Genomic DNA, 280,743 nt, shown 5'->3' with positions numbered 1-280,743 from the left:
ATAATAAAATGTCGACAGGGTGTCCTGGGGGATACAGAGAGAGAGAGAGAGAGAGAGAGAGAGAGAGAGAGAGAGAGAGAGAGAGAGAGAGAGAGAGAGAGAGAGAGAGAGAGAGAGAGAGAGAGAGAGAGAGAGAGAGAGAGAGAGAGAGAGAGAGAGAGAGAGAGAGAGAGAGAGAGAGAGAGACTTCTCCCTGTGTTCCACTGTTCAGACAGCTCATGATGCTCAGTGCATCTTTACTGCTACAAGCGCATCAAACCCCGTCTGGAGGCTAGTGAGCTGATCATTTATATATTGCTGTGTCTGTATGTCAAAAGCACTCTATTATTACCTTCCATCTCTCTCTTCCTCTCTGACACTGTCTCTCTCTCGGTCTCTTTACCTCTCCCTATCTGCCTTCCACTCTTTATTAACCTCCACTCCTCCCTCTCTCCCCCAGGTGAGGCTAACGACAGAGATGTCCAGGTGGTAGAGTTGCCCATCGTGGACAGCCTGCACCCCCCGCCCCCTACCTGCCCCTGGCCATTCCCGAGGACCTGGCCCAGCGCCTCCACCCGGCTCCATGGTGACCCATCCGTCTGGTGGGTGTCTCAGTTTGTCAAGTACCTGATCCGGCCCCAGGCCTGGCTGAGAAGGAGATCCAGATACCACCGCCAAACTGGGCTTTAGGCACCCCATCATAGGGTAAGTGGACGCACTATGCATGCAAGCACACATGTACTCTGTATGTGCGTACACACACACAAACACAGACACACAAATGCTATATATTTTTGGCCCCTCTATCTATCTCTGTCTTAATGGATACACACATGCCCACACATTTCCTTATCGCTATCCCCACTGAGAGATGTAATTGAAAAGTAAAAGCAGTTATTTTCCTTTTATGTTGTGGGAGGGAGGGAGGGAGGGAGGGAGGAGGGAGGGAGGGAGGGAGGGAGGGAGGGAGAAGGTAGAGTCCTGTGAATGCTGGGTTGTCTGTCTCTTTGTAGTGAGCAGTGGGATCTCCTCTCCCCTCAGACCTTCTCAGGAAGTACCACACTGTAAGGCAGGTGTCGGCAACAGGTGTGATTTATATAGTTCCCACATATGCTGAGCACTTTGTTGGCTGCTTTTTCCTTCACTCTGTGGTCCGACACATCCCAAACCATCTCAATTTGGTTGAGGTCGAGGATTGTGGAGGCCAGGTCATCTGATGCAGCACTCCATCACTCTCCTTCTTGGTAAAATAAGCCCTTACACAGCCTCGAGGTGTGTTGGGTCATTGTCCTGTTGAAAAACAAATGATAGTCCCACTAAGCCCAAACCAGATGGGATGGCGTATACGCTGCAGAATGCTTTGGTAGCCATGCTGGTTAAGTGTGCCTTGAATTCTAAATAAATCACAGACAGTGGCACCAGCAAAGCACCCCCCACACCATAACACCTCCTCCTCCATGCTTTACCGTGGGGAACTACACATGCAGAGATCATCCATTCACCCACACCACGTCTCACAAAGACACAGTGGTTTGAACCAAAAATCTGCAATTTGGATTCCAGACCAAAGGACACATTTCCACCGGTCTAATGTCCATTGCTCGTGTTTCTTGGCCCAAGCAGGTCTCTTCTTCTTATTGGTGTCCTTTAGTAGTGGTTTATTTGTAGCAATTCAACCATGAAGGCCTGATTCACACAGTCCCCTCTGAACAGTTGATGTTGAGATGTGTCTGTTACTTGAACTCTGTGAAGCATTTATTTGGGCTGCAATTTCTGAGGCTGGTAACTCTAATGAACGTATCAGCAGAGGTAACTCTGGGTCTTCCATTCCTGTGGTGGTCTTCATGAGAGCCAGTTTCATCATAGTGCTTGATGGTTTTGCAACTGCACTTGAAGAAACTTTCGAAGTTCTTGAAATGTTCCGTATTGACTGACCTTCATGTCTTAAAGTAATGATGGACTGTCGTTTCTCTTTGCTTATTTGAGCTGTTCTTGCCATAATATGGACTTGGTATTTGACCAAATAGGGTTATCTTCTGTATACCACCCTACCTTGTCACAACACAACTGATTGGCTCAAATGCATTAAGAAGGAAATAAATTCCACAAATTAACTTTTAAGAAGGCACATCTGTTAATTGAAATGCATTCCAGGTGACTACCTCATGAAGCTGGTTGAAAGAATGCCAAGAGTGTGCAAAGCTGTCATCAAGGCAAAGGGTGGCTATTTGAAGAATCTCAAATATAAAATATATTTTGATTTGTTTAACACTTTTTTGGTTACTACATGATTCCATATGTGTTATTTCATAGTTTTGATGTCTTCACTATTATTCTACAATGTAGAAAATAGTAAAAATAAAGAAAAACCCTTGAATGAGTAGGTGTGTCTAAACGTTTGACTGGTAGTGTATGTATATATACAGTGGGGGAAAAAAGTATTTAGTCAGCCACCAATTGTGCAAGTTCTCCCACTTAAAAAGATGAGAGAGGCCTGTAATTTTCATCATAGGTACACGTCAACTATGACAGACAAAATGAGAGAAAAAAATCCAGAAAATCACATTGTAGGATTTTTAATGAATTTATTTGCAAATTATGGTGGAAAATAAGTATTTGGCCAATAACAAAAGTCATCAATACTTTGTTATATACCCTTTGTTGGCAATGACACAGGTCAAACGTTTTCTGTAAGTCTTCAAGAGGTTTTCACACACTGTTGCTGGGATTTTGGCCCATTCCTCCATGCAGATCTCCTCTAGAGCAGTGATGTTTTGGGGCTGTCGCTGGGCAACACGGACTTTCAACTCCCTCCAAAGATTTCCTATGGGATTGAGATCTGGAGACTGGCTAGGCCACTCCAGGACCTTGAAATGCTTCTTACGAAGCCACTCCTTCGTTGCCCGGGCGGTGTGTTTGGGATCATTGTCATGCTGAAAGACCCAGCCACGTTTCATCTTCAATGCCCTTGCTGATGGAAGGAGGTTTTCACTCAAAATCTCACGATACATGGCCCCATTCATTCTTTCCTTTACACGGATCAGTCGTCCTGGTCCCTTTGCAGAAAAACAGCCCCAAAGCATGATGTTTCCACCCCCATGTTTCACAGTAGGTATGGTGTTCTTTGGATGCAACTCAGCATTCTTTGTCCTCCAAACACGACCGAGTTGAGTTTTTACCAAAAAAGTTATATTTTGGTTTCATCTGACCATATGACATTCTCCCAATCCTCTTCTGGATCGTCCAAATGCACTCTAGCAAACTTCAGATGGGCCTGGACATGTACTGGCTTAAGCAGGGGGACACGTCTGGCACTGCAGGATTTGAGTCCCTGGCGGCGTAGTATGTTACTGATGGTAGGCTTTGTTACTTTGATCCCAGCTCTCTGCAGGTCATTCACTAGGTCCCCCGTGTGGTTCTAGGATTTTTGCTCACCGTTCTTGTGATCATTTTGACCCCACGGGTGAGATCTTGCGTGGAGCCCCAGATCGAGGGAGATTATCAGTGGTCTTGTATGTCTTCCATTTCCTAATAATTGCTCCCACAGTTGATTTCTTCAAACCAAGCTGCTTACCTATTGCAGATTCAGTCTTCCCAGCCTGGTGCAGGTCTACAATTGTGTTTCTGGTGTCCTTTGACAGCTCTTTGGTCTTGGCCATAGTGGAGTTTGGAGTGTGACTGTTTGAGGTTGTGGACAGGTGTCTTTTATACTGATAACAAGTTCAAACAGGTGCCATTAATACAGGTGACGGAGTGGAGGACAGAGGAGCCTCTTAAAAGAAGAAGTTACAGGTCTGTGAGAGCCAGAAATCTTGCTTGTTTGTAGGTGACCAAATACTTATTTTCCACCATAATTTGCAAATAAATTCATAAAAAATCCTACAATGTGATTTTCTGGAGAGAAAAAATCTCAATTTGTCTGTCATAGTTGACGTGTACCTATGATGAAAATTACAGGCCTCTCTCATATTTTTAAGTGGGAGAACTTGCACAATTGGTGGCTGACTAAATACTTTTTTCCACCACTGTGTATATATATATATTATTATTATTATTATTATTATTATTATTGTTGTTTTTTTGGGGGCGGTCAAAAAATATTATAAAATCACCAGGAATTCAACTAATAATAATTTAGGAAATCTGTACCCAAGTATTCCCACCAATAAAAAAAAGAGACATGTGTGATTGTATCTCAATGTAATCCAGGTATGAAATTATTGTTATTTTTCAAATAAAATCTCTTTTTGGGTTTAGTAGTGGTCAATTTGCAGTGTACAGTACAAATTATTAGAATTATGTTCCGGCCCCCTGACCATCCGCTCAGACAAAAATGTAGTTGCCTACCCCTGCTGTAATGGTTATAAGGCTATGGCTATATCCCAATATTCTGAACTGAGGGAGGCATCTAAGAGCATTGTGACCCAACCTGTGATGCCATGAGCTCTGTAGGGCCTGTAGACTGTTGATGGACTGTTGTGGAGTGAGATGCCAGTTGGAGGGGAAAGGGCTAAAGAGGCAGACTAGGAGGACTGTCAGACAATCTCCAAGGACCTGCACTGCACTTAACACTACAGCTGCACCATTGAGAGCATTTGACTGGCTGCATCACCGCTTGGTATGTCAACTGCTTGGCATCCGACCTCAAGGCGCTACTGAAGTTTGTGCGTACGGCCCAGTACATCACTGGGGCCGAGCTCGCTGCCATCCAGGACCTCTATACCAGGCGGTGTCAGAGGAAGGCCCTAAAAATTGTCAAAGACTCAAGCCACCAAGTCATAGACTGTTCTCTCTGCTACCACATGGCAAGCGGTACCAATGCACCAATTCTGGAACCAACAAGACCCTGAACAGCTTCCACCCCCAAGCCATAAGACTGCTAAATAGTTAATCAAATAGCTACCCGGACTATCTGTATTGACCCTTTTTGCTCTAACTCTTTTGACTCATCACATACGCTGCTGCTACTGTTTATTATCTATCCTGTTGCCTAATCACTTTACCCCTACCTATATGTACATACAGTATCTACCTCAATTACCTCGTACCCCTGCACATCAACTCGTACCCCATGTATATAGCCAAGTTATCGTTACTCATTGTGTATTTATTCCTTGTGTTATTATATTTTTTATTATTCTCTGCATTGTCAGTAAGCATTTCACTGTTAGTCTACACCTGTTATTTACGAAGCATGTGGCAAATACAATTTGATTTGAGAGAGAGAGAGAGAGAGGGAGAGAGAGAGAGAGTGAGCGAGAGCTGAAGAGAATCAGAGGGAGAGTGCTGCATGCTCCAGCCACTCTCCAAACAACCCACTCTGCCATCCATCACTAGAAAACACCATGACCTTCACTATAGGAGAGGAGCGCTCTGCTTCACACACACACAATCACTCACACACACACACACACCTGCAGAGACATGCGGACAGACACACATACACACACACTCCCCTAACTCAACTCCTCTGACCCATCTTCCCTATATGTCCTGTCCTGTAGGGTCCATGTGAGACGGACAGACAAGGTGGGGACAGAGGCAGCCTTCCACCCTATAGAGGAGTACATGGTGCATGTAGAGGACCACTTCCAACACCTAGCTAGACGCATGCTGGTGGACAAGAAGAGAGTCTACTTGGCCACTGACGACCCCTCACTACTACAGGAGGCCAAGGCTAAGTACGTATGCCTGGCTGTGTGTGGGTGTGTGTCTGTGTGTGTGTGTGTGTGTGTGTGTGTGTGTGTGTGTGTGTGTGTGTGTGTGTGTGTGTGTGTGTGTACGTGCCACTGGCAGTGTGGGTGTGTGTGTCTGCAAGAATGTCTTGTGGTATTATGGATCTGTTTGTGTGACGAGAAGCTGTATTTGATGTGTGCCAAAGTACTAAGAATACAAGAATGAATGCCGTATGCACGTTGATATCTGTATTATCCTTTAGCTCTCTGACTGCCTCTGTCTCTGTGTGTGTCTCAGGTACCCAGACTATGAGTTCATCAGTGATAACTCCATCTCGTGGTCTGCGGGGCTCCATAACCGCTACACAGAGAACTCTCTGAGAGGAGTCATCCTGGATATTCACTTCCTATCCCAGACCAACTTCCTGGTCTGCACCTTCTCCTCACAGGTGACCTTTCACCTCCTACCTTACCTACTCCTCTTCTTCCTCCTCCTCTTTCTCCTTCTTCCTCCTCTTTCTCCTTCTTCAAGGTCAAAGCCTTGCTCAACCTTTTTAGCTTTTCATCCAAACCTTTACTTTGGGAACGCCCATACAATAATAATACCTAAGTAATAAGCCATTGAATGCTACTGTACCATAACTAGTGCCTTTTCCTGGTCAGGTCACAAGGTCCTAACCATAACCACCACCATAGAACCAGGCCGCGGGGCCAGACGGATTACCAGGAAGTGTACTCAGAGCAAGTGTCTTCACTGACATTTTCAACCTCTCCCTGACCGAGTCTGTAATACCTACATGTTTCAAGCAGACTGCCGTAGTCCCTGTGCACAAGAAAGCGAAGGTAACCTGCCTAAATGACTACCGCCCCGTAGCACTCACGTCGGTAGCCATGAAGTGCTTTGAAAGACTGGTCATGGCTCACATCAACACCATCATCCCGGAAACCCTAGACCCACTCCAATTCACATACCGCCCCAAAAGATCCACAGATGACGCGATCTCAACCGCACTCCACACTGCCCTTTCCCACCTGGACAAAAGGAACACCTATGTGAGAATGCTGTTCATTGACTACAGCCCAGCGGTCAACACCAAAGTGCCCTCAAAGCTCATCACTAAACTAAGGATCCTGGGACTAAACACCTCCCTCTGCAACTGGATCCTGGACTTCCTGACGGGCTGCCCCCAGGTGGTAAGGTTAGGCAACAACACATCTGCCACGCTGATCCTCAACACAGGGGCCCCTTAGAGGTGCGTGCTTAGTCCCATCCTGTACTCCCTGTTCACCCACAGCTGCGTGGCCAAGCACAACTCCAACACCATCATTAAGTTTGCTGACTACACAACAGTGGTAGGCCTGATCACCGACAACGATGAGACAGCCTATAAGGAGGATGTCAGAGACCTGGCGGTGTGGTGCCAGGACAACAACCTCTCCCTCAACGTGAGAAAGAGAAAGGAGATGATCGTGGACTACAGGAAAAGGAGGGCCGAACACGCCCCCATTCACATCGAAGGGGCTGTAGTGGAGCGGGTCGAGAGTTTCAAGTTCCTTGGTGTCCACATCACCAAGAAACTATCATGGTCCAAACACACTGTGATGTCACGAGAGGCTACACAGCTTTCAGCGGGATTGCTCAAGTAGTGCAAGGAGACCAGGTTCAATCAAAACAAGGATTTTATTAAAGGTCTTGGGAAACTAACGAAAGTATAACACAATTCTGTTCTCTGGTGGCTCTTTAAGGGTTAACAGTTCAGGGATGTCTCTTCCACATCCAAAATCATAACTCTCCCTCGCTCAAATAACTTTTCCCCAGTCTTACTGTATTCCACGTTGCAGCTAGTGGCCAACCCAGCAAAACGTCCTTCCAAATGTCCCACACGTATTTCCACAGGTGCATATATCCAAAGGTGAGTATTTCCCAAAGGTAAGTATCTCCAAATCCTTATATTCCTCATGGAAGTGGACGTGCAGCACTCTTGTCCTCCAGAGAGCCCAGCTTGGAGACTGTGTCTCTTCCCTTCCCCAAACCTTCAGCTCATCAGCTCCTCATTTGGTTCAGCTGCGTGGGAAGATTGGCCATAGAGGGTTGAGTTCCCGACCATACCAGCAGATGGAGCCATAGCTGTCTGGGTTTGCAGCCACCTCAGGGGGATGTAACGTCCCTCCAGGACACAGCCTCTCGTGACATCACATCCCCCTCCTCGGGACCGACGTCCTCGTCAGGGGTAAAGGCAGCGAAGAAGGCATCACGCCGGGAGAGGGCGTCCGCATTGCCGTGGTGCTTGCCAGCCCTCGGCTTTTTCCAACTCCATCCGGTGAGTTGGTGCTGTGTTGTGCAGTGCCGGTCTCTGGGGTCTCTCCTTGAGTTTCTTACTGAACGCATCAGCCTTGGTTTTAGCAGAGTTTAGCTTCTGTTGAGCAGCTTTCGTTCCTTCTCTCTCTCTGCCTCCGCATTCTTCATCTTGTTCTCCAACACCTTGTACTTCTCCTCTGCCTTCTTCTGGACCTCCTTACTACTGCGCAGGGTCTCCTCACACTCCTCGATGGTCCTGCGCAGCCTCTCCAGCTCCTCCTGTTGCTTATGGAAGGAGCTCTGTTGGAGTTTAGCCTGGAGGATATCTAACTCTTCTGTCTTCATGTCTAACTGTTGCTTTAACAAACGATACCTCTCAGCGGTCCCCTTCCAGACCAGACAGTTCTTTGTCCAGATTCTGTAGCTCCGTCTCTGTGTCGGTCTGGGCACCTGCCATCCCTAGCAGAGCCCGGGCGGGAGTGAGTAACTCGGAGGATTGCACCGGAGCCTTCCCAGGATGAGTCTTGCCTCTCCGTTTCAGGTACTCGGGTTATCCTCTCCTGAGACTCTCTCCAGAGTGGGTAAAAGGCTGGGCAGTCTCGGTCCAATTAGGACAGGGACGGGGGAGGGAATCAACCACCCCCGCCGTCGTGTGTATGGTTCCCCGTGTGCTGGTCATTGTAAGTTCAGTAATGGGGTATTCTCTGGTGTCCCCATGGACACAGGAAACTGGGAGGACTTTCCCGGGGTCAGACACGTTGGGCCCACCAAATCCCATACGCACCAGGGTGGCCCGGCTACCAGAATCCAGTAAGGCCTCTACATCATGGTGATTCACAGTTACCCGGGCAGGTGGGGGGGTCGATCTGGGCCGCCATCTACGACTCCCAAGAGCGAGGCAAAACGGTGTGTGGGTGCTGAGCTGGAGGACTCCGCAGTGGGCATAGGTTCATCGGCTGGTTTCCCACACTGCCAGGAGATATGTCCCATCTCCCCACACCGGTAACACTGTCGAGTTTCCCCCTCCTGGTGTACTCTTCTTGGACCCGTCTGGTTTCTGGCTCCCCCCTGGAGCCGGGATAAGTCCTGGCGTGGCTGGGTTCGAACCTTGGGGGTCCTTTGGACGGGTTCTTCCCATTTGTGGTGGGGCCGCACTCCTGGGGTCTTTTCGGGAAGCATTCAGCATCTCCGCTGTGGCCTGGTACTTTTCCACAGCTTCCACGGTCAGATCAGCCGTGGTCAAGGCCTGTTGACTGATGAACCGTTTTGCCTCATAAGGCAGGGCGCGTAGGTAACGATCCACCACAACGGCCTCCACCACCGCCGCTGCTGTATTCCTCTGCGGATCCAGCCATTTCCTTGCGATTCGGACAAGTTCATGCATCTGCGCCCGAGGAGGTTGGTCTGGTTGGAAGGTCCAACTGTGAAAGCGCTGGGCCATACCAAACTTTGTGAGTCCATATCTGCTGAGGATCTCAGACTTCAGGGCATCATAGTCAGTAACCTGGTCAGGGCCCAGGTCCCGGACAGCATTCAGCGATTCCCCGGTTAGAAAGGGGGCTAACAGACCAACCCACTGTTGCTTGGGCCAGGGCTTCCCTAGTGGCCGTGGCCTCAAATGCATGCAGGTATGCCTCAATGTCATCGGTAGCTCCCATCTTAGATATAAAGTCACTTGCCTTTATTGGGCGGGTATTTTGGACCACCCTCTGTCTCTGCAACTGCAATTCCTCTGCCTTCAGAAGGTTGGCTTTCTTTTGCTCCTCCAAGAGAGCCACGGTTGCTTGCATCTGGGCTTGCTGGCCAGCAACAAGGGCTTTCAATATGTCCTCCATTTCAGTCGGGCGGGGAGCCTACGGCCAACTTGGAAAACTGGGTGATCAAACCTTCGGTATCCTCCTCTGACATGCACTATTAACGCTTGAGCGTGCCCGTATTCTCCACCATCTGTGATGTCACGAGAGGCTACACAGCTTTCAGCGGGATTGCTCAAGTAGTGCAAGGAGACCAGGTTCAATCAAAACAAGGATTTTATTAAAGCTCTTGGGAAACTAACGAAAGTATAACACAATTCTGTTCTCTGGTGGCTCTTTAAGGGTTAACAGTTCAGGGATGTCTCTTCCACATCCAAAATCATAACTCTCCCTCGCTCAAATAACTTTTCCCCAGTCTTACTGTATTCCACGTTGCAGCTAGTGGCCAACCCAGCAAAACGTCCTTCCAAATGTCCCACACGTATTTCCACAGGTGCATATATCCAAAGGTGAGTATTTCCCAAAGGTAAGTATCTCCAAATCCTTATATTCCTCATGGAAGTGGACGTGCAGCACTCTTGTCCTCCAGAGAGCCCAGCTTGGAGACTGTGTCTCTTCCCTTCCCAAACCTTCAGCTCATCAGCTCCTCATTTGGTTCAGCTGCGTGGGAAGATTGGCCATAGAGGGGTGGAGTTCCCGACCATACCAGCAGATGGAGCCATAGCTGTCTGGGTTTGCAGCCACCTCAGGGGGATGTAACGTCCCTCCAGGACACAGCCTCTCGTGACATCACAACACCAAGACAGTTGTGAAGAGGGCATGACAACACCTTTCCCCCTCAGGAGACTAAAAAGATTTAGCATGGGTCCCCAGATCCTCAAAAAGTTATACAGCTGCACCATCGAGCATCCTGACCGGTTGCATAACCGCCTGGTATGACAACTGCTCGGCATCCAACCGTAAGGCGCTACAGAGTGTAGTGCGTACGGCCCAGTACATCACTGGGGCCAAGCTTCCTGCCATCCAGGACCTATATACTAGGCAGTGTCAAAGGAAGGCCCAAAGAATTGTCAAAGACTCCAGTCACCCAAGTAATAGACTGTTCTCTCTGCTACTGCACGGCAAGCGGTACCGGAGCACCAAGTCTAGGTCCAAAAGGCTCCTTACCAGCTTCTACCACCAAGCCATAAGACTGCTGAACAATTAATTAAATGGCCACCTGGACTATTTACATTGACCCCCTTTTTTTTTACACTGCTGCTACTTGCTGTTTATTATCTATACATAGTCACTTTACCCTTACCTACATGTACAAATTACCTCGACTAACCTTTAGCCCCGCACATTGACTCGGAACCGGTACCCCCTGTATATAGCCTCGGTATTGTGTTACTTTTTTTATTTTATTTTTAACTCTATTTTTTTAACTGCATTGTTGGTTAAGGGCTTTTCACATTAAGGTCTACAACTGTTGTATTCGGCGCATGTGACAAATAACATTTGATTTGATAAAATTGTCTGCTAAATGGTATATATTATTATTATTATTATTATTATTAGCCTTAATTCATCAGTGCATGGACTTTACTCTATACTCAAACCGGTGCACCTGGCACCTACTACCATACCCCGTTCAAAGGCACTTAAATATTTTGTCTTGCCCATTCACCCGCTGAATGGCACATATACAGTCGTGGTCAAATGTTTTGAGAATGACACCAATATTACTTTTCACAAAGTCTGCTGCCTCAAATTTTATGATGGCAATTTGCATATACTCCAGAATGTTATGAAGAGTGATCAGATGAATTGCAATTAATTGCAAAGTCCCTCTTTGCCATGAAAATGAACTTAATCCCCCCAAAAAACATTTCCACTGCATTTCAGCCCTGACACAAAAGGACCAGCTGCCATCATGTCAGTGATTCTCTCATTAACACAGGTGAGAGTGTTGACGAGGACAAGGCTGGAGATCACTCTGTCATGCTGATTGAGTTAGAATAACAGACTGGAAGCTTTAAAAGGAGGGTGGTGCTTGAAATCATTGTTCTTCCTCTGTTAACCATGGTTACCTGCTAAGAAACACGTGCCGTCATCCTTGCTTTGTACAAAAACGGCTTCACAGGCAAGGATACTGCTGCTAGTAAGATTGCACCTAAATCAACCATTTATCGGATCATCAAGAACTTCAAGGAGAGAGGTTAAATTGTTGTGAAGAAGGCTTCAGGGCGCCCAAGAAAGTCCAGCAAGCGCCAGGACCGTCTCCTAAAGTTGATTCAGCTGCGGGATCGGGGCACCACCAGTGCAGAGCTTGCTCAGGAATGGCAGCAGGCAGGTGTGAGTGCATCTGCACGCACAGTGAGGCAAATACTTTTGGAGGATGGCCTGGTGTCAAGAAGGGCAGCGAGGAAGCCACTTCTCTCCAGGAAAAACATCAGGGACAGACTGATATTCTGCACAAGATACAGGGATTGGACTGCTGAGGACTGGGGTAAAGTCATTTTCTCTGATGAATCCCCTTTCCGATTGTTTGGGGCATCCGGAAAAAAGCTTGTCCGGTGAAGACAACGTGAGCGCTACCATCAGTCCTGTGTCATGCCAACAGTAAAGCATCCTGAGACCATTCATGTGTGGGGTTGCTTCTCAGCGAAGGGAGTGGGCTCACTCACAATTTTGCCTAAGAACACAGCCATGAATAAAGAATGGTACCAACACATCCTCCGAGAGCAACTTCTCCCAACCATCCAAGAACAGTTTGGTGACGAACAATGCCTTTTCCAGCATGATGGAGCACCTTGCCATAAGGCAAAAGTGATAATAAGTGGCTCGGGGAACAAAACATCGGAATTTTGGGTCCATGGCCAGGAAACTCCCCAGACCTTAATCCCATTGAGAATTTGTGGTCAATCCTCAAGAGCCGGGTGGACAAACAAAAAAAAACTAATTCTGACAAACTCCAAGCATTGATTATGCAAGAATGGGGTGCCATCAGTCAGTATGTGGCCCAGAAGTTAATTGACAGCATGCCAGGGCGGATTGCAGAGGTCTTGAAAAAGAAGGGTCAACACTGCAAATATTGACTCTTTGCATAAACTGAATGTAATTGTCAATAAAAGCGTTTGACACTTATAGAATGCTTGTAATTATACTTCAGTATACCATAGTAACATCTGACAAAAATATCTAAAAACACTGAAGCAGCAAACTTTGTGAAGACCAATACTTGTGTCATTCTCAAAACTTTTGACCACAACTGTACACATTTCATGTCTCAAGGCTTAAGAAATCTTCTTTAACCGGTCTCCTCCCCTTCATCTACACTGATTTGAAGTGGATTTAACAGGTGACCTCAATAAGGGATCATAGCTTTCGCCTGGATTCACCTGGTCAGTCTATGTCATGGAAAGAGCAGGTGGTCCTAATGTTTTGTACACTCAGTGTGTGTGTGTATATATATATATATATATATATATATATATATATATATATATATATATATATATATATTAGCCTCTGTGTTTCATTTCTCATGCAGTCCTGTGTGTTGTGTTGTGTTCCTGCTCCAGGTGTGTCGTGTGGCCTATGAGATCATGCAGACCCTCCACCCTGACGCCTCATCCCACTTCCACTCCCTGGATGACATCTACTACTTTGGGGGCCAGAACGCCCACAACCAGCTAGCTGTGTACGCCCATCAGCCCCGGAGCTCCGACGACATCCCCTTAGAGCCCGGCGACCTGATCGGGGTGGCGGGGAACCACTGGGACGGCAACTCCAAGGGCATCAACCGCAAGACGGGCCGCACCGGCCTCTACCCATCCTACAAGGTGAAGGAGAAGATCGAGACTATAAAGTATCCTACATACCCCGAGGCAGATAAGATGCTGAATCAGTAGAGATTGACTGAGATACATACTGCTGCACAGACAGACACTGCTAACATATGAGAGAAAACTAGGACCCTCAGCCCGAGACGGGATGAAGGGGAAAGCACTTTGAATGAGTGTGGGTCTTGGTCGGTGGAAGTGTGTGTGAGTATGAGTGCGTGTGTGTGCACGTTTGTGAATGCGACATGCATGTGTGAATGCGACCTGGAGTATCTACAGGGTATCTGACGTACTCCTCACCAACCTGACCCTCTGGGACTAGGACCCTCCAGTGACTCCCTCCGTCAGGGTGGTAAATAAAAGACTACAGTGAGCAAAGGAACGAAAGAAAAAACAAAAATAAGGAATAAACAAAGGATAGCACTCCAGTGGAATGATGAAGGGATCGCCCAATCAGAGCTCTTTATTTAAATAATAGTTGAAATAACTGAGAAACCTCAGAATGATGACTGAAAAAAAAGAACTACAAAGATAACTAATTGTGAACTATAAGAGCCAACAAATAAACTCTTGACTTTCTCCTCTCCTCCTGTGCTGTTCTCTTCTCTTCTTGTGGACATTGGTTGTAACCAATTGTTTTCTTCCTTCTTTCCTTCCTGCCTCTGCTTCCTCTCCTCCTTTCACTCCTTTTCTTCACTCACTCCATTTCAACTGACGCCAACTCATGCATTTTTTCTGGCCCACCTGCTATTAATTTTTCACCGCCATATTGTGCTTTTGGATAACTGATTTTAATGTTTTTAGTTGTTGTCGTTGGTGTGTGTGAGAGTGTGCGTGTGTGTGAGCTTTCGAGCCTGTGTGTGTGGTGTGTGTGAGTCCAAATATGGTGCCTACTAAGGAAAATGGCTTCTATACTTCTTCTCTCCAAGTGTCTCTGTTTTTGTTAGTGACGTCAGAGCCATAAGGACCCAGGCCTTGCCATGCAGATACTGCACGTGTAGAATACTACATACTGTACATAATAGAGAACTCTATATGCAGAATACTGTATGTGCAGAATACCACATTCAGAATACTGTATATACAGAATGCTACATGCATAATAGAGAACTGTATATGCAGAATACTGCATTCAGGATACTGCATATGCAGAATACTACATGCAGAAAACTGTATATGCAGAATACCACATTCAGAATACTGTATATACAGAATGCTACATGCATAATAGAGAACTGTATATGCAGAATACTGTATATGCAGAATACTACATGCAGAAGACTATATATGCAGAATACTGTATATGCAGAATGCTACATGCAGAATACTGTACAAACAGAATACTGTACACTCCAGTCCAGACTCACTTAACTGTGTCTTACTCATTTTCTGTCGTTAATGTCCTTTTTAAAATGTTATTTTAATGTTATTGAATTTGAAAGGAAAATGAAAAATGAAAAGTGACAACTACATTTTAAACAATTACAAACAACGATTATTTACGAATGATAATGATAAAATTGATGAAGATGATGATTATGAAGTTATTGTCCACCATGAAGAAATGTTCATATTTTAAGTTTCTGAGCATTGTCTTTGATAAAGGCAGATCAAATAAAGTGATTGGCTCAACTTGTTTGTGTTTCTGTGTATGTTCCCACAGTCCGCTCAAATGCTTTGTTGTTCAGAGTAGGGTAAGTGTACCTATTAAGCCCACCAAAATCTAAGTTTAGACATTTCTAACAGATACTGCCCTAATAATTTTAACAATCAATTTTAATTCATTTCCAAATGTTTAAAACTTACAAACGGACATTTCTTATGTAAAATGTGATTATATTAATCTCCCCTAAAGTTATTCAAATAAACTGATCGTTACTATTCATAATGACAGTAGCACTCATAACAGCGGTGTGGTCCAATCGTATCCACAGAGATCAATGTGGACTTAGGCTTTTGTTCTTGCCGACCAGTACACACCTGATTCAACTAATCAACTAATCATAGACTTCAATCAAGACATGATTAGTTGAATCAGGTGTGTTATTGCTTGGTTAGAACACAAACCTGTACCCACACTGGCCCTCTGGATAAGAAGCCATGCAACAAATTCCATAACACACACAACTTCGAATAAATTATCTGAAAGCTGATTCACATTTGCTGTACTGCTATTCTTGTTAATTAGTTCAACTATCTGAAGACAGATTCAAATATCCCTCTCTACTGTATATTAAAAAAGTACAGGTGGTGGACCAAAAAACTGAATCACCTGGATGAATGAAAGACAACAATATCACAATGCCCCCACCCAAAAGTGCATGAGTAGTCGCCCAATAGTCATCTTCTTGTCCCTTGTTTATTTGCATTTTTATCCACCACTTGTAGGTTTTCTATCCCAGATATCCCTCAACCCTGATCTTACAGTATTCTTCTCTCTCTGCATCAACGACTACCTGTCCACTCCAAACGTCTTGGAGAGAGTACAGAGGTTTCTAATTGTTCCTAATTTTCTTCTAATCTTGGTAAAGGCACCATGGCTAGATGCATAATATGCCTAGCTGTAGTTTTTGTGTGTTTTAATCAACTTAATCTGAACAACAAAACATTTATGCTCATGTTCATTGAATATTAGGGATATCAACACACTATCCCCATGTGTTTCTATGTAAACCGGGTTTAATTGGAACAAATCAAATCAAATTGTATTTGTCACATGCGCCGAATACAACAGGTGTAGACCTTACCGTGAAATGCTTACTTACAAGCCCTTAACCAACAATGCAGTTTTAAGAAAATAGAGTTAAGAAATGATTTACTAAATAAACTAAAGTAAAAAATAAAATAACAATAATGAGGCTATATGCATGGGGCTACCGGTACCGAGTCAATGTGCGGGGGTACAAGTTAGTCGAGGTGATTTGTACATGTAGGTAGGGGTAAAGTGACTATGCATAGATAATAAACAGCAGTGATTTATGGTGAAAAATACTGAATAGCAAAGTCTACCCATAAAATATTTGGAAACCAAAGGTTTGCGGTATAAATAGACACTATAGACTACAATATTATTCAAAGTTAGTATTGATCATACATTCTGTATAGAGAAAGTGTTTTTTGTGCGTTAAGCCCACCTGAGATAAATGTAAAATTTACACAAAAATCGCATCTATGTATAACAATGCAAGGTTCATTTAACAGTAAAATAAGACAAAATGCATTTAAAAATGTAAGCTGTGAATGCCTTAAATCTATTATCTTGTTGTAGTTCACCGAGTTATATTGCTACTGTGAGACTGTGACATGCAGGCACGACTGCTAGCATGAAAACCCCATATTTTCAATTGGCAAGAAAGGGTAATGAATTCTCATGAAATATGCTATTGTGCATATATCATCAGCACATTAATCTCTTAATTTTAGATAAATTATGATCACTTATCTGAGAAGGTACGAAAAATATCTGAAAAATGTGTTTATCTGAGGGTAGCCTCAACACCATCAAAGTTTTTTTTTGCAGCTTTGAAACTGGGCCCTAGTGGGAATTTACACATAATTGTAAATAACTTAAAGGGAAATTGCACAATTTTTCATCTTCATATTCATCATATCCAGCACCAACCCCAACATCAACAAATGTGAAAATGGCGCGTCTCTATGTTTTGTAGCAAAAAAGATTGAGGAAGTTAAGTGTTTCCAATTACATCATCAACCAATTAGTAGGCAATTACTAAGCAATTAGTAGGCAATGCCTACTCATAATTGGTTAAAATCACATGATGCACACCAATGATGTAATTGGAAACACTTATCTTCCTCAATCTTTTTTACTACAAAACATAGAAACTTGTCATTTTCACATGTTGATGTTAGTGTGGTGCTGGAGATGACGAATAATAACAAAACATCTCATTGGTTTAGAATAAAAAATAAGTTATTGATACAGTGCCTTCAGTAGGTATTCATACCCCTTGACTTATTCCACATTTTGTTGTGTTACAGCCTGAATTAAAAATTGATTTAAAATAATAACAATCTCACCCATCTACACACAATACCCCATAATGACAAAGTGAAAACACATTTTTAGAAATGTTTGCACATTTTTATTATTTACCCACTTTTTTGTAGTATCCAATTGGTAGTTACAGTCTTGTCACATCGCTGCAACTCCCGTACGGACACGGGAGAGGCGAAGGTCGAGAGTTGTGCGTCCTCCGAAACACAACCCAACCTAGCCGCACTGCTTCTTGACACAGTGCCCGCGTAACCCAGAAGCCAGCTGCACCAATGTGCCAGAGGAAACACCGTACACCTGGCGACTGAGTCAGTGTGCACTGCGCCCGGTCTGCCACAGGAGTCACTAGTGCGCGACGGGACAAGAACATCCCTGCCGGCCAAACCCTCCCCTACCCTGGGCCAATTGTACGCCACCCCATGGGTCTCCCGGTCGCGGCCGGCTGCAACAGAGCCTGGAATCGAACCAGGATCTCTAGTGGCACAGCTAGCACTGCGATGCAGTGCCTTAGACCACTGTGCCACTCAGGAGGCCCATGTTTGCACATTTAGAGTTGTGTCAGTTGGCTGGATGTCCTTTGGGTGGTGGACCGTTCTTGATACACACAGGAAACTGTTGAGCATGGAAAACCCAGCAGCGTTACAGTTCTTGACACAAACCAGTGAGCCTGGCACCTACTACCATACCCCATTCAAAGCCACTTACATTTTGTGTCTTGGCCATTCACCCGCTGAATGGCACACATACACAATCCATGTCTCAATTGTCTCAAGGCTTAAAAATCCTTATTTAACCTGTCTCCTCCCCTTCATCTACAGTGATTGAAGTGGATTTAACAAGTGACATCAATAAGGGATCATAGCTTTTACCTGGATTCACCTGGTCAGTCTATGTCATGGAAAGAGCAGGTATTCTTAATGTTTTGTATACTTAGTGTATTTTAGAATCACCTTTAGCAGCGAATACAGCTGTGAGTCTTTCTGGGTAAGTCTCTAAGAGCTTTGCACACTTGGATTGTACAATATTTGCACATTATTCTTTAAAATTCTTCAAGCTCTGTCAAGTTGTCATTTCTGACAAATATAACGCTTTGTATTCAGGACATTAAGTTAATTTCTTTGACACATTCTTTGCAGTTTTACTTTAATGCATTATTGCAAAGAGGATGCATTTTTTGGAATATTTGAATTCTGTACAGACTTCCTTCTTTTCACTCTGTCATTTAGGTTAGTATTGTGGAGTAACTACAATGTTGTTGATCCATCCTCAGTTTTCTCCTATCACAGCTATTAAACTCTGTAACTGTTTTAAAGTCACCATTGGCCTCGTGAAATCCCTGAGCAGTTTCCTTCCTCTCCGGCAACTGAGTTAGGAAGGACACCTGTATCTTTGTAGAGACTGAGTGTATTGATACACCACCCAAAGTGTAATTAATAACTTCACCATGCTCAAAGGGATATTCAATGTCTGCTTTTTTATTTTTACCCATCTACCAATAGGTGCCCTTCTTTGCGAGGCATTGGAAAAACTCCCTGGTCTTTGTGGTTGAATCTGTGTTTGAAATTCACTGCTCGACTGAAGGGCCTTGCAGATGATTGTATGGGGTACAGAGATGAGGTAGCCATTCAAAAATTATGTTAAACACTATTATTGCACACAGAGTCCATGCAACTTATTATGTGACTTGTTAAGCACATATTTTCTCCTGAACTTATTTATGCTTGCCATAACAAAGGGGTTGAATACTATTGACTCAAGACAGTTTATCTTTTCATTTTTAATTAATTTGTAAAATGTCTAAAAACATAATTCCTCTTTTACATTATGGGGTATTGTGTGTTTAATTTAATCCATTTTAAATTAGGCTGCAACACAACAAAATGTGGAAAAAGTCAAAGGGTGTGAATACTTTCTGAAGGCACTGTATAACAACCAGATGAATTAGTTGAATCCTTAAACAGCAGAAAATGTTAGTTTTTTATTTTCTATTTGAATCCAGAGATGGAAGTAGGCTTAATGGGTACGCTTACCCTAGTTGAACGCACTTACACATTCTACCTCCTTGATAATTGCTACCACATTTGTTGTGTTTACTATAAGAACAACACCCTGTGTTATTCAAATACATTTTAAAGTGTCATTACCAACTGTACTTTGAGCTGCACTGTCTGTCAAACTGCATTTGTACAGGTTATTGGTGAGCATATGAAGCTTTGTGTGAGGGGTACTTTGTCTGTGTACGCGTGTATCCAGACAGCGAGAGAGAAAAAGTGAGAGAGCGAAAGAGAGAGAGGTAATCGTTGCTCTTTTCTGTCAACAAGTAAAAGCAAATGAGGTCATCAGTGAGAGACCCCAAATTACTCATCAAAGGAAGAGGTGGCTCTTTGTGTGTATGTGTGTGTGTCTCTATCTCTCTTCCTCCCCTCCCCATATAGCCGTTTACAGAGAAAAAGCTTATCTTCTTTTTTAGAGAAAAGTGTAATTTCCCACCCAGGGGCCACGCAAAGGCCACTTTAATTAAACCACAGAGAGATGCGGTGATGTGGTGGCGGAGGGAGAGTCTTAAACTCTCATTTAAAGAGTCTCTTCGCTCAATTATTTTGCTAATTAGCCGCCACTGAGCTGCTTTCTCTCACAGACAGAAGGGAGAAACAGTCATTTTGGCATTCATTCTCTTCTTGATTAATGAAATTACAGTTGAAGTCGGAAGTTTACATACACCTTAGCCAAATACATTTAAACTCAGTTTTTCACAATTCCTGACATTTAATCATAGTAAAAATTCCCTGTATTAGGTCAGTTAGGATCACCACATTATTTTAAGAATGTGAAATGTCAGAATAATAGTAGAGAGAATGATTTATTTCAGCTTTTATTTCTTTCATCACATTCCCAGTGGGTCAGAAGTTTACATACACTCAATTAGTATTTGGTAGCATTGCCTTTAAATTGTTTAACTTGGGTCAAACGTTTTGGGTAGCCTTCCACAAGCTTCCCACAATAAATTGGGTGAATGTTGGCCCATTCCTCCTGACAGAGCTGGTGTAACTGAGTCAGGTTTGTAGGCCTCCTTGCTCGCACACGATTTTTCAGTTCTGCCCACACATTTTCTATAGGATTGAGGTCAGGGCTTTGTGATGGCCACTCCAATACCTTGACTTTGTTGTCCTTAAGCCATTTTGGCACAACTTTGGAAGTATGCTTGGGGTCATTGTCCATTTGGAAGACCCATTTGCGACCAAGCTTTAACTTCCTGACTGATGTCTTGAGATGTTGCTTCAATATATCCACATAATTTTCCTTCCTCATGATGCCATCTATTATGTGAAGTGCACCAGTCCCTCCTGCAGCAAAGCACCCCTACAGCACCCCCGTGCTTCACAGTTGAGATGGTGTTCTTCGGCTTGCAAGCTACCCCCTTTTTTCCTCCAAACATAACGATGGTCATTATGGCCAAACAGTTCTATTTTTGTTTCATCATAGCAGAGGACATTTCACCAAAAAGTACGATCTTTGTCCCCATGTGCAGTTGCAAACCGTAGTCTGGCTTTTTTATGGCGGTTTTGGAGCAGTGGCTTCTTCCTTGCTGAGCTGTCTTTCAGGTTATGTCGATATAGGACTCGTTTTACTGTGGATATAGATATTTTTGTACCTGTTTCCTCCAGCATATTCACAAGGTCCTTTGCTGTTGTTCTGGGATTGATTTGCACTTTTCACACCAAAGTACATTCATCTCTAGGAGACAGAACGCGTCTCCTTCCTGAGCGGTATGACGGCTGCGTGGTCCCATGGTGTTTATACTTGCGTACTATTGTTTGTACAGATGAACGTGGTACCTTCGGGCATTTGGAAATTGCTCCCAAGGATTAACCAGACTTGCGGAGGTCCCCCAAAATAATTCTGAGGTCTTAGCTGATTTCTTTTGATTTTCCCATGATGTCATGCAAAGAGGCACTGAGTTTGAAGGTAGGCCTTGAAATACATCCACAGGTACATCTCCAATTGACTCAAATTATGTCAATTAGCCTATCAGAAGCTTCTAAAGCCATGACATCATTTTCTGGAATTTTCCAAGCTGTTTAAAGGCACGGTGTCACGATCGTCATAAGAAGCGGACCAAGGCGCAGCGTGATAGGCGTACATCTTTTAATGAGTACTTAATACATGAACAACAAAACAACAAAACGATACGTGAAGTCAAAAGGTTCACCAACACAAACCTATACAGAACAAGATCCCACAAATGACAAGTGCAAAACAGGCTGCCTAAGTATGGGTCCCAATCAGAGACAATGAGAATCAGCTGCCTCTGATTGGGAACCACCCTGGCCAACATAGAAAACAACGATCTAGAACAGAAACCTAGAACACTAAACATAGAAACTCACACCCTGGCTCAACATTAAAGAGTCCCCAGAGCCAGGGCATGACACACAGTCAACTTAGTATATGTAAACTTCTGACCCACTGGAATTGTGATACAGTGAATTATAAGTGAAATAATCTGTCTATAAACAATTGTTGGAAAAATTACTTGTGTCATGCACAAAGTAGATGTCCTAACCGACTTGCCAAAACTATAGTTTGTTAACAAGAAATGTGTGGAGTGGTTGAAAAACGAGTCTTAATGACTCCAACCTAAGTGTATGTAAACTTCTGACTTCAACTGTATATTTTTTCTTCTCTGTTTCGTTCAGTGATAAACTTGTGTTTGTTTCAGAGAACTATAACACCAATGTCAATTAGATTTTTGGCCACACTGGCTCCTGCTATGTCCTCTCTGTCTGAAGTCTGCCCACAGACCTACAGTATCTATCTCACACAGCAGATAGTTTGACCAGGGTGATTCCAATTGGAGATCTATATTCCTTCTAAATGAACTGTAGGCAATCATATTATGTGAGGCTGATGCAATTTATCCATCGTAGTAGCAATATGACTCCGATGTACAGGTGTGCAGTTACATGCACCACCAAGGGCATTTGTAGTTGGAATATGAAACCTTTGTCACCGACATCACTGGCCTGTCACTCCATTGGCATCCATTGGCGTTTATTCATGAGTGCCAAGGGAAGCCAGGTTTCCTCAAAAAGTTACTAAGAAAAAAATTGAATAAACATCAAATAATTTACCTTTCGTCTCTCTGTGTTTAATCATTCTCCTTCAATTCACAAGAAAAACGAGTCTTAATGACTCCAACCTAAGTGTATGTAAACTTCTGACTTCAACTGTATATTTTTTCTTCTCTGTTTCGTTCAGTGATAAACTTGTGTTTGTTTCAGAGAACTATAACACCAATGTCAATTAGATTTTTGGCCACACTGGCTCCTGCTATGTCCTCTCTGTCTGAAGTCTGCCCACAGACCTACAGTATCTATCTCACACAGCAGATAGTTTGACCAGGGTGATTCCAATTGGAGATCTATATTCCTTCTAAATGAACTGTAGGCAATCATATTATGTGAGGCTGATGCAATTTATCCATCGTAGTAGCAATATGACTCCGATGTACAGGTGTGCAGTTACATGCACCACCAAGGGCATTTGTAGTTGGAATATGAAACCTTTGTCACCGACATCACTGGCCTGTCACTCCATTGGCATCCATTGGCGTTTATTCATGAGTGCCAAGGGAAGCCAGGTTTCCTCAAAAAGTTACTAAGAAAAAAATTGAATAAACATCAAATAATTTACCTTTCGTCTCTCTGTGTTTAATCATTCTCCTTCAATTCACAAGAGGCTGAATGTATCTCGCAGGAGAAAGCATTCAAGCGAGCGAAAAAGTGCCCCTCTGTCTCTCTACGTGTAGGCCATCTATCTGATGCTGTCTGGTCCAAATGAGTATGACATTGTTGCCGCCCGTAGAATTAGCCTTCTAGATGTAGAAGGCTAATGTTAACTAGCTAACGTTGCCCATGAATGGAATTTAGGCTAGCGAGCAAGCATTTTAGCCAGGTAGTCTAGGACAACAAAAAATCAAAGCGTGTAGTATATGACAGAGTGATAGACTGTTTCGTCAACATGAAAGAGAGGAGGATGGCATTGGCGTTTCTCTACAAGTAGGGTGAGTCAACATGTTTTTCTACTTGCACAAATTCGCGCGCACACACATACACACAAACACAGAAATCAGAATCATGGACAGCCACATCATATTTAGCTTACGTTGATTGGACTAAATTGTTTTTGGTATCTTTTAGTTGTCAGAGGTGATTTGATGATGTTGAAATGTTGAAGTAGAAATGTTGCTGGAATAGTGGAGGCAGCTCCTGTTTTCTTTGCGACTTGCGGTAACTCTCTGTGGTTCTAATTCAATAGTTGTTTAGTGGTCTGAAAATGTCGGAAACTTGCTTGACCATGATGTAGGACATGTAACTGCCTGTTACATGCAATGTCCTAAAATGACATACCCAAATCTAACTGACTGTAGCTCAGGACCTGAAGCAAGGATATGCATATTCTTGGTATCATTTGAAAGGAAACACTTTGAAGTTTGTGGAAATGTGAAATTAATATAGGAGAATATAACACATTAGATCTGGTGAAAGATAATACAAACAAACAAAACACGCGTTTTCAAATTATTATTTTTTGGGATCATCTTTGAAATGCAAGAGAAAGGCTAGACAGTGATGTAGGAATGTAGGTGTAATTTAGATTTTGTCCAAAAGATGGCAGCATTGTGTGCACAAAGGGGGTCAAACTGTAGAACCAGTTCCTACATTTGAATATAAAAATGGATTTTATCAAACAAAACTCTGCTACATTTTATCTCTGGGACCCTCAGGATGACAAATCAGAGCAAGATTACTGAACATAAGTACATTATTTACCTTCAGAGGTGAATGTATCAAACCAGTTACCGTGACAAAAGTGTTTTGTTGTTGTGCACTCTCCTCAAACAATAGCATGGGAATGTTTTTGCTGTAATAGCTACTGTAAATTGGACAGTGCAGTTAGATTAACAATAACGTAAGCTTTCTGCCCATATAAAACATGTCTATGTCCCGGAAAGTTGGTGTTGTTTACAATGCCATTCTAGTCACATATCGCACATTGAGCAGCAACCGTCCCGGTATAGGGACACCGATCCCGTATAGGATATGCTTCGTGGTCTTCACTGGACAGATGTTGCTCTCCGGTTTTGTGATAAAACAAAGGTGTGGTTGAATTTATTCTTCCACTGTCATCTTATTGTCTCGGCCTTTAGGCCTATATATCACGATCGTAAGGCATATTAATTAACAGGTTATAGAGCAAACAACGCAATTATCACAACACATACAGTACCAGTCATAAGTTTGGACACACCTACTCATTCAAGGGTTTTTCTTTATTCTTACTATTTTTTACATTGTAGAATAATAGTGAAGACATCAACACTATGAAATAACACAAATGGAATCATGTAGTAACCAAAAAAGTGTTAAACAAATCTAAATATATTTTATATTTTGATTCTTCAAAGTAGCCACCTTTTGCCTTGATGACAGCTTTGCACACTCTTGGCATTCTGTCAACCAGCTTCAGGAGGTAGTCACCTGGAATGCATTTCAATAAACAGGTGTGCCTTGTTAAAAGTAAAGTTGTGGAATTGCTTTCCTTCTTAATGCGTTTGAGCCAATCAGTTGTGTTGTGACAAGGTAGAGGTGGTATACAGAAGATAGCCCCTATTTGGTAAAAGACCAAAAGACTTCCCCCCCCCTCTCCCAATCTCCTCCTCCCTTCTCTCCTCCTCCTCCCTCCTCCTCTAAGAATGGGACAGTAGTGTCTGCGGCTGCAGCAGGATCAGATTCTGTTGGTGATTTAGTGGCTGTGTCGCTACACTGGCGGCAGGAGAGGGATTACAGCGTGACTCTTATCTCTTCACATGCCACACGTACTCACTTTTACACCCAGCTCTCCAGCTCTCCAGCCATCCCTCATCCTCCTAGCCTCATCCCCTATTCCCTACTCCTCCTCTTCTACTGGATAGGCAGCAGGAGGATGCTACTCTCAGTGTGAGTTGTTACACAGGTTGCACGTGTGTGTGTGTGTGAGTGTGTGTGTGTGTGTGTGTGTGTGTGTGTGTGTGTGTGTGTGTGTGCGTGCGTGCGTACGTGCGTGCGAGCGTGCGTGTGCGGGCATGCGTGACAGCCAAGCCATTTGCAGTCCATGTTTCTTAAATGAGGTGTGATTTTAGTTTCATAACATTCATAATGATGTGTAGACCTACACTCTCACTCTCAAGTCTGTCTTTAACAAGCTCCAGTGGCGAACTGTGACTATTGGACCTAGGCCTTCAGTGGGGGGAAGAAATCTTCATCACTTAATTATATCTAGCTTTAATGCAGGCGTAGCAATTCTTTTTGATGACATCATTAAATAATCAAACCGGCCTGAGCCACGCATCGGGCTGTCAGTCACACGCCCGGCACGGAATAATACGACCGGCAACAACAACCACTTAAACAACCTGTGGAAGCCTATGTGTCACGAGTTGCTAAGCCAGAACCCAGAAGCAGACCAGGACAAGGTAAGTTGAAACGAAGGTGAGTGTTTATTACAAATTCAAGAGTGATGCTGAATAATCCAGGGAACAGAGCGGGCGGCGTTGATTAGTTGTTGGGGGTGCAGTGGTTGATCCCATCCTGGGTCGGCAGCCGCCGACCACCAGGCAGAGGTTGGATGAAGGTTCCGGACGGGTGACTGCAGATGGAACAAAACGGGGGTAAGTAAGCAACAAACCAACAAGGTGCAAAAACAACAAAACTAACGCTAGGCTCTAAGACTGATACTCTGGTAAACCTACTGTTCATGGCTAACGATCCGGCAGGGAATGGATGTTAGGCCAGAGCCTAAGAAGGGTGATGATCAGGACCAGGTGTGCAGATTGCTGATGGGATGCAGGTGCGGAAATCAAGAGAGCTCCCCCGAGCGTTCCCGAACCCTCGGGAAACTGGAGATCACGAACAGAAAAACTAGTCACCAGACAGGACCCGACTCAGACTGCCGGGATCGTTACAGTACCCCCTCCGACGAACGCCACCGGGCGGACTCCCGGAGCGCCAGGATGGAGGCGGTAGAAGTCACTGATGAGGTCAGCATCTAGGACCTGTCGCCGCGGAATCCAACTCCTCTCTTCAGGACCATACCCCTCCCAGTCCACGAGATACTGGAAACCCCGGCCCCGCCGTCTGGAATCCATGATGCGACGCACCGTGTAGGCAGGACCACCTCCGATCATCCGAGGAGGAGGAGGAGGCGGAGGAGGCAACAGAGGACTGAGGAAAACAGGCTTGAGGCAGGAGACATGAAAGGTGGGATGGACTCTGAGCGTCCTCGGGAGTTTGAGTCGAACTGCCACCGGATTGATCACCTTCTCCACCACAAACGGACCAATGAACTTCGGTAACAACTTCCTAGACTCAGTCCGTAACGGAAGATCCCGTGTGGCCAACCAGACCCTATCTCCGATGGAATAGGTGGGAGCGGGGATCCGGCGACGATTCGCCTGGAGCTGATACCGGTCCGAAACTCTAAGGAGTGCCTTTCTGGCCCGATGCCAGGTCCGGTGGCAACGACGAATATGGGCCTGAACAGAAGGCACTGAGAGCTCCTTCTCCTGAGAAGGGAACAGGGGAGGTTGGTAGCCATACAGGCACTGGAAGGGAGACATCCCAGTGGCAGATGTAGGGAGAGTATTGTGGGCATACTCAACCCAAGGCAACTGAGAGACCCAGGAGGTGGGGTTGGAAGAGACCAGGCAGTGTAGCGTGGATTCCATCTTCTGGTTGGCTCTCTCCGCCTGACCATTGGATTGGGGTGAAAACCAGATGTGAGACTGACTGTAGCTCCAATGGCCAAACAGAAGGACTTCCAGACAGCAGAGGTAAACTGAGGGCCACGGTCGGAAACGATATCACTGGGCAAACCGTGGACCCTGAAAACCTCCCTAACCAGGATCTCGGACGTCTCCGAGGCAGAGGGAAGCTTGGCAATAGGCACAAAGTGGGCGAACTTGCTGAATCTGTCCACGATAGTCAGAACGACCCGTGTTCCCCTCAGAAGCGGGCAACCCAGTGACGAAGTCCAGGGCCAGATGCGACCATGGTCGCCGGGGAATAGGAAGGGGGTGAAGTAGTCCAGAGCTGGGCCGATTGGTACTCTTATTCTGCGCACACACTGGACAGGCAGCAACAAAACCCCGAGTATCCTCGGCCATGGCAGGCCACCAAAAACGTCTGCGAAGAAACGCCATTGTCCGAGCCACGCCAGGGTGACAAGCCATCTTGCTGGCGTGGGACCATTTGAGGACAGCAGGACGAACCGACTCAGGCACAAACAACCGACCGGGTGGACCGTTACCGGGACCGGGCTGAGTCCGAAGGGCCGCCAGCACCTCCTCCTCAATCTTCCACATAACTGCTCCCACGACGCAGTTCCGGGGAGAATTGTCTCGGTCTTGGACCCACTCTCCTCCGTCTTGGAGAACATCCGGGACAAGGCGTCCCGCCTTGCCGTTCTTAGATCCAGGTCGGAACGTCAGGGAAAACTTGAATCGTCCGAAAAACAACGCCCACCTGGCCTGACGGGAGTTGAGACGTTTAGCCGATTGCACGTAAGCAAGATTCTTGTGGTCAGTCCAGACAATAAACGGTTGCTCCGCCCCTCCAACCAGTGGCGCCACTCCTCCAAGGCAAGTTTCACCGCGAGAAGCTCCCCGGTTACCCACATCGTAATTCCTCTCCGCAGGCGAAAGGCGACGAGAGTAGTAGGCGCAGGGATGGAGTTTACTGTCCGTGGAGCATCGCTGCGACAGGATGGCGCCAACTCCCACATCAGACGCGGCCCACTTCAACGACGAACTGACGGGCCGTGTCCGGTTGAGAGAGAATCGGTGCGTTGGTGAATCGCCTCTTCAAATCCAGAAACGCTCGATCCGCCTCCGGATTCCACTTGAAGGTCCTGATACTGGAAGTCAAGGCAGTTAACGGAGCGGCCACACGGCTGTAATCCCGGATGAATCTGCGGTAGAAATTCGCAAACCCCAAAAATCTCTGGAGCTGCAATCTCGTACCGGGCTGGGCCCATTCCAGAACCGCTCTAACCTTCTCCTGGTCCATCCTAATCTCTCCCCTGGAGATGATGTACCCGAGAAAGGATGTCGTGTGGGCGTGAAACTCGCACTTCTCGGCCTTCACGAACAGGCGATTCTCCAACAATCGCTGCAGAACCTGCCGGACATGCTGGACGTGGTCGGAAGGTTCCTTCGAGAAGATCAGAATGTCATCCAGGTAAACAAACACAAAGAGACCGATCATATCTCTCAGGACGTCGTTCACCATACTCTGGAATACCGCTGGAGCATTGGTCAGTCCAAACGGCATCACCTGATACTCGAAGTGACCCATCGGTGTATTGAAACCCGTCAACCACTCGTCCCCCTCTCTGATCCGGACCATGTGATACGCATTGCGTAGGTCTAGCTTGGTGAACACCGTAGCACCCTGTAAGGAGTCGAAGGCAGAACTCATCAAGGGCAGGGGATACTTGTTCTTGACCGTGATGTCATTCAACCCCCGATAATCAATACACGGTCGAAGAGAGCCATCCTTCTTACCCACAAAGAAGAATCCTGCCCCCAGGGGTGATGACGAGGGACGAACGAGACCAGTAGCTAGGGACTCCTTGATGTAGGTCTCCAAAGCCTCACGTTCAGGTCGGGAGATACTGTATAACCTTCCCTTGGGGTAGACAGCTCCAGGGAACAGGTTGATGGCACAATCATATGGTCGGTGGGGAGGGGAGTGACAGAGCCTTCTGCTTACTGAACACTTCCCCAAATCGTGATATGTCTCGGGAACCAGGGACAAATCTGGGGGTTTAGCCTCAATCACCTGACTGGGAACCGAATGGGGGCAGGCAGTCTTGAGACAGTTAGCATGACAATCAAGGCTCCAACTCGTTACCTTGCCCGTCACCCAATCGAACGTGGGATTGTGTTCCTTCAGCCAGGGGTATCCAAGGACCAGAGGAACATGGGAAGACGGCAGAATGAAGAATGAAATCATCTCAGAATGATTCCCCGACAACCGCATCTTAACCGGTTCAGTCCTCATCGTGATACGTGCCAGACTACTGCCGTTCAGAGTGGTAGCTTCAATGGCTTCCGGCAATTGCTCCTTGGAAAGCCCCAGCTGTTCCACCAACTCGGCATCTAGAAAGCTTCCGCCGGCACCTGAATCGATAAAAGCGTTAATCGCTAAGCTCTGATTCCTGTTCATAAGGGTAGCCGGGAAACGGGGTCTGACAGAGGTATTGAGAGGTCGAAACTGGCTCGCTAAAAGTCCTCCCAACTTTAGCGAGCCGCGCAGTTTGACGACCCGACTGGAACCTGAGAAGCTGATCGGTTGGACGGAACCCATTGCTTCTCCCCTCCTTCGCTCTCGGACTCGATTATCCACCCGAATAGACAAGGCTACCAAGCTGTCCAGGTCACTAGGCTCCGGATAGGAGATCAACTCATCCTTGAGCTGCTCCGACAGACCCTGGTAAAAGGCCGCTTGCAGAGCCTCCTCATTCCACCCACTCTCCACAGCCAACGTCTTGAACTCGATCACGAAGTCGGCCACGCTGCGAGTTCCTTGGCGAAGCGAAAACAGGCGCCTAGCTGCGTCCCTCCTCGGACGGAATGGTCGAAGAGCTTCCTCATCTCGGCCGTGAACCCCTGGTATGAAGCCATGCAGGGATCCTGTCGTTCCCAAACGGCTGAAGCCCACTCCAGCGCTCGACCACGCAGCAACTCAATCACAAAGGCTATCCTAGCCTTGTCTGTGGCATAAGAGTAGGGCTGTAGATCGAACACTAATCCACACTGCATAAGGAAGGAACGGCATCTTCCCAGCTCCCCCTCATATTTATCCGGCGTCGGAACCTTGGGCTCACGGAAGGACACAGCTTCAGAAGCGGCAGGCGAGATGGGTGAAACCGGTAGTGGATCCTCCACCGGACACTTGCGTTGGTTCTGGACCTCCGTCAGACCGGTAGAAAGGTTCCGAACTGACAACGCGATCTCCTGTAGTACCGTGCTAGGATGGCCCAACATCTTCTCCTGCTGGGTAATGGCATGGCGAACAGAGTCCAGGTCCGCTGGGTTCATTACTGGCCGGATCGTTCTGTCACGAGTTGCTAAGCCAGAACCCAGAAGCAGACCAGGACAAGGTAAGTTGAAACGAAGGTGAGTGTTTATTACAAATTCAAGAGTGATGCTGAATAATCCAGGGAACAGAGCGGGCGGCGTTGATTAGTTGTTGGGGGTGCAGTGGTTGATCCCATCCTGGGTCGGCAGCCGCCGACCACCAGGCAGAGGTTGGATGAAGGTTCCGGACGGGTGACTGCAGATGGAACAAAACGGGGGTAAGTAAGCAACAAACCAACAAGGTGCAAAAACAACAAAACTAACGCTAGGCTCTAAGACTGATACTCTGGTAAACCTACTGTTCATGGCTAACGATCCGGCAGGGAATGGATGTTAGGCCAGAGCCTAAGAAGGGTGATGATCAGGACCAGGTGTGCAGATTGCTGATGGGATGCAGGTGCGGAAATCAAGAGAGCTCCCCGGAGCGTTCCCGAACCCTCGGGAAACTGGAGATCACGAACAGAAAAACTAGTCACCAGACAGGACCCGACTCAGACTGCCGGGATCGTTACACTATGTTATGATGAGTTTCTGGTATGAAGAAGTTCAGGATGTAAGAGAGTAGTCGACACTCAGCTGGAAGTTTGATTTACATTTATTTCAGTACTGGATCATATAATAAGACGAACGTGCTTTGCCTCTTATCATATGACTGACTTACATAGACTCTCTCTCAGCCTATATAGTGCTCTTCCAACCTACTTTTATCCTTCCCAGCTGCTAACTATTACTAGCTGCCACTCACTTCCTACATATCATTCCTTTCCTTGGTGTCATATCTCACCCTAGCCAGGCCATTCCATCACGCACAAATCCTAAGATTAGCACTAGTGGCCCCCAATCTATCTTGGCACACCGACCCTCTGCTCCTCACTCTTGTTACCACTAACACATGGTGTGTCCTTATCCTCTCCACATACAGCTTATGAGTTGCACATACATTAATGAATATTGTATAACAAATCATCATATCAGCCTAACACCATCAACAGTGACACATCAAAGGTGACAGGCTCGTAGCGCTGAAAGGACAGCAACCCTAGTCTGTGTAGGAGAGAACACTTTTTGTAAAACACATAGACAAGGCCAATAGAGAGCAGTCACACACAGCATACTGTTAAAAGCAACACATTCATAATAAGCCAGTAGGTCCCAATCATAAGAATACAAAAACACAACCATTAAGCATTTCCAAATCGGAATTTACAACTATTATTTCCCATTGCAAACATCTTTATCGTGTTCAGCACACAAAGTAACCGGTGATCTAAAGCTTAAACGCAACAATGTTTCACACAGATTATTTTCAAATAGTTTTTTGCAAGCGAGCTGCAAAAAACAGTGCCACTCACCAAATGATGATCGTTTGAACCTTAAAGTTAGACTCAGAGAAATGACGTTGCCACGAGCAGCACTGTAGATATTGCGATGAGCGAGATGCAAGACTTCGCTCTCACACAGTCACACACAGTATCTGCGCATGATCATGGGTTCGCTTCACGCTGTCAGAGCATGTTAGGTACAGGACCAAGACAGCTGAGAAGTTTAGCCTCGCCCTTCAACACTCTTAGTTGTTGTGGAAATTGAGCAACTATGCTGTTTCCTTTATGCACCTATGTGATATCACTGAGTCTATCTTTAACTTCTTGTTGAAAGTTAATCTTGAAGGGAGATGTTAACAAATTAGCAAAAACATCCTCCTCGATCACACTACAACCAAACCTAGCTAGACCATGGGAAAACTAGGCTATTGCTCGTGCTCTCAGGAATTACTTTTGTGCCTTTAATATCACGCAAACCTTTTGAATTCGAGAACAAAAATAATGATATTGAAAGCAGAACATCAACCCGGAATTATTGACAGCAAAAAATATATATTGCAAAGAAATTATTTTGAAATGCAAGAACAAATAATTGAAAATGAATGCAAAGAAATAGCTTTCCCCACCACCTGGAGCCAGCAACTAGTGTGGGTCGAATACCAACCCCACCACCTGGAGCCAGCAACTAGTGTGGGTCGAATACCAACCCCACCACCTGGAGCCAGCAACTAGTGTGGGTCGAATACCAACCCCACCACCTGGAGCCAGCAACTAGTGTGGGTCGAATACCAACCCCACCACCTGGAGCCAGCAACTAGTGTGGGTCGAATACCAACCCCACCACCTGGAGCCAGCAACTAGTGTGGGTCGAATACCAACCCCACCACCTGGAGCCAGCAACTAGTGTGGGTCGAATACCAACCCCACCACCTGGAGCCAGCAACTAGTGTGGGTCGAATACGCAACAGAGGAGCCTTGGCCTAGGCTACTGTTGATTGCGAAGATGGAGGCCTTTTTAATTTAAGTAAAACAAAAGTTAGAGGAAAAAGAGTATGCCCATAGAAGCCTACAAGGGGAATTTAATGTAAGTTTTAATATTTAGGGGACTACGATGAGAAGAATGCAGGCTACTGTGCAACTCCCTATTCAGGTAGGATGCAATTTTGGAACTTATATATATAATAATCATTTGTTTGATCATCATTATTGTTATTACTGTATATCATTTTATTATTGTAAGCCTGTTTATTAATCGAAACCAGTTCTTTAAATATGCTAAACCTGTTTTGTTTAAACTTCCGATCTACATTTTCGCTTAGAAATCGATCTGTGGACACCATAGATCGAAATGCATTGAGCGAAAGCCCTGGTTCCCACGGACACAGTAGTATTTTTTCTGAGCCTGTGTAACATACAGTGGGATGTGAAATCTGAAACCACTTGAAGCTGGGATGTCCCTCCTACAGCACATCCAGAGATCAATTTATAGCCATTAATCTAAAGTATTCATAGATTTTAAATAAACAAACACTTTCTGTTTGTCATAGATGGACAAGGCAAGTTCCTAATGAGTTCAAGAAATCAAGCTAAAGCTCTGTGAGACTTTCACAGCAATGGGGGCAGATGTTTTGATCAAGAGAGACCATTAGAAAATATGCACATTTTCTCTAACCCTAAACATACAAATATGCATTTTACAGTTACAAAGAAGGTGAACTCTTATAGTTAGTCATTTTATAATTTGATTATGCTATATTTAGAAAGCATATTAGTCATTTCAAGCATTATTCAGACAGTTTTGTTGAATAGGAAATACATCATATAAAATATTTCATATTTTCATATTTTTATCAAAAGCGACTACACCTCAGCAATTTATAAAACATTTTACAAGAAAGGTGAGACTTTAACCTTTCTTTGAGTATGCAGCATTACTAGTTATTGCTTATGGCCCTCTCATGATAAATAATTACTTTTGGGGATTATGTAGATTACATTTTCGATTACGTTTAGTTACATTTAACTGGTTAATTCGGTTGAGACATTTTCATTGACTAAATTAAACTCGATCTGTCTTTTTAATTGTGTACTCCATATTTAGTTTAAGATAGGTTATAAGTAGGTCTGTTGTCAAATATATAACATTAGCCTATTTCTGTCATTTGTTGGGTATGGTAGGCAGTTGTCTTTATTGGTAATTACTGAAATATAGCCTATTCAAAAGTTTTGTGAAGATTTAAACCAGTTCGCAAGTGTTCGGCCATTTTCTTTGGCCAATTGTAATGCTGTTTTTGTTGCAATATATGTTCCCTATGAAAATGGCTTGATTTACTTTTGATATTACCCTAATAAAATTTAGAAACTTTTGTGAAGGTTTGGTGTGGTGTGGCTATTATTAAGCTTTAGCTACTGCAATCCTATATGAAGGCAGTGTGCACCAGCGCTCCAACTGACTCCAGTTGAACTTGAGGTGAGGAAGAATGTTTCAGGCCTACCAGAGTTACTACTATAATCTAACAATATAAAGCTTATCTTTATACAACATTTTCTGATCGAAAATGTACGAATTAGCCTCCTTCTGTATATCTACAGTTGAAGTCGGAAGTTTACATACACCTTAGCCAAATACATTTAAACTCAGTTTTTCACAATTCCTGACATTTAATCCTAGTCAAAATTCCCTATTTTAGGTCAGTTATGATCACCACTTTATTTTAAGAATGTGAAATGTCAGAATAATAGTAGAGAGAAGGATTTATTTCAGCTTTTATTTCTTTCATCACATTCCCAGTGGGTCAGACGTTTACATACGCTCAATTAGTATTTGGTAGCATTGCCTTTAAATTGTCTAACTTGGGTCATATGTTTTGGGTAGCCTTCCACAAGCTTCCCACAATAAGTTGGGTGAATTTTGGCCCATTCCTCCTGACAGAGCTGATGTAACTGAGTCAGGGTTGTAGGCCTCCTTGCTCGCACACGATTTTTCAGTTCTTCCCCACACATTTTCTATAGGATTGAGGTCAGGGCTTTGTGATGGCCACTCCAATACCTTGACTTTGTTGTCCTTAAGCCATTTTGCCACAACTTTGGAAGTATGCTTGGGGTCATTGTCCATTTGGAAGACCCATTTGCAACCAAGCTTTAACTTCCTGACTGATGTCTTGAGATGTTGCTTCAATATATCCACATAATTTTCCTTCCTCATGATGCCATCTATTTTGTGAAGTGCACCAGTCCCTCCTGCAGCAAAGCACCCCCACAGCACGATGCTGCCACCCCCGTGCTTCAAGGATGGGATGGTGTTCTTCGGCTTGCAAGAACTCCCTTTTTCCTCCAAACATAACGATGGTCATTATGGCCAAACAGTTCTATTATTGTTTAATCAGACTAGTGGACATTTCTCCAAAAAGTACGATCTTTGTCCCCATGTGCAGTTGCAAACCGTAGTCTGGCTTTTTTATGGCGGTTTTGGAGCAGTGGCTTCTTCCTTGCTGAGCGGCCTTTCAGGTTATGTTGATATAGGACTCGTTTTACTGTGGATATAGATACTTTTGTACCTGTTTCCTCCAGCATCTTCACAAGGTCCTTTGCTGTTGTTCTGGGATTGATTTTCACTTTTCGCACCAAAGTACGTTAATCTCTAGGAGACAGAACACGTCTCCTTCCTGAGCGGTATGACGGCTGTGTGGTCCCATGGTGTTTATACTTGCGTACTATTGTTTGTATAGATGAACGTGGTACCTTCAGGCATTTGGAAATTGCGGTCTACAAAAAAATTTCTGAGGTCTTGGCTGATTTCTTTTGATTTTCCCATGATGTCAAGCAAAGAGGCACTGAGGTTGAAGGTAGGCCTTGAAATACAGCCACAGGTACATCTCCAATTGACTCAAATGATGTCAATTAGCCTATTAGAAGCTTCTAAAGCCATGACATCATTTTCTGGAATTTTCCAAGCTGTTTAAAGGCACAGTCAACTTAGTGTATGTAAACCTCTGACCCACTGGAATTATGATACAGTGAATTATAAGTGAAATAATCTGTCTGTAAACAATTGTTGGAAAAATTACTTGTGTCATGCACAATGTAGATGTCCTAAACGACTTGCCAAAACTATAGTTTGTAAACAAGAAATTTGTGGAGTGGTTGAAAAACAAGTTTGAATGACTCCAACCTAAGTGTATGTAAACTTCCGACTTCAAATGTATATCTGTATAGCAGACAGAGTAGCCATCTGACATAAAGAAATGCATGTCGGAACCATAGCATGCCGTGGGCATTTCTATCTCTCTCTCTGTCGCTCTGGGGATAGGCCTACACTTCTCTTCCTTTGTATATATAGGCTATATGTTTTTAAATATTAATACCATACAGTGGACACCTAAGCTTATAGGCCTGTGCATGCAATGCCCTGATCCATTTAGTGCTGAAATCTCAGACAGCTGAACCATGGAATGGACAGTTATTGTTTTAGGAGTCGCCTAAAAAACAATAAAAACAATTGGCTATATAGTTTTGCATATGCTACACATCGAAACAAAAGGAATAGTGTTTTTGTAATTTGTTATAGGCTGTTTTTAAGGACACGTGAATGTGGCTAATTTGGCCAATATCCCTCGTTTAATGATGGCGCAGACTGCGCCTAGTCGGATCTGAATGCATATGGATGTCCGGTAAATTTCTCAAATGTCCGATCAATTAAAATCTTCCCGGTCACATTGTGGAAACCCTGAAAAGTTTTTTTTGCCAATTTTAGAATATTTGCATGGAAACGTATAGACACCCTTAGGACTGTGGCAAGTGCGCTAGTCCAGTGTCACTTTGATTATGCCTGCACATCATGGTTCACCAGCAGCCCCAAACATCTAAATAATACGCTACAGACTAGGTTTGAATATTTTCCTGGTATTTTACAAATGTTCCATCCAGACAATAATCACTTTTCTCCCTGGTAACCCTGTATTTCGACCCTGTATACAGTGGGGAAAAAAAGTATTTAGTCAGCCACCAATTGTGCAAGTTCTCCCACTTAAAAAGATGAGAGAGGCCTGTAATTTTCATCATAGGTACACGTCAGCTATTACAGACAAAATGAGAAAAAAAAATCCAGAAAATCACATTGAAGGATTTTTAATGAATTTATTTGCAAATTATGGTGGAAAATAAGTATTTGGTCATCTACAAACAGGCAAGATTTCTGGCTCTCACAGACCTGTAACTTCTTCTTTAAGAGGCTCCTGAACAGCTAATCATGGCTACCCGGACTATTTGCACTGCCCCCCCACCCCATCCTTTTTACGCTGCTGCTACTCTGTTAAGTATTTATGCATAGTCACTTTAACTCTACCCACATGTACATATTACCTCAACTACCTCAACTAGCCGGTGCCCCCGCACATTGACTCTGCACCGTTACCCCCCTGTATATATAGCCTCCCTACTGTCACTTTATTTTACTTCTGCTCTTTGTTTTTCTCAACACTTTTTTTTTGTTGTTGTTTTATTCTTACTTTTTTTGTTTAAAATAAACGCACTGTTGGTTAAGGGCTGTAAGTAAGCATTTCACTGTAATGTCTGCACTTGTTGTATTCGGCGCATGTGACCAATAAAATTTGATTTGATTTGATTTGTCCTCCACTCGTTACCTGTATTAATGGCACCTGTTTGAACTTGTTATCAGTATAAAAGACACCTGTCCACAACCTCAAACAGTCACACTCCAAACTCCACTATGGCCAAGACCAAAGAGCTGTCAAAGGACACCAGAAACAAAATTGTAGACCTGCACCAGGCTGGGAAGACTGAATCTGCAATAGGTAAGCAGCTTTGTTTGAAGAAATCAACTGTGGGAGCAATTATTAGGAGATGGAAGACATACAAGACCACTGATAATCTCCCTTGACCTGGGGCTCCACGCAAGATCTCACCCCGTGGGGTCAAAATGATCACAAGAATGGTGAACAAAAATCCCAGAACCACACAGGGGGACCTAGTGAATGACCTGCAGAGAGCTGGGACCAAAGTAACCAAGCCTACCATCAGTAACACACTACGCCGCCAGGGACTCAAATCCTGCAGTGCAAGACGTGTCCCCCTGCTTAAGCCAGTACATGTCCAGGCCTGTCTGAAGTTTGCTAGAGTGCATTTGGATGATCCAGAAGAGGATTGGGAGAATGTCAGATGAAACCAAAATATAACTTTTTGGTAAAAACTCAACTCGTCGTGTTTGGAAGACAAAGAATGCTGAGTTGCATCCAAAGAACACCATACCTACTGTGAAGCATGGGGGTGGAAACATCATGCTTTGGGGCTGTTTTTCTACAAAGGGACCAGGACGACTGATCCGTGTAAAGGAAAGAATGAATGGGGCCATGTACCGTGAGATTTTGAGTGAAAACCTCCTTCCATCAGCAAGGGCATTGAAGATGAAACGTGGCTGGGTCTTTCAGCATGACAATGATCCCAAACACACCGCCCGGCAACGAAGGAGTGGCTTCGTAAGAAGCATTTCAAGGTTCTGGAGTGGCCTAGCCAGTCTCCTGATCTCAACCCCATTGAAAATCTTTGGAGGGGAGTTGAAAGTCTGTGTTGCCCAGCGACAGCCCCAAAACGTCACTGCTCTAGAGGAGATCTGCATGGAGGAATGGGCCAAAATAGCAGCAACAGTGTGTGAAAACCTTGTGAAGACTTACAGAAAACGTTTGACCTGTGTCATTGCCAACAAAGGGTATATAACAAAGTATTGAGAAACGTTTGTTATTGACCAAATACTTATTTTCCACCATAATTTGCAAATAAATTCATTAAAAATCCTACAATGTGATTTTCTGGATTTTTTTTTCTCATTTTGTCTGTCATAGTTGACGTGTACCTATGATGAAAATTACAGGCCTCTCTCATCTTTTTAAGTGGGAGAACTTGCACAATTGGTGGCTGACTAAATACTTTTTTTCCCCACTGTAAGTCTGATGCTACCTGAGCCTGATGAGGCATACATTACCCCCTAAAGTTGATGTCCGCGCACGGACAATTAGCATAATAAAAAAATCCCTACTAAATTCCCCACCAAATCAGTTTAAAGTAGAGATTTCTGTCTATTTTGCATTGGATACGTCTCAATCCACTGCATCTGCCTATGTCGCACTTCTGCATCTACGGTGAAAGGCGACAGAGCTAGAGCGGTGTTTGTCAGACCATGAGACATCCTGTGAATCAGTTTTCTCACAAAATCATCTGTATTGCCGAACAGTTTGGCCTACAAAGTGTCAGGAGACTTCTGAGGGCCTAGCCAACGGCTGACTTAGCTAGCTCGATTTTTCTACCCAGAGACCACCAAAAAAAATCCTTGAATGGATCTATTCTCTTTAGTGTTAACCCTTCCCTTTCCGTCACAAACAGAAGAGATGAAATCAGAAAAACATTTAAATTATAGAAAAGATGAAAGAAATGTAAATTAAATGTAAATAAAAATAATGAATCATTTTATAAATCTTAAGGTCTTCTCTGAAGATGTAGAAGGCCTTTACCCACTGACAAGCGCCATAGACACATTCAGTATAGAGAGCAATAGTTATGCCGTCTTTTTGTAGACACCAACTCCGCCATGACTTGTTGGCCAAAGTCTATGGGGACATCGGTGGGGGTTTTGGAGAGGTTTTGGATAAACACTGAAAATAGAGTATGTGGTAAACATAAGGTCTGAGGTTAACACAGGCTTTGGAGATCGTATAATGTCACTTTTTGTGAATTTTGAAGCATTTATGTAATCAAAACAACCACATAAAGCACATAAACGCTTCATAATTCATAAAGGTCATGTTAACTGACTTACAGTGGGGAGAACAAGTATTTGATACACTGCCGATTTTGCAGGTTTTCCTACTTACAAAGCATGTAGAGGTCTGTAATTTTTATCATACGTACACTTCAACTGTGAGAGACGGAATCTAAAACAAAAATCCAGAAAATCACATTGTATGATTTTTAAGTAATTCATTTGCATTTTATTGCATGACATAAGTATTTGATCACCTACCAACCAGTAAGAATTCCGGCTCTCACAGCCCTGTTAGTTTTTCTTTAAGAAGCCCTCCTGTTCTCCACTCATTACCTGTATTAACTGCACCTGTTTGAACTTGTTACCTGTATAAAAGACACCTGTCCACACACTCAATCAAACAGACTCCAACCTCTCCACAATGGCCAAGACCAGAGAGCTGTGTAAGGACATCAGGGATAAAATTGTAGACCTGCACAAGGCTGGGATGGGCTACAGGACAATAGGCAAGCAGCTTTGTGAGAAGGCAACAACTGTTGGCGCAATTATTTGAAAATGGAAGAAGTTCAAGATGACGGTCAATCATCCTCGGTCTGGGGCTCCATGCAAGATCTCACCTCATGGGGCATCAATGATCATGAGGAAGGTGATGGATCAGCCCAGAACTACACGGCAGGACCTGGTCAATGACCTGAAGAGAGCTGGGACCACAGTCTCAAAGAAAACCATTAGTAATACACTACACCGTCATGGATTAAAATCCTGCAGCACACGCAAGGTCCCCCTGCTCAAGCCAGCGCATGTCCAGGCACGTCTGAAGTTTGCTAATGACCATCTGGATGATCCAGAGGAGGAATGGGAGAAGGTCATGTGGTCTGATGAGACAAAAATAGAGCTTTTTGGTCTAAACTCCACTCGCCGTGTTTGGAGGAAAAAGAAGGATGAGGACAACCCCAAGAACACCATCCCAACCATGAAGCATGGAGGTGGAAACATCATTCTTTGGGGATGCTTTTCTGCAAAGGGGACAGGACGACTGCACCATATTGAGGGGAGGATGGATGGGGCCATGTATCGCGAGATCTTGGCCAACAACCTCCTTCCCTCAGTAAGAGCATTGAAGATGGGTCGTGGCTGGGTCTTCCAGCATGACAACAACCCGAAACACACAGCCAGGGCAACTAAGGAGTGGCTCCGTAAGAAGCATCTCACGGTCATGGAGTGGCCTAGCCAGTGTCCAGACCTGAACCCATAGAACATCTTTGGAGGGAGCTGAAAGTCCGTATTGCCCAGCGACAGCCCCGAAACCTGAAGGATCTGGAGAAGGTCTGTATGGAGGAGTGGGCCAAAATCCCTGCTGCAGTGTGTGCAAACCTGGTCAAGACCTACAGGAAACGTATGATCTCTGTAATTGCAAACAAAGGTTTCTGTACCAAATATTAAGTTCTGCTTTTCTGATGTATCAAATACTTATGTCATGCAATAAAATGCAAATTAATTACTTAAAAATCATACAATGTGATTTTCTGGATTTTTGTTTTAGATTCCGGTACACAGTTGAAGTGTACCTATGATAAAAATTACAGACCACTACATGCTTTGTAAGTAGGAAAACCTGCAAAATCGGCAGTGTATCAAATACTTGTTCTCCCCACTGTATATTATCTCCTAGAACAAAACGTACAAGATCTCCTAAGCGTGTGTTAACCTCAGACCTTATTTTCGGTATATCCCAAAACCCCATTCTTTCCCTATTCATTTCCCTCATAGGAATGGCTGAATGAACCAGAGGTAAGGAAAAAGCAATTTATCAAGCAATAATTTTGCTATGACTATCTGGGAGAGGTCTGAGTGGGGAGGGGGAAACTGAAAACTAGCTGTTATTGGCAGAGAGGTTTGGAACTTATTCCTTATTGGTGATGTCACCAGGCAGGCCAAAGCTCCATCCTACCAAAATAAGCAGAAATTTGAGGCAGTCTTTTCAAACAGCTCTTACACTAAAAGGCCATTATCATAATTTTCACAATTTCACAGTATTATTCCAACCTCATAGTGTGGAAATATATATAAAACACAGGACAATCATGTTTGTGACTGCACTGGGCCTTTAATATTAAAATGGAATTAGCAGCACCATTCACATTATTCACACACTGTCCCACTTCTAGATGGATTCACGTTGTGACATTTCCAAATGACTCACAATGGCCCCAGAAGCTTTAAGATGGGCAAATTCTCCATCTAGGCTCGTCTCTGGGTTCGACCGTCTGACAACGAGATTTCGAAGATGCTTTGAAATGACAAACGACATCGTCAGACAGCAGTGAACCAGATCAGATGGGCTTTGCCGCCATTTAAAAACAGTCATGGGAGGGCATCCCAAGTGGCTCAGTGGTCTAAGGCACTGCATTGCAGTGATTGGGAGTCCCATAGGGCAGCACACAATTGGCCCAGCGTTGTCTGTGTTAGGGGAGGGTTTGGCCGGGGGGGAGGGTTTGGCCGGGGGGGAGGGTTTGGCCGGGGGGGAGGGTTTGGCCGGGGGGGAGGGTTTGGCCGGGGGGGAGGGTTTGGCCGGGGGGGAGGGGCTTTACGTGGCTCATCGTGCTCTAGCGATTCCTTGTGGTGGGCCGGGCACCTGCAGGCTGATCTCAGTCGTCAGTTGAACAGTGTTTCCTCTGACACATTGGTGCAGCTAGCGGGCGGGTGTTAAGAAGCACGGTTTGGCGGGTCATGTTTCAACCTTCGCCTCCCGAGCCTGTTGGGGAGTTGCAGCGATGAGAAACTGTTCTGGAGGGGTGAGGACCAGCTAGATGGAGCCGAAAGCTGTTGTGTGTCACTTTACCAGTCGTTCTTCTCTTTTAGCCAATCACGCTGTGGAAACATCTGCTGTTTTCTACACTGCTTCTGTGAAGTTCACACAGTTTATTTCAGTTATTTATGAACACATAACATAACCACACTGCCATCTTCCCCCTTCCATTCCATCTCATAAGCCCATTTACCTGTATACAGTGTCTCTCTCTGTCTGTTTGTCCAGAGGGAATGAGTGATGAAGAGGGAGGGAGAGAATAAGGCAAGGAGGGAGGGATGGCGAGAAAGAAGCAGGGACTGCATCGCAGTGCTAGCTGTGCCACTAGAGATCCTGGTTCGAATCCAGGCTCTGTCGTAGCCGGCCGCGACCGGGAGACCCATGGGGCGGCGCACAATTGGCCCAGCGTCGTCCAGGGTAGGGGAGGGAATGGCCGGCAGGGGATGTAGCTCAGTTGGTAGAGCATGGCGTTTGCAACGCCAGGGTTGTGGGTTCGATAAAAATAATGTATGCGCTAACTGTAAGTCGCTCTGGATAAGAGTGTCTGCTAAATGACTAAAATGTAAATGTAAATGAGTGAATGAGGAAGGAAAAGAGAGGAAGAGAGGGAAGGTTTACAGAGGATGTTTCAGGAAGTAGTGAAGGCCGTATTCCCTCTTCATCCACTCTTCTGTAATTAAGGTGTCACTCTGTGACATTTCAATAAATATGTGATGAGCTCAGACTCTTCTGTGTCTGCTGGAAACACCATCCTTCTCCGTGCACTGCAGACAGAGAGAGAGAGAGAGAGAGAGAGAGAGAGAGAGAGAGAGGAGGAGAGAGGGAGATGGGGAGGGAGGGAGGGAGGTAGAAAGAGACATAATGGAGAGATAAAGAGAAAGAGACAGGCAGAGGGAAAGGAAATATAGGTGGTATTCAGATATAGAGAAAGGTATAGATTACCTGGAAGTAGAGGGGAGCTGCAAGAAAATCATAATAAGTAGTTTAATTGTTTGATTTATGAGGAAAGAAAGACAAAGACTAAGAAGACAGAGAGAGAGACAACTGAGACCAACTGGCAATAAAACTTAATGAAAAGACTGTAAATAGAGAAACAAGGACACTTCCTTTATTCCACATTGACTAAGAGAACAAGCCTGCCAATCCACCTTTTTCAGCATTCCTTTTGAATTTGCGTTGCCTACCCTTACGGGAAAAAAAAACACATGAATTTCACATGTGTGAAATGTGTTAACATTTGTGATCTCCTATCATCTCATATGATCACATGTGATTTAATGTGAAGTTAATGTGAGAGCATGTAACAACATGTGAAGCAACATGTGACAATATGTGAAGCAACATCTGATAATATAAAACTACACGTGACAATATGTGTGAACACATGTGATCTCCTATCCCTGTTCTCTCCTCTCCGCACAGGCTACACAAACGCCTCACACCGCGTGGCTGCTGCCTCTCTAACCTGGTGGTCCCTGCACGCACCACACACCTGGAGTTCCAGGTCTCAGGCAGCCTCTGGAACTGCCGTTCTGCTGCCAACAAGGCTGACTTCATCCCAGCCTATGCTACCCTCCAGTCCCTCGACTTCCTGGCGCTGACGGAAACATGGATTACCACTGAAAACACTGCTACTCCTACTGCTCTCTCCTCGTCTGACCATGTGTTCTCGCATACCCCGAGAGCATCTGGTCAGAGGGGTGGTGGCACAGGAATCCTCATCTCTCCCAAGTGGTCATTCTCAATTTTTCCCCTAACCCATCTGTCTATCTCCTCATTTGAATTCCACGCTGTCACAGTCACTAGCCCATTTAAGCTTAATATCCTTGTCATCTATCGCCCTCCAGGTTCCCTTGGAGAGTTCATCAATGAGCTTGACGCCTTGATAAGTTCCTTTCCTGAGGATGGCTCACCCCTCACAGTTTTGGGGGATTTCAACCTCCCTACGTCTACATTTGACTCATTTCTCTCTGCCTCCTTCTTTCCACTTCTCTCCTCTTTTGACCTCACCCTCTCACCGTCCCCCCCTACTCACAAGGCAGGCAATACGCTTGACTTCATCTTTACTAGATGTTGCTCTTCTACTAATCTCACTGCAACTCCCCTCCATGTCTCCGACCACTACTTTGTATCCTTTTCTCTCTCGCTCTCCTCCAACACTACTCACTCTGCCCCTACACAGATGGTAGCAGCGCCGCACGGCAACCTTCGCTCTCTCTCCCACTACTCTCTCCTCTTCCATCCTATCATCTCTTCCCTCTGCTGAATCCTTCTCCCTCCAATCTCCTGATTCTGCCTCCTCAACCCCTCCTCTCCTCCCCTTTCTGCATCCTTTGACTCCCTGTGTCCCCTATCCTCCCGGCCGGCTCGGTCCTCCCCTCCAGCTCCGTGGCTTGATGACTCATTGCGAGCTCACAGAACAGAGCTCCGGGCAGCTGAGCGGAAATGGAAGAAAACTAAACTCCCTGCCGACCTGGCATCTTTTCACTCCCTCCTCTCTACATTTTCTTCATCTGTTTCTGCTGCTAAGGCCACTTTCTACCACTCTAAATTCCAAGCATCTGCCTCTAACCCTAGGAAGCTCTTTGCCACATTCTCCTCACTGCTGAATCCTCCCCCCCCCCCCCACCCCCACCCCTCCTCCCTCTCTGTGGATGACTTCGTCAACCACTTTGAAAAGAAGGTTGACGACATCCGATCCTCGTTTGTTAAGTCTAATGACACTGCTGGTCCTGCTCACACTGCCCTACCCTATGCTTTGACTTCTTTCTCCCCTCTCTCTCCAGATAGAATCTTGCGACTTGTGACTGCAGGCCGCCCAACAACCTGCCCGCTTGACCCCATCCCCTCCTCTCTTCTCCAGACCATCTCCGGTGACCTTCTCCCCCTACCTCACCTCGCTGATCAACTCATCCTTGACCGCTGGCTATGTCCCTTCCGTCTTCAAGAGAGCGAGAGTTGCACCCCTTCTCAAAAAACCAACACTCGATCCCACTGATGTCAACAACTACAGACCAGTATCCCTTCTTTCTTTTCTTTCCAAAACTATTGAGCGTGCCGTCTTTAGCCAACTCTCTTGCTATCTCTCTCAGAATGACCTTCTTGATCCAAACCAGTCAGGTTTCAGGACTGGTCATTCAACTGAGACTGCTCTTCTCTGTGTCACGGAGGCTCTCCGCACTGCTAAAGCTAACTCTCTCTCCTCTGCTCTTGTCCTTCTAGACCTGTCTGCTGCCTTTGATACTGTGAACCATCAGATCCTCCTCTCCACCCTCTCCGAGCTGGGCATCACCGGCGCGGCTCACTCCTGGATTGCGTCCTACCTGACCGGTCGCTCCTACCAAGTGGCGTGGCGAGAAGCTGTCTCCGCACCACGTGCTCTCACCACTGGTGTCCCCCAGGGCTCAGTTCTAGGCCCTCTCCTTTTTTCCCTATACACCAAGTCACTTGGCTCTGTCATATCCTCACATGGCCTCTCCTATCATTGCTACGCTGACGATACACAACTAATCTTCTCCTTTCCCCCTTCTGATAACCAGGTGGCGAATCGCATCTCTGCATGTCTGGCAGACATATCAGTATGGATGACGGATCACCACCTCAAGCTGAACCCTGGCAAGACGGAGCTGCTCTTCCTCCCGGGGAAGGACTGCCCGCTCCATGATCTCGCCATCACGGTTGACAACTCCGTTGTGTCCTCCTCCCAGAGTGCGAAGAGCCTTGGCGTGACCCTAGACAACACCCTGTCGCTTTCTCCGCTAACATCAAGACGGTGACCCGATCCTGCAGGTTCATGCTCTACAACATTCGGAGAGTACGACCCTGCCTTACACAGGAAGCGGCACAGGTCCTAATCCAGGCACTTGTCATCTCCCATCTGGATTACTGCAACTCGCTGTTGGCTGGGCTCCCTGCCTGTGCCATTAAACCCCTACAACTCGTCCAGAATGCCGCAGCCCGTCTGGTGTTCAACCTTCCCAAGTTCTCTCACGTCACCCCCCTCCTCCACACACTCCACTGGCTTCCAGTTGAAGCTTGCATCCGTTACAAGACCATGGTGCTTGCCTATGGAGCTGTGAGGGGAACGGCACCTCCGTACCTTCAGGCTCTGATCAGTCCCTACACCCAAACGAGGGCATTGCGTTCATCCACCTCTGGCCTGCTGGCTCCCCTTCCTCTGCGGAAGCATAGTTCCCGCTCAGCCCAGTCAAAACTGTTCGCTGCTCTGGCACCCCAATGGTGGAACAAGCTCCCTCACAACGCCAGGACAGCGGAGTCACTCACCACCTTCCGGAGACATTTGAAACCCCACCTCTTTAAGGAATACCTGGGATAGGATAAAGTAATCCTTCTACACCCCCCAAAAAAAAACAAAAAAAAAAACATGTAAAGTGGTTATCCCACTGGCTATAGGGTGAATGCACCAATTTGTAAGTCGCTCTGGATAAGAGCGTCTGCTAAATGACGTAAATGTAAATGTAAATCTCGTATCATCTCATGTGATCACGTGATTTAATGTGAAGTTAATGTGATAGCATGTGACAACATGTGAAGCAACATGTGACAATATGTGAAGCAACATCTGATAACATAAAACTACACATGTGACAACATTTGAGCACATGTGAGAGCATGATCTCATGTGAAATAAATGTGACAACATGGGGATGCAAAATTTCAACATCTGATAGCATGACACTACACATGTGAAAACCCAGGTGTCACATGTCATTTAGAATATTTTACTTTCAAAGGCATAATTTACATTAATTCAATTAAAACTGTCATGGTCCCCTGCAGGTTTTGTCTAGTTCCGGTTTGTTCCAGGGACGTCTCCAAGGACGTTTTTAGGACGTTCTTAGAACGTTTTGCCATGGTCCCCTGGAAGTTTTTGTCTAGTCATGGTGAAAATATGGTAAATCTACAACTAGTTACTTTATTTATTACAGCTACATTCCGGTGTTAATGGACAATATGCTGCTGTATGCTGATTACATTTCTGCACTTTGCCTAAAATTGCAGTAAAAATAAAGTAAATGCATTTATATTCAACAACTTGAAGGTGTTATTTCTATAAAATGCTGTATTCTGATTTCAAATACAGTAAAATATCATACTTTGATCACAATTGGGACTCAGCCTTAAATGGGATTTGAATTCATAAACTCTTGGTCACTAGCAACCTGAAATAGCGTGGTTATATATATATGTACAGTACCAGTCAAAAGTTTGGACACACCTACTCATTCAATAATTTTTCCTTATTTTTACAATTTTCTACATAACGAAGACATCAAAACTATGAAATAACACATATGGAATCATGTACTAACCAAAAAAGTGTTAAACAAAACAGATTGGCTCAAATGCATTAAGAAGGAAAGCAATTCCACAAATTAACTTTTAACAAGGCACACCTGTTAATTGAAATGCATTCCAGGTGACTACCTCATGAAGCTGGTTGAGAGAATGCCAAGCGTGTGCAAAGCTGTCATCAAGGCAAAGGGTGGCTACTTTGAAGAATCTCAAATATATTTTGATTCGTTTAACACTTTTTTGGTTACTACATCATTCCATATGTGTTATTTCATAGTGTTGATGTCTTCACTATTATTCTACAATGTAGAAAATAGTAAAAATAAAGAAAAACCCTTGAATGAGTAGGTGTGTCCAAACTTTTGACTGGTACTGTACATTTGTGCCAACCGTCAGTGGAAGTGTTGTAACAGTTTAAGTGTTTGAAGTAGAGCACCTCCTTTAAAACTGTCTGTTCTGCAAACTTTGTAAGAGGATGTGTCAGTAATGAGCTGCCCTGTGAAGAGGTTATTGTGCAATTTCTAGTAAATTAATGGCGACTTGTTGCCAGAAGTTACTGTAAGTTAGTCATTTCTACACAATAAACTAATTGTCAGTAGTGATGGGGAAACAAGTCTTCCTGAAGCATTGAGGGTTTCCAGCCAATTGTGTCGGAAAGCATTACTCAGAGCTTTATTATCCGTTCACGATGCACATTAGTGACATCTGCTGGTCAGCAATAAATAGCAACATATGATTATTGAATATACTTTTTTTTCTCCCTCTATTGATTTTATCAAAACTCTGTGGTGCAGCGGTAAGTCAATGGCTTTAATAGCTTACAGTCTGTTGGCTTGCCAGGTTCACATCTTCATCATGCTTCCCTTTTTTGCATTCAAGTTTACTCTTTTTCTAAAAACATAATCTATGGCATTATTTAGGATGCTTAAAACAGAAGCTTATACTGTACTAAATAAAACAAATGATTTGAACAACAGTGCAGAAAGTGTGGTTTCACATAAAACTGTGTACAGGATTTGACCTCACCCTCACATCCCTGAACGTGCCAAAATGTCCAACTGTACCTGCTAAGCTACCAGTCAGGTGTAATTGCATGTAAAAAAGCCTAACTAGATGTATAAGTACAGCATCCAGTAGAGGTTGGCGTTTGAAAGCAGCTTAATCGAAGAAAGCACCGGAACCACAACGAAATCAGTGAGATCTCGTATTTTTGCAACGCACGGTTTGAAAAAGTACATGATCAAACGAAGCTTCGGACGTCATTGTTGACGTACTTCTGATAAAGTGATACACGCATTGGCACACTGATTCGAAGTGCTTAGCGATTTCAACACATGCCTCAGAGCTCCAGTATCAAACTTAACATCACTACTTGTCAGTAAGTTATTGTAAAAGTCACAATAACTTACTAGAAAAAGTTTCCAGTAACCTACAGGACACTAGCTGCCACTAGCAATCTTCCCAGTAACCTACTTTACCTTCACTGACATTTCTGTTGACAACATGCACATCACTTGCTGATTGGAAGCATACTGTAACAGTGGAAGCCTATCAGAAGATTGCAGGTGTGGCTTATTCGAGGCATGGCTTCAACTAGCTATTTTTGGTCTCCCATAAGAGGGAATGTCATACCAGTTAATTTGATCTGTTCATTAGCATTCAACTTTTACACTGTCAGTTCTAAAGTGTTGTTAAAGGCTGACATAATTGGATGTGATGCTGAAGAACCATGTTATATTTTACACCTATTCACTGTGCAACTATAATGTTAACTTTCCTACCAGTCCATCAGGTCAGTGATAGAGTACCTACAGTTACCATGAATTTTACAATAACCCACATCTAACTAGTTGACAGTAAATTGTTAACAATCAAACACTATTAATTTCCTGTGTAGCATGTGCCATTAAGCTACTGGAAAACCGAAAGTAACCTCTCTCAACAGTACAGCTCTTGACTGTCACAAGTCCTCACAAAAATTACAAAACTGACAAATTCAAAAGAGGTGCTAAATTGTCATCAACATAATGATAAAACCACTTAAACTGGTACAACATTTCCACTGACGGTTGGCACAAATACAACATATTTTAGACCATGCCCCCAAATATGCAAATAAACACCCGCATGCACATTTCCGCAACCTACATTTCAAAGTGCACTGTTGATTGTATCTAACGGCCCTGCTACACTACAGCCATCGGGTGTTGTGGGAATGCTTCCTTTCAAATCAATGAAAGCTGCTATACTACCCGTGTTGCACTCGCATTGTGTCATATACAATGGCAGCATCCAAGCTCAAGAATCGCTGAGGTAAACATTTGTATGGCTGACGCACATGTTTATTCTACATTATCTTGTGAATTGAAATAATGAGAAATTAAGTTGATTTTGGTTGCATATGGCCTCCACTAGACACCACTGGCTATTTTACAAAGATTTATGAAGTCAAGAAGCTACTAACTAGCAGAAACTTTAGCTAGCTAGCTACATTGACTATGTTCACAATGTAAACAAAAGCAACATGTGTAATTCGAGGATAGTTTAGTACAACCACTAGCAACAATAAATAAAAAACTGGACCAAAGCTATTGTACTTACGCGTAATCTATGAATATTGTACAGTACAGTAGGGGAAAATAGAATAAAGATGCTCTTCCACTCTGCTCCTCTGCTCTCAAAACAATGCGTCTGTGTAGCAGGTAGAACGTCACATTGACACGACGCTGCTGGAAAACCAATGCGACGCTTATAGTGGAGCTGAAGTGTTATGCTGCGTTCGTAACCAAGTGGGAACTTACCACATGCGACTTGGAAAAATCAACTTGAACGGCCCTCCAACTGGTAATTACTAGTGGGAAACGTATCTATCATCCCTCAGCTCCAACTTCTCCCACATGCTGACCTCTGATGTAAGGAAATGACATCGGCAGTAAAATGTAACAACAAAACATTCTTTATAAAAAAGCAATCTATTAATTTGGTTTAGTTTACAGTTGATGCAGCTTGTTGGCCATTAGCCAATTGGCGTTTCCTAATGATTTCAAAGCTTGTGAACGCATCCAACTGGTATTTATGACTTCACAACTGGTAAATTCGCACCTCCCACATGGTAATGAACGCAGCTTTATATTTAATATATTGATTAGAAAAATGAACCATTATACTAGATTATCCCCACATGTATCTTTGTAGTACTTAAGTAAAAATACTTTGAAGTACTACTTAAGTAGTTTTTTGGGGTATCTGTACTTAACTTTTTTTATTTAAAGTTTTATTACATTTTCTTGTTTTTTTTATCAACAAACAAAACACATTCCACATTCACAGATGTAAATGATAATATAATAAATACATAATTTCAAAAAACATTTCAAAAAACATTTTTTTTGCAGCAGCAGCACTATCTGTGATCGTGTTAGCTATTTCAAGCATTAGCTGAGACAACAAGCAAATAATTAGTTTTTACAGCACCTTACACAACATGTATATACACACATTTCCTTAATCCCCCCATTCACTCTGTCCAATTTGAAATATAGTTGAGTAGTGGAGACCAGTGTCTATCAAACCTGGGCTGTCTCTTGCGGAGGTCATAAGTTAGCTTTTCAAGAGGAAGAAAGTCAATAATCTGTTCAATCCACATTTTAAATGTAGGAGACTATTTATATTTTGGAAATGTTTTACTTTTACTTCACTACATTCCGGAAGAAAATGATGTACTTTTTACTCCATACATTTTCCCTGACACCCAAAACTACTCGTTACATTTTGTTTGCTTGGCAGGACAGGAAAATTGTCAAATTCCCGCACTTATCAAAAGAACATCCCTTGTCATCCCTACTGCCTCTGAACTGGCGGACTCACTAAACATACATGCTTTGTTTGTAAATGATGTCTGAGTGTTGGAGGTTTTTTTTTATGGTGCCGTCTGTTTTGCTTAATATAAGGAATTTGAAATTATTTATATTTTAGCAATTACATTTACTTTTGATACTTAAGTACAGTGGGGAGAACAAGTATTTGATACACTGACGATTTTGCAGGTTTTCCTACTTACAAAGCATGTAGAGGTCTGTAATTGTTATCATAAGTACACTTCAACTGTGAGAGACTGAATCTAAAACAAAAATCCAGAAAATCACATTGTATGATTTGTAAGTAATTAATTTGCATTTTATTGCATGACATAAGTATTTGATCACCTACCAACCAGTAAGAATTCCGGCTCTCACAGACCTGTTAGTTTTTCTTTAAGAAGCCCTCCTGTTCTCCACTCATTACCTGTATTAACTGCACTTGTTTGAACTCGTTACCTGTATAAAAGACACCTATCCACACACTCAATCAAACAGACTCCAACCTCTCCACAATGGCCAAGACCAGACAGCTGTGTAAGGACATCAGGGATAAAATTGTAGACCTGCACAAGGCTGGGATGGGCTACAGGACAATAGGCTAGCAGCTTGGTGAGAAGGCAACAACTGTTGGTGCAATTATTAGAAAATGGAAGAAGTTCAAGATGACGGTCAATCACCCTCGGTCTGGGGCTCCATGCAAGATCTCACCTCGTGGGGCATCAATGATCATGAAGATGGTGAGGGATCAGCCCAGAACTACACGGCCGGACCTGGTCAATGACCTGAAGAGAGCTGGGACCACAGTCTCAAAGAAAACCATTAGTAACACACTACGCCGTCATGGATTAAAATCCTGCAGCGCACGCATGGTCCCCCTGCTCAAGCCAGCGCATGTCCAGGCCCGTCTGAAGTTTGCCAATGACCATCTGGATGATCCAGAGGAGGAATGGGAGAAGGTCATGTGGTCTGATGAGACAAAAATAGAGCTTTTTGGTCTAAACTCCACTCGCCGTGTTTGGAGGAAGAAGAAGGATGAGTACAACCCCAAGAACACCATCCCAACCGTGAAGCGTGAAGGTGGAAACATCATTCTTTGGGGATGCTTTTCTGCAAATGGGACAAGACGACTGCACCGTATTGAGGGGAGGATGGATGGGGCCATGTATTGCGAGATCTTGGCCAACAACCTCCTTCCCTCAGTAAGAGCATTGAAGATGGGTCGTGGCTGGGTCTTCCAGCATGACAACGATCCGAAACACACAGCCAGGGCAACTAAGGAGTCGCTTCGTAAGAAGCACCTCAAGGTCCTGGAGTGGCCTAGCCAGTCTCCAGACCTGAACCCAATAGAAAATCTTTGGAGGGAGCTGAAAGTCCGTATTGCCCAGCGACAGCCCCGAAACCTGAAGGATCTGGAGAAGGTCTGTATGGAGGAGTGGGCCAAAATCCCTGCTGCAGTGTGTGCAAACCTGGTCAAGACCTACAGGAAACATATGATCTCTGTAATTGCAAACAAAGGTTTCTGTACCAAATATTAAGTTCTGCTTTTCTAATGTATCAAATACTTATGTCATGCAATAAAATGCAAATGAATTACTTAAAAATCATACAATGTGATTTTCTGGATTTTTGTTTTACATTCCGTCTCTCACAGTTGAAGTGTACGTATGATAAAAATTACAGACCTCTACATGCTTTGTAAGTAGGAAAACCTGCAAAATCGGCAGTGTATCAAATACTTGTTCTCCCCACTGTATATTTAAAACCAAATACTTAGAGACGTTTACTCAAGTAGTATTTTACTGGGTGACTTTCACTATACCTGGGTCATTTTCTATGAAGGTATATTTACTTTTACTCAAGTATGGCAATTGGGTACTTTTTCCTCCACTCTAGAAATGTTACATGTGAAATCATGTGATTTTTCCATAAGGGCACTTGCGTACTAAGTCACTTTGGATAAAAGCAAATGTTTAATTGATAACACAGTTAGAAAACGAATATATTGTCAGCCTGTCTTTTTAATGTGGCCATTCACACAAGATAGTTCCTGAACTGCCTGACTTGACCCCAGTCCAGACCGAGAGAGACTACATGCACATGATTCCCCTGGAGAGAGAGAGAGAGAGAGAGAGAGAGAGAGAGAGAGAGAGAGAGAGAGAGAGAGAGAGAGAGAGAGAGAGAGAGAGAGAGAGAGAGAGAGAGAGAGAGAGAGAGAGAGAGAGAGAGAGATGAAAGATGAGAGAGAGAGGGAGAGAGGGAGAGAGAGAGAGAGAGAGCTCAAAGACATTGCTCCTGCATTTTTAACAAAAATATAGATTTAGAGTTAGATAAAGTAGGATTTTTTTGGCAGGGACATATCAGGATGCTACCCTCCACAACATAACCTTTATTCCAAACCAAAACTCCAAACCTACAACCTGATTTTGGACGGAATTACCTGGAAAGCTTTCTACTACCAAGGATTACTATTCTCAAACTATACAGCAAATGCTCTGGAAAACAAACAGAAACCTGAAAACACCATCCAACCTGGAACTGAGTGAGTAATGTTTAGTATGAAGCTATTTTTCACTTTCAAAAACCAAGAAGAAAAATTCATTACAATGATATATTTTATATTATATGGACTGAATTCTAAGGCTACCAAGCTTAAGCTTGCTACAAAGAGATACAATTTCAATTAGCACTGACGTGTGAAGTGAGAGGTGTCAAAGCCCTTGAGCCCAACAATGGCAGGAGAGTCGTACAGTCTACCCCAACTAGAGGCCTTAGAAGAGGCCTTAGAAGCACCCCCACTGTTCAGAGGTCATTAAAATACAGTACCCTCTGAATGTAAAAAACGACAAGACACGAAAAGAGTACAAATTGAAACTTCTTTTTGGGGAAGCACGAGACACTTTTTGCTGATTTGTATAAAAATGGGAACATAAGCAACCTTATCTTCCACACAGACCATCCCCTGGCATGGCACAGTGCTATACTAGCACACTACCCCTCTGTTAAGAGGGGGTGTTAGCGACGGGTGGAAACTCAGGATACTGGACAACGAGGACTCTGAGTCGTCTAATATTAATCTCTATAAATCTGGAACCGTTTTGGTTCAAGGCAACACCAAACAGTTCCAGCTGGACTTTCACCTAATCAAAGAAATAGCTCAGCAGGAGAAGCTGTCCCTTGAGAAAGATACCCCTACCCCGAGCGGGTCAGACCAGACCTCTTCATTAAATAACCCCACAGAGCAACCCCCAAGCAGAAACTCAACTTCCCAGCACAGAGTACTACTCCCTCATTGAAATGAAGGATAAATTCACCCAGCTGGAGGTAAGGCAGGTGGAGCTGGAACAGCAGGTGAACACACTCCAGTCAGCACAGACCCAGACAACAGTCCAGCACAACAACACCCCCTTAACTAGACCTGGAGAGCTGCAGGTGGAGAGAGACATGTCTGCACTCTGGACTGTGGTGAGACAACATCAACAGGAGAAAGAGCAGGAGCAGGAGAAGAACAGAGCACTAGAGGAGAGGATCAGAGTGCTGGAGGAGAAGGTGAGAACGATGACGGGTGACATTGAAAAACCCATTAGAGAACAGCCCACCTCAGATCCTGGCCAAAGTCTCGACACCGCAGCAGAACAGTACACCCTAGACCCTGACCATAGCCTCGACATCACACCCAGACAAACAAATGAAGAACCCCAAGCCCTGGGGACCCCAACCCCTCTGAGCAACCCCCAGTCAGACACCCTGATAGCCCTCATGACGACTCCCCCACACCCACTGAGGACATACACAAGCCACAGATTGTACTCCTTATGGACTCAAACGGGAAATACATACAAGAAAATAAACTTTTTCCAAAACACACAGTGTCTAAACTCTGGTGTCCAAATACCCAGCGCGCCCTAGACCTTCTGTCTAAGGACCGACTAGGATCACCCAGCCACATAATAATACACACAGGCACAAACGACCTGAGAACACAGCAGGAAAGGGGTGGCCACATCACTCAAGGGCGTGATAGAAAAAGCTTCTTCTACTTTCCCCAACGCACAAGTGGTTATCTCAACCCTGTTACCACGAAAAGACTTCCACCCTGCTACCATACAGCGGGTAAACGCAAGTATTTCCCGTGACTGTGCATCAAAACCAAATGTCTTCCTGGCCCACCACTCCACCCTGGACGTGAACAGCCTTTACGACCAGGTCCACCTATACAAGGCAGCAGTGCCCACCTTCGCCCGGACCCTAAAGGATATCGCCCTCAACCGCAGACCCAACACCTCACACAGGAGCAACAGATCAACAGACACCCCGCCCAGACCAGCGAGACACTCTCCCAGACCTGCGGGACCCCCCCAGGACCTACACATAGAGGACCCCCGCAGAGAGGACCTACATCCAGACCACAGCACCATCAACCACATCTACACCCCCACCCCCACCAATTAACTCCCCCCAAGTCAACCATGCCCACACCCCATTTAGGCCCCTCAGATCAGACCTATGCCCCTCCTACCCACCCCAAGCCCCCCACTCCCACAAAGAGGGCCTCAACATGAAAGTCACACATACGCCCAGGCCGTGAGCAGGCAAACAGGCCCAACACCCACTCTTACACTAGCCCAAGCCAATGGCATGTACCAGATGCTCAGCAGGCTCTGCTCACAATTACTGGCCTGAGGCCAAACCACACAACCAACAACATTAGACACTTTATGGAACACAAAGCCTTCACTATTTCATCCTGGAATATCCAAGGCCTGAGGTCATCTGCCTTTGGCCTAAAGAGCAGAAATCTGGACTTCACCAAAGAAATCGGAAATACAGACATTGTCATCCTACAAGAAACATGGTATAGAGGAGACGGACCCACTGGTTGCCCTCTAGGTTACAGAGAGCTGGTAGTCCCATCCACCAAACTACCAGGTGTGAAACAGGGAAGGGACTCAGGGGGTATGCTAATTTGGTATAGAGCAGACCTAACTCACTCTATTAAATTAATCAAAACAGGAACATTTTACATTTGGTTAGAAATTCAAAAGGAAATTATCTCAACTGAGAAAAATTTCCTCCTGTGTGCTACCTATATCCCCCCACTAGAATCCCCATACTTTAATGAAGACAGTTTCTCCATCCTGGAGGGGGAAATCAATAATTTCCAGACCCAGGGACATGTACTAGTCTGTGGCGACCTAAATGCCAGAACTGGACAAGAACCTGACACCCTCAGCACACAGGGGGACAAACACCTACCTGGAGGTGACAGCATTCCCTCCCCCATATGCCCCCCTAGGCACAACTACGACAACATAACCAACAAAAATGGGTCACGACTCCTGCAGCTCTGTCGCACACTGGGTATGCACATAGTCAATGGTAGGCTTCGAGGGGACTCCTATGGAAGGTACACCTATAGCTCATCTCTTGGCAGTAGTACTGTAGACTACTTTATCACTGACCTCAACCCAGAGTCTCTCAGAGCGTTCACAGTCAGCCCACTGACACCCCTATCAGACCACAGCAAAATCACAGTCTACTTGAACAGAGCAATACTCAATCATGAGGCATCAAAGCCAAAAGAACTGAATAATATTAAGAAATGCTATGGATGGAAGGAAAGTAGTGTTGAAACCTACCAAAAAACAATTAGGAAACAACAAATTCAATCCATTCTAGACAACTTCCTGGACAAAACGTTCCACTGTAATAGTGAAGGTGTAAACTTGGCAGTAGAAAACCTAAACAGTATATTTGACCTCTCAGCTTCCCTATCAAATCTAAAAATCTCTAACAGAAAACCAAAGAAAAGTAATAACAGTGATAAATGGTTTGATGAAGAATGCAAAAACCCTAAGAAAGAAATTGAGAAACCTATCCAACCAAAAACATAGAGACCCAGAAAACCTGAGCCTACGCCTTCACTATGGTGAATCACTAAAACAATACAGAAATACACTACGGAAAAGAAGGAACAGCATGTCAGAAATCAGCTCAATGTAACTGAAGAATCCATAGACTCTAACCACTTCTGGGAAAATTGGAAAACACTAAACAAACAACAACACGAAGAGCTATCTATCCAAAACGGAGATGTATGGGTAAACCACTTCTCCAATCTTTTTGGCCCTATAACAGAGAACAAACAGCAAAAAAATATACATGATCAAATGCAAATCTTAGAATCAACTATTAAAGACTACCAGAACCCACTGGATTCTCCAATTACATTGAATGAACTACAGGATAAAATACAAAACCTCCAACCCAAAAAGTCCTGTGGTGTTGATGGTATCCTCAATGAAATGATAAAATATACAGACCACAAATTTCAATTAGCTATACTTAAACTCTTTAACATCATCCTTAGCTCTGGCATCTTCCCCAACATCTGGAACCAAGGACTGATCACCCCAATCCACAAAAAGTGGAGACAAATTTGACCCCAATAACTACCGTGGGATATGCGTCAACAGCAACCTTGGGAAAATCCTCTGCATTATCATTAACAGCAGACTAGTTCATTTCCTCAGTGAAAACAATGTACTGAGCAAATGTCAAATTGGCTTTTTACCAAACTACCGTACGACAGACCACGTATTCACCCTGCACACCCTAATTGACAAACAAACAAACCAAAACAAAGGCAAAGTCTTCTCATGCTTTGTTGATTTCAAAAAAGCTTTTGACTCAATTTGGCATGAGGGTCTGCTATACAAATTGATGGAAAGTGGGGTTGGGGGAAAAACATACGACATTATAAAATCCATGTACACAAAACAACAAGTGTGCGGTTAAAATTGGCAAAAAACACACACATTTCTTTCCACAGGGCCGTGGGGTGAGACAGGGATGCAGTTTAAGCCCCACCCTCTTCAACATATATACAACGAATTGGCGAGGGCACTAGAAAAGTCTGCAGCACCCGGCCTCACCCTACTAGAATCTGAAGTCAAATGTCTTCAGTTTGCTGACGATCTGGTGCTTCTGTCACCAACCAAGGAGGGCCTACAGCAGCACCTAGATCTTCTGCACAGATTCTGTCAGACCTGGGCCCTGACAGTAAATCTCAGTAAGACAAAAATAATGGTGTTCCAAAAAAGGTCCAGTTGCCAGGACCACAAATACAAATTCCATCTAGACACCGTTGCCCTAGAGCACACAAAAAACTATACATACCTCGGCCTAAACATCAGCGCCACAGGTAACTTCCACAAAGCTGTGAACGATCTGAGAGACAAGGCAAGAAGGGCCTTCTATGCCATCAAAAGGAACATAAAATTTGACATACCAATTAGGATCTGGCTAAAAATACTTGAATCAGTTATAGAACCCATTGCCCTTTATGGTTCTGAGGTCTGGGGTCCGCTCACCAACCAAGAATTCACAAAATGGGACAAACACCAAATTGAGACTCTGCATGCAGAATTCTGCAAAAACATCCTCCGTGTACAACGTAAAACACCAAATAATGCATGCAGAGCAGAATTAGGCCAATACCCGCTAATTATCAAAATCCAGAAAAGAGCCGTTAAATTCTATAACCACTTAAAAGGAAGCGATTCCCAAACCTTCCATAACAAAGCCATCACCTACAGAGAGATGAACTTGGAGAAGAGTCCCCTAAGTAAGCTTGTCCTGGGGCTCTGTTCACAAACACAAACAGACCCCACACAGCCCCAGGACAACAACAACAACAACACAACTAGACCCAACCAAATCATGAGAAAACAAAAAGAGAATTACTTGACACATTAGAAAGAACAAACAAAAAAACAGAGCAAACTAGAATGCTATTTGGCCCTAAACAGAGAGTACACAGTGGCAGAATACTTGACCACTGTGACTGACCCAAACTTAAGGAAAGCTTTGACTATGTACAGACTCAGTGAGCATAGCCTTGCTATTGAGAAAGGCCGCCGTAGGCAGACCTGGCTCTCAAGAGAAGACAGGCTATGTGCACACTGCCCACAAAATGAGGTGGAAACTGAGCTGCACTTCCTAACCTCCTGCCAAATGTATGACCATATTAGAGACACATATTTCCCTCAGATTACAGCGATCCATAAAAAATTCGAAAACAAACCCAATTTTGATAAACTCCCTTATCTACTGGGTGAAAAACCACAGTGTGCCATCACAGCTGCAAGATTTGTGACCTGTTGCCACAAGAAAAGGGCAACCAGTGAAGAACAAACACCATTGTAAATACAACCCATATTTATGTTTATTTATTTTCCCATTTGTACTTTAACTATTTGCACATTGTTACAACACTGTATATATACATAATATGACATTTGAAATGTCTTTATTCTTTTGAAACTTCTGAGTGTAATGTTTACTGTTAATATTTATTGTTTATTTCACTTTTGTTTACTATCTACTTCACTTGCTTTGGCAATGTTAACACACGTTTCCCATGCCAATAAAGCCCTTAAATTGAAATTGAAATTGAAATTGAAATTGAAATTGAAATTGAATTGAGAGAGAGAGAGAGACATTATCATCATGCAAAAAACTACCGGTCTCATAGTAATTCACTCTTAATTAACATAAACATGTTAAGCATTTCCAGGACTCCACACATACAAGCTGCTGATGCGCGCCTTCGGAACATTTACATTTAAAAAAGTCAAAAAAATCTATTTAATATACACCATCACAATGAAACCATTATTTATTTTAGTCAGGTCTAAAGAAACATTATGATATGAAGAAAATGTATTTCAGAAGAACAGAATGTGAGTTGGTCTACTGTATGTTATCTGTCTATGTACCATGCCATAGGCTGTAGGCTTGTTCATTTAGCAGACAAGATATGCTTATAAGTCCCGTGCCATTATTTTATATTATTTGATTTAAAAGTGTGAAGAATATAATTGAATTTAGCTGAATAAAATAGAAAGGATCGTATTCCTATTCTGGAGTGAGTGCGCATATGAAGTGGCTATGTTGAGTGTAAAAGCGATAATTTGAAACAGGTCCTATTCGCTAAATTTAGAGTTATTTGGCAACTTTAGTTGGGAATGATACAAACCTTAGAATGTCTTAGAAATCAAGACATATATGGGCTGCATGATGCAACTATAGGCTATTGATGATTTGAGAAAGTCGCAAAAAAAAGCTTGCGCTCTGATCCTTGCACAGCTGTTCTCTCATCAAGTGATCATATTTTCACCCATCAGACTATTTTCAATTTAATCTTCTCTTCACTAATATGTCAAATTAGTTTAGATTTAGAATGGCCCATTATCAAATGGGCAGGAACAATGGCAGTGTTTGGAGGCCGCTCACTTTCCCACCTGTCTGTTTTTCAATGATGGGGGTGGAATACTTTGGTTTTATAGCGGAGCATGTGCTTAATATGAGCAGCTGAGAAATAAATATAAGAACACTTATTTCACTCCATGCTCTCGCTGTGCGACAGGTGATATTCTGGCCAAACTATGTATGCCATGGGTTCTCCAACCCTGTTCCTGCAGCTACCCAGTGCTTAATTTGGGAAACCAAGGGAAATCTGTTCGGGAACATCGATAGTAATATGTTTTCTCAATGAAACATATTTCACTAAACTGTATGGTCAAGAAATAAATGAAGGAGAGAGAGGAGGAGATTGAAACGCATGCACTATAAACCCCAAGGCATCTTTAACTCAAATACTTCTAGTAAGTTGTACTCAAAGTCAATTAAAAGTCACTATTACTTAAAATGTTTATATGGTACTGAATCAAAACTAAATGAGAAGTTACCAACTAAATGTTTGAAAGATATAATAACGAATTAACTTTTTTCCCAGCATGCTCTACTGCAGGTAGATTTTTGGGAATTGTTTTTCATATCTGTGTTTTTGCATGTACTGTACATTAATTGTCTCTGTCGCTAACAAATACAGTCATGGGTGGTAACTCTACAATTCAATTTTAAAAGGCAAGTCACACCGGGAAAGTATTGGAGTTGGACTTAGTGGGACAATAGAGCTGGAGTCCAGAGTGCATAAGAGGAGATTACCATGACTCAACGGCCACGTGGAATTTTACTGTGGTCATGACTCATGACTGCCAGTCTGGCGTTAATACGGTAATTGCAACAGCCATAGGTATCTGTACAATACTTTACTATTTATATTTTTGACAACTTTTACTTCACTACATCCCTAAAGAAAATAATGTACTTTTTACTCTATCCATTTTCCCTGACACCCAAAAGTACTCATTGTATTTTGAATGCTTAGCAGGACAGGAAAATGGTCCAATTCCCGCACTTATCAAGAGAACATCCCTGGTCAACTCTACTTCCTCTTATCCGGTTGACTCACTAAACACACATGCTTTGTTGGTAAATGATGTCTGAGTGTTGGAGCGTGCCCCTGGCTATTTGTAAATAAAATAAAAACAAGAAAATGGTGCCATCTGGTTTGCTTAATATAAGGAATTTACATTCCGTCTCTCACAGTTGAAGTGTACGTATGATAAAAATTACAGACCTCTACATGCTTTGTAAGTAGGAAAACCTGCAAAATCGGCAGTGTATCAAATACTTGTTCTCCCCACTGTATATTTAAAACCAAATACTTAGAGACGTTTACTCAAGTAGTATTTTACTGGGTGACTTTCACTATACCTGGGTCATTTTCTATGAAGGTATATTTACTTTTACTCAAGTATGGCAATTGGGTACTTTTTCCTCCACTCTAGAAATGTTACATGTGAAATCATGTGATTTTTCCATAAGGGCACTTGCGTACTAAGTCACTTTGGATAAAAGCAAATGTTTAATTGATAACACAGTTAGAAAACGAATATATTGTCAGCCTGTCTTTTTAATGTGGCCATTCACACAAGATAGTTCCTGAACTGCCTGACTTGACCCCAGTCCAGACCGAGAGAGACTACATGCACATGATTCCCCTGGAGAGAGAGAGAGAGAGAGAGAGAGAGAGAGAGAGAGAGAGAGAGAGAGAGAGAGAGAGAGAGAGAGAGAGAGAGAGAGAGAGAGAGAGAGAGAGAGAGAGAGAGAGAGAGAGAGAGAGAGAGAGAGAGAGAGATGAAAGATGAGAGAGAGAGGGAGAGAGGGAGAGAGAGAGAGAGAGAGCTCAAAGACATTGCTCCTGCATTTTTAACAAAAAATATAGATTTAGAGTTAGATAAAGTAGGATTTTTTGGCAGGGACATATACAGGATGCTACCCTCCACAACATAACCTTTATTCCAAACCAAAACTCCAAACCTACAACCTGATTTTGGACGGAATTACCTGGAAAGCTTTCTACTACCAAGGATTACTATTCTCAAACTATACAGCAAATGCTCTGGAAAACAAACAGAAACCTGAAAACACCATCCAACCTGGAACTGAGTGAGTAATGTTTAGTATGAAGCTATTTTTCACTTTCAAAAACCAAGAAGAAAAATTCATTACAATGATATATTTTATATTATATGGACTGAATTCTAAGGCTACCAAGCTTAAGCTTGCTACAAAGAGATACAATTTCAATTAGCACTGACGTGTGAAGTGAGAGGTGTCAAAGCCCTTGAGCCCAACAATGGCAGGAGAGTCGTACAGTCTACCCCAACTAGAGGCCTTAGAAGAGGCCTTAGAAGCACCCCCCCACTGTTCAGAGGTCATTAAAATACAGTACCCTCTGAATGTAAAAAACGACAAGACACGAAAAGAGTACAAATTGAAACTTCTTTTGGGGAAGCACGAGACACTTTTTGCTGATTTGTATAAAAATGGGAACATAAGCAACCTTATCTTCCACACAGACCATCCCCTGGCATGGCACAGTGCTATACTAGCACACTACCCCTCTGTTAAGAGGGGGTGTTAGCGACGGGTGGAAACTCAGGATACTGGACAACGAGGACTCTGAGTCGTCTAATATTAATCTCTATAAATCTGGAACCGTTTTGGTTCAAGGCAACACCAAACAGTTCCAGCTGGACTTTCACCTAATCAAAGAAATAGCTCAGCAGGAGAAGCTGTCCCTTGAGAAAGATACCCCTACCCCGAGCGGGTCAGACCAGACCTCTTCATTAAATAACCCCACAGAGCAACCCCAAGCAGAAACTCAACTTCCCAGCACAGAGTACTACTCCCTCATTGAAATGAAGGATAAATTCACCCAGCTGGAGGTAAGGCAGGTGGAGCTGGAACAGCAGGTGAACACACTCCAGTCAGCACAGACCCAGACAACAGTCCAGCACAACAACACCCCCCTTAACTAGACCTGGAGAGCTGCAGGTGGAGAGAGACATGTCTGCACTCTGGACTGTGGTGAGACAACATCAACAGGAGAAAGAGCAGGAGCAGGAGAAGAACAGAGCACTAGAGGAGAGGATCAGAGTGCTGGAGGAGAAGGTGAGAACGATGACGGGTGACATTGAAAAACCCATTAGAGAACAGCCCACCTCAGATCCTGGCCAAAGTCTCGACACCGCAGCAGAACAGTACACCCTAGACCCTGACCATAGCCTCGACATCACACCCAGACAAACAAATGAAGAACCCCAAGCCCTGGGGACCCCAACCCCTCTGAGCAACCCCCCAGTCAGACACCCTGATAGCCCTCATGACGACCCCCCCACACCCACTGAGGACATACACAAGCCACAGATTGTACTCCTTATGGACTCAAACGGGAAATACATACAAGAAAATAAACTTTTTCCAAAACACACAGTGTCTAAACTCTGGTGTCCAAATACCCAGCGCGCCCTAGACCTTCTGTCTAAGGACCGACTAGGATCACCCAGCCACATAATAATACACACAGGCACAAACGACCTGAGAACACAGCAGGAAAGGGTGGCCACATCACTCAAGGGCGTGATAGAAAAAGCTTCTTCTACTTTCCCCAACGCACAAGTGGTTATCTCAACCCCTGTTACCACGAAAAGACTTCCACCCTGCTACCATACAGCGGGTAAACGCAAGTATTTCCCGTGACTGTGCATCAAAACCAAATGTCTTCCTGGCCCACCACTCCACCCTGGACGTGAACAGCCTTTACGACCAGGTCCACCTATACAAGGCAGCAGTGCCCACCTTCGCCCGGACCCTAAAGGATATCGCCCTCAACCGCAGACCCAACACCTCACACAGGAGCAACAGATCAACAGACACCCCGCCCAGACCAGCGAGACACTCTCCCAGACCTGCGGGACCCCCCCCAGGACCTACACATAGAGGACCCCGCAGAGAGGACCTACATCCAGACCACAGCACCATCAACCACATCTACACCCCCCCCCCCAACCAATTAACTCCCCCCAAGTCAACCATGCCCACACCCCATTTAGGCCCCCTCAGATCAGACCTATGCCCCTCCTACCCACCCCAAGCCCCCCACTCCCACAAAGAGGGCCTCAACATGAAAGTCACACATACGCCCAGGCCGTGAGCAGGCAAACAGGCCCAACACCCACTCTTACACTAGCCCAAGCCAATGGCATGTACCAGATGCTCAGCAGGCTCTGCTCACAATTACTGGCCTGAGGCCAAACCACACAACCAACAACATTAGACACTTTATGGAACACAAAGCCTTCACTATTTCATCCTGGAATATCCAAGGCCTGAGGTCATCTGCCTTTGGCCTAAAGAGCAGAAATCTGGACTTCACCAAAGAAATCGGAAATACAGACATTGTCATCCTACAAGAAACATGGTATAGAGGAGACGGACCCACTGGTTGCCCTCTAGGTTACAGAGAGCTGGTAGTCCCATCCACCAAACTACCAGGTGTGAAACAGGGAAGGGACTCAGGGGGTATGCTAATTTGGTATAGAGCAGACCTAACTCACTCTATTAAATTAATCAAAACAGGAACATTTTACATTTGGTTAGAAATTCAAAAGGAAATTATCTCAACTGAGAAAAATTTTCCTCCTGTGTGCTACCTATATCCCCCCACTAGAATCCCCATACTTTAATGAAGACAGTTTCTCCATCCTGGAGGGGGAAATCAATAATTTCCAGACCCAGGGACATGTACTAGTCTGTGGCGACCTAAATGCCAGAACTGGACAAGAACCTGACACCCTCAGCACACAGGGGGACAAACACCTACCTGGAGGTGACAGCATTCCCTCCCCCATATGCCCCCCTAGGCACAACTACGACAACATAACCAACAAAAATGGGTCACGACTCCTGCAGCTCTGTCGCACACTGGGTATGCACATAGTCAATGGTAGGCTTCGAGGGGACTCCTATGGAAGGTACACCTATAGCTCATCTCTTGGCAGTAGTACTGTAGACTACTTTATCACTGACCTCAACCCAGAGTCTCTCAGAGCGTTCACAGTCAGCCCACTGACACCCCTATCAGACCACAGCAAAATCACAGTCTACTTGAACAGAGCAATACTCAATCATGAGGCATCAAAGCCAAAAGAACTGAATAATATTAAGAAATGCTATGGATGGAAGGAAAGTAGTGTTGAAACCTACCAAAAAACAATTAGGAAACAACAAATTCAATCCATTCTAGACAACTTCCTGGACAAAACATTCCACTGTAATAGTGAAGGTGTAAACTTGGCAGTAGAAAACCTAAACAGTATATTTGACCTCTCAGCTTCCCTATCAAATCTAAAAATCTCTAACAGAAAACCAAAGAAAAGTAATAACAGTGATAAATGGTTTGATGAAGAATGCAAAAACCTAAGAAAGAAATTGAGAAACCTATCCAACCAAAAACATAGAGACCCAGAAAACCTGAGCCTACGCCTTCACTATGGTGAATCACTAAAACAATACAGAAATACACTACGGAAAAAGAAGGAACAGCATGTCAGAAATCAGCTCAATGTAACTGAAGAATCCATAGACTCTAACCACTTCTGGGAAAATTGGAAAACACTAAACAAACAACAACACGAAGAGCTATCTATCCAAAACGGAGATGTATGGGTAAACCACTTCTCCAATCTTTTTGGCCCTATAACAGAGAACAAACAGCAAAAAATATACATGATCAAATGCAAATCTTAGAATCAACTATTAAAGACTACCAGAACCCACTGGATTCTCCAATTACATTGAATGAACTACAGGATAAAATACAAACCCTCCAACCCAAAAAGTCCTGTGGTGTTGATGGTATCCTCAATGAAATGATAAAATATACAGACCACAAATTTCAATTAGCTATACTTAAACTCTTTAACATCATCCTTAGCTCTGGCATCTTCCCCAACATCTGGAACCAAGGACTGATCACCCCAATCCACAAAAGTGGAGACAAATTTGACCCCAATAACTACCGTGGGATATGCGTCAACAGCAACCTTGGGAAAATCCTCTGCATTATCATTAACAGCAGACTAGTTCATTTCCTCAGTGAAAACAATGTACTGAGCAAATGTCAAATTGGCTTTTACCAAACTACCGTACGACAGACCACGTATTCACCCTGCACACCCTAATTGACAAACAAACAAACCAAAACAAAGGCAAAGTCTTCTCATGCTTTGTTGATTTCAAAAAGCTTTTGACTCAATTTGGCATGAGGGTCTGCTATACAAATTGATGGAAAGTGGGGTTGGGGGGAAAAACATACGACATTATAAAATCCATGTACACAAACAACAAGTGTGCGGTTAAAATTGGCAAAAAACACACACATTTCTTTCCACAGGGCCGTGGGGTGAGACAGGGATGCAGTTTAAGCCCCACCCTCTTCAACATATATATCAACGAATTGGCGAGGGCACTAGAAAAGTCTGCAGCACCCGGCCTCACCCTACTAGAATCTGAAGTCAAATGTCTTCAGTTTGCTGACGATCTGGTGCTTCTGTCACCAACCAAGGAGGGCCTACAGCAGCACCTAGATCTTCTGCACAGATTCTGTCAGACCTGGGCCCTGACAGTAAATCTCAGTAAGACAAAAATAATGGTGTTCCAAAAAGGTCCAGTTGCCAGGACCACAAATACAAATTCCATCTAGACACCGTTGCCCTAGAGCACACAAAAAACTATACATACCTCGGCCTAAACATCAGCGCCACAGGTAACTTCCACAAAGCTGTGAACGATCTGAGAGACAAGGCAAGAAGGGCCTTCTATGCCATCAAAAGGAACATAAAATTTGACATACCAATTAGGATCTGGCTAAAAATACTTGAATCAGTTATAGAACCCATTGCCCTTTATGGTTCTGAGGTCTGGGGTCCGCTCACCAACCAAGAATTCACAAAATGGGACAAACACCAAATTGAGACTCTGCATGCAGAATTCTGCAAAAACATCCTCCGTGTACAACGTAAAACACCAAATAATGCATGCAGAGCAGAATTAGGCCAATACCCGCTAATTATCAAAATCCAGAAAAGAGCCGTTAAATTCTATAACCACTTAAAAGGAAGCGATTCCCAAACCTTCCATAACAAAGCCATCACCTACAGAGAGATGAACTTGGAGAAGAGTCCCCTAAGTAAGCTTGTCCTGGGGCTCTGTTCACAAACACAAACAGACCCCACACAGCCCCAGGACAACAACAACAACAACACAACTAGACCCAACCAAATCATGAGAAAACAAAAAGAGAATTACTTGACACATTAGAAAGAACAAACAAAAAAACAGAGCAAACTAGAATGCTATTTGGCCCTAAACAGAGAGTACACAGTGGCAGAATACTTGACCACTGTGACTGACCCAAACTTAAGGAAAGCTTTGACTATGTACAGACTCAGTGAGCATAGCCTTGCTATTGAGAAAGGCCGCCGTAGGCAGACCTGGCTCTCAAGAGAAGACAGGCTATGTGCACACTGCCCACAAAATGAGGTGGAAACTGAGCTGCACTTCCTAACCTCCTGCCAAATGTATGACCATATTAGAGACACATATTTCCCTCAGATTACAGCGATCCATAAAAATTCGAAAACAAACCCAATTTTGATAAACTCCCTTATCTACTGGGTGAAAAACCACAGTGTGCCATCACAGCTGCAAGATTTGTGACCTGTTGCCACAAGAAAAGGGCAACCAGTGAAGAACAAACACCATTGTAAATACAACCCATATTTATGTTTATTTATTTTCCCATTTGTACTTTAACTATTTGCACATTGTTACAACACTGTATATATACATAATATGACATTTGAAATGTCTTTATTCTTTTGAAACTTCTGAGTGTAATGTTTACTGTTAATATTTATTGTTTATTTCACTTTTGTTTACTATCTACTTCACTTGCTTTGGCAATGTTAACACACGTTTCCCATGCCAATAAAGCCCTTAAATTGAAATTGAAATTGAAATTGAAATTGAAATTGAAATTGAATTGAGAGAGAGAGAGAGACATTATCATCATGCAAAAAACTACCGGTCTCATAGTAATTCACTCTTAATTAACATAAACATGTTAAGCATTTCCAGGACTCCACACATACAAGCTGCTGATGCGCGCCTTCGGAACATTTACATTTAAAAAAGTCAAAAAAATCTATTTAATATACACCATCACAATGAAACCATTATTTATTTTAGTCAGGTCTAAAGAAACATTATGATATGAAGAAAATGTATTTCAGAAGAACAGAATGTGAGTTGGTCTACTGTATGTTATCTGTCTATGTACCATGCCATAGGCTGTAGGCTTGTTCATTTAGCAGACAAGATATGCTTATAAGTCCCGTGCCATTATTTTATATTATTTGATTTAAAAGTGTGAAGAATATAATTGAATTTAGCTGAATAAAATAGAAAGGATCGTATTCCTATTCTGGAGTGAGTGCGCATATGAAGTGGCTATGTTGAGTGTAAAAGCGATAATTTGAAACAGGTCCTATTCGCTAAATTTAGAGTTATTTGGCAACTTTAGTTGGGAATGATACAAACCTTAGAATGTCTTAGAAATCAAGACATATATGGGCTGCATGATGCAACTATAGGCTATTGATGATTTGAGAAAGTCGCAAAAAAAAGCTTGCGCTCTGATCCTTGCACAGCTGTTCTCTCATCAAGTGATCATATTTTCACCCATCAGACTATTTTCAATTTAATCTTCTCTTCACTAATATGTCAAATTAGTTTAGATTTAGAATGGCCCATTATCAAATGGGCAGGAACAATGGCAGTGTTTGGAGGCCGCTCACTTTCCCACCTGTCTGTTTTTCAATGATGGGGGGTGGAATACTTTGGTTTTATAGCGGAGCATGTGCTTAATATGAGCAGCTGAGAAATAAATATAAGAACACTTATTTCACTCCATGCTCTCGCTGTGCGACAGGTGATATTCTGGCCAAACTATGTATGCCATGGGTTCTCCAACCCTGTTCCTGCAGCTACCCAGTGCTTAATTTGGGAAACCAAGGGAAATCTGTTCGGGAACATCGATAGTAATATGTTTTCTCAATGAAACATATTTCACTAAACTGTATGGTCAAGAAATAAATGAAGGAGAGAGAGGAGGAGATTGAAACGCATGCACTATAAACCCCAAGGCATCTTTAACTCAAATACTTCTAGTAAGTTGTACTCAAAGTCAATTAAAAGTCACTATTACTTAAAATGTTTATATGGTACTGAATCAAAACTAAATGAGAAGTTACCAACTAAATGTTTGAAAGATATAATAACGAATTAACTTTTTTCCCAGCATGCTCTACTGCAGGTAGATTTTTGGGAATTGTTTTTCATATCTGTGTTTTTGCATGTACTGTACATTAATTGTCTCTGTCGCTAACAAATACAGTCATGGGTGGTAACTCTACAATTCAATTTTAAAAGGCAAGTCACACCGGGAAAGTATTGGAGTTGGACTTAGTGGGACAATAGAGCTGGAGTCCAGAGTGCATAAGAGGAGATTACCATGACTCAACGGCCACGTGGAATTTTACTGTGGTCATGACTCATGACTGCCAGTCTGGCGTTAATACGGTAATTGCAACAGCCATAGGTATCTGTACAATACTTTACTATTTATATTTTTGACAACTTTTACTTCACTACATCCCTAAAGAAAATAATGTACTTTTTACTCTATCCATTTTCCCTGACACCCAAAAGTACTCATTGTATTTTGAATGCTTAGCAGGACAGGAAAATGGTCCAATTCCCGCACTTATCAAGAGAACATCCCTGGTCAACTCTACTTCCTCTTATCCGGTTGACTCACTAAACACACATGCTTTGTTGGTAAATGATGTCTGAGTGTTGGAGCGTGCCCCTGGCTATTTGTAAATAAAATAAAAACAAGAAAATGGTGCCATCTGGTTTGCTTAATATAAGGAATTTGAAATGATTTATACTTTTACTTTTTATACTTAAGCATATTTTAGCAATTACATGTACTTTTTATACTTAAGTATATTTCAAACAAAACACTTTTAGACTTTTAGACTTTAACTTTTACTTGAGTCATTTTCTATTAAGGTATCTTCACCTTTACTCAAGTATGACAATTACATACTTTTTCCACCACTGCATTTTGTTCATCCAGACATCTGTGACCCAACATTCTCTTGTTCCCCTCATCAAGCTGCAGGTTCATGCTGAGTGTGACAGCTATCCAACTCTGTTACCAGATGTTGTCTTCTCTACACTTTGACAACGTCTGTGTGTGTGTGTGTGTGTGTGTGTGTGTGTGTGTGTATGTGTGTGTGTGTGTGTGTGTGTGTGTGTGTGTGTGTGTGTGTGTGTGTGTGTGTGTGTGTGTGTGTGTGTGTGTGTGTGTGTGTGTGTGTGTGTGTGTGCGTGTGTGTGTCTGACTCATAACAACACAGTAGTAATACAGTCACCTCAGGGTTTGGGGTGAGGATGAGGGGACTGGAGGATAGCGATTTAGGAGGGGAATCGAGGGATGGAGGGGTAGAGGAGATTAGGGGTTTAGGGAGGGGTGGGGCGTGGCGTGGCGGGGGAAGAAAGGAGAGGGGCCCAAGGCTGAGGGAGAAAAGGTGGAGTTGGAGGAGTATAGATGGGGCAGGGGGGAGTGAGGGTGGGGGGTCTGGAAGACAGGAGTTTAGGGAGGGGGATGGAGGAGGAGTATTGAGGGGTGACTTCTCACTTTCCCATGTAGGGGGCCTCTAACCCTGCTGTGAAGGCCTCTCAAGCAGGCTGGTCAGTGTGTGTGTGTGTTGTGTGTGTGTGTGTCTGTGCGTGCGTGCGTGTGTGTCTGTGCGTGCGTGCGTGTGTGCATGCAGTGGCAGACTTACTATTAGGCAGAAGAAGTAATTGCCTCAGGCCTCATATCATCAAGGGGCCTCATGAGCTAGGCATAATACAAAATAAATAATACTAGTAATCTTATTTTTTTATAATTTAATAACATTAAAAGGTAATAAATTTGTATCGATAAATTATATGTCCCTTTCAGTGGCGGCTCCTGAAATAATTTTCAGGAGGGGCAAGTTTTCTGATGATTTAGGTGACCTACACACATTTAAAAAAAGATATGTCCAGCAACAACATGAAGACAGGGGCAGCATATAAGTCAATACCAGAAGCATTTATTGACTGATCTCAAAAGTGTTGGCTTACCAGGGTTGGTGGAGCCCTCAGTTTCATCTTTGCCTCGCAAAGCTAACTCAAACACTCCGCAAAACTTCACACACTGGATTAGCCGGCTGAGGATGTGGCGGTTCTTGCTAATGTCGTAGTAAATATATTTGTTATAGTGAATATGGAATATGATATGTTGAGTAAAATGTTGTGCTAAGATCTATTTAGGTCAGGAGCTGGTTATAAGTTCTGTTCCTATCCAATAACAATGGACAAAAGGGTCCTATCTTGTCAGCCTTGTCAGCAGGTGGCCAAGGACAACACCCACGCCATAGGCCTCTCAGTTCTTCCAACTCACGAGTTCTTGCTCTGAGGACACACACACACACAACACACACACACACACATCATCACTGTTAAACACACACACACACACACACATCATCACTGTTAAACACACACACACACACACACACACACACAAAAATCCCCTCTCTTAGGCTGAACATTTGAAGACAGAGAACCCGACTCAGAGCCAATGCAACAGTGACAGTAGCCTGCAGGGGACCTCGCCCAACTCATCAGGACCAATCAGAAGATCAGAACTACTAGATTGAACCTACTTCATTTATTGCATAAAATGTCTGCACACAATGTTTCGGGGCTCTCTTCAGATAATAATAATAATAATAATAATAATAATAATAATAATATGCCATTTAGCAGACGCTTTTATCCAAAGCGACTTACAGTCATGCGTGCATACATTTTTGTGTATGGGTGGTCCCGGGATCGAACCCACTACCTTGGCGTTACAAGCACCATGCTCTACCAGCTGAGCTACAGAAAGTGGATACTCATGGATGCGCATTGCAATTGTAAAATGTCAACACAATTGGAGACACCACGTCATTTTTGGAGACATGTTATTGACAGTAAACTATTGTAGATGCGACTGCTAACTAACTAAAACATTTTAGCTGGCTAGCTAATCATCTTAGCTAAATGTGGGGCAAACAATTCAGTTATTTACCGTTAATTTGAGGGATTGGGGTGAAAGAAATCGAGTTACATAGTGATACTTTACGATATACTGTATTGACAATATCGCAATATTTTAGCGCTAGTTGGCTGTACCTGCACCAAAACACCATTATTGTTCCTTCATAGCTTGTTCTCAATCTTTTCACATTGGGAGCCAATTTGTTTTCAGCACTTTTATTTCCATGACTGATCAAAACTCGTTCTCATGGCTTTCTGATCCCTCTGCAACAGACATATGGTGCGCAATAAAATCACAGTATCGAATCGCAATACGTATAGAATCATGAGACTCGCAATGCTGATGCATATATCTTATCGTGAGGTTCCTGGCAATTCCCAGCCCAAGTTCATTTGCCACAACAAATCTCTTCGCTAGCAAACGCGATGTCTTCTCCAAAACGGCAATGTGTCTCCAGCAATGTTTACTTTTTTGACGTTCTATGGCATCTCCACTTTCCAAGCATATATGACCACATGTAATATTTTGGTAAGTGATGCAAATAGTGAACTATGTAGGGCCAGGATGTAAAATATATGTAGCTGCAGCAATTTCTCTTATCTGATATGGTAAGTAATGGGGCTTAATTTATAGCTCCCTAAGAGTTTGACGAACGGGTCCGTGAACGCGATTCCAGATATATTTACCTCTGAATAAACTGCCTTTATTACACCATATCCACATCCAGTAAACTTGTGATTATCAACACTAACCTCATCGTTGTGGCGGCGGACAGCTAGCCTGTATCCCTCGTCATCCAGTTGAGTGAGTGGCAATGTCTTTTTTCGTTCAGTACCAATTTTTGGAAAATCCTCGGGTGTAGGACTTTCCGCCTTTAGTAGAAACCTGTTGAATTATTAAATTTGGTCTGGGAGGTCCTAATTGTTTCGTTGCCAATTTATCTCCATTTGTTCGCCGACAAAAAGGAACTTCTTTCAAACAATCCACTCTTTTCTCAGTTACGTTCATGGTTACGTAACGTATGACGAAAGCGCGTAAGTGCAAGCCCACAGACACCCATTGAGATTGTATTGAAGGCTCAGAAATTTGAAAAAAATAGATTTTACATGGGAGTCTATGACAGAAGTTCTGGGCGATTTTCAATCTGACTGAAATCGCCCCAAAAGGGGGTGGAGCCATTTGAAGCACGACTTTAGCCTGATTCGACATTTAGTGGCAGTGTGGCACTGTGGCAGATCAGATGTATAGATTACAACACTGATAACTACTGTTGCCGTGATATAATTGATTAGAAAAAAAATCCCTTCCTTTTCCCGTTTGGCAGTGCGTCGCCCATATCGCCCTATTGAACAGGCCGTCCCTGGTCCCTTTTTTTTTGCACATGCTAAGTCCGCCCTGCCTGTGTGTGTGTGTGTGTGTGTGTGTGTGTGTGTGTGTGTGTGTGTGTGTGTGTGTGTGTGTGTGTGTGTGTGTGTGGGCAGGCTGGTCAGTCACAGCAGCAGCCAAACAGCTGTGTTTGTCTCTGTGGGGTTTGTCCTTGGAAGATGGACTCATTTCAATGGAATCATAGTCTCTCACTGTGTGTTTATCCCTGTGTTTGGAGGCACACTATGTCAGCATCCCAAATGGAACCCAATTCCCTTTAAAGAGCACTACTTTTGACCAGGGCCCATAGGGCTTTGGTCAAAAGTAGTGCACTGTATTGGTAATAGGGTGCAATTAGGGAGGCATACTGTGTGTTTGGATGTATTTTTATTCAAACAAGATTTGTTTTCTCTGTCCTTCATGCAAAGCCTTGATAATGAATATCTACAGAGCCAGAGTGTCACGCCTGCTCCCGCTCCCCCTCCATGGCGCTCGAGGGTGCCAGGCTGCCCATCATTACGCACACCTGTCACCATCGTTACGCGCATCTGCGCTTTATTGGATTCACCTGAACTTCATCACTGCTTGATTACCTCCCCTATGTCGGTCTGTTCCTCAGTTTGTTCCCCGTGTCTGCATTAATGTCATTATGTTTCCCCTGTCCAGACGCTGTCCGTGTTTTGTTTCATGTCTGTTTATATTAAATATTCACTCCCAGTACCTGCTTCTCATCTCCCAGCGTCTGTCCTCACACAGAGAAGCACATGTACCATCTGATTGATTGATTTTGGTTGAATTATATATACAGTGTTAACATGAATATTTGTACGGATTGGATGCAGAGGGGAGTTTGGATGGAACTAATGCAGTTCTCAAATTAGGCTAGACACACATTTTCAACAAAAGGAGGTTAAATATGATATGGGACCATGTGTGTGCGTGCATAATACTGTATGTACCTGCGAGGGAGGGGGAGGGAGGGGTTGAGAGAAAAGGAGGGTGAGAGAGGGAGGGTGAGGGAGGGTGAGAGCTGCAGGGAGGGAGGTAGTGTGACTTTGTTATTGTGCCAATCTGCCTCCCAGCAGGCAGCTCCAGTCTCTCCTCTCCCTGTCCCATCCCTCCTCCTTTCACCCCGTGCCATCTTGCCATCCTTCCTTCCCTCCCGTCTCTCCTGCTTTCTTTGTCCCACCCTCCTGTCCCCTCTCCCCCGTCCCATCCCTCCTGCTCTCCCCAGGAGATGGAGGTGTCCTTGGGCCTGGCAGCAGGCTCCTGCTCTCCTCACTGCTCCCCTCCCACTGTTCTGATGGAGTGTGATTGGCCGGAGCGCTGAGCTCTCAGCTGCTTTGGAATCTGCACGCAGACGCAGACGCAGACACGCATGCTCTCACACACACACACACACACACACACACACACACACACACACACACACACACACACACACACACACACACACACACACACACACACACACACACACACACACACACACACACACCAGCTGCCTGGAAATGTGGGAATATTCCTGTGGAAGCCTGATTTTCCAGGGTTCTACCCTATTCAGCTGCATCATGAGATCTTTGCTTTCTGCCTGGTTAGCACTAAATAATGAAGCTGTAGTTGGTGTGTGTGACAGTGACGTCCAGTCAGGGTAGACAGCGTAGGCAATGCTTACCCTGTGAGAATCTATAAAAAATATATAAACATATAAAAAATAGAATCTAATGTTCTTTCTCAATTGTATGTTTATGCTCAAAATCACGTGCTAAAACTGGATCATAACCTCATGCCTTCCTTTCCAGCCATTGAAATACATTCAAATCGTTGACACCACGGCAGTTCCTGAGTTCAGTCACTGTTGATGGACAGGGTCAGCATAGATCTCGCTGCTTTGCCTAGACTTTGTCACGCCTGTTCCCACTCCCCCTCCCTGGCGCTCGAGGGCGCCAGGCTGCCCATCATTACGCACACCTATCACCATCGTTACGCACATCAGCGCTTCATTGGACTCACCTGGACTTCATCACTGCTTTATTACCTCCCCTATATCTGTCTGTTCCTCAGTTTGATCCCCGTGTCTGCATTGATGTTTTGTTTCTCTCGTCCAGACGCTGTTCTTGCTTTGTTTCATGTCTATTATTAAATCCTCACCCTGTACTTGCTTCCCATCTCCCAGCATCTGTCGTTACAGACTTCATTCATTGCATTGAGCTGATTTCATATTTTGCGCATGCGTATTGCCTAAACATGTTGTGTGAGTATTGCCTGGGGTAAGCTGTGCACATTTGGGCATGTCTACATAATTTGGCGCTCTAACCCTTGAACTAGCTAGCAAAAATAACCTGACAACGTTATTGCACCTCAAACAATTTTCCAAGTTGGAATAATGTAACCCGCCGTTTGGAGGGTTCGAAGAGTGGAACGTCAACTATAATGAAAGTTAAGACCAGACATAGGCAGCATACAGACGTAGGATCTTAATTTGAGCCAGTATGCTACAGCAGGAAAATATTCCTGCAGCAACAGCAAACGTGAGTTATGTGGATTATAAGTAATGGACATTTTTGTAGTGGATAATACATTTTTCATTAGGGCAAATCAAGTCTGAAATTTCAAAGTGGAAATGACAAACTTTAGAAGCCTTTTTAAACATCAAATACACTACAAATTTGCATTTCCTGCAGTGCAGGAAAAATCTCAGCAACAAAAGAGTGATCAAATTAAGATCCTACATCTCTACACACAAGACGTGACATGACAGGCAACTACCATATCCCTCACTACTAGCTGTCGGGCAGGCGAACAGCGAGTACTGGGCTGTCCACTTATCTGAAACTCATTATCAATTAATAATTTTTACCCTGACTTTTACACGTTGGACATTTACTTTTGCTTTGTGGACGTACAGTAATGGGAATGGGACCCACTGGTTGAATTAAAGTTGGTTCCACGTCATTTCAATAAAATGACATTGAACCAAGGTGCCATAGACGTTTTTTATTATTTGTTGTACTTTTTACCCCTTTTTCTCCCCAATTTGTAGTTAGTCTTGTCCCATTGCTGCAACTCCCGTACGGACTCGGGAGAGGCAAAGGTCAAGAGCCACGCGTCCTCCGAAACACAACCCTGCCAAGCCGCACTACTTCTTGACACACTGCTCGCTTAACCCGGAAGCCAGCCGCACCAATGTGTCAGAGGAAACACTGTACAACTGGCGTCAGCGTGCATGCGCCTGGCCCGCCACAAGGAGTCGCTAGAGCGTGATGGGACAAGGACAGCTCGGCCGGCCAAACCCTCCCCTAACCCGGACGACGCTGGGCCAATTGTGCGTCGCCTCATGGGTCTCCCGGTCACAGCCAGCTACGACACAGCCTGGGATCGAACCCGGGTCTGTAATGACGCCTCTAGCGCTGCGACGCAGTGCCTTAGACCGCACCCTTGATGAACATGAGCAATAATGACTGTATAAAATAAATTATTCAAATACTGAGCTATATTGTATGCTAACAAAAATGGGGAAATTATATTATTTTATACTAATATAGCTCTCAAAAAGGTCAGGTGTCAAAATGATTGACACCCCAAAATATTCTTATCAACAAAGTAGTCAAAGGTTTTGTATTTGGTCCCATATTTGTAGCACTCAATGACTACATCAAGCTTGTGACTCTACAAACTTGTTGGATGCATTTGCAGTTTGTTTTGGGTTTTTTTCTGATTATTCTGCCCAATATAAATTAATATTAGGTAATGTATTGTGTCATTTTGTAGTCACTTTTATTGTAAATAAGAATAGAATATAAATAAATATATAAAATAATTTAAATGTATACACTCACTACTGTAAGTCACTCTGGATAAGAGCGTCTGCTAAATAACTAAAATGTAAAAAGTAAACGTAAATATGTTTCTAAACACTTCTACATTATGTTGATGCTACCATGATTACAGATAATCCTGAATAAATCGTGAATAATGATGAGTGAAAAGGTTACAGACGGTCGAAGATCATACCCCATATGCTAACCTCCCCTGTAATTGGTAATGTTGAGAAGTTAACATGTCTTGGGGATATGATCTTTGACCCTCTGTAACTTTTTCACTCATCATTATTTTGACTTTTGACTACGTTATAAGAATCTTTAGGGGTGTCAATCATTTTGACCCCTACCTTTTTGAGAAAAAAAGTATTACTTGTTAAACAAAATCTCTTTCTCTGTGTAATTGTCCACTGTAGCTCAGTTGGTAGAGCATGGCGCTTGCAACGCCAGGGTTGTGGGTTCGTTTCCCATGGGGGGCCAGTATAAAAATGTTTGCACTCACTAACTGTAAGTCACTAAGAGCGTCTGCTAAATGTAATTGTCTTAGTATAGTACAATATAGCTCAGTATTTGAATTATTTATTTTATACAGTCATTATTGCTAAGCTTTATCAAGGGTGTCAATAATTGTGGGTATGTATGTGTAATACTATTATGTGTGTGTGTGTGTGTGTGTTTGCACGCGCTACGTATTGGAAGAATTATAAATCCATTGTGAAAGGCTATGTAGTTTGTTTTGCAAATTATTCGGATTAAATATGTCCATATATTGGTATTTTAGTGCCACCTATCAGTTGTAACTGTGGATGCTACATCGGTCTATAGCTGAGCTGAGTTGAGCAGGATGTCATTTTGTTGGATGATATGAAATATATCGAAGGCTGTCGCTTATGTATCTTGGCTGCATTGGTATTTACATTTGGTGAAAATTGTTTGTCAATTTCTGTTAATACATTTTTGTAGCTTTATTGTCACATAGGTGCAGTGAAATGTGTTGTTGTAGCCTACAGTGGGGGAAAAAAGTATTTAGTCAGCCACCAATTGTGCAAGTTCTCCCACTTAAAAAGATGAGAGAGGCCTGTAATTTTCATCATAGGTACACGTCAACTATGACAGACAAATTGAGAATTTTTTTCTCCAGAAAATCACATTGTAGGATTTTTAAGGAATTTATTTGCAAATTATGGTGGAAAATAAGTATTTGGTCAACTACAAACAAGCAAGATTTCTGGCTCTCACAGACCTGTAACTTCTTCTTTAAGAGGCTCCTCTGTCCTCCACTCGTTACCTGTATTAATGGCACCTGTTTGAACTTGTTATCAGTATAAAAGACACCTGTCCACAACCTCAAACAGTCACACTCCAAACTCCACTATGGCCAAGACCAAAGAGCTGTCAAAGGACACCAGAAACAAAATTGTAGACCTGCACCAGGCTGGGAAGACTGAATCTGCAATAGGTAAGCAGCTTGGTTTGAAGAAATCAACTGTGGGAGCAATTATTAGGAAATGGAAGACATACAAGACCACTGATAATCTCCCTCGATCTGGGGCTCCACGCAAGATCTCACCCTGTGGGGTCAAAATGATCACAAGAACGGTGAGCAAAAATCCCATAACCACACGGGGGGACCTAGTGAATGACCTGCAGAGAGCTGGGACCAAAGTAACAAAGCCTACCATCAGTAACACACTACGCCGCCAGGGACTCAAATCCTGCAGTGCCAGACGTGTCCCCCTGCAGTACATGTCCAGGCCCGTCTGAAGTTTGCTAGAGTGCATTTGGATGATCCAGAAGAGGATTGGGAGAATGTCATATGGTCAGATGAAACCAAAATAGAATTTTTTGGTAAAAACTCAACTCGTCGTGTTTGGAGGACAAAGAATGCTGAGTTGCATCCAAAGAACACCATACCTACTGTGAAGCATGGGGGTGGAAACATCATGCTTTGGGGCTGTTTTTCTGCAAAGGGACCAGGACGATTGATCCGTGTAAAGGAAAGAATGAATGGGGCCATGTATCGTGAGATTTTGATTGAAAACCTTCTTCCATCAGCAAGGTCATTGAAGATGAAACGTGGCTGGGTCTTTCAGCATGACAATGATCCCAATCACACTGCCCGGGCAACGAAGGAGTGGCTTCGTAAGAAGCATTTCAAGGTCCTGGAGTGGCCTAGCCAGTCTCCAGATCTCAACCCCATAGAAAATCTTTGGAGGGAGTTGAAGGTCCGTGTTGCCCAGCGACAGCCCCAAAACATCACTGCTCTAGAGGAGATCTGCATGGAGGAATGGGCCAAAATACCAGCAACAGTGTGTGAAAACCTTGTGAAGACTTAGAAAAGTTTGACCTGTGTCATTGCCAACAAAGGGTATTTAACAAAGTATTGAGAAACTTTTGTTATTGACCAAATACTTATTTTCCACCATAATTTGCAAATAAATTCATAAAAAATCCTACAATGTGATTTTCTGGATTTTTTTTCCTCATTTTGTCTGTCATAGTTGACGTGTACCTATGATGAAAATTCCAGGCCTCTCTCATCTTTTTAAGTTGGAGAACTTGCACAATTGGTGGCTGACTAAATACCTTTTTTCCCCACTGTATGTCACTCTGGTTGTGTGGGTGAACTTGGGCTTCATCAACGTTTATTTTTGAGTAAATCTGGCTTTGATAATAGCCAGTGCTTACCCAGCCACTGACCTCATCGCACTTCACTGGTGTGTGGTGTGTGTGTGTGTTGGGGGGATTTGGGTGTGGGCAGTTCCATTAAACTACAGGTAACTGCCAAAATAAACGAAACATGAACATAAAGTGTCTTAATAGGGCGTTGGGCCACCACGAGCAGCCAGAACAGCTTCAATGCACCTTGGCATAGATTGTGCAATGTGTTTGGAACTCTATTAGAGGGATACGACGCCATTCTTCCACAAGTGTTTTGTTGATGGTGGTGGAAAACGCTGTCTCAGGCGCCACTCCAGAATCTCCCTTAAGTGTTCAATTGGGTTGAGATCAGGTGACTGAGACACGCACAAACACACACACACACACACACACACCCTTTAAACCCTCTATGCTCCTTTGAGACCCCTCTTTCAAAGTCACTGAGATTTCTTCTTCTAGCCATGGTGGCAAAAATAATGGGTAACAGGGCATTTTTATACATGACCCTAAGCATGATGGGATGTTACTTGCTTAATTAAATCAGAAACCACACCTTTGTGGAAGCACCTGCTTTCAATATACTTTGTATATACTGAAGTGTTTCCTTTATTTTGGCAGTTACCTGTACTTCTCTCAGAGGACATGTTCAGAGCTAAATGGAACAGCTCTGTTTGGCGCACAGCTACAGAAAGGCCCTCTCTCTCTGTCTCTCTGTCTCTCCGTCACTCCCTTTCTCCCCCAGTGACAGAAGCTCCCACCGGACCCCCGCTCCCTTCTTGGCCCCTTAGTGCTCAGTCAGCACATCACATCCCATTATGGCTGTCACCAGGAGGGCCGCTCTGCACAAAGCCCTGGCTGCCTCAGTGGAACCACATCACACACAGTGAAGGGCTCTGTCAGTGCAACTGTGTGCCCGTCCACCTCCTTGCCGCCATTCCAGCTCGACTGGAATCAGTCAGGTCCAATCAGAACCCATTCTCCACACGATAACCACGGTACCCAGACCCTTCAGGGGTTCAGAACACAGACATGCACACACACACACCAAGGCTCTCTCCTCTCTCTCACTGTGGCTTTGGGGAGCAGTGATCCACGGAACAAAAGCTCATCTAATATTCATCACAGACTAAGACAGAGAGAGAGGGTGTGTGTGTGCGCACGGGCGTGTGTGATCATCAGACAGAGAGAGAGAGAGAGAGAGAGAGAGAGAGAGAGAGAGAGAGAGAGAGAGAGAGAGAGAGAGAGAGAGAGAGAGAGAGAGAGAGAGAGAGAGAGGGGAGTGAAAGAGGGATACAAAGCACTGGTTCTGTCCTTCAACACTACAAGGTTAGGAGGGATGAGGGATGAAATAAAAGCACTTTAAGCTCTTCAAAATAAACGATCCCCTTAAGAGAAAGTCAAGAAAGGCAGGCAGGGAGAGAGAGAGATGAAGGTAGCCAGACTACTCTGTCAGTCTGTCAGTCTTTCCTCCCCATGCTGCACTCTGTTCTCAGGCATCCTTCAGATACAGTAGTTGGAGACTCTCTTTCCCATGTTACCCCCTCCTCCTCCTTCCCCCCCCCATCCACTCACCATTTTCCACCTCCTCCCCTTCACCCCTGTCCTCTCCTCGCTCCTCCTCCTCTCCCACCACAGTTACGTTAGTCTATTCCACAGTGGGGAGCATTTTCTCTCCGTCTCAGGGGGAGAGGGGAGAGGAAAGGAGCTCTCTGCTTCTCTGAATAATTCAGATATAGTCTCCTCTGCTTTATCAGTGGTTCCTGCTGGTTAGGCCTCCTTCAGAGGGAGTCCGGGGGCTGTGTCAATGGCACCCTATTCCCTACATACTGCACTATATAGGGAATAGGGTGCCATTTGGGACACAATGTCAGTCTTAATATGACCATTAGACCATTAGAGAGGCTAGTTCACTTCACTGCATTACCCCCTTGGTCACTGCATTATCCCCATCACCATCTTCATCATCAGCTGCTGGGTCTCTCTGTGTGTTCCCATCAATATTGATGGTGATGACCACTGTGATCTGGTTAGCTAAGTCTCTCACTGATATGGAGCCTCTGTGTTTAGTCATTTAACACACACACGTGCACGTGCAAGCATGCACACACACACACACACACACGCACACACACATAACGGCCCTTCCCTTCCACAGGACACACACATTTACTCAACTAAAAGGATTCCACTACTACTCATGGCATATCATGAGGTCGACTGTGAAATCAGTCACGAGACGTTTTCTGTGAAAGATTTAGTTGAAGGCTGAAAATTGGTGATATATTAATAATATACTGTTCTTCTTCACTTCTCTTTTAAGGATTGCCTTCTGTTTCAAGTAATCCTAGATTCACACTCACTCAGTTGACTCAGTATATAAGTTGATGGAAAATATTATAGAGTTTAATCTGCTGTGTGTGCGTGTGTGTGTGTGGTTTGGTTTTACTATCCTTGTGGGGACCAGAAGTGGGGACATTTTGCCGGTCACCACAAGTTAAAATACAATTTTAGGCTTAGGGGTTAGGTTTAGGGTTAGGGTTACAATTAGGGTTAGGGTTAGAATTAAGGTTAGGGGTTAGGGCTTAGGTTTAGGGGTAGGGGTAGGGGTTTGGGGTTAGGGTCAGGGTTAAAGTTAGGTTAAGGGTTAGGGTTGGGGGTTAGGGAAAATAGGATTTTGAATGGGAATAAATGTTTTGGTCCCTACAAGGACAGTAAAACAAACGTGTGTGTGTGTGTGTGTGTGTGTGTGTGTGTGTGTGTGTGTGTGTGTGTGTGTGTGTGTGTGTGTGTGTGTGTGTGTGTGTGTGTGTGTGGAATCCAGATTTCCATACCTTCATACCATGCCTGTGCCAACCCGGGATATACAGTATTACCGGTAGTGCACACAAGGGGCACATTTTTATTTATTTCAAACATAAAAAAAGCCCCAAAAACATCACTTACCAGAATGCTAAGAAAATGCATTCGGTATACGGTATATAAGGTATACCGCCCAACCCTAGCGTGCGTGTGACCTAGTGTCAGCATTGTTAACATCTTGCTTGCTGACCCTGCAGTTGGACTTCATAGCTTTGTAACAGTCTCTCCATGTATGTTTCATGAAATGGAAACTACAGTGCATCCACCAAGGAAACATCCAAGGCAGCAATAGCAAACTGGGGCGAGTCACTTTGATGGAGCCAAAACCCTGCATCACATTTAAAAGGTTTGTTGGAATGAATGAGACATCAACTCGATGAATAATTTCTCCGTTTTGACATATGAATGAGGATAAGCAAATGCAGACAGACAGACATGCACACCAGGCACACACACACACACACACACACACACACACGCACAGTTGCCAAGAGAAGCAGCTGCTCCATTCCTGCCGCCCACCATACAGAGTCCAGGTGGTGGGGATGAGAAGATGAGATGGTAAACATATGGGCCACATTCAAACAGCATGAAATGCACTGGAACTGGATCTTCCTGATATCATCATCATACATAATATACAAGACCATCCAGGACCAAGACTGTGTCGTGTGTACTGTGTCGGTCATGTACTATATCAGATATGTGTAGACAATCCAGGACTGACACAGTACACAAGATGATCCAGGACTAACACAGTACACAAGATGATCCAGGACTGACACAGTACACAAGATGATCCAGGACTGACACAGTACACAAGATGATCCAGGACTGACACAGTGCACAAGACAATCTTGGACCAAGATATTTCTGCATCAGTGTTCATGTAAGCCTATGTGCCTATGGTCCATGCATGTGCCTCCATCTACCCCCCTCTTCCTCTTGCCAGTTTGGTTTGATCCATCCTCTCTTGTTCCCCTTGGCTGAGCATTCTCTCTCTGACACGACCACTCATTACCCCCCTTCCTCTCCCCCCCGACACCACAGATTAACGACAGCCAGGATAATGATGCACACATTGGCATTTATGGGAAAGAGATGGAGAGTAATATTCAGAATTGAATCCCTTAAATTCCGGAGGGCATTTCACCTAACGCTGATTCCATAATCTTTGTCTGATGATTAATCAGATGAATGATCTTTGTCTGGAGTGTTTCCCAAATAGCACCCAATTCCCTTCATAGTGTTACTACTTTTGACAAAAGTATTGCTCTGTATAGGGAATAAGGTGCCATTTGGGAAGTGTCCCAGTTGCTTAATATAGGTATTTTTCCACTATATATTATAAAATAATTTAACAATAAGCAGAATCCTTATGAGTTTAAAAGAGGATTAGTGACTACACCTGTCTATGATTATGAAACATATTATTATTGTAATCCAGATGCATGACTGGACAACCACATTTTGACTGCAGTAATCAATGTACTATATAATTATCATCAGGTGTGTATGTATATATTATCAAACTGTTACAGGATGGGGTCGCAGTTCCGGAGCGACCCACTAGGTGTCATCCTCCGACAACCTTAGGCTCCTCCTCACTCACAGTCGGGACTAATCATCATCCTATTGGTGTCACCTGTGTCTACCTGTTCACCTGTGTATTTCTGCCCTCACTTCCCTGTGTTCCCTTGCTCAGTTTTCTCTGCTAGTTTCTCTATGTCCAGCAGGACTACTCAGTGTCTGATCGGAGACCTATGTACAGGTACTTGAGAAGTGTTCTCCCTGTTTCGTTATTTGTTTCAGTCTTAGGTAGTGTTTCGTATTTTGACGGTTTTTGGAGACTTATTTGCTCCGCCTTTCTTTTATCGTGATGAGTCCGTTATTTTGTATTTTGGCTTCATGACCACCAGTAAAGATCCTTGTTTCACCATCTCTGCCTACTGCCTACTGCCTCCTGTATATCCTGGGTCACATCTCACCCCAACCCTTACAGAAAACTGAGCCAATATGGACCCAGCGGAGGCACCACAGTATCGGAGCACATTGGCAACACAGGGAGTTATGCTGAACCAACATGACCGCAGCACTGCAGCAGAACACTGAGAATCTCCGCCAGCTGACGATCGCCGTGCAGAGCCGGGTGGACACCTGACCAGCCCCGGCAGCCGGCGGAGCAGAAGCCGCGGCAGCAGTGTCTCCAGTCTCGCCTGCGACATCACGGGAACCCCGCCTACCACCTCCGGAGAGGTATGACGGACGTCCAGAGGGCTGCAGGGAATTCCTCTCCCAGTGTTCCCTGGTATTCAGCTTACAACCCTCCTCCTTCACGACGGAGCAGGGCCGGGTGGCCTACATCATCACTCTGTTGACAGGTCGGGCCCTTTCCTGGGCTACCGCAGAGTGAGAGAGCCAAACTCTGGCGTGCTCCGACTTCTACCAATTCACCCAGGAGCTACGCAAGATGTTCGACACCTCTCGGGTGGTGTCGGGGCACGAGGCCGGGAGGCGGCTCACAGCCTGTCGGCAGGGTGACTGTTCGGTGGCGGACTACTCCGTGGAGTTCCGGACCCGGGCTCGAGAGGCAGGATGGGAGGAGGCCGCCCTGGCCGTCCTTTATACCCAGGGGCTATCGGAGAGGATGAAGGACAAACTCACCTTCAGGGAGCTGCCTGAGCGACTGGACGGCCTCGTCGAACTCTCGGTGCGGGTAGACAATCGGCGTTGTGAGAGGGCGCATGAGAGAGGGATGACGCAAGGCGTGCCTCCGTGTCCCCCTATCAACCTGGAGGCTTTCCGCCGATTCAGGGAGGAGACGCCTCAGGAGGAGGCTATGCAGCTGGGGATGGCATGCATTGTTGGAGAGAATCAGAATACAAAGATTTGCTTGGAAGACGATATAGTTTAACGGAGGGAAAGAAAAATTCTCTGTTGAGAAGTTAAACTGAGATACTGAATCTAGAGGAAGTAGGAGAAGAGTGGCCATATGTAGATTGGGGAAGCATAATTGGAAGAAATTGGACTGTGGGACAGATAAGGCAGACGCTTGAGGAATTAGCACAGGCAAGAACCTTACACTTTGTAGTAGTACCTATAGACACCCAGGTAGAATCATATCTGGACATGGGAGAGCAGGAAGGGTTTGAAAGAGGAAAAGGAGTTACTGGACAACAAATAAAAGACCCAGATATACATTTCAGTGGTACTAAGACGAGTAGAGTGGACAATAAACAAAAGACCAGTGATATTGAAACCACAGGCTGTTACTAGATTGACACTAAGGAAAATACTGGTAACTATAAAACCAAATACGGAAAAAGAATCACACTTGAGGTTGGCAGTGGGGAGTCCAAGAATACAGGCAGCAGAAATGAGTTAAACAGTGGTAGAAATCCTGGGGGATAGATACCCTGTATGCAGAGAAGAATTGATATAAATGTCCAAAAAATGGGAGCAACGCACTAAGAAAATGAATACACTATGGCCTAAAGGAGGAACGTTTGATGTCTCAGTATGTGAAGAAATGGGCACAGTGATAAAGAATTATAAAGCAGGTGACAAAGGGAAAAAGAGACAGGAAAAAATAGAAAGAGAAAGGGAAGTGCTAAAAATGTTCCAGACAGAAGGAGAAGGGCTACTAAAAGGTATGCGAAAGGCTAGGAGCATGTTGAGAAAGAATGATGAAAAGACAAACAGAAAGAAAGTGGACTGGTCCATAGGACCCCCACCATACACCAGCGGACAATACCCACTAGTGTCTGCAGTGGTAGAAATAAAAGTAGAAATAGAACTGAAAGAGGAGAGAGGGACTCCATCTGCGCCTTCTCCAGCAAAAGAAAGGGGTGTAGAAAGGGTACGAAAGACTGAGCAGATTACAGAAATGAACCCAGAAAGGTTTGATCGTTATGAAGGGGTAAGAGAAGCCCTGGAGAGAAGAGAGGTAAATGAGGAAGATGATGAGGAATCCCTGGATGGAGATATGATAACTGAAAATAATGTGACCAGTAAGCTGGTGGACAGAGAAATAAAAATACAATAAAGAGGGCGGGAAAAAGAAACAGAGAAAAATGAGTATGTCCAGAGAACGGGACCTCAGAGAGCTAGAAAGGGAAGAAGAAGGGGCAGCAGCTAATTTAAGGGAAACGCCATATGATAAAGAAAGAGATGAGGGAAGGTTGCGGAATAGGAGAACGCTGAAAAAAACTGAAAAGTATAGGGCACAATGTCCAATCTTGATAAGAGGCACGCAAGGGCATTATGTCCCGTGGGGATTGCAGGACCTGGAAGGTTGGTCGCCCGCTTGCCAGATATACAGTTGAAGTCGGAAGTTTACATACACCTTAGCCAAATATATTTAAACTCAGTTTATCACAATTCCTGACATTTAATCCTTGTAAAAAAAATCCCTGTCTTAGGTCAGTTAGGATCACCACTTTATTTTAAGAATGTGAAATGTCAGTATATTTGTAGAGATAATTATTTATTTCAGCTTTTATTTCTTTCATCACATTCCCAGTGGGTCAGAAGTTTACATACACTCAATTAGTATTTGGTAGCATTGCCTTTAAATTGTTTAACTTGGGTCAAACGTTTCAGGTAGCCTTCCACAAGCTTCCCACAATAAGTTGGTGAATTTTGGCCCATTCCTCTTGACAGAGCTGGTGTAACTGAGTCAGGTTTGTAGGCCTCCTTGCTCGCACACGCTTTTCCAGTTCTGCACCCCCACAGCATGATGCTGCCACCCCCGTGCTTCACGGTTGGGATGGTGTTCTTCGGCTTGCAAGCAACCCCCTTTTTCCTCCAAACATAAAGATGGTCATTATGGCCAAACAGTTCTACTTTTGTTTCATTAGACCAGAGGACATTTCTCCAAAAAGTAAGATCTTTGTCCCCATGTGCAGTTGCAAACCGTAGTCTGGCTTTTTTATGGCGGTTTTGGTGCAGTGGCTTTTCAGGTTATGTTGATATAGGACTCGTTTTACTGTGGATATAGATAATTTTGTACCTGTTTCCTCCAGCATCTTCACAATGTCATGAGCCCTCTCACTCCACCGGGTTACCACCTTAATTGGTTTCCACTATCTTCCACTCTGCTCACCTCCCTCTCTCTACTCAGCCTAACTAGCTCCACCTGTCCCTGCTCTGCTCGGCTCTAATTACTCTGCCAGCTGCGCTGCATTACCCACTAACCTCTCCCAGTATTTAAGGCCCTGTCTTTCAGCTCTCCGGTGTCAGATCGTCTGCAAAGCTCACACCCGGAACCTGTTTGCTCGCGCTTCTGGCTCACCCTGGTTTTGTGACCCCGGACCTGCCTGTTTTTGGGATACTCTTCTGCCTCAGGAGATCCAGACCTGCTTCTGCCATTACGACTCCTGACTACTCTTCAATCCCGGTAACTCTGACCAGCCTTCTGCCTTGCTACTACGTATTTTGGATTTCCCTTGAACTGTACTGCTGCCTGGTTTAATTCCGCCCCGTTGTGTCTGTGTTTCCTCCCCCCCCCAGGACTTCTGGACCACCAACCACCGGCGTCATCGGACGCTTCGCTGCCACTGGGGGGAGGCACAGACCCAGCACATCGGACGGGATAACCCCTGGAGCCTTCACTCACTCCCTACATCCCTTTCCCCTTAAGTTTAAATAAACTTTCTGGTGTGACGCAATTGTGGTCCTCTTGTCGTCTGTCTGAACCGTGACACACAAGGTCTTTTGCTGTTGTTCTGGGATTGATTTGCACTTTTCGCATCAAAGTACGTTCATCTCTAGGAGACAGAACATGTCTCCTTCCTAAGCGGTATGATGGCTGCGTGGTCCCATGGTGTTTATACTTGCGTACTATTGTTTGTACAGATGAACGTGGTACCTTCAGGCGTTTGGAAATTGCTCCCAAGGATGAACCAGACTTGTGGAGGTCTACATTTTTTTCTGAGGTCTTGGCTGATTTCTTTTGATTTTCCCATGATGTCAAACAAATAGGCCCTGAGTTTGAAGGTAGGCCTTGAAATACATCCACAGGTACACTTCCAATTGACTCAAATTATGTCAATTAGCCTATCAGAAGCTTCTAAAGCCATGACATCATTTTCTGGAATGTTCCAAGCTGTTTAAAGGCACAGTAAACTTCTGACCCACTGGAATTGTGATACAGTGAATTCTAAGTGAAATAATCTGTCTGTAAACAATTGTTGGAAAAATTACTTGTGTCATGCACAAAGTAGATGTCCTAACCGACTTGCCAAAATGATCATTTGTTAACAAGAAATGTGTGGAGTGGTTGAAAAACGAGTTTTAATGACTCCAACCTAAGTGTATGTAAACTTCCGACTTCAACTGTACATGATGGGGCGGGCAAGTGGATGAGAACCTTTGAGGAAGAAACTATGGGGAAACTATTGGCTGTGGGGGATCTGAATGCACTGTTGGCAAGGGTGGTGGGAACGGCAAAGATGGAAGATGTACTGTGTGCCAGCGGCCTGAGAATGGCTGTGGGAGATCCGCTGAGAGATGGAGTGGACTTTGACACCTACCGCCCTGGATTTTGGCGGGCCCTGAGAGCGGAATACCCGGCAAGGATTGACCCCAAGTCCCTGAAAGGGGAAGCGATGGGAGAAACAGAGAGCCCAGCTGTCTATCTACATGGACAGCTGAAACGATGGAGGCTGGAGACAGAACTGGATCCAGAAGGGGACCACAACCACACCAGAAGTAGGGCTGGTGGCCGCTGTCTCCTCCAGAGGGTCACAATTGCCCCCTATGCCACAGGCCCAAGACAACCCACACCACCAATAGTGAATGTATATACCCAACGACCCCAGCAATGGGAAAATAAATAACAAAGACCCCCACAGAATAATCAGAAGAGACAGCCAAGAAGCCCGCATGGGCCTTCTGGAGTTTATTGGGGATGCCAACAGCCAGGACATGCCAGACGCAACTGCCCCACAAATCCGTGGCAGCCACGACAAGGAAATGGGTATCAGGGCAAATGGTATCAATCGGGTAACTGGCAACAAACTCAGAGACAGCTGCAGGGTCCTGTGAACCCATAGGGGGGGACCCAACCAAGGGTACTAGAGGTGCCCAGAGAATCTTACAGGGGAGGGTCAGTTTCCAGTACTAACCACTCGAGCTGATCAGGAACCTATGCTGCAGGTTCAAATAGAAGACAGAGGCACACCCATGATGATAGACACTGGAGCCACTTACACTTGTGTAAGTCGAGATTATGCCTCTCACCTCCCCATGTCAGGCAAATATGCCAAATCTTTAGGATTCTCGGGACAAATGCAGTTAATTCCAATGACATCTCCAGTTTGGTTAACAGCTGACAACAATTCCGCAACTCTCCCCATATTAGTATCAGAACACACCCCTGTCAACCTATTAGGAAGAGACGACTTGTGTAAAATGGGCATACAAATTCGTTGTACTCCATAAGGGGTGATCATAGATTAAGCAGGGTTAAACTTGCAAATGATGATGACAGGAGACCTGGCAAATATGTACTGGCTAGGAGGCATTAAACGAGAAATAGATAAAACAATGGAAAAATGGGGTAGGTTTATTAGAGCGCAGATACCTAAAGCAGAAAGAACTAAATCAGAATACCACTGCCCAATGCAGTACGACCCCCAATGTGATCCCCTCCTGGAACAACTGTGGTTGCTGGACGCACACAGAAAATCAGCCCCTATCATATCCCAACATATAATCATTGGGAAACAAAGGGCAGCTATGGAAGTAAGAAGTGGAAGGCTCAGACTTCATAGCAAGATGGCATAACATTCCTGGTGCTGTCCCCCATATTACCTTATTGGTAAATAAAGGAGCTGTAGTGAAAGATCTAGGTCCCATGATGAAGTGAGCAAAAGCAAGCCGATGGGACAAGACAGACAACCCCTTGATTTACCACTCGGTGGATAAATCATTTATTAAAATACTGTGTACTACAGTAATGACCGGTGACCCACAGGAGGTAGAGATTACAGCTAGGCAACAAGTTCAGCTAGGGGAAGCAATAACGCCAGTGGAGAGTCTTAGACAAGAAATGGAAAAGAACATACCTAGCAAAGTATGGTCACAGTATGACACAGATGTGGGACTGGTAGAATCAGCTAGTCCCATATACATCAGAACAAAACCAGATGCAAAGCCTCCTTGGAAAGCCCAGTATCACATGAAACCTGAGGCAGAACAAGGCATAAGCAAGACAATTGAAGGATTAATAAAAACAGGGGTGCTGATAGAGACGCAGAGTTGCTGTAACACACCTATGTTGCCAGTCCTTAAAGCAGACAAACAGAAATGGAGGTTGGTACATGACTTGAGGGCAGTAAATGACATAGTGCAAGACTGAAGTGCCAAATCCCCACACGATGCTGACCAATGTTCCTCTGGAAGCCAAGTATTTTACAGTAATAGATCTATGTGGAGCATTTTTTAGTGTGGCCCTGGCAGAGGAGTGTAGACATCTGTTTGCATTGACATACAAAGGCAAGCAGTACACATACACACGCATGCCACAGGGGTTTAAACACTCACCCCAGGTATTTCATCAGGTCCTGAGAACAGACCTTGAGGAATTGATACTCGATGGTTTACTAATCTGTGCTCCCTCCTTGGAACAATATCATACCAATTCCATGAAAGTCTTGACAAAACTAGCGGAAGGGGGACACAAGTTATCGAAAACAAAGCTCCAATACTGCCAGACTCAAGTTGAATATCTGGGACGAACAATAGCTCATGGTACAAAGGCAAGAGCACCAGGACAATTAGAAGGCATCAGCAAAGCACCGCTACACCAAACAGTTGCCCAAATGATGACGTTTTTAGGGATGACAGGATTAACCTCTGACTGGATAGAAGATTATGCTGTCAAAGCAGCCCCTCTATGACAATTTATGAAAAATGCTGGGCAACTAAACCTTAATGTTAACATTGATTGGACGAATGATGCCTTAACTGCATTTGAAACATTAAAATAAGAAATGCAGTCTGCCCCGGCTCTAGCAGCCCCGGACTACACAAAGCCGTTTCTGTTATATGCAGCAAATCGGTATGACGGTTATGCAGCAGCAGTTCTTATGCAGGAGTCCTGCAGTGGGCGACGGAAGCAGCCTATTGCATACTACAGTCGTGGTCAACAGTTTTGAGAATGACACAAATATTAATTTTCAAAAAGTCTGCTGCCTCAGTTTTTATGATGGCAATTTGCATATACTCCAGAATGTTATGAAGAGTGATCAGATGAATTGCAATTAATTGCAAAGTCCCTCTTTAACATGAAAATGTATTTAATCCCAAAAAAACATTTCCACTGCATTTCAGCCCTGCCACAAAAGGACCAGCTGCCATCATGTCAGTGATTCTCTCGTTAACACAGGTGAGAGTGTTGACGAGGACAAGGCTGGAGATCACTCTGTCATGCTGATTGAGTTAGAATAACAGACTGGAAGCTTTAAAAGGAGGTGGTGCTTGAAATCATTGTTTGGTAACCATGGTTACCTGCAAGGAAACATGTGCCATCATCATTGCTTTGCACAAAAAGGGCTTCACAGGCAAGGATATTGCTGCTAGTAAGATTGCACCTAAATCAACCATTTATCGGATCATCAACAACTTCAAGGAGAGATGTTCAATTGTTGTGAGGAAGGCTTCAGGGCGCCCAAGAAAGTCCAGCAAGCGCCAGGACTGTCTCCTAAAGTTGATTCAGCTGCAGGATCGGGGCACCACCAGTGCAGAGCTTGCTCAGGAATGGCAGCAGGCAGGTGTGAGTGCATCTGCAAATACTTTTGGAGGATGGCCTGGTGTCAAGAAGGGCAGCGAGGAAGCCACTTCTCTCCAGGAAAAACATCAGGGACAGACTGATATTCTGCAAAAGGTACAGGGATTGGACTGCTGAGGACTGGAGTAAAGTCATTTTCTCTGATGAATCCCCTTTCCGATTGTTTGGGGCATCCGGAAAAAAGCTTGTCCGGAGAAGACAAGGTGAGCGCTACCATCAGTCCTGTGTCATGCCAACAGTAAAGCATCCTGAGACCATTCATGTGTGGGGTTGCTTCTCAGCCAAGGGAGTGGGCTCACTCACAATTTTGCCTAAGAACACAGCCATGAATAAAGAATGGTACCAACACATCCTCCGAGAGCAACTTCTCCCAACCATCCAAGAACAGTTTGGTGACGAACAATGCCTTTTCCAGCATGATGGAGCACCTTGCCATAAGGCAACAGTGATAACTAAGTGGCTCGGGGAACAAAACATCGTAATTTTGGCTCCACGGCCAGGAAACTCCCCAGACCTTATTCCCATTGAGAATTTGTGGTCAATCCTCAAGAGGCGGGTGGACAAACAAAAATCCACAAATTCTGACAAACTCCAAGCATTGATTATGCAAGAATGGGCTGCCATCAGTCAGGATGTGGCCAAGAAGTTAATTGACAGCATGCCAGGGCGGATTGCAGAGGTCTTGAAAAAGAAGGGTCAACACTGCAAATATTGACTCTTTGCATAAACTTAATGTAATTGTCAATAAAAGCCTTTGACACTTATGGAATGCTTGTAATTATACTTCAGTATACCATAGTAACATCTGACAAAAATATCTAAAAACACTGAAGCAGCAAACTTTGTGAAGACCAATACTTGTGTCATTCTCAAAACTTTTGACCACGACTGTATAGCACCAGACTGCATTCTGTGGCACTGTGATATCCACTCTGCTATCAGGGTCTGGCTGCTCTGCAGTATGCATACAACAAAGTATCCACCATTACTATGGGCTACCCTATAGTAATGTACACACATCATAAAATAGTGGAGCTAATAGAACAGGGAAAATGTGTGCTATCCAATGCAAGAATATATGACCCTATTAACATACCCAGATGTCTCCATTAAACACTTCAGTACAGTGAACCCAGCAGAAAGAATTCCGTTAGAATTCGAGGGTTTAGCACACAATTGTGTGGCAGAGTCATTGACATTCACCCGGCTTAGACCAGACTTAGAGTCAACACCATTGCCCGATCTGGGAAATGGCTATGTGGAGGACTATTTTGTAGACGGGTCTTGTTACAAAGACCACACTGGAAATCAGGCTGGATTTGCAGTAGTGAAGAAACAAGGGAGGGAATTTAGAGAAGTAATGACAGAACATTGCCCACAGCCATTTTCAGCCCAACTGGCTGAACTTAAAGCACTTACTGCGGCCTGTATGCTGGGGAAAGGGAAGACAGTTAACATATACACTGATTCAGCCTATGCACATGGTGTGTGTCACCTGTTTGGGGCAGTCTTGAAACAACAGGCGTTCAGGAAAAGTGATGGCATGCCTATACAACATCACAAGCAAATTGTGAATCTTATGACAGCACTAATGTACCCGACACGGCTGGCTATAGTTAAGTGTCAGGCTCACAAGAAAGGCAATGACTTTGTTATTAGGGGCAATAATGCAGCAGATGAAGCTGCTAAACAGGCCTCCAAATGCATAATATAATAATATAATATAATAATATAATATGCCATTTAGCAGATGCTTTTATCCAAAGCGACTTACAGTCATGCGTGCATAAATTTTTGTGTATGGGTGGTCCCGGGGATCGAACCCACTACCTTGGCGTTACAAGCGCCGTGCTCTACCAGCTGAGCTACAGAGGACCACATCATCCCGGTGCTAGCACCAATGGTCATTGTAGAATCTGCCCCTCAGTTAGATGACATCAGTAGAATGCAGGAAACAGCAGGACCCTACGAACAGACAAAGTGGCACCAAAGAGGAGCTACGAAAGATGTGACAGGGTTATGGAGATCCCATGAGGGTACTATTGTAGCACCCACCATATTACTTAACTTGTTAATAACAGATGAGCATGGTTTTGCCCATTGCGCAAGGGGTGAAGTGATAAGGAAGATCAAACAGCAAGGATATTGGTCACCGCATCTACAGGCAATGGTAGATGATACGTTGGCAAAATGTGAAGTTTGCACACAAAACAATGTGCGCAAGGGCATAACCACGCCTATTGGTCACATACCGGCCCCAGAGGGACCATTTCAACACTTGGTCATAGACTACGTGGATATGATTAACAAAGTGAATGGAAAAAGATACATGCTTGTAATTATAGATAGGTTCAGTAGATGGGTAGAAGCAGTACCATCAGTAGACCTAGGATTAGGAACAGTAATCAAATTCCTAACCAGAGAAGTGATACCCAGGTTTGGAATACAGACAGAAATCAGTTCAGACAATGGGTCAGCATTTATTCAGAAAACAGTAAAACAAGTATTACAACAGCTAAAGATAAAGCATAGACAGGGATGTGTGTATCACCCACAGTCACAAGGGATGGTTGAATTAATACATGGAATCCTCAAGGATAAACTGAATTAAATCTGTGCTAGTGCAAGCTTAACTGGGTGGATGCATTACCACTTGCCTTAATGAGCTATCGCATGCAAACTAACAGAAACACGCACCTAACTCCGCTTGAAATGCTTACGGGTCGACCCATGCCAGTGCCAGTTATGAGAGGACCCTATAAAGGTCCCTCACTTGAACAATTCGAAATGGAACTCAAAGCATATGTGAGACAACTAACTGCTATACATAAAAGTATTTATCTCCAGGAAAAAAGACGAGAACCAGAGCCAGGACCAGAGGTGTCCAGTCCGGTGGTGTCAGGGGACCAAGTGTACATCAGGGTCTTCCAAAGGAAGTGGAATCAGCCCAGGCGAGAAGGTCCATACAAGGTGGTTCGAACTACGCCTACGGCCATACAGGTGGAAGGAAGCGCTACGTGGTACCATCTGAATCACTGCACTCGAGTCCCGAAAGGAGTCGGTGCACCACCAGCGAGCCATGAGGAAGCTGAGGATACTGAGACATCAGGCAGGATCCAGGAAGAGGAGGAAGCAAGCACAAGCCACGACACGGGCACCGAAGTCCAGAAAGTACTCCCTCCTGAAAATTCAGAGAGTCAGGGGGTGGGGCCTGGTGACGGATGGAATACTGTTGATGGGATACCTACTATGGCAGGTACCCAAAGCACAGGCAATGACCAAGGTAACAGAGAAACCACAGGAGATGGAGGGGAAAGTGACTTCCCTACCATTGACTTCTCCTCCCTTCAATGGTCCCCCTAGTAACAGCTGGAGGCCAGAACAGTTGAAAAGCTGTGGATTGGCCTTGACGACAATCGCTGTGAACCTAGGGAAAGTCGTGCTAAGCCTACCCACAACCATGCAGTACTCTAGAGATAGTCTCACTGAACCAGGGAGAATATTCATTATGAACAAATAACAAATACTACATGTAGGATGGCCAAGGCTGGGCAGGTGCCAGATAGAAGGATATGCATTATTTAGAGTTAAATGCCTAAAAGACCATTGTATGGAAGTAGAATATAAAACAGATGAGAACGGAAGGCCCATAGGAAAAATTATGGGGATTGAGCAGGCGAAACGACTCATGATCCCACCAATACCAGACAAAATTGGACCTAAAGCTAGGATGAAGCTATGTTGCATAGCAGTCTTAATGGCAAAGAAACCACAACAATCTGAGGCAAGACAATGCGAATTAATAGGCCAAATACACCAACAACCTGGGGCAGGAATAACTACAATAAGGATAATGACCTCTGACCAAAAATGGAAGGTGTGGACAACTCAGACAGAGGATGCATGTAAATTAGATGAGTCAGATTACCAACTTAAGACCTATGGTGTAGCAATCAAGTGTCATTACAACTGGTGCACTTTGACAGATGAGACTGATATTACCCTAACCAAAGGAGACGTAGGGCAATATTTAGGTCAGCAGATACCGGCATTAGAAATACACTCTCCTAAGAAAGAAGGAACATGTAATATTACACTGGGAGATATAAATAGGATAAAAAGGGAAACTGCAACTAGCTCAACAAATGGTATTACCCTACCAACCACTACTTCGCCCTCAACAGAACAGACAAAATTAGAAGGAGGTCTACAATGGCTGTGGAATATCCTAAACAGGGATAAGCCATGGGAGGAAGCAATAAAAAATGAGTGGTACAAATGGGTACAATACTCAGCGAACGTGATTAAAATAATTACATTTAGTTGTCTGGTTTGCACTCCTTCTCCGTTACAGGAGCTAGTGCTAATACCTAACCCACATAACTATTGAGAATGCGCTGACTTTAACCAAAACTTTTGTCACCAAAGAAGCCAGAAAGACCATATTGCCCAGAAGAATGCTTGTCCTACTTAGGAAGTCCGGGATATCAGAAAGACTATAACCAAACAGGATGGGGACGTTGGTGTAAACAGCTAGATATAAGAATAGACTCTAAAAGGATGGAGACACCAGAGAAACACCGAATAGACTTTAAACAGACTTATGAGTGTTTTAATAGAACTCAAGGGAAACACGATTTAGGGACATTCCAGGATGAGTGTGGTACTATCTGGCACTTAACCACTGATACCTCTTGGAATGCAGATACGCCAGAAAGGGCTATGTACCAGGCAGCAGGGACAAGCAAAGACAAATAGTGACACCAGAATAATGTCAGAATCAGAACTTGGCATTGCCCCTGATTGCTCCATATGAAGATCAGTCAGTGGCAGGGCAGATTTCTTCTGGGTCTGCCAAGGGCGACGACTCAGGGCAACGTGACCAGTGGACTGGTAAGGGCTCTGTGCTAGGGTACAGTTGATACAACAAGCTGTAATAGTGGAGTGGGATTCCTTAAGAGTTTAAACTAAAAAGGACAAAAAGAGATTATGTGTCTGACCCTAATATATATTTAGATACAATTGGCCAACCTAGAGGAATTCCAAAAGAATATAAGGCAAGAGACGAAATTGGGTCAGGGTTTTAATCAATATTCATCTGGATAACTCCTAACAAAAACATAGAATAGATTAATTAAATTTCTTACAATCAACAGAGGTTCATAAATTATACGGACTCAGCATTAACAGCTTTAGATGAACAGGTGCATGCAACTAGCAAAATGACCTGGCAAAACAGACAGGCGTTGGATTGGTTATTTGCTGAAAAAGGAGGAGTCTGTGTAATGTTTGGGAAGCAGGGCTGCATCTTTATCCCCAATAACACCGCCACAGAAGATTCATTCACTGAGGCCATGATAAAACTCAAAGGACTATGACAAGAAGTCAGAGACAGTGCGGGGCATGATGCTCATGCCTGGGATTGGCTGGACTTGACTCTGGGAAAATGGGGAGCCATGTTTGCAAAGATGGCAATTATGAAAGGTGTAGCCTTGGTAGTAATGGGAGTAGTATTATGTTGCATACTACCTCTGTTGAAATCATTCTTGATTCAAACTACGGTTAAACAAATGACTGTACAGACAATTGTTAACAAATCACCCAAGGAAGTATATCCAGCTCCAGGAGCTCAGGACAGTATCTTGATAAGAGAGGAAAACCTCAAAGGGGGCCTGCTGGACTGTCCGTTTGGCAACCCTGAATGCGAATGGGGTGTTATCCCCGTGGGAGGATGGGCTTGCATTGACTACGAAACTAAAAAGCACAGATTGGGAGCAAACCTTAAGAATGATTTTCCGGACTTATATCCGGTTCTGGAATGGGCTCCACAACCTCAGCATGATGGTTCATCCGGAGAAGAAGAGGATGAAATAGTTTAAAGAGTGACAAACTTTAATGAGTATTTAATGAAACTACAGGGGCAAAGCTAAAAAACAAGTTATATGCACACGCTTACATCCATTCTTACACAAATGGTTAAACCATTATTATGTCTATTATCTGTTTTATTTTGAATATATTCTTTATTAGGTCATGAAGATTGGGACTTAGAAAGTCCCATAAGGGGAATATATAGGTATTTGTTCATTACATATTGTCACGGTTCAGACAGACGACAAGAGGACCACAATTGCGTCACACCAGAAAGTTTATTAAAACTTAAGGGAAAAGGGAAGTAGGGGAGTGAGTGAAGGCTCCAGGGGTTATCCCGTCCAATGTGCTGGGTCTGTGCCCCCCAGTGGCAGCGATGCGTCCGATGACGCCGGTGGTTGGTGGTCCAGAAGTCCTGGGGGGAGGAAACACAGACACAACGGGCGGATGAAACAGGGCAGAAGTACAGTTCAAGGGAAATCCAAATACGTTGTAGCAAGGCAGAAGGCTGGTCAGAGTTACCGGGGTCGAAGAGTAGTCAGGAGTCGTAATGGCAGAAAGCAGGTCTGGTTTTCCTGGGGCAGAAGAGTATCCAAGAATCAGGCAGGTCCGGGGTCACAAAACAAGGGTGAGCCAGAAGCGCGAGCACACAGGTTCGGGTGTGAGCTTTGCAGACGATCTGACAAAGGAGAGCTGAAAGACAGGACTTTAAATACTGGGAGAGGTTAGTGGGTAATGCAGCGCAGCTGGCAGAGTAATTAGAGCCGAGCAGAGCAGGGACAGGTGGCGCTAGTTAGGCTGAGTAGAGAGAGAGAGATGAGCAGAGTGGAAGATAGTGGAAACACATTAAGGTGGTAACCCGGTGGAGTGAGAGGGCTCATGACAGAACCCCCCAAGGGACGGCCCCAGAAGTCCCAAGAGCAACACCACGCCGGGGCGGGAGGAGGGGAGCCGGAGGAGGGCTAGAACTCCTCCGAACGGTCCGAGCGAACGCCCTCATCCTCGGAGGAAGCCGGAGGGCCGTGGTCGGGGAGATGGGACAGGTCCCGAGACAGGATCAGGCACAGGACAGGAAGCCGAGCGGGCAGGACGGTTAGGGATCCCTCTGGGGCGGCCCCTACGGATTGCAGGTTGATCAGGATGCCGTTGGTGGAAGGCGGTGATGAGAGTCCTATCCACAATCCGACTAGCTGGCACCCAGGTCCTTTCCTCAGGTCCATAGCCCTCCCAGTCAATGAGGTACTGGAGACCCCTACCCCTCCGTCTGGACCGAAGCAGGCGGCGGACGGTGTAAACCAGACCACCATCGACGAGCTGTGGAGGAGGAGGACAAGGCGCAGCAGGGACCAGCGGACTCTCATGAATGGGCTTAATCTTAGACACATGGAAAGTGGGGTGCACCCTCATGGAATTAGGCAGTTGGAGCCGGACAGCAGTTGGGCTAATCACTCTTATGATAGGGAATGGGCCAATGAACCGAGGTGCCAACTTCTGCGACTCCACCCTGAGTGGCAGGTTCCTTGACGACAACCACACCCTTTGACCAACATGGTAGGTGGGAGCAGGGATTCTCCGACGGTTGGCCCCGGTAGTGTAGCTGGCAACGGATCTGAGAAGTGTGGCTCGGGCCTGTGACCAGGTGCGGCGACATCGACGGGCAAACGCAAGTGCAGATGGGCAAGTAACCTCCCCTTCCTGACTGGCAAATAGAGGAGGCTGGTATCCATAAACACATTGGAAAGGGGACATACCGATGGCAGAGCAGGTCAGAGAATTGTGTGCGTACTCCACCCATGTCAATTGCTGCGACCAGGAGTGGGGGTTGCGTGAAGTCATGCATCGCAGTGCCTTCTCGAGCTCCTGATTTGCCCGCTCTGACTGCCCATTGGATTGGGGATGGAATCCGGAAGTCAGACTGACTGTGGCTCCCAGCAGGTGACAGAACTCCTTCCAAAAAGCGGAGGAGAATTGTGGACCACGGTCAGAAACTACATCCTTTGGCAGTCCGTGGATCCGGAAGACGTGTTCCAGGACCACCTGGGCGGTCTCCTTGGCGGTTGGGAGCTTGGGGAGGGGAATGAAGTGTGCCATCTTGCTGAATCGGTCAACTATGGTGAGAATGACGGTCTTGCCCCTTGAAGGGGGCAGCCCCGTGACAAAGTCAAGGGCGATGTGAGACCAGGGACGTCTGGGCACAGGCAGGGGCTGCAGCAATCCGGCTGGGGGCTGGCAGGACGACTTGTGTTGGTTGCAGATGGGGCAGGCTTGGACGAATTCCCGTACATCCTTTCTCAGAGCGGGCCACCAGAACCTCTGGGCGAGCAGGTTGTAAGTGCGGGTGGAGCCAGGGTGACAAGCTAGGCGGGAGTCATGTCCCCACTGAACGACCTGGGACCTTAGGTTTTCGGGGACAAAAAGGCGGTCAGCTGGGCAAGTGCTGGGACCGGGCTGGTTACGGAGAGCTTCCAGCACCTGTTCCTCAACAGCCCAGGTCAGAGCTGCTACGATGCAGGGACTTGGCAGAATCGACACAGGATCCTTGGAGGGGTTGTCATCCTTCTGGAATTGACGGGAGAGGGCGTCTGGCTTGGTGTTGCGTGATCCAGGCCGGTATGACAGAGTGAAATTAAACCTGGTAAAGAACAGGGCCCAGCGGGACTGCCTGGAGTTCAACCGTTTGGCCGTGCGGATGTACTCCAAGTTCTTATGATCGGTCCAAACGAGAAATGGAATGGTGGACCCCTCCAGCCAGTGACGCCACTCCTCCAAGGCAAGCTTCACAGCCAGCAGCTCTCGGTTCCCTATGTCGTAATTGCACTCAGAGGGGGACAACCGACGTGAGAAGAAGGCACAGGGATGGAGCTTCCTATCCTCCGCAGCCCACTGAGAAATCACAGCACCAACTCCCACATCCGAGGCGTCCACCTCCACAATGAATTGCCGGTCCACGTCAGGCATCTGGAGGATGGGAGCGGAGGTGAACCTTACCTTGAGGGTACTGAAGGCCTTGTCGGCTGCTGGGGTCCAGGTGAAGGGTTGCTTGGTGCTGGTTAGAGCAGTGAGAGGGGCAGCAACGGTACTGTAGTTCCGGATAAACTTTCTATAGAAGTTAGCAAACCCCAGAAACTGTTGCAGCTTCTTTCTGTTCTCCGGAACTGGCCATGAAGTGACTGCTGATACTTTGGCAGGATCCATTTGGATACTTCCCTCTGCCACTATGTACCCCAGGAAGGCCACTGTCTTGACGTGAAACTCACATTTCTCTGCCTTGGCGTAGAGGGAATTCTCCAGAAGACGATGAAGGACTTGCTGGACATGGCGGGTGTGTTCAGACAGGTTTCTGGAGTAGATTAAGATGTCATCCAGGTAAACGAAGACAAACTTGTTTAACATGTCCCGCAGTACATCATTCACTAGAGCCTGGAACACAGCAGGAGCATTGGTGAGGCCAAAAGGCATAACCAGATACTCGTAGTGGCCTGTTGGTGTATTGAATGCGGTCTTCCATTCATCTCCCTCCCGGATCCGCACTAGGTGGTAAGCGTTTCTGAGATCCAACTTGGTAAAAACAGTGGCTCCCTGGAGCAACTCAAAAGCAGAGGTGAGCAGAGGGAGAGGGTAACGGTTTTTCACTGTGATGTCGTTGAGTCCCCTGTAGTCGATGCAGGGGCGAAGAGATCCGTCCCTCTTCCCCACAAAGAAGAAGCCAGCACCAGCCGGAGATGAAGATGAACGGATCAATCCTGTGGACAGAGAGTCATTGATGTAGTCCTCCATGGACCTTCTTTCAGGAGCAGACAACGAATAAAGACGGCCCCTTGGAGGGGCTGTTCCAGGGAGGAGGTCGATGGCACAGTCGTACGGTCGGTGAGGGGGCAGAGATGTGGCTCTTGCTTTGTTAAACACTTCTCTGAGACCATGGTAGCATTCTGGGACATGGGAGAGGTCAGGAGCGGAGTTAGTAGGTACTGGCCAAGGGGGTAGTGCGGCAGCAAGCAGGCAGGTTCGGTGGCAGTCCTCTCCCCACTCCCTGATCACCCCGGTCACCCAGTCGAGCTGAGGGTTGTGCCGGCGGAGCCATGGGTAACCCAGGATGAGGGGTTGGCCTGGAGAGGGGAGCAGGTGAAACTGGATAGTTTCTTGATGGTTTCGGACAGACCCATCAAGACCGGGGCCGTGACATGAGTGACCGATCCGAGTAAGTGTCCGTCCAGTGCCCGGGCAGGAATAGGAGGTGTCAAACGGAGGTTCTCCAGTCCCAGTTGGCGTGCCAGCTTGATGTCCATTATGTTGGCTTCGGCGCCAGAATCCACCAGAGCAGCCAGGGTGTGAGTTGAGTCAGAGAGGCGGAGGTGAACTTGCAGCAAGGGTTTGCGGTCGGAGGACTGGATGGTCATTGAGCTCAACCGGACTCCCCCTATGCCCGGTGAGCTTCGGCTTTTAAAGGGCAGGTTACCACACGATGTCCATCACCTCCACAATAGAGGCAGAGGTTTGAGGTGAAGCGGCGCTGGCGCTCTGCAGGAGTGAGAGAGGCTCGCCCAATCTCCATAGGCTCAGACTGATCAAGCTGACTTGGGTGAGTGGCAGTAGCTGACAGGAGCCCAGTCGGATCTCTCCGAATGCCGGTAGTTGGTGGACCTTGGCGCCCCCTCTCACGGCGACGGGTCTGTATCCTTCTGTCGATCCGGACAGTCAGTGCGATGGCTTCATCAAGAGTGGAAGGCAGTTCATGGGAGACCAACTCGTCCTTGATATAGTCAGCCAAGCTATGGAAGAACGCGTCCTACCTACGATGGTGTGTTCCAAGAACTTCGTCTTGCCAGGGTTCGGAAGTCGATGGAATGGTCTGCGACTGTACGTCTGCCTTGTCGAATACTGAACAGTTCACGAGACGCCTCTGCGGTTGGTGAATCCAGGTCAAACACCTTCAGCATCTCCTCAGCAAACAGGTCGAAGGTTGCACATGCGGGGGTTTGACGTTCGAACTCTGCTGTTCCCCAGAGTCGAGCTCGGCCCGTCAGGTGAGTGATGGCATACCCGACCCTAGCCCCCTCCGTGGCGAAGGTCCTTGGCTGCAAGGAGAACTGAAGTCGGCAGCTAGTCAGGAATGGCCGGACCTGGGTAGAATCGCCGTTGAACCGCTCGGGGTTTCCAATCTTGGGTTCGGGGCAGCGGCTGCAATGACCGGGGCAGGTAACTCGGAGGCAGGGCTGGTGGGCAGACTGGCTGGGGTAAGGTTGGTGAGGAGTTGGATGATCCTGGCGAGTTGTTGTTGCTGCTGCTGGGACTGCTGCTGGTGCTGCTGGAACTGCTGATGCTGTTGGTGGCCGACCTGAAGCAGAGAGGTGATGTCGCCGCTCATGCGGCCTAGCTCTCTCTCAGTGTGTTCCAGGCGTAGCATGGCGGTGGGTTGCTCAGGTTCTTCGGTTTCCATGTCGGGGAAGTGTGCGCTGAGTCCATAATGGTCAGATCGTACTGTCACGGTTCAGACAGACGACAAGAGGACCACAATTGCGTCACACCAGAAAGTTTATTAAAACTTAAGGGAAAAGGGAAGTAGGGAGTGAGTGAAGGCTCCAGGGGTTATCCCGTCCAATGTGCTGGGTCTGTGCCCCCCAGTGGCAGCGATCGTCCGATGACGCCGGTGGTTGGTGGTCCAGAAGTCCTGGGGGAGGAAACACAGACACAACGGGGCGGATGAAACAGGGCAGAAGTACAGTTCAAGGGAAATCCAAATACGTTGTAGCAAGGCAGAAGGCTGGTCAGAGTTACCGGGGTCGAAGAGTAGTCAGGAGTCGTAATGGCAGAAAGCAGGTCTGGTTTTCCTGGGGCAGAAGAGTATCCAAGAATCAGGCAGGTCCGGGGTCACAAAACAAGGGTGAGCCAGAAGCGCGAGCACACAGGTTCCGGGTGTGAGCTTTGCAGACGATCTGACAAAGGAGAGCTGAAAGACAGGACTTTAAATACTGGGAGAGGTTAGTGGGTAATGCAGCGCAGCTGGCAGAGTAATTAGAGCCGAGCAGAGCAGGGACAGGTGGCGCTAGTTAGGCTGAGTAGAGAGAGAGAGATGAGCAGAGTGGAAGATAGTGGAAACACATTAAGGTGGTAACCCGGTGGAGTGAGAGGGCTCATGACACATATATTATAAAATAATTTAACAATAAGCAGAATCATTATGGGTTTAAAAAAGGATTAGTGACTACACCTGTCTGTGATGTATGAACATATTTTGAAACATTTGATATATGAAATATATTCTAAAACATATTTTGTGATCCAGATGCATGACTGGACAACCACATTGTGACTGCAGTAATCAATGTACTATATAATTATCATCAGGTGTGTATGTATATTATTTTTACAGGAACTGTCTTTATCACGCCACCAATAGAGTCAGGCAAGAGGAGGGGAAACCAAGCAGACATGGGCATAGACAGGAAAGAGGCTAGACAAAGAAACCATAGTGGCTCAAGGTCAAGGGTGGGTGGCTGTTTGGATAAAGAGGGGGTTCCTATATGATATGAAAAGATATGTTTAAAAAGAGAGCTCCAAGTCTGGGACTAGCAGTTGCTCCGCGGACCAGCTCGGCTTGTTACTTTGTAATAACATCTATTCTGAACTCACAAGCTCCAGTGTCTGACCGATATCTTTGAGAATTATTTCCACGACATTAATCAGATGGCGCAGGAGTGATGGGGTCCGCTATAAAACATGACGGATGATATCGTCCGGTTGGGCTCCTGTTTAAAAAAAGTGTAATTTGTCAACTATATTGACGCTGCTCTGACTGCTCTTCATTTGAAGATTTGACTGAGCTTTGGGAGTGATTAGTGTGCTTAGCTTGATCTAATCGTGGGAGAGAGAGAGAGAGAGAGAGAGAGAGAGAGAGAGAGAGGAGAGAGAAGAGAGGTGGGTGAGACAGAGAGAGAGAGAGAGAGAGAGAGAGAGAGAGAGAGAGAGAGAGAGAGAGAGAGGGAGAGAGAGAGAGAGAGAAGGAGAGGTGGGTGAGACAGAGAGAGAGAGAGAGAGAGAGAGAGAGAGAGAGAGAGAGAGAGAGAGAGAGAGAGAGAAGGAGAGGTGGGTGAGACAGAGAGAGAGAGAGAGGAGAGGAGAGGAGAGAGGAGAGAGAGAGAGAGAGAGAGAGAGAGAGAGAGAGAGAGAGAGAGAGAGAGAGAGAGAGAGAGAGAGAGAGAGAAGGAGAGGTGGGTGAGACAGAGAGAGAGAGGGAGAGATGAAGAAAAAAGAAAGGACTGAGATTGAGTCAGAGATAAAAATGTGTTTCTAAAAATGTCAACGTGCGTTGAAAGAACAGAAAGGAAGATGAGAAGGACATAAAATATAAAGAAATAGAGGAAAAATGAAGAGAAACAGAGGATGAGGTAGACAGTCAAACTGAGCTAAAGAAAGTGTGGTGGCTTAGAATATGAGTAATTATTATGGTTCTGGGAATCAATTAATCTGTAATATTATTTAAAGGTAATTAAGAAGATATATTTAACTTTTTACTGGTCCTACGTAGGTCTCTAAGCTAGTCGAAGCTAGTCCTGTCTGCATGCCAAATGACCAAGGCTCCGGTCAGAAGTAGTGTACTATACAGGGAATAGGGTACCATTTGGTATGGCTGAGGAGTGGAGAGGACAGATACTTGAATTATCTTGTTTTAAGTATTCAAGCCTCTGAAATATTCGCAGTAGCTTCCTGTTGGCTTCTGGAGATTAAATAGATAAACAACTAAAATCCCTGGCTTTGTCATACATCACACAGATTGTTTTCAGCCAGCAGGTTTTCATCAAGCATGCTGCTCTACTGGAATATTCTTCAACTTGGGATGGGGAGATGTGATAGGCTACTTGTCGACACTGCAATTATGTCAAATATTGACACCACAGGGAATCATTTGAATTGTTCTACACAGTACGACGAAATACTTAATGTGTCCGTTTTCCAGACACAGATTAAGCCTAAATCTAGTCCTGTGTTAAAACTTTATGGAGATCTGTGATTCTCCAAGACCCGTGCAGCGTGCTCTATCCCCATTTTTTTTTTTATGGGACTACTATGGTGGAAGAAGAACTAGCTCATTTGCATGCTAGCACTAATGTGTCTAGGCCCTATGGGATATTGCTTGTCTTTTCTCCGCTCATCTGATAAACAAGTAGACATTGTGTCACGGCCAAACTTGGCTGACTTCCATTTTGCATTTTGCGGTAGGAGGTTTGCATGCCATCCAAAAATTAAAATGAGACGCATCAGGCATCACAAAGCCATTGTCTGGTCTTATTTTGATATTAAAACGACAGCGGTAAAAATTGTCCTTGCTGTTTTTGGTTGGCAGTCACAGTGAGCGGGTAAAGCTTAGCTTAACTTTAAAATTGCAGCTAGGCTAATCCCAATGGAACCACTGAATTTTCTTGAGTTCTCTGTGTTTGTGTATGTGTGGGAATAAGTAAGTGTGTGTGTGTGTATGTGGTTGTGTGGGAGTGTGTGAGTGTGTGAGTGTGTGTGCGAGTGTATGTGCTTGCTCATATGTATGTGAGGAGAGAGAGAGAAAGAGAGAGAGAGAGAGATGAGAGGGAGATGGAGGGAGATAACGACAGAGGGGAAAGAGAGGGAGGAGAGAGATGAGGAGCTGTAAGGTGACCCAGAGGTGATCTCTTAAAAAGTTTCCCATATCCTCACCTTTGAAGTTTAATTGGGCATTTCCTTCCAGAATGACTCTGTGCTAGTGGCGGGTGTGTGTGTGTGTGTCTGTATGTGTGTGTGTGTGTGTGTGTGTGTGTGCGTGTGTGTGTTTGGAGGGTCCCTTAACCACCACAGTTGCCTAGGGAGGACATGAGATCAAAGGAACTGATCTGGACAACCAGTCCATAGAGAGATAGACGGAGTGTATGTGTGTGTTCAGATATGCGCATGGCATGCATCAGAGAAAGCGGTCAGGCAGCTCTAATGTGCCAAACAAGGCTTTTTTTCTGAAAGAGGAAAGCAGCTGAGATTTATCAGAAAAAGGGCTAGGTTGATGTTGTCATTGAACAAATATGTGATCACCTTGGAGAAGAAACCTATCTATCTTCCTCACCACCACAGACCACATAGGTGATGTGATCACACTGCTGTCTGTCAGTGAGGCTGAATCTCTTCAGCGGTAAAACTATGAGCTAATCGCACTGTCACTGTCCTCTGACTGGAAACCAACAGAGCCACACGACAGACGGGGAGAGGACGGGGAAAGGGAAATGTTTTCAACCAGCAGACCAGTGGAAAACCAATAATGGTGTCAAAGTTAATCTCTTCTTTCGCCCTTCTCTCCCCTTCTCACCCCTCTCTCCAGTCAATTAACTGTATCAAAGGTGAGAAACCAACTAAACTTCAGCAAAACAATCAACAGAGGTCATGGAGAGAGGGAGAGATAACCGTTGAGATGCAAGCTGTCTGATGATCCAGGCTCCTGCTAAAAAGCTAATAATCTCCCTGTGAGCATGGAGTGAGACACAGGAGAGAAAGAGAAAGAGATAGAGAGAGAGGTGAGAGAGAGTGAGAAGAGAGAGTGGGGAGAGAGAGTGGAGAGAGAGAGTGAGGAGAGAGAGCGAGAGAGAGAGAGAGAGAGAGAGAGAGAGAGAGAGAGAGAGAGAGAGAGAGAGAGAGAGAGAGAGAGAGGGAGAGAGAGTGAGAGAGAGGGGGAGAGAGAGTGGAGAGAGAGTGAGGAGAGAGAGAGTGAGAGAGAGAGAGAGAGAGAGAGAGAGAGAGAGAGAGAGAGAGAGAGAGAGAGAGAGAGAGAGAGAGAGAGTAAGGGGAGAAGAGAGAGAGAGAGAGAGAGAGAGAGAGAGAGAGAGAGAGAGAGAGAGAGAGAGAGAGAGAGAGAGAGAGAGAGAGAGAGAGAGAGAGAGAGAGAGAGAGAGAGGGTAGACAGAGAGAGGAGAGAGTGGGGAGACAGAGAAAGGAGAGAGCGAGAGAGATCCTGGAGTGTCAGAGTGGGGAGAGAGCCAGTCAGTCTCTCTTCCTCACATTGAAAAGCAATAAAGAACACAGCGAGAAGAAGAAAAACAAACTAGAGAAAAAAGCCCTCATAATTACAGCAGTTACCTCCATACAGCAGGTTACCCCCACAATGTCTGAGAAATACAATAATAACGATCGTGCATAAAGGGCATAGCAGGACCCAACATTAATCTCTATCTTCATTAGCCAGGCAAAGCTGCATTAATTATTCTGGTAAATGGGCTTTTTTTCCCTGAGAGAGTGAGTCTCCTTCCCAAATGGCACCCTATTCACTGTAGTGCAATACTTTTGACCAGAGCCCTATGGCTCTATATGGTGAATAGGGTGCCATTTGGGATGCACCCAGTGTCCAGGCCTCGGGGCCAGGCAAGGTACAAGGCCGTAAACAGAAGGGGTTACGGGTGCCTCAAGGGTGTGTACTGAGACCTTTTATACTTCACATCGTACATATTTAATGGCTAATCGTATGTTTGGATCTTGGATCTTTTACTCTTTTTCTCAGCCAGGGACTTGTTCTTTGGTCTTTCAAAGGAGATTAAACTGCAATGTTTTTTGGAAAGGTGTGTTATGTTGGTTGAGTTGAACATTGTATTTATTTTTGTTTTGGTGGTGTGCTTTTGAGGGAGACCATGGGACCCAATAACACTTTCTACTCAAGAAACACCATTAATACCACTGACCCAGAAAAGCAAAGGCCTCTGTATCCAGGCCGATGGTACTTTAATTGTACTGTAAATGGAGAGGTGTGAGAATTTAGTGAGTGTGGCTATGTCCCAAATGGCACCCTATTCCCTATTTAGTGCACTACTTTTGACCAGGGCCAATATGGCTCTGGTCAAAGGTAGTGCACTAGGGTGCCATTTGGGACGTTCCCTATGTCTGTTGTTGACGCTCCCTGTAGGAATGCACAGATGTTGGATGGCTGGCTCCTGTGGTTGGCTTGGCTCAACTGAGAGCTGGAGCAGTGGCGCTTTATTAATGAAGAGGGATCACATGCCAGACTTCTGTGTCTGCTGTGACAGCGACCGCTGGATGGAGTGGAGGGAGGGAACCATAATATTGACTGACAGGATTAATGTGTGTGTGTGTGTGTATGTATGTGTGTGTGTGTGTGTGTGTGTGTGTGTGTGTGTGTGTGTGTGTGTGTGTGTGTGTGTGTGTGTGTGTGTGTGTGTGTGTGTGTGTGTGTGTGTGTGTGTGTGTGTGTGTGTGTGTGTGTGTGTGTGTGTGTGTGTGTTTATGAGACAGTGTCTGGTATGTGTTCCTTATTTTATGTGTGTGTTTGTTTACAATGTGATGAGACTGTTGGTGAGACAGTGGCTGTGTCTGAAATGGCACTCTATTCCCTATATAGGTCACTTCTTATGGCCAGAGCCCTATGGAACCTGGTGCAATATATAGGGAATAGGGTCCCATTTCAAACGTAGACTATGGTCAAGATTTAATCAGTTCGCAGATTTGGACCACCATTCACCATTTAAAGGTAATTTCCGATTGAGCCGACATATGCAGCATTTACCGTGAGTGTGGTCTCCGCGAATGCGGGAACATTGCCCTTAAAACATGCATTCTGGACAACGTGCGATGGGAATGAATCTCAGTCTGTGTGTGAGGGAGTTTGTATTTGAAGAATAGACTTCATTTGCTATGAATGATTTAGTGAAAACAGCATGGTGCAACACACAGCACAAATAGAGGATATGAGGAGATTTTCAATCATGTATTCAGCACATCATTGCAGTTTCCTTCCAGTTGCAGTTCCCAAATGTGTGTGTGTGTGTGTGTGTGTGTGTGTGTGTGTGCATGTGTGCGTGTGTGCGTGTATGTGTGTATGTGTGTGGTCTCTCTCTGTCTGTGTATGTGGAGACATTCAATCATGTTTCCAGCACATCCTACCAGTTTCCTTCCAGTTCCAGTTCCAATGGAAAACATTCACTGGCACTGTTTAATTCCTATTCCCCTCCCTGGCCAGCGTGACAATGACATAGGAGTTGGCAAGACAGCACAAACAGATCTTGGACTCTAGGATCTGAGGCTAACCCCTCCCATCCTCTCCCTCCCTTCTTTCCCTCCACATTTCCACTCTTCCATTTCTCTCATCTCCTCAGTGTCATCGGGTAGTTTTTCAGCCAGTCCCCTGCCTCGTTAAACACATAGGCCAGGCAACAGGAAAAAGAGTTAAGGACTGGCAGTGCCCTGGTCCTGCAATGACTAACTGTTTGAATTTACTGGTCATATTTCCTATTTTTGTCTGTGTCCCAAATGGCACCCTATTCCTTATATTGTGCACTACAAAGTGCACTATGTAGGGGATAGGGTGTCCTTTGGGACTCACACTCCGTCTGAGCTGAGAGGAGTGTAGAGCAGGCCGAGGGAGAGGAGGAACTAGGCATCTATTCAGTCCCACTCAGTGTGTGTGTGTGTGTGTGTGTGTATGTGTGTCTCCCTGGGTGACGGATAACTCTGGAGATGAACCAACTCCATGACCCTCAGATTTACAGCACAACAGAGACAGGTCCACAGCTCAGACACAGTGAGCTTAGCATCCCTCCAAGACCACAGTTTGTCTCCAGAAGCTACTGCAGTATCAATGAGGAATTGGAGGGAGGAGAAGCAGAGAGGGGAGGGGAACACACGCAGGCTCACAAATACACACACACACACTATATTCATAAAAGCCAAGCCGACAACCAACCAATATTTCTCAACTGCAATTATTGTCATGTTTTTATGGAGGTTCTAAAGTTCTGTTATTTTTCTTCTCCCACACTTTGGACTGAGTGTTCAGGCTAATTAGCTCTGGGCTATTTAAATCACAGGTGTTATACACTATGCACAATATATTATGCACCCACACGCGCACACACACACATGCGCACACACACACAGTGGGGGTTGAAGAGAAAAACAACAATTCAAAGAGGTGATTTTGTAGCAATCAACCCACTGAGGAACAGCTAGGGTAAAGTGCCGATATGCTTTTTTCATTTGTCATTTGAAATGTCAACACGTTTAACAATGAACCAGTACTACACCCACTCATACTTACAGAAACGACATGTTCTCGCAGTTGTTAGGCATATGTTTTCTCCCTTTTTCTGATTTTTTCTTCCTCTTCACAGTCATCCTCATCTCCAAGCTGACTGAACTTACCTGTTCAGGAGGATAACATTACAGAACATTCAGATAGAAATGTATAATGTAGAACAGATAGGATTGAAATGATTGTCGGTCAGATAGAATAGGGAATCGTGTCAGCTCTATTCATTCTATTTTTATCTACAACCCCTTGTGAGGCAATCATGTAATCACAGCACCCCCATGGTCCCAATCACACTTCCCCCTATCATACCACCTGTTTTCTTCCCTTTTCTGTATCTGTCGCAATGTAGCCTACAATTGCAATAAACCAGTTCTGCTACAGTTTAATATGATCAGTATGATTTAAAATGATTGTGGGCAGTGGAATAATATCACTATTTCAGAAATCAGCCTCTAATAGTTATCGGAGTAGAATCAATCATAACAGGACATATTTGATTGTAGTACACCAGGGTGAATAACTCTTTATGAAGAAACAAGCCAGATGTCTGTGTATTGTCATTAACCAGATATGTTTCGGATATGTGCTATAGGATTTATCTGAGCATATTTCAATCACTGTTGTCATCAGTTTACGTTCAGCCTAAGTTGTTAAGACTGTGTTACTGCCCCCTAGTGCCCTCTTAGGGAAGCAAGGTTCTACCCAACACACAAATCAAATCAAATCATATTGGTTGAACGCACACATTTAGCAGATGTTATTGCGGGTGTAGCAAAAAAGCTTGTGTTCCTAGCGCCAACAATGCAGCAATATCTACCAATACACAACAATTCACACAAATCTAAAAGTAAAAGAATGGAATTAAGAAATATAGAAATATTAGGACGAGCAATGTCGGAATCCGGAGTATATATATATATATATATATATATATATGTGATGGGATGTCTAGACATTATGGACAGTATGTGGATAGAATATGTAGTATATCTGAAGAATACATGGACAGAAAAGTACACAGTATGTACAGCAATAGTTATATAGGATGGCCTTGACTAGAATACAGTATATATATGAAATGGGTAAAATAGTATGTAAACATTATTAAAGTGACCAGTTTTCCATTATTAAAGTGACCAGTGTTCCATGTCTATGGACATAGGGCAGCAGCCTCTAAGGTGCAGGGTTGAGTAACCAGGTTGTAGCCGGCTAGTGACAGTGACTAAGTTAAGGGCAGTGTACTGGGTGGAGGCCGGCTAGTGATGGCTATTTATCAGTATGATGGCCTTGAGATAGAAGCTGTTTTTCAGTCTCTCGGTCCCAGCTTTGATGCACCTGTGCTGACCTCGCCTTCTGGATGATAGAGGGGTGAACAAGCCGTGGCTCAGGTGGCTGAGGTCCTTGATGATCTTCACAATCATTCCTGATCAGGTAAGACTCACAGTAAGAAAGACAATAACTCTGAATGTTGCTACAAGAACTTCAACTGACAGAAAAATGAGGAGGAAGAGGAGGAGGAAGATGAAGAAGAGGAGGAACCTGAACTGATTCAAGCAGCCAAACAGCCTGGAATGGAGTGTGCGATAAATCTCAAAATGACCACTTGATGGTGCTAAACTACCTCTTTTAGTTCAACTGCTGAGACCAGTTAGTGAGGAAAGGTATATCCACTTGACTGCCTGTACAAGGACAGTATCATATTTATGCATATTTATCATATGTATATTTTATCACATTTATGCATATTTATTTAACTTTTATCTTAAGCAACTTACAGTTCAGTGAACGCATAGGACTACATTTTACATGTACAGTATGTGATCGCTGCAGGAATTGAACACATAACCTTCTTGTTGCCACACACAACTATCTGGAGGAATCTTTTGGTGTCTGAAAAAGTCTACTGTGTACCTCTGTAGACCCACACCATGCCATGTCGCCATCTAATAGCCTACCACAATCCCATAATTATCCACAAAGCGTAATGGCTCAGTTTAATTGTGTTCCGCATGAGTTATAGCTCACTCATTCATAAAAGATTGTGCTTTACTAAGATCCTTTTGTTATTTTTGTTATTTTATTTACATGCATTTGTAATCTGTGATGAACTGTTATAGCTCTATTGTAGGCTACACAAAATGCTTATTATATACTGTACATGTAGACCTACAAATCGCAGTGCTTTCTGACTTGAACTATGAACCCACAGCCTGTCACAGTGGAGACATGCTGAACCATTGTTTTTACTACTTCTCACTGGAAGTGGATACCACAATATCTTGGCTTGGCTAAATATAGGCCTACCAGTGAATAAAACGAACACACCCTAGCACAAGATGTCAACTCAGTTAGTCCTACAGAGCTCCACAGTCATTTATACAGTTAAAGTGATGCTCCAGAACTCTTGTATAATTTCAGCCAGTTGTTTTGAAAGTGGTGCTCACGAGCCAAAACGGGTCCCCTTTTTTTGTGTACTACGTCATCCAATTGTGTACTACGTCATCCATTTCGTATGATATATTACGGGGGGTTTTCAATGCGTATGATATGTTACGAATCCAATTCATACAAATGTTACGAATTTGTGGGCTTAAGATCCCTGACTGCATCTTTAATAACAGTAAGTACAGTTATTTTAACAGTAAGTTATATCTTAGGGTATAACATTGGAAAAGCGCTTGTTGAGCCAATGGCCACCATACCCCATATAAATGATGATTACATTTTGTCAGATTTTTGCATAACATGCATAGTATTTTTGCAATGTGTCATGCATATGAACTCAAGTTAGTGCATTTTTATTGTTACAGAGCAGACATCATCATGCCCCATTTATGTAAGTTTAAAACAAGCAGGGGTCTAGCCCCCCTTGAGGTTCTTGAGAGTACAGCCAGGTTTTGAGAGAAGGGAAGAAGTCCATTCGAGCAGCAGCAACGGATTAAAAAATAGACTGAATGACAATGAAGAGGTACATTGAAAAAAAGAAAACTAACAGAGGCTATGATAGAGTACAGATGTGGAATGTTAATTTGATCACTTTATTGCTGCTGAGAATTTTCCTGCACAGCAGGAAACGCAGACTTGCGTGTATTCAAGGTTTAAAAAGGCTTCTAAAGTTTGTATTTTCCACTTTAATATGTCAGACTTGATTTACCTTAACAAAAAATGCATCAACCCCTACAAAAAAGGTCCATTAACTATAATCCACATAATAATTCACATTTCCTGTTGCTGCTGGATTATTTTCCTGCTGTAGCAAACTGGCTCAAATTAAGTTCCTACATCTGTAGTAGAGGCAAACAAGGTCTTACTGTATCTGATGACATTGAGTCTGAGCTTGCTAAACATATCAAGAATCTTGCGGACCAGTTTCATGGGTTTAGTAGCCTCAAATGCAGAGAACTTGCCTACGAATTGGCACATCGAAACAACATCCCTGTGATAACAACATCCCTGTGATATCTATATATGAATGTAGGCATACATTTAAGATATACAAGATACCACAACCCCATTCCATGAATTTAACTTTGACCTACTAGCACCATCACCCACTGTCACAGGACACCCTACCCACTTACCCCAAGGTGGCTCAACCGTTCTTGGACAAGCTATGTTTTCAAAACTGTTATGTTTATATGAATTCTGATTATTTAAAGGGATACACAACATCCTGAAATATATGTAGATACTGTATCTTTGTTAGAAAGAATACTTTATATTTCTCTTGACGTGGTGATGCTGAATGTAAAAAATGGCTCAACTTACCCCACTCTCCCCTATTTAGGGAATATAGTGCCATTTGGGAAACAGCCTGAGACCACAGATCAGTAAATAAAGACCACAGCACCGCCACCAGATTGTGTCTGGGGACTCACGCTCATCTTTTGGCCCCAAGTCAATTTAATTTAAATGTAAATTTCAGCGATGCATGGTGTTTAAAGGTTTAAATTAGCAAAAAAGGGAAAGTTAATTAACGTATTTCAGACAGTCTCTCCAAACTCCACAGCCCTAATTTTTCTCTGTGTAATATACTCGATCAAGTGTTAAGGGGCAGGGCAGGGACAGGCTGAAGATATGCATATCGTTTAACCCATTCTCCTCAAGCTGTTGGCTGACTGCATATATTTTTGGATATTGTCAGACTTTCAGTTGTGAAGGCTTAAATGTTCATAGATTCAGATGGAGATGGTAAAAACCTCAATGACGAATTAACAACTTCAGTATTAATTGGAGGAGAGCTCAAGAAAAAGAACAGAAGGAGGAAGGGAGAAGGGGGGAAGAGGAAAGAGAGAAGGCTGGTCAGGGAGAGAGGCAGTATGCCCCCCTTGGTAGGTAGTTGGACTGTAGGGGTTGTTTAGATTGTTATTTTGTGAATAGTAGAATAATATCACCTTGCCCCAGAACAAACATGTGAGAGTGTGATTTGAAGGAGTCAGGCGCAGGAGGGTAAATCACAGAATACAGAGTTTATTCCGTAGTACACAGTTACGCTGGATAGCGTCAACAGTCCAGTGCGCAAAACAGGCGCACTGGAACAAATACAGGCACACGGGGAAGATATATCCCAGCAATACAAAGTACAGGTAGCTCCACCGAGCTACACTCATCTCACATGAAACAATCACACACAAGGACAAGGGGGCAGAAGGAACACTAATGAGGGGAATATGAACCAGGTGTGTGTAATTGACAAGACAAGACAAATAGAATGATGAGATATGGAGCGGCAGTGGCTAGAAGGCCGGTGACAACGAACGCCGAAGCCTGCCCGAACAAGGAGGGGAGGCAGCTTCGGAGAAAGTCGTGACAGTACCCTCCCCCCTTGACGCGCAGCTCCAGCAGCGTGCCGACCCCGGCCTCTGGGACGGCCAGGAGGACGCGGAGCAGGGCGAGCCGGATTGCGACGGTGGAAATCCCGCAACAGGGAGGGATCGAGGATATCCCTCACCGAGACCCAGCACCATTCCTTCGGACCTTACCCCTCCCACTCCACGAGGTACTGAAGGCCCTCCACCCAACGCCTCGAATCCAGGATGGAACGGACGGAGTACGCCGGAGGGACCTCCCGCACCTCAGACTCCTGGAGCGGACCAGCCACCACCGGCCTGAGGAGAGACACATGAAACGAGGGGTTAATACGGTAATCAGGGGGGGAGTATTAACCTATAGGTAACCTCGTTGATTCTCTTCAGGACTTTGAACGGCCCCACAAACCGCAGGCTCAGCTTCCGGCAGGGCAGGCGGATCGGCAGATTCCGGGTCGAGAACCAGACCCGGAACGAAGACTGGGGCCTCACTGCGGTGGCGGTCAGCGTTGGCCTTCTGACGACGCACGGCGTGCAGGAGGTGGACGTGGGCAGCGTCCACGATGCCAGAACCGGTTGGTAACCTAACATACATTGGAATGTCGTCAGGTTAGTGGAGGAGTGACGGAGAGAGTTCTGGGCATTTTCGGACCATGGCAAGAACACCGACCACTCCCCTGGCCGGTCCTGGCAGTAGGACTCTGGGCGCACACCGAGCAGGAGGAGACATACACCCTCACGTCCTTAGCCAAGGTAGGCCACCAGTACTTTCCGGTCAGGCAGCGCACTGTATGACCGATACCTGGGTGACCAGAGGAGGGTGACGTGTATGCCCAGTAGATCAGACAATCATGGATAAGAGCAGGCATGTACTGCAGCCCAGCTGGACATTGAGGTGGAGATGGCTCTGTGCGTAACGCCTGCTCTAAATCCGCGTCCATCGCCCATACTACCGGTGCCACAATGCAGCAGGCCGGGAGTATGGGGGTGTTGTCTCTGGGCCTCTCCTCTGTGTCATACAGCCATGACAGTGCGTCTGCCTTCACGTTCTTCGTACCCGGAATGTATGACAGTGTAAAATCTAACCGGGTGAAGAATAGGGCCCACATGGCCTGGCGAGGATTCAGCCTCCTCGCTGACCGGATGTACTCCAGGTTACGGTGGTCTGTCCAGACGAGGAAAGGGTGTTTCGCCCCTTCAAGCCAATGCCTCCACACGGTCAGGGCTCGGACAACAGCCAACAGCTCCCGATCACCAACGTCGTAGTTCTGCTCCGCCGGGCTGAGCTTCTTAGAGAAGAAGGCACAGGGGCAGAGCTTGGGTGGCGTGCCCAAGCGTTGAGATAGGACAGCGCCTATCCCTAACTCGGACGCATCCACCTCCACTACGAACGGTAGTGATGGATCGGGATGGGCCAGTACCGGGGCTGAGGTGAATGCGCATCTTTTCCTTGTTCAGTGGTCGATAATCAATGCAAGGGCGCAGACCGCCATCTTTCTTCTTCACAAAAAGAAACTTGAGGAGGCGGGTGAAGTGGAGGGACGTATATACCCCTGGCGCAGGGACTCGGTGACGTATGTTTCCATAGCCTCCATTTCAGCCTGTGACAGGGGATACACATGACTCCTGGGAGGCACAGCGTTTACCCGGAGGTTTATCGTGCAATCCCCCGCCCGATGAGGTGGTAACTTGGTCGCCTGCGTTTTGCAAAACGCGTGCGCCAAATCGAGGTATTCGGGGGGAATGCGCACGGTGGAGGTACTGTCTGGACTTTCCACCGTTGTTGCACCAACGGAAACACCTAGACACCTACCTGACACTCTTGCGACCACCCTGTGAGAACCCTCTGCGGCCATGAGAAGGTGGGGTTGTGGAGTGCTAACCAAGGGATACCTAATACCACAGGGAAAGCAGGAGACTCAATAATAAAAAAAGTGACTTGCTCGCAATGAGTCTCATGGGTAATCATGGTGACTGGTGCTGTAACTTCCTTAACAAACCCGGACCCTAATGGTCGACTATCAAGTGCTCTGATGGGGAGTGGAATGAATAGGGGAACCAATGAAATACCTAGACTGTGTGAGAATGCCCTGTCCATAAAGATACCAGCTGCGCCTGAATCGACTAGTGCCTTACACTAGGAAACTACCATGTGATTAGGAAAGTAGATGGGTAGGGTACAGTGCGCAGCAGAGGGCTCTGAACAAGTGTGGGTGTTCGATACCTGGGGTGATGCGAAAGTGCCTTGCCTGCCGCCTCCAGACCCAAAAGAATGCTGACGACAACGTGCGGTGTAATGTCCCTTCGTGCCACCAGAGTGACACTGGCGCTTTCGTCCTCCGCTCTCTCGGATTGCGGTTCCACCCAGCTCCATCAGCTCGGGATCCAAGGCAGCTGGGGTGGGAAGGGGCAGACCCCCTCCAGGACGTCCTCTTACTGCCAGCAGGTTGTCCAAACGGATGGCCATGTCCACCAGTTGCGTGAAGGACAACATGGTGTTCCGGCAGGCTAGCTCCCTTCGGACGTCCTCCCGCAGATGGCCCCGGAGGTGGTCGATAAGGGCCTGCTCGTTCCACCCGGACCCAGCTGCTAGAGTCCAAAACTCCAAGGCGAAGTCCTGCGCAGTCCTCGTCCCCTGCCTCAGGTGGACCAGCCGCTCGCCCGCCTCTCGACCTTCGGGTGGGTGATCGAAGACAGCCCGAAAGAGGTGAGCGAACTCCCCGTAGTTGTCCAACGCGGCTCCTCCTTCGTTCCAGACCGCATTGGCCCACTCCAGGGCTTTCCCCGAGAGGCAGGAGACGAGGGCGGAAACCTTCTCCCGCTCCGATGGGGCCGGCCTGATGCTGGAGAAGTAGAGCTCCAGTTGGAGGAGGAATCCTTGGCAGAGAGCAGCTGCCCCGTCGAACTCCCGTGGTTGGGATATATGGATCCCTCTGGGTGCTGGGGTGTGGGTGGCTGGATCCGGTTGCCCAGCTGGTCTCGACAGATCGGGTCCTCTCCTCTCCAGGCATTGGACGACCTGAAGAACCCGATCCATCGCTTCTCCCAAGCTGGCTAGCATCGTTGAATGCTCCTGGACCCGTGCTACGACTCCAGGCATGTGCTCCTCTCCCGCTGACTCCATAGCGGGTGGGTGATTCTGTGAGAGTGTGATTTGAAGGAGTCAGGCGCAGGAGGGTAAATCACAGAATATAGAGTTTATTCCGTAGTACACAGTTACGCTGGATAGCGTCAACAGTCCAGTGCGCAAAACAGGCCCACTGGAACAAATACAGGCACATGGGGAAAATATACCCCGGCAATACAAAGTACAGGTAGCTCCACCGAGCTACACTCATCTCACTTGAAACAATCACCCACAAGGACAAGGGGGCAGAGGCAACACTTATACACTTGTACTAATGAGGGGAATATGAACCAGGTGTGTGTAATTGACAAGACAAGACAAATGGAATGATGAGATATGGAGCGGCAGTGGCTAGAAGGCCGGTGACGACGTACGCCGAAGCCTGCCCGAACAAGGAGGGGAGGCAGCTTCAGAGGAAGTCGTGACAAAACAGCTGGAGACATGTTAATTTATACCTCAACTCTTGAGGAATTTGTGTGAATAAAGGTATTTCAGTCTGGGGTTTCAAAGTGAGGTATATATTAACATATGAGTGGTGGTCAGGGCCACATGCTGAGAGATTTGCATGGTTGCCATGTGAGGAAAGTGTGGTCTTCTGGCACAGGACTGGTTAATAGGTGTGAAAACCTTGTGATGTAAAATCTGGCCTTTGATCTCTCAACTCTACATAGGTTTCAAGTGTTAAGACTGTGTGATCTTTGATTCATGAAAGAGTTTATTTTATTCTGTAGTAAATCCTTTAGGTTAGACAAATGGACTTTGTTACTGTATGGCTGTGGCTGATCAGAATTCAACCTGCACTCTCTCAACACTGTTCAATATCCCTTTGATGTTCCCCCACCTTGAAAGACATAACAGACAGGTGTTCCAATTAGTCCAACAACTGAATATTTGAAGCGGTTCAGTACGTATAGTGATGAGAAACTAGAGAGACGTGGACACTGTAAAGATGAGGACAATACGATACAGCAATTTGTGCCCTCAAATGGTACCATATTCCCTATGTAGTGCACTTCTACTATGGGCCCAGGTCAAAAGTAGTGCACTATATTATAGGGAATAGGGTGCCATTTGGGAAGCAGACTATATTTTGGTCTAATAGAGGGGTGAAGTAAGGAGCCATGTATGTGTATTGGGAGACCCTTTACTGGCACACTGCTTTTATATTTTACACCCCATAATATACAGTAGTATTCCACTGGTGATAATTATGCAGATAGGCTTCAGTGCTTCTGGGTTTCCCTGAGTATAGATAGAGTCCCATATGGTCAGTCCTACTACATATGGACCTGCCATAGGCGTACCCACCTCTACTGTAGCTTATAGGATAAACCATTATTTAGGATATTGTTTTATTTCTCCAGTCCATGGTCACATTTAATAGCAATTCATTAGTGAGGTGGGACATGTACAGTAAAGACACGTAAAAGCACATTACATTTTTGACAATGGTTTTATCACAAAGGTCAACTTTAACATTAGGAGCCTGGCCCTGGGCTACAGTAAACTAAACTACCGTTTGGAATCTGGGGCTGTGGGTGAGCAAACATTGTGTTGTTCCAATACTGAAAGAGAAGGGGGAAGGGAGCTTTTAGATAGAGGAGCAAATACAGCAACACACCAAAATGTCAATGGTTATCTATGTCTATACCATATGTCTATCTATATCTATATCCATGGTCCTGTCATAACATTTTTTACTATAACACATACAAGTACATATTGACCCTGTAACGCCCCATGTTTCATCTCTCTACGGCAACAAACTAGGGACATATTTGGCACATCAAAGAAATTATTATTTAAGTTGCATAGTGACTTCAAAGACTAGAGATCGCCTTGTTCTTGTGAACCGGGGAATATGTCTGGCTGGTCAAACTGAATGATAATGCCCTGTTTCTGGGCAGGCTCTAAACATTGTGTGTGTGTGCCCATGCACACGTCTCTGTTTCTGTGTGTTTGTGTATGAGAGAGAGAGAGAGAGAGAGAGAGAGAGAGAGAGAGAGAGAGAGAGAGAGAGAGAGAGAGAGAGAGAGAGAGAGAGAGAGAGAGAGAGAGAGAGAAAGATAGCAGGACCCGAAGACCCTTGCTTCTCTCCAGAAAGTCTACATTAGTCCCCTCTGTTGATCTTGAGCCTTAACAGGAACAGCCACCATGACTGTTCTGATTTGTAATCAGGTTACCAAGTACTCTTGGATGACCTCTGTTGGGGCAGCAGCATCAAGGAGTTCATACTAATGGCTGTATTTTTTTTCTGAGAGTCTGTTGATCCTATTATATGGGCGGGGTAGCACTTTATAGTACAGCATGGAATAAAATGGTAATAATGGTAAAAGTATTTTGTTTTTATTATTATTTAGCAATCTTAGAAGATAACCTGCACACAAAAAATGCCCAAGAGACTATGGGGACTATCCCACTGCTGCCACCAATAGAAGGTGGGCATCTGGAGCCGCGCTAAAAACAGAAGTGGTGGAGTAGGGACTATACGCAGAGAAATCATGCACAAAGTAGCCTACACAAATGCAAAGCACGTGAAATATATTCATGTGAGCTGCACACATATCATAGTTTCAGCGGAATATCATCTGTCAGGCAGCCAGAGCCAGCAGCTCTCAACTGGTTGTCTCATGGAGCAGCTCACAGAAGAACAACATTGGTAGCCGGTCGGGTAAGTAGGAAAGAAATGTCAACTTCTGATATCTACAATATTAGAAAAAAGGGTTCCAAAAGGGTTCTGCCGCTGTCCCCATAGGAGAAGCTCTTTTGGTTACAGGTAGAACCCTTTTTGGTTCCAGGTAGAACTCTTTTGGGTTCCATGTAGAACCCTCTTTGGAAAGGTTTCTACAACGAACCCAAAAGGGTTCTTCTACCTGGAACCAAAAAGGGTTCTTCAACATAAAATTAGTAATTAGAATACTAGAATGGATTTTAACCTTCTTATTATGGTCCAAAGGTCAGCCATGTTGGTCAGGGAGTTGGCCAACCATGGTTTGTCAGTGCTGTGATAAGATATTGTGTAAAACAATGAATGTGACAAATGTATCTGCACTGTATGTATCTTAGCTAGCTAGCCAGACAGTTTTAGAGGAATGATTCCAGTAATTTTTCAAATTAACTGCCAATGTGCTAACACTCAATTCAAACAATGCAGTCAATCCACATACAATACACTGGCTCAAATCAGTTGATGATAGGACTTAGACAAGTTATAAATGCAAAAAGTACTGATATTGTATCATATAATAGCACTCACAGCTTTCCAAGAAAACAAAATCTAAGACATTTATGGTCTGTTTACATATATTTGAGGCTATTATACAGAACATTGGTATAAAACCCATATAAACTATATATAATTAATTATATGACAATAGTTAAGGTTGACTATAATTCCATTACGCAATTTTTATACATCACATGCCTTTTATTTTCCTGAATAAGTAAAAGCAGGAAATGCATCGCCTATGCCTCTACTACCACGGCGGCAGGTAGCTTAGTGGTTAAGAGCGTTGTGCCAGTAACCGAAAGGTCGCTGGTTCTAATCCCCGAGCCGACTAGGTGAAAAATCTGTCGATGTGCCCTTGAGCAAGGCACTTAACCCTAATTGCTCCTGTAAGTCGCTCTGGATAAGAGCGTCTGCTAAATGACCAATTATTATTATTTACTACCATTAATTTCAATTAGACTGGTTTTGGGATTTCTCCCTGACCAAGATGGCTGCCATTTTCGCCCCATTATGGAACTTTTAGGGTTTATGAGATAGTCCCTCTATTAATTTAATAGGATCTCTATGTTCTTCAAAGGGTTCTCCTATGGGGACAGCCCGAAGAAGCCTTTTTGGTTCTAGATAACAGCTTTTTTCTAAGAGTTTACCAGTAAATGCTAACTAAAAGGCAACAATGGGTATGAAAACAAGGTATTGCAAAAGTTTTGTCCGAAGTCGTGGTTGAATCTTTGCCATGCGCAATTCAGTCATCATGCACTGTTTGAATGAACATTTCTAAAGGCTTTCCCAAAAAACCTTGCCAATTAAATGTTGACTGCAAAGTAGGCCTACCTGGCAGAATTATATCATGATGATTTGTATCAATTGGGAGGGCATTTGTTTGGCAAACTCTGCCATCACATGTACACTGTAGGCCTACATTGTTGTACAGTACAGAAACACAGCTAGCCAAAACTTGCTAGGTGCGCAATTTTTGTTGTTTTGCTATAAAAAATAAATAATGATTTTGACAGGGAAAACCTGAAAAAACTATAGGGAAACAGAGCATTTTTCACACAGGGCACCTTTCCTTCGCTAGGTGGGCCGTTGGGGAAATTGTTGGCAAAATAGAGTAGGCTATACCCATTTCTCCAGGTACCACTACACAACAGAGAAACAGTAGTACACAGTAGTACACTCGTTGTAGCTAGCTGCAGTGGTGTAAAGTACTTAAATAAAAATACTTTTAAGTACTACTTAAGTAGTTTTTTGGGTATCTGTACTTTACTCAACTATTTATATTTTTGATTACTTTTACTTTTACTTCACTACATTCCTAAAGAAAATAATGTACTTTTTACTCCATACATTTTCCCTGACATCCAAAAGTACTCGTTACATTTTCAATGCTTAGCAGGACAGGAAAATTGTCTAATTCACACATTTATCAAGAGAACATCCCTGGTCATCCCTACTGTCTCTGATCTGGCGGACTCACTAAACACATGCTTCGTTTGTAAATGATGTCTGAGTGTTGGAACATTCCCCTGGCTATCTGTAAATTTAAAAAACAAGAAAATGGTGCTATCTGGTTTGCTTAATATAAGGAATTTGAAATGATTATACTTTTACTTTTACTTTTGATACTTAAGTATATTTAAAACCAAATACTTTTAGACTTTTACTCAAGTAGTATTTTACTGGGTGACTTTCACTTTTACTTGAGTCATTTTCTATTAAGGTATCTTTACTTTTACTCAAGTATGTCAATAGGGTACTTTTTCCACCACTGGCTAGCTTTGAAGAAAGAGTAGTACTCTCACAGTAACTCTGCTGCTACCTACCACCTGTGCCATAAAATCACAGGCCTCTTGGAAGAAACAGTAGTACACTCACAGGGAGGAGACCACTAAGACAATTAATTATGTGCATTAGACCTGTAAGCACCTCCCATTTCGGATACAGCCTACTTGTAAGGGTTTCCGCAAAAATGCATGCATATACTATATATTTACACTAATTTCTGATCGCCCACGCACAGTAAAGAAGTGTGGGTTAATTCTAAATATAAACGTGTCTATGAACATCGTGTTTCTGCATGGTCTGAGCTCGGCTTCTCCTGCCTGGTTAGCTCGGTCGTCACTAGTTACCACAGTCACAAAGTCATAAACCCCGCCCATTTATACACATTTCCTTCTCAAAATTGGTTTTTAAACCTAACCCTAATCTTAACCCTAACCTTAACCACACTGCTAACCTTATACCTAACCCTAACCTTAATTTAAGACAAAAAATCAAATTTTTGTTTTTAATGAATTTTTACAATATAGCTATTTCTGACTTTGTGGCTGTAGTAACTAGTGGAAACCCCATATATTCTTCATCCCTCCTCCCCGCGTTCGATGCGCTCTGCTATCGATTCTCTCTGGATCCTCAGTGCGGGCGAGAGCGGTGGTAAACATGGCGTCGGAAGGGATGATTTTAACCAACCACGACCACCAAATTCGAGTCGGAATTCTAACGGGTAATTTCTAAATATATCTAAATCGTTTGATGCCATCTCCGGCTACCTTTGTGTGTTCATTTTATGTGATTATCCGTACTGTCTTGCTCTCCACCGGGTTGTGGCCAGCTAGCTAGATGAGTTGTGGCTGTCTTGCATCGGCTTCTCGAGCCTGTCAAACGGTTAACGTTAACTCGCTAATGTAACGTTACTGCTTGACCGTATTCCTCGACTCCTATACTGCTAGTAATTTACAGATGTTTGCCTCTGTATATTTTTCTGTCATTTGCACCCTTTCAATGTTTTTTTAAAACGCAAAATACAAGATATGTTCATGAAGATGTAACTTGCAGCATTTTCTCGCTGTGTAGAAAACAGTTTTGTGATTTGAATAATTCATGTCTTGTACGCAAGCTGCAGCTAGCCTGGCAAAGCATAGCAGCAAGAGCCAGATTCTGTCAGTGTCACCGACTCGAATATGAGAACTGAATTAATGAGAATAAATTCTCACATTAGCTTATTTTCAGCATGATTGCTAAGCTATACTGTTACCGAATTAATTGATGTTGCTTACTAAGTTAGTATTGTTATTAATTTGGAAAATAGGCAATTATATCAGATAGATTGGCTCGTTTTTAGTGTGGGACGCTTGCGATGTAATTTTGTACTCGAGCGTGTCATTTTAATTTTCTGTCGGATTTATTCAGATTGCTAGTTATATATAGGCCAGCCAATACAGATGACTGTTGAAATACATTTTATTTGGATGCATGATAAATTGAGCTGTATTTTGTTGCAGCTGTAGTCCCTATAGCTAGCTGTGGAGAATAATCGTGTTTTCTTTTAAATTCAAGGCAAGCCTCTGGCTACTGAGTTTGGGCTTGCTATCCCTGTCCCACTCACCGGACCCTTTTTTTATGGCAAGAATAATAGCTTAACGATGACTCCGTCGGTCAATATTGGCATTCCGCTGCCTCTGTGCACATAAGTACACACACACACACACACACACACACACACTGTTTTGACATAGATCCTCCGCAGTAGTTAGATTGCTATCACACACGAGTACCCCACCCCGCCCCCTAGTTTCGGGGTAGGCGCTGTTCATTGAAATGTGGTTCTGAAATGGGGCGTTGGGGGGCGGGGGGAATTGATACCTAGTCAGTTGCACAACTGAATGCGTTCAACTGAAATGTATGTGCAGCGGTTTGTTCGAACAATATCTCTGGAATTGTTAGATTGTGATAGGTTGGGTGGGGCATAGGGGTTTTCCCAATGACATGTACATTTACAGGGCGATTCCATGCCAGCTGGAGCGGAACATATTTTGTATATCTCAGTTTGTTCTGGCAATTCTCACATAGAAATTTCACTGAGAGAAGGAGGTTTGAAATGCTTTTTACATTTGTAAAACAAACCATGTTGGAGAAAATCATGACGAAAGTGGGCTCCTGTAAGACCCTATGATCTGTTAACTGTACATGATACAGACATCCTGGTGTCATTATAGCCTACTCCTTATAAGTGTGCTCTATCATATGGAATAGACCTATGTCTAGATTTTGAAATACAAATGTTCACATTAATTTATTCAACATCAAAAGTACCCTTTTTGATTTTGTTCATTTGAAGACATATTGTTTGGAACAATACACTAGACAAGTACATAACATTTCCAGAGTGGGCTGTCTGCTAATTCTGAAGTTTTTATCAATTTTATGACCACTACCAACACAGTGAATTGGAAAATGGATTTAAAGGGAACTCCCTCTGCTGATAAATTTGCTGAATGTGCGATTCTAAAGGAAGGTTGTGATTGGTTAATTACTTATAACGTCCATTTCTATGTATAACATGGGTAATATCATTAAAAGTACCAGGGAGCCCACTCTGGAAATGTTGTGTTGGAAGAGTACTGTATACTGTTCCAAACAATATGTCTAAAAATAAGCAAATACATTTACAGTGAGGGAAAAAAGTATTTGATCCCCTGCTGATTTTGTACGTTTTCCCACTGACAAAGAAATGATCAGTCTATAATTTTAATGGTAGGTTTATTTGAACGGTGAGAGACAGAATAACAACAAAAAAATCCAGAAAAACGCATGTCAAAAATGTTATAAATTGATTAGCATTTTAATGAGGGAAATAAGTATTTGAACCCCTCTCAATCAGAAAGATTTCTGGCTCCCAGGTGCCTTTTATACAGGTAACGAGCTGAGATTAGGAGGTCACTCTTAAAGGGAGTGCTCCTAATCTCAGCTTGTTACCTGTATAAAAGACACCTGTCCACAGAAGCGATCAATCAATCAGATTCCAAACTCTCCACCGTGGCCAAGACCAAAGAGCTCTCCAAGGATGTCAGGGACAAGATTGTAGACCTACACAAGGCTGGAATGGGCTACAAGACCATCGCCAAGCAGCTTGGTAAGAAGGTGACAACAATTGGTGCGATTATTCGCAAACGGAAGAAACACAAAATAACTGTCAATCTCCCTCTGCCTGGGGCTCCATGCAAGATCTCACCTCGTGGAGTTGCAATGATCATGAGAACGGTGAGGAATCAGCCCAGAACTACACGGGAGGATCTTGTCAATGATCTCAAGGCAGCTGGGACCATAGTCACCAAGAAAACAATTGGTAACACACTACGCCGTGAAGGACTGAAATCCTGCAGTGCCCGCAAGGTCCCCCTGCTCAAGAAAGCACATATACATGCCCGTCTGAAGTTTGCCAATGAACATCTGAATGATTCAGAGGAGAACTGGGTGAAAGTGTTGTGATCAGATGAGACCAAAATGGAGCTCTTTGGCATCAACTCAACTCGCCGTGTTTGGAGGAGGAGGAATGCTGCCTATGACCCCAAGAACACCATCCCCACCGTCAAACATGGAGGTGGAAACATTATGCTTTGGGGGTGTTTTTCTGCTAAAAGGACAGGACAACTTCACCGCATCAAAGGGACGATGGACGGGGCCATGTACCGTCAAATCTTGGGTGAGATCCTCCCCTCAGCCAGGGCATTGAAAATGGGTCGTGGATGGGTATTCCAGCATGACAATGACCCAAACACACGGCCAAGGCAACAAAGGAGTGGCTCAAGAAGAAGCACATTAAGGTCCTGGAGTGGCCTAGCCAGTCTGCAGACCTTAATCCCATAGAAAATCTGTGGAGGGAGCTGAAGGTTCGAGTTGCCAAACGTCAGCCTCGAAACCTTAATGACTTGGAGAAGATCTGCAAAGAGGAGTGGGACAAAATCCCTCCTGAGATGTGTGCAAACCTGGTGGCCAACTACAAGAAACGTCTGACCTCTCTGATTGCCAACAAGGGTTTTTCCACCAAGTACTAAGTAATGTTTTGCAAAGGGGTCAAATACTTATTGTCCTCATTAAAATGCAAATCAATTTATAACATTTTGACATGCATTTTTCTGGATTTTGTTGTTGTTATTCTGTCTCTCACTGTTCAAATAAACCTACCATTAAAATGATAGACTGATAATGTATTTGTCAGTGGGCAAACATACAAAATCAGCAGGGGATCAAATACTTTTTTCCCTCACTGTATGTTACCTTTGACCTTCAGCCAGTCCAGAGTCCACCAGTTATTACGCTCTATTAGGTTGTGGATTTTGTTTGCAAATAAAAAAAACTAAGATGGTTACCACTTTGACTACTACTTTCAGTATTTTACTGTTGATTATTGTGAATGATTATGATAGTGTCTAGAGATGGGCCTAGTTGAAAAGGTTAACACAAGCTTTAAGCTGAAAGGGCTATTTTCCCCCAACATGAAATTCTGTCTGTCCTGTCTCCTCTGCTGTATGGTCTTTCCTCAAATAAAGATTCTCTCTGTGAAGCCTCTCACTTAAAAATGTCAATGGAAGGGTTCATTGGGAGATCTCACTTCTGTGGCAGACTACACATTTTCTCTCCCTTTCTATAACAGGCAAACTGAGCCCAACAGAATTGTGTTTGTGGGCAGCTTTATATATACCGTCTATGGTGGGCAGGGGCTTCTGAAGTTAGTGTATCAGTCTGGACCAATATTAGACAACTGTATGTTCTCAATTAGACAGATACAGTAGGCCTGTGTTTTCAAATAAGAGTTTACTATGACTGATTTATTATTATGAAGTGTTTGTTTGTGGGGTAAGCCCGTGTGTGTGTGTGCGTGTGTGTGTGTCATTAGGACTGTCAGTATGTATTGGGCAGATAAAAGTACCATATATCCTATCCTACCAGCCAGTCAGTACATTATCAGTCTGTTTATGTGCCAGAGAGAGACAGGTCCTGTGTTTTAGTGAAACCACTACTCCTGTTCACCCTCCTGCTGTGTGCATAGTGGCCTGGCAGCTATGATAGTGGACCTTGTCAGATGTGTGTGTGCCTGTGTGTGTCTAGAGGCAGCTATGGTATTTTCCTCGCAGGTGTGTGTGTGTGTTTAAGCTGAGCTGTGTGGTGTGCTTCATTTATGTTGGTTAGGGAGATGTGTGATGGGACTTTGCAATTGTGCTGTCTGTCTGTTTGACTGTCCTGCTGATCTGCATGTCACCTTTTTTGTCTAGCCTCCTATAGTAGTCCTGCAGTGTGTCGGTGAGGTATTTAAAATGTTGTGACGATATTATCTTTGATAAACAAACAAAAAAACGAACTTGGGGTGAGAAACAGAAACGAAATACCTTTCAAAAAAGTTGTTTTCTTCTTTTGGTTTCCAAAGTTGCATTCAAAGGAGCTGCGGCTGGCATCAAAGATTATTTCAGGGCGAGCAGAGTAGAGTAGAGCGTCTGCCTGACAGCCCCTGTCTCTGTGCTGTTCAAAGCACTGATCACAACCACGCTGTTAATGCTACACCATGCAAGGCAAGGCTACATACTCAGTCTCTGCTTTCTCTCTCTCCCTTGCCTTTGCAAAACAGCCTCCGTTGCGTGTCCCTTGTTGAAATCACCATATCTCCTATTTGTGAAAAGAGCAGAAGGGTTGTCTGTGTTCAACCTTTTACAAAGACTATAAGCCTTTTGAAACGTATTAGACAAATGACCTTGAACAACCAACTCAAGTCTGTCTGCCAGCAATGAAAGAAGTTAGCGTTGATGAGGTAAGGGAACATGTTGACTGTTGACACCTCTGTGGCGTCTTGTCTCTTTGGACACTCAACACTCCACAGATCTGTGATAACTGTGTAACATCTCTCTAAAGCCCTTGTTGGCTGATCCAGTGTTTCCGCTGCACTCATTTAATTGGCGCTGCGCCACAGGAAAATCATTGCCACCATGCCCAAAAAATATTAAACATAAACAAATATTTCTGTCAAGGCGCACTTTGACGATGCTAGTACAGTCCACATTTACTTTTTCTTAGCAAACAAAACGAGTAATAATTAGAACAATCAGACAACCCCATAGTAGAATAGTCTATTTACCTAGTCAGCTTGTTGTTGTGTGTTCTATGAGAGAGAAACATTCCTCTCGAGGTGCATTCAAGTTACGAGTGCCATAGGGAGGGAAACCTGCATTCTGACAAGCAATCAATGCACAACAATTCTTGCAATCGCGGGGAAAATAGCAGTTTTAATCGCCTTTGTTAAAAAGAGAAGGTTCCCAGCATTCCATTCCTACTTTATTTATTTCTAAACTCCTAAATATGTGCGAACTGCACCATTTTAAACCCAGAGTTTTTAGTAGTGTCATGGTTAAGCACAGTACTGCTCCGCAATTCACCATCAGTGCATAGGGGAGAGTAGGGCTAAATGTAACAGAGGGTAACTTGGGGTAAAACACAACTTTACCTCAAAATAATTTGTATTGAGTGACTTAAATTGTGATAAGACAGATTACATGTTTAGTTGAGCAAGAGTAGTGGCAACCAGGGAAAGTGGGAGAAAAAAATAGTGGTTTCTGTGAGAAGTACAGGCAAGGGGCGTGTCATTTATTTTTTAGTCATTTAGCAGACGCTCTTATCCAGAGCGACTTACAGTTAGTGAGTGCATACATTGTTTTTTTGTTTGTTTGTTTTTTCATACTGGCCCCCCGTGGGAATCGAACCCACAACCCTGGCATTGCAAGCGCCATGCTCTACCAACAGAGCTACACGGGGCCCATGTTACCCCCTGCCTGTTGCCCTAATAGGTAGGCCTACATCACTGTGTTTATGCAAGGTTTTTGGGACATAAAAGGATGCTAACTAGTTAAAATATCACATTTAGATCTAGATAATGATGAACCCAATAGGGTAAATGCAGATAGGCAACCCTATGATTCAGCCTATTTATCTTATAGCCACTATGCTGCATCAGTTGGGCTACAGATGATAATTGCTAATAGCATACCTGATAATATGGACCATGCATAGGCTACATGCATGGTCCAATGTTTGAAAATAATTGTAACAAATAATTTTACCAATATGTTATTGGGCTCATTTCTGGAGGTGGACATTTTATTTTAGATGGTGTCAGCATCATTTTAGTTAAATTCATTTTGGAGTAGAATTACCTTTTTAAAAAGTCACGAACTGAGCTTCTCAGTCCTTATACATTAAACTTATCTGGGGGGGTTTCCAGAGGAAACACTTGGCTGATCTGTGATCAGATATTGTAAATGTAAGCCCTGTAAACCCTGGCTGGCTGAGAAGAGGAGGCTGAGGAGAAGTGGACACCGGTAGGCAGCTAATTCAATCTAAAGCTCATGTTGACACCCTTTTAGGAATTACAGAGCTGTGTCAATGAGTGGCCTCAGTTTCTGCCAAGTCCCACTCTACAGTCAGTTGTACGGGGAGTCAACCAACCTTAAATCAAACTTACATCAACTTTACATGGTCTAATGGGATCTGATGGGATATTGTTTTGTCACTAAGGTCAGTCACTAGGATCAAGGTGCCTCTTGAAGAAGCATAGTAGCGCTTTGTTCTGTGCCTAGCTCCCGAGTGGCACAGCGGTCTAAGGCACTGCATCTCAGTGCTAGAGGCGTCACTACAGACCCTGGTTCGGTTCCAGGCTGTATCACAACCGGCCGTGATTGGGAGTCCCATAGGGCGGCACACAATTGGCCCAGCGTCGTCCGGGTTTGGCCGGGGTAGGCCGTCATTGTAAATAAGAATTTGTTCTTAACTGACTTGTCTAGTTAAATAAAGGTTAAATAAAATGTTAAATACAACAATACATCTCTTATAGTTTTCATTTACATCTGGCGGGGCATTTTCATAGGCTACCTGTCATTGGATTAAAGTTCATAGATCATACTCCTATGAATTATGGATTAATGTTGGTCTAGTGTTGGCTGCTGGGTGCCTTGGTCTATCTCCCATTTAGGCCTAGAAGACCTATGTCACAGTGGAAATGCATAAGTTCTACATTAGGCTTGGGCATTATACCGTATATATCGTATACCGGGGTATTTGGAAATAGCCACGGGATGGTTTTTTCAATATCGTTGAAACTATTCCTTTTTGATGTTTTTTTAAAATAATACATTTGAATATTTGTAGCTTCTTTTCAAGTAAAGATAAAGAAGATTGCGTTCTTCATTTCACCTGTCAGATAATTTGTCATTATGAAGCTTACTTTTAGTCCCCAGTCACGTGGTGTTTGTTTACAAGCACACAACAAGGAGAGACAGGAGCCTTGTGTCACTCAATGGTGATCTAGTTACGGTATGTAATTCACGACTAAATGTTTGCCAGCTAGATATCTTATAACTATTAAGTTAACTGTCTAAAATGTGCTAAAGGGTGGTTAGCTTCTTCCAAAATCAAGTTTGGTAACAGCAGAGAATCCCCTCCTGGATCAAGAGCCTTGCTGTCTAATATTTGTTTTGTGCATGCAGCAACCTGTGTGTAGCATTTTTGAGTTACTTGTATAACGTTATGAGCTGGGACGTCTGTCCTGCAAATACTTTAGGTCAGACACTGTATAAAATGTTTGCACGCACTCGTTAGCATTTAGTTAGCATTCTCAATTGGATTGTAAATGTACTTGTTAGCATTGCTAACCTTCGAATTACAGAGGATCAGTGGGGTATGACAATAGCACCCCTTGTGTTCAATGCCAGTATTACTGAATTTCCCGGTATGGCACAAGGTCGGTATGAATGTATGACAATCTGGATACCGCCAAGCCTACTCTACATTCTGCCTGCAGCTCCCCAGAGTGCTTAGCATACCAGCCCCTGTGCTGTGCTGTAGGTCCCTATACAATCTGTTAAATTTTTTGCCTTATTCCGTTTAGGTTTTTTCCCAAATTCCGTTTTATATTTCCAGGTTCCCGTTTTTCCTAGTTTTTTCAGGTTTTCGCTCTAAAAATCACATTTTGTTAATAGAACATCCAATGTTGTTGTTTTTCTAAGTTCACAATGTTTAAACCACATCAGAAGACCATTTGAGGTTTGGGAAAAATTTTAACGATTTAGATTTTTAGGTGTCGTTACCCTTTAATGCAAGTGTACACCAGGAAGAGACCTTGTTTGGTTAGGCGGTGTTGCTGTAGTGCTCATTTGAATTCACATGAAGTGTTCCAAAAGCACATGTGAAATGTCATGTGAAGTGTTCCAAAAACACATGATTTCCAAAAACACATGGTTTTATTATTTACTTGATTTCTCATGTAAAATGTAACGTGAAATGTCACATGAAGTGTTCCTAAAACACATTTTCAGAAGATTTCACATGTAAACTGTCACATGAAGTGTTCCAAAAACACGTTTTCACATGATTTCACATGTAAAATGTCACATGAACTGTTCTCCCCAAAGAAATTAATGTGAAATGTCACGTGAAGTGTTCCAAAACTACGTTTTCACATGATTTCACATATCAAATGTCACGTGAAGTGCTCCAAAAACCAGTTTGCACATTTAGTGTGAAATCATGTGATTTTCCACATGTGAACTCATGTGGTTCAACGTGTGAAAACATGAAACTACACTGTTAGCCATTGCTGTTAATTTGGCAGTACATTTTTGTCATTTTACAGTACGTAGTCTTTTTCTATATATTTACTGTGAATCGCAATGCACTTTGGTACTTTTTGGCCCGTCCTGCAAATTAACTTAGCACGCTTCACTGGCAATTGCATTTAAATCTATAGGATACTTGTTTAGATGCACTTATGACACTAACTGTTTTTTTATTTTTTATCCTGTAATTTTATAGTAAGTTACCGGCTACTGAGTTCCAGTGAAAATATTGGAAACAACTTTTTATTGGCAATTATACAAAGGTGGGTCTAATCCTGAATGCTGATTGGTTAAAACCGCATTCCAACCGGTGTCTATTCCACAAGTTACCACCGGCTAAATCTATGATGTTAAAATGCCTATTTACTCTGTTCCATCTGACTGCGGAATCCACTGTCTCATCAGCGCAGCCAAGCAATTTATAAACTTGATCTCCACAAAAAAAGCATCTAGACATTATCTCACATTTCCTTTTCAACAGCAAATATCTGTATAGACCTTGCTGTCTGTCTCTCTGACATTTGCAACATTGTTTCAATATTCAAATTCGATCTCTAACTGTCCCATAGTAATGAACGTGTCTGTAGTTGGGACAAGACCGCCAGGCAGGCAGCGTTTCTCAGCCAGTCGAAATCATGAATCAGCTGGCATCATTTTTATGGATATATACAAAGAAATGTAATTTGAAAAAGGGTAAAATGAAATGAAGTGCAGCTAGTTTACAGTCTTTCCAGCTTCAGTTTGAAGTAATTGTGTTAGCTGTGTTGTTGGCTAGCTCCTCTGAACAACAGTGTCCTGACGAGTTAGCACATTTTCTATGCCAGTCGAAATCGCGCCTCATTAGCTCGTTGTTATGGATGTATCCAAATAAATGTAACTAGAAAACGGCTTAAACAAATTTAAAATGCAGCTACTTTGCTGTTATTCTGGCTGCACTTTTTGACGTGAATGTAAGTTAGCCGTAGTTGGCTAACATTTTAAATGAAAATATGTCAATCATTATTTGAATATGTTGGTAACCCGTTGTATAAAAGTGATAATACCTTCGAAGACTGTGTTTGGAGGATATATTGGCACCTGTGCCAATATATCCTCCAAACACCTTCTTCTCTGGCATTATCACTTAAGAATACGTTTCTGCACTTAAATAATCATGCAAGTATCTGACAACACCAACAAAAAAGTAGCTGTGCTCATGGACACTTGACATTAAATCAAATCAAGTGTAAACACGCGATTGACGACACCCGCATAGCTGGTGCAGATCTGATTAGAATCTAGCCCTATGTGTGCATAAATGCTCTCAGGATTTGAACTTGCAACCTTTTGGTCTGGAGTGCATTAATGCCTCAGCAGTTCCACAAGATAGTTATTTGTTACTAAGAATATATATCCACTACTCTCAAATATAAGAGTACGGTTATGGTACAGTGTTGTTCCCTGGTTTACAAAAAGGTCAAAGGTACAAATAAGGTACCTTCAGAGGTACACATAGGAACTCATATGGTACTGGTCGGTACCTTTTAGGGGTACATGTGCGGATAATCTGCTATAATGGTAAATTTTTCTTTCCAATATATTCAATAAAATGGTGCGTTCGTAGCCATGTGGGAGGTGTGAAGTCGTAAATACCAGTTGGATGCGTTCATGTGCTTTGAACTCATTGAGAAATGCCAATTGGCTAATGGCCAACAAGCTGCATCACCCGTGAACTAAAAGTAAAGCTATCATGATTGTAAACTAATTATGGAGTTCAAAAACCATATTAATAGATCACCTTTTATAAATAATGTTTTGTTGTTACATTTAACTGCAGAAAATTCTGTTATCAAGGTCATTTTCTTAGTAGGTGATGTCAGAGGTCATCATGTGGGAGAAGTTGGAGCTCAGGGATGATAGATATGTTTCCCACTAGTAATTACCAGTTGGAGGGCCGTTCAAGTGGATTTTTCCCAGTCGTATGTGGTAAATTCCCACTTGGTTACAAATGCAGAATTAAGTACACTCATTACTGCACTTTGAAATGTAAGTTGGGGCAATGTGCTGGCATGGGGTTCATTAGCATATTTGGCGGCATGGGTGCGAACCGTCAGTGGAAATGTTTTACCAGTTTAAGTGGTTTTATTGTTATGTTGATTAAGGTTGAGCACCTCTTTTGACTCTGTCAGTTCCGCAATCTTTGTAAGAACTTGTGGCAATCAAGATCTGCACTGTTAAGAAGTTACTGTGCTACTTCCAAAAGCTTAATGGCAGCTGTTTCATAGGAAGTTAATGTTTTTCTTTTCAATAACTTGCTATCAACTAGTTGCATGTGGTTTATTGTGAAATTCACTGTAATTTACTGTACTGGTTGGAAAGTGAGTATTACAATAACATGGTGACTAGCTATGAATGAAATATCATATGGCTCTTTGGTATCACATGCACTTATGTCAGCCTTTAACAAGGCTGCAGAACTGACAGAGCACATTAACTGGGATGACATTCCATCTCATGGGAGACCAAAAAGAGCTAGCTGAAAGCGACACCTCGAATAAGCCTTCTGATAGGCTGCCGCTGCTACAGAATGCTGCCAATCAGCAAGTGATGTGCATGTTGTCAACAGAAACGTCAGTGAAGGCACAGTAGGTTACTGGCATGGCTTGCTAGTGTCCTGTAGGTTACTGGCAATGTTTTGTCATTGAGTTATTGTGACTTTTATAATAACTTACTGACAGGTAGTTTCCAGTTTTAAGATTTACAAATTCACAGCAACAAGTTTCCATTAAGTTACTGTAAAATGCATAATAACCTCTTTACAGTGCAGCTCATTATTGGCACATTCTCTTAAAAGTGTACAGAACAGTGTTAAAGGAGTTGCTCAACTTGCATCGGCATAACCATCAAACACTTCCACTGACGGTTGGCACAAACACACATTTATTTTGCCACACCCTCAAATATGCTAATGAGCCCCAACCAGTACATTTCCCCTAGCTATATTTTAAAGCGCAGTGATGAGCGTACCTTATATTCAAAAAATAATGGGTAGAAAATTTCCCATATCTACAAGGTACCGAACTGTACCATGTGAGTTTATATGTGTAGCAGGAAGTGTACCTTTTTTAAAAACCTTTTTTACCCCAGGGAACAACACTGTACCCTAACTATACCCGTATTTTTTGAGACATTGTTAATATATATAATAAGTATGAACCTGGTGGCACTGCAGAAAGAACGAGGCACTCCCAACCAAGAGGTTGCAAGTTTAAATCCCCAAATAATTATTGTATACTCTGAGTCTACTTCAAGTGTCCTTGATCACTGCTAGTTTTATGTTGATGTAATGTTGATGGTGATAATTGTACAATTATTTACTTGAATCTGGGCAGCTTTTAGCAAAGTGCAGACATGCATTCTTGCCAATAAGTCTGTGGCCGTATCTTTTACGCTCACAGATCTGGTGGTGTAGCTGCACTGTAGCAGGACATTACAGGTTGGTAGCGAGCAAGGGGTTATTAGTTCAAATCCCATTTAAAGCTGAGTCCCAATTTTGTTTACTGTACAAAATTATACAAGATTTTACAGTAATTAAAATCAGAATACAGCAGCATACTGTCATTTTATAGAAATAACACCTTCAAGTTGATGTATATATTTACTCTATTTTTACTGATATTTAGGAAAAGTGCAGAAAAATATTGTTGGCAATAAATGTATAGCCAATCTCCATTATGGCCATAGACCTGGTGTCACAGCAGGAACTTCAGATAACTAGCTACCAAGAGGTTGTGAGTTCAAATCCCAAGTGAGGTTTAGTCCCAAGTAATCAGCAGCATACTGTCCTTTAACATTAACACCTTCATTTAGCTGTACAAATACAGTAACTAGTTGTAGATTTACCGTATTTTACATTTACATCATTTAGCAGACGCTCTTATCCAGAGTGACTTACAAATTGGTGCATTCAACTTATGATAGCCAGTGGGACAACCACTTTTCTTCTTTTTTTTTATGGGAGGTTGGAGGGGTAGAAGGATTACTTTATACTATTCCAGGTATTCCTTAAAGAGGTAGGGTTTCAAGTGTCTCCGGAAGCTGGTCAGTGACTCCGCTGTCCTGGCGTCGTGGGGGAGCTTGTTCCACCATTGGGGTGCCAGAGCAGGGAATAGCTTTGACTGGGCTGAGCGGGTACTGTGCTTCCGTAGAGGTAGGGGAGCTAGCAGGCCAGAGGTGGATGAACGTAGTGCCCTCGTTTGGGTGTAGGGTCTGATCCTGAAGGTAAGGAGGTGCCGTTCCCCTCACAGCTTCGTAGGCAAGCTTCACCACAACTAGACAAAAACCTCCTCGCGATGTCCTTGAAACAAACCGGGAACTAGACAAAACCTGCAGGGGACTATGACTGTTTAAATTGAAATCGTGTCAATTACGCCTTTTTAAAGTAAAGTATTCTAAAGGACGTTTGACATCACCTCATTGTCACATTTATTTCACGAGATCATTGTCACGTTGCTTCACATGTTGTCACGTTATCACCTTAACTTCACATGAAATCACGTAAGGGACATAATGAGCTCCTAGAGAGCCGGAGGTGCTTGTAGCCTTTTAGACTGGCTAAACCACAAGGGCTCTTCTTTCTGCTGTTGGTGTTGGTATGCTGCAGTAGGGTGGGATTCGGGTAGCAGTGCCTATGGGGTCGGACGATGCTCTTGAGGCGCTACATTCCTCATTCATAAATGTGTAACGCTACAGAGCATCTCTTCATGACATAATTATATATTTAGAGCACTCAGGGTTGCTCTTCACTGCCTCTCTCTGCCTGTCTGCTTGCCTGGCTACTAGCTCAATGACCCTGTAGGCTACCTAATGACATACAAATGCTTTTACTTGGGGTTAGCTATGTTAACACTACGTCATTGAGTACGGTTGCATGCACACAATGTGATTATTGTGGATAGTCAGATTTAATAGAATAGTTATATTTAAAACGTTTACATGCTTTGCAAGAAGATCGTTTTCCCTAATAATCCTGTTTACATGGACACATCTGAAATCAGGCTACCTGATGGGACTCTGATAAATGCTGAAAATCGCTGATCAAAATAAACGTTCTACCACAGCGACTATGTTATTTTTGGGAAGCATATTTGATTCTGAGTTCGGACATATACATTTTGTATGCAAAAACGACTTCTAGGATGCATACATTGTTGTTCCGAATTACTTCACTCGCGCTAAAGAGGGAGGCTCGCTTGGCTGGTGCTAGCACATGCACAGATCAAATACACAGCTGGAATGCTGATTAAGGTGTTTACATGTCCTAATAATTAGAAAGATTGCGCAGAAAAACAGGTGTTTTAATCGGTGTATGCTTATTTCGATTTTGACCATACGCCGATTAAGATAAAAGGAGTAAGGTTTTACATGACTATTGCATAATCTGCCTAATGCCATAATCAGTTTAATATCAAATTATTACTGTGCATGTAAACGTACGCTACCGGTCAAAAGTTTTAGAACACCTACTCATTCAAGGGTTTTTCTTTATTTTTACTATTTTCTACATTGTAGAATAATAGTGAAGACATCAAAATGATGAAATAACACATATGGAATCATGTAGTAACCAAAAAAGTGTTAAACAAATCAAAATATATTTTACATTTGAGATTCTTCAAATAGCCACCCTTTGCCTTGATGACAGCTTTGCACACTCTTGGCATTCTCTCAACCAGCTTCACCTGGAATGCTTTTCCAACAGTCTTGAAGGAGTTCCCACATATGCTGAGCTCTTGTTGGCTGCTTTTCCTTCACTCTGCGGTCTGACTCATTCCAAACCATCTCAATTTGGTTGAGGTCGGGGGATTGTGGAGGCCAGGTCATCTGATGCAGCACTCCATCACTCTTCTTCTTGGTAAAATAGCCCTTTCACAGCCTGGAGGCGTGTTGGGTCATTGTCCTGTTGAAAAACAAATGATAGTCCCACTAAGCCCAAACCAGCTTGGATGGCGTATCGCTGCAGAATGCTGTGGTAGCCATGCTGGTTAAGTGTGCCTCACAGGCGGTGTCACCAGCAAAGCACCCCCACACATCACACCTCCTCCTCCATGCTTTATGGTGGGAACTACACATGCAGTGATCATCCGTTCACCCACACCGCGTCTCACAAAGACACGGAGGTTGGAACCAAAAATCTCACATTTGGACTCCAGACCAAAGGACATATTTCCACCGGTCTAATGTCCATTGCTCGTGTTTCTTGGCCCAAGCAAGTCTCTTCTTATTATTGGTGTCAATTAGTAGTGGTTTCCTTACAGCAATTCGACCATGAAGGCCTGATTCACACAGTCTCCTCTGAACAGTTGATGTTGAGATGTGTCTGTTACTTGAACTCTTTGAAGCATTTATTTGGGCTGCAATTTCTGAGGCTGGTAACTCTAAATAACTTATCCTCTGCAGCATGAGAGCCAGTTTCATCATAGCGCTTGATGGTTTTTGCCACCACACTTGAAGAAACATTCAAAGTTCTTGAAATGTTCTGTATTGACTGACCTTCAGGTCTTAAAGTAATGATGGACTGTCGTTTCTCTTTGCTTATTTGAGCTGTTCTTGCCATAATATGGACTTGGTCTTTTACCAATTAGGGCTATCTTCATACTACTTTGTCACAACACAACTGTTTGGCTCAAACGCATTAAGAAGGAAATAAATTCCACAAATTAACTTTTAAGAAGGCACACCTGTTAATTGAAATGCATTCCAGGTGACTACCTCATGAAGTTGGTTGAGAGAATGCCAAGAGTGTGCAAAGCTGTCATCAAGGCAAAGGGTGGCTATTTGAAGAATATCAAATATAAAATCAATCAATCAATCAATCAATCAATTTTATTTTATATAGCCCTTCTTACATCAGCTAATATCTCGAAGTGCTGTACAGAAACCCAGCCTAAAACCCCAAACAGCTAGTAATGCAGGTGTAGAAGCACGGTGGCTAGGAAAAACTCCCTAGAAAGGCGAAAGCCTAGGAAGAAACCTAGAGAGGAACCAGGCTATGAGGGGTGGCCAGGTTATACTTAAATATACTTTGATTTGTTTAACCCTTTTTTGGTTAATACATGATTCCATATGTGTTATTTCATAGTTTTGATGTCTTCACTATTATTCTACAATGTAGAAAATAGTAAAATAAAGAAAAACGAGTAGGTGTTCTAAAACTTTTGACCGGTAGTGTACTCAGTGTTTGTGTTGGTAGTTGGAAGATCTTATAGAATGCCCCCTGGGCCAGCTTTGAGAATCTCTGTTCTGCTGAATGTGAGCATTCACAGGCACATGTGTTTGGGGTTAAATAGTGTATCTCCATACTCTGCTACTGTATGGGATCTGAATCAGACCATTGTGACTGATTGATACAGTGAGCATGTGATGCGCGCGCACACACACACACACACACACACACACACACACACCTTCAGTCAGTGAAGGACAGTCAGGAGGAATAATCAATGTTCTCCCTGACCCCTCACTGTGATCCCTGCTGCTCTGTTAGAAATAGGTTTCATTGGGATACAGTGGTTACTGCTGTGTAGTGCGGTGTGTTGTAGACCCAGCCAGCCAGGCAGTGTGTCTGTGAGTACTGGAGTTTGGCCCTTACATGCTCCCTTCTTCCCTCTCCCCTGCCCTGGTGGAGTGCATGAGTGATAGAGAGAAAGAAAGAGGTGGAGAGAGACTGAGGGAGAGACTGTGAGAGAAAGAGTGCTGAGCCTGGATAGCGGGCGGGCGGGAGGATGGAAGGATCAGAGGCGTGTTAAGTCCATTAGGATGTGAATGGAGCTGTGCTGGGCCATAAGCATGCTGGGTGCATTCTCGCTCTGTGCTGCTGTCGCGTGAGTGCCTCTGCTCTGCCTGCCTCCCCCTACACACTTTCTATTTTTCTCTCTCCCTCTCTCTTTTTCTTCTCTCTATTCCTCGGTCTCCTCTCTCGCTCTCTTTCTCTCGACAGCAGGGTGGCAGCTCAGTCCTCGTAGGTTACACACACACCACACACACACACACACACACACACACACACACACACACACACAGTAGTTGCAGAGGAAGACAACAACAGAAAGAGTATCAGGGCTAAAATCTCAGTAATCTATATCTTCAAAACCAATGTGCGCGTGCCTGCGTGGGAGAGTGTATGTGTGTGGGTGGGAGGATATAGACTGTGTGTGTGTGTGTGTGTGTGTGTGTGTGTAAATTAGTTTTGGACTCATTGTGATTCAGTATGTTGAGAAGTGATGAGTCATACTCCTCTCTGTGAGTTAGGCACGTGGAAGGAAGGATTGAAGAATGAAAGGAAAGAAGGCTCACTACCTAACCCACTGGGCTGTCCTCACCACCTCATGATGCCAGCCTGCTCTAACACTGCTCTTATGGTTCGGCCTAGTTACTTAGTGAGTGTGTCAGTCAGTTAGTTAGTGTGGGTAGTTGCTGTAAAGAGTGAGGCAACCCTTTTAGCTCATCCTTTTCCTCCTGTTGTTTTCTGCTGCTTTATTCCTCTGCTTTAAATCACCCTGACAGCACAGCCACTGCCACAGCTTAGTAATTTGACTGTTTATTATGATTATTAAATGTCACAACAATTTCGTTAAGGATAGATGGGGAAGGGGAAGTAGGAAGAGGTCACAGTCAATCAGATATGCTTTAGTTGTACTGTAATTTGTTTTTGTATTACTGTATGTCATTCAACATGACTAATGTGGTGAGAGTCCAGTATCTCTCTGAGCCACTGACTATGACCTTCAGGATCGAGCACTAAGCTGAACACTGATGCTAAGGAGAGTCTGTTTCCTTCTAACCTGATGCTACCGAGACCCATGACCCTGGCTGCACTTGGTCTGATTCTCTGTGATTCTCTATCTACCTTTCTCTTAGAAGTGTGACATGGAATAGTGTGTGGAAGAAATGTTGGAATTTCCTGCCGTTCCAACCCCCTGCAGAGATTACAAATCTATTTTTAGTGGACATAGAAGAGCACTCCCTTTCCCTCCTGTCCCTGTCATAGTAACATCAGGACTAGGGAAGGAGGTGTGTCAATGATTTATAGTCCACATTACACTGGGTCAAAATAGGCCTTTTAGTCTGGAAGGTGTGGGCTGCCTGGCATGGAGGTCATGGTGAGTTGTTCAGACCCCCCCCAGCCAAACACCTCAGTCAGTCAGACAGACAGGTACTGGAGATAGCCCATGGTTCTAGCGCAAACAGTCAGCAGCAGCATGGAAAGCAGGGATTCCTGCAGCTGTCCAGAATAATGTTGTCACGATCCCTGAATTTTGACTTTGATACTGATACAAAAAAAAAACAAGGCGTATTAGCAAAAGTCACAGAATGGGCACTTGATCCAGACCGCTACTGCGCTGTTCAATCATTGGGCATCTTTTGAGTTCAATATCATTTAGGGCTGTCCCCAACAACAACAAAAAATCTTGGTCGACCGAGAATCAATTGGTCAAATTTTTTAAATTAATATTTCTTCCATATATAGACACATCCTATGTTTTAATCAAATCAACTATATGCACTGAGCTTTAAGCGCACTGTTTTATTAAATAATTAAGACACACAAATGACTAGAGGGAGTCCGACTGCAATTGATTTGATTGTGCCGGGCTCAGACTTGCTGCGCTATGTAAAAAAAAAAAAAAAAGACAGCGAGTGACTGTGTGACTAGCACCTGTTCTCTCTCTCTCCTCCCTGCTGCAGCGACCACTACAGAACATCAACAGTGTTTATCACGCTGTCCGTTTTGCTGAAGCTGCAACATAATTACAGCCATTTCTGACTGACAAGTTATGTTACCGAAATCCATCATTTGTTTAGGAAAAACATTCCCTGTTCCCTCAGTCCTTGCTCTGTTTACATGACATGTATTCATCACATGCACCTGATCAATAGGGCGTGACCTATAGAATATCATAATCACATCAATAAATTGGTTATAACCAAACTCCGAACACCATAACACATTGACCGCAAAATGGATGCAGAGGATGTGAAAAATAAACTCGAAATGGGGGAATGTTTACTGGTTGAGCAGGAGGTAAAGGGGAAGTCAGATGTGTGGAATAAATGTGACTAGTTGTGGTAAATACTGGGGATCAAGAAAAATAAGGTATGGAGCAAGCGCTGCGTGCATATTATGTGTGCCAAACAGGTGCTGTTAAATTATATTGTAATCTTTGTGACCGTTTTGGAACAATGTAAACAACACTAAATAAATTGTAAGCGTACCAGAGAGTCTGTTGTAACGTTGTTTTTGTAAAGCCTTTATTACAGCAAAGACATTCATTCGTGAATGCAATTTCCGAAATGGAACGGTTTATTTATTGTTTAAGCTAATTATTCAAGGGTCGCTTTGTTATTTTGTCTTAACTAAAATGCTTGATTGCATTTCAAATCATGAATGACTCGTATGCTGTGTGATGACATGAACGAATGAATGATTGATTGATACAGTAGCCTATGTAACTATTGAAATATAGGCGTAAGTAAGTTAAGTTATTAAGACTAAACAGGAGGTGCTCTTAGGCCTACAGCTCAATGGTGGTAATACAAGGCTACTATACTAAGCCTGCTAATGATAATGACATTACTTATTATTATAATGATGATCATAATAATAATAATAATAATAATAGTAATAATAACAATAAGAAGGAGATCAAGAAAAAGCAGGGTTATTATTATTATAAATTTAAAAAAATCGGACAATTTGGAACAGTGTAAACAACACTAAATAAATTATAAATAATACCAGAGAGGCTGGTGTAATGAGAAAAAAAGTGTAAAGCCTTTATTACAGCACAGCAAAGATTAAAAACAGAATTTGTGAAATTGTTTATCTGACATGTTGTGGTTGCGTGAGGCTTGGTGCTCACAGAAACAGTAGACTACTAAACAAACACTCAAAAAGGCAACAGAAGCAGGATATGTCTTATTTCTGTAGATATATAGATGATTTATAAAGCCAGGCACATTTAACAGTTAGGCTATTGATTATAGACCTAATTAAGTTGGTTTCCTCTCTCCTCACTTTTGTTAGACAATTAAGGCAAGGGCTGTTTTCTAATCTAACTGCTGCTGCCTCCACCGCATTGTTCTCAACACCAATATGCTGGTTAACTTTGCTATTATGCACATAGCAACATGGTCTAGGAAAAGGCGGCAATTCAACAACGCACTGATGTGTTTCAGAACTGTGGACAGCGACCGCTATCCAACGTGGGAGAAAGCGCATTTGTTATAAAATAATATTATTTTTATTAGTGTTGCACCATTCTTCTTACTTAATATAACCATATACAATTTCAGTAGCACATATATCTTGGAGTGATGGACTGTTCCATCCCCATTCCCCACGGCCTCCACAATGGATTAGTCCACTCAGACAGGCGTGAATCAGACAGGTGTCTTGTACACCATGAAAAAATTATAAATGTTTTGCTATTGCTCGACTAAAGAAATCTCGGTCGACCGACAGCCTATCGACCAAACAATCGACCAGTCGACTAAATGGGGTCAGCCCTAATATCATTACATTTCAAAATGTTTATGTCAATGTTTTTGAGACAGCCATGTATGCATTAATGAATCAATTATACAATCATACAATCAATTTGACTTTGTTTTTACCAAACCTACTACAAAACAACATAATGGTAATAATTTATTTGAATGCTAAATCTCTATTGGTAAACTGGGTAAATTTACATTTTACATTTAAGTCATTTAGCAGACGCTCTTATCCCGAGCGACTTAAAGGAGCAATTAGGCTTAAGTGCCTTGCTCAAAGGCACATCGACAGATTTTTCACCTAGTCGGCTCGGGGATTAGAACCAGCGACCTTTCGGTTACTGGCACAACGCTCTTAACCACTAAGCTAGCCTAGGTCTATATACAATGCAGGTGAATGCATATTATTGAATAGTGTGCATGCATTGAGTGATTAAGCTTGTTTTAGCTGTCTCTCCTTTATCTGTCTCTCTCCCCCCTCTTCTCTCTTTCATTCTATCCCTTATTTTACTCTAGCACTGCTTGTCTGTCATGCTCAGATTATTGTTCTCCCTCTCTCTAGCTTGGTGTGCATGAGAGAGAGTAGAAAGGGGGACAAGCGGGGGTGGAGGGAAGAGGGCTCAGCTCAAACAGCTGTACTGTTAATCCAGGAAAAGAGAGCGAAATAAGAAGAGAGAAAGCGAGAGAGAGGGAGAAAGAGCGAGAGAGAGATTACATCTGTTAACTCTGACCTCTCCTGCGCTGAACACACAGAACACCATCCTTGGAGAGCGGTAGCTACTGCCTGTTTCTCTTGCTTCTATCTTCATCATATGTTTGTGTCTGTGTGTGTGTGTGTGTTATGTTCTGCGTGTTGTGTGTTCTGTGTAGTGTTGTGCAGGGCCAGGCAGAATAATGAGCTGTGTGTATTTGTCAGACGCTCCTGATTCCAGCTGCAGCAACACAGCTGTAGGCTCCCTCATCAGGGGAGCTGTACTGTAATCCAATCATACACTGCCTACCGTTCTAAATAAAGACACACACACACAACCACACTAGGGTTGGCCAATATGAGCAAAATATCATATCGCAATATTGTAAAAAAATAAAATAAAAAAAATGTACGGTATTTGACAGTATTTGTATGTTTTTGAAAAAAAAGTTATAAATATGCTTTTTTTTTTTTAGGGTGGCAACACATAGCCTAAATTTCAATGGGGCTTTCTCCATTCTGATTGTTTTATACTGTTTAATCCAACTTCAACCCAAAATAATTTACAGCATTTTATCAATTTCTGCATTTCCTGCACTCGTGTTATAATTTCCACACTGTGCCACGTAGTGCTGCATGATATGAGCAATAATTCTAGGCCTAATTAATTGGTGAACTGTTGGAATCATGGAAATAGAATGATTATTCTAATTATATAGTTGGAATATGGGCAACATTTTGAATACATTGTTGTTTGACATGACAACGAATGAAAAAGCCAGGGTAGGAGTCAGTGTTGGTCAGTGTTTCCCAAGGGACCCTAATTAGATGTTACATTACATGTTTTGTTAGTGCTAGCTAACATATTCATGCTTCGCCTATTCCTCTCTGTTTTAGGAGAGACCGTTGCACAAACAACATACTGATCTAGGCCTACACCAGGCCTGGCATCAGGCAGTACGTTTGCTCTGACTCTTTGTACATTTAGCTAGCTAACTAGCCAGATAACTAGCGATTAGCATTAGCGAAAAACACCATTTATTTTAGCCAGACAGTAATATACACAAACTAAAAGTGTAATTATAGAATGCGTGTTGATTTATATTGAGAAGCAAAGTGGAAATCAGCGTCGTTGTCACCAACATCTTGTTGCATCTGAACATGCAGACAGAGTGAACGGCACCGCAAGCAGTGTTGCCAGAAACATTTCAGTGAGAATCGCTATTGGCTCCTTGATTTGTGGCTAGATGATGTTTTCCGTTGCCGCGATGACATCACAGCACCAATTTGCCTTGCTGTGGCACAGCTGCGGTCCCCGACATAGCATTTCTGCCCCCTCTCCCCCCGCGCACCCCCCTCCCCTTGTGCTTCTCTGACTGTGTGTGCCCCATTGCTGTGACTTCTGTTGCAGACAGCTTCTCCAACTCTCGTTTGCAGCAGAATTGATTGGGAAAAGTCGCTAAATGCAATGAAAACCATAGAAACTCTTGGTGGCAAAACTCCCCAAAAGTAGCCTGAAAAGGAACTGAATTTGTCGCTAGCTTCTTTTACCAATAAAAGGCACTGGAGGGGTCTGAAAACTTGCTAAATATAGCGACAAAGTTGCTAAATTGGCCACACTGACAGCAAGTGACAGGGGGCAGGGCTTGGTGTGCAAAGCGCATGGGGAAGCGGCATGCAGGAGGAGAGGGAGAGAGAAGACTCAAATAGCAAACGGAGTAAACTATAAAAACGGACATTACACGCACGTATTACATTTAACCTTTTACTGCAGTGGGCTAAATCAGGGTCACACAGAGTGTTTCTTGGTAGTCTTACACAAGTCTACTTTGAAAAAGAAAAGTATACACCTCACACACATGGTTATGAGCTTAAAAAAAGAAGAGTTGAAATGTATTACATTTTGAGTTTGCATCCCAATATTACACTTTATATACATTACAGAATACTGAAATATAACAAAACTGTTTGACATAGAAACACCGTATTTTCTGCGTAAAAGTTGATTAATAATGAAATTATGAAGAATATTGATAACATGCGCCATGAGGCCACTACATCAATTGACTGCAGGAAAGGGCTACCAAACCAAACATTGAAATACCGTCGTTATAGAAGGTAAATTAAAAACCCAAACCGGTCTGTTCATCAATACCGGTATATAGTCAAATACAGTATACCACCCAGCCCTAACACACACACACACACACACACACACACACACACTCTGCGTACAACTGCGCACACACAAACACACACACACGTGCATTCAACACACAACCCCACAAACAGTGACACACACACACACACACACACACACACACACACACACAGTTCAATTCACACAACTGCACTCACTCAAATGTACACAGAGAGAACTCATACTGTCACACTTTTATTCACAATCATTCACTCATGCAAGCAGTAGTGACACATTACATTAATATAGTAACAGACTGATATACATAGGCTGCGTCCCACATGGCACTCTATTCCCTATGTAGTGCACTATATAGGGAAGAGGGTGCCATTTGTGCCGCAACCATATATTCAGCCCCTTCTAAAGATGAGTTCATCAGATTATGTTGAGTAGAGATTACATTAGAGTATGTATCCTTTGGCATTTTGCCATCTGCAGGTCAGCACCTACAGTATATAGGAGGTATGACATTGACATGTCTTTCAACCTGTTTAGTGACGCAGAGTTACAGAAATGACATGTCATCATCAGCCTTTTTACTAAGACACAGAAAGAGCCAGAGACAGGTTTTTTGCAATCTGCAAGGCATATAGTATTTGATAGTGACATGTCTTTTAGTTTGTTTAGTACGGCAGAGTTACAGGAATTACATGCTATCAGCCTGTTTAGTGCTGCATTTACGGGAATGTAACTACTGTATGCAGCCTATCCCTTGGACTTTTGCTATCTGCAGGGTAGGCAGCCCATTTATGTATGTGATGTGACAGTGGCATCTCTTAGTCTGTTTAGTCTTTAGTGCAGCAGTTACGGGAATGACAAGATGTCATCAGCCTGTTTAGTGTGGCAGACTCATGGGAATGACAGCCTGTTTAGTGTGGCAGCTGAGTTGCAGGAATTACATGCAATGGGAATGACATCCTGTTTACTGAGAGACGGTAAGCAGCAGTGACAGTGTGGTTGTCGGCCTGTTAAGAACAGGGTTACGGCAATGACCGTGTATCCATCCACAACCACAGCAGGGTAACAGCACTGACACATGTATGCTTCCCCTAGTAGGCACAATACGGTTACATACGTCAGTGACATTCAGTGTTCCATCCTATTCCTGGACTTAAAATAACTTTCAAAGGAGAATCTGGGTCCAGGAAACTGTCCCACAGTGCGCCATATCCCATACATAGTGCTGCAGTACATTAGGGAAGTAGGCCCAAGCCATGTCATCGTGTGCAGTGTTTACTGAAACTGTTTATCACAGTAGTGCTATGGTGTTGACGTGGTGTAGGACGGTTATGATAATGACATGCCTCCCCTCGTGTCCACAGTAACTGTGTGTGTAGTAGTAATAATAATAATGATGTTTGTGTGTGTGAAGTCCAGTAGGCCCAGCCAACGACAGAGGTCATCAGTGTGAAGGCTTTTGGGTAATTACTGTGTGTGCTCCAAAAGGGAATCAAAGTGTGTGTGCGCGTGTGCGTGTGTGTGTGCATGTGCGTGTGTGTGTGTACTTTCATTCACAGGAGCAGGCAGCCAGTGGAAGGACTTGCGTCACTCCCCTCTGTAAATCTAAATTTCTCTGTCGCTCCCCTCATTCTCATCCTGCTCACTCCTCCACTCCTTCGTCTTCCCTCCTCTCCTCTACTTCTCCTCCCCTCATTCTCATCCTGCTCACTCCTCCTCTCCTTTGGGTGATGCCTCATGAAACCAGGACAAAAAAAGACCATGATTTTGGGGATTTTCACACAATTTCATCCAAAGAATGAATGGTCCTTTAGAGGAAGGATTATTAACATATTTTTGACATTTGTATCTTAAAGCATAACTGAGAAATAATTAATCAGAGTTGGTATATTTATGACTGATGTTTTTATTTTTATATGATTTTGGCCTTACCCAGGCCTCCTTTAAGACTCCGTTATGTTTCCTCTGTAAGTGCTACAAAGCAAACATTTGTGTCATATGAAGATTTACTGCTTGCTCTGTAATGTGAGTAGTATTTTGATTTGTATTTTTACCCCTTTTTATGTATATAATCTTTTTTTTGTGATATCCAATTGGTAGTTACAGTCTTGTCCCATCGCTGCAACTCCCCTACGGACTCGGGAGAGGCGAAGGTCGAGAGCCATGCGTCCTCCGAAACACGACTCTGCCAAGCCACACTGCTTCTTGACACACTGCTCGCTTAACCCGGAAGCCAGCCGCACCAATGTGTCGGAGGAAACACTGTCCAGCTGGCGACCGAGGTCAGCTTACAGGCGCCTGGCCCACCACAAGGAGTCGCTAGAGCGCGATGGGACAAGGAAATCCCGGTCGGCCAAACCTTCCCCTAACCCGGACGACGCTGGGCCAATTGTGCGCCGCCTCATGGGTCTCCCGGTCACGGACCCAGGTCTGTAGTGATGCCTCAAGCACTGCGATGCAGTGCCTTAGACCGCTCTGCCACTCGGGAGGCAGTATTTTGATTTCAGTAACAATTTTCAAACATTAATTTATGAAAATTGACAAATATAAACATGGATATATAAAATATATTTTTAAAAATAGGCACATTGTTGAACATAACATACTCTACGGGCATATCAAAGTTCCAGAGTAGGATCTCTAATACTTTTAGGGTTAGGATCCAATTTGTAAGCATTACCAACACAGTGAATGTGAAAATGGATTCAAAATTGTCGCCCTCTGCTGGTAATTTACAGGATGTGCAACGATACAAGTAAAAGGAGGGCAGTGATTGGTTACATTGCCTACTATGCCAATTTCTCTGTATGAAATGGGCCAAAACTTTAAAACTAGCAGAGATCCCACTCTGGAACTTTGATATGACCATAGAGTAGTCTATATTATGTTCACAAATTATATAGAAAAAATTGCCAAATCAAAAATGGTATATTTTCTATATTCATAAATTAATGTAAGAATTTGTTTATTAAAATCGAAATACTACTCATATTACAGAGCAAGCAGTAAAGCTTTATATGACACACATTCTTTCTATGTAGCACCTACAGATGAAACATTATGGAGTCTTAAAGAGGCCTGGGTAAGGCCAAAATGTCATAAATAAACAAACAAATTATTTCTCAATTATGCTTTTAGATACAAATGTCAAAATATATATCAACAATCCTTCCTCTAAAGGACCATTCTATGGATTATATTTCATGAAAACCCCCCAAATCATGGTCTTTTTTTGTCCTCCACTTCTCCTCCCTCGCTCCAGACAGACCTGTCAATCTAAGATGTATGGTTTGGCCCTCCTCATCATTCATCTCTTCTCCATCCATCCTTTCTTCTTTACATCCTTTGTTGTTCTCTCCTCCCCCTCCCTCACTCACTCCATCCCTCCATACAAGTTCCCCTGCTTTCCATTTTCCCTTTCTTTTTTCCTCCTTTATTCTTTCAGGGCGGTTCCACGGTAACAGAATGACGCTGACTCAGATTCTTTCAATTTAAATGTTTGCCAAACAAAATGCGTTGATTGGAAAGTTAAACAAACTATACAACTGTATGCACAATGACTACTTTTAACAATTTCCACAGACATTTTTACAAAAACACATTTACTTGTTTCACAAAATTCAAAAAGATGTATAACGGAAAAGTGGTGCGTGCATATGTATTCACCCCCTTTGCTATGAAGCCTCTAAATAAGATCTGGTGCAACCAATTACCTTCAGAAGTCACATAATTAGTTAAATAAAGTCCACCTGTGTGCAATCTAAGTGTCACATGATCTGTCACATGATCTCAGAATATATACACCTGTTCTGAAAGGCCCAAGAGTCTGCAACACCACTAAGCAAGGGGCACCACCACGCAAGCGGCACCATGAAGACCAAGGAGCTCTCCAAACAGGTCAGGGACAAAGTTGTGGAGAAGTACAGATCAGGGTTGGGTTATAAAAAAATATCAGAAACTTTGAACATCCCACAGAGCACCATTTAAATCCATTATAATTTTTTTTGAAAGAATATGGCACCACAACAAACCTGTGAAGAGAGGGCCGCCCACCAAAACTCACAGTCCAGGCAAGGAGGACATTAATCAGAGAGGCAACAAAGAGACCAAAGATAACCCTGAAGGAGCTGCAAAGCTCTAGTGTGCTGTGCTGTCCAAACTTGTGAAACAGACGTCTATGATTGGTTCAGATTTGGACTGACCAAACGTCCACTACTTTTCAACGTCCATGGACTTCCGGTGTCGGTCGGTGCTCAGTGGGTGAGAGGGCTGGTTAAAGTAAATGGAAAGAGAGGGACGTCATAGACGTCTGTTTCACAAGTTTGGACAGCACACTAGAGTTGGGCGATGTCAACCTTTGTCCTATTGTGATTAAGTACCCATTAAACATAGTGATATACAATGTTATCGCACCCTATTGACCAACTGCTAAAAATACTTCTAAAAAGGACCGATAGTGCAAGCTTGCATGCTACGGGAGGGACGACAGGAATCATGACAAAATATATTTTGGAGCCAAATCTTCTTAAGTAGCCTATTTCTCTCTGTTGGAGCTGTAGCACAAAATAGTTGTGTGCCAATGTGCAAGTGACAGTTATGATTTGGTAACAGAATGTTGATATTAGCTGGCAGGGGTCTTTACTTCAACATGATTGTGTTTTGCATTTAAGTAATTTAGCAGACGCTCTTATCCAGAGCGACTTCAGTAGTGAGTTCATAAATGTTCATGCTCTTTTTGTACTGGTCCCCCGTGGGAATCGAACTCACATCCATGGCGTTGCAAGTGCCATGCTCTACCAACTGAGCCACACGGGACCGTTTTCATTCTTACATGGTCAGCTCGGGGATTCAACCAGCGATCTTTCGGGTACTGGCCTAACGCTCTTCACCGCTAGGCTACCTGCCTGCTGTATTTCTATTACCTTTTTAATACTTTTTCTGGTAGATGTTTTCTAAGACCTCCTTTCTATACTGAACAAAAATATAAACGCAAAATGTAAAGTGTTGGTTTCATGAGCTGAAATAAAAGATCCCAGAAATGTTCCATACGCAGAAAACGTATTTCTCTCAAATTTTGTGCACAATTTTGTTTACATTCCTGTTAGTGAGCATTTCTCCTTTGCCAAGATAATCCATCCACATGACAGGTGTGGCATATCAAGAAGCTGATTAAACAGCACAGGTGCACCTTGTACTGGGGACAATAAAAGGCCACTTTAAAATGTGCAGTTTTGTCACATAACACAATGCCACAGATGTCTCAAGTTTTGAGGGAGCATGCAATTGGCATGCTGACTGCAGGAATGTTCACCAGAGCTGTTGCCAGAGAATTGCATGTTCATTTCTCTACCATAAGCCGCCTCCAACATCGTTTTAGAGAATTTGGCAGTACGTCCAACCGGCCACACAACCGCAGACCACGTGTAACAACGCCAGCCTAGGACCTCTACATCCGGCTTCTTCACCTGCGGGATTGTCTGAGACCAACCACCTGGACAGCTAATGAAACTGAGGAGTATTTCTGTCTGTAATACAAACCTTTTGTGGGGAAAAACCCATTCTGATTGGCTGAGCCTGGCTCCCCAGTGGGAAGGACTATGCCTTCCCAGGCCCACCCATGGCTGCGCCCCTGACCAGTCATTTGAAATCTATAGATTAAGGGCCTAATTAATTTATTTGAATTGAACGGTAAGTCAGTAAAATCGTTGAAATTGTTGCATGTTGCGTTTTTATATTTTTGTTCAGTGTATATGTTTGACCAGAAATCAAAGCCTTTGCTTATTCCACATTTTTAGGATGGAAAATGCTTGAAAAATGTATATATGCCTTAGTTTCTTCAAAATATAGACAGTTAGCTTTCATTTGAAATATAAGGGAGGATTATGTGCTCCTATGAACTTCACGTTAGTACTCATGAGGCTTTTTACATGGAAATTCGCTTACCCGTTTCTCTCTATTTACAGTGCATTCGGAAAGTATTCAGACCCCTTACTTTTTCCACATTTTGTTACGTTATAGCCTTATTCTAAAATGGATTAAATATATAAAAAGCCTCATCAATCTATACACTACCCCATAATGACAAAGCGAAAACAGGTTTTTAGACATTTTTGCAAATGTATTTAAAATAAAAAACAGATACCTTATTTACATAAGTAATCAGATCATTTGCTATGAGACTTGAAATTGTGCTCAGGTGCATCCTGTTTCCATTGATCATCCTTGAGATGTTTCTACCACTTGATTGGAGTCCACCTTTGGTAAATTCAATTGATTGGACATGATTTGGAAAGGCACACACCTGTCTATATAAGGTCCCACAGTTGACAGTGCATGTCAGAGCAAAAACCAAGCCATGAGGTCGAAGGAACTGTCCATAGTGCTCCGAGACAGGATTGTGTCGAGTCACAGATCTGGGGAAGGGTACCAAATTTTTTTGCAGCATTGAAGGTCCCCAAGAACACAGTGGCCTCCATCATTCTTAAATGGAAGAAGTTTGGGACCACCAAGACTCTTCCTAGAGCTGGACGCCTGGTCAAATTGAGCAATCGGGGAAGGGCCTTGGTCAAGGAGGTGACCAAGAACCTGATGGTAACTCTGACGGAGCTCTAGAGTTCCTCTGTGGAGATGGGAGAACCTCTCAGAAGGACAACCATCTCTGCAGCACTCCACCAATCAGGCCTTTATGATAGTGGCCAGACGGAAGCCACTCCTCAGTAAAAGGCACATGACAGCCTGCTTGGAGTTAGCCAAAAGGCACCTAAATGACTCTCAGACCATGAGAAACAAGATTCTCTGGTCTGATGAAACCAAGATTGAACTCTTTGGTCTGAATGCCAAGCATCACGTCTGGAGGAAACCTGGCACCATCCCTACGGTGAAGCATGGTGGTGGCAGCATCATGCTGTGTGGATGTTTTTCAGCGGCAGGGACTGGGAAACTAGTCAGGATCGAGGCAAAGATGAACGGAGCAATGTACAGAGAGATCCTTGATGAAAACCTGCTGCAGAGCGCTCAGGACCTCAGACTGGGGTGTAGGTTCACCTTCCAACAGTACAATGACCCTAAGCACATAGCCAAGACAATGCAGGAGTGGCTTCGGGACAAGTCTCTGAATGTCCTTGAGTGGCCCAGCCAGAGCCCGGACATGAACCCAATCGAACATTTCTGGAGAGACCTGCAAATAGCTGTGCAGCGATGCTCCCCATCCAACCTGACAGAGCTTGAGAGGATCTGCAGAGAAGTATGGGAGAAACTCCCCAAATACAGGTGTGCCAAGCTTGTAGCGTCATACCCAGGAAGACTTGAGGCTGTATTCACTGCCAAAGGTGCTTCAACAAGGTACTGAGTAAAGGGTCTGTAAATGTGATATTTTCGTTTTTTATTTTTAATACATTTGCAAAAAAATCTAAACTGTTTTTGCTTTGTCATTATGGGGTATTGTATGTAGATTGATGATCTGGGAAAAAACTATTTAATCCATTGTAGAATAAGGCTGTAATGTAACAAAATGTGGAAAAAGTCAAGGGGTCTGAATACTTTCCTAATGCACTGTATATTCAGAGTAGGTTGATGTGGAAAAGAAGGGATGATAAGAAGATGAGGGGAATGGGGCAGAAAGGGGGGATGGAGAGGAGGAATCAGTCAAGGATGGATGATCACAGAAGTTTGAGGAAAAGCATTTTTGAATCTCCAATTTTCTTTTCCTGTAAAACCTCCCTTTTCTCTCTGAAATACTGCATTGAACTGTTTCATTAGTAAGAAGCTTCTATTGAATATTTATAAGTCGCTTAATAAAACATCAATAAAGGAGAAGATGCCCTTTACATGGAGCTGCTACTGCTAGACTCCAGGACTCTCTGCTACATCCCAAATAGCACCCTATTCCCTATGTCATGCACTACTTTTGACCAGGGCCCATAGGGTGCCTCAGGACTCTCTGCGCTGCAAACTTTTTAATTATTTCTAACTAATTCAAATGGAGAAACTCCAGGTTAATCTCTCTTTTGCTCCTCTCTCTCTCTCTCTCTTTCTCTCTCTCTCTCTCTCTCTGTTTCTCTCCCTCTCTCTGTCATCAGTTGTGTAGAATGTAGGCCAATGGGTGTGCATGTGCGTGTGTCTGTGTTTCTGTGCATGTCTATAGAGAGTGTGCAGGTATAACTATATAATTGGTTAGTGTTAGGGGGTGTAATGATGCTGAGATGCAAGTAGGCCACATTAATTGTGTGTATGTGTTTCTGTGCATGTCTGTAGGGAGTGTATACTGTATAAGTGTGAGTGTCAGCGTGTTTTGTGTGTTGAGGGATGGACTGTGCGGTGTGTTTTGCTGACTAAGTTCCTAGCTGGCAGTAACAGTAGGGCTCTGTAGGGCTGTGCTGTGTGATGTTTTATTAATCTGTCTATCCTGATGGAGCTTGGCTCAGATAGACGTGCTGGTCATTCCTAGAGCGAGCCTCTGCCTCCTCACCTCACCTAGCCACCTTCACTGGCTTGATAGTATACACACACAATCTCTCTTTATCTACAGTTGAAGTCGGATGTTTACTTACACTTTAGCCAAATACATTTAAACTCAGTTTTTCACAATTCTTGACATTTAATGGTATCCATTACTGGGAGTTACAGGATAGGTACTGTTTGGTGTAGCACAGAGAATTTTCGACCAACCTTAGCGATGCTGTCGTCATCCTCAATTCGGGGAAACAAGAGTCTCATAAAATGTCTGTGTCCATTTGCAGGGGGTCAGGTTGAATTTATAAAATGATCTGTTACTTTTTTTTGCTCCATAAAGTAATACAACAATATGTGGGCCGCAATCGTATCTATTTCGAGTCTTCTCACTCATTGATCGAGACAGGGCTCTGTCATCATGACATGCAGCATGTTGGGGTGGACACCCACCTGTCTCGATCAATGAGAGAAGACTTGAAATAGACAAGATGTCTGCAAAAATTTGGGTAAGTTACATAATCTGGTGTAACAATCTGTAGCTACAGTTCTCTGCACTTGTGTGCCTCTACACCTGAGACACACTCGGACACACTGAACTGTACTACACTGTTCATACAATTTTTTTTACCATATAACATTCTTGTTGAATACTGTTTTCTTGAGTTAGCATTAAATAGTGTACACTCCCCTGTATTTTAGAATTTGACAAATTAACAAACATTCTTTGGATATCTGAATGTCTAGCATCTGTTTGATGCTACAGAGCCCTGTACAGCTTACAGTGCCTTCGGAAAGTATTCAGTCCCCTTGACTTATTCCACATTTTGTTACATTACAGCCTTATTTTAAAATGGATTAAATAAATAAAAATCCTCAGCCATCTACACACAATACCCCATAATGACAAAGCGAAAACAGAAAACAAACAGCAAATTTATTAAAAATAAAAAACGGATATCTTACTTATTTACATAAGTATTCAGACCCTTTGCTATGAGACTCGAAATTGAGCTCAGGTGCATCCTGTTTCCATTGATCATCCTTGATGTTTCTACAACTTGATTGGAGTCCAACTGTGGTAATTTCAATTGATTGGACATGATTTGGAAAGGCACATACCTGTCTATATAAGGTCCCACAGTTGGCAGTACATGTCAGAGCAAAAACATTTACATTTACGTCATTTAGCAGACGCTCTTATCCAGAGCGACTTACAAATTGGTGCATTCACCTTATAGCCAGTGGGATAACCACTTTACAATATATTTTTTTTTGGGGGGGGGGTAGAAGGATTACTTTATCCTATCCCAGGTATTTGGGTGTAGGGACTGATCAGAGCCTGAAGGTACGGAGGTGCCGTTCCCCTCACAGCTCCGTAGGCAAGCACCATGGTCTTGTAGCAGATGCGAGCTTCAACTGGAAGCCAGTGGAGTGTGCGGAGGAGCGGGGTGACGTGAGAGAACTTGGGAAGGTTGAACACCAGATGGGCTGCAAGAGCCATGAGGTCGAAGGAGAGCTCCGAGACAGGATTGTGTCGAGCCGCCAATCTGGGGAAGGGTACCAAAAACTTTCTGCAGCATTGAAGGTCCCCAAGAACACAGTGGCCTCCATCATTCTTAAATGGAATAAGTTTGGAACCATCAAGACTCTTCCTAGAGCTGGACGCCCGGCCATACTGAGTAATTGGGGAAGAAGGGCCTTGGTCAGGGAGGTGACCAAGAACCTGATGGTCACTCTGACAGAGCTTTAGAGTTCCTCTGTCGGGAAGGGAGAACCTTCCAGAAGGACAACCATCTCTGCAGCACTCCACCATTCAGGCCTTTATGGTAGAGTGGCCAGACGGAAGCCACTCCTCAGTAAAAGGCACATGACAGCCTGCTTAAAGTTTACCAAAAGGCACCTAAAGGACTCTCAGACCATGAGAAACAAGATTCTCTGGTCTGATGAAACCATGATTGAACTCTATGGCCTGAATGCCAAGTGTCACGTCTGGAGGAAACATGGCACCATCCCGACGGTGAAGCATGGTGGTGGCAGCATCATGCTGTGGGGATCGAGGCAAAGATGAACGGAGTGAAGTACAGAGAGATCCTTGATGAAAACCTGCTCCAGAGCGCTCAGGACCTCAGACTGGGGTGAAGGTTCACCTTCCAACAGGACAACGACCCTAAGTACACAGTCAAAACAACGCAGTAGTGGCTTCGGGACAAGTCTCTGAATGTCCTTGAGTGGCCCAGCCAGAGGCCGGACTTGAACCCGATCGAACATCTCTGGAGAGACCTGAAAATAGCTGTGCTGCAACGCTCTGCATCCAACCTGACAGAACTTGAGAGGGATGGGAGAAACTCCCCAAATACAGGTGTGCCAAGCTTGTAGCGTCATATCCAAGAAGACTCGAGGCTGTAATCGCTGCCAAAGGTGCTTCAACAAAGTACTGAGTAAAGGGTCTGAATACTTACGTAAATGTGATATTTTGGTTTTTAATTTTTAATAAATTTGCAATATTTTCTAAACCTGTTTTTGCTTTGTCATTATGGGTCATTGTGTGTAGATTGATGAGGACATTTGTTTTTGAAATCCATTTTAGAGTAAGGCTGTAACGTAACAAAATGTGGAAAAAATCAAGGGGTCTGATTACTTTCCGAATGCTCTGTATAAATAGCTTATTCTCCTCTCTCTGCCTCTGCTTTGTTAAATGGTTATCTGGGAAACGCTACCGTTGTACAGGGAGATGCTTTGAAATAGAGCTCAGATTAGGGACCATCTCTCGCGCTCTCTTTCTCACTTTCTCTCTCGCTCTATACCTCAATTTCTCTCTCTTTTTCACTCTCTCCTCTCTTTCATTCCCTCGTTAGCCCGCTTCACTCACTTCCCACGTGTGTGCAATACACACACACACGGCACGGCTGTCTGCCGCTGTTGACCATGAGCCCGGGGATCAGTGTGTTCCTGTCTCTGATCCGTACGTCAGCCCTAAGAGGAGCTGACCACGCACACACACTTCCATCTCTCTCTCTCTCCTTTTTTCTTGCTCCCTGTCTCTTCCTTTCTTTTTCTCACATTGCCCTATTTTGCCCTGTTCTGTTCTTATCCTTCTCTTTCCTCTCTTTCCTCTTTCTGTCTCACTTCCTGTAGTGGGCTGTAGTGTGTAGTCAGTGTGTGTGTGTGTGTGTGTGTGTCCTTCCACTGTTGGTGTGAAAGGCGAGATCGTAAGAGAGAGTAATTGAGGTGAGCGACAGAAAGGGTTATTGAAGGAATAGAATAGGCCAGGGGTATTCAAACGTTTCTTGCCCAGGGACCCCTGCTCAGGCAAACCGGGTAGGTATGTAATTCAAAATGTGGTTATTCTGTTGTCACTAGCGATATTAGTAAAAACCTAGAATAAAAAAAAGATATATTTTTTCATGGACCCCCTGCAGTACTACCTCTGTAGACCCCAGTTTGAATATCCCTAGAATAGGCCTATGACCTTGTACACTTGGTTTACTCACTCACTCTCACTCACTCACTTACTCACTCACTCGAACATTACTAGCCTAGTCACTACAGCACAGTCGTGTCCTCCCCCTCTCTCTCGCTCTCTCGCTCGCTCTCGCTCTCTGTTGCCTGGGGCTGTGGCACAGGGGTGTCTCACCAGAGAGAGATATGGGATAGGAGAGGAGAGGGAATCTCCTTACCCTCTCACTCTGCTACGTCTGGGCTTTCTCTGACTATTCTACCCTACTCTACTCTAAATTGGCTAATCTACCCTCACGTCTGCAAACAAATATTTTGGACCACATGGACCTCAGTTAGAGCTCCGAGAGAGAGGACAGAGAGAGGAGAGGGGTGGAGGAAAGAGAGAGGGGAGAGAAGGAGATGGTCAAGAGTTTTTCCTGACCAAGTTGCCCGACAAGGAAGAACTGTCTCTAGAGCAGCACTCGTCTCTACACCCTCTACTCTCCCTCCATGGTATCCCTCCGTCTCTACCCTCCACTCTCTCCATTCTATCCCTTTCTCTACACCCTCCGTTCTCTCTATTCTATCACTCCGTCTCTACACCCTCCACTCAAAATTCCACATTCAAATGAATTCAACATTTTGAATTTTGAAAAATATTCCTTTCATGCCTGTTCCAACTGCAGTCAGATTCTCTCTCTCGCTTTCACTCTTTCCCCGTCTCTTTCTCATCTCTCTCTCTCTCCTCTCTTCTATGTAGAGATCACTCCTGCTGCCTGCTGTCTCCTGCAGCGAATCAGCCTATTTATAGATCAAGGGTTAGCAGGGGAGAGAGGGAGTAAAAGGGGGAAGAACGAGCGAAGGAGAGAGAGTTGGGGGGAAGGAGAGAGTAAGAGGGAGAGTAGTTGGGGTATAGAAGTGGAAAGCGCAGAGAGATAGAGCAAAGACATGAGTTTTGGCTATAAGATGGGAGTAAGGGGGTTAGGGGAATGCTGCAATTATGAAGCAAGTGTTACAACACTCCCACTGCCTCTCCCTCTCTCTCCTTCCCTACTCTCTCTCCTTTGCTTATTCCCTACTCTCTCTGTCCCCTTCTCTCTCCTTCCCTATCTCTCTCTCTGTCTCCCTCCCTCTCTCCCTCTCTCTCTCATTCCCTCTCCTTTCCTCTTTCTCTCTCTTTCTCACTCTATCCCTTCCTCTCTCTCTCCCTCTATTTATCTCTCCCTGACGTGGAGCAGAGCAGAGTAGAGAGCAGTAGAGCCCAGTCAGTGTTGCTGGTTGAAATGTCACTGCTTTATCATGTATTTAATAGGCTATAGGTCAGTTTGCTCCCTAATACGGACCACACAGCCATGGTGCCACCACACTGCCACCACCACCACCCCCTGCAGCCATTCTCTCTCTCTTTCTCTCCTCCCTCTGTCCCTCTCATTCTTTCGCTCTCTCTCTCTGTCTCGCTCTCCTCTCTTTTTCTCTTCACGTCTGCACTCTATATTTAGCTCATCCTGTCATTCTCTCATCTTCAAATCTTCCTCCATGCCTCATTCTCTCACTTCTCTTCTCTCGTTTTCTCTCTCGGTCCCGTGAGTAAAGAGTGTTGATAGAGATGTCACATCCATGTGGACATGTCCACACTTAGTCTGGACCTGAAGATGCTGGATGTGTGTTGTGATACTGTTGTAATACTAACCTAGGCCTGAACTAATGGTTCCTAATCTCCCTCCCTCTCCCTCTGCCCTCTCTCTCTTTCTCATTCTCTCTTTCTCTCTCCCTCCCTCCCTCTCTCTATCAACAGTGAGTGACAGCTGCTTCAGGAACCTGGCTGAGGACCGCAGTGGAGTAAACCTCAAAGATCTGGTCCACGACCCGTCACTGTGAGTATGCGCACACACACACACCCTTTTAGACGAGCACACACATACCAGTCATCCAGGTCCTGTTCGAGGCGTGCGTGTGTGAACCTGCTGGCCTCTCTCCTCCACCACTGCACAATCCTGCTCTGCAGCCTCCTCAGCTCTCCTCTTAGCTTAGATTGTTCCTCACGTAGCACCCTCCTGACAAGCCACTTTCACCAAGGACAGAGCCTCCTCTCCTACTCTCTCTTCCTCTTTCTCTCCCCGTCTCTCTCCCTCGCTCTCTCTCCATCCATCCATCGTCTCTCTCCCTCCCTCCCTCCCTCCCTCTATCCTCTCAGAGTCAGGGGTCAGGCACCAGCGTGTAACGTGCCATTTAAATAATTGATTAATCTCGGTCCAATTATGCTGGTGCCACACTTGATATTTCACGGCTGCAGAAGCGTGTTGTGGAGCGTTGAGACACCTGTGTGTGTGTGTGTGTGTGTGTGTGTGTTGCAGAGCATTGAGGCACCAGAGGATGGTTGTGATAGATGACTCCATGACACCTCCCTCCCCGTGCCTAGACTGTAATGTAGCGCTGCTAGCTAGCCACTAACCGTGAGACTGTAATGTTGCTCCTAACAGTTAATTGCTGGTTAATGCCAACACCAGCTGGGCTTGGGCTGTAGGCTAGGCCATGACCACTATATTAACACCTTACTACATTTGAAATGTTATTCATTTAGCAGACGCTCTTATCCAGAGCAAATTTCAGGAGCAATTAGGGTTGAGTGCCTTGCTCAAGGGCACATCGACAGATTTGACCTAGTTGGTTCGGGGATTCTAACCAGCGACCTTTCGGTTACTGGCCCAACACTCCTAACCGCTAGGCTACATGCCGCCCATTCTACATACAAACACGTACGCATGCACGGACGTACACAAGTGCACACACGTGCATACATATATATATATTCTAAGGCTGTGCGCTAATCTCACCAGTCAGACATCTCTCCATTTACCTCAAAGGAAGGGAGAGGGGGAGAGAGAAAGAGAGGATGGATGGGGAGGGTGTGGGAGTTTATACACTATATATATACAAAAGTATGTGGTCAACCCCTTCAGATGAGTGGATTCTAGCACACAGCCATGCAATCTCCGTAGACAAACATTGGCAGTAGAACGGCCTTACTGAGCTCAGTGACTTTCAACGTGCCACTGTCATAGGATTGAACTGTTCCAACAAGACAGTTCGCCAAATTTCTGCCCTGCTAGAGCTGCCCCGGTCAACTGTAAGTGCTATTATTGTGAAGTGGAAATGTCTAGTAGCAACAACGGCTCAGCCGCGAAGTGGTAGGCTAGACAAGCTCACGGAACGGGACCGCTGAGTGCTGAAGCGCGTAGCGTGTAAAAATCGTCCGTCTTCGGTTGCAACACTCATTACTGAGTTCCAAACTGCCTCTGGAAGTAACATCAGCACAGGAACTGTTCGTCGGGAGCTTCATGAAATGGGTTTCCATGGCCGAGCAGCCGCACACAAGCCTCAGATCACCATGCGCAATGCCAAGCGTCGGCTGGAGTGGTGTAAAGCTCGCCGCCATTGGATTCTGGAGTGATGAATCACGCTTAACCATCTGGCAGTCCGACGGACGAATCTGGGTTTGGCAGATGCCAGGAGAACGCTACCTGCCCGAATGCATAGTGCCAACTGTAAAGTTTGGTGGAGGAGGAATAATGGTCTACGGCTGTTTTTCATGGTTCGGGCTAAGCCCCTTAGTTCCAGTAAAGGTAAATCTTAACGCTACAGCATACCATGAAATTCTAGACGATTCTGTGCTTCCAACTTTGTGGCAACAGTTTGGGGAAGACCCTTTGTTGTTTTAGCATGACAATGCCCCCGTGCACAAAGCGAGATCCATACAGAAATGGTTTGTCGAGATCGGGGTGGAAGAACTTGACTGGCTTGCACAGAGCCCTGACCTCAACCCCATCGAACACCTTTGGGATGAGTTGAAACGCCGACTGCGAGCCAGGCCTAATCGCCTCGCGACTAGCTCTTAGGAAACTTTGCGGTATTTAGTTTTTTTATGTATTATTTTTTACATTAAGCCAAGTATATTACTCGCTAATATTCAGTCTCTGGATAACAAAGTCGACGAGCTCAGGGCAACGATTTCTTTACAGAGCGACATCAGGGCCTGTAACATACTATGTTTCACGGAAACATGGCTCTCTCGGGATATTCTGTCGAAATCGGTCCAGCCAGATGGGTTCTCAGTTCATCGCACAGACATAAATAAATATATCTCCGGGAAACGGGCGTAGGTGTGTGTTTCGTGATTAACGACTCATGAAAGTCCTTTTGTTCACCCGACCTAGAATACCTCACAATCAAATGCAGACCGTATTATCTCCCAAGATAATTTTCTTTGGTTATAGTCACGGCCGTGTATATATCCCCCTCAAGCCGATGCCACGACGGCCCTCAAAGAACTTCACTGGACTTTATGCAAACTGGAAACCACATATCCTGAGGCTGCATTTATTGTAGCTGGGGATTTTAACAAAGCAAATTTGAGGACTAGGCTGCTGAAGTTCTATCAACATATCGACTCTTGTACTCAGGCTGCTAAAATTCTTGACCATTGCTAATCGAACTTCCGGGATGGTTACAGTGGGGAAAAAAAGTATTTAGTCAGCCACCAATTGTGCAAGTTCTCCCACTTAAAAAGATGAGAGAGGCCTGGAATTTTCATCATAGGTACACGTCAACTATGACAGACAAAATTAGATTTTTTTTCTCCAGAAAATCACATTGTAGAATTTTTTATGAATTTATTTGCAAATTATGGTGGAAAATAAGTATTTGGTCAATAACAAAAGTTTCTCAATACTTTGTTATATACCCTTTGTTGGCAATGACACAGGTCAAACGTTTTCTGTAAGTCTTCACAAGGTTTTCACACACTGTTGCTGGTATTTTGGCCCATTCCTCCATGCAGATCTCCTCTAGAGCAGTGATGTTTTGGGGCTGTCGCTGGGCAACACAGACTTTCAACTCCCTCCAAAGATTTTCTATGGGGTTGAGATCTGGAGACTGGCTAGGCCACTCCAGGACCTTGAAATGCTTCTTACGAAGCCACTCCTTCGTTGCCCGGGCGGTGTGTTTGGGATCATTGTCATGCTGAAAGACCCAGCCACATTTCATCTTCAATACCCTTGCTGATGGAAGGAGTTTTTCACTCAAAATCTCACGATACATGGCCCCATTCATTCTTTCCTTTACACGGATCAGTCGTCCTGGTACCTTTGCAGAAAAACAGCCCCAAAGCATGATGTTTCCACCCCCATGCTTCACAGTAGGTATGGTGTTCTTTGGATGCAACTCAGCATTCTTTGTCCTCCAAACACGACGAGTTGGGTTTTTACCAAAAAGTTCTATTTTGGTTTCATCTGACCATATGACATTCTCCCAATCCTCTTCTGGATCATCCAAATGCACTCTAGCAAACTTCAGACGGGCCTGGACATGTACTGGCTTAAGCAGGGGGACACGTCTGGAACTGCAGGATTTGAGTCCCTGGCGGCGTAGTGTGTTACTGATGGTAGGCTTTGTTACTTTGGTCCCAGCTCTCTGCAGGTCATTCACTAGGTCCCCCGTGTGGTTCTGGGATTTTTGCTCACCGTTCTTGTGATCATTTTGACCCCAAGGGGTGAGATCTTGCGTGGAGCCCCAGATCGAGGGAGATTATCAGTGGTCTTGTATGTATTCCATTTCCTAATAATTGCTCCCACAGTTGATTTCTTCAAACCAAGCTGCTTACCTATTGCAGATTCAGTCTTCCCAGCCTGGTGCAGGTCTACAATTTTGTTTCTGGTGTCCTTTGACAGCTCTTTGGTCTTGGCCATAGTGGAGTTTGGAGTGTGACTGTTTGAGGTTGTGGACAGGTGTCTTTTATACTGATAACAAGTTCAAACAGGTGCCATTAATACAGGTAACGAGTGGAGGACAGAGGAGCCTCTTAAAGAAGAAGTTACAGGTCTGAGAGAGCCAGAAATCTTGCTTGTTTGTAGGTGACCAAATACTTATTTTCCACCATAATTTACAAATAAATTCATTATAAATCCTACAATGTGATTTTCTGGATTTTTTTCCCTCATTTTGTCTGTCATAGTTGACGTGTACCTATTATGAAAATTACAGGCCTCTCTCATCTTTTTAAGTATGAGAACTTGCACAATTGGTGGCTGACTAAATACTTTTTTCCCCCACTGTATAAGGCCCTCCCCCGCCCTCCTTTTGGCAAACCTGACCACGACTCCATTTTGCTCCTCCCTTCCTTGAGGCAGAAACTCAAACAGTAAGTACCCGTGCTAAGGACTATTCGACGCTGGTCTGACCAATTGGAATCCAAGCTTCAAGATTGTTTTTATCATGTGGACTGGGATATAATTTAGACGAATACACTGAAACGGTAACTGAGTTTATCAGGAAGTGTATAGGAGATGTTGTGCCCACTGTGACTACCCTAAACCTACCCTAAACTGAAAGCGCGACCCTCCGCATTTAACCATGGCAAGGTGACTGGGAATATGGCAGAATACAAAGTGTAGCTACTCACTCCACAAGGCAATTAAACAGTCCCTGGCGGTGTAGTGTGTTACTGATGGTAGGCTTTGTTACTTTGGTCCCAGCTCTCTGCAGGTCATTCACTAGGTCCCCCCGTGTGGTTCTGGGATTTTTGCTCACCGTTCTTGTGATCATTTTGACCCCACGGGGTGAGATCTTGCGTGGAGCCCCAGATCGAGGGAGATTATCAGTGGTCTTGTATGTCTTCCATTTCCTAATAATTGCTCCCACAGTTGATTTCTTCAAACCAAGCTGCTTACCTATTGCAGATTCAGTCTTCCCAGCCTGGTGCAGGTCTACAATTTTGTTTCTGGTGTCCTTTGACAGCTCTTTGGTCTTGGCCATAGTGGAGTTTGGAGTGTGACTGTTTGAGGTTGTGGACAGGTGTCTTTTATACTGATAACAAGTTCAAACAGGTGCCATTAATACAGGTAACGAGTGGAGGACAGAGGAGCCTCTTAAAGAAGAAGTTACAGGTCTGAGAGAGCCAGAAATCTTGCTTGTTTGTAGGTGACCAAATACTTATTTTCCACCATAATTTACAAATAAATTCATTATAAATCCTACAATGTGATTTTCTGGATTGTTTTTCCCTCATTTTGTCTGTCATAGTTGACGTGTACCTATTATGAAAATTACAGGCCTCTCTCATCTTTTTAAGTGTGAGAACTTGCACAATTGGTGGCTGACTAAATACTTTTTTCCCCCACTGTATAAGGCCCTCCCCCGCCCTCCTTTTGGCAAACCTGACCACGACTCCATTTTGCTCCTCCCTTCCTTGAGGCAGAAACTCAAACAGTAAGTACCCGTGCTAAGGACTATTCGACGCTGGTCTGACCAATTGGAATCCAAGCTTCAAGATTGTTTTTATCATGTGGACTGGGATATAATTTAGACGAATACACTGAAACGGTAACTGAGTTTATCAGGAAGTGTATAGGAGATGTTGTGCCCACTGTGACTACCCTAAACCTACCCTAAACTGAAAGCGCGACCCTCCGCATTTAACCATGGCAAGGTGACTGGGAATATGGCAGAATACAAAGTGTAGCTACTCACTCCACAAGGCAATTAAACAGGCAAAACATCAGTATAGAGACAAAGTGGAGTCGCAAATCAACGGCTCAGACACAAGACTTATGTGGCAGGTTCTACAGACAATCACAGACTACAAAAGGAAAAACAGCCACTTCGCCGACACCGACGTCTTGCTTCCGGACAAGCTAAACATCTTCTTCGCCCGCTTTGAGGATAACACAGTGCCACTGACGCGGCCCACTACCAAGGACTGTGGACTCTCCTTCTCCGTGGCCGACGTGAGTAAGACATTTAAGCATGTTAACCCCCGCAAGGCTGCCGGCCCAGACGGCATCCCTAGCCACGTCCTCAGAGCATGTGCATACCAGCTGGCTGGGGTGTTTACGGACATATTCAATCTCTCCCTATCCCAGTCTGCTGTCCCCACATGCTTCAAGATGGCCACCATTGTTACTGTACCCAAGAAAGCAAAGGTAACTGAACTAAATGACTATCGCCCCGTAGCACTCACCTTTGTCATCATGAAGTGCTTTGAGAGACTAGTCAAGGATCATATCACCTTGTCACGATCGTCAGGGAGAGACCAAGGCGCAGCGTTGCAGGTGAACATATTTATATTTATTTAATGATCACACGATCAAAACAACAAACGAAAAACGTGACGTCTATGGTTTAAACACAAACCAACACGAACAAGAAACCACAAACACAAAGTGAAAGACAGACAGTTAAATATGGCTCCCAATCAGAGACAACCAGCTGACACTCGTTGCCTCTGATTGGGAGTCACTCAGGCCAACATAGATAGACAACGACTAGAACCTAAACAAAATAAACACCCTGGCTCAACATACGAGAGTCCCCAGAGCCAGGGTGTGACAGTACCCTCCCAAAGGCGCGGACTCCGACCGCGCCAACCAACCACAACAGGGGAGGGACCGGGTGGGCACTCCCGCCTCGGCGGCGGATCCGGCTCCGGACATGACCCAGGCACGGGTTGTGCTGGACTGACGACGCGCACCCCTGGCTTGGTGCGTGGAGGAGGAACGGGCCTTACCAGGCTGACGACGCACACCGTAGGCTTAGTGCGTGGAGCAGGGACAGGCCGGACTGGGCTGACGAGCACACCACTGACTTGGTGCGGGGAAGCAGGAACGGGCCGAGCCGGGCTGACGAAGCGCACCACTGCCTTGGTGCGGGAGCAGGAATGGGCCGGACCGGGCTGACGAAGCGCACCCCTGACTTGGTGCGGGGAGCAGGAATGGGCCTTACCAGGCTGACGACGCACACCGTAGGCTTGGTGCGTGGAGCAGGGACAGGCCGGACCGGGCTGACGAAGCGCACCCCTGACTTGGTGCGGGGAGCAGGAATGGGCCGGACCGGGCTGACGACGCGCACCACTGACTTGGTGCGGGGAGCAGGAATGGGCCGGACCGGGCTGACGACGCGCACCACTGACTTGGTGCGGGGAGCAGGAACGGGCCGCGCCGGGCTGACGAAACGCACCACTGACTTGGTGGGAGTGGCAGGAACAGGCCGGACCGTACTGGGAACACACACCACTGGCCCTACGTGGGGATCAGGAACAGGCCGGACCGGACTGGCAACACACGCCAGTACCTCTCGCCGTGCCTCTACAACCTCCTTCCCCCTGGTGACCAGTGACTCCCGTAACCTGGCGGCCTCCTCTGCCAACCCGCTGGACCGCTCTATCGCGGCCTCCTGCTGCCCCGACGTCGTGAGCCCCCCCCTAAAAAAATTCTGGGGGTCTCTCCTCCCCGTGGGCCAGGCCTCCATCGTTCTCGCCCAACTCTCGCTCCTCTGTCTCCAACTCCCGCCATTCAGCTCCTCAATGGGCTTGACCCAGTCGAAGCTCTTCCTCAACTGGTCCCAAGTCCACCCTCTCTGCTCCTCACTAGGCTTGACCCAGTCGAGGTTGCCACGGAGATCTGCTAGCGATGGCTCCCGGACACGCTGCTTGGTCTGGTTTTGGTGGTTTCTTCTGTCACGATCGTCAGGGAGAGACCAAGGCGCAGCGTTGCAGGTGAACATATTTATATTTATTTAATGATCACACGATCAAAACAACAAACGAAAAACGTGATGTCTATGGTTTAAACACAAACCAACACGAACAAGAAACCACAAACACAAAGTGAAAGACAGACAGTTAAATATGGCTCCCAATCAGAGACAACCAGCTGACACTCGTTGCCTCTGATTGGGAGTCACTCAGGCCAACATAGATAGACAACGACTAGAACCTAAACAAAATAAACACCCTGGCTCAACATACGAGAGTCCCCAGAGCCAGGGCGTGACACACCTCTACCTTACCTGTCACCCTAGACCCACTTCAATTTCCTTACCGCCCCAATAGATCCACAGACGATGCAATCGCCATCACACTGCCCTATCCCATCTGGACAAGAGGAATACCTATGTAAGAATGCTGTTCATTGACTATAGCTCAGCATTCAACACCATAGTACCCTCCAAGCTCATCATTAAGCTCGAGGCCCTGGGTCTGAACCCCGCCCTGTGCAACTGGGTCCTGGACTTCCTGACGGGCCGCCCCCAGGTAACGAAGGTAGGAAACAACACCTCCACTTCGCTGATCCTCAACACTGGGGCCCAACAAGGGTGCGTGCTCAGCCCCCTCCTGTACTCCCTGTTCAACCATGAATGCGTGGCCAAGCACGCCTCCAACTCAATCATCAAGTTTGCAGACGACACAACAGTAGTAGGCTTGATTACCAACAGTGACGAGACAACCTACAGGGAGGAGGTGAGGGCTCTGGGAGTGTGGTGCCAGGAAAATAACCTCTCACTCAACGTCAACAAAACAAGGAGATGATCGTGGACTTCAGGAAACAGCAGATGGTGCACCCCCCTATCCACATCGACGGGACCGCAGTGGAGAAGGTGGAACGCTTCAAGTTCCTTGGCGTACACATCACTGACAAACTGAAATGGTCCACCCACACAGACAGTGTGGTGAAGAAGGCATAACAGAGCCTCTTCAACCTCAGGAGGCTGAAGATATTTGGCTTGGCACCTAAAACCCTCACAAACTTTTACAGATGCACAATTGAGAGTTTCCTTACTTTTCTATCATGGCCCCTAGGAGCAGTGCTGTCAACTCAGGTGACTGCTGCAATTAGACAGACAGGGAGGCAGGCAGACAGACAGACGTGTCAATGGGTCTGAAATCTGCAGAGCTGGGAAGATTGTATCCCCCATATAAATAACATTCTATTGGTAGCAAGAAGTTTATCTAATAATTTAAATAGAAAAATTATAAGTTTTGAATCCGGCATCGTTTTGCATATCAATTCATAAACACTATGCCATGGAAACGGTACGTCAAAAATCTCTTCCCAACTATTTTGCAATCTATATGGGACGGCTGTCAATCCTTTAGTCCTTAAATGAAACTAGTATACTTTTTTATTTATCATTCTTTAACCAATTATATTCTTTAATGCAAGGCCGACAGACAAGTCCTTACTTTTTCCCCCTTCCACTTTCCTTTTCCATTTTTGTGGTAATGCTGCAATTATTTGGTTGTAATTTTGGGTAGAGCAGACATTTCCATATGTTTTTGTTAGCTGCATGTGCGACATAACTCCACCAGTCCTACCGATAATATCATTTATGAAGATTATACCTTTTTTAAACATTTTGTCAAAAACAAAAGGTTTTTTATCAATTAGTATATTTTGAGTTTAACCACAATATTTGTTGCATTATTTGTTCTGTCGTTTCTGGAGGATTAAATTGAAATTGCAACCAACTTTCTATGGCTTGTTTTAGAAATAGTGATATTTGGGAGATTATTTCTTTTTCAAATAACTTAAAGTGAGAGGTTGTAATCTGAATAAAGGGAAAAAGGCCATTCTTGAACATTGGGTGAGACAATCTTACTAGTTTGTTAGAGAACCAGTTCGGATTTAAGTATAATTTTTGTATGACTGAAGCTTTTAGTGATAGGTCTAATACTTTAATATTTAATAATTTCTGTCCTCCTAATTCATATTCATTATATAAATAGGCCCGTTTAATTTTGTCTGGCTTGCCGTTCCAAATAAAATGGAATATTTTTTTCTCATATAATTTAAAAAACTGTTCGCTAGGCGTAGGCAAGACCATAAGCAAATAGGTAAACTGGGATAATACAAAAGAGTTAATCAGGGTGAATTTTCCACAAATTGACAGGTATTTACCTTTCCATGGTAGCAAGATCTTTTCTATTTTTGCTAACTTTCTATTAAAATGTATTGGAGTGAGATTTATTTCATTTGGGATATGTATTCCGAGTATATCCACATCACCATCAGACTATTTTATTGGTAAACTATATGGTAATGTAAAATTTGTATTTTTTAGTGATCCAATACGTAATATAGTACATTTATCATAATTGGGTTGTAATCCTGAGAGGTTAGAAAATGTATCTAGATCCTCTATGAAACTGTGGAGGGATTCAAGTTTTGGATTTAAAAGAAAACATGAATCATCAGCGTACAATGACACCTTTGTTTTTAGCCCTGGATTTCTAATCCCTTGATATTATTGTTGGATCTGATTTTAATAGCTAACATCTCGATGGCAATAATAAATAGATATGCCGATAGTGGACAACCTTGTTTCACTCTTCTTGACAGTTTAAAACTTTCTGAGAAATAGCCATTATTTACTATTTTACACCTAGGGTTACTATACATGATTTTAAGCCAATTTATAAGAGATTGTCCAAAATTGAAATGCTCCAGGCATTTATCTATAAACCGTACTTTATCATATGCCTTTTCGAAGTCTGCTATGAATAGTAGGCCTGGTTTCCCAGATTTTTCACAGTGTTCTATTGTTTCCAATACTTGCCTTATATTATCGCCAATGTATCGCCCATGTAAAAAACCTGTCTGATTCGAATGAATAATGTCCGACAATACCTTTTTAATTCTATGCCCTATACATTTTGCTAGAATTTTTGCATCACAACACTGAAGTGTAAGAGGCCTCCATTTTTTTTAATGGACTGGATCTTTATATTTTCCACTATCCTGTTTCAGTAATAATGAAATCAGACCTTCTTCTTGAGTGTCAGATAATCTACCATTTACATAGGAGTGGTTAAAACATGCTAATAACGGTCCTCTGAGTATATCAAAAAAGGTTTGGTATACCTCGACTGGTATGCCATCCAACCCTGGAGTTTTCCCCGACTTAAAGTCTTTAATTGCATCCAGAAGTTCCTCCTCTGTCATTTCACCTTCACATGAGTCTTTCTGTATGGCTGTTAATTTTACATTATCAATAGAAAAAAAATCTCTACAATTTCCTTCAGTTAGAGGAGATGGAGGCGACAGAAACGAAAACATATGCTTAAAGTACTTTGTTTCCTCCTTCAAAATATAATTTGGTGAATCATGGGTGACTCCGTCATTTGTAACCAGTTTCAATAAATTATTTTTGGTAGCATTCCTATGATGAAGATTAAAAAAGAATTTGGTGCATTTTTCCCCATATTCCTCCAGTTTGCTTTATTTTTATAATATATTACACTTGATCTTTCTTGAATAAGTTTTTCCATTTCTTTTAGTTTTTCCTCTAATTTATTCTGAGCCTCTGTTACAGTTTTTATTGCTATCTATCTGTTCTGTTAGACCTTCTAATTCCTTTATAATAATAATAATATGCCATTTAGCAGACGCTTTTTTCCAAAGCGACTTACAGTCGTGCGTGCATACATTTTTGTGTATGGGTGGTCCCGGGGATCGAACCCACTACCTTGGCGTTACAAGCGCCGTGCTCTACCAGCTGAGCTACAGAGGACCACACCTTTGTTAGTGTGGACTCTTTTGACCTAAATTGCTTTTGTTTTCGAGATGAGTACTGAATTGCATGGCCTCTAAAGGCACATTTAAAGGTGTCCCATACAATAAGGGGATTTGCTGTACCTATGTTATGTCGGAAAAAATCAGTTATAAATTCCGATGTCCTAGTTAAAAGCAAGTTATCATCCAATAGGCTTTGATAAAATGTCCAATATCCTCACCCACATGGAAATTCAGTAAGAGTAATGTATATGCCAATTATATGATGGTCCGACCGCATTCTGTCCCCTATCAACACTTTTTTAACTGTTGGTGCCAACGAGAATGACATGAGAAAGAAGTCAAGACGACTAGCTTGATTGAGTCTCCGCCATGTATATCTCACTAGATCAGGATATTTAAGCCTCCATATATCTACTAGTTCTAATGTATCCATGACATTCACGATTTCCTTAAGCGCATGAGGGTGATTGTTTGTAGTGTGATTTCCTTTACGGTCCATTGAGCTATTTAAAACGGTATTATAATCTCCCACCATAATAATAGAGTCTTGAATTGCTTGCAGAGTTGATAATTTATTATATATATTGTCAAAGAAGTGTGGATCATCATTATTTGGTCCGTAAAGGTTAATGAGCCATATCTGTTTATGGTCCAATAACATATTTAAAATAATCCATCTGTTTGGACAATTTGCACATTCGGATCGAAATTACTGTTAATTAATATCATCACCCCTTTTGAGTTTCTTTGCTCATGGGAGAAGTATATTTGCCCCCCCCCCCCCCATTCATTTTCCCACGCAACTTCATCTAGAATTGTTGAATGTGTTTCCTGTAAACAATAGATATTATATTCCTTCTCTTGGAGCCATGTAAATATTGTTCTTCTTTTGTTATTATCTGCTAAGCCATTACAATTATAACTGGCTATACTTATTTCACCACATACCATAATGGGATACAAGTTTCAAATCTATTTATCATTATATATGTTTGTACATTTACCAATAAAAAATACCATAGCGATTGACTGTCCATATAGCTGTACCATGATATTTGCATTGCTACTAAGTAACCCTCCAATTGTTCTCCACTATTTCCCCCGCTAAAGCCCCTCCCCATCCCAAGTTGGGCCGTCATCCCAGTGATCAGCATACCACCCCCGTCCCCCCGAATCCCTAGGCCCCCGAGAGGCCAGGACCCATCCATCGAAACAGCACACAGTGCCACCCACAAAACAGAAGCAGGTCAACCGCCAAAAGCATTTCCAATGCTCTCACATCAATATATACAGTGGGGAAAAAAAGTATTTAGTCAGCCACCAATTGTGCAAGTTCTCCCACATAAAAAGATGAGAGAGGCCTGTAATTTTCATCATAGGTACACGTCAACTATGACAGAGACAAATTGAGGGAAAAAAATCCAGAAAATCACATTGTAGGATTTTTAATGAATTTATTTGCAAATTATGGTGGAAAATAAGTATTTGGTCAATAACAAACAAGCAAGATTTCTGGCTCTCACAGACCTGTAACTTTTTCTTTAAGAGGATCCTCTGTCCTCCACTCGTTACCTGTATTAATGGCACCTGTTTGAACTTGTTATTAGTATAAAAGACACCTGTCCACAACCTCAAACAGTCACACTCCAAACTCCACTATGGCCAAGACCAAAGAGCTGTCAAAGGACACCAGAAACAAAATTGTAGACCTGTACCAGGCTGGGAAGACTGAATCTGCAATAGGTAAGCAGCTTGGTTTGAAGAAATCAACTGTGGGAGCAATTATTAGGAAATGGAATACATACAAGACCACTGATAATCTCCCTCGATCTGGGGCTCCACGCAAGATCTCACCCTGTGGGGTCAAAATGATCACAAGAACGGTGAGCAAAAATCCCAGAACCACACGGGGGGACCTAGTGAATGACCTGCAGAGAGCTGGGACCAAAGTAACAAAGCCTACCATCAGTAACACACTACGCCGCCAGGGACTCAAATCCTGCAGTGCCAGACGTGTCCCCCTGCTCAAGCCAGTACATGTCCAGGCCCGTCTGAAGTTTGCTAGAGTGCATTTGGATGATCCAGAAGAGGATTGGGAGAATGTCATATGGTCAGATGAAACCAAAATAGAACTTTTTGGTAAAAACTCAACTCGTCGTGTTTGGAGGACAAAGAATGCTGAGTTGCATCCAAAGAACATCATACCTACTGTGAAGCATGGGGGTGGAAACATCATGCTTTGGGGCTGTTTTTCTGCAAAGGGACCAGGACGACTGATCCGTGTAAAGGAAAGAATGAATGGGGCCATGTATCGTGAGATTTTGAGTGAAAACCTCCTTCCATCAGCAAGGGCATTGAAGATGAAACGTGGCTGGGTCTTTCAGCATGACAATGATGAAATTACAGGCCTCTCTCATCTTTTTAAGTGGGAGAACTTGCACAATTGGTGGCTGACTAAATACTTTTTTCCCCCACTGTATATATCCATTCAAATATCTTGCATATCTTATTTTCCATCATTATCGATTAATATGCGTAATAATGTCGGCAGTTCATGCGTAGGATTTTAACCTATAACCCTGATTGCCATTGTATTACATTACATTTTTGACAAGCAATTATTATTTTAGCAAACAATTATTGTGGTTCATCCTATATTCTCCCTAACATCCTTACCCCCTTGCAACAGATGTGGGATAAACATACACGCACATACTCTAACACACTCAACCCCTTTCCTCCACAATCAACCATAAGATCAGATGCTCAACGGTTGTTACATCCCAGAGCCCAACTCAAGAAAGGACCTGATTTACGAATGCATATACAGTTACAGCTGTTTGAGAAAGCATGCAAGATTGAGCAAAAATTGACAACAATGTGAGATTTGATTAATCTATGTCAAGTCCTAGGTGATGGAGATCAGATCCACCCTCTTCACCTGAGACACAAACACTCTGGTACCTCGTTGTAACCATTTTTCCCAAGCATCTCCATACAGTCAGACCTTTGATTATTTTGTGCCACTTGGGCCAATGTTACTCATGAGAGCTGATAAGAATAGAGAGGCGATAAATCACACTCACACTGATGACACTTACCTCTCCTTCACACCAATGACATGGAGCTAGATACCTGGCTCCGCTCTGGACACTGATGGGTTAGGGCCCATCATGAAGGAGGGAGGGAGAGATGGATGGAGAGGGACAAGTAGAGAGCAATGGGGGGAGAGACAGGTTAGTTGATGTATGTGTACGTCTGCACATTTGTGAGATTTGTTCAAGTGTAGCTTTTAGCTGGCCTGACAGAGTAGTTAGGGAGAAAAGGTGGAGGGGGAATGAGGAAAGAGGGAGGCAGAGAGAGAGGAGGCACAGAGAGATCGAGAGATGTATTCTACTTGCTTTGGCAATGTACAGTGGGGAAAAAAGTATTTAGTCAGCCACCAATTGTGCAAGTTCTCCCACTTAAAAAGATGAGAGAGGCCTGTAATTTTCATCATAGGTACACGTCAACTATGACAGACAAAATGAGAAAAAAATTCCAGAAAATCACATTGTAGGATTTTTAATGAATATATTTGCAAATTATGGTGGAAAATAAGTATTTGGTCAATAACAAAAGTTTCTCAATACTTTGTTATATACCCTTTGTTGGCAATGACACAGGTCAAACGTTTTCTGTAAGTCTTCACAAGGTTTTCACACACTGTTGCTGGTATTTTGGCCCATTCCTCCATGCAGATCTCCTCTAGAGCAGTGATGTTTTGGGGCTGTCGCTGGGCAACACAGACTTTCAACTCCCTCCAAAGATTTTCTATGGGGTTGAGATCTGGAGACTGGTTAGGCCACTCCAGGACCTTGAAATGCTTCTTACGAAGCCAATCCTTCGTTGCCCGGGCGGTCTGTTTGGGATCATTGTCATGCTGAAAGACCCAGCCACGTTTCATCTTCAATACCCTTGCTGATGGAAGGAGGTTTTCACTCAAAATCTCACGATACATGGCCCCATTCATTCTTTCCTTTACACGGATCAGTCGTCCTGGTCCCTTTGCAGAAAAACTGCCCCAAAGCATGATGTTTCCACCCCCATGCTTCACAGTAGGTATGGTGTTCTTTGGATGCAACTCAGCATATTTTGTTCTCCAAACACGACGAGTTTAGTTTTTACCAAAAAGTTCTATTTTGGTTTCATCTGACCATATGACATTCTCCCAATCCTCTTCTGGATCATCCAAATGCACTCTAGCAAACTTCAGACGGGCCTGGACATGTACTGGCTTAAGCAGGGGGACACGTCTGGCACTGCAGGATTTGAGTCCCTGGCGGTGTAGTGTGTTACTGATGGTAGGCTTTGTTACTTTGGTCCCAGCTCTCTGCAGGTCATTCACTAGGTCCTCCCGTGTGGTTCTGGGATTTTTGCTCACCGTTCTTGTGATCATTTTGACCCCACAGGGTGAGATCTTGCTGGGAGCCCCAGATCGAGGGAGATTATCAGTCTTGTATGTCTTCCATTTCCTAATAATTGCTCCCACAGTTGATTTCTTCAAACCAAGCTGCTTACCTATTGCAGATTCAGTCTTCCCAGCCTGGTGCAGGTCTACAATTTTGTTTCTGGTGTCCTTTGACAGCTCTTTGGTCTTGGCCATAGTGGAGTTTGGAGTGTGACTGTTTGAGGTTGTGGACAGGTGTCTTTTATACTGATAACAAGTTCAAACAGGTGCCATTAATACAGGTAACGAGTGGAGGACAGAGGAGCCTCTTAAAGAAGAAGTTACAGGTCTGTGAGAGCCAGAAATCATGCTTGTTTGTAGGTGACCAAATACTTATTTTCCACCATAATTTGAAAATAAATTCATTAAAAATCCTACAATGTGATTTTCTGGATTTTTTTCCTCAATTTGTCTGTCATAGTTGACGTGTACCTATGAGGAAAATTACAGGCCTCTCTCATCTTTTTAAGTGGGAGAACTTGCACAATTGGTGGCTGACTAAATACTTTCCCCCCACTGTAAACATATGTTTTCCATGCCAATAAAGCCCTTTTAATTGAATTAAATTGATACAGGGACAAAGAGAGAGAGAGAGAGGCAGTAACAGATTGAGTTTATTAATGGAGCTGTCCTAGAACAGAGTGGATCTGCACAGCTGGGACGCAGCAGCTGTAGACAAGGGCAGGGGGTATTACACACACACACAAATCGCTCAACCCTATGTAAAAATACAACACAACCAACACACCAATCTCTCTCTCTATACCTCCCTCCCTCTTTCTCCCCCTCTTCCCGCCTTCTGTCATTACTGCTCTCCAGTTATTCCTAATTGCCTTCTCCTTCTCTATCTCATTAGTTTCTTGTCCTTTCAATCTTCAAGCCCAGAATAATCTGGAGTTTCGGGGAGTAGCATTCACCCAACCCCTAAAATCAATCAGATCAGGTGGGCATCTCGACTAGAATCACTGCTGTTAAAGACAAACAGATGAGATGACAGAACCTTCCCTTTTAAAACCACATTGCTACTGCTAATAGTGTCATTCCAAGTGTGTGCGTGCTTGTGTGTGTCTACCCCTCATCCCTATTTAAGACCTGTAGAGTACCTCACCCCAAACACACAACACACAATCCACACACACAACACAAGTGGTTTCCCTGACAACTGGATTAATGAAAACTTGCTGTGTTTTGTTTAACACATTCTCATATTCCTATGTGTCAATTCAGTTTGTTCGTTTTGTTTCTTTGAATCTGTTGTGACTCACTTTTGACGGATTCCTTCAGAGAATTTTGACAGTAGACTGAATTCCCTCTAGCATTACATTAGGTTTAATGTTTGTATTTTCAGCATGTTCAATATTTTAAGGAGCTGAGGAAAATACTATTTTTTGTCGGAGAGTACTAGTGAGGAGAACACTACATACTGGAGTTTACTGTGTAGTTCTTTCCCTGGTGTGGTAAATAAATGTTCCACTGGTAGGCGCCAGTGGACACGATTTGACTTGAACTAACAGTCTCATGGCATTCTCTCCCCTCAGCTCAGAGAAACACAATCACTCTCTAAAAAGAGCGAACACTGACTTATCTTTAAAGCCTCTGTTTTTGCCTATATTGTCTGTTTTGGAGAGTCAGTTGTCTTTTACCTGCACATACAGATCACTCATGAGCTCAGAACTTAGTGTACGGATTTGTTCAGTATAACCCTTTTTCATCTCTCTCTCTCTCTCTCTCTCTCACACTTTTAACACATCTCCTTTGACACTTACTCCTACTTACCCTCTTTTGCTACATATATCTTCACTCCCTGTTTTGTGTATGCCTTTTTCTCCCCCCCCTCCCCTCGCTTTCTGTCTCTAGTGAGTTCGTGAAGACTGAATATGAACTAACTATGTTGTTGTTGTTTTCTGTGTTTTTCATCCACAGCCTCGGAGGCATCATATCTTCCTACAAAATAGTCCCAGATGAGATCGACGAGATTAAGGTGCAGATCTCTCTCTCTCTCTCTCTCTCTCTCTCTTACACCCCTCCCCCCCCTTCTCTCTCCCTCCCTCCCTACTATCTCTCCCCTCTCTCTCTCTCCTTTCTCTCTACTTTAACTGCATGCTGCCCACTAGAGCCCACCTCAGGCTGTAGTTCAAAGGTGACACCATTTTGGATTCTCACATGTATTCTCTCTCACTACATGAAACAACTGTTGTGGTTTGAAACAACTGGTGAGACTACAACAAACAATTGTTACAGCGTTCTATCTTGGAAAGTTGTTCCACACAATGGGTGAATCTCAATTGTCTTTCAATGATGCCTCGCATCCTCTCTCCTTGCCTCCTTCTCAAAACACAGAGGACAAGATCCAAGGTCTTCAACTCCAATTTATTTTGAGAAAGAGGCGAGAAGAGAGGACGCGAGGAATCAAGGAATCAAGGAAAGATAATTGAGATTCACCCAGTGCTTTAGAGATTCACCCGCCTCTGTTGTCTGTATGATTGACACTGCTCCCAGCCAATGGGGTGGTAATTTCTGTGATTTACACTGCTCCCAGCCAATAGCTCTGCTCTGTTTCCTCAGGAGACATTGGTGGACTGGTGTGATGAGAAGGAGCTGAACCTGATTCTGACCACCGGGGGAACAGGCTTCGCCCCTCGTGATGTCACTCCCGAGGTACATGGGGACCCCAAAGTTTGTGTTTGTGTCCATGTGAGTGTGGATGAGTGTCGACCCTAGATGTAGTGTAAGCCGATGTAGCTGTGATTGCGCGCGTGTGTGTGTTGGTTGGCACCTGCATGCATGGTCAATGTGCATGTTTATCTGTGTATTGTGTTTGTCAAACCGTAGATTGTCTTGTGCTTTGTCAGGTTTGTCACATTACAGATAAATACATTATTTTGTTCCACTCTGTTGTAATTCCATATGATGCATCTTGCATATTTTGTAAATGTGTGTATGAGTGTGTCATATTTTATGGTTGTTGTGAGAGTGTTTTATTTTATGGTTGTGCATGTGTGTGTGTGTGTGTGTGTGTGTATGTGAGGTAGAGGCAAGCGCTTGTGACTCCCTGGGGATTACTGCTGGCTGCTGGCTGTGAACGCCGTTTCTCTCTCTCTTTCTCTCCCTCCTTCTCTCCCTTTCTCTCTCTCTCCTCTCTTTCTTTGATCTGTCCTTCTCCCTTTCTCTTCTTTCTTTACTAATGTGCATGTTTGAAGTGTCATTCAACTCGAGGGCACACAATGTCACTATTCTTAAATCAATTCCACTCTTTTTTCCTGCTGGGATAGAACGAACAGGGGCTGCTAGAGGGCATTTCTGCCTAGAGGATCGAGGGGTTAACAGGGGGTTACACATACACACAGGCACACACACACACACAGGCGAGGGGGTTTGAGATAAATAAATAAACATCAGGGATTAAAGGAATCACTGTTCTAAAACATGCTATCTGCCTGTCTGTCTGTGACTCATGCTCATAGTAGTAGTTACCCTAGTCACTAGGGTATTAGCAGTGGATGTGGCAGTCGTATACTGCAGTGGATTAGGCAGTAGCTGTTGATTGTCCCTAACCCTGCTATACTGTATGGGCATGTTATGTAGTGTGTAGGTAGGTGATGACAACTGTACTATGCACCGTGTGTGCCGTACAGTAAAGTAATGATGCGACACCCCCCCCACTCTCTCTGCTCCCTCGCCATGCCGCAGGCCACCAGAGAGGTGATCGAGCGCGAGGCCCCAGGGATGGCCCTGGCTATGCTGATGGGCTCCCTCCAGGTCACACCTCTGGGCATGCTCTCCAGGCCTGTCTGTGGAATAAGAGGCAAAACCCTCATTATCAACCTACCTGGCAGCAAGAAGGGCTCACAGGTAAGATCTGGTGTGCGCGTGTGTGTTCAAGTTTTATTTGTCACATGCACAAGTACAGTGAAATGCTTAACTTGCAAGCCCTACCCGACAGTGCAGCATTCAATATAAAAAAGTGTAACTAATAAGAAAATATTAGAAATAAGAGGGGAAGCTATATACAGGGTCAGTGCCAGTACCAAATGTACAATGTGCAGGGAAACTGGAGTATTGATATGTACATGTAGGCAGATAAGGAGAAAGTGACTGGTAGCAGGATAAATAATAATGATAGTTATGGCAACAGCATAAGTGGTGGGTGGGTGTGTGTGTGGTGATGAGTGTGTGTGTGGTGATGAGTGTGTGTGTGGTGATGAGTGTGTGTGTGGTGATGTGTGTGTGTGTGTGTGTGTGTATGTAAGTGTGAATGTGTGTGTGTGCAAGAGTGTCAGTATAGGCGTGATAGACAGATATACATGTAAAAAGGGCTGAAAAGTGACTGGTAGCAGGAATATATAAATACTGTACTATACTAATGGTAATATATATGTAAACAGGAGTATGCGCACGAGTGTGCATGCATGTGTGTGTCTCTGTGTGTGTGTGTGTGTGTGTGTGTGTGTATACATGTGTCTTTGTGTGTGTGTTTGCGCCCATGCCATACACCTGCTGTGTATTACTCTCCTTGACCTCTGACCTCTGACCTCTAACGCTCTCCTCCTACAGGAGTGTTTCCAGTTCATCCTGCCCGCTCTGCCCCACGCCATTGACCTGCTGCGTGACGCGGTGGTGAAGGTGAAGGAGGTTCACGATGCCCTGGAGGACCTGCCCTCACCCCCACCGCCCCTCTCCCCGCCCCTCACCCTCAACAGCGTCGCCTGCACCCAGACAGAGGAAAAGGTGACACTCTTTGGCTCTCCTGTGTTTTTTTATTTCACGGTGTAATAAAGGGGGGGGAGAAAGAGGGAAGGAGGCATAGAGAGAGAGATTGGTGGGTTTGTATTTTTACATAAGGTTTAGCGATTTGTGTGTGTGTGTGTGTGTGTGTGTGTGAGGAGAGAGAAAAAGAAAGAGGGTGATCTAAATCTCCCACCCTTGAGAATACAGGTGCTTGGCTACCGTATGATAAAAGGTCCACGAAGGGGACACCTGAAATATTGCTGCACCCGAGTGCTTTATTCCTGCACCATAATCACAACGTTTCCACTTCACAGAAGACTTCATAGCAGTACTTCGTTTTGATCATTATATAGCTGGTGTTACAACGTGTTTACCATGCTACTGTAATTGTCTTTTATCAATTGTTTGAAGTTATTTTATGAAGTACAGCACCGTAAATTGTGGTTTTCTGCACAAATTGTTCTTTACTAATAAAGTGTATTATTATTCTAAGGGTGTGCAGTGCGAGGATGATGAAGATGAGAAGACGAAGGACATTGGGGTGGCGTCCACCGAGGACCACCACCACCACACCCACTCCCACCACCGCCATTCCCACTCCCACGGACACAACTCGCACATCACCGCCGCCGCCATCGCTGCCAAGGTAAACACACTGTGAACACACAGTGTAATAATGTACTGTGTTGTAGGCTATGAATGTTACATGAAGGACACTGGGTTAGTGGTAGGAAAAGCCCTGTATCTTAGTTCGTTATATTATGATTAGTGCCATGGTCAGTTTCTCATATCCTAAAGGCCTTCATCAGAATGAATCATGATTATTTGAAACTGAGATGGAGGTTAAGCACAAAAAGAGGGATCGAGGGAGGAGTGGAGAGAGGGAGTGAAGGGGAACGGGGTGAGTTGGAGGTGAAGAGGAGACAACATTGAAACGAGAGAGGGCTGAGGGAAGGATTAGTGAGGTGGAGAGGGATTTGAAGCTCATTAAATGCATGTATTGTCTGTTACATTATTATCCCCTGTCCCTGTTCACTCCATTACTGCACATGTGTTGATCCATCACCATTGTGATGTTGTGATACGTCACTCATAAATCCATGTGTCTAAATGCCTGTTTGTGTGTGTTTTGAATGCACGTGTGTATATGCCTGATTTGTGTGTGTGTGTGTGTGTGCGTTTGAAAGCATATGTTTGTGTGTGTATGCCTGTTATGTGTGTGTTCATGTTGTTGTCCCATCCTGTGTTGACCCCATGTACCATATCCATCACCAGAAGGGGAAGCCCCAGCAGCACCATAACCATGCTGTTGTCATGGCAAAAGGTAGCCAGTATCTACCTGGCCTGGTATCTGACCTACCCCCCGCCCCACGTAATTTCACCTGCTTCTGCTCTGGAGACCAGCCGGTAACGGTAAGACCCCTCACAACCTCCCACCCACCCTCATGTCACACGTCACCCCTACATCACATACCAGTGTACTCTGCACGGCACCTCTCCCATAATTCCTTCCTGCAAACACCATAGATGAATCTCAAAAGTACTCGATCCCATCCTCTCCCCACCTCCTTCACAGATCTGACTAGGGGAATCTTGGGAGGGGAGAACGCGAGGAATCGAGGAAGGACTTTTGAGATTCACCCCATCTTGTATAGGTCAAAAAGTGTGGTGTATCGCTAGGTGGAGCCAAGGCAATGTTATTAGTGAAAGCTGGGTTAGCCTGTGTTGCTAATTAGCAGAGTGGGGTTCAGTGCTGTGCTGCCAGTAAAGCTTATTGTCTTAATTAGCGCATCGCTAAGCCCTTAGCGCTCCAATGGAAACCCCTTGTAAATCCCACTGGCTCTCCCAGGGCCTGTTAGCACTGCTTGAATGAGCCGCACGGATCAGTCGCAGATCCACACATCCACAGCAGCAGCCCTGGGGGGAAACTGTGGGCCTGCCTGGCCTGCTTGTCTCCTCACAGGCTCACAGTGGGTCTGTATCTGCAGCCATACTGTGTATGGTACACACACAAGCGTGCGTCGCACACACACACACAGGGTTTAACATGCGTCTGGGGCATTTGTCTAATGACGCTTATAATGTATTCATGTTGTTACAGTTATTAGAAAAGTCTGACTTGCCAATCAGAAAACAGATGATCTGGAGTCACCAAAAAACATTGACTGACTGACCAATTTGTGTGTGCTTTCGAGATGTCTTTTATATCTATGTGTATAGTAGAGATTACAGTGCTGTTTGTGCACACAGCTTTCCTATCTGTTCCTGTGTGAGGATGAGATAACTACTCGTGTGTGTTGTAGTTATTACTAACCTGTTTTCTTTGTCGGTATGTGTGTTGTAGATATCATTAACTTGCTCTCTGCCTGTGTGTAGTAGTGGATATAACTGGAAATAAATTATCTCTCCATAGATCCCAGACAGCATCATCTCCAGGGGTGTGCAGGTTCTTCCTAGAGACACAGCCTCTCTGAGCACCACGCCCTCTGAGTCGCCCCGCGCACAGGCCACCTCGCGCCTCTCCACCGCCTCCTGCCCCACACCCAAAGTAAGACACTTCCTGTGCCCTATACTTACACCTACCCCACTGCCCATCCATCTATCCCTCCTGTACCCCATACTCACCCAGCCTCACCCAGTCCTCTCACCTCCTAACCCTCCCTCCCTCCACCTCGCTGCCTCTTCCCCTGCCTCCCCCTCGCTCTGTCCCATCGAAGCTGGGAGGTGAAGGCATATTGCTCCTCAACTGCCTCCCTCTCCTCCATGGTTTTAGGGGAGGTCCTCTATTGGATCCCTATGGTTCCGTAACTCTTGAGATCATGTCCAGAATGTTGTCTCTTGATTGGTTGGAATTATAGGCTCCTCCCCTTGACCTCGATTCCATCCTATCCCCATGCTTCGCTTTAAAATTTTAACATTTAATTTCTTGACCGTAGAAACGTCCTGTAATTGGTCAGAGCACACAGAAGGGCGGAGCAATGACCTCAGCTGGAGTGTCCCATTAATTATTTGATTGACAGGTGTCATGATGTCTATCTGTGTCAAACTGCACTGTGACTCTGTGGAAACAAAGAAACCAACCAAAGACTTGACATGCATGTTGCTGCTGTTGTTTTCATGTCCTAACGCTAACCCCCCCGGTTGAGGTGCCTTGCCTAAGTAATAAGTGATCTAAACTCTTCCTTTATGTTCCTAATGTTGATTAACGACTTTATTGTGGGCTGTGTTTTGGTTCAGGTGTTTCTGGGTCTTGTGTAAGTGATCTAAACTAAGTAGACGTGATCTTACTCATTACTTACCATGTTTGTAATGATAATGAATGGGCTTAATGTGTATAGTGCTCTGGAGAAGTTGCTTCTTCAGGAGTTTTGGGGTCTGTCTCAGAGTTGCTGTGATTAGAAAAGATGCCTGTGTTCTGTTCCTCACAATGTTGCTGAGCTAAGAGAGTGGAGGAGTGGTATGGGAAAGGGGGGGGTATAACTTGACTAGATCAGAATGGTTGGCAGACTTTGTCTTTCACCACTAAGCCCATTCTCATCATATCATGTTTTTAACTGGTAGGTCTGTTCTGTGGAGGATTGTGGCTTGCCAGCCACTGTGATCATACCTTCATACCTTCATTCCATTATACTGCTCTGATCGTAAGGCAATATGACAGAGTCTGTCTTGAGCTTGTGTTGAGTTTGTCATCCACCTGGTGAGGTGTGTGTTTCGTAGGGAAAGGCTGTATCAAGCAAGGGGAGCTTCTCTTTTTAGTGGTTTGTTTCTGTGCTTGCTTACATGTTTCTTTCAGAGTGCCCTTCCCTTCCCCTCACAGCCCCATAAGGCCGCATCAACTGGGTAAGAGTGTGTGTGTGTGTGTGTGTGTGTGCTTGTAACAAGATCTCATAGTTTCCATTCGAAATTCAACGTATTATGGATGAATGTCTATTTTTGACACATTCATTCCTTGTAGTTTCAGGGTTAATTCTGCATGGTTACAGGGTTAAAACAGAAACAACTCAAAGGGTTAAGTTTAGGGATTCATTCCGAGTGGTTAAGGTTAGGGCTATGATTTGGGGAAGGCTTAAGACAAAATAATTAAAAACGACACACTATTACCATCAGGTATCATCAGTATTCTCGCGGCTTGCTAAAGCATTGTGAACTGCCGTAGCGCGGTGGTCTAAGCAACGCACTTCGGCTCCGAGCATCATGAGTTTGCTCCCAGTGCTGGGCAATCTTTTTTAAAAATGTTTTATGGTAAACGCCGAGGAAGCATATATCGACTTTCTCAGGACCTTTTCAAACGTCCGAAATCGCAGTGTGTTTCTAGTGATCAATCTGGTGCGTGTGTGTATGTGTGTGTATGTGTGTGCATGTGTGTGCATGTGTGTGCATACCCCATGCAAAGCAGTCCTAAACCTGCATCAATAATCCCTATAAATGTAAATTAAGTGCAGTTGTTGGTTGAGCCGATGCAGATAGGCAGAAGCATAGAGAGGCAGAGACCGAAAGAGCTATGCAGCACCAGGCAGCATCATCAGTCAAAGCCATAGTGTGTCGTGGACAGAATTCTGATGTTCTCCACAGCTCCCTCTGTTGGGGAAAGTGTGTACTGCACCTTGTAGTATGGAAGGGTTGGTTGTTTAGCAACAAAACCGACGCGTGTGCAACTATGGGGCAAAACAGACGGGTGTTGGCTTAGATTGTTGACAACATGTCAACGATATTTAGTCTCTAAATGTTTATTGAAAACATAAGTGCACAATGAGCCCTTGTCTCTCAAAATACATTGTTACATTTGTTGGTTAGCTAGCTAGTGAATTTTTTATTAGCATTGACATTAAATCAGTCAAAACACCTCAAAACAAGACATGATATCAATAAGAAGATACAACGAGCCACCTACGATTCCCCACATGGCAGCTTCTTGTCATTGTTGCTAGCTATCTGACCGTTCAGAATCATAACAATGTGCGGCTTCTGGCCACGTCGATGCGCGCGCATCATTTTCGTGATATTGTCAGCCAACCCATTTATAATAAATTTCACTCCTTCACACTTAGGTGCCCTGTTTCTATGAAGTGATAGGATATGCACCTGGATGCTCCTCTTAACTTTTCCCCTCACTCATATCACACACTAATGTATGGTTTAATCCAGATTATTCCAGGTCAGGATTATTCTCATCTGGGATTAATCAAGGCCAGTTGAGAGAGAGAGATGATCTGGGGTGAGTTTCCTGAGAGCTTCGTAGTAAGATCATCTTAGGTCCATTAGTAGGCAATGGAAGAAATATTATCTTAGTTCTATAAAGCGTTCTGGGAGAATGGACCCTAGCCAACGCTGGTCAGTCAGTGAGTGGCGAGAGAAAAGAGACAGACCGACCGTTAGATCCCAGAGCGCTTAGAGTTGATTCGGTGACCCCTGTCCTACAGTTGCCCTATCCCTAATACTGTCTCTAGCTCTGCTGACATGGTCCTGTCCTACAATAGCCCTAGTCATTTCTTGGGCTGACTCTTTTCTCTGTGTATATCAATGATGTCGCTCTTGCTGCTGGTGACTCTCAGATCCACCTCTACGCAGACGACACCATTTTGCATACATCTGGCCCTTCATTGGACACTGTGTTAACAAACCTCCAAACAAGCTTCAATGCCATACAACACTCCTATCGTAGCCTCCAACTGCTCTTAAACACAAGTAAAACTAAATGCATGCTCTTCAATCGAACGTTGCTGGCACCCGCCCACCTGACTAGAATCACTACTCTCGACTGGTCTGACCTAGAGTATGTGGACAACTACAAATACCTAGGTGTCTGGTTAGACTGTAAACTATCCTTCCAGACTCACATTAAGCATCTCCAATCCAAAGTTAAATCTAGAATCGGCTTCCTATTTCGCAACAAAGCCTCCTTCACTCATGCTGCCAAACATACCCTCATAAAACTGACTATCCTACCGATCCTTGACTTCGGCGATGTCATTTACAAAATAGCCTCCAACACTCTACTCAGCAAATTGGATGCAGTCTATCACAGTGCCATCCGTTTTGTCACCAAAGCCCCATATACTACCCACCACTGTGACCTGTACGCTCTTGTTGGCTGGTCCTCACTACATATTCGTCGCCAAACCCACTTGCTCCAGGCCATCTATAAATCACTGCTAGGAAAATCCCCGCCTTATCTTGGCTCATTGGTCACCATAGCAACACCCACCCGTAGTATGCGCTCCAGCAGGTATATCTCACTGGTCATCCCCAAAGCCAACACCTCCTTTGGCCGCCATTCCTTCCAGTTCTCTGCTGCCAATGACTGGAATGAACTGCAAAAATCTCTGAAGCTGGAGACTCTTATCTCCCTCCCTAACTTTAAGCATCAGTTGTCAGAGCACCTTACCGATCACTGCACCTGTACACAGCCCATCTGAAATTCGCCCACCCAACTACCTCATCCCCATATTGTTATATATTTTGCTCATTTGCACCCCAGTATCTCTATTTGCACATGATCTCTTGCACATCTATCATTCCAGTGTTAATACTAATTGTAATTATTTTGCACTATGGCCTATTTATTGCCTTACCTCCATAACTTGCTACATTTGCACACACATATATATATATTGTGATGTCACGAGAGGCTACACAGCTTTCAGCGGGATTGCTCAAGTAGTGCAAGGAGACCAGGTTCAACCAAAACAAGGATTTTATTAACGGTCTTGGGAAACTAACGAAAGTATAACACAATACTGTTCTCTGGTGGCTCTTAAGGGTTAACAGTTCAGGGATGTCTCTTCCACATCCAAAATCATAACTCTCCCTCGCTCAAATAACTTTTCCCCAGTCTTACTGTCTTCCACGTTGCAGCGAGTGGCCAACCCAGCAAAACGTCCTTCCAAATGTCCCACACGTATTTCCACAGGTGCATATATCCAAAGGTGAGTATTTCCCAAAGGTAAGTATCTCCAAATCCTTATATTCCTCATGGAAGTGGACGTGCAGCACTCTTGTCCTCCAGAGAGCCCAGGTTGGAGACTGTGTCTCTTCCCTTCCCACACCTTCAGCTCATCAGCTCCTCATTTGTTTCAGCTGCGTGGGAAGATTGGCCATAGAGGGGTGGAGTTCCCGACCCTACCAGCAGATGGAGCCATAGCTGTCTGGGTTTGCAGCCACCTCAGGGGGATGTAACGTCCCTCCAGGACACAGCCTCTCGTGACATCACAATCCCCCTCCTCGGGACCGACGTCCTCGTCGGGGTAAAGGCAGCGAAGAAGGCATCACGCCGGGAGAGGGCGTCCGCATTGCCGTGGTGCTTGCCAGACTGCTCTCTCTTCAACTCCTCCAACTCTAGGACCAGGGACTCCGCCTCCTGTTGTCTCTCCTTGAGTTTCTTACTGAACGCATCAGCCTTGGTTTTAGCAGAGTTTAGCTTCTGTTGAGCAGCTTTCAGTTCCTTCTCTCTCTCTGCCTCCGCATTCTTCATCTTGTTCTCCAACACCTTGTACTTCTCCTCTGCCTTCTTCTGGACCTCCTTACTACTGCGCAGGGTCTCCTCACACTCCTCGATGGTCCTGCGCAGCCTCTCCAGCTCCTCCTGTTGCTTATGGAAGGAGCTCTGTTGGAGTTTAGCCTGGAGGATATCTAACTCTTCTGTCTTCATGTCTAACTGTTGCTTTAACAAACGATACCTCTCAGCGGTCCCCTTCAGACCAGACAGTTCTTTGTCCAGATTCTGTAGCTCCGTCTCTGTGTCGGTCTGGGCACCTGCCATCCCTATCAGAGCCCGGGGCGGGAGTGAGTAACTCGGAGGATTGCACCGGAGCCTTCCCAGGATGAGTCTTGCCTCTCCGTTTCCGAGGTACTCGGGTTATCCTCTCCTGAGACTCTCTCCAGAGTGGGTAAAAGGCTGGGCAGTCTCGTCCAATTAGGACAGGGACGGGGAGGGAATCAACCACCCCCGCCGTCGTGTGTATGGTTCCCTGTGTGCTGGTCATTGTAAGTTCAGTAATGGGGTATTCTCTGGTGTCCCCATGGACACAGGAAACTGGGAGGACTTTCCCCAGGGTCAGACACGTTGGGCCCACCAAATCCTTACGCACCAGGGTGGCCCGGCTACCAGAATCCAGTAAGGCCTCCACATCATGGTGATTCACAGTTACCGGGCAGGTGGGGGTCGATCTGGGCCGCCATCTACGACTCCCAAGAGCGAGGCAAACGGTGTGTGGGTGCTGAGCTGGAGGACTCCGCAGTGGGCATAGGTTCCTCGGCTGGTTTCCCACACTGCCAGGAGATATGTCCCATCTCCCCACACCGGTAACACTGTCGAGTTTCCCCCCTCCTGGTGTACTCTTCTTGGACCCGCCTGGTTTCTGGCTCCCCCTGGAGCCGGGATAAGTCCTGACGTGGCTGGGTTCGAGACCTTGGGGGTCCTTTGGACGGGTTCTTCCCATTTGTGGTGGGGCCGCACTCCTGGGGTCTTTTCGGGAAGCATTCAGCATCTCCGCTGTGGCCTGGTACTTTTCCACAGCTTCCACGGTCAGATCAGCCGTGGTCAAGGCCTGTTGACTGATGAACCGTTTTGCCTCATAAGGCAGGGCGCGTAGGTAACGATCCACCACAACGGCCTCCACCACCGCCGCTGCTGTATTCCTCTGCGGATCCAGCCATTTCCTTGCGATTCGGACAAGTTCATGCATCTGCGCCCGAGGAGGTTGGTCTGGTTGGAAGGTCCAACTGTGAAAGCGCTGGGCCATACCAAACTTTGTGAGTCCATATCTGCTGAGGATCTCAGACTTCAGGGCATCATAGTCAGTAACCTGGTCAGGGCCCAGGTCCCGGACAGCATTCAGCGATTCCCCGGTTAGAAAGGGGGCTAACAGACCAACCCACTGTGGCTTGGGCCAGGCTTCCCTAGTGGCCGTGGCCTCAAATGCATGCAGGTATGCCTCAATGTCATCGGTAGCTCCCATCTTAGATATAAAGTCACTTGCCTTTATTGGGCGGGTATTTTGGACCACCCTCTGTCTCTGTAACTGCAATTCCTCTGCCTTCAGAAGGTTGGCTTTCTTTTGCTCCTCCAAGAGAGCCACGTTTGCTTGCATCTGGGCTTGCTGGCCAGCAACAAGGGCTTTCAATATGTCCTCCATTTCAGTCGGCGGGGAGCCTACGGCCAACTTGGAAAACTGGGTGATCAAACCTTCGGTATCCTCCTCTGACATGCACTATTAACGCTTGAGCGTGCCCGTATTCTCCACCATCTGTGATGTCACGAGAGGCTACACAGCTTTCAGCGGGATTGCTCAAGTAGTGCAAGGAGACCAGGTTCAACCAAAACAAGGATTTTATTAACGGTCTTGGGAAACTAACGAAAGTATAACACAATACTGTTCTCTGGTGGCTCTTAAGGGTTAACAGTTCAGGGATGTCTCTTCCACATCCAAAATCATAACTCTCCCTCGCTCAAATAACTTTTCCCCAGTCTTACTGTCTTCCACGTTGCAGCGAGTGGCCAACCCAGCAAAACGTCCTTCCAAATGTCCCACACGTATTTCCACAGGTGCATATATCCAAAGGTGAGTATTTCCCAAAGGTAAGTATCTCCAAATCCTTATATTCCTCATGGAAGTGGACGTGCAGCACTCTTGTCCTCCAGAGAGCCCAGGTTGGAGACTGTGTCTCTTCCCTTCCCACACCTTCAGCTCATCAGCTCCTCATTTGTTTCAGCTGCGTGGGAAGATTGGCCATAGAGGGGTGGAGTTCCCGACCCTACCAGCAGATGGAGCCATAGCTGTCTGGGTTTGCAGCCACCTCAGGGGGATGTAACGTCCCTCCAGGACACAGCCTCTCGTGACATCACAATATATATTTTTCTGTTGTTATTTTGACTTTATGTTTGTTTTACCCCATATGTAACTACATTTTACATTTACATTTTAGTCATTTAGCAGACACTCTTATCCAGAGCGACTTACAGTTAGGTCTGTGTTGTTGTTTTTATCGCACTGCTTTGCTTTACCTTGGCCAGGTCGCAGTTGTAAATGAGAACTTGTTCTCAACTGGCTTACCAGGTTAAATAAAGGTGAAATAAAAAAAATAAAAAAAATAGTCCTAACCCTGTCTCTAGCTCTGCTGACATGGTCCTGTCCTGCAGTAGCCCTAGTCCTAACCCTGTCTCTAGCTCTGCTGACATGGTCCTGTCCTACAGTAGCCCTAGTCCTAACCCTGTCTCTAGCTCTGCTGACATGGTCCTGTCCTACAGTAGCCCTAGTCCTAACCCTGTCTCTAGCTCTGCTGACATGGTCCTGTCCTACAGTAGCCCTAGTCCTAACCCTGTCTCTAGCTCTGCTGACATGGTCCTGTCCTACAGTAGCCCTAGTCCTAACCCTGTCTCTAGCTCTGCTGACATGGTCCTGTCCTACAGTAGCCCTAGTCCTAACCCTGTCTCTAGCTCTGCTGACATGGTGCTTTTTAAACAGAGACTGTCAACAGTGACAGATAGAGGGAGACACTGTGAGGGGAGAAGCCTGGTCTTGTGGGAACCAGGTGTGAAACAAGAAATACTGTATGCGGATAGGGTTGGATGGTGTGTCGTGTGTTTGTTATGGGTGCAGTGTTCGACTCAAGGTCAGCCCGTAAAACTCCTTCTCTCGTCTGTGTTTATGTGTATAGAATTTATGAGAACAATTCCTACACAGTTAGCTGTTTTTGTAATTTTATCAGTAACTTCCTATTAATCAACAGGATGACATTGTATAAATTGAATACAGTAGCTTACCATAGAATGAACAGTAAAATACCATACATTTGTTTTACAGCACACTGTGAGACCTTTCTGTAATTTCAACAATAAAACACTGTAAAATGCACAGTAAAATACCATAAATGTGTTTTACAGTATTAATTATGGTGCATTATAAGAAAATGTTGTGGGCGGGGAAAGAGTCTCTGGCTCATATTTTAAGGCGTGCCTTGTAAGAGGCTATATTTGTTTCACCCGTGAGTGAGATTCCTGTACCCCCACAGAATACGGTAATATACTGTATTTTTGGAATTCTACAAACCTTGTCCTGAAAATGTACAGTAATTTACTGACCAATTGTTGACAGTAATTTACTGTAATTCAGAATAGAGTACAGTACCACATTTATGGAGCGCCAAAAACTTTTTGGGTGCATGGTATTGTTGTTTCTCACTCATTAACATATTTTTAAGCGTGTGAGTGACTAGCCATTTCCTTTAGATCAATGTCAGTTTAGAAGCCTTTGTTAAGGCCTAAAGTGCAGTCATATAAAACACCAAATATCACTTGGTATGCTGTAATATATAGTTAAATATTCACTATTAGCGATTGCTGATTTTATTTTCAATACAATTCAACAATAAAGTACTGTATTGCTGTTTTGCTATATATTTACTGCAGCATACTGTATATTATGGTGCATTGTAGAGAAATATTGTGTGAGGAGAAAGAATCGCTGGCTCATTAACATATTTTAAGGTGTGCCTTGTAAGTGGCTATATAAGTTGCACCCGTTAGTGAGAGTCCTGTACCTATTTAAGTGATATGTGGTAGTAGTTCCGTAACAATTAAATGTATAGAGGGAACAGATCAGAGTGGTATCGGGTCTTAAACCTTTTAATAATTGAATATTTACCCATGTCCATTTGATCTGTTTTGCCCTGTAATCACAACCAGTTTGGAAGCCTTTGTTTAGGCCTCTAGAAGTGCAAGTGATATAAAACATCTAGTATTCATTAATATGCTTTAATATGCAAATACCTACATCTACAGCAAACCTGCTTGCTGAATTACAGTAAAATACTGTATAAATATTTTTCTTACAGTTTAATAGTCACTTTTACTGGACTGTGTTTCATTTCTCTGTCATCAAGTTACTGTGAATATCTCAGTATTGTATTGGCACCATCAAGAGAAAGTTAGAGATACAGCGCCTTCAGAAAGTATTTATACCCCTTGTCTTATTGCACATTGTGTTGTGTTACAGCCTGAATTCAAAATGGATTCAATAGATTTCTTTCTATTTTTATTCACACCCCTGACTCAATACTTTGTAGAAGCACCTTTGGCAGAGATTACAGCTGTGAGTCTTTCTGGGTAAGTCTCTAAGAGCTTTCCACACCTGGAATTTGGAACATTTGCCCATTATTATTTTCAAAATTCTTCAAGCTCTGTCAAAATGCCATAGATTTCCAAGTAGATTTAAGTCAAAACTGTAACTCGGCCACTCAGGAACATTCACTGTCTTCTTGGTAAGCAACTCCGGTGCAGATTTGGCCTTGTGTTTTAGGTTATTGTCCTGCTGAAAGAGGAATTCATCTCCCAGTGTCTGGTGGAAAGCAGACTGAACCAGGTTTTCCTCTAGGATTTTGCCTGTGCTTAGCTCAATTCCATTTCTTTTTTTATCCTCAAAAACTCCCCAGTCCTTAACGATTACAAGCCTACGCATAACATGATGCAACCGCCACTATAATTGAAAATATGGAGAGTGGTACTCATTAATGTGTTTATTTGATTTACCCCAAACATAACACTTTGTATCCAGGAAAAAAAAGTGAATTGCTTAGAGAAATGTTTTGCAGTGTTACTTTAGTGCCTTGTTCCAAACAGGATGGATGTTTTGTAATATTTTTCTTGTGTACAGGCTTTCTTCTTTTCACTCTGTCAATTAGCCTAGTATTGTGGAGTAACTACAGTGTTGTTTGATCCGTCCTCAGTTTTTTTCTATCACTGCCATTAAACTCTAACTATTTTAAAGTCAACATTGGCCTCATGGTGAAAACCCTGAGCGGTTTCCTTCCTCTCTGGCAACAGAGTTAGGAAGGACGTCTGTATCTTTGTACAGTGAGGGGAAAAAAGTATTTGATCCCCTGCTGAATTTGTACGTTTGCCCACTGACAAAGAAATTATTTGCATTTTAATTAGGGAAATAAGTATTTGACCCCCTCTCTATCAGAAAGATTTCTGGCTCCCAGATGTCTTTAATACAGGTAACGAGCTGAGATTAGGAGCACACTCTTAAAGGGAGTGCTCCTAATCTCAGCTTGTTACCTGTATAAAAGACACCTGTCCACAGAAGCAATCAATCAATCAGATTCCAAACTCTCCACCATGGCCAAGACCAAAGAGCTCTCCAAGGATGTCAGGGACAAGATTGTAGACCTACACAAGGCTGGAATGGGCAACAAGACCATCGCCAAGCAGCTTGGTGAGAAGGTGACAACAGTTGGTGTGATTATTCGAAAATGAAAGAAACACAAAAGACTCTGTCAATCTACCTTGGCCTGGGGCTCCATGCAATATCTCACCTCGTGGAGTTACAATGATCATGAAAACGGTGAGGAATCAGCCCAGAACTACACGGGAGGATCTTGTCAATGATCTCAAGGCAGCTGGGACCATAGTCACCAAGAAAACAATTGGAAACACACTACGCCGTGAAGGACTGAAATCCTGCAGCGCCCGCAAGGTCCCCCTGCTCAAGAAAGCACATATACAGGGCCGTCTGAAGTTTGCCAATGAACATCTGAATGATTCAGAGGAGAACTGGGTGAAAGTGTTGTGGTCAGATGAGACCAAAGTCGAGCTCTTTGGTATCAACTCAACTCGCCGTGTTTGGAGGAGGAGGAATGCTGCCTATGACCCCAAGAACACCATCCCCACCGTCAAACATGGAGGTGGAAACATTATGCTTTGGGGGTGTTTTTCTGCTAAGGGGACAGGACAACTTCACCGCATCAAAGGGACGATTGATGGGGCCATGTACTGTCAAATCTTGGGTGAGAACCTCCTTCCCTCAGCCAGGGCATTGAAAATGGGTCGTGGATGGGTATTCCAGCATGACAATGACCCAAAACACACGGCCAAGGCAACAAAGGAGTGGCTCAAGAAGAAGCACATTAAGGTCCTGGAGTGGCCTAGCCAGTCTTAAAACCTTAATCCCATAGAAAATCTGTGGAGGGAGCTGAAGGTTCGAGTTGCCAAACGTCAGCCTTGAAACCATAATGACTTGGAGAAGATCTGCAAAGAGGAGTGGGACAAAATCCCTCCTGAGATGTGTGCAAACCTGGTGGCCAACTACAAGAAACGTCTGACCTCTGTGATTGCCAACAAGGGTTTTGCCACCAAGTACTAAGTCATTTTTTGCAGAGGGGTCAAATACTTATTTCCCTCATTAAAATGCAAATCAATTTATAACATTTTTGACATGCGTTTTTCTGGATTTTTTTGTTGTTATTCTGTCTCTCACTGTTCAAATAAACCTACCATTAAAATTATAGACTGATCATTTCTTTGTCAGTGGGCAAACATACAGAATCAGCAGGGGATCAAATACTTTTTTCCCTCACTGTAGTGGCTGGGTGTATTGATACACCATCCAAAGTGTAATTAATAACTTCACCATGCTCAAAGGGATATTCAATGTCTGCTTTTTTTTTTTTTTTTTTACCAATCTACCAATAGGTGCCCTTCTTTGCAAGGCATTGGTAAACCTCCCTGGTCTTTTTGGTTGAATCTGCGTTTGAAATTCACTGCATGCTAAACACAATTATTGCACACAGAGTGAGTCCATGCAACTTATTATGTGACTTGTTATTAAGCACATTTTTACTCCTGAATTTATTTAGGCTTACCATAACGAAAGGGTTGATTACATATTAACTCAAGACATTTCAGTTTTCATTTTTAAGTTCATTTGTAAAAATGTCCACTTTGACATGGGGTATTGACATGGGGTATTGTGTGTAGGCCAGTGACAAAAAAAAAATCTCAATTTAATCCATTTAAAATTCAGGCCGAAACCAAACGAACTATGCTAGACTTAGTATGCAAATTCCACACAACAAAATGTGGAAAAAGTCATATGATGTCTTGTTGTAATTACAATTATTTTGAAGACCAATGTATCCTTAACTACAACATTTTCAGTAATGGTTACAGATTCGTTTTACTTGCTATGACCATGAAACGTAAAAAAAAAAAAATCAAGCTTGGTTGAATGCACTGACTGTAAGTTGCTAAGAACAAGAGTGCCCGCTAAATGACCAACATTTAAATTAAATGTAAAAATGAAAACTTGCAAAGAACACTGCGTAATATGTCGCTGCATGGGTAATTCCAGTAATATACCGTAAATTAGATTACACTAACATTTTTTGTGCCGTAAAATGGATTACAGTAAAATGGATTACAGTAGTTGTACAATAAATTACAGTAACTTACTGGCTGCCAGTAAGTTACTCTACATTTTACAGGAAATGTTTTACAGTGTATTCAGTGGTAGATATGGCATGCAAACAAATAATCCTCCAGTTGAATTGATAGGGAGAGAGAGCGAGAAAGAGAGGGATGTGAAGAAGAGAGAGAGAGAGAGAGAGAGAGAGAGAGAGAGAGAGAGAGAGAGAGAAAGAAACCGAGATGAGGGAGACGTGTAGAGATATAAAGCGCTTTTCAGACAATCAGTGGAATATGGCAGAGTACCCCGCTCTGCCATAGTTTCTAAACCCAGAGTTTCTAAACCCAGAGGCGCAGCATCGCAAGACTTCTGGGAACGCTTGCGAAACAGACCAGGCCGGGGTTTGGGGTTTTAGAAGTCAATGAGAAAAGTAAAATAATCTTCCTTAGTTGTTAATTTTCTCGAAATCTAAAGGCACAACCTAGATTTGAGCCAATGTCTTAAGTAATTGAACATGTTATTACTCCAACCTCATGAAAGTAACAAACTGACACGTTTTCATTTTCGTCAAAAACAACTTTATATCAAAGGAGTGCCTTTTGATTTGATGGCCTGCATGTGCGCAGTTCGGCGCGAGACAACCGTTAGACCCGATGATAAAGAAATGTGTGAGTAAGATATGACTAAAATGTCACACCCTCAGTTAAACTAATAATGTATGACTATTAGTAGACTAGAGCTTAGAGAGTTAATCAAATGTGTTTATATAAGATGCATATTTGCCCAGCAACAGAGTATTTTTGTCTTGTAATTAGGCACGCATGTCACGATCGTCAGGGAGAGACCAAGGCGCAGCGTTGAATGCGTACATATTTATTAATAGAATGATCACACGATCAAAAACAACAAACGAAAAACGTGACGTCTATGGTTTCAACACAAACCAACACGAACAAGAAACCACAAACACAAAGTGAAAGACAGACAGTTAAATATGGCTCCCAATCAGAGACAACCAGCTGACACTCGTTGCCTCTGATTGGGAGTCACTCAGGCCAACATAGAAATACAAACATAGAATTACACACCCTGGCTCAACATAACAGTGTCCCCAGAGCCAGGGCGTGACAGTACCCCCCCCTAAAGGCGCGGACTCCGACCGCGCCAACTAAATACCACAGGAGAGGGACCGGGTGGGCACTCCGCCTAGGCGGCGGATCCGGCTCCGGGCATGATCCCCACTCCTTCTCTAACCCCCCAAAGTACCCCTGGTCCGATCTGGCCCTGCTGACCAGAGCTGAACTGAACACTGGTGGAGCGGATTGCTCTAGCTCCGGCGTGACGCAGCACCTGACCGGTGCCGGACCCGCCACCGGTGGAACAGGCACGGGCCGTGCCGGACTGACGACGCACACCACTGGCTTGGTGTGGGGAGCAGGAGCGGGCCGGACCGGGCTGACGAAGCTCACCACTGACTTGGTGCGGGGAGCAGGAACGGGCCGTGCCGGGCTGACGACGCGCACCACTGACTTGGTACGGGGAGCAGGAACGGGCCGGACAGGGCTGACGAAACGCACCACAGACTTGGTGCGGGGAGCAGGAATGGGCCGGACTGGGCTGGCGACGCGCACCACAGACTTGGTGCGGAGAGCAGGAACGGGCCGGACAGGGCTGACGAAACGCACCACAGACTTGGTGCGGGGAGCAGGAATGGGCCGGGCCGAGCTGGCGACGCGCACCACAAACGTGGTGCGGAGAGCAGGAACGGGCCGGACAGGGCTGACGAAACGCACCACTGACTCGGTGCGGGGAGCAGGAATGGGCCGGGCCGAGCTGGCGATGCGCACCGTAGACTTGGTGCGAGTGGCAGGAACAGGCCGGACCGTACTGGGAACACACACCACTGGCCCTACGTGGGGATCAGGAACAGGCCGGACCGGACTGGCAACACACGCCAGTACCTCTCGCCGTGCCTCTACATCTTCCACCCCCTCTTCGACCAGTGGCCCCCGTAACCTGGCGGCCTCCTCTGCCAATCCGCTGGGCCGCTCTGCAGCGGTCTCCTGCTGGCCCGTCGTCCACGGCGTTAGCCCCCCCCTAAAAATTTTCTGGGCGTCTCCCCTACCCGTGGACCAGGTCTCCATGTCCCTCGCCAGCCTTTCGCCCTTCTGCCACAATGTCAAGCCCTTCTCTTCCTCACTCGGCTTGACCCAGTCGAGGAGGCGAAGGAGATCTGTTAGGGATCTCCCTGGCGATGGCTCCTGGACACGCTGCTTGGTCACATCTTGGTGGTTTATTCTGTCACGATCGTCAGGGAGAGACCAAGGCGCAGCGTTGAATGCGTACATATTTATTAATAGAATGATCACACGATCAAAAACAACAAACGAAAAACGTGACGTCTATGGTTTCAACACAAACCAACACGAACAAGAAACCACAAACACAAAGTGAAAGACAGACAGTTAAATATGGCTCCCAATCAGAGACAACCAGCTGACACTCGTTGCCTCTGATTGGGAGTCACTCAGGCCAATATAGAAATACAAACATAGAATTACACACCCTGGCTCAACATAACAGTGTCCCCAGAGCCAGGGCGTGACAACGCAGAAGTGCAAATGATTGAAACCAATAACAGGAGACAGGTTTCAAAAACACACAGGGAGGGGGAGTGAAAAAGGCTTGCAGAATATTGTGAGAACAGCGATAACTAAAAAATGCAGCCTGCCCGAGCAAGGAGTAGACTATGATAGGAACATGTGTGTGTGTGTGTGTGTGTGTGTGTGTATGTATGTGTGTGTGACCTGATGGTCAGGAGAGCAGAGGATAACCACGTGAGCTAAACCCAGGTGTGAGCTTACAAGATGTGTACAGTGGAAAAATACAGCCCGCCTAAAGCGGGGTGGGATTTTTCCTCTGACGTGTGTGTATAAAAAGATTGTACGACCATTTTGTTGCAGAGCGCTCTGAATGAATAAAGGCTGACCATTGCAGAGTTGGGTCATTGTATAATTTATTTAAACTAGAGATTTACACCTCTGGGAATTATTCAAAGATTTAAGAAGTGTTTGACTTCAACCATTGAGAACAAAATTCTCGTGACACCCGATGACGTGTTTCTACACGAGTTTAGCTAGCCAACATCGCCATGACATCGCCAACAAGTGTGATCAGGATTTCTATTGGAGAAGCAATTTTAGCCTATCTTCATACTGTACTGTCTTTGCTATAACACCATAAGCATGCATAAAAACGTATTTACATGCAACAGCAAATGATTAATCCAAAAATGGATTAGTGGGCAAGTTAGCTGGTCCTGCTGTTGGATGTACATTCCGACGTATCACCACGCAGGCTACGTTTTCTACTGTGATTGGTCAACAACGACGGCACCGATTTGAAAAAATAGAGCAGAATCCTATTCTCCGCCTCGGCTGAGCGGCTTCCTCAGGCACGGATGCATTGTTGACCGCTCCGCATGGATAACACCCCCCCCTGCACACTGTGTCAGCGCCATAAGGGAGAGAGAGAGAGAGAGAGGGAGACCTGGAGAGAAAGATAGATATGAGCATGACAAAGAAGGACATGGTCTCCCACTCTGAAACAGACCCTATGATTAAAGAGTCTTTCTATCCTACATATTTACAGTATCAGCCTTGTGCAGCCACAGACCCTGTATGATGTGTGAAGGCGGGGATGTAGCGCTAACAGTCACTACCTTGGCTACACAAACATCTGATCCTGTATCACACACTGTCTCAAAAAACACTGCTACACTCAAACGCGCACACACACACACGTATATCAACCAGCCTTGCCTCAGTGCAGCATCAAGCTGTTACATAAGCTGCTCGTGTGCTGTGAGCAATTCATGACTGTGTGTGTGTGTGTGTGATTAGCTCTGGGGTAATATGTTAACACTCAGGCACAGTCATCTCTCTCTGTCGCTCTCTTTGTCGCTCTCACACACACACATACATACACACGTACACACGTGCTTTGAGCCCCACAGGCACATGGGCTACAGCACAAACATGGAGCATAGCTCTCAATGCACAGAAACACAGCGAGACTGACATAGCGAGAGAGATCCATACAGCTCTCGCTGTGTGTGCGTGTGCGCTACTTGTGTGGGTGTGTGAGCGTGCACTTTTGTGTGTGTCTGTGCATGTGTGTAAGCCAATGTTCCCTCTAAGCTCCCCTCGGACTGCCATGCAGATGAAATATCAGCCCGCGCAGAGAAGCACGAGATTGAACTTCACTCAACTTTCTAGAGTTTTCCCCTTTAGTTAACACTATCAATGTTTCCTTTACTGTGGGAATTGTGCTCGAATCAACGCAATATTAGCTACTTTCAACATACCGAAACCAAACGAACTATGCAAGACTTAGTATGCAAAACGAACTGTGCAATTGTCTTGTAAGCGAGCGCATTGGAGTAGAATTCTATTGCATTGACATCCACAACTCAGGCCCGTACTCTACACAGACCGGTGCGCCATAACCAATCAGAGCTGCAGTAGGCCTATATGCAAATAGCCATTTGCCATATATTTATCTGTGCCATTCACTTTGAACTGGACAGCATGAGCGGTTCTGAGTAGATGCGCTTGTTTAGAGATCAAAGTGAGAGTACCTGTAGCCACCTGTGCACATTTGTTCATATTCTTTGCTAGTTAGTAAGATATTAGCCCAGTTATAGCTAATTTCTAGTCAACAATGGGGGAGTGGTTGCTTCCTACAAGAGCACAAAATGTGTGCATTTCTAGCCTTCTTTGAAAAGCGAGTCAGGTAAAGAGCTTTTTTTATGTCTTGAAGGGGCAGTGTTGTATTTTGAGATGGTCTTGAATAAGCTAAGAAGCCAATAGGCAGAGGGTAGCATAATTTGTCTGATTCTCTGTAATAATGGTATGGGAATAATAATGATTTTTATTTTGTGGTTTCTTGCATCAAACAACACAAAACATTTTGTCTCCTCCTTGTCTGAAGGACAAGTAGATAAACAGGTTAATGTTAAGCCCTGCATGTTTTTTTTCAAAAGTCTCATGGAATGTAGGCCTACATTGAACACCACACAATTGGCTGCTGCTGTAAGCTGAATGATATAACAGCTAATTTCATGTTAAAATGTTTGGCAAAATGTCCATTGTTGTTGATGGTAGGCCACTCTGGTAGGCCTACATTATGATCAAATAGCCACAGTAGCCTACTTGGCCACTGTTTAAAACCGTAACTTAGAGCGGGTACAGCCTCAGTGTTCACAGTGAACGCACGCTGGAAGTTGCACAGAATTTTCACAATGTTCAAGTTTGCGCTCAGCAGACCTGAAATTTGCTCAGTGCCCAAAAAAATTAAGGGAACATTGGTGTGAGTGTTTGAATTTGTATGTTGTTCGTGTGTGCCTGCGTGTGTGTGTGTGTGCCTGCGTGTGTGTGTGTGTGTGTGTGCGTGTGTGTGTGTGTGTGTGTGTGTGTGTGTGTGTGTGTGTGTGTGTGTGTGTGTGTGCGTGTGCGTGTGCGTGTGCGTGTGCGTGTGTGTGTGTGTGTATGTATGTATGTGCATGAGCTGTGTGTGCGTGTGTGTGTTAGCCAGCTGGTCCACTGGAGGGGAATAGTCCTCAGTCCTAATGTGATGGCTGGGCTAGAGCCTACTGTATACAGGGAGAAGGGACTCCATCTGTCATATGTTTCTCTCTGTATCTTTCTCTCTCTCTCTCGCTCTCTCTCTTTCTGAATATCTCTCTATTTCCTGTGTCTATAATACAGTGCATTCGGAAAGTATTCAGACCCCTTGACTTTTCCCACATTTTGTTATGTTACAGCCTAATTCTAAAATTGATTAAATAGGTTTTTTCCCTCATCAATCTACACACAATACCCCATAATGACAAAGCAAAAACAGGTTTTAGAAAGTTTTGCAAATGTATAAAAAAAAAAAAATGATATCACATTTACATAAGTATTCAGACCCTTTACTCAGTACTTTGTTGAAGCACCTCAAGTCTTCTTGGGTATGACGCTACAAGCTTGGCACACCTGTATTTGGGGAGTTTCTCCCATTCTTCTCTGCAGATCCTCTCAAGCTCTGTCAGGTTGGATGGGGAGTGTCGCTGCACAGATATTTTTAGGTCTCTCCAGAGATGTTAGATCAGGTTCAAGTCTGGGTTCTGGTTGGGCCACTCAAGGACATTCAGAGACTTGTCCCGAAGCCGCTCTTGCGTCTTGGCTGTGTGCTTAGGGTCGTTGTCCTGTTGGAAGGTGAACCTTCGCCCCAGTCTGAGGTCCTGAGCGCTCTGCAGCAGATTTTCATCAAGGATCTCTCTGTACTTTGCTCCGTTCATCTTTCCCTTGATCCTGACTTGTCTCCCAGTCCCTGCCGCTGAAAAACATCCCCACAGCATGAAGCTGCAACCACCGTGCTTCACCTTAGGGATGGTGCCAGGTTTCCTCCAGACGTGACGCTTGGCATTCAGGCCAAAGAGTTCAATCTTGGTTTCATCAGACCAGAGAATCTTGTTTCTCATGGTCTGAGAGTCTTTAGGTGCCTTTTGGCAAACTCCAAGCGGGCTACCATGTGCCTTTTACTGAGGAGTGGCTTCTGTCTGGCCACTCTACTATAAAGGCCTGATTGGTAGAGTACTGCAAAGATGATTGTCCTTCTGGAAGGTTCTTCCATCTCCACAGAGGAACTCTGGAGCTCTGTCAGAGTGACCATCGGGTTCTTGGTCACCTCCCTGACCAAGGCCCTTCTCCCCCGATTGCTCAGTTTAGCCGGTCGGCCAGCTCTAGGAAGAATCTTGGTGGTTACAAACTTCTTCCATTTAATAATATAATAATAATATGCCATTTAGCAGACGCTTTTATCCAAAGCGACTTACAGTCATGCGTGCATAAATTTTTGTGTATGGGTGGTCCCGGGGATCGAACCCACTACCTTGGCGTTACAAGCGCCGTGCTCTACCAGCTGAGCTACAGAGGACCACAAATTTAAGAATGATGGAGGCCACTGTGTTCTTGGGGACCTTCAATGCTGCAGACATTTTTTGGTACCCTTCCCCAGATCTGTGCCTCGACACAATCCTTTGACTTCATGGCTTGGTTTCTGCTCTGACATGCACTGTCAACTGTGGGACCTTATATTGACAGGTGTGTGCCTTTCCAAATCATGTCCAATCAATTGAATTTACCACAGGTGGACTCCAATCATGTTATAGAAATATCTCAAAGATGATCAATGGAAACAGGATGCAACTGTGCTAAATTTCGAGGCTCATAGCAAAGGGTCTGAACACTTATGTAAATAAGCTATTTAAGTTTTTTAATTTTTTGTACATTTGCTAAATTATTATTATTATTTTTTTTCAATTGGTCATTATATGGGGTATTGTGTGTAGATTGATAAGGAACATTTAAAAAAGAAAATCCATTTTAGAATAAGGCTGTAATGTAACACAATGTGGAAAAAGTCAAGGGATATTAATTATTTCCGATTGCACAGTATATAACTCAGTCGGGACCAGGTTTCAGCTGCTGCGCAACGCTAACATCCTTCCTCCCATAGATGGGCGGCAGGTAGTTTAGTGATTAAGAGCGTTGTGCCAGTAACCGAAAGGTCGCTGGTTCTAATCCCCAAGCCGACTAGGTGAAAAATCTGTCGATGTGCCCTTGAGCAAGGCACATAACCCTAATTGCTCCTGTAAGTCGCTCTGGATAAGAGCGTCTGCTAAATGACTAAAAATGTAAAAAATAAAATGTAAGATGGTCTGCTTGTACAAGCACCACCTGGACTGGACACAACTAGACAAACGTATTTATTTGAGAAGATCAGGGAGTTTTGTGACGAAGAGGCCATGGACATCACATGCCCTGCACCAAAGTCAAGGGCAGGACAGAAACAGGCTCTCCGAATATAGATTTCCTTGTTCATGCGTGGTGCAGACGGACCAGTTCATCACTGGGGGCGAGTTCCCAGTCATCCGGACTATCTGCAGTGCCTCTATGCACATTCACATGACTCTCTCCTAACACACACACACACGCCATACGTTGCTGCTACTTTTTTGTTTGTTTTATCCTGCTGCTCAGCCACTTTACCCCTGATTGTATGCATATACTTGAACTACCTTATCTATCACCAGCATCACTGATATCGTTATTGTTCTTGTACATACTGTATATTATTTTGTTCTTTCTCTACTGGCATTGACACTTTTGTTTCTTTTTTTACACAGTACCAGTCAAAAGTTTGGACACACCTACTCATTCAAGGGTTTTTCTTTATTTTTACTATTTTTTACATTGTAGAATAACAGTGAAGACATCAAAACTATGAAATAACACATATGGAATCATATAGTAACCAAAAAAGTGTTATACAAATCAAAATGTGTTTTATATTTGAGATTCTTCAAATAGCCACCCTTTGCCTTAATGACAGCTTTGCACACTGTTGGCATTCTCTCAACCAGCTTCACCTGGAATGCTTTTCCAACAGTCTTGAAGGAGTTCCCACATATGCTGAGCACTTGTTGGCTGCTTTTCCTTCACTCTGCCGTCCAACTCATCCCGAACCATCTCAATTAGGTTGAGGTTGGGGGATTGTGGAGCCAGGTCATCTGATGCAGCACTCCATCACTCTCCTTCTTGGTAAAATAGCCCTTGCACAGCCTGGAGGTGTGTTGGGTCATTGTCCTGTTGAAAAACAAATGATAGTCCCACTAAGCCCAAACCAGATGGGATGGTGTATCGCTGCAGAATGCTGTGGTAGCCATGCTGGTTTAGTGTGCCTTGAATTCTAAATAAATCACAGACAGTGTCACCAGCAAAGCACCCCCACAACATTACACCTCCTCCTCCATGCATTATGGTGGGAAATACACATGCAGAGATCATCCGTTCACCCACACCCACAGCGGTTGGAACCAAAAATCTCAAATTTGGACTCCAGACCAAAGGACACATTTCCACCGGTCTAATGTCCATTGCTTGTGTTTCTTGGCCCAAGTAGGTCCCTTCTTCTTATTGATGTCCTTTAGTAATGGTTTCTTTGCAGCAATTCGACCATGAAGGCTTGATTCACACAGTCCCCTCTGAACAGTTGATATTGAGATGTGTCTGTTACTTGAACTTTGTGAAGCATTTATTTGGGCTGCAATTTCTGAGGCTGGTAACTCTAATGAACTTATCCTCTGCATCAGAGGTAACTCTGGGTCTTCCATTCCTGTTGCGGTCCTCATGAGAGCCAGTTTCATCATAGCGCTTGATGGTTTTTGCGACTGCACTTGAAGAAACTTTCAAAGTTCTTGAAATGTTCTGTATTGACTGACCTTCATGTCTTAAAGTAATGATGGACTGTCGTTTCTCTTTGCTTATTTGAGCTGTTCTTGCCATAATATGGACTTGGTCTTTTACCAAATATAGCTATCTTCTGTATACCCCCCTACCTTGTCACAACACAACCGATTGGCTCAAACGCATTAAGAAGGAAAGAAATTCCACAAATTAACTTTTTAGAAGGCACACCTGTTAATTGAAATGCATTCCAAGTGACTACCTCATGAAGCTGGTTGAGAGAATGCCAAGAGTGTGCAAAGCTGTCATCAAGGCAAAGGGTGGCTATTTGAAGAATCTCAAATATAAAATATATTTGTATTTGTTTAACACTTTTTTGGTTACTACGTGATTCCATATGTGTTATTTCATGGTTTTGATGTCTTCACTATTATTCTACAATGTAGAAAATAAAGAAAAACACTTTAAATGAGTAGGTGTCCAAACCTTTGATTGGTACTGTATATTGACACTTTCTATTTTTGATATTGACTTAGCAAATATGCAAGTAACAATTTCACTGTACCGTTTACACCTTCTGTAGAGACCCTTCCACTTAGCAAGATGTGGCTAGGGGTTATAGCATTTGTTTCACATGTCCCATTAATTCAGAGAAGTGTGTCTGGGTAACCGTCATCTAATATTTATAAAATAGTTTTATCTGGGCACTTTCTGTTTTTGATATTGCTACTATGCAAATATGCAAGTAACCATTTCACTGTACCATTTACACCTTCTGTGTCCTGTGCATGTGACAATTAAAGTTACATTTTATTTGATATAGTGTGTGTTTACCAGAGACGGTAATTTGAAGAACAACATAACCTGCACTAAATTCAGATTAGGAAATAGGCCAAGGACAAGATAGTGTCATTTTACTTGGAGTTTTTCCTTACCTCCTTAAAGAAATGGGTGGGGCTAAGGCTTAAGAGGGTGTGAACTATGCTGAATGGGTGTAGACAAGGAAGAGCTCTCCAGTAGGTGTACCAAAACATTCAAGGGCCATTTTCTCAAGAGTGGGGTTACAAGTTTATCAATTTCAAAGTAGAATTACTTTCCCATTGTTTCTCAACTGCAGTTTATGATATAACATTTTCTAGCTCTGAGTCTCCACTTTTATCCAATGTAAAAAACACAACTTCAATTTCTGCTACATAAGACCGAATCGAGGCAGTGAGTCACATATATGACCTTTGTCTCTCTCTTTTTCTCTGTTTTCTCTCTCGTTCTCTCTTTGTCACCCCTCCTTTCCTCTCCCCATGCTCTTGCTGTTGTCTCTGTTTAAAGCAGTGAATTGTAAAGGACAGTAGAGTGTCTGTCTAACCTACTTAAGCTCCTTTCTTTCTGCCCTGACAAACAGAGGATGGGTTGCAGGCATTACACATCAGTACTGACATACACCAGAGGACACAAGACGACACACACACATGCCAGCATACGGCTGCTACAGCCACGTCCAGAATTAGCTCCTAGCTCCTGATGGCCACTCATCTTCCTCCTCTCTCTTTCTCTCTCTCGTTCTCTCTCGCTCTTTCTCACTGCTCTCTCTTTCTCTCTCATTTTCTCTATCTGTGTCTTTTCTCCATGCTCCCTCACTCCCCCTCTTTTTCTCCCCATCCTACAGTCTTTCTCTCTCTCCCACTCTCTCACTTCGCCTGCTGTGCTCTCTCTGCCTTCTCTGCTGCCTCATCTCTCTCACTCTCACTCCCTTCCTCTCTGAGCCTGTGTGTGGTGTAGTTGTGTGTGTGTGTGTGTGCCAGTGAACGTGTGGGAGACTACATCTTCTTACTCAGAAGCAGAATAAAGCATGGTAAGCAGCCTGTCTCTTCTCTCCTGACTGACTGACTGACTGGGGTTTTGTGTTTTGGTGGCTCTTTCTGCATGTGTTAGAGGGTAAAGAAGGGTTATTGTTTTTGTGTGTGTTAGAGGGGATGGGGAGATTGTGGCTCTTTGTGAGTAGTTGGTGTATTACGTGTGTGTGTGTGTTTGTTTGTCAAGGTTTGTGTTTTGACTGTGTAAAAAGTGTACTATAGCTCAGTTTGTACTATACTGTTTTCAATTAGCTAGCTACCACTCACATCTCCATATTTAGCTGTTGCTGATGCAGCAGCTACTCTTGCTGGGTTATACTAGCACACAGTAGCATTGCTTATCTAGGCTTGCTGAAACCTGTAGCTAGCTATCACATAAAAGGTATGTTTTAAATGTTTTATTTAACCGTTATTTTGACAGGGAGTCATGCTGAGACAAAGGTATTTTTTTACAGATGAACATACACATCAATATACACAAAACACAGCAATATACACAATACACATCTATATACACAATACACATCAATATACACACCAATACACTAAAAGCAAATCACAATCATATAAAACAAACATATTCTTCAGTGAAAAGGTCTGAGTGAGTTTTGAATCTGATTAGAAGGCATGCCATTCTCTCAATAGGAAACAACTGGACTGGGAGTACTGTATTAGATACAGTGGTTTTAGATTACATGGTCTCAGATGTTGGCCTCAGGTGATAATGCTGTCTTGCTGCTGTTCCTAGATGTGGAGTTGGCAGAAAGCCAGGACTTGGATGCTACTGTTACTGTGCTGTAGCTTCATCCAGGTGAAGCTTAGTGTCTTGTCAGTGCTGTTGAGAGCAGTTCAACATTAGTAAGAGATGGCTATTGTGCAAGGTTGTTTACTAGTCAGAGCAACCTAAGGTTCTCCCTCGCTCTCTCTGTGTAACGGTTGTAGTGCCTCGTCACCATAATAGTTTCCCCTCTGTAACATGGAGCGAGAGTTAGACAGCATCACCCATATTCAGCGCAACAGAACTCAAGGACTGTTTCATAATGTTTATAATTCACTTTCAGTCCAGTTACAGTGGTAGAGGGTTGTTTGGCTCTAGTCAACTCCACAGAGGGGCAGTGTGTCTGTGTGTGTGTCTCCTTCCACCCTCTTCCTGGGGTGAAGATGGGTGAGGAGGGGTGAGGCTGGGTGAGTAGGGGTGATGCTGGGTGTGGAGCGGTGAGGAGCGGTGAGGCTGGGGTGAGGAGCGGTGAGGAGCGGTGAGGCTGGGGTGAGGAGCGGTGAGGCTGGGGTGAGGAGCGGTGAGGCTGGGGTGAGGAGGGGTGAGGCTGGGGTGAGGCCAGTTGAGGCTGGGGTGAGGAGAGGTTCTGCGTGCCTCCAGAGTGGTGCCCTCTGGGGAGGAGTGGGTGTACGGGCAGCTGGCTCTGGGTCTGAGCTGTACACATGGATAAAGGACATGCATAACGCGATTAGGAGTGAGGCACAGCATTCAGGACAGATGAGGTGGAAGAGGGAGATGGAGGGTGATAAGAGCGGGAGAACATATAGGAGAGGGAGAGTAACAGGAACAGGAGCTTCTGTTTTACCCAGAGGCCGTGCACTTCCGGCTGGATGCTACGCGTGTGTGTGTGTGGTGAAGTGTTTGTGTGTGTGTGTGAGGCATCTGCTGAGGTGTGTGTGTGTGCGCCAACCTAATCTAGCTATAGAGTGGGCGATGCCATGCCACAGATTGAGGTTGGCTATGCTTTACACTACTATGCACTTGGCTGTGTCGAACAACACTGCCAGCTCTGGATGGGCTGGAGAGAGGGTTATAATCAACTTGGTTCTATCCAGGTATCACACTGCTAAGCTTAAGGGTATACACACACACACACACACCTGGCGACTGTCCAGACCTGATTTACAGCACTGCAGATAAATAAGGCTAACTGTGGGAGAATATCCATTTCCCAAGCCTTTGTTTCCCTCGTGTTAACAGAAACATATAATAATTTCATACAACAACAGTCATGGTAATAATTATACTGAACAAAAATATAAACGTAATAATTTCAAAGACTTTACTGAGTTACAGTTCATATAAGGAAATCAGTCAATTGATATAAATTCATGAGGGCCTAATCTATGGATGTCACATGACTGGGAATACAGATATGCATCTGTAGGCCACATATACCTTAAAAAACAGGTAGGGGCATGGATCAGAAAACCAGTCAGTATCTGGTGTGACCACCATTTGCCTCATGCAGCGTGACACATTGTGTTGTGTGACAAAACTGCACATTTTAGAGTGGCCTTTTATTGTCCCCAGCAGAAGGTGCACCTGTGTAATGATCATGCTGGTTAATAAGCTTCTTGAAATGCCACACCTGTCAGGTGGATGGATTATCTTGGCAAAGGAGAAAAGCTCACTAACAGGGATGTAAACAAATTTGTGCACAACATTAGAGAGAAATAAGCTTTTTGTGCGTATGGAACATTTCTGGGATCTTTTATTTCAGCTCATGAAACATGAGACCAACACTTTACATGTTGCTTTTATATTTTTGTTCAGTATAACATTGGTTGGTATGTTTGTGCTTGCGTGTGTGTGTGTGTGTGTGTGTGTGTGTGTGTGTGTGTGTGTGTGTGTGTGTGTGTGTGTGTGTGTGTGTGTGTGTGTGTGTGTGTGTGTGTTTGTGTTTGTGTACTATGAACAATCAGTATTGAGCAGCAGTCCCATGACAATCCTACCCACTTGTCTCTGTAATAAATGTCCATTGATTTGTCCTTGCACCCCCCGCCCCCCTATAATACACACACACACACACACACCCTTTAGACGTTGATTGATGATTGGAGCAGGAGTCTGAGGTCAGCTCAAGGAGAACCACAGGGACGCTATGGTTGTTGTAGAGATACGCGTGCACACATCACTGAGTCGTACACATCAGTAACAAGAGGTGAAAAGGTGCATGTGGAGCCACCTGACTCATACGTGAATAAACTGACAAAACTTAAGCCCAACCCAAGCAACGTGTGTGATAACGCCTTCCCTTTCTAAAAGTGTCATTCCGTGTGTGTGTGTGTGTGTGTGTGTCTGTGTGTGTCTGTGTGTGAGTTAGGTAGGTAGCCTAGTCAGGCCATTAACCGAAAGGTTGCTAGTTCGAATTCCCCGAGGCCACAAGGTGAAAAATCGGTCTATCTGCCCTTGAGCAAGGCACTTAATCCTAATTGCTCCAGGGTGGCCATCAATAATGTCTGATCCCCGGCCGTGACCCCACTCTCCATTTCACACCTCATACTCGTACAGGTTACCCACTTGTACATGCAGTGAAACAGGACCAATATAAGCACCCCCTATTAGACCTTTTGTGCGTGTGTGAGACCCCATCCCATCTGGTATGCTGTTTTAGCACTATTCTCATCCTCCATTACGAAGTCAATACTCCTCTTCTGCAGTTGTTCTTTTAGCAGCCCATTTGATTTGCCAGCGTGACACAACTCTCATTGCGGTTTTCACATGTAATAATAACAATAGCAGATGTCTCTGTTACTGAGCTGGGTTTTGCTTTCTTTATCATAGTATTAGTCCAGGCATCTTTGGATTGAAATTCGAACTTAACTCTGTGAGGATAGCGCTCCGTCTTGTTGTATGTACAGTAGAGTAGGGGTGGGAGTGTGTAACCATTGGACAAAACTCCTGTTTGACTGTCAACATTTGAACTGGGCCTCTTCTTGCCTTGTATTTGTGTCCAGGGCCAGTGTGAGATGCAACTGTTGTCCACCAGCCCAGTAGGGGCACTGTTTAGTCTGTCCTCCCTCTCCTGCCTCGCCCTGCCTGCGGCTGCCACTGGCTGCTGTGTGTTAATCCTGTTCTCTTCTCCCTCCCTCCTTTCCCCTCTTCCCCTATTTTCCTCACCTCTTCTTTCCCCTTTCTCTCCCTCTCCCCCTTCTCGCTGTCTCCCACGGCACCGTCCCTAGGCCCGGCTCCCCTCCTGCTCATCCACTTATAGTGTCTCTGAGGTACCTCAGCATGTGTCAATCTTCCTGCGTCGCCGTGGCAATCACCCCATCCACATTTCTATCTCCCTTCCTCCATCGGATACCCTCGTTCCTGCTTCCTTCGAGACCCACCATCCTTTCCTCCTGTCGTCCCCTCTCGCTATCCTTCCACCTGCCTCTCCCCTCCTCTCCCCTTACTGTAATCCCCCCAACCTCTCAAACAGGCATGCATCTCACTGATGACCAAAGAGTTTATAAATCTGGAGATACTCTATATAAGGTTTTAAAGTGTTATTTTGTTGTGTTGTTGTAGGGTATTTCTTGAGTTTTTAAGTTTACCGGCTAAATGTTGTTTGTTTGACCCGTGTGTTTATTTTTCAACCCTTTTTCTTTTATTATTGTAGAACGTCATTATTCATAATTTTTCGATGTATCTTTTTTATCCTTCCCTTGTTCTAAAGCCCCTCAGTGTCGTGCGAACTGATGACCTCCTGCTCTGAGCTGGAGTATCTGTCACACACACACTCGGCTGCGGCACACACACACACACACACACACAAAGTGTAGCTGTAGGAGAGACAGAGTCAATCTCTGAACTTCTCTTCATTATAAACCCTCCCTGACTGCGTCCCAAATGGCACCCTATTCCCTTTATGGTGCACTACTTTTCACCATGGCCCATAGGGAATAGGGGGCCATTTGGAAGGCAGCCTCACTCTTTGGTTCCTTAGGCTTTAAATCTAATCCACTCTTAGAACAATACTTTAAAAAATACCCTCCTGTCCTAATCGTCACACTACCATTAGAACCATGGGATGAGTAACCATGGTCTTTTGCTTTGTGTGCATTGAGACACCACAACGTTTGTTTTGTTTTCCTTGCTGCTGAGTCAATGATAGTTAATGTATAAAGTAGGTTCATATCCATACGGTTCAGGGCGTTTTTTCATGTTTGATTTGTCTTTGTTTGTTTGGCTAATTGTTACTAGTTCATTGCAGTCAGTCATTACCTGTGTAGTCTCTCTTTCATCTCTCATCAGTCTCAGCAGGTGTGCTTGCTTTGTAGTGGGTTTGACCAGTGTGTGTCTGGACAAGTGGGAATTGGAGGTGTGTGTGTGTGTGTGTGTGTGTGTGTGTGTGTGTGTGTATATTTGGCATGGTTGTCCGTGTTTGTTTAATGTTTGAAAGTATGAGCCGTGTGTGTGTGGACCAGGTGAGTGACTGTCCTGTGGCTTTCTCCAGGCCGCACGGAGAGAGTTCAGGGCTCACCTGGATGAGGTCATCACGCTCCAGTCTAGGTACTCTACCTTGGACCAGGTAAATGGTTACACACACACACACACACACACACACACCACTCTCAGGGCCATCAGAAAGGCCTCCTGTCATCTCAGGTCTGTGACAGGCTCCCTTTATCACTAGAGGGCATTTAGCACTATTGCTATCCTGGCCCACAGGCTGTGATCGATCCCTCTGATTGGGTAATCACCTAGTATTTTTTATTTTTATTGGGCCGTCATGTCTTTCTTTTAGTCCCCAGTAATCAGAGTCCTCATTGGCATTCATCAACATGAACATCATCTGTTTCTGCTTCACATCTCATCTCATCTTGATGACTTAATGTGGACGTGGACAGGGTGGGGGTGTGTGTGTGTGTACTGTCACTGTGTCTGTTTATCAGTATCTTTTGCAGCATCTGGCGAAGACAAAAATCATATTTCCTTCCTCTTCATTCATTTATTCACTCAGTCATTTATTCATTCAATTATTCATTCAATTATTCACCCGATCCTTCCCTTCTCTGTTCGCCTCACTGTTTCATTCATGACGTCTGGTGTTGGCATAATGAGCAGCGGAAGAAAGATGGAAGAGAAGAGAGAGAGAGAGAGAGGAGAAAGGGAGAGAGAGACCCAGTGCTGGCAGATGGAGAGCATCAGCGACCACACAGTGAAGCGAGTGACTATGTTCCTTCCACTTGTCATGTTCCTGTGAGACCGTTGTCATGGTAAAGGCAGACGAGACTGCCTGAACATAAGGCAGCTGGCTGCCTACGTATCTGCTCATTGGAGTGTGTGTGTGTGTGTGTGTGTGTGTGTGTGTGTGTGTGTGTGTGTGTGTGTGTGTGTGTGTGTGTGTGTGTGTGTGTGTGTGTGTGTGTGTCTAGCTATTGTGATGATCTCTCATCCATCTGTGTAGTCGCTGTTGTTTGTCTAATGCAATGTTGTTGTTTAGGTTGAGTGCTTAAGGGGAGCTGAGCTCCTGCCTTACTATTATTTATGTTGTCTAGCCTGTTTATCTCCAGCCTAGGCGGGTTGATCCATAGTATTACAGAAGGCCAATGTTGACAGAATCCTCCATAGCCCATTTCCCCAACCTTCACCTCATCTCACTGCTAGCCTTTGTTTTGTTGCCTGCACGACCATTATTTCCCTTCCACTTATGATACTAAGATGGGTGTACTGTACAGACCTGTTCAACAAAACATGATGCCAGGTGGTTCTACTAAATATACCCTCCACCACCACCCCCACCATTACCCGAGTCAGTACTGCTCAATGTCTTACCGTGCATCTGTTTTGAAATGTGTTTAGACGGGTTAGTTTCAGTAACGGTGTGTTGCACCTGCTCAGTCTTCCTTCTTCACGCTGAGCCCACATCGTTCTGTGTTCTCTCATTCTTTTTATCACTTCATCCGCTCCGTCAACTCTAGAACTTGACGACCTCTAGTTGGGTTATAGATGAGTTTATTCCTACCCTGGTGGGTTACCGAGCCTTAAACTGCTGATGACTTGTAGCTACTGTTTCCTAGCGTTCCTCTGCTCTGTCTGTCTGTTGTAAAACTCTTGTCTCTGTCATGTGCTGTCCTGTCCATACGCTACTGTAATGTAGCTCCACTCTAGGTTGGAGGGGCTCAACGAGGACCGCAGAGGCCATAGCAGGACCTACGACTCGCGAGTAACTACCCCCACCCCCCCCGTCTTTCTCTCTCTCTCTCTCTGTCTCTCTCTTCTTTCTATCACTCACTCTGTCCTCAGTAGCAATCTATTTATTATTCTAACATACAGTGAGGGAAAAAAGTATTTGATCCCCTGCTGATTTTGTACGTTTGTCCACTGACAAAGACATGATCAGTCTATAATTTTAATGGTAGGTTTATTTGAACAGTGAGAGACAGAATAACAACAAAAAAATCCAGAAAAACGCATGTCAAAAATGTTATAAATTGATTTGCATTGTAATGAGGGAAATAAGTATTTGACCCCTCTGCAAAAAATGACTTAGTACTTGTTGGCAAAACCCTTGTTGGCAATCACAGAGGTCAGACGTTTCTTGTAGTTGGCCACCAGGTTTGCACACATCTCAGGAGGGATTGTGTTCCACTCCTCTTTGCAGATCTTCTCCAATTCATTAAGGTTTCGAGGCTGACGTTTGGCAACTTGAACCTTCAGCTCCCTCCACAGATTTTCTATGGGATTAAGGTCTGGAGACTGGCTAGGCCACTCCAGGACCTTAATGTGTTTCTTCTTGAGCCACTCCTTTGTTGCCTTGGCCGTGTGTTTTGGTTCATTGTCATGCTGGAATACCCATCATCCACGACCCATTTTCAATGCCCTGGCTGAGGGAAGGAGGTTCTCACCCAAGATTTGACGGTACATGGCCCCGTCCATCGTCCCTTTGATGCGGTGAAGTTGTCCTGTCCTTTTAGCAGAAAACACCCACAAAGCATAATGTTTCCACCTCCATGTTTGACGGTGGGGATGGTGTTCTTGGGGTCATAGGCAGCATTCCTCCTCCTCCAAACACGGCGAGTTGAGTTGATTCCAAAGAGCTCGATTTTGGTTTCATCTGACCACAACACTTTCACCCAGTTCTCCTCTGAATCATTCAGATGTTCATTGGCAAACTTCAGACGGGCCTGTATATGTGCTTTCTTGAGCAGGGGGACCTTGCGGGCCCTGAAAGATTTCAGTCCTTCACGGCATAGTGTGTTACCAATTGTTTTCTTGGTGACTATGGTCCCAGCTGCCTTGAGATCATTGACAAGATCCTCCCGTGTAGTTCTGGGCTGATTCCTCACCGTTTTCATGATCATTGCAACTCCACGAGGTGAGATCTTGCATGGAGCCCCAGGCCGAGGGAGATTGACAGTCTTTTGTGTTTCTTTCATTTGCGAATAATCGCACCAACTGTTATCACCTTCTCACCAAGCTGCTTGGCGATAGTCTTGTAGCCCATTCCAGCCTTGTGTAGGTCTACAATCTTGTCCCTGACATCCTTGGAGAGCTCTTTGGTCTTGGCCATGGTGGAGAGTTTGGAATCTGATTGATTGAGCCATTAAATGCTATAAATGCTCATGCTCACATGCAACAGCATAATCCCAACCCTAACCCACTCCAATTTGCATACCGCCCCAACAGATCCACAGATGATGCAATCTCTATCGCACTCCACACTGCCCTTTCCCACCTGGACAAGAGGAACACCTACGTGAGAATGCTATTCATTGACTACAGCTCAGCATTCAACACCATAGTGCCCTCTAAGCTCATCACTAAGCTAAGGATCCTGGGACTAAACACCTCCCTCTGCAACTGGATCCTGGACTTCCTGACGGGCCGCCCCCAGGTGGTAAGGGTAGGTAACAACACATCTGCCACACTGATCCTCAACACGGGGGCCCCCTCAGGGGTGCGTGCTCAGTCCCCTCCTGTACTCTCTGTTCACCCATGACTGCATGGCCAGGCACGACTCCAACACCATCATTAAGTTTGCCGACGACACAACAGTGGTAGGCCTGATCACCGACAACGATGAGACAGCCTATAGGGAGGGAGGTCAGAGATCTGGCCGTGTGGTGCCAGGACAACAACCTCTCCCTCAACGTGACCAAGACAAAGGAGATGATTGTGGACTACAGGAAAAAAAGAGGACTGAGCACGCCCCATTCTCATCGACGGGGCTGTAGTGGAACAGGTTGAGAGCTTCAAGTTCCTTGGTGTCCACATCACCAACGAACTATCATGGTCCAAGCACACCAAGACAGTCGTGAAGAGGGCACGACAAAGCCTATTCCCCTCAGGAGACTAAAAAGATTTGGCATGGGTCCTCAGATCCTCAAAAAAATTTCTACAGCTGCACCATCGAGAGCATCCTGACTGGTTGCATCACCGCCTGGTATGGCAACTGCTTGGCCTCTGACCGCAAGGCACTACAGAGGGTAGTGCGTACGGCCCAGTACATCACTGGGGCAAAGCTCCCTGCCATCCAAGACCTCTATACCAGGCGGTGTCAGAGGAAGGCCCTCAAAATTGTCAAAGACTCCAGCCACCCTAGTCATAGACTGTTCTCTCTGCTACCATGCACAAGCGTGCGGAAGGTGTCTTTTATACAGGTAACAAGCTGAGATTAGGAGCACTCTCTTTAAGAGTGTGCTCCTAATCTCAGCTCGTTACCTGTATAAATACACCTGGGAGCCAGAAATCTTTCTGATTGAGAGGGGGTCAAATACTTATTTCCCTCATTAAAATGCAAATCAATTTATAACATTTTTGACATGCGTTTTTCTGGATTTTTTTGTTGTTATTCTGTCTCTCACTGTTCAAATAAACCTACCATTAAAATTATAGACTGATCATTTCTTTGTCAGTGGGCAAACGTACAAAATCAGCAGGGGATCAAATACTTTTTTCCCTCACTGTACATTCTCTCCTTTTTTGAGTAGCTGTATGGTGTGGTGGTGGAATCTGTGGATTATCAGTTCCGTTCCGTTCTCTAGTAGTTTTTTTCTCTGCTCATCCTCTGTTCTTTTCTCCATTAAGATGCCATGTAGTTCTGGTCTCTCGCTTTTGTTCGTGTGGGCTGTAGGACCATGCTGTGTCTCCTCACTGTCATCCCTCCCTACCCCCCTCTCTCTCTCTCTCTCTCTTTCTGTCAGTGTTTTTGACTGCGTTGGTGTGTCATCAGTAGTGTTGGTCCTTTTTTGAGTTGTGGTTGGTTGGTTGATTTAATCTTGGTCGTACTGTGGTAGAGAGGGTCTCTGTCTCTGTTCCACCAGACCTTAGCTAGCTCATGTGCCACTCACCTTTTAGGCCAGGGGCATTGGGTCTCAGAGATTCCAGCTAGGGGTTCCTACGTCCTGCAGACAGTGTTCTATATAAACACCTGTAGAAGACAGCTGTACTGGGATGTGAAGCGAATCCCACCTCTTCCCAAACCAACTCTAAGCCAAACCTAAGCCCACATGGGGTACAATCCAATGAAGCAGTGCCCCTTAAACATTCCCACCTCCCCACCCACCTACCCCATACACATGTTCTGCTCAGTGAGACTAATCCACTATCCTTGGCCTAAGGGATCCTCATCTTATCGATTTATTTATTGCCATTCATGTTCTGAGGATTGTTTTGATTGTGATTGTCCTTATGTTATGCATTAGAAGTTGATGGATGTGTAGAATGTATATGGTCATTCCAATATGTTAGAGCCAGTGTGGAATGCTTTTATCCTTGTTGGACAGAGGCTGCTATTCCCATTGTGGTCTCACCTCAACCATTTCTCTCTATATATGTAGGTTCAATCACGGTGTGGCAGCAAAGAGAACATCCTGAGAGCTAGTAAGTTATTTGATTGAGAATTTTCTGTGAGAGTGTGTGTATGTGTGTGTTAGTGCCAAGCGATTAGTGCTTTTTGAGGTCGGTTCGATTATTTAAAGATTATCACAATTTTGGTTTCAATTATTTATACCTAATAAAACTCAGGAGAAAAAACGAGTTGTCTTCACAAAAGTTGAGAGTGAAAGACTCTTACCTTTCTAGCACGAACACTTGCACTTGGCTTTTCTTTCTAGCACTGACTTTGCTGATAGCTGCTTCATTTAAGAAAAGTTTTACTTACTATGACTGTGTGATGGGGTTGTATGCGTGAATGTTCTCACATGCGTGTTTGTGTGTGTGATGGTGAAAGACGACTATCCTCTCCATCACACTCCTTTGACCTTTCTCCTGTCTCGCTCTCTCTGTCCATCAGGTCACAGTGCGGTGGACATCACCAAGGTGGCTCGCCGGCACCGCATGTCTCCCTTCCCCCTCACCTCCATGGACAAGGCCTTCATCACTGTACTGGAGATGACCCCCGTGCTCGGCACTGAGATCATCAACTACAGAGGTGGGTCAAACGGACGGACTGACTGACAGAGAGAAAGGGACGGACAGACCGACAGAGACAAGTAGGAGGATTGGCGGCCGGACAGACAAAAACACAGATGAACGGACCGACAGAGAGACGGAAAGACAGACAGATAGATAGACTGACTGACTGAGAGACAGGCGGGTGGAGGGACAGACAGACCAACGGACGGAAAGACAGACAAACGGACAGACCGAGCAACAGACGGACAGAAAGCTCAGTCATCCCCGCGTCACTGGACATGCCTTTCTTTCGATCCCTATCATCAGTCATACCGCACACTCGGCCTTCACTACTGTCTGTAGTTGTTCTGTATGGCTGTTGACTCCATACCCTCTCTATACCCCTGACCCTCTGTCTGTAGTTCCCTTTACCTACAGTCTGTAGTACTGTCTGTCTGTATCATATGTGTGTCATGATGTTTCTGTTCCAACAGCTGTTCCACCTGACCCAGATGCTCTCCATTCCACCCTGTCTATCGGTCTGTCTGAGTCCCCGCCTACCTGCCTGTTCTCATGTTTCATTGGCTTGATTGTTGATTGATTGATTGCTTTGCAAGCCAATAAACAGCACACACCTCTTGACTGTTGCATACACCTCCTAACCATCCAGACCTTTGGCCAAGGGTATGTAGTTCTGTCCTTGAGCTGTTCTTGTCTATTCATGTTCAGTATTATGTAATGGTTCATGTTTTGTGTGGACCCCAGGAAGAGGAGCTGCGGCTTTCGCAACACCTCATGGGGATCCTAATAAAATACAAAATACCAAGGGAGTCCCTAGACCCCACATTGATGGTCCAGGTTTTGACTTCACATAGGTCAACTTTAGGTGCTTAGGCTGCTTGTTTACACCAAGTAATCTGTAGTTTTCAAAGACTTGGCAGTACATTCTACACCATGCATAGAGTTGGGGAAGCTAGCTTCAGGTAGAATTGGCCCATGGCTCTCTAGAATACAGAGCATTGTCACCCATACAGTGTCTTGCAAAGTATTCATCCTCCTTGGCATTTTTCCAATTTTGTTGCACTATAACCTGTAATTTAAATATATTTTTATTTGGATTTCATGTAATGGACGTACACAAAATAGTCCAAATTGGTGAAGTGAAATGTAAAAAATAACTTGTTTAAAAAAATTATAATAAATAAATAACAGAAAAGAGGTGCATGCATATGTATTCACCCCCTTTGCTATGAAGTCCCTAAATAAGATCTGGTGCAACCAATTACCTTCAGAAGTCACATAATTAGTTAAATAAAGTCCACCTGTGTGCAATCTAAGTGTCACATGATCTCAGTGTATATATACATCTGTTCTGAAAGGCCCCAGAGTCTGCAACACCACTAAGCAAGGGGCACCACCAAGCAAGCGGCACCATGAATAGCAAGGAACTCTCCAAACAGGTCAGGGACAAAGTTGTGGAGAAGTACAGATCAGGGTTGGGTTATAAAAAAAATATCCAAAACTTTAAACATCCCACGGAGCACCATTGAATCCATTATTAAAGAATTGAAAGAATATGGCACCACAACAAACCTGCCAAGAGAGGCCCGCCCATCAAAACTCACGGACCAGGCAAGGAGGGCATTAATCAGAGAGGCAACAAAGAGACCAAAGATAACCCTGAAGGAGCTGCAAAGCTCCACAGCGGAGATTGGAGTATCTGTCCATAGGACCACTTTAAGCCGTACACTCCACAGAGCTGGGTTTTACGGAAGAGTGGCCAGAAAAAAGCCATTGCTTAAAGAAAGAAATAAGCAAACACGCTTGGTGTTCGCCAAAAGGCATGTGGGAGACTCCTCAAACATATGGAAGCTGGTACTCTGGTCAGATGAGACTAAAACTGAGCTTTTTGGCCATCAAGGAAAACACTATGTCTGGCGCAGACCCAACACCTCTCATCACCCAGAGAACACCATCCCCACAGTGAAGGATGGTGGTGGCAGCATCATGCTGTGGGGTTGTTTTTCATCGGCAGGGACTGGGAAACTGGTCAGAATTCAAGGAATGATGGATTGCGCTAAATACAGGGAAATTCTTGAGGGAAACCTGTTTCAGTCTTCCAGAGATTTGAGACTGGGACAGAGGTTCACCTTCAAGCAGGACAATGACCCTAAGCATACCGCTAAAGCAACACTCGAGTGGTTTAAGGGGAAACATTTAAATGTCTTGGAATGGCCTAGTCAAAGCCCAGACCTCAATCCAATTGAGAATCTGTGGTATGACTTAAAGATTGCTGTACACCAGTGGAACCCATCCAACTTGAAGGAGCTGGAGCAGTTTTGCCTTGAAGAATGGGCAAAAATCCCAGTGGCTAGATGTGCCAAGCTTATACCCCAAGACATACCCCAAGAGACTTGCAGCTATAATTGCTGCAAAAGGTGGCTCTACAAAGTATTGACTTTGGGGGGGTGAATAGTTATGCTTTCTGTTTTTTTGTCTTATTTCTTGTTTGTTTCACAATAAAAAATATTTAGCATCTTCAAAGTGGTAGGCATGTTGTGTAAATCAAATGATACAAACCCCCAAAAAATCTATTTTAATTCCAGGTTGTAATGCAACAAAATAGGAAAGATGCCAAGGGCGGTGAATACTTTCGCAAGCCGCTGTACATAACATGAATCCATAATATGCACAAGTCCAGAATGAAAACCAGGTCCATATTTAATTTCTGTCTCCATCCATCGTCTTGTTTTCTCCGCCAACACTTAACTGAGAGCAGTGTCCAGTGCATGTTGAATGACTATCATGGCCTCAGTCACCTTGCTGCCTGCAGTGTGTTACTGTTGGGTCTATTCGTGGGTTGTGTTCTGTTTCTATGGCTTCTGTGTGTGTCTATGGGAGGGGGTGTACAGTGCTATATATTGGGGGTGGTTGGGATAATGTAGCACGTGTGTGAGCAACAACGACAGCCCCTAACCTGCGTGGCCCCCGGCAGGCCCTGCTGGAGCAGAACCCGTTAAGCCCATTTGGCCCCTGAGTGGCACGGACTGGAAAAAGCCCCCTTACTTTATCTCAGCCACAGCGTCCACAGGAGGAGCACCAAAGCAGGAGAGGAGAGCCGTGGCTGGGGGCCCGGGGGCCAATCATGCTAATGCAGCCTCCTCCCTGGCTCCCTGGCATCACACAGGTCAGTGATGTCATCGGTGACGTCATGCCTCCCTCCTCACCACCAACCACCACCCCACTGAAAAGAAAAAAGAAACGACAGCACCCCACTGCCTGCCCACTTCCCAGAGTGCCCACTGCCCAGACCATGGCAGACAGGGTTCCGGTTGGGGGTCTCGGGACGGGGGGGACACACGACCGGGGGACAGGAGGGGCCCCACCCTCCTCTCTCTTCACTCCACTGGGTCATTTCACCTCCTGACCACTAAGGGGCAATAGAGGTGCTCGGGCCAGGCCATGGGCTGCTACTAGTGCTGATGTTGCTGTTGCTTCTCAATCTGTTGCATGATCTGGCTGCTAGCAAAATCCACCTACTATCCTCCTCCTCATATTACATTAGTATTGTGCATTTATGGAGGACCTTTCACCATGATGTCCTGAGCAGTTCGGTCCAGTGCCCACACCGTGTTAGAATAATGCGGGAGGAGTTTTTAATGTATGTAAAAATATATGTAAATGCAGGAGTGGGCGAGCTTTACTCTGCCATTCCTACCGCCCTCTCTCTCTTCCAGCACAGCGAAGGTCAAATGTGAGGGCTCAGAGTTTATCCACCCCCTGTCAGTTGTGACTGGCATCTATGTGGGTAAAAGAGATGCCCACTAATCCACTACCCACCCAGGAAGCACATAGACACACAGGGGAGAAGGTGTGGAAACAAAACACCCCTCAGCTCAGACGAAACGTCTCAGAACACAAGACAACCATGTTGTTCTTTTTGCTTGTTAAGTTTGGAAGGGCGTCCTGCTCCGTTGATTTGATTTGTTCTCTGCGCCAAGCCTGAATAATAGATTTGTATATGATAGAGACGTTTCCGTTTCCCTCTCTCCTTCTTTCTCTCTCTTTCATCCTTTATCTCTCTCTCTCTCTCTCTCTCTCTCTCTCTCTCTCTCTCTCTCTCTCTCTCTCTCTCTCTCTCTCTCTCTCTCTCTCTCTCTCTCTCTCTCTCTCTCTCTCTCTCTCTCTCTCTCTCTCTCTCTCTCTCTCTCTTTCTGTCGGCCATGAGAGAAGTGAGTGACCCAGTTCTGGGAGCGCTTTCTGTGTGGTCATTTCCCATCTCCCATCATCTGCATATGCAACAACCGCCGGGCACAAGGACATCATCCACCACAGGACGGGGGAGGCACCCAACCAATCAGGCGCGAGCGAGCAAGGGCTAGAGCGAGGCACACTGCAGACAGTGGGGCAGGAAGGAACACACACTCCTTGTGACAGTGACACACAGAGCGTCAGGGAAACACAAAGCCAGTACATAACCCCGTCACTAACGTAACCCAAGAACACATTCAGGAAGGTGATAACACAAGAAGTGTATGACCCTACCCTAATCAACAGTGGTTGTAGGTCGACTGGGGTGTTCTAGCAGTTTGAATCCCACCCACTGTCCTCCTCCCAACTGCCCTGTCTCTGAAAGAAAATAGTAGGTGTAGGGTGCTGATGTATGGGATAAAGTTGAGCATCACTCACACAGTGAGTTAGTGCATCGCTATGAACCATAGGCTCTCCGACACCAACCCAAAGTAAATATGGGCAATAGTGTAAAGGCTGCGCCAGGAATAACTCTTCATAAATCTTTGAAATGGCGTTGTTTACTCTCTCCGATGGCAGTAAGTAAGGGCTCAGGGTACTTTACAAAGTGCTATTTTGTCTTGTTGGTTAATATAATGATACAAGGAACACCTAAGAGATTGATGGGCCCATAGAGCGATGAAGGATATTGGATATTTCAACTAAATTGAAGAGGTGGAGGCTGTGCCGGTGTTGCAGAATGGTGTTGTAAGAATCACTGTTGGTGTTTTGGTTGTAAAACTATCACGGGTGTACACACACACACACACACCAGTGTACACTAGGCATCGGTCTCTGTCCTGATATGAGGAAATAGAGTGTAGTGGGGATATTTTATGGTATCTGTCACTTTGTTTGTTGCTCCTGTTGTGATGTGTAATGCATCAGGTTGCAGTGTTTCTTAGCTAATAGAGAGCATATGTTTCTATTTTTGAGGGCCCTTGTTACCTGTCTCGTCGTTTTGTGCAGTGGTGTGTGTGTGTGTGTGTGTGTGTGTGTGTGTGTGTGTGTGTGTATTTTCTGCTGTGTGTGTAGTTGAGTTCTGTCTTGCATTCCATGGGGAGTTGTTATGTTATTAACCAGCTACATTTTGGTTGTCTTGTCAGCCAGCTTGACGGAGGCGAGGCGAGTGTGTCGTGGCGCTCCGTTCGCTGTGTATTCGGTGTATTCGTCTGTTTCCATAGATACCTCTGTATCCATCTGTTTGATCACGTTATAAAAGAGATGTTCTATATTTAGCTGCTCATCAGATGTGGTATTTTGGAACAGTAAGTCTCCTCTAATCATCCTTCAATAGAGGAGAAGCCTGCTCTCTCTCTCTCTCTCTCTCTCTTTTTCACTCTCTTTCGCTCTCTCTCTTTCTCGCCATCGCTCTTTAGTTTTCTCTCTTCATTACTTCCTCTCCCACCCTCTCTCTCTCTTTCTCTTTTTCTGTGTCATTCTCCCTGTTCACCATGGCTTGTTTTCTCTTCTCTTTTATGTGCTGAGAATGAGCTCCCCGCTCTCTCCCCAGAGGAACCTGTCTCTGTGTGTGTGTGTGTGTGTGTGTGTGTGTGTGTGTGTGTGTGTGTGTGTGTGTGTGTGTGTGTGAGTGAGAGGCTGTAATTAGTAGCTCCGCTGCGTCAGAGTTAGCTAGCGTCACAGTGTAACACTTGGCTCCCCAGCCTTCTCTTTCCCTCTCTCTCTCTCTCTCTCTCTCTCTCTCTCTCTCTCTCTCTCTCTCTCTCTCTCTCTCTCTCTCTCTCTCTCTCTCTCTCTCTCTCTCTCTCTCTCTCTCTCTCTCTCTCACACACACACACACGCTCGTGCACACACACACACACGCTCGTGCACACACACACATCTAGCAAGGGTTTCATGTGATGTAGGCCTGTCTGTGTGTCTCGATTTTGTCTTCTTCACGTTCAACAACACCTACTCGACACTCTGTCTTGTCCTACCATCGTCTGTCTGTGCTGTTGTCAACAGATTGTGTGGCAGCATGGTTATAACTTTATGTGTTCTCTGGCCCATCCTCACTGCACTGCACTGCATACACACACACACATTAACCAAAACATAGAGGGACACAGCCTACCCCGCCAGCATGCATATCACATCTTGTGTACTCCTCCAATTGATGTGTGAAATGACAAGCTTTTTTTCTACTCTCCGTCTTTCCCTCCTACCTTTCTCCTATTTCTACTCTACTGTACTTTACTCTACTATTGTAGATGGGATGGGTCGAGTCTTAGCGCAGGACGTCTATGCCAAAGACAACCTGCCTCCATTCCCTGCATCAGTCAAAGATGGCTACGCCGTGCGAGGTGAGATGCCAGGACTAGTGGGTGTACAGTTTAGGAGTTTGAGAGATTACAATGCTAGACTTTAGTATCAGTGCTTGTTTTTGTGTCTTTGACCATTGCAGCCTTTTCAGCTATTTATGTCTTACTGTTCTCTCGCTCTCTCCTGCTATCGCTCTCCCCATCTCCATCCCTCCCTCTCTCTCTCTCTCTCTCTCTCTCTCTCTCTCTCTCTCTCTCTCCCTCTCAGCGGCTGATGGTCCTGGAGATCGCTTCATCATTGGAGAGTCACAGGCAGGACAGCAGGTGAGCTCCTTACAGTTTGTGAGCCCTGATATTCTGGAGTGTTGCTTTGAGAACATACTATAATAAGAACTCCCCTCCCTTTTCCTACCTCTGTGTGAGTCAGAGTATTCACCTGGGCTATCCTGCAATGTGAAGTTACACAGGTCACTGGCTCAGCTGTGATTACAAGACTCTCCACAGAGACGGACCATGTCCTCTCTCTACCTCTACACAGAGTTTTATATAGAGCTCTGCTCTACACACAGACCCTGTCTCTGCAACACTCCACTCGGCTTTCTTACAATTGTCACACAGCCTCCACTATGGAGCCTCATGTTCAAGAGTAGCTCAAGTGTATCTTGTGAAAATGGTATACAGTCGATTGATTTTCCCAATTGAAATGTTGATAACACTACTCCATGCCGGCAGTTATAATGCATTATGATGCAGCTATAATGCCTTAAAATACTTTCCATTAGCATGTTTAACACCTTTATAATGTCCAACCTGTGTGTGTCCCTGTAGCCCACCCACACAGTGATGCCGGGCCAGGTGATGAGGGTGACAACGGGGGCTCCTATCCCCTGTGGGGCGGATGCTGTGGTGCAGGTGGAGGATACTGAACTGCTCCGAGAGTCTGAGGACGTGAGTCAACCATGACCTATGACAACTTCCTGTCCCCATCTCAATTATCACAACAACCTTTATTGGAATACACTATACAAAAGCAATACAATAACATACAATCTGTCTCTCTCCTCTCTCTTTCTCAACTCACTCCCCTTTTCCCTCAACACTCTCTCATCTGTCTCCTGTACCTCCTCTCCACAAACTGACAGCCTTTCTATGTTGTACATAGACTTACTCATCTGCCACAATCCTCTTCCTTACAATATACTGTACTGTATTTTCTTCACTAACCTGTTTGTCGTTGCAGGGCACAGAAGAGCTGGAGGTGCGGATCTTGGTACAGGCACGGCCTGGACAGGACATCAGGTGAGCGAGAAGTTTTAGGTTGTACCAATCAGGCTGGTGGGGTCAATTCCATTTAAATCCAGTCAATTCAGGATGTAAACTGAAATTCAAATGTTCCTTAATGCTGTTCTGTATCAGTACTATACCACACAGTCATGTATATCTCTGTCTCCCCTCCCTCCAGGCCTATAGGTCATGATATAAAGCGTGGGGAGTGTGTCCTGTCCAAGGGAACCCACATGGGCCCCTCTGAGATCGGCCTGCTGGCCACCGTAGGAGTCACTGAGGTGGAGGTGCAGAAGTTCCCTGTGGTGGCTGTCATGTCCACTGGCAACGAGGTGAGCACACGCACGCACGCTCGCATGCATGCACACACATTTTGTCTTCTCTCATGGTGTCTTTAATACCTGGGTTTGAGGTTAGAGAGGCGTGTAAGGCGGCAACCGATTGCTGGGTCGAATCCCAGGTCTGTTGGGAAGATCTTGCAGGATGTGAGATGGTTTCCAATAGACAATGGATAATTATGTAATCTTCTTCTTTTTGTGTGTGTGTGTGTGTGTGTGTGTGTGTGTGTAGCTGTTGAACCCAGAGGATGACCTGCACCCAGGGAAGATCAGGGACAGTAACAGATCTACACTGCTGGCCACCATTCAGGAGCACGGATACCCTACCATCAACCTGGGCATCGTGGGAGACAAGTCAGTGAACATAACTCAATCATAACCCCCAATAACAATTGGCTTGTCTACCCTCCTAGAAAACATTGGGCTGGTTTCATGGACGCACATTACTCCTAGTCCCGGAATCTGAAAGTGCTTTTTAGTCCAGGACTAGGCTAAATCTGTGTCTGCAAAACTGTAGATAGATATATACGATCAAAAAGATGGGAGGGTCTGAACTATGACCTTTCCCCTACAGCCCAGATGACCTCCTCAACGCCCTGAACGAGGGCATCAGCCGTGCTGATGTCATCATCACCTCAGGGGGCGTGTCCATGGGAGAGAAGGTAAGATCCAATCCAAATGAAATGTTTAAATAAAAAAGAGAAGGGGATGAGAGGTGGGGCAGCGAGCTCATTTGGATGGACATTTTTGCGAGAGGTCATTGTGTTTGAGAGAGCTAAATCAATTCCATCATGGCTAGGTAGTAGGGGCTAGAACTCGTTTTGGAATTCACCACAACAGTTTGTTTTCTATGTTGAACCTCACGTACTGTCCAGCTCATGCACTCTGCTGCCATCTGTTGTTCTGACCCAGCTGGTACTCCTTGGTGATGAAGCGGCTGGTTTGGCTGACCTTTTGAATGTTTACTGCTTAGCTGAGTTCTCTGCTTCCCTCGCTGGGTTTTCTGCTCCAATTATTTATGTTATTGGATCACATATTTACACCTCACCATCTGTCAGAGACCGGCAGACATGTTAAAGATGCACAAAGTTTCCATTCGATTAGAAGTTTAATCCTCTCCCATGTGTTCCTGGCAATATCAAAGTCGATTCAGTTAACTTTATTGGCATGGAATACACTGTAAATACAGTACAATAACATACAATGTATCTCTTTGCGTTTCAGGACTACCTGAAGCAGGTGCTGGACATTGACCTCCATGCCCAGATCCACTTTGGACGGGTCTTTATGAAGCCAGGGTGAGACGTGATGGGGTTATTCAAAGTTTATGCCTTCTTAATGAATTAAGTGAGGATGGTTTAGAAGAGTTGGATAGTCCATCATGGAAGGTCTCACTGAGTTTGTCATCTGTCCTCTTTAGTCTTCCCACCACGTTCGCCACTGTAGACATTGACGGGGCACGGAAACTGATATTTGCTCTACCAGGTATGTCTTGATGAGATCTGCATGTCATGTGTACTGTGTGTGTACTGTGTGTACTGTATGTTGTGTGTGTTTGTGTGTATAAATGTTGTTGTTGAGTCTCAGGACTGGCAGGGGACCGCTGGTCTTGACTGAGATCTCAGGCACTTATCTGTGTCTCTGCTCTGAGTCCAAAACGCCACCATTTACCAACCAAATATATGTTTCCTTGAGGGAAACATGTTATATTAATCCAGCAGCATGCCCTCAGACAGAGGTAATGTTTCTCTTTAATCACACTCCCCTTTCAGTTTCCACAGCATCTTGGAACCCTTCCAACCCACAGCAGCCATTTCTCTTCTCTCTGATTGATCATTTTCATTTTGTAAATGAGTTGTAATTAGTATTATAACCATGTTTGTGTGTGTTTGTATTTTTATATAAGCCCTCCAAAACCATGCTCCTGTGTTTTATCTCAGACTCACACAGCCCAAAAACTCAAACCGCAGCCAACCCTGACCCCCATCCAAACCAAACCTGAAATTTGACCCCTATTTGACCCACCCAACCAATCAAAGTGCCCTGCCTCCTCTCTTACTCAAGCCTGCTGACAACAGCCTCTTGTCCCTCTACTTTCCTAGCATTCGACCTGGCCACTCCACACCTCTCCATAGGCCCCAGCCCAGGACTCCTTAGTCCCTTGCCCAGGCCCCCTGCCTCTGCCCGTCCTATTGCCAACCTGCCCCAGCACCCCTGCCTTGTCTCTGCCCGTCCTACATATGTCCGGACGGCTAGTCTGTGGCTGTGGTGACCGCCACTCTTTTTATATTCCCCCTTTAAGGTAATTTCACCTTCAGAGACACAGGCGCCATTCGCATCGACCCTGTGCCCGACAGTGAGGCAAGCAGGGTGCCCGTGCCACCGCCCCCGCGCGGAAGTAGGTGCTACCAACCTGGTTGACCATACTGTACCGTTCAGTGTGCTGCTCTCTACCTGAAAGCAAGCTTACTTCACCTGAGCTCAGAAAACGGAATTTAAACTGAAAATGGGAAATGTGTTTTTTCTTTAAGAGTGCTTAACTGAAACTCGACCCAACTCAAATTATATGGGCTTCAAATTATCTAAAAAACTTTTTATCAGGCCAAATGGATACATTTTATTTTTTGTATTTTTGTCTCCCAGACTTTGGGCATGTTTGGGGGAATTTTTGTCAGTTTTTCTAGTGGTTATTAAACTAAACAAGATCACTACACCTTTTAGTGAACCCAAACTTGAATCTTAACAAAACATAAAATAAACTTGAGTTTTTCTTTACTTATGTGATTTTCTGTTCTGTTTTCTGAGAGATAAATATTGTTTTGTTTCTTTAACGTTTCTGTGGTGTTGCTGTTGGTTCTGTCGCTCCTCGTTCTGTTTCTCAGTATGTCCCCAAGTCCCTGCCCCTGTGAGTATCTATCCCATGATTCCATGCTGTTGCTTGTTGTTGTGATTTGAGAGCGCCGCTCACCCTCTCCCCCTGATATTGCTACCCCTCACCGCTGCTTGTTGGTGTAAAGAGATAGCACTCACAAACTTGTCCCACTCTCAAGAGCTCTCACCCACCAGTCCCTCCTCTGTGAAAACTTTAAAAGGCAGAAGCGTACATGTCTCACTGTCTACCTCCCCATTCCTCCAGCCCCAGCCCAGGTCCCCAGCCGCAGCCTGGGCCCCATACTGACAGACCAGTGGGGTGAAGAAAACCACTGCCCTATGCACTGAGCCCTTGTCCTGTCCTACAGGGGCTACTAGCTGGAGCATGTCAACAACAACAATGCTCCTCAACCCCAACCCGTCCAAACCTTCCCAGGCCTATCCTGCCGTCTCCCTCCTCAGCCCTGAACAGTGGTAATGTCCCCTCCTTGTCTCCCTCTCATCCTCAGCACCTCTCTCTCTGTTGGTCAGGTAACCCAGTGTCTGCTGTCGTCACCTGTAACCTCTTCGTCATCCCTGCTCTGAGGAAGATGCAGGGGATCCTGGACCCTCGGCCCACCATTATCAAAGCCAGGGTAAGTTAACAGCACTGGCTGTTATGGAGGGTTTCTGGACACTAGGTCAAAAAAATACAGGTTAAGACAGTGTAATAATTAAATGCGGCAGCGTTAGAAATTGGAACAGCGCTGTTGCTGATTCTAAACTATTAACATTGAAAACGTGACCAGCGGTTAGGAAATCAAGTAATAAAGTGTCTGTAGATCATTAGAAAAACATTTACAGTACATTCGGAAAGTATTCAGACCCATTGACTTTTTCCACATTTTGTTACGTTACAGCCTTATTCTAAAATGGATACAATAATTGTTTTCTCTCATCAATCTACACACAATACCCGATAATGAAAAAGCAAAAACAGGTTTTAAGAAATGTTTGCAAATGTATTAAAAATAAAAACGTATTTACATAAGTATTCAGACCCTTTGCAATGAGACTCGGAATTGAGCTCAGGTGCATCCTGTTTCCATTGATCATCCTTGAGATGTTTCTACAACTTGATTGGAGTCCACCTGTGGTAAATTAAATTGATTGGACATGATTTGGAAAGGCACACACCTGTCTATATAAGATCCCACAGTTGACAGTGCATGTCAGAGCAAAAACAAGAAGACTCTAGGCTGTAAACGCTGCCAAAGGTACTTCAATAAAGTACTGAGTAAAGCAGGGTTGCCCAATCCTGTTCCTGGAGAGCTACCCTCCTGTAGGTTTTCGCTCCAACCCCAGGTGTTACTAACCTGATTAATCTTATAAACCTGCTAATTATTAGAATCAGGTGTGCTAGATAAGGATTGGAGCAAAAACCTACAGGACAGTAGCTCTCCATGAACAGGGTTGGGCAGTCCTGGAGTAAAGGTTCTGAATACTTATGTAAATATGTGTGCCATATGTTTGCTGAGTAGTTAGCTGAAATTCACTACAATTGTGTTTATTTTCTACTTTGATGGCAAACTTTCTGTACTGCTAGCATTCAATTCCAGTCATTTTCGCTCTGGCGCTGGTCCAATGAATGTAGTTATTTTCTAACGCATCTGCATGGAATTATTAGGTTGTCTTAACCTTCTCTATCTTCAACCTATTCTGGACACGGGTGAAATACAGGCACAAAATGAAAAAGCGTGCCACCTTGCATTCATGGTCCTTGGAGCCAGATATGTGTGTCCTTTGAGCTTGCTGCATAAGTTAGGGAGTTCGAGGGAGAGCTGGAGAGGGTTTTATACACATAGCTTTAATGCAAATACGTTGGGGTTTAAATTTGAGTGTGATGTCATCATTCTGCTCCCTGCTCTCTCCTGTGTGTGTAAACAGCTGTCCTGTGATGTAAAGTTGGACCCTCGTCCAGAGTACCACCGCTGCATCCTGACATGGCACCACCAGGAGCCTCTGCCATGGGCACAGAGCACAGGTATTATCACATACTAAGTAAATACACAATAGTTTGTCAGCATGTTTGCATGGAATAATGGATAAGGGAAAATGCTTATCAGAAAGTTTATCCTTGCCATGTTATAGACTCTCTCTCTGTCTCCCCACCCTCCTCCCCCTCTTGTCCCCTCCCCCCTTTCTAACCACCCTCTCCTTCATTCTCTCCTCTCTCTCACTCTTTCTCTCTCTCTCTTTCTCCCTCTCCACCTCTACAGGAAATCAGATGAGTAGTCGACTGATGAGCATGAGAAGTGCCAATGGGCTGCTGATGTTGCCTCCTAAAACAGAGCAATACGTGGAGCTGCATAAAGGAGAGGTTGTGGATGTGATGGTCATAGGACGACTATGATGATGTCATCTTACAGGGACAGATAGATAGAGAGGAAGTGGTGCATGTCCACATATCATAACTATTCTGTAATACGTAACGGCACAGCAAGTTTTTATTGATTTGGATAATAAAGTTGATCAAGTATAATGAATCAACATCTCGAACACAAAATAAATGAGTACATACATTGATCATGAAAATATGAATTTGAAAATATAATTGTATTTCAAAGAAAGACAAAATGTAATACCTTTTAAAAGTGGAGAAAAATATATATAAAACATAAGAGATTTATTCTGTAATATATTATATTATTATTATAAGTATCATGATTATTATGATAATTATTAATATTATATTATCATCATATTAAGCAACTCTGTTTCTCTTTCATCCTTGCAATTGCTTTGTGTGTTCAACCCTAGACCTTATAGATAGATAGCAGTAGCATTTCAATAGGAAGCTGTAGGTGCTTAACAGGATTAAAAAAGAAAGCCTATTTTCTTATCTCACAAAAAGGTTAAAAATACATCTTTTTTTTTTTTTTTACAATGAAAACTCTTTCGAGATAATGTCAGAAGTCCCCCTTGGTCTATGTCCTGATTCTCCATCCTTCTCCTGAAGTGTGCACATTGGCTGGAGGGAGTTTCCACCGTTGCTAAATCCATGCAAGAAAGTATACAGGAAAAGAGTGGAGAATCAGGATGTAGCCTTGGTGCTCTGGCTTGATAGGAGAAGTGCTTTCAGGGTCCTGAGGGTGCCTTTAGGTGACAGCTATCTTTACCTCCCTTTAGTATTCTTCTCTTATATGCCACATTATATTGGCTTCATTATGCTTCATAATGGCTTCACACACAGCTTTACTTGTCGTTTATCTTGTGAGTCGTGTTTATGTGCGCAGTGCCAAAAGTGGCAGGCATCATGATGAGACCTGGTCCTGTATTTATAAAGTGGCTCTGAGTAGGAATGCTGATCAAGGATCAAGGCCCGTATCCACAAAGCATCTCAGAGTAGGAGTCCTGATCTAGGATTATTAATTATGATCTAAAATGCAAAACGGATCCTAGATCAGAACTCCTACTCTGAGATTATAAGCATTTCGCCTCACCTGCTTTAACATCTGCTAATCTGTGTACGCAACAATAAACATTGATTAGATTTTTATTTGAGATGCTTTGTGGATGCAGGTCCAGGTCCCCCCGGTCTATATAATCGTATTAATTATGATTTTAAAAAAATAAACTGATCCTAGATCATCACTCCTACACCTTTATGAATACAGGCCTTAAAGGCGGAGGAAGGCAGTGGCCCACTAGCTTCATCAGTCTAACCTCACCTGGTCCCACACAGAGATATGTATATTCTGGCTCTGGTTCCACATGCCCTTCTACTCTACCAACACCACCTCTCTCCCCCCCACCCTCACCCCTCCAGGACTGCTCACCTCACACACACTAGTACAGATAGATGAGGGAACTGGGGTAGGGAGAGAACTTTATCTTTTATTTGTTTAATTTCAAAAGGAAGAAACAGCTTATTTAAAGTGCTGACTGCCTTTTTAACAACTATTAAAACAATGTACAGAAAAAATTATTAATAAAAAAGTGATATTGTACAGATGTTATGGTGACCAGCACTCCTAAAGAAATTAATGAAGCAATGAGGAGATATTGAACTCTGTACTATAAAACATTTCTGTAACGATATTGATGAAACTGATGAAAAATAAAAAATCCTTGATCATTATGTAAAACGATTAGTTCAGTCTCTTATTTATGTCCTCTTGGAAAAATCGAACTATTTTATTTTATTCTACGCTACATAGAGTACATAAGATAATATTTATTTCTACAGCATTGGTCCTTGATTTGATTGCCTTGATTTCAGCAAAAAGCTTTGCATAAAAACACTGAATTTTTCATTTAATTCACCCTGTCACTTTATAGATATAAAGTAATCTTTCATTGGACAAGATATATCATTGTTTAGGATCCTGTGAGCAGCATTGACCAATCGCGAACATTGTTTCATGAATGTAACGTTACTTGGGGCGCTGTGGAGCAAATGGGAGACCCTTGACGTCTCAACCCTTGAGTTGGAAATTATTCCTAATAATGCAAGGCTACGCCGGGAGAGAGGATCTCGACTGATATTGTGGCACAAAGTTAGCAAAGTTGAGTCTTTCTTCACTCAATTGATACAAAAACCAATGGAATAACATTGGACACCTCAATGAAGTATATATTTTCGACACCGTTGCGGGAAAAAGTGAGTAGTTCTCTTCCATTTCCTATGTGTTTTGGGGTGGCATTGTTTGCAACAGGTTGCCAGGAAGCTAACGTTAGCTAGCATGCTAGCATTATCTAGCGCGAGCTTTTAAAGTTTATGCTACCTAGTAAACTAGCATAATAGAGCATTTCACATCAGGTTGAACTAAAGTTGTTGATGTTTCAACTGTGTGGGTTAACAACTAAATAGTCTATTTGCTTGTGTAAAATTGTCACTGAAATGACCATGTCACTTTTAATCCAACCCATGTCACATCGAAAAATGTCGCAACGCAATGCCAGGCTAGTTGGCTAAGAAGCTAGCTGGGCGGACTAGTATCTAGCCCAACCCATAGAAATTGAATGATTCTAGTTATTTCTATGGCCCTACCTGTTGCGTGTGTGAAGTTTGGGTGCCTTCATTGATGCACTGTTTGAACAGGCATTTTGTTTATAGCTTTTTGAATAAGACAACGTTTTGCATTTGAGTTCTGCTATTAGCTTACAAGGTGGAATTCTAGCTATGAAAAATGATATTATTCCAGCCTGGAGTCAGGACGCCAGGATTCTCGCCTTACAACCCTTCCCCTACTGTATTATGTCTCAACATTCTATTTAACCAATTTACCAGTTAGTTACAAATGCATGATGTCGACAAAGGGAATGAGGTGGCTGTCAGTCTGTTTTGACAGCAATGCAATAGTCTGACCAGATAGTCATCAATCAACATAGACTGCTGATCTTCATTTGGTCACCAGCTCTCAACATCTACCAGCACTGAAGTATGCTCTACCACTGAGGTTATGCCAGTATTGTGATATACAGAAGATAGACCTGTTTGATAAATGACCAAGTCCATATTATGGCAAGAACAGCTCAAATAAGCAAAGAGAAACGACAGTCCATCGTTACTTTAAGACATGAAGGTCAGTCAATACGCAACATTTAAAGAACTTTGAAAGTTTCTTCAAGTGCAGTCGCAAAACCATCAAGCCCTATGAGGAAACTGGCTCTCATGAGGACCGCCACAGGAATGGAAGACCCAGAGTTACCTCTCCTGCAGAGGATAAGTTCATTAGTTACCAGCCTCAGAAATTGCAGCACAAATGAATGCTTCACAGAGTTCAAGTAACAGACACATCTCCAAATTGGAGGTCCGAATTTGAGGTTTTCAACAGGACAATGACCCAAAACACACCTCCAGGCTATGTAAGGGCTATTTTACCAAGAAGGAGAGTGATGGAGTGCTGCATCAGATGACCTGGCCTCCACAATCCCCCGACCTCAACCAAATTAAGATGGTTTGGGATGAGTCAGACCGCAGAGTGAAGGAAAAGCAGCCGACAAGTTCTCAGCATATGTGGGAACTCCTTCAAGACTGTTGGAAAAGTATTCCAGTTGAAGCTGGTTGAGAGAATGCCAAGAGTGTGCAAAGCTGTCATCAAGGCAAAGGGTGGCTATTTGAAGAATCTCATATTTTGATTTAACACTTTTTTTGGTTACTACATGATTGCATATGTGTTATTTCATAGTTTTGATGTCTTCATTATTATTCTACAATGTAGAAAATAGTAAAAATAAAGAACAACCCTTGAATGAGTGGGTGTTCTAAAACTTTTGACCGGTAGTGTATGTACAGGTCAAACCGAAAAGCAATACACAATGAAGGGTATCAGTGAAGCCCACATCCAGGTACTGTAGATGGCTACAACCTTATCAATCAGGCAGCACCCACACTGATCGCTTATTACCTACAGCCTGATACTTTCTTGGCCAAAAAGAACACAAGTCCAAATCTTATTAGTTTCCTTAATCACATGCCTCCAGTCAGCTGACAGTGTTCTGCTATTCACAGATAAGGTGGTTCCCTCCTTTTTAGGTGGTCTGCCTCCAATCACTTACCTAAAATAGCCAGGAAGGACCCTACCCACCTTGCTTATCAACACCATTGAGAGTGGTTGGTTTCCCCTCAGAATCAATGTTGTATTGTCAACAATCGGTCCTGAATTCTCAAATTAGCCTGTGCTATCATATCTGATGATAAGCTACAGAATGCATGACAGCCAAGAGTGTTCCCCTTATTTTGACAAGTTCGTCATTTAAGGTATTCAGGTACCTGTATCTCCGATACTTCCCCTCATTCATCAACAGCCGAGTGAGCCTAAACCCAAATGGCTCCTAACTATTATGACATCTGCTTTCTGGTACACTTTCAGAATGAGTTTTATTTAAATGTTTTAATTTTAGTTGCAAGACGTTGTCCCTGCAGACACTTTACTCATAGTCTAGCCTATAGCTTTTGGAAGTTTAGTAAACATACCGGTTGAACATGGATGGATGTCTTGCGAACTTTCGCAAATTTAGACATTTAGGGACATATGCAATGTGGTCATTCTGGTCAACTATGCCCAGCAACAGCAGGTCGAAAATGGAGTTGGCTACTAGGCCTACTGCCTGGACTGGACTCCTTGGCTTATAGGCTACATTTGTAGATTCGCCTAGCTGCTTCGCTCTCTCTGACTCTGTATCGGTTTCAGTGATAGCCAAGGAGAGGGAGAATTAAAGTGCTAATGCTGTCCCCCTGTCGAGTCATGTTACCTAGCTAGCAGCGCTGGTCTGAGGAACTTCCTGGAAGTGTGTGTGTCCAGTGTCCAGCTATTCTCTCCTATGTAGCTGATGTAATGGCATCACCTCATAAGTACAGTTGATCTTCTGCGAACAAAGAGCTAGGCTGTATCATGTCATTTAGCCTACTTGTTTCTTGTGTGAGGAAGCTCATAACCTCATACTTTCACATTTTATTTGAAACACACACACAGTAGTGAGCTGAGGTGAGGACTGTTCAGCATGTCTGCAGGGCCTGCTCCGGGAGGGACTGGGCCCTGGACCCAGGCCAGGAACACACAGTACCTCAGTGTTCTCTCTGACCTGTTTGTGTCCCCCAGGAATTCTCAATCTGTCGCTCACTCACTGTGAGGGGAATCACTGTCCCCCACCGGCCCCCGGCCCTGCTGTCCGCCTCAGCTAGGTTACCCTACAGAGGAACTGTTAGGCCTAATTTAACCCCTGCGTGCTCCTACTGCTCTCCTCTCTTCAGAACAGACCTCGGTTCAAATGGAGTAGTAGGTTATGTTTTCTGCAATGGATCCAAATGGAATAGTCCCAAAGGTGCAAACCCTTCTCGTCTGGTAGGCTACTCCTGGCAGCATGCGCGGCTCCAGGGAGGGGCAAGATGGTGCTGAAGCCCCCTCAAGAATAGCCTAGCACCCCATTAGCACCCCCAAGAAAGATTTTATTAGTACATGTATATCATATATTACAAGCACTCCTACCATGCTACCCCAGGAAGAAAAACAATTATAGTAGGCAGAAAAAATATACTGTTTGATTCAGAATTACCTATTACTCCTTCTTACTGGCTAGAATTTAGCAACGGCTCTGTCTGACCTTTTCAACCAGAGGGGCATTTGTTTGTCCAGTCAAAGTCATGGTTGACTAGCCAGAGAAAGCATTCTATTTATCTAAGTAACAATGCCAGAATGTTGCCCATATGGGAGTAGAAGAGTTTACATATAGAGTAAGTTTGCCTTGCTGTTTTATATATTAACTGTGCTACCATTGCTTCCATTTATCTACACTGCCAAGTTGAAGGTCATGGTCAACTTTTGAACAGATAGAATAGCTGAAAGGACTCCACTTTAATTTTGGAAGCGTTTGAAAGCTGATAAGTGTACTTCTGTAACACTTATTGTAAATGCCATGATCTTAAATGGACTAAAGGCTTTCATATATCCCCCTTTCTCTCTCTCTCCACCATCATACTTCCCATGTCTCCGCCCCCTCTCTCTACCCCCTCCTGGTACGAGGTGGTACGGTACATCACTCTCTTCCCCTTTCCTGGAATTGTCAATATTCCGTGTTGGAATGTGGAGTGAGAGTTCTGGAGAAGATAACAATCCTGGTCTGTTTCTCCTCCACAGTGACGATCTGAGATGATAGGATACACTGACCCACAGCTGAGGTGTTATGAGGACTTTACTTAGCACTCTCTGATTACATGGTATCAGAAGAAAGTTAATAGGCCTAGTTGATTTTTCGGGCCTATATTTCTCTCCTTTTAATATGAGCCAAGAAGTGAGTATAGAAGCACCGTTTTGTGAATGCAAATATATTTAGCGGAATTTTAGGCTCTGCCCAGTGTTGATATGGGGTCTTGGCTCAGGGCAGTGGGCTGGAGGAGGGGATGCCTAGACTTCCATTCTTTACTGTAGCCTCAGAAGGCAAATTAAAGTGAGCCAGGAAAACAGACACCACCCTTAAGGAGACTATGATTTGGAAATGGGCTGGCTTCAGCTGCTGTTGTGAGGTGCTGTACAGCAGTGTGTGCTGTCACTTTGTCACTGCTGTGCCTCTCCCAGTGCCTGGGACAAGCTGCTTCATGGCCACAGTATAGCAGGGGTGTATTCATTACACCGATTTTGTTGCAAAACGTTTAATCTGTTTTAAAAATGAAACCGTTCACTCTAAATGGAGAACGTTTTGTAACGGAAACGGGAGTTTCTGTTGGACAAATTCAGGTAGGTCCCTCCCCGTTTCGTTCTGTTTGCTCTGTTTGCTTCCGCTTGGTTCTTAACCTGTAAACGGTTTCCATTGCAAGACATAATGAATACACCCCAGGTTTGTCCTTTAGCCTAGATGTAGAGTCGACACCTACTTCAGGCCAGGACCCTGTGTGGCTGTCCTCACCTCACACACCACCATGATGTCACCAGGCTGTTACACAATATTTATTTGTAAATCAGATGTAGCCTAGAGAAGGAGTGGTATGTTTGGCTAAAAGATAGTGGTCACATTGTGTTATTTGTTTACCAAGTGACAAGTAAACTTTATGCAATACTAGCACTTAGTGACGTGAGTCGTACTGTCCTAAATGGTAATATGCAATGTAATGGTCAGAGGCTACCCACTATTTTAGCGTGTGTGTTAATGACCTTGAATTAGTTAATGAGAGGGTGTGTGTTGTGTAAAGACTCCAAGTGTGTTTCACAGCCCATTATGGGCCCAGTGGGCGAGATGACATCAGACAGAGAGACAGACACTCTATACTCATAGCTCTTGTTGACTCAGTCAGTTGGGCCCTGTAGCTTTGTTCCTCTCACTCTGCTTTGAACCAGAAAGTAATGTCACACCCACAGCCTAGGGCACCCCTGGGCTGGCTCACTGCACCTGTTGCTAGCTTCCCCCTAAAAAGAAAACACCTGCACAGTACGTACACACACACACTGCCCTTCCGCTCCTCCCATAACCACAGGCGATGAACCTGTTCCAACTACCTTAACTGTCACATTCTACTCTATAAATCAGGTTTCCCCAACTGGCGGCCCGTGGGGTGGTTTTATTTGGCCCCCAAGTTTTCTGAGCAAAACAAAAGTAAAATGTTTTTACATGTTCATTGTTGGACATAAGACTGTAAAAACACCAGTTATTTTAATTTTGGAAATCTGTTCCGAAGTATTCCCACACAATAGAGACACGTGATCGTATATAAATGTAAGCAAGGTTTGAAATGATAATGTGTTTGTCAAATATTATATTTGTTTGGGATTTGTATTTATGTTCTGTCCCCCCTGAGGTTGAGAAGACCAGGAGGTAGGGCTGGGCGATATATTTAATTAATTTGATTGTATGTTTTTGTGCGACATTCCAAAATTCCTGTATCGCAATAATCACTTTTTTTTGGTGGGGTCTTTATGAGCGTTTGTCTGCTTGTTCTCATGTCTTTTTCTTCTAGTCTCCTTCACTCCTTCTGTGCTGTGCATTGCAGTACCACATAGGTTACCACAAGCAACATTTTAGCCAAAGACCGTTATATGAGTCTGTGTTTTATAAATGTGCAATAAGCATGAAACACAACTATACAAGGAATTGGCAACTTGTTCTCATTCTGAGAAATAAGGTAGGCCACTTGATTTCAACATCTGAACAAAGTGGACAGGCTAGCATGCTGTTCAAACAGTTGGAGACAGACAGAAGGGTGTGTTCACAACAATTAAACTGTTTCCTCTCTTGTTAGCTAGCATATAGATCCAAGTTGGCTAAACTTGAAATACAAAGATTAGCTGGCTACTCACTAGCACGTGGGCTTGTGCTTGAGAGATTGTTTGAGACCTGTGTTAATTTTCTATTACGCCTGCTACAAGAAGTTAGTCGTTATTAGTGAATGTGCATTATGCATGGTTTTTAGGGCATTTTCATACAGACTTAAAAGCCAGATCAGTGATTATTGCAAAAAAAGCAGGTTAAACTATTTTGATAAAATAATTACATTATTAGTGGGTCTTGTGGTTGTGGAAGGGTTATACTTTTGGTCATGTAGTGTATGTGGATACCTGCTCGTCAAACATCTCATTACAAAATCATGGGCATTAATATGGAGTTGGTCCCCCCTTTGCTGCTATAACAGCCTCGTCTCTTCTGGGAAGGCTTTCCACTAGATGTTGGAACATCGCTGCGGGGACTTGCTTCCATTCAGCCACAAGCATTAGTGAGGTCGGGCACAGATGTTGGGCGATTAGGCCTGACTCGCAGTCGGCGTTCCAATTCGTTCAATGGGGTTGAGGTCAGGGCTCTGTGCAGGCCAGTCAAGTTCTTCCACACCGATCTCGACAAACCATTTCTGTATGGACCTCGTTTTGTGCACGGGGGCATTGTCATGCTGAAACAGGAAAAGGCCTTCCCCAAACTGTTGCCACAAAGTTGGAAGTACAGAATCGTCTAAAATGTCATTGTATGCTGTAGCGTTAAGGTTTCCCTTCACTGGAACTAAGGGGCCTAGCCTGAACCATGGAAAACAGCCCCAGACCATTATTCCTCCTCCACCAAACTTTACAGTTGGCACTATGCATTTGGGCAGGTAGCGTTCTCCTGGCATCCTCCAAACCCAGATTTGTCCGTCGGACTGCCAGATGGTGAAGCGTGATTCATCACTCCAGAGAACGTGTTTCCACAGTCCAATGGCGGCTAGCTTTACACCACTCCAGCCGACGCTTCGCATTGCGCATGGTGATCTTAGGCTTGTGTGCGGCTGCTTGGCCATGGAAACCCGTTTCTTGAAGCTCCCGACGAACAGTTCTTGTGCTGATGTTTTTTTTTAGGCGCTACGCACTTCAGCACTCGGCAGTCCCGTTCTGTGAGCTTGTGTGGCCTACCACTTCGCGGCTGAGCCGTTGTTGCTCCTAGACGTTTCCACTTCACAATAACCGCACTTACAGTTGACCGGGGCAGCTCTAGCAGGGCAGAAATTTGATGAACCGACTTGTTAGAAAGGTGGCATCCTATGACGGTGCCATGTTGAAAGTCACTGAGCTCTTCAGTAATGCCATTCTACTGCCAATGTTTGTCTATGGAGATTGCATCACTGTGTGCACGAATTTATACACCTGGTTGTGTGGTTGAAATAGCCGAATCCACTAATTTGAAGGGGTGTCCACATACTTTCATTTTTATATATATATATATATATATATAACACTGCTCAAAAAAATAAAGGGAACACTTAAACAACACAATGTAACTCCAAGTCAATCACACTTCTGTGAAATCAAACTGTCCACTTAGGAAGCAACACTGATTGACAATAATTTCACATGCTGTTGTGCAAATGGAATAGACAACAGGTGGAAATTATAGGCAATTAGCAAGACACCCCCAATAAAGCACTGGTTCTGCAGGTGGTGACCACAGACCACTTCTCAGTTCCTATGCTTCCTGGCTGATGTTTTGGTCACTTTTGAATGCTGGCGGTGCTTTCACTCTAGTGGTAGCATGAGACGGAGTCTACAACCCACACAAGTGGCTCAGGTAGTGCAGCTCATCCAGGATGGCACATCAATGCGAGCTGTGGCAAGAAGGTTTGCTGTGTCTGTCAGCGTAGTGTCCAGAGCATGGAGGCGCTACCAGGAGACAGGCCAGTACATCAGGAGACGTGGAGGAGGCCGTAGGAGGGCAACAACCCAGCAGCAGGACCGCTACCTCCGCCTTTGTGCAAGGAGGAGCAGGAGGAGCACTGCCAGAGCCCTGCAAAATGACCTCCAGCAGGCCACAAATGTGCATGTGTAAGCTCAAACAGTCAGAAACAGACTCCATGAGGGTGGTATGAGGGCCCGACGTCCACAGGTGGGGGTTGTGCTTACAGCCCAACACCATGCAGGACGTTTGGCATTTGCCAGAGAACACCAAGATTGGTAAATTCGCCACTGGCGCCCTGTGCTCTTCACAGATGAAAGCAGGTTCACACTGAGCACATGTGACAGGCGTGACAGAGTCTGGAGACGCCGTGGAGAATGTTCTGCTGCCTGCAACATCCTCCAGCATGACCGGTTTGGTGGTGGGTCAGTCATGGTGTTGGGTGGCATTTCTTTGGGGGGCCGCACAGCCCTCCATGTGCTCGCCAGAGGTAGCCTGACTGCCATTAGGTACCGAGATGAGATCCTCAGACCCCTTGTGAGACCATATGCTGGTGCGGTTGGCCCTGGGTTCCTCCTAATGCAAGACAATGCTAGACCTCATGTGGCTGGAGTGTGTCAGCAGTTCCTGCAAGAGGAAGGCATTGATGCTATGGACTGGCCCGCCCGTTCCCCAGACCTGAATCCAATTGAGCACATCTGGGACATCATGTCTCGCTCCATCCACCAACGCCACGTTGCACCACAGACTGTCCAGGAGTTGGCGGATGCTTTAGTCCAGGTCTGGGAGGAGATCCCTCAGGGAGACCATCCGCCCCCTCATCAGGAGCATGCCCAGGCGTTGTAGGGGAGGTCATACAGGCACGTGGAGGCCACACACACTACTGAGCCTCATTTGACTTGTTTTAAGGACATGACATCAAAGTTGGATCAGCCTGTAGTGTGGTTTTCCACTTTAATTTTGAGGGTGACTCCAAATCCAGACCTCCATGGGTTGATAAATTTGATTTCCATTGATAATTTTTGTGTGATTTTGTTGTCAGCACATTCAACTATGTAAAGAAAAAAGTATTTAATAAGATTATTTCATTCATTCAGATCTAGGATGTGTTATTTTAGTGTTCCCTTAATTTTTTTGAGCAGTGTATATTAGTGTACAAAACATTATGAACACCTGCTCTTTCCATGTCATGTAATAGACTGACTAGGTGAATGCTATGATCCCTTATTGATGTCACTTTTTAAATCCACTTCAATCAGTTTGGATGAAGGGGTGGAGACAGGTTAAAGAAGGATTTTTAAGCCGTGAGACATGGGTTGAGTATGTGTGCCATTGAGGGTGAATGGGCAAGACAAAATATTTAAGTAACTTTGAACAGGGTATGTAAGTAGGTGCCAGGCACACCAGTTTGTGCAGAGGCGGTGCGTGGGTAAAATCACTGGGGAAGCCAAGCCAGAAAAAACTTGCGTTGTTTGCTCTATAACCTGTTAGTTCATATGCCTTGCAACCGTGCTATCTAGGCCTATGACCGAGACTGTAAGAAGACAGTGGTAGAATCAATTAAACACACCTTTTGTTTAATCACAAAACCGGAGCACAACCTCTGTCCACAAAGCATATCGCATGTAGTTACGTGACCTACACTACCGTTCAAAAGTTTGGGGTCACTTAGAAATGTCCTTGTTTTCGAAAGAAAAACAATTTTTTGGTCCATTAAAATAACATCAAATTGATCAGAAATAGTGTAGACACTTAATGTTGTAAATAGCTATTGTAGCTGGAAACGGCTGATTTTAAAAATAAATAAATGGAATATCTACATAGGCGTACAGAGGCCCATTATCAGCAACCATCAGTCCTGTGTTACATGCTGTCCTGTGTTCCAATGGCACGTTGTGTTTGCTAATCAGAGTTTATCATTTTAAAAGGCTAATTGATCATTAGAAAACCCTTTTGCAATTATGTTAGCACAGCTGAAAACTATTGTGCTGATTTTAAAGAAGCAATAAAACTGGCCTTCTTGAGACTAGTTGAGTATCTGGAGCGTCAGCAATTGTGGGTTCGATTACAGGCTCAAAATGGCCAGAAACAAATAACTTTCTTCTGAAACTCGTCAGTCTATTCTTGTTCTGAGAAATGAAGGCTATTCCATGCGAGAAATTGCCAAGAAACTGAAGATCTCGTACAACGCTGTGTACTACTCCCTTCACAGAACAGCGCAAACTGGCTCTAACCAGAATAGAAAGAGGAGTGGGAGGCCCCGGTGCACAACTGAGCAAGAGGACAAAGATGGTGTCTAAATTGATAAACAGATGCCTCACAGGTCCTTAACTGGCAGCTTCATTAAATAGTACCTGTAAAACACTAGTCTCAACGTCAACAGTGAAGAGGCGACTCCGGGATGCTGACCTTCTAGGCAGAGTTCCAAAGAAAAAGACTGGCCAATAAAAAGAAAAGATTAAGATGGGCAAAAGAACACAGACACTGGACAGTGGAAGATTGGAAAAAAGTGTTATGGACAGACAAATCGAAGTTTGAGGTGTTCGGATCACAAAGAAGAACATTTGTGAGACGCAGACCAAATGAAAAGATGCTGGAGGAGTGCTTGAAGCCATCTGTCAAGCATGGTGGAGGCAATGTGATGGTCTGGGGATGCTTTGGTGGTGGTAAAGTGGGAGATTTGTACAGGGTAAAGGGGATCTTGAAGAAGGAAGGCTATCACTCCATTTTGCGACGCCATGCCATACCCTGTGGACGGCGCTTGCTTGGAGCCAATTTCCTCTTACAACAGGACAATGACCCAAAGCACAGCTCCAAACTATGCAATAACTATTTAGAGAAGAAGCAGTCAGCTGGTGTTCTGTCTATAATGGAGTGGCCAGCACAGTCACCGGATCTCAACCCTATTGAGCTGTTGTGGTAGCAGCTTGGTACGTAAGAAGTGCCCATCAAGCCAATCCAACTTGTGGGAGGTGCTTCAGGAAGCATGGGGTGAAATCTCTTCAGATTACCTCAACAAATTGACAACTAGAATGCCAAAGGTCTGCGAGGCTGTAATTGCTGCAAATGGAGGATTCTTTGACGAAAGCAAAGTTTGAAGGAAACAATTATTTCTATTACAAATCATTATTTCTAACCTTGTCAATGACTACATTTCCTATGTATTTTGCTGTCTTTCCTGTTAAAACTAATTTCATGTATGTTTTCATGGAAAACAAGGACATTTCTAAGTGACCCCAAACTTTTGAACGGTAGTGTACAGCATGGTCAAGCAAGTTAATTTTTCGGACTACTAAAAAACTATTGATTTAGAACCACGGAGAGTTACCTCAAGTCGTAAAGAAAACAGGAGCTGCCTCCACTTTCAGCACCATTTGAATTTCAACATCATCAATTCACCTATGCTTAGTCTAATACAGTGACAACTAAAAGATACTGAAACACTATTTAGTCCAATCAACATTAGCTAAATATGATGTGGCTGTCCATGGTTCTGATCTGGTGTGTGTTTGTTCAAGTGGAAAAACACGTTGACTCACCCTACTTGTAGTGAAACAAACGCCAATGCCATCCTCTCATGTTGACGAAATGGTCTATGACTCTGTCATACTGTACACGCTTTTGTTTTTTATTGTCCTAGGCTACCTGGCTAAAACGCTAGCCTAACTTCCTTTCATGGGCAATGTTATCTAGTTCACATTAGCCTTCTACATCTTGAACTTTCATCCTCTCAGGCCAGGGGCACAATGTATGATTTTATGGTTGTATCATAATCGCCGTTATAATCATTGGTCAGTACGGAGAGTTAAGTAAAACCACAAGTCCAATTCCCTATCTCCATCCATGGCTAATTTAGGAAAGGGACCATTTTTGCTAGCTAGCCACCGGAGTACAACAAAACAACGATATTCAACAATTCAAGTTTCTGTCAATGACGTGTATGCTCTTGACGTGATAGGAGTGAAGCCAAATCCAAACTGGCTTCCCTTTTTTTTTCTTTTTTTTGCGGCAGGACCATTCACAGTTGAGCTCACTCAAGTTTTGCTCAACGCTGATTGGCTTTTATTTTATTATTTCTTTTTTTTATCAAGGGAGGCCAAATGCTCACTGGCATCCCTTGCATTCAATGCTACGGGCGGCAACAATGTCATACTTTTTTACCAGACAGCATCAGATGGCGTACACACAGAGACAGAGGGGCGCTGTTTAGCTCGCTCTGAGGCTTTCTCCGGTGAGATACATTCAGCCTATTGCGAATTGAACATTTTTATTTTGTATTGTTTTTGGGTAAATTTTTGGGGGAAGCTTGGCTTCCTTTGGCACCCATGAATACACGCCACTGGGTTTGTCAAGAACTGCAACACTGCTGGGTTTTTCACACTCAACATTTCCCGTGTGTATCAAGAATGATCCACCATCCAAAGGACATCCAGCCAACTTGACACAACTGTGGGAAGCATTGGAGTCAACATGGGCCAGCATCCCTGTGGAACACTTTCGACCCCTTGTAGAGTCCATGCCCCGACAAATTGAGGCTGTTATGAGGGCAAAAGAGGGGTGCAACTAAATTTTAGGACGGTGTTCTTAATGTTTTGTACCCTCAGTTTATATTGTGTATCACCCATACATTTGAATAATCTAAATAGGATTTTTAGGCCAGGAGGACGACCACTAACTCTACCAGGGTGCTTGGCTAAGCCCCACAGCAACAGATGGTCCACTCCAAGGGCACAGTGTGTTTAACCTGCCTAATGGGCATGAATCCTCTACGGGGAGGGGAAGGTCCTGCCAGACGAGATTAGCTCAAGATCTTAATGGAGTGTGTGTTGCTGCCGTCTGTATGTGTGAATGGATGTGTAGATTATGGCTCATTTGCGATGTTGGTGAGAACTGTAAATAAACCAGAAGGCTTAAACCTATACCTTTCTCAAGAAGATGACCAGACTAGATTTCAATTCATTCAGACTTTACTTCCAATTAGTCCCACCCTCTCTCCCAAACAAATACACACTCATCACACCAGATTACAACCATGCTACAGCTGTTATTTGGAAAGGGACGAAGCCAGCCCTTATGTTGAAAGTTAGAAATGTTTTAGACAACCAGTTGTAATTCTAAAGCAAAAGGAAACTAAACTCAAAGGGTTTTTAGAATGGCCATTGTTTTTTACATAAATAGTTAAATCGATAGGCAGTTGCAGGCTTGTTTTCAACCACTGTTGTAATCCATATCATCTTATTTTCCGGTCTTCACCTGCATTGATGCTCTTGAAATGGTAACAATATGGGCTTTGAGAGGCTGGGCATCAAGTCAGTGCTTGTTTACATGGCTCTGTAAGGAACATGGAGTAACGTATTCTTCTCTGGCCAACTCTCATGGAAATTGTGTCCATTGAACACAACGAGGCGTCAGTAAGTAGAAAGACAAGTCTGACACTTTCAATGTAGGGGAAGCTGTCAGCCTTCTTCATCTACATAGTGTTCTCTGTTCTGCTTCTGTAGTACAACAATGGGAGAATAGGATACTCAAGGCCATAAAAAGAATACATTTTCTGCTACGAGAGGATAGTGTGTGTTTCTCCTCACGGGCCAACTCATCCAGTGAGTGCTACTGTAACAGTTACTCATCTAGCCTAAACCTACGTCACTCACTGAAACTACATTATTCATTCCAAGCGTCTGCTCTGCTCCTGTGTGAGTGTGTTTCCAAGGACAAATGGGCTGCTTCACTTCCACATCACCACAGATTCTTTACTAGCTTTACATTCTTTTGTTACTTTTTCTGCACTAAAAAACATCTGCATATTTTCCGTAGTGCGGTTTGACAGTTATACAGTTGATTCGGAAAGTATCCAGACCCCTTCACTTTTTCCACAGTTTGTTACTTTACAGCCTTATGCTAAACGTTTAGTTTTTTTCCTCATCAATCTACACACAATAACCTATAATGACAAAGCAAAAACAGGTTTTTAGAAATGTTAGCCAATTTATTACAAATAAGAAACCCATACCTTATTTACATAAGTATTCATACCCTTTGCTATGAGACTCGAAATTGAGCTTGTGCATCCTGTTTCCATTGATCATCCTTGATGTTTCTACAGCTTGATTGGAGTCCACCTGTGGTAAATTAAATTGATTAGACATGATTTGGAAAGGTACACACCTGTCTATATAAGGTCCCACAGTTGACAGTGCATCTCATCGCAAAAACCTAGCCATGAGGTCGAAGGAATTGTCCGTAGAGCTCTGAGACAGGATTGTGTCGAGGCACAGATCTGGGGGCGCACCTGTGTTATGTTTTTCCCAACTCTCATTTCAGCAGTTTAGTGACATCTCAGAAGTGTGGTCATATTTTCTCCCTCGGGCAACTTCCTCCATATATCTTAATTAGTAGACTCCCCATACTACTACCTTGAAGAATAAACAAAAAAATACCTTCACAGTTCCAGCACATAATACCTTGAGGAATCTAAAAAATGTCGTAGTTACTTTCGGCACAACCTGGTCTGCAACAATGATGTTGGTATTGATATCTGTAATGGCAGTGTGGTGACGCTTCAATTCCAGCCAGAGAGAGAGAGACACACACACACACACACACACACACACACACAAGTTGTCACACACGGTTGTGGTGCGTTCTCTCCAAACACACCAGTGCTCCCAACCCCCCCTGCCACCTCCCTTCCCTGGTCCTCTCCGTTCCCCCTGACTGAGCTAGCTGACTGAGTGCCTGCCTGTTGATCCTAGGAGGAGGGGGATAACCACTGATCCACAGCCTGGGAGAAGACTCACTACCTGTGGGGAATATACAGAGAGGAGAGTCCTCAGCCTACCTACTACTAGAGCGCACCAACTAACCAACCAACACGTGGGTAAGGACATAGGACCCTATGTTTCTCCTCTCCCTTATTCGACAGTCCTCCCCCTTCTTGAGTGTGTGTGTGTGTGTCTTTGTGTTTTGCCTCCTTTAATTTTCAGGGCTGTGGAGTGGGGACCTCCTGCCCGCTGACAAAGCTGTTGTCATGGAGACGTGTCTGGGACTGTTGCAGCACAGTAATCTCCACACAGCAGAGAGGGCAATGGAGGGAGGGAGAGGGGGCGCCCAGATGAAAAAGAGGCAAAAAGGGGGAGTAAAGAAAGAGTAGATGGGGGGGTTGTGTGAGACAAGGAGTGGCCCAGAGATCTTATTCAGATTCACAGGATGACAGGGCAGATGTAATTGTGTCTGACCAGCATACACCCACACATAAACAACACACAGGAGTACTACAGGCTGCTTTGCAGGTTAGGGTGTTCTTTGTGGACTTGGTGTTACTAATGGTGACCTTCTGTGTTTGTTGTACATATTGTTAATAGTATTCTAGTCAGCTTGTTTTGTTCTTGAAACAGTAGACTAAGTGCCTGTGAAGGACATACCGTTAGTGCAAGACCTGAGGTTTGTGTCCAGCTCGGAGTTGGACTAACTAGGTAGATAGGAATGTGACCGGGCATGTGGACGGGGGGGTGGATCCACGGATGTAGGGATAAAGGTTATCTATTCTCCTAGCGTCCGGGGTCATGTGACCAGCACTGGGCTTGTGACTCCTGATTTGGCTGGTGTTGGTTGTCGTCCTGCAGGGTTCTACACTAACTTTTTCCACTGGTGGCACTGGTGCTACCAACTTTTTCAGTTGGTGGCACCAGCACATGATTTGGTGGTACCAATTAAAAATGAATAAATAATGATAATTGATAATGGCCTGGCCTGTGTCCCATAATGTGCCTGCATTCCATACAGAACCAGGCTAATAATGAATATCTATCTTTTAAATTAGCCTGCCCTTGTGTTCTTACTTACATTGATTTGGATAGATTTACTGTAACAGCTAAGAAAAGAGACTGTTAAAATAAAGTGCAAAATGTTTTTATTGTAGATTTCAAAGTGCTGTTTTCTGCTAAATCATCTAGAGGGCAGAAATTTATTTTGAACGATACTTGCTCTGAATCACACTTATTTAATAGAAAAATAACAACATTGGTGGTTCTAAGTCCACAACAACGACCACGTTTACATGCGCACAGTATTCCGGATAGTAGCTCATAGCCTGCTTAAGGTCTTATTCGAGATAAGCTATTTACATGCACCTTTGATATTCCGCTCACTGGTGTCCCTGTACACATGAATAATCAGAATATTCCTAATTTCAGTTCAAATGTGTTAAATGGAATAGTAACTGAATTCTGGACTCTGACTGTAGGCCTATAACCTCTCACATGTAGCCTAATATAATATTAACTCCTGCAGAATAATGCGTTTCTTGTAGTAAAATGATACAACAAATGTTAATTTTGTCACAGGAACAGGAGTGGAGAAATATGATTTCTTTCTTTCAGCATCTCTTGAGAAAATGCGAATGTGCATGAGTGCACTTGTTGTGTCAAGGCTTAAAAGTGCTCTGTGTGTGAGACGGCTAAGGTGTTTGTTTAGTTTAAAACAGTCTGTGTAATATAAGGTGATAACAGGGTGATAATGGCGTCCTTGGCCTGTGCTGTCTCAACCAGCTGGCAAACAGACTGACAGACGGCAGAGGGAGGGAGGGACCTGTAGAGAGAGAAGAGGAAAGTGTAGTAGCTAGGTGTCTGTCTGTGCTGGTCGGCCTATTTGTGTAAATAGCCTAGTTTCTGTCTTCCGCTTAAAGTGTATGTTAGGTTGTTTACATTGGGTTGTGGGTAGAGGTTTTTGACATTGGGTTTGGGGGCTGGAGTGGTGTGTGTGTGTGAGAGTGATTGTCTAAAAAGCTCATTCTTTTTGGTGGAATTGTGAGTGACTATGAATCCTCTGTGGTTGTATTGAAATGTTAGGTAGTGTAGGGCATGCTAATGTGCATATTATGTTGTGTTTTGTACCATTCTAACCTTTCCTACCTTCCTGTTCTCTATGTGTCCCCCTCTCCTGGAATCCCAGCATCTGCTGAGTCATCAGTAGTGAGTCAGGGTGTCATGGCCGCCGGGCACAGGACACGCAGAGATCACCCCTCATAGTGCTTCCCCCCAGCCAGCCACCTGCAGACACACACACACACACACACTGGAGGAGGCGCAGGGGTGGTAATGATGACCACTTCACATATGAACGGTCACGTGACTGAGTCAGACGGCAGAGATGGGGGAGGAAGTGGAGGAGTCGAGTCGAACCAGGAGGAGCCCCAGCAGTGGCACAGGGAGATGGCGGTGGACTGCCCAGGGGACCTGGGTGCCCGTACCCTGCCCGTGCGGCGCTCTGCCCAGCTGGAGAGGATCCGTCAGCACCAAGAGGACCTGAGGAGGAGGAGGGAGGAAGAGGGCAGGAACAGACAGGAGCTAGATCTTAACGCTTCCATACGGCTCAAGAAGCTGTCTCAGAACCCCAAGGTGGGCATCGATAACCCCACCTTTGACCCCATCGAAGGCCCTGTAGGGCCCCTGGGACTGCCGCCCAACCTTGGGGCCCCCACTCTACTGGGTGAGTAGGACTGAGTATGAGAATACTCTTTTAACAAAGAGATACAATTTAATAGTGTTCTATTAAGTTGTGATTCTGAACAGAATAGTTATTTGGCGTTAGCCTTAAGCACTAGCAAGGATAAAGTGCTAACAAGCAAGTGGTCGTCTCTTGCAGAATTTGAAATCGACCCCTATCCCCCAACCATACTATGTAAGTCTGGCAAAATTTCTGCTCAGAAAACAAGGTGAAGAAAGTGCCATTTTGCTTAAACCAATCCTTTCAGATTTATAGGAGTGGATGTGGGGGGTAGGGTCGTTTTTGGAATTCTGGATAGGCCTCTAGCGGTCTGTGGCTTTCCCTCAGTCTCTTAACCCAAGTTCACTGTTTCTGTTCTAGGTAGGCTTATGAATGAGACAGAACAAACACACCCACACACACAGCAGTCTATAGGCCTGTAGTCAGTGCATTCTTCTTCTAAAGCTCTCTGAGGGAGTCCTGCTTTACTCCCACTTAATTCTCTGATCGGGAGGCTGGGGTCTGGGAAAGACTGAGACTGAGGGAGGAGGAGGGAGGGAAGAGGTGTGTGTGTGGTAGCAGCATTCCTCAGGGGGGATATGGGAGGGGGGGACCCTGTGAGAGGTGGTTAATTAAAAAGTATGTTACAAAACATTCTGACCCAGGCTACAATGGCTGCTCTCTCTCCCAGGGTGGGTGGCCCTCCACTCCTCCATTTTCTGCCCTTATTTTTCTTTTTCTGCCCCATCTCCTGTCCTTTGACTGCTCTACCACTCCTCCTGCCAAGTTAATAATGCATTGAAATTATACATATCATATAGCCTAGCCTAAGAAAACAATATGTAGGACAGAAGGTACCCAGTGAAGTCAATGGAGCGTGAAAGTAGATCCTCAATCAGATGAGATGACTAGCCTCCCACTTAGATCCTCCCTTTTAGACACACACAGACCATCTCCTTATTTTGGTCTTAGTTAGACTGGACAGATATGTCTAAGAGAGGGGTCTGGATTTGAGAGAGCTGGTAAGGTTTAAGATATTAGTATTTTGGAGTTGTATTCCAGATGTAAATATCCTGTCTTGACTATAGTCCCTGTATGAGTTCACTGTAATTCTTTCCTGATTCTGAGCATTTGTCTTGTCTGGCTTTTGTGTACTGTATGTGTATGGTTGATCTGTCTGTGCAGTATATGTATGCCTGACTCTCCCCCTTCCCCCCCTGTCCCTGCCTACAGAGTTGGAGGAGCTGCTGATGTCCCTGAAGCAGGTGCAGCACTGCCTGTCTGACGCCCAGAGCCAGGAGGACGTGGAGCTGGTGCTGCAGCTGGTCCAGAAGGCTGACTTCCAGAAGGCCTTCAACATCCACAACTCTGTGGCCCAGCACATGAACAGGCCCAGTCCGCCCTTCCCACAAACAGACCGCGCTCAGGGCCTGGCACAAGAGGTGAGTCCTGATCTGGAGTCCGTTTGGGGTGTTAAGGTTAGGGTAAGCTGATCCTAGATCTGTGCTTACGGATCTGGCCCAGCAGCACATGAACCGACCCAGACCGCCCTTCCCCACATACACTGCCATCAGGGCCTGGTCCAGGAGGTGAGACCCAGATGCTGATATCAAGTCAGTTTGCGGTATTACTATGTAACAGTTGAGTGTAGGACTTGCGACGGGTAAACTGCTCCTAGATCTGTGCCTACGGATGTGGCCCCGAACATTAACTGGCTCAGGAAGAAAGAGGAAGACTCCGTTAGACACTGATCCAGTGTGTTTTCTTCAACATGGTTAAGGGTAGGATTTGTGGAGGAGTAAGCTGATCCAAGGATCTGTTGCCTATGGGCAACGTCTACCCGGAGCATACCGAGTAGGGCTAGGGAAGAGGATGGGGCTAGGGCTGATGGTCGAATAATACAGAACAATGCTCCTGTATACCCAATTCCAAATCAACCCTTCACTCCACTGGTCTTAGGCCCACTTCAGACTGCGTGGGAACTAGAATAGAAGGAAATGGGAGGGGGACAGAAACACACAAACTTGATCTGAGGCCAAGCGAACAGGCCAAAAAGTGAGGCCTGAGGAGGGTCTGTGTGACGCAATGACAGGAACACGTGCACTAAGGCACGCACATAAATATTCACACACATATATTATATATATATATATATATATATATATATATATATATATATATATATATATATATATATATATATTGCACACACCACGATCAAGTACGACTTGTAGGAGTTGTGGAAAATGTTGCCTAAATTAGGTAGATGACTAGTCTTGAAGTTGAAGTTCAGCAGAGTGTGCAGTGTAAATGTTTTTAATGGGCAGAAACCACTTCAACGTACTAAATGACTTTTTGAATGTTTTGTCCACTAATGACACTTGATTGAGGAATCGCTGTAGTGTGAAGAAGTGTTAATGACACACAATAAACTTGTTAATTGTTGTTTTCTTGTTCTCTCATGCTGTCCATTCTGCCCCAGCAGCACAGAACAGCTCTTGTACTCAGCCCCATCATTAGAGCCCAGACTCATGTAGAACTCAAACTCACTGACCTGGACTGGACAAGACAGGACACTTACATTAGGGCCTCTCTCTTTGTCTGAGGCTGCTGTCTTCACCATTATAGACTCACTGACAGGTAGCCAGAGCCACCACCGTTTTATTAATTAGGTACCAAACAGGAGAAAATGGGCTTAAACCTGAATTTGCCCCACGTGTGTGCGCGCACGTTTGTTTGTGTGTGTGTGTGTGTTATGCATGTGGATGAAATACATTGTCCTATAACTTGACTGTTGTGTCCTCCGTATGTAGGGAGTTTTCTATTGGTCATCCCTCATGTGGACCATGTCACCATTGTGTACCTAATGGTAGAGACACAAGGCCTGCTCCTCAGCTAAGGCGAGTTCTAAAGCACTTTGAAGGCCCATCGGCACCCCACAAGGAAAAAGTTAAAACCACTCAACAATTTTTTTTACACAAACCCTATGTATGCCATCTATTCTGGTGAACAAAGGCATTGCAGCTGTTGAATCAAGGTGGGAAGAATCATGACAGATTGTCCTCCCTGCCGACCTTCCTGTGTAGATGCTGCTGGCCTGCTTTTTGATCAATTTCGGGTGTAAATCATCAGATGTGTTTCAAGTTGACGGCGTGTCTCCTGTCCCTGCTCCTCTTTCTTACACTTCCTGTGTTGTGGTGTGTCCTCCAGGTCCAGTCTATGGTTCATAACAGCCAACACAAGGAGGGCTTGGAGCTCAACACCCTGCTCTCCTCCCCACATGTCCAGGTGAGGCCTCCATCCATTCCTACTCTGTCTAACCTGTGTCTCAGTCTAACCTGTGTCTCTCTGCACCACTTTAATGTCTGTCTCTGTGTCTCAGTGTAACTTCTGTGTCTGTCTTAGTCTAACCTGTGTCTCTCTGCACCACTTTAATGGCGGTGTATCTGGGTGCTAGTATAACCTGTCAGGTGTAATGTGCATCTCTGTTTAACCTGTGTCTGTGTGCCAGTGTAACGTCTGTCTGTCTCTCTCCCAGTATAACCTTTATCATCCTGACTCTCAGGGCTGGGGTTCTTCAGGTCAGGACTGTGTTGGTTCAGCTGTGATCAACTATTGGCTCCATCTCTTGGCAGAAGCCGTGCCAAAGCCCTGATCTCGCGCTCTCTTTAACTCTCACACGGATGAGTGACCTGATTTCTCCTACCCCTGAGTTTACACTATATGGCCAAGCTGCCTTCCCCTGAGCCCTGTACACATCTTCTCCCTTTCCCTCTGATTTATCTGTCCGGCCCCCACATCTACAATGATGATGCTGCTCCTCTGAGACACCAGGGCATGTTCAATAGGAAGGGAACATTCTAAACAGATTGAAAGGGGAGGTGTACTACCTGAATGTTTTGCTACAGTGTGCCCTGCGGAACACGACCCACACAGTAGGATGTGAGGATGGAGGAGGAGAAGAGTGGTGGTTGGGGGGGGGGTTCCCCCTGTATTGTTTTGAGGGTTGCCATAGAGGTAGACCAAGTGAGGTAACTAACTGGGCCAGATGGAGGGAGTGGAAAATGATTTACCTGCTGTCCCTCAGGGAAACTTATGGCTGTTAGTCTGTTACTACTTACTGAATGAAGGCTTCTTTTGTAATGTTTGTCCTCCTGGATACTCCTGGATGTCTTCCTTCCACCAGAACTAGAACAGCAGGAGGCTCTGGAAGTAATAACTACAGTACTGTTAGACACAGGTCTCTGTGCTTGTGCAGATGCATGCATCTACCTGTCTGTATTTGTCTAAAAGTGAACCCAGTAAGGCTGATGAACCCTATGTCCCCTGTCCCTCCCCAGGCGGTGCTTCTGGCCCATGACTGTGTTGCGGAGCAGGAGATGCAGCTGGAGCCCCTGACCCCAGACGACCACTGTGAAACTCTCACCCAGTGGGGAGGGGAGACCGTCAAGATAGTCTGCATCGAGAAAGCCAGGGACATCCCACTGGTGAGAGAGACCCCTTTTAAAACACGCTATCATGAATCAACATAGGAGTAGCTATAGACTCTGTCTGAAAGTGTACAAGCTGTCAAATCCTTGATTCCCCCTGTCTTTGTTTCCTCAATTTCTCACCCCTCTCTCAAAGCTTATTGGAGAAGAGGCTCCAAGGTCCCTCTCTTCGGAGATCTCCTCCAATGAGCTTTGAGAGTGTGGCGAGGACGGGAAGAATCAAGGATTTGACAGCTTGTACACATCTCTCTCCTCTAACAAAGTTTAAACCCTCCTGTGTCTGCACCGTCACTAACCACTGTTCCCCACTGTCTGTATGTGTGGCAGGGCGCGACGGTGCGTAATGACATGGACAGCGTGATAATAAGCCGCATCGTGAAGGGCGGGGCGGCGGAGCGCAGCGGGCTGCTCCATGAAGGAGACGAGGTTCTGGAGATCAACGGAGTGGAAATCAGAGGGAAGGACGTCAACGAGGTCTTCGACATCCTGGCCGACATGCACGGCAACCTGACCTTCATCCTCATCCCCAGCCCACAGACCAAACCCCCGCCCATCAAGGAGACTGTGGTAAGTACAGAAACACCTTCATCCCAGACCCCCAGCTCTCCTCTCAGCCCCTGGGCTGGGAAGTCTGTCTGTCTGAAGCAATCACACTGTTCCAGGTTCCAATGGCTCAGTGGGTTGCAGAGCATGGTTCTGGCCCATGGCCAATGTTGGTTTGATTCCCACATGCACCACCACATACTGAATATGTCATTATGAACAGTCAATTGTTTTGGATTGGAGAATCTTGAATTTAATTATAGAATATACAGTGCGAGTTACTAGAAAACTAAGGTCATGTCTTGTTTCCTCTATTCCACCAGGTCCATGTGAAGGCTCACTTTGACTACGACCCGTCTGATGACCCATATGTGCCGTGCAGGGAGCTGGGCCTGTGCTTCCAGAAGGGAGACATCCTCCACATCATCAGCCAGGATGACCCCAACTGGTGGCAGGCCTACAGGGACGGAGACGAGGACAACCAGCCCTTGGCTGGGCTAGTACCAGGTACACTACCTCACAATAGGGCTCAACAACAGTGGGCCAGTTCCAGGTCGTATTTGCAGATTATCAGACCTCACAATGCCTGGAGAAGTTTTTAACATCGCTCCCTCTTTGTGAATGCAGGCAAGAGCTTCCAGCAACAGAGGGAAGCCATGAAGCAGACCATAGAAGAGGATAAAGAGCCTGAGAAGTCGGGAAAGCTGTGGTGTGCTAAGAAGAACAAGAAGAAGAGGAAGAAGCTCCTTTACAATGCTAAGCAGAATGACGGTAAGGCAAGCCCAGACCAGCCGTGTGGTAGAGTGCTGTAGCAGAGATGTAGACAGGCTGGTGTAGAATGACCCGGCCCGTATTCGCACAGCATCTGAGTAAGAGTGCAGTTCTAGGATGAGTTTGATATTTTAGATCATAGTGAATAAGATTATATGGACACGAAAGACCCGATCCTAGATCTTACTTTGAAATGCTTTGTGAAAATGGGCCCTGATGGCTAGAGGGGCTGTGTGTTTTTGGTTCTGGAATGTGCAGACTTTGCTTGTTTAAATGCTTACGTATGTGGAATTGTTAACACTCTTCCTTTATCATCACACTATTGATTGTTACTCGTATCTCATATCCCAGGGTTACAGAAAGAGACCACTCACTTTAGCCAGCTTTTGCCTAGAGACAATGTACTGTGAAAGTTAGCATTATTACTTTAATGGGCTGTAGTTGGCATGACCCCAAGTTATAGTAGAATAATGAACAATAACAGGGGAGTGAGTGCCTTCAGAAAGTATTCACACCCGTTGACTTTTTCCACATTTTGTTGTTACAGCCTGAATTTAAAATGGATTCAATTTAGATTTGTTTGTCACTGGCCTACACACAATACCCCATAATGTCAGTGGAATTATGTTTTTTGACAATTTTACAAATTTATTAAAAATGAAAAGCTGAAACGTCTTGAGTCAATAGGTATTCAACCCCTTTGTTATCGCAAGCCTAAATAAGTTCAGGATAAAAAATGTACAATAATGTTGTTTAACATGATTTTTGAATGACTACCTCATCTCTGTACCCCACACATACCATTATCTGTAAAGTCCCTCAGTCGAGCTGTGAATTTCAACCACAGTTTCAACCACAAAGACCAGGGAGGCTTTCCAATGCCTCGCAAAGAAGGGCACCTATTGGTAAATAGGTATTTTTTATTTAAAGCAGATGTTGAATATCCCTTTGAGCATGGTGAAGTTATTAATTACACTTTGGATGGTGTATCAATATATCCAGTCACTACAAAGATACAGGCATCCTTCTTAACTCAGTCGCCGGAGAGGAAGGAAACCGCTCAGGGATTTCACCATGAGGCCAATGGTGACTTTAAAACAGTTACAGAGTTTAATGGCTGTAATAGGAGAAAACTGAGGATGGATCAACATTGTAGTTACCCCACAATACTAACTTAATTGACAAAGTGAAAAGAAGGAAGCCTGTACACAATAAAAATATTCCAAAACATGCATCCTGTTTGCAACAAGGCACTAAAGTAATACTGCAAATACAAAGTGTTTGGGGCAAATCCAATTCAACACATTACTGAGTGCCATTCTCCATATGTTCAAGCATAGTGGTGGCTGCATCATGTTATGGGTAAAAAATCCTAAAGGAAAACCTGGTTCAGTCTGCTGTCCACCAGACACTAGGAGATTAATTCACCTTTCAGGAGGACAATAACCTTAAACACAAGGCCAACTATACACTGGAGTTGCTTACCAAGAAGACCATGAATGTTCCTGAGTGGCCAAGTTAGTTTTGACTTAAATCAACTTCAAAATCTATGGCAAGACCTGAAAATGGTTGTCTAGCAATGATCAACAACCAACTTGTGAATGAGATATTTCTGTATTTCATTTTCAATAAATTAGCAAACATTTCTAAAAATGTAGATGGGTGAGAACCCCCCCAAATGTAATCAATTTTGAATTCAGGCTGTAACACATCAAAATATGGAGTAAGTCAAGGTGTGAATACTTTCTGAAGGCACTATGTCGACGTTTCAGTTAAAGGCCTCTCAGTCTCCAAGTCTCTCATGATCCAAAGATATGCTGTTTGATATGAAACTAAAACCGTCTGTGTCTCTGCTCCTCCCCAGACTATGACAACGAGGAGATCCTGACCTATGAGGAGATGGCGCTCTACCACCAGCCAGCCAATCGCAAGCGGCCCATTGCTCTGATTGGTCCTCCCAACTGTGGGCAGAACGAGCTGAGACAGAGACTGCTGTCCAGCGAGCCAGACAGATTTGGGGGAGCTGTCCCACGTAAGTGTGTGTGCATTCCTGTATGCATTTTAAAGGGTTAACTTTCCCTTTGAACTGCACACATCCGGTCTTAGTATTACTCAAGACATTTAGAGGGTATAGAATTTGGTTACTGAGAATGTTATGTCATTTTTGTTAATTCCAGACTTTTTCCATGGTTTTGTGGCCATTGTCTGTTGTTCCCCCTTCCCCTGTCCTGTTCATTGTTTTGTTATTAAAAGCAATACAAATGTGGGTTCATTCCAGACACGACGCGGAACAGGCGTGATGTGGAGGTGAGTGGAAGGGACTACCACTTTGTCTCCCGCCAGGCCTTTGACATGGACGCCACCGCGGGGAAGTTCATCGAGTCGGGAGAGTTTGAGAAGAACCTGTACGGAACCAGCACCGACTCTGTCCGTCAACTCGTCAACACGGGCAAGATCTGTCTGCTCTGTCTGCACACACAGGTGAGGAGGGGGGGGAGTAGAGAGAGAGGGGGATAGGTAGGGAGAGAGGGCAAGGCCTGTCTTCTGTGTCTGCACACCCAGGTGAGGGGAGGAAAGGAGGGATAGAGAGAGGTGAGAAGAAGGTGAAGCCAGACCAACTGGGAAAAGAAGAGGGAGGATAAAGGTGTCTGCATGCTTCCCAGCCGAAACACTTTGGAAGAGTTGTTTGGGCACACAAAACATTTTCTCGAGGCAAGCCGGGAAATCTGTAGCCGAAGTCTACGCCCCTCGTCAGTGATTGGTCAACAGTAGGGATTCTTTAATATCTTAGATTAATTCTGACTATTTTGAGGAAGTGTGTACTGGCTACGGCATCTCAAAATGGGCAAATGGTACTATTGCTTCTTTTCTTTTCTTTTTTCAAGCGAGCACACGCATTCGGATCACCCAGTTCGGCTGGGCGCTAGCCGAGCTGAAGCATGCTGATGCCTTAAGAGAGCATAAAATGTCTGTTGCTGCTGTGTCTGACTGTGAGTCACCCCCCCCCCTCTCTCTCTCCCCCCTCTCTCTCCCCCTTCTCTCTCTTCTCTCCTTTCTCTCGCTCTAGTCGCTGAAGATTCTGCGTAACTCTGATCTGAAGCCATACATAATCTTCATCGCTCCTCCATCCCAAGAACGGTTGCGAGCCCTCCTGGCCAAGGAGAGCAAGAACCCAAAGGTACGGCGTCATTTTAACACATCACAATCTGTTTTCTCAGTCCTTTTTTAGCCCCAAAGGTCCTTTTTAGTAAGGTTTATTTACTAAGCCTTAGTAAAGTTAATTCACTTGACATCAAACTAACGTAGTGAAACATGCTCTGTGTTCCATCTCTTATCCCCTACCCTTTCTCCACCTAAGCTTGAGGAGCTGCGTGACATCATCGAGAAGGCCCGTGAGATGGAGCAGAACTTTGGCCACCTGTTTGATGCAGCCATCGTGAACACAGACCAGGACAAGGCCTATCAGGAGCTGCTGAGGCTCATCAACAAACTGGACACTGAGCCACAGTGGGTCCCCTCCTCCTGGCTACGTTGAAGGAGCAATATAACACAGACACAACGCTAACCTGACACACACACATACATACAAATGCACACACACACCGCAACGCTAACTTGACATAGTACTCACTGGTTCAATGAAGAGCTACCCTGGATCATGGACAATACAGTTGCCAGGGGGAAGACTATTATTAGTTAAAAATTAGCCTTGACTCCATTCTTCAACCAGTATCACAGTGAGACTAGTGGAAGATTGTAAATCAACACACAAGCTGAAGATAAATAAAACACTTAAAATGCTTATCACTACATATGATGCTGAACTGAACTGAGCCAAGCTCTTCTCTTTGCTTCTGAGACTGCCTGGGGAAATGAATTATTGACTTATTATTGCTCTGATTATTTGTCCTTTTTTCGATGCTGGATTTCTCTTCACTAAATTAACTTTTCACATTCCAGAGAAGAAGTATGTAAAGACTTGGCACTTGGTGGCAGAAATAGAATTAGTGCTTCTATTCTGCTTTTGATAACTATTTATAATTGTAAATATATTCTATTTTTAAGAGGTTTTCAATGATAAGACGAACCCATAGAAGCGATCTAAGGCAGGTATGGGCAACTTTAATGGGGGTGGGGGCCACAAAAAATCTAAACTCATCATGAGGGGTCGCAGTGGCTCGCGTGTCTCCGTACCCACATCCGTACCCAGACATGCAGTCAGAGCCGGCCCTAGCCTTTTGTGGGCTCTAAGTGAAATTTTGTTAGGGGGTAACCCCCCCCACCTTGCGCGCAAAACTTTATTTGGGGGGGGGGGGCAGTTAATGGTTCTCCTACACAAAACTACAGACACACACACACTGGTTGTTGTACCCTTGTTGTGTCCTTGACCCTGTGTGTGAGGTTAGATGTGTGTTTGTTCAGTAATGTCGAACTGACATCAGTCAATCTTGAGTGTTAGCAACAAGGTGCTGCTGATCTCTCTAACAGAGCAGCTGGGAATGGGGATTAGGCAACTACACATATCATCACGGACGTGATTTGCTCACCTACTGAAGCCATCTGTGAGGTGATAAAACCCAGGTGTAAGATTTTGGGCCCTGATCAAAGTTGTTTACTATATAGGGAATAAGGTGCCATTTGGGACGTAGACATTATCTCTGCATCTGGCCTCTCTATCCTCTGTCTACTAAACTATAGCAGCCCTGCGTTCAAATACTATTTGAATCATTGACAATACTTAAGCTGTGCTTGATTGAACTTGCCTGGCACAAAGGAACAAATAGAATTGTTCCAAAACGGCAATCCCTACCCAAACTGGCACTCCAGGTAGACGAATGCTAAATTTACCCAAACTTGACATCACATTAATTAGACAGATCTGAGAGATGGTTAAGAGCCACTGCCTCCTGCTTACCTTATACTATTTTCACACTATCATGCCAACCAAAACTGGACTGTGCTGGCTTGGATATTTTCACATTTTCCTTTCCAGCAACTATGGTGGATCGTAACCAGGCCAGTGCAGTACAGCTCGGATCGGCTCAGTAGTGTGAAAAGGGTACTGGAGGATAAACTAGTCCTATCACAACACTACACCCCTCACCTCTACCCAAGCACTACGGGTCATAGCTAAATAGAAAACTGGCTTGTCGCGAATCACAGGATTTAAACCATGATATTAAAGAAAGATTAGAGGTGTTTAAAAGTTATGGCACTAAGATCTTCAGGGGTAACTTTGTTTTTCTATGTCAGTATTCATCATGCTCACTTCCTGTGCTAATCTGTAGGATTGTGACCATAGAAATTGAATTATATTTCTAAATTGTATTTCTATAAGTGTAACCAGCAGTATTCTATTCATGGAAAACACTAAGGAACATCTGAGCACCACTGTCTGTGGTATTCTCTTAATAATCAATATTGCTTTATTTGAAATCGATGCGTTTTATAATTCACTTAAATGCATTATAAAACTATCCAACTATGCTGTATTTTAATCCAATGGTTTTCACCACATGCGACATCTTAAATGTGTGATTATTATTTGTCAGTGATTTGTTTTCAAAGCTGTTATTGAAATGTTTGTTCTACTTTTTGCTCTGGGTCTGTGAAATGAACTTGACCGAACCGATAAGAGCCTAAAGGCTTTAGGAGCGGGGAAATTGTTGGCCTACATTGTATAAAATGTATGTATGTTTTTGTTTTTGCATCTGGTGTTTCTATGATCATAGGTTCACCCTTGATTAGAATATGCTGACTGTGTGTGATTGTCTTTATGCGCGTGTGTGTGTGTGCATGCACAGAGACAGGACTGTCACTAATGCAGGCAAGTATTATCTCTAGTAGACACAATGGGAAATGGTCTTAACAAAGAACTGTTTCACATAACATTTTTTTTGTGGTTATTATTGATGATAATCATGGTGTATCTAGATATTTAACATTTATATATTTGTAATGTTAGATTTATTAAGTACAGAGTAATGCGCCTGTAGAATGATCACTCAACCACCCATCCATCCCTCCCTATTGGTTTTGGATCTGAAACTCCAGGAACCGCTCAGTGCTAGCCTGATCCCAGATCTGCTTATGTTTTACGCAGCTCCTCTGAAGATTTGTCATGTTTGCCATAGAAGTTGGCTACATAGGGCCGTATTCGGTTTCTCAGCGTAGAAGTGCTGATCTAGGATCAGGTCATCCCTATTCATTATTATTATTATTATTATTGTTATCAAAAAGGGAAAACTGATCTTAGATCAGCACTCCTATTCTGAGAGTGTTTGAGAATGGTGGCCATTCAGATCTGGGACCAGTCTAGTTCAGAATGTCTATCCCTTTAGTATGTACAGTGCACACCTTGTGTAGATTTGAGCTGGTAACTGGAAGTAGAACTAATTAATAAAGTTACTGTATTTAAAAAAAATTTAGATCTGTTTTTGTATGAATTATTCAAGAGGATTAAAGACCAGATTGATAGAAGTAGTGGTGGGTTATTTTATTTCTTCAGCACTGTTTAAAGAGCTGCTATAGAAATTATAGGAATGTTATGATGCCAAAAGGTACTGCTTCAGGGGCAACAGATTATTTGGGGTCAGAGTTGATTGACACTTCAATATAGATAAGATAATGGAACATGAGTATGATTGAAACCTTCATTTTATGATAATGTCATCCTTTAAAAGATCTGACAGGGATATTAAAAACGTTGACACACATTTGTATCAAAGCAAGGTGGAGCCATTAAACTTACATTAATTTTCTTGAGCTAAGGCCAGGCTCCTCAGACTTGGCGTCAGCATCAAGTCTAGTCAACAGCCACTCCCTTAGGGGAAAGGGTATGAGGTATACACTCATTTCCATGACATTTAATATGTAAGTGGTCAATTCAACAGAAAGAAGTTCTCACTGTACAAAACATTCCATTCCATGCGCTTTCCATGACATAGACTGACCAGGTGAATCCAGGTGAAAGCTATGATCCCTTATTGATGTCACTTGTTAAAATCCACATCAAGCAGTGTAGATGAAGGGGAGGAGACGGGTTAAAGAAGGATTTTTAAGCCTTGAGACAATTGAGACATGGCTTGTGTATGTGTGCCATTCAGAGGGTGAATGGGCAAGACAAGATTGAAGTGCCTTAGAACAGGGTATGGTAGTAGGTGCCAGGTACACTGGTTTGTGTCAAGAATGGTCCACCACCCAACTTGACGCAACTGTGGGAAGCATTGGAGTCAACATGGGCCAGCACCCATTTGGAATGCTTTCGACACCTTGTAGAGTCCATGCCCTGGCAAATTGAGGCTGTTCTGAGGGCAAAAGCGGGGGTGCAAGTGCAACTTAAATCAAATTGTATTTGTCACATGCGCCGAATACAACTGGTGTAGACTTTACCGAGAAATGCTTTCTTACAAGCCCTTAACCAACAATGCAGTTAAAGAAATAGAGTTAAGAAAATATTTACTAAATAATGTAAAAAATACAATAAAAAGTAACACAATCAAATAATAACGAGGCTTTATACAGGGGGTACAATGTCAATGTGCGGGGGAACAGGTTAGTCGAGGTAATTTGTACATGTACACTACCGTTGAAAAGTTTGGGGTCACTTAGAAATGTCCTTGTTTTTGAAAGAAAAGCAATTTTTTTGTCCATTAAAATAACAGCAAATTGATCAGAAATGCAGTGTAGACATTGTTAATGTTGTAAATGGCTATTGTAGCTGGAAACGGCTGATTTTTAATGGAATATCTACATAGGCGTACAGAGGCCCATTATCAGCAACCATCAGTCCTGTGTTCCAATGGCACGTTGTGTTTGCTAATCTAAGTTTATCATTTTAAAAGGCTAATTGATCATTAGAAAACCCTTCTGCAATTATGTTAGCACAGCTGAAAACTGTTGTGCTGATTAAAGAAGCAAGAAAACTGGCCTTCTTGAGACTAGTTGAGTATCTGGAGCATCAGCAATTGTGGGTTCGATTACAGGCTCAAAATGGCCAGAAATAACTTTCTTCTGAAACTCGTCAGTCTATTCTTATTCTGAGAAATGAAGGCTATTCCATGCGAGAAATTGCCAAGAAACTGAAGATCTCGTACAACGCTGTGTACTACTCCCTTCACAGAACAGCGCAAACTGGCTCTAACCAGAATAGAAAGAGGAGTGGGAGGCCCCGGTGCACAACTGAGCAAGGGGACAAAGACATTAGTGTCTAATTTGATAAACAGATGCCTCACATGTCCTCAACTGGCAGCTTCATTAAATAGTACCCGCGAAACACCAGTCTCAACGTCAACAGTGAAGAGGTGACTCCGGGATTCTGACCTAGGCAGTTGCAAAGTCCAGTGTCTGTGTTCTTTTGCCCATCTTAATCTTTTATTTTTATTGGCCAGTCTGAGATATGGCTTTTTCTTTGCAACTGCCTAGAAGGTCAGTGTCTCGGAGTCGCCTCTTCACTGTTGGCATTGAGACTGGTGTTTTGCGGGTACTATTTAATGAAGCTGCCAGTTGAGGACCTGTGAGGCGTCTGTTTCTCAAACTAGACACTCTAATGTATTGGTCCTCTTGCTCAGTTGTGCACCTGGGCCTCCCACTCTTCTTTCTATTCTGGTTAGAACCAGTTTGCGCTGTTCTGTGAAGGGAGTAGTACACAGCGTTGTACGAGATCTTCAATTTCTTGGCAATTTCTCGCATGGAATAGCCTTCATTTCTCAGAACAAGAATAGACTGAGGAGTTTCAGAGGAAAGTTGTGTCGTCAGCAAACCTAATGATGGCGTTGGAGTCGTGCTTGGCCACACAGTTGTGGGTGAACAGGGAGTACAGGAGGGGTCTATGCACGCACCCCTGAGGGGCCCCCGTGTTGAGGATCAGCGTGGCAGATGTGTTGTTGCCTACCCTTACCAACTGGGGGTGGCCGGTCAGGAAGTCCAGGATTCAGTTGCAGAGGGAGGTGTTTAGTCCCAGGGTCCTTAGCTTAGTGATGAGCTTTGTGGGCACTATGGTGTTGAACGCTGAACTGTAGTCAATGTACAGCATTCTCACATAGACGTTCCTATTGTCCAGGTGGGAAAGGGCAGTGTGGAGTGCGATTGAGATTGTGTCATCTGTGGATCTGTTGGGGCGGTATGCAAATTGGAGTTGGTCTAGGGTTTCCACAATTATGGTTTTGATTTGAGCCATGACCAGCCTTTCAAAGCACTTCATGGCTACCGACGTGAGTGCTACGGGGCGGTAGTCATTTAGGCAGGTTCCCTTCGCTTTCTTGGGCACAGGGACTATGGTGGTTTGCTTGAAACATGTATCTATTACAGACTCAGTCAGTGAGAGGTGGAAAATGTCAGTGAAGACACTTGCCAGTTGGTCCGCGCATGCTCTGAGAACACCTCCTGGTAATCCGTCTGGCCCCACGGCCTTGTGAATGTTGACCTGTTTAAAGGTCTTGCTCACATTGGCTATGGAGAGCGTGATCACACAGTCATCCGGAACAGCTGATGCTCTCATCCATGCTTCAGTGTTGCTTGCCTCGAAGCGAGCATAAAAGGCATTTAGCTCGTCTGGTAGGCTCGCGTCACTGGGCAGCTCGCGGCTGAGTTTCCCTTTGTAGTCCGTAATAGTCTGCAAGCCCTGCCACATCTGACGAGCGTCAGAGCCGGTGTAGTAGGATTCAATCTTAGTCCTGTAACTCAATATTAGGAAGGTGTTCTTAATGTTTTGTGTACTCTGTGTGTATCCACCAGTTTGTCCAGTTTTGATTATTTCTGTTGAACTTGCTTCAAAACCCTCACAGGGCGACACCTTGTGGAGAAATAGAAAACTGCTAATTTCAGTGGCAACTCCATTTGCTAAAATACAGATGGTATTTTTTGGTACGCATGTTTCCAGTTCCGCTTCCGGGTCAGTTCAAGTTCGCGCATGTTGGTGAAATAGTAGTATTTTATCCCTTCAACTGACACATTTCAATTACTACAGATTCATGTAATAACTTATAATACAGACATTCAAATAGTTCAATCTCAAGTTTTAGATATACTATATCTATAAGGTGAGTAACGTTTGAGTGTCAAGTTCTGAAATAATGAATGATTGGTGGTGGTGATGAACGCATGAGACTCAAAAGTGTTAGCTAGTTAACGTTAGCTAACCAGCTGGTGCTCTTCTAAACGTCTTCTAGCTACATGTGAATTTGTTGTAGCTAGATAATGTTAGATAGATTTGCTTTGCTAGTTAGCTAGAAACATCATCATTCAGAATAGGCTGGCAGTCACTGTGGCAGCTGTTTGCTACTGTGAGCTAGCTAGCTACTTATACACTAACAAAGGTTGTCTTCCTACAACTTATACATCTGTTCATTTACTGGTTCAGCTACTACGTTAGTTCTCTGCCCATGATCATTTGCTATATAATTATCTACATTTTACAAGCATTACCGCCTGCTTGGCAGAGAGTGTGATAACATACAGGCAGAATGAGAATGCAATGACTACTATCCTCTGCTTGCATACTCACATACTGATGTCATCTTGACCACACAGAGTGCAGGATGCCGTCGCTCAGCTGTAGATTCTACCAGCACAGGTTTCCAGAGGTAGAAGACGTGGTGATGGTCAACGTGCGCTCCATCGCAGAGATGGGAGCCTACGTAAGCCTACTGGAGTACAACAACATTGAAGGCATGATCCTTCTTAGCGAGTTGTCTCGCAGACGTATCCGCTCCATCAACAAACTCATCAGGATCGGACGCAACGAGTGTGTGGTCGTCATCCGAGTGGATAAGGAGAAAGGTGAGGGGAAGAATGCTGTGGATGTGATAGGATGACTTGTAGCCTGGTTCCAGATTTGTTTGTGCTACCATGCCAACTCCTGTCACAGATAACCATAGGATTTGGCAAGACAGAAATAGATCTGGGACCTGGCTAGTTGTCTTGTTCTCATTATGATGAAGTATTGTATAGTATTTTCCTAATGGTTCATTTCCCTGCTCTCTCTCTCTTTAGGTTACATTGATCTGTCCAAGAGAAGAGTTTCACCCGAGGAGGCAATCAAGTGCGAAGACAAATTCACCAAATCCAAAACGGTATGTTATCTAAGTCCTCACATTATAAAGACTTACTAAAGTGCCAAAATTCCTCGTTTTTCAAATAAAATAAAATCAAATGTTATTGGCCACATGCACCGAATACAACAGGTGTAGACATTACAGTGAAATGCTTACTTACAGCCCTTAACCAACAGTGCATTTATTTTTAATAAAAAAGTAAAATAAAACAACAAAAAAGTGTTGAGAAAAAAAGAGCAGAAGTAAAATAAAATAACAGTAGGGAGGCTATATATTTAGGGGGTACCGGTGCAGAGTCAATGTGCGGGGGCACCGGCTAGTTGAAGTAATATGTACATGTGGGTAGAGTTAAAGTGACTATGCATAAATAATTAGCAGAGTAGCAGGAGCGTAAAAAGATGGGGTGGGGAGGCAGTGCAAATAGTCTGGGTAGCCATGATTAGCTGTTCAGGAGTCTTATGGCTTGGGGGTAGACGCTGTTGAGAAGTCTTTTGGACCTAGACTTGACACTCCGGTACCGCTTGCCGTGCGGTAGCAGAGAGAACAGTCTATGACTAGGGTGGCTTGAGTCTTTGACAATTTTGAGGGCCTTCCTCTGACACTGCCTGGTATAGAGGTCCTGGATGGCAGGAAGCTTGGCCCCAGTGATGTACTGGGCCGTACGCACTACCCTCTGTAGTGCCTTGCGGTCGGAGGCCAAGCAGTTGCCATACCAGGCGGTGATGCAACCAGTCAGGATGCTCTCGATGGTGCAGCTGTATAATTTTTTGAGGATCTGAGGACCCATGCCGAATCTTTTCAGTCTCCTGAGGGGGAATAGGCTTTGTCGTGTCTTGGTGTGTTTGGACCATGATAGTTCGTTGGTGATGTGGACACCAAGGAACTTGAAGCTCTCAACCTGTTCCACTACAGCCCCGTCAATGAGAATGGGGGCGTGCTCAGTCCTCTTTTTTTTCCTGTAGTCCACAATCATCTCCTTTGTCTTGGTCACGTTGAGGGAGAGGTTGTTATCCTGGCACCACACGGCCAGGTCTCTGACCTCCTCCCTATAGGCTGTCTCATCGTTGTCGGTGATCAGGCCTACCACTGTTGTGTCGTCGGCAAACTTAATGATGGTGTTGGAGTCGTGCCTGGCCATGCAGTCATGGGTGAACAGGGAGTACAGGAGGGGACTGAGCACGCACCCCTGAGGGCCCCCCGTGTTGAGGATCAGTGTGGCAGATGTGTTGTTACCTACACTTACCACCTGGGGGCGGCCCATCAGGAAGTCCAGGATCCAGTTGCAGAGGGAGGTGTTTAGTCCCAGGATCCTTAGCTTAGTGATGAGCTTTGAGGGTTCACTCCCTCCATGCACCCTCTGACTTCTAGGAAGATTTTAACCCAACCTTTCTCCCAAGTTTTCACCATCATTGTAAAGCCCTAGTTATGTTGTTGCTTTGATATTCATTTCATTTATTTGTGAATAATGTACGTCTGTCCCTCATTTTAAGGTCAACCCTGTTACGTGAACTGAACTCTATGAACTTTAATATGGTGAAACTATTCCTTTTTAAATATATATATTTTTAAGAAACATTGAACATCTAATAGTCAAATCATAGTGTAAAAGCAGGTGAGCTGGTTCTACTATTTTTGGCCATTTTCTGGTGTTTTGTGGTGGGAAACTGAGTGGGTCATTACCTGTAGTTAGACAGGCTAGAAATGTTTTAACAAAAAAACATTTTTGTGAAGCTTTCATTCAATTGCCACTCCATTTTGCACACAACAAGCTTCTATTCCCCCTGTCACAAAGGGATTTATGGGTGATTTAAGATTAAATCGTCAATCCTGTTACGGTCAATCCTGTTACTTTATTTGCCATTTACATTTGAGTCATTTAGTAGATGCTCTTATCCAGAGCGACTTAAAGTTAGTGCATTCTTCTAAAAATACCTAGGTGAGACAACCACATATCACACTCGTAAGTACATTCTTCCTCAAACTTACTATAGTCATTTTTATTGATTGAACCTCTTGAGATTGGAAAACGTATTTTTTATTAAGTTGAACATATGCTATTTATGACAATGTTAAAATTAGATGAAATCAATGTTTTTTTGACCAAGTTACACTTCTCAAAAGGCACTGAATTGGTGGAACAACCCTAGTAAAATATAACATTTTGCCTTGGGCTGAAAATGCAGAAGGGTTATGGTACTCTTAGATGTGTTGTCAACAGATATGTTCAGATATTATTTCTGGAGGGGAACCTAGACCTGTGTGTCTTCTGTCATGACAGGTGTACAGCATATTGAGGCATGTGGCTGAGGTGCTGGAGTACACCAAAGATGAGCAGCTGGATAGCCTGTTCACACGCACCGCCTGGGTGTTTGATGAGAAGTACAAGCGGCCTGGATACGGAGCCTATGATGTCTTCAAACAGGCTGTGGCGTAAGTACTGACAACCTGGTCAGGGTTAGTGGAGGGGATTCTCTGGTTTAGTCACTTATCCACAAAAATATTATTTTCCATTCTTTAGTTCCAAAGAGTTCCAAAGAAGAAAATGGTTCCATATATTAGTCTCCTGGTTAGATACAATTCTGCCCAAGCGAGACTAGATGCAAATCCATTTATCTTGCATCAATAGACATATTATTTAGCTATTGACCTGGACCTCCCACAATTGAGTGTGTTAATATGACTGGTGTTTTGGCCCACAGGGACCCATCCGTTTTAGATTGTCTGGACCTGACAGAGGAGGAGAAGTCTGTCCTCATTGACAACATCAACAGAAGACTCACCCCACAAGCTGTCAAAATCAGGGCAGGTATGTACACCTAACGCTTACCTGAGTACATGTACATCATATACCCAGCAGTATCTTGGTGAATTTTGATATAGCATTATAGTAATGTGTTAGAATAATATTTTGGGGAACCCACTTAAGCCAACAACCATCTCTCCCGCAGACATTGAGGTGGCCTGTTACGGGTATGAGGGGATTGATGCTGTCAAAGAAGCGTTGAGGGCGGGGCTGGGCTGCTCTACAGACGCCATGCCCATCAAGGTAAATAAAACAACAACAAACACCCCTCAACAGTCCGGTTTTCCGGACCCAGATTAAACATAGTATATTCCTAGATCAGTGGTATTCACATTTTTTCAGTAGGGAACCCATTTTTTCTACCAGAATTTCTGGGGACCCCTTTTTCTTTAGAAGAATGTATTTCCTAAAAAAATTGTTATATATTTTATTTTTACATCACTGCAGTTCCCAACCCCGACTTTGAATACCACTGTACTAGACTAAAAAGCATCCATTGAAAATGACTTTTAGTCCACGAACTGTGTCTGGGAAAAGCCTCTATGTATCACAACAACATAGTCCAACACATGATTTATCCCTTTAAACCTGTGTGTCTTTGGGTCTCTGACAGATTAATCTGATAGCGCCGCCACGCTACGTCATGACCACCACCACAATGGAGCGTACAGAGGGTCTCTCTGTCCTCAACCAGGCCATGGCTGCCATCAAAGAGAAGATTGAAGAGAAGCGAGGAGTCTTTAACATCCAGATGGAGGTCAGTACAATAAAACTTTATTGTCCCAATTTGCAGAAATGCATATTTTTGCTGTATTTTAATACACTATAGAAAGAACAATGGACAGACCAAGCTGGGTAGGAGTGCGGTGGGGTGGTGGTTTCATGTTAACTTTTGTTTGAAACCCCTGCCATATGTAATACATACATTGGAAATCTTACTCACCATAGATCTCACATTAAAACAGTATTAAAAACAGCAACATTGTTCAGGACATTGTGCTTTCAATGCCCATTTGTTCATGTCTTCCTGTTTGTTTTCCTCCCCTCTAGGCGAAGGTTGTAACAGACATAGATGAGACAGAGCTGGCCCGCCAGCTGGAACAACTGGAGAGAGAGAACGCTGAGGTGGACGGAGATGACGAGGATGGAGAGATTGAGGCCAAGGCAGAGGACTAAACTAGATGAAGAACTGAGGGATTGGATACGACGACGAGACCAATTATACATACGCAGTCCAGAGCATGTATTCATAAAGCATCTCAGAGTTGGAGTGCGGGTCTAGGATCAGGTGCCCCCCCCACCCCATGTAATCTTATTCATAATGATCTAAAAGGCTAAACTGATCCTAGATCAGAACTCCTACTTTGAGATGTTGCATGAATACAGGCCCTGTCTGATGAGATGACAAACTTCATATCAAATCAAGCATTCTAGAACGTCTCTTCAACTGAACCCTTTGGATCAGTAGCAGGGACCCTCTCAGGGAGACCAATAGAGAGAGACGACTACAGGCACTGACTGTCATACTGCCAAACAAAGGGCAGGGAAAGGCCTCTGATTCTACCAATGGACACAATTACAAATGAATATTATCACTGAACCCTAGCTGTTTGAATTGCGTCAGAACAGGTGGGTTGGGGTAGGATTAGCCTGTTTGTGCTGTAGCCAACTCCTCTCTGTGTGGAAGAGTTGGCTACAGCACAAACAATGGGCCAAGGCTTAGGTTGGTGGGGTTAGGGTTAGGGATGCTGACCTAGGCATACATTTGACTGGTCATGCGTATCATTCTATAAGTTAATTTGCATAATTTAGTGGAATTAAATTGGCGCATGTGTACAGTATATTCCTTATGTACAGTGGGGGAAAAAAGTATTTAGTCAGCCACCAATTGTGCAAGTTCTCCCACTTAAAAAGAAGAGAGAGGCCTGTAATTTTCATCATAGGTACACGTCAACTATGACAGACAAAATGAGAAAAAAAATTCCAGGAAATCACATTGTAGGATTTTTATGAATTTATTTGCAAATTATGGTGGAAAATAAGTATTTGGTCAATAACAAAAGTTTCTCAATACTTTGTTATATACCCTTTGTTGGCAATGACACAGGTCAAACGTTTTCTGTAAGTCTTCACAAGGTTTTAACACACTGTTGCTGGTATTTTGGCCCATTCCTCCATGCAGATCTCCTCTAGAGCAGTGATGTTTTGGGGCTGTCGCTGGGCAACACGGACTTTCAACTCCCTCGAAAGATTTTCTATGGGGTTGAGATCTGGAGACTGGCTAGGCCACTCCAGGACCTTGAAATGCTTCTTCTGACGGGCCACTCCTTCGTTGCCCGGGCGGTGTGTTTGGGATCATTGTCATGCTGAAAGACCCAGCCACGTTTCATCTTCAATGCCCTTGCTGATGGAAGGAGGTTTTCACTCAAAATCTCACGATACATGGCCCCATTCATTCTTTCCTTTACACGGATCAGTTGTCCTGGTCCCTTTGCAGAAAAACAGCCCCAAAGCATGATGTTTCCACCCCCATGCTTCACAGTAGGTATGGTGTTCTTTGGATGCAACTCAGCATTCTTTGTCCTCCAAACACGACGAGTTGAGTTTTTACCAAAAAGTTCTATTTTGGTTTCATCTGACCATATGACATTCTCCCAATTCTCCCAATCCTCTTCTGGATCATCCAAATGCACTCTAGCAAACTTCAGACGGGCCTGGACATGTACTGGCTTAAGCAGGGGGACACGTCTGCACTGCAGGATTTGAGTCCCTGATTGTTACTTTGGTCCCAGCTCTCTGCAGGTCATTCACTAGGTCCCCCCGTGTGGTTCTGGGATTTTTGCTCACCATTCTTGTGATCATTTTGACCCCACGGGGTGAGATCTTGCGTGGAGCCCCAGATCGAGGGAGATTATCAGTGGTCTTGTATGTCTTCCATTTCCTAATAATTGCTCCCACAGTTGATTTCTTCAAACCAAGCTGCTTACCTATTGCAGATTCAGTCTTCCCAGCCTGGTGCAGGTCTACAATTTGGTTTCTGGTGTCCTTTGACAGCTCTTTGGTCTTGGCCATAGTGGAGTTTGGAGTGTGACTGTTTGAGGTTGTGGACAGGTGTCTTTTATACTGATAACAAGTTCAAACAGGTGCCATTAATACAGGTAACGAGTGGAGGACAGAGGAGCCTCTTAAAGAAGAAGTTACAGGTCTGTGAGAGCCAGAAATCTTGCTTGTTTGTAGGTGACCAAATACTTATTTTCCACCATAATTTGCAAATAAATTCATAAAAAAAATCCTACAATGTGATTTTCTGGAGAAAAAATGCTCAATTTGTCTGTCATAGTTGACGTGTACCTATGATGAAAATTACAGGCCTCTCTCATCTTTTAAGTGGGAGAACTTGCACTATTGGTGGCTGACTAAATACTTTTTTTCCCCACTGTAATGTCACCTTTTGTTTGAGGGTATTTTCACACATATCGGGTTATACCATTTAAAGTTAGAGCCCTTTATGTATCTAGTCCCCCCATTTGAAGGTATTTGGATAAATTCACATATAGGGCTCTATTTTAATAAACCTTACACAATGGTAAATCTTAGTTGACGGTAGCGCTATAGGTCCGGGAGTGTGTCAAAAATATTTTTGCTATTTTCACTGTGGGAAGTATGAGCGCAATAGCTGGCTTTTGCACGACAGTGCTGGGTTTTGAAGAATAAATAAATTATAGGCGTTTCCATGGCTTAATCCTGCATGCTGTTGTCACAAGTTCTGTAGGTTATTGATGGTCTTTGCGTTGTCATCAACTCCAATTCGGCTGGGGACACGGAATATTCTCTTCCTAGTCCATTTTTTTTATTTTTATTAAAACATCAACAATACAAAACAAAACAAACTGCTGTTTAATACATTTACATAAGTATTCAGACCCTTTGCTATGAGACTCAAAATTGAGCTCAGGTGCCAGCGTCACGTCTGGAGGAAACCAGGCACCATCCCTACGGTGAAGCATGGTGGTGGCAGCATCATGCTGTGGGGATATTTTTCAGCGGCAGGGACTGTGAGACTAGTCAGAATCAAGGGAAAGATGAATGGAGCAAAGTACAGAGCGATCCTTGATGAAAACCTGCTCCAGAGCACTCAGGACCTCAGACTGGGGTGAAGGTTCACCTTCCAACAGGACAACGACCCTAAGCACACAGCCAAGACAAAGCAGGAGTGGCTTCGGGACAAGTCTCTGAATGTCCTTGAGTGGCCCAGCCAGAGCCCGGACTTGAACCCGATCTAACATCTCTGGAGAGACCTGAAAATAGCTGTGCAGCGATGCTCCCCATCCAACCTGACAGAGCTTGAGAGGATCTGCAGAGAAGATTGGGAGAAACTCCCCAAATACAGGGTGCCAAGCTTGTAGCTTCATACACAAGAAGACTCGATGCTGTAATCGCTGCCAAAGGTGCTTCAACAAAGTACTGAGTAAAGGGTCTGAATACTTATGTAAATGTGATACTTTGCGGAAATTACTACAAACCTGTTTTTGCTTTGTCATTATGGGGGGTATTGTGTAGATTGATGAGGGAAAAACGATTTAATCAATTTTAGAATAAGGCTGTAACGTAACAAAATGTGGAAAAAGTCAAGGGGTCTGAATACTTTCGAATGCACTGTGTATTTATTCCAAAACTCATTAATTCCAACCTTCAGACAGCCACAGTTTCACCCAGCTTTCCCAGTAAATCATCATTCTACCATTTCCTCTTGCAATACATACAGTTGAAGTCGGAAGTTTACATACACCTTAGCCAAATACATTTAAACTCAGTTTTTCACAATTCCCGACATTTAATCCTTGTAAAAATGCCCCGTCTTAGGTCAGTTAGTATCACCACTTTATTTTAAGGATGTGAATCAGAATTATAGTAGATTGGATTGAGGTCAGGGCTTTGTGATGGCCACTGAAATACCTTGACTTTGTTGTCCTTAAGCCATTTTGCCACAACTTTGGAAGTATGCTTGGGGTCATTGTCCATTTGGAAGACCCATTTGCGACCAAACTTTAACTTCCTGACTGATGTCTTGAGATGTTGCTTCAATATATCCACATAATTTTCCTTCCTCATGACCCCATCTATTTTGTGAAGTGTTAAATATCGTGCTAGCTAAGTAGCGGTTTGATTTAGGTTAGTTTAGTTTGGGACACAACATCGCGAGTCTGTGTAGCAGGGTTTCTGTTAGGAAAATGTGGCGCAGGACATTTGAACGGCAACATTTTAATTTACCAGACATTTGAGAAATGTACCTGAATGGCAGGCAGGGATGTAGCTCAGTTGGTAGAGCATGGTGTTTGCAACGCCAGGGTTGTGGGTTTGATTCCCACGGGGGGCCAGTATGAAAAATTAAATAAAAATAATGTATGCATTCAATAACTGTAAGTCGCTCTGGATAAGAGCGTCTGCTAAATGACTAAAATGTAAATGTAAATAGGAACAGGCTAGAGTGAGTAGGGGTTTAGATAGATTCTGAGAATATAATAAGACTTGAGTGTTTTAGATATAGCAAGGAAATATATAAGGAATGAGGATTTTTGAAAATGGCCTTGTCTTTCTCCTCAACACCATGAAAGGACAATAGCTTTCTTGTCTTTTTCCTGCTCAATATGGTTCAAGTGAAATGTCGGAAGAAAGAGTATAATGCTCACCTAACCAGCTCACATGGATCTTTATAACTAAGGGTGCATTATGGGTTTATTTCTATGTTGACAGGACTACATTCTTAACATTACATTAAACAAATAAAAAATGACATTTTTGAAAGAATTTAAGTTAATTTGTGTTATCTTGTCAGGTTAGAAGTGATTGAAAGTGAAGTATGCACTTAAATTAAATGTGGGATGCAGTTATATACATTTTCATGTAGGTACTCTAACCTTTATCAAAGATTTGTATAACTAAATAAGAAGTTTTATTGTCACACACTGGATAGGTACAGTGAAATGTGTTGCTTTATAGGGTCTGCCATAGCAGTACAGTACCCCTGGAGCAAATTAGGGTTAAGTGCCTTGCTCAAGGGCACGTCAACACATCAACCTTGTTGGCTCGGTTAATAGCCCAACGCTCTAACAGCTAGGCTACCATCTTCCACCCATTCACAATGGAAGCGAATTAATCATAGTCGGCAGGACAAGCATGAGATAGTGAGATCCTATTGGCGCGTTCTAGCATATATTTGCGTTTTTCCGTTATGGAACGCCTACTTTGTGAAATGCGCTTCTAAACAACGCACTTTTTTTTTTTAGAAACTTTGGTAAAGGGTAAAGTCTACAAAACGTAATCTACTCTGTTCGTAACAGATTCTAGTTTTGGGAACAGAAAACTATTGAGATCAAAAGTTTAATCGATG

At 44.3% G+C, this 280,743-nt stretch overlaps 3 protein-coding genes and 1 pseudogene across 18 annotated transcripts; all 4 read left to right on the top strand.

The window, feature by feature from the left end:
* The window catches only part of LOC123481041, a 16,862-nt pseudogene extending 1,696 nt beyond the window's left edge, over window positions 1–15,166 (top strand).
* Window positions 15,167–126,257: 111,091 nt separating this feature from the next.
* LOC121539579 (gephyrin) lies at window positions 126,258–236,729 on the top strand. Of its 15 annotated transcripts, none has more exons than XM_041848180.2 (27): window positions 126,258–126,352; window positions 163,353–163,431; window positions 181,316–181,373; window positions 181,958–182,050; window positions 183,083–183,244; window positions 183,947–184,120; window positions 184,614–184,766; window positions 185,396–185,533; window positions 186,534–186,668; window positions 214,409–214,450; window positions 215,671–215,745; window positions 217,318–217,383; window positions 221,000–221,042; window positions 221,455–221,592; window positions 222,050–222,094; window positions 228,059–228,151; window positions 228,378–228,433; window positions 228,938–229,057; window positions 229,350–229,408; window positions 229,572–229,725; window positions 229,964–230,085; window positions 230,306–230,393; window positions 230,956–231,029; window positions 231,152–231,216; window positions 233,134–233,237; window positions 234,529–234,625; window positions 234,861–236,729. In XM_041848180.2, the coding sequence occupies exons 1-27, from the start codon at window positions 126,289–126,291 to the stop codon at window positions 234,992–234,994; spliced, it is 2,631 nt and encodes an 876-aa protein (XP_041704114.1). In that variant the 5' UTR covers window positions 126,258–126,288; the 3' UTR covers window positions 234,995–236,729. The 15 variants fall into 15 exon arrangements, with proteins under 15 accessions (XP_041704114.1, XP_041704113.1, XP_041704112.1 ...); XM_041848179.2 differs by having other exon boundaries at window positions 181,958–182,086; window positions 184,623–184,766; XM_041848178.2 differs by having other exon boundaries at window positions 181,958–182,086.
* A 334-nt stretch (window positions 236,730–237,063) lies between these two features.
* LOC121539581 (protein PALS1) lies at window positions 237,064–266,975 on the top strand. Of its 2 annotated transcripts, XM_041848194.2 has the most exons (13): window positions 237,064–237,244; window positions 251,961–252,085; window positions 254,158–254,694; window positions 255,925–256,133; window positions 257,902–257,979; window positions 259,032–259,178; window positions 259,509–259,748; window positions 260,048–260,231; window positions 260,352–260,495; window positions 262,360–262,527; window positions 262,774–262,976; window positions 263,563–263,673; window positions 263,854–266,975. In XM_041848194.2, exons 3-13 carry the CDS (start codon window positions 254,304–254,306, stop codon window positions 264,028–264,030), a joined length of 2,052 nt encoding a protein of 683 aa, XP_041704128.1. In that variant the 5' UTR covers window positions 237,064–237,244; window positions 251,961–252,085; window positions 254,158–254,303; the 3' UTR covers window positions 264,031–266,975. The 2 variants fall into 2 exon arrangements, with proteins under 2 accessions (XP_041704128.1, XP_041704129.1); XM_041848195.2 differs by lacking the exon at window positions 251,961–252,085.
* Window positions 266,976–270,385: 3,410 nt separating this feature from the next.
* On the top strand, window positions 270,386–275,574 carry LOC121538879 (eukaryotic translation initiation factor 2 subunit 1-like). The gene is made up of 8 exons (XM_041847053.1): window positions 270,386–270,535; window positions 271,026–271,274; window positions 271,488–271,567; window positions 273,828–273,979; window positions 274,249–274,355; window positions 274,498–274,595; window positions 274,966–275,109; window positions 275,403–275,574. The coding sequence occupies exons 2-8, from the start codon at window positions 271,034–271,036 to the stop codon at window positions 275,526–275,528; spliced, it is 948 nt and encodes a 315-aa protein (XP_041702987.1). The 5' UTR covers window positions 270,386–270,535; window positions 271,026–271,033; the 3' UTR covers window positions 275,529–275,574.
* The last annotated feature ends 5,169 nt before the right edge of the window (window positions 275,575–280,743 follow it).

Source organism: Coregonus clupeaformis, chromosome 20, assembly GCF_020615455.1.
Source record: "Coregonus clupeaformis isolate EN_2021a chromosome 20, ASM2061545v1, whole genome shotgun sequence".
NCBI classification, from domain to species: Eukaryota; Metazoa; Chordata; class Actinopteri; order Salmoniformes; family Salmonidae; genus Coregonus; species Coregonus clupeaformis.
Note: the sequence above shows the minus strand (reverse complement) of the source record. Positions and strands in the feature narration are given on the sequence as shown.

Bases quoted from the DNA above. Each gene is read 5' to 3' on its own strand.
- LOC121538879 (XM_041847053.1), top strand. From the start codon at position 271,034: ATGCCGTCGCTCAGCTGTAGATTCTACCAGCACAGGTTTCCAGAGGTA. The intron at 273,980-274,248 runs GTAAGTACTGAC...TTTGGCCCACAG, and splicing joins GTCTTCAAACAGGCTGTGGC to GGACCCATCCGTTTTAGATT. The intron at 275,110-275,402 runs GTCAGTACAATA...CCTCCCCTCTAG, and splicing joins TCTTTAACATCCAGATGGAG to GCGAAGGTTGTAACAGACAT.
- LOC121539581 (XM_041848195.2), top strand. From the start codon at position 254,304: ATGATGACCACTTCACATATGAACGGTCACGTGACTGAGTCAGACGGC. The intron at 259,179-259,508 runs GTGAGAGAGACC...TATGTGTGGCAG, and splicing joins AAGCCAGGGACATCCCACTG to GGCGCGACGGTGCGTAATGA. The intron at 262,977-263,562 runs GTGAGGAGGGGG...CTCTCGCTCTAG, and splicing joins TGCTCTGTCTGCACACACAG to TCGCTGAAGATTCTGCGTAA.
- LOC121539579 (XM_041848178.2), top strand. From the start codon at position 126,289: ATGGCGTCGGAAGGGATGATTTTAACCAACCACGACCACCAAATTCGA. The intron at 185,534-186,533 runs GTAAGACCCCTC...ATCTCTCCATAG, and splicing joins CTGGAGACCAGCCGGTAACG to ATCCCAGACAGCATCATCTC. The intron at 217,384-220,999 runs GTAACTACCCCC...CTATATATGTAG, and splicing joins GCAGGACCTACGACTCGCGA to GTTCAATCACGGTGTGGCAG.